The 243,793-nt window shown below is 38.1% G+C and overlaps 15 protein-coding genes and 1 long non-coding RNA gene across 30 annotated transcripts; 7 read left to right on the top strand and 9 right to left on the bottom strand.

Moving 5' to 3' along the window:
- The first annotated feature begins 618 nt into the window (after positions 1–618).
- On the top strand, positions 619–12,194 carry LOC143877298 (Oxidoreductase family protein). Its single transcript, XM_077379287.1, has 8 exons — positions 619–1,017; positions 6,581–6,751; positions 7,851–8,015; positions 8,153–8,317; positions 9,463–9,597; positions 10,280–10,377; positions 11,638–11,832; positions 11,957–12,194. Exons 1-8 carry the CDS (start codon positions 847–849, stop codon positions 11,976–11,978), a joined length of 1,122 nt encoding a protein of 373 aa, XP_077235402.1. The 5' UTR covers positions 619–846; the 3' UTR covers positions 11,979–12,194.
- Positions 12,195–14,863: 2,669 nt separating this feature from the next.
- On the top strand, positions 14,864–59,711 carry MSH4 (MUTS-like protein 4). 6 transcript variants are annotated; one of them, XM_077379280.1, is made up of 26 exons: positions 14,866–15,022; positions 17,167–17,370; positions 17,442–17,477; positions 17,579–17,691; positions 19,112–19,157; positions 33,557–33,583; positions 33,687–33,733; positions 33,965–34,072; positions 36,413–36,488; positions 38,485–38,557; positions 38,671–38,816; positions 41,196–41,281; positions 45,127–45,266; positions 45,348–45,487; positions 45,578–45,628; positions 47,833–47,896; positions 49,292–49,435; positions 49,525–49,592; positions 50,054–50,112; positions 50,278–50,434; positions 52,670–52,722; positions 52,793–52,891; positions 54,694–54,808; positions 54,955–55,077; positions 55,685–55,838; positions 59,517–59,711. In XM_077379280.1, the coding sequence occupies exons 1-26, from the start codon at positions 14,960–14,962 to the stop codon at positions 59,636–59,638; spliced, it is 2,514 nt and encodes an 837-aa protein (XP_077235395.1). In that variant the 5' UTR covers positions 14,866–14,959; the 3' UTR covers positions 59,639–59,711. The 6 variants fall into 6 exon arrangements, with proteins under 6 accessions (XP_077235398.1, XP_077235395.1, XP_077235396.1 ...); XM_077379283.1 differs by lacking the exons at positions 55,685–55,838; positions 59,517–59,711 and adding an exon at positions 54,096–54,231 and having other exon boundaries at positions 14,864–15,022; XM_077379281.1 differs by lacking the exon at positions 33,557–33,583 and having other exon boundaries at positions 59,517–59,709.
- A 4,341-nt stretch (positions 59,712–64,052) lies between these two features.
- Positions 64,053–65,171, top strand: LOC143876530 (acidic endochitinase-like). The gene has a single exon (XM_077378234.1). The coding sequence runs from the start codon at positions 64,099–64,101 to the stop codon at positions 64,999–65,001; it is 903 nt and encodes a 300-aa protein (XP_077234349.1). The 5' UTR covers positions 64,053–64,098; the 3' UTR covers positions 65,002–65,171.
- Positions 65,172–68,119: 2,948 nt separating this feature from the next.
- On the top strand, positions 68,120–69,072 carry LOC143876529 (acidic endochitinase-like). Its single transcript, XM_077378233.1, has one exon. It carries the CDS (start codon positions 68,170–68,172, stop codon positions 69,070–69,072), a length of 903 nt encoding a protein of 300 aa, XP_077234348.1. The 5' UTR covers positions 68,120–68,169.
- Positions 69,073–70,281: 1,209 nt separating this feature from the next.
- ASG3 (SNF2 domain-containing protein / helicase domain-containing protein) lies at positions 70,282–86,997 on the bottom strand. The gene is made up of 17 exons (XM_077379279.1): positions 85,795–86,997; positions 85,689–85,696; positions 84,026–84,104; positions 83,723–83,883; positions 81,822–81,956; positions 81,214–81,394; positions 79,051–79,186; positions 78,789–78,906; positions 77,172–77,261; positions 76,786–76,893; positions 76,476–76,679; positions 75,099–75,224; positions 74,337–75,001; positions 73,276–73,421; positions 72,809–72,970; positions 70,610–70,724; positions 70,282–70,489 (listed from the first exon to the last, which is right to left on the bottom strand). Exons 1-17 carry the CDS (start codon positions 86,018–86,020, stop codon positions 70,462–70,464), a joined length of 2,688 nt encoding a protein of 895 aa, XP_077235394.1. The 5' UTR covers positions 86,021–86,997; the 3' UTR covers positions 70,282–70,461.
- A 7,528-nt stretch (positions 86,998–94,525) lies between these two features.
- On the top strand, positions 94,526–100,567 carry CCD7 (carotenoid cleavage dioxygenase 7). Its single transcript, XM_077379277.1, has 7 exons — positions 94,526–95,374; positions 97,107–97,235; positions 97,442–97,573; positions 98,387–98,659; positions 98,910–98,995; positions 99,221–99,535; positions 100,098–100,567. Exons 1-7 carry the CDS (start codon positions 94,621–94,623, stop codon positions 100,242–100,244), a joined length of 1,836 nt encoding a protein of 611 aa, XP_077235392.1. The 5' UTR covers positions 94,526–94,620; the 3' UTR covers positions 100,245–100,567.
- Positions 100,568–101,476: 909 nt separating this feature from the next.
- LOC143877294 (putative glycosyltransferase At5g25310) lies at positions 101,477–113,489 on the bottom strand. Of its 2 annotated transcripts, XR_013250588.1 has the most exons (6): positions 113,203–113,489; positions 111,589–112,266; positions 111,365–111,489; positions 109,067–109,415; positions 105,287–106,272; positions 101,477–101,714 (listed from the first exon to the last, which is right to left on the bottom strand). XR_013250588.1 is itself a non-coding variant. In XM_077379278.1 (5 exons), the coding sequence occupies exons 2-5, from the start codon at positions 112,096–112,098 to the stop codon at positions 105,586–105,588; spliced, it is 1,671 nt and encodes a 556-aa protein (XP_077235393.1). In that variant the 5' UTR covers positions 112,099–112,266; positions 113,203–113,489; the 3' UTR covers positions 105,286–105,585. The 2 variants fall into 2 exon arrangements, 1 of the variants encoding a protein (XP_077235393.1); XM_077379278.1 differs by lacking the exon at positions 101,477–101,714 and having other exon boundaries at positions 105,286–106,272.
- Positions 113,490–116,587: 3,098 nt separating this feature from the next.
- On the bottom strand, positions 116,588–123,469 carry LOC143877292 (uncharacterized). The gene is made up of 4 exons (XM_077379276.1): positions 123,079–123,469; positions 120,027–120,270; positions 117,928–118,021; positions 116,588–117,020 (listed from the first exon to the last, which is right to left on the bottom strand). Exons 1-4 carry the CDS (start codon positions 123,435–123,437, stop codon positions 116,761–116,763), a joined length of 957 nt encoding a protein of 318 aa, XP_077235391.1. The 5' UTR covers positions 123,438–123,469; the 3' UTR covers positions 116,588–116,760.
- A 2,502-nt stretch (positions 123,470–125,971) lies between these two features.
- On the bottom strand, positions 125,972–142,110 carry LOC143877291 (lipid transporter). Its single transcript, XM_077379275.1, has 14 exons — positions 141,905–142,110; positions 141,718–141,797; positions 140,627–140,721; positions 139,421–139,581; positions 138,618–138,769; positions 132,107–132,225; positions 131,600–131,764; positions 131,302–131,372; positions 129,168–129,239; positions 127,893–128,030; positions 127,665–127,820; positions 126,848–126,900; positions 126,574–126,755; positions 125,972–126,446 (listed from the first exon to the last, which is right to left on the bottom strand). Exons 1-14 carry the CDS (start codon positions 141,957–141,959, stop codon positions 126,386–126,388), a joined length of 1,560 nt encoding a protein of 519 aa, XP_077235390.1. The 5' UTR covers positions 141,960–142,110; the 3' UTR covers positions 125,972–126,385.
- Positions 142,111–143,362: 1,252 nt separating this feature from the next.
- On the bottom strand, positions 143,363–148,900 carry LOC143877290 (Ribosomal protein L23/L15e family protein). Its single transcript, XM_077379274.1, has 4 exons — positions 148,745–148,900; positions 147,897–148,063; positions 143,834–144,031; positions 143,363–143,754 (listed from the first exon to the last, which is right to left on the bottom strand). The coding sequence occupies exons 1-4, from the start codon at positions 148,746–148,748 to the stop codon at positions 143,509–143,511; spliced, it is 615 nt and encodes a 204-aa protein (XP_077235389.1). The 5' UTR covers positions 148,749–148,900; the 3' UTR covers positions 143,363–143,508.
- Positions 148,901–153,386: 4,486 nt separating this feature from the next.
- Positions 153,387–161,755, bottom strand: LOC143877289 (uncharacterized). Of its 3 annotated transcripts, none has more exons than XR_013250586.1 (5): positions 161,630–161,755; positions 160,427–160,950; positions 159,101–160,274; positions 153,852–153,919; positions 153,387–153,722 (listed from the first exon to the last, which is right to left on the bottom strand). It is a non-coding gene; the product is annotated as an uncharacterized LOC143877289 (long non-coding RNA). The 3 variants fall into 3 exon arrangements; XR_013250585.1 differs by having other exon boundaries at positions 153,852–153,906; XR_013250587.1 differs by lacking the exon at positions 153,852–153,919.
- A 7,652-nt stretch (positions 161,756–169,407) lies between these two features.
- LOC143876528 (acidic endochitinase-like) lies at positions 169,408–170,504 on the bottom strand. Its single transcript, XM_077378232.1, has one exon. The coding sequence runs from the start codon at positions 170,452–170,454 to the stop codon at positions 169,552–169,554; it is 903 nt and encodes a 300-aa protein (XP_077234347.1). The 5' UTR covers positions 170,455–170,504; the 3' UTR covers positions 169,408–169,551.
- Positions 170,505–173,452: 2,948 nt separating this feature from the next.
- On the bottom strand, positions 173,453–174,571 carry LOC143877288 (acidic endochitinase-like). The gene has a single exon (XM_077379272.1). It carries the CDS (start codon positions 174,523–174,525, stop codon positions 173,623–173,625), a length of 903 nt encoding a protein of 300 aa, XP_077235387.1. The 5' UTR covers positions 174,526–174,571; the 3' UTR covers positions 173,453–173,622.
- A 6,082-nt stretch (positions 174,572–180,653) lies between these two features.
- LOC143877286 (alpha/beta-Hydrolases superfamily protein) lies at positions 180,654–197,299 on the top strand. Of its 4 annotated transcripts, none has more exons than XM_077379269.1 (10): positions 180,654–180,858; positions 181,028–181,084; positions 183,438–183,500; positions 187,313–187,445; positions 188,239–188,506; positions 188,901–189,029; positions 189,148–189,197; positions 189,304–189,401; positions 189,477–189,764; positions 196,484–197,299. In XM_077379269.1, the coding sequence occupies exons 3-10, from the start codon at positions 183,453–183,455 to the stop codon at positions 196,970–196,972; spliced, it is 1,503 nt and encodes a 500-aa protein (XP_077235384.1). In that variant the 5' UTR covers positions 180,654–180,858; positions 181,028–181,084; positions 183,438–183,452; the 3' UTR covers positions 196,973–197,299. The 4 variants fall into 4 exon arrangements, with proteins under 4 accessions (XP_077235384.1, XP_077235383.1, XP_077235386.1 ...); XM_077379271.1 differs by lacking the exon at positions 181,028–181,084 and adding an exon at positions 185,415–185,520 and having other exon boundaries at positions 180,655–180,858; XM_077379268.1 differs by lacking the exon at positions 181,028–181,084.
- A 7,294-nt stretch (positions 197,300–204,593) lies between these two features.
- On the top strand, positions 204,594–218,132 carry HUB1 (histone mono-ubiquitination 1). 2 transcript variants are annotated; one of them, XM_077379263.1, is made up of 19 exons: positions 204,594–205,120; positions 207,767–207,928; positions 208,017–208,104; positions 208,205–208,411; positions 208,538–208,705; positions 208,887–209,065; positions 209,165–209,248; positions 209,365–209,484; positions 209,588–209,774; positions 209,866–210,026; positions 210,113–210,184; positions 210,642–210,718; positions 214,787–214,981; positions 215,785–215,857; positions 215,947–216,033; positions 216,547–216,684; positions 216,765–216,967; positions 217,057–217,222; positions 217,584–218,132. In XM_077379263.1, the coding sequence occupies exons 1-19, from the start codon at positions 205,010–205,012 to the stop codon at positions 217,713–217,715; spliced, it is 2,610 nt and encodes an 869-aa protein (XP_077235378.1). In that variant the 5' UTR covers positions 204,594–205,009; the 3' UTR covers positions 217,716–218,132. The 2 variants fall into 2 exon arrangements, with proteins under 2 accessions (XP_077235378.1, XP_077235379.1); XM_077379264.1 differs by lacking the exon at positions 204,594–205,120 and adding an exon at positions 206,865–206,936.
- A 1,107-nt stretch (positions 218,133–219,239) lies between these two features.
- Positions 219,240–236,653, bottom strand: ATG3 (autophagy 3 (APG3)). Of its 3 annotated transcripts, none has more exons than XM_077379266.1 (10): positions 236,307–236,653; positions 235,686–235,756; positions 230,450–230,566; positions 230,066–230,232; positions 227,701–227,786; positions 226,337–226,388; positions 225,513–225,578; positions 224,854–224,981; positions 221,215–221,317; positions 219,240–219,413 (listed from the first exon to the last, which is right to left on the bottom strand). In XM_077379266.1, exons 1-9 carry the CDS (start codon positions 236,465–236,467, stop codon positions 221,221–221,223), a joined length of 945 nt encoding a protein of 314 aa, XP_077235381.1. In that variant the 5' UTR covers positions 236,468–236,653; the 3' UTR covers positions 219,240–219,413; positions 221,215–221,220. The 3 variants fall into 3 exon arrangements, with proteins under 3 accessions (XP_077235381.1, XP_077235380.1, XP_077235382.1); XM_077379265.1 differs by having other exon boundaries at positions 219,240–219,410; XM_077379267.1 differs by lacking the exon at positions 219,240–219,413 and adding an exon at positions 219,454–220,319.
- Positions 236,654–243,793: the final 7,140 nt, after the last annotated feature.

Here is a 243,793-nt window from a genome sequence, read left to right as displayed (position 1 = left end):
CTGTTTTGTTTTCACTCGTTCTTTTTCATAGTTTTTTTTTCCTTTCTACCTTATAATTCATCTTCCTCATCCGCCATTGAAAAGGAGAAGGAGAAATGTAAAATCCTAAAACAAATGAAAAACAAAACCTAGATATAGAGAGATAGATGGGAATGAACTCACGTTTCAAGTTTTCAAAACTTCCTATCAACAATGGTGGCTGAACGATGAGGAAGATGACTGGTAGGGTAAAAAAATAAAGTCGAAAATGAAAAAGTAAAAAAAAAAAGAAGAGAGAAGAGAGGAGAGAGGAGAGAGAAGAGAGGAGAGAGGAGAGAGAAGAGACAAGAGTGGAAAAGTGAAACTTGTTACTTAAGAAAAGGGCATTTGTGTCCAGCTATTACTGGCAAGACCTCTTTTGTCCCTAGTTGATAATTTCATAGTAGCATGGGTCCTGTTTATAATTAGGTCATTTTATGTCCCCCATTAGTAATTTTTCCTAAATAAACTACCTGTCCCTACAGGCAAGGGGAGAACAATAGAAAATATAGGGCTATGATAAATTCACCCCCTTTAGGATATTTCGCAACCTGTAACGTATTAAAGTGTCTGCCACATAATTCACTCTTACCGGGGTTCGAATTATCCTACAGAGGGGTGCGAATTTATCATCTCCCAAAATGTATCCTTCCACGTTACGGCATGGCCCACAGAAAGCGTTCCCTACCAATGAACGGTTCTGGCTAATCAACTACGTGTTCGCATGTGTACTTTCATCTTCCACCATTTTTCAACGGTACGATTACGAACGAGGTACCGGCGGCGCACAATAGTCATCTTCCTCATCAGAGAGAGAGAGAGAGAGAGATGGGAGTGAAGTACGGAATAATAGGGGTGGGTATGATGGGAAGGGAACACATGATAAATCTGGCGCATCTCCAAAGCGAAGGCGCCTCCGTCTCTTGTGTGGCTGACCCTCACCTTCCTTCCCAACAACAAGCCCTTCATTTAGCCTCTTCCTTTAACTGGCCCCTTCAGGTGCGTACTTCATCCCTTACCTTGACTTGATTAACTAAAGCAACCTATTTTAATTTAACTCAAGAGTTGTAAGGGATCTGATGTTTCCCTGTTCAATTTTTTTTTAATAATTGGACGAAGTTGATGATTTAGATATGGCACATCGTAATGTAGATACTGTATAACTTCTGTCTCGAAAGCAAGTAGGATCAATTGAGGGATTGATGGTTGCATCGGTCTCTCCTTGTTTTGATAGATACACCACCTCCATTGTAGGGCCCAATGGTTTGGGTTAACAAAATGATGGGTCCCGCTAGTACTTTTGGAAGTCTTTCATTGTCAGACCCAGTGTTTAAAAACGTGGATTTGACGCGGAACGCGGCCAAGAAAAGTCCTTGTCGACTCAGCGCGGACGCGGCCAAGAACACGGTTGACAAGGTTAACGCGGTCATAACTTGGGAGAGTCGAAGGAGTTTATTGACTCAGTAGGGCAAAACCCAGAATGCGGATGTTGTGCAACACGGAATGTGGACAAGGCAAAAAGGAGTCGACTCGGGGGAGTTCCTTGTCAAGTCAAGGAGTTTTTAAACACTAGTCAGACCTAGTCACAGACTGGGCTGCGACAGAAGGGGCAACCTGTGAACAGCGTCAGCGCTAATGGAGAACAACATAGTGAAAGCTATCACAAAATAGGGGGATACCACTGATGTGCACTAAGGTGTGTGATGGAATGTTAGGATCCTAAGTGGTTTAAGGGCATAGCCTAACATATTCCATCAGTCATGGGGCTTTTGGCATATTAGTTGGGTACCTGTTTTTGAAGTATATATCACATGCTGATTGCAAAAGGAGGAGCAGTTGCATAACGGTTAATCAACAACTTCCAGGGCCAAAGTGTATGAATAGAAATGTTAATGGATTATGGGTGGGCGGTTGTTTCGTTGGCGGGATGCCTGTTTAATGGGTTTATTAAAATTCTTCATGTTGGGAAAGTTGCCTTATATCCCACCCACGGTGCTTGCTTGGGTGGGAAGGCAAAGGCAAAAATAGAGATTTCTATTTTTAGCTTTTGGGGAAAACTAAACTATAAAAAGAGAAGTGCTGTTCTCTTGGGTTGTGACGAAACAAGACGTCTTTGGTGTGTCGGCTGCCAAAGGAGAGAGAAGAAAAAGAGAGAGAAAGAGAGAAAAGGTTTTTTCATCTCAGGGTTTTCTCTTGGGTTCTTTTTCGGGTTTATCTCTCGCGTTATCTCTTGTATACGGTCTTGGGCGTGAGAAGCAAGGAAAGTGTTGCGGGTTTGTGGGTTTAAGATTAATCCATTGTAATCCTTGTATATTGTTTTTCTCATAGTGGAAGATCGTGTTTCTCGCCCGTGGAGTAGGCTTGGCCGAACCACGTAAAATCTTGGTGTTCATCTTGTGGCTTGTTTGTTTATTTTACTTTTCCGTTTAATTTGTGCACGATCAGATCGGATTGCCCGGCGGATTTTCTCAACACTTCAGGAGAGATCATGGGAGCAAATTAAACGATGAAGATTGTCATTAAGCTTGAGAGACCTTTTGTCTTTCGCATATTGAGGCATTTTACTATGGTAGTCTCTTAGGTGGATTGACTGTTTGAGAGACTTTTTGTCTTTTGCATATTGAGGCATTTAACTATGGTAGTCTCTTAGGTGGAATGACTGTTTGAGTTGATTCATTAAAAATTCTCTAGAGAAAAGTATGAGAGCGAATGAAACGAGGTAGATCTTCACCAAGCTTGAAAGACTTTGGCCTTTCGCTTATTGAGGCATTCTATTATTCTGATCATGGAAGCAGTGGAGCATACGAAACGAAGTAGATCCTCACCAGCTTGAGAGACCTTGGTCTTTCGCTTTTGGAGGCATTTTTTTGTTGAGATCATTACTTGTCCTCTGGGAGACTTGTGTTGAGATGGAATGATGATGGTTTGTTGGGAAGCTTGATGGTTTGTTTATTTGGATGATATTTTTGCAATGTAAATGGAATGATTGAATAGTTAGCTTCATTCTGTTGGAATTGGAAGAAGATGCTCTAGTTTTGTTCTACCTTATGGTCCAGGAAGTATGCTCCTCACCAGATATACTATGTAATGCAAGTTGGGATCTCTGGTCCCCAATGTAATTCTCATAGTATAAATATATTTGTCAACTTTCAAAAAAAGTAGTGTATGAATAGAAGAGGTGAAGAATTTCAAAGGGATCTCAACATCAACACACAACTTTATCTAGAAGTAGTCTGTAACCTAGTTCCTTTCCTTCCCTTGCTCTTTGTTTCTGCAATTCGATTGTGTATGGTGAAGACATCAATGGGCATTAACTCGAAGAAGTCATTCTCTGGTCCCGTTCTTTGGTGAATTTCCTTTCTCTTTACACTAAACGAATTGTTAAAGTCCTTGTTCACAAGGCAATCGAACTAACAGTCATCTGAATATAGTTCGCACATTACTCGAAATCGAGTTACATCTTTATTAATCGGAAAGGCTTTTCAAAATCTTCGATCAAATGATATTTTCTCTTATATAAATAGCGTGTAGGATTTTTTTCTTTTTGACACGCCCGGTGGAACATTTAGTGATAAGAGAAAGAAAAATGCCGTGAAAGGTCAGAAGTGGACTGGAAGAAAATGAAACTAGTGGGCAAGAAATTGAGGCCTTAAGGGAGGTGTCGGCTCCATTGCCGGTCTTGGTTGACACATTGCTAAGTGCTTCAACGAGCATTCAAATATTGATTGACACGATCAATACTATGGGACAAAAATATCGAGATGCCGAATGACATATCAAAAGAGATTCATAATGATTTAAAATCATTGATCGAGCAAAATCAAGCAGCTTTGGCTTCAATGGTACAACAAAACAATGAGGCCAATCTCCAAATTTTGTAGATGAATCAAGAGGCCAATGATAAACTCATAAGAATGAGTTGGAGGCTAACTCAAGGACTCATCTCACGCTAGAAAACCTCATGGTTGTGTCTGATCTATTAGTAAATATAAAACATCAACCTACCTCACTACCTAGGCCATTACTCCTGTTTGGTAGGTTGATTCCTTGCGATTTTGCGAAGGCCAAACTAGTGGCCAAATACAAAGTTCTAATGGTCAGAATCCCAACCCCGTTGGCAATTTGGCTGAGGGAAGAGATTAATTGGAGAATGAAAATTTTTTGGGTCAGAATCCTTGGCAAGGACAATATGCTAACCCTATCTTCGAAAGAGGACTCGAGGGGCAGGACATGCCAACAATACATGCCAACCCTATCTTCGAAAGAGGACTCGGGGGTAGGACAGTCTGACAGTGCAACGTGACCTATTTGATTTTCGACCACAGCCACAACCTCAAATGGCTGTTGGAAGAGATCAAATTCTCCGAATTGTTGAAGAGTGTTGCGGTCAAAATAACAGGAGGATAGATCTTCCGATATATACAAAACTGTATCCCGACTTTATTGAAAATTTAAGCAAATCTCTTAGAGGTTTCAAGCCTTCAGATTTCACGTATTGAAGACGAAGGAATGAAGGATTTGGGAAATTGATTCTTGATGCACCAAGGCTGCTATTAAATTTGGAGAATGATGTATACCAAAAGGACGGACAAAGGTAGGGATTAGTGGACTGTGCCATACTCGAAGTAAAGGTTATTATTTTGCCTTTTTCAAAAAGGAGGTAAACTGCCTTCACAAATAGATGAGTATCATTTCGGAGAAGCGTGTCTCAAAACGACTCTTCAGATAACATCTACAATCGCGGGGAGGGGTGGGGTTGGGGGCAATATTTACACCCTCAAATTCAAATTTGAGAGAATGATCACATGTTGACTGCAGAAGCCTTGAATTCCAAATTGAAAGAGCACATGTTGATTGCAATAGGAGGAGCAGTTACACAACGGTTAATCAACAACTACCAAGGCCAAATTGTAAAAATAAAGGAGAAGAATTTCAAGAGATCTAAACATCAACCCAACTTTATCCTCTTACTTTATCTAGGAGTAGTTTGTCACTTAGTTCCTTACCTTACTCTTTCTTTCTGCAATTCAATTGTGTACGGTGCAGAAATCAATGGACATTGCCTCTAAGAAGGTATAGAAATCAATGGACATTGCCTCTAAGAGGGTTTTTTCTGCGCTGTTCTCTGGTGAATTTCCTTTCTCTTTACACTAAACGAACTGTTAAAATCCTTGTTCACAAGGCAATCGAACTAACAGTCGTCTGATTATAGTTCGCACATTACTCGAAATCGAGTTACATCGTTATTAATTGGAAAGGCATTTCAAAACCTTTGATTGAATGGTATTTTCTCTTATATAAATAGTGTGTAGGATTTTGCACCAGCAGTACCTAACAAAAAGATTAAAAGTAGAGAACATTTGATGTACCTTTCAAATAAGGGGCACTTTGTGTCCATTAGTTTGTTTCATGTACTTAATAGAGAAATGTAGAAAAGACTCTTACGTCTTAACAAATAAATTGCAGTGAAAACTCTGAACTCCCTAGTTTTCATATTCACCTCTCCTTTAAACTTGTCTGATGCTGAAGGAATTGTTAGTGAAAACTCTGATGGAATTCGGAGTTGTCCGAGTTACTGATGAGTCATGGTTGGTTTCGGCGAGTTAATGCAGATCTTGTGTATGTTCATTGTAGTGGCCCATTAATTTCATGTTTTGGTGGTAAAAAGACCAGTTAAGTGGTGACTTAACTCAACTCAACTAAGCCTTTGTCCCAAACTAGTTGGGGTTGGCTTAGATGTACGCAGCCTCACCCCTGCATCAGTAAGTGGTGACTAAGAAGGAAAATAAATGGTGAATCAAATTCTCCAATGGAACTCGAGAAATGGTTATGAGAGATTCCCTTGCATATCTTCAAGAATAAATTTAATTTTATGATGTATTAGTCTTGTGTAATTGTCTAAGACTGCTTTTTTGATGCAGAGGGTAAAAATTCCTAGTCTCGCTCACTCAAATTGACATACTTGAATTGCATACTGCATAATTAGGGAACCAACATCAGGTTCTTCATCGTGCAAGAGACATAGTAGATGTCTCATGTCACTTCCCACTCACCACATGTTTTTGGGTGGTATGCTGGGGTCAAACATATGAATTCAATTTCACAGTCCTTATGGTATATCAAGTAGGCTTTAGATCAAATATATGAATTCAATTTCACAGTCCTTATGGTATATCAACTAGGCCTTAGTTAATAGAATTGGCAAGAAGCAAAGTTACAATGGAAAAATAGAAACTAAGCTATTTTATGACTTTTTAAGTGTTTGAAATTGTGAGATTACGAAGGAGTAGCACCCTATGGAGAAGATTTGTGTGGCTGTAGCTATGCATGAGGCTTGACCTAAAAAAGGATTACTTACCAAACTACACTAGCAGAAGTGTATTTTTGTCATTTTGTACTACTTCCCGTGGAGCAAACAACATGGATTTCTAATATGGTCAATTGGAGAATCATTGTATGCTTATAATTTAAGTCCATGCTTGCTGTACACATGTTAGGATATTGTCTAAATGAACACTATCAACATTCTAATGTACATTCTCATACAATTTGGGACTTTTAGGTTTTTTCGCGACACCATGAGCTACTAGACAGTGGGCTTTGTGATGTAGTGGTTGTGTCAACTCCAAATATGACTCATTTTCAAGTCCTTATGGACATCATCAACCACCCAAAACCCCATCACATACTTGTGGAGAAGCCGCTCTGCACAACTGTGAAGGACTGCAAACAGGTCAGGCATATAACTATATTGATTTGTCAAGTTTCATTAGAAAGATATTTTATACTTTTTAAATTGTTTGGTAGTTCTTTAGTGTACACACTAAAACACCATGTTGGTTACCTTACATAATATTGTGTATTTCTTGACGGTTAAGCTATGAATTTAACTTTGGCTACAACTTTGCAACTTGTGACCTATGCGGCGATGCCAAGCTGTTGTGAATGTGGCCCAAGCCAAACATTTCTGAAATTGTTTATATTATAGTCTAATTACCATGTTGGATATATAGTATCTTTTTGTTAATTGATGTGAAATCCAAGGATCCTGAGGTGGATTTTGTTGTGAATGTGGCCCAAGCGAAATCCAAGGAGGTGGATTTTGTTGTAGTTCACATTGATGTCAACAATGACAAACAAAGTGTTATGCATCTGGTGAATCCAGTCATACATGCTTGGATGGAAGACATATAGATCAAATACCACTCTGGAAAAAGGTATTGAATGTAAAAATAAATGCAGTTTATGTTCCTTTAGGAGAACAATCTGTTTATGTTCACTGATGCTCTTTCCAAGCGTAAACATCTCTATATTTCTGACAAACTTTCAGTGTTGGAGCTATAACATGTCATATTGTTGCGACATAATTTTGCCATTTGAATTCAAATCACAGAAAATCAGGGGGGTAATATGATTTTCACCTACCTCTTATAATATTAAATTTCTTAATAATCACAGGTGGACCCAATGTGATTTCTTGAATTCTTTCACTATAAATCTTGTGGAATTCTTGGTTCACATGCACCTCTTATTAATCCTTCATTTTTTTATCTGTGGGCCAAAATGCTGTACTCCTTTTTCCTTTTGTGTTGCATGTGGCATCCTTCTTTTATTTCTGGTATTCCTCTTTATACCTACTCTTTCTTAGCATAGTTTTCTAACTTCCCTGTGTTCTTAAATTTTGATGAAGTAGTACTCTTTCCTTGGGTAATAGTGTTATATACATTTCCCACACACACGTGCGCGCACACACATAATGTGACTCATTGTTGTTGTTTTGCCTAGTTATGTTCTTTAATACCCTCCATCGGGATCCCTTGGGTTTTCTTTAGGTCATAGAAGCAGTTAAAAGAAGACCTGAGTTATTGGTGCAAGTTGGACTAGAGTACAGGTACATGCCTCCTGTAGCTAAGTTAATAGAAATAGTAAAGGATGGCACACTTGGACAAGTCAAAATGGTGGCAATCCGTGAACATCGTTTCCCTTTCCTGGTTAAGGTATGTTTTATTATTTTTCCTATGATGCATTTTATCTTTGATTCTGTTTTGAGTTGTGAACAGTTCTTTGGCTATCAGATTAATCGAAATAGTAATTAATGATATCGGCAGGATATTAATGCTTCTAATTGATGTAGGTCAATGATTGGAACCGGTTCAATGCTAACACTGGGGGAACTCTGGTGGAGAAATGCTGCCACTTTTTTGACCTGATGAGGCTTTTTGCAGCAGCAAATCCAGTTCGTGTGATGGCTTCTGGATCTATTGATGTTAATCACAAGGATGAAATATATGATGGGAAGGTCTGAATTTGGTTTTCATAGTACGATAGTACCTCTAGAATTTTTGCAGTTATGCTATTGCCACCCACACGACTAATGCCAATTCTTTTTCTTTTTCTTTTTTAAATGGCAGCTAATGCCAATTCTTCATCCTGGAACCACTGTTTATTGTCTCCATTAAATTCTGTTCTTTATCCATTAAATTTTGTGTGAGCAAGGCAGCAACGGAAGGCAATGAAGAAGCTAATGCCTCGGATAGAGTATCTATTGCGACTAATGTTAGCCCTTAGTCAATTGCCCAAACCATTTCCTAAAGTATACACACACTTATCTGATACCTGTATTGGTGTTTATTTGGGTTGATAGTACTGTAAGGATCTACTAGTTGTAAGGATCTACTTGCATCTGGGTATCTTTTTATACCAATGTTCACTTTGTCTTTGTACTCAACAAATACAGAGAAAGCGAAAATGGTGAATCCACTGAGATCTTGTTGACATTAATGAATAACCCTTCTAAAACATGGAAAGAAAATCTAATACAGGTTGCAGTTTGCAGTTCTGTAAACTTTTACCATGTTGAATTTTCGGACTAACTTTTTGTATACTTCTGATGTGTATATATATATAAGTTATTTATGCCAAGCATTTTTCCAATTGTACTCCGAATCTTTTTGCAGCAACTATCCCCCATTACATGCACATTACTAGCTTGATTTAGTTGCTGTTAACACATGTGATGTCAGGAGCAGCTTGCAGTGTGTAACCTAGCTAGGAATTTTTTTCTGAGCATTTTCTTTTGGTAGATGACAGTTTCATTAACGTATGATATAAAAAAGTGTGATGCAATTACAAAATCAGTTCACAATTGGAAAGGATGGATAAATACACAGTCAATCTAAGTACTTCTCTATCTAGATAGTTTCCGAGCCAAATTTTGCTGTTATATATTTTAAATGTTTTTTCCATGCCTGAGCTTAAACCATTGTTGAGATGGTGCTAGTTTGCTTTTAAGATTTTAAATGCATGAAACCGCTCTAGTGGATTCTGACAGTTCTGCACTTCAGCATGATAGATGCCAAAATTTGCATTCTCTCATATTTAATATGCAGAAAATGATGTACTTTACTTTTCTCTTGTTTACTCACAAATGACCACTGAAAGCAGGTACCTGATATTATTGATAATTCATTTGTCATCATAGAATTTGATAATGGTTCTCGTGGCATGCTTGACCTTTGCATGTTTGCGGAAGGCAGTAAAAATGAGCAAGAAATCTCCGTCGTTGGCGACATTGGGAAGGTAAAACATTGTCAATTCTTTCTTTCTTTATGTTTTCTACCCCAAAATATTAGTCAATAACCCTGACATGTCCTTGGCTGGTTGATGAGTTTGTGCTGATTTTTCTTTTAGGCCAACATTTGGACCCACAAGATTTAGATTCAGATTTCTCACATTTGTAGTTGAGATTTGGAACTGGATCATATCCTTAGATTTCCAAATCAGCAACAACAGTGAAAAAAAATCCGATTTGCAAATATGTTCTGCAAGATATTATTTGGAAATCAATATTTGTGGCAATTACCTTCACCCTTGCTGCTCCTCGACTTTGCTGCTGCAGCAGCCAGATGTCGCTCTCTCTCTCTCTCTCTCTCTCTCTCTCTCTCTCTCTCTCTCTCTCTCTCTCTCTCTCTCTCTCTCTCTCTCAACATGAGCATGAATATGATTGATGTATTTTGCATCCAAAACTCAAATCCAAATCCAAATACAAAAACATGAGGTGTCCAAACGTGGCCTTATAGTTTTTCATTTTCTTCTTTTCTTTAGCCGATACGGGAATTGTCCACACCAAGTTTTTGAAGAAGTCCCACTTTGGTGCCTTCATCTGAAAGCGATTACTTATTATCCATTAGTTCCTAGTATGTTATAACTTTGACGTTGTTACATTTTCAAAAAAAAAAAGAGACTTTGATGTTGTTTACAGGGTGAGGCCTTTGTTCCAGAGAGTATTGTACATATAGGCACCCGAGCAGCCGGAAGAGCTGGAGTTCAGACTTTAAAAGTTGAGGATAAGCGAATAAAGTGGGTGCTGTTAACACTTCCATATTCAATACTTTATATTTTTCTTTCATCTCTGTTATTCCTACCTGCTAAGGGATCCTAACAAATTGTTCAACAGAATAAGGATCAAAACATTAGTTAATGGGTTCTGAAATTCTGTTTATTTTACTAATTTAATATTGGTGTGATTTTTTTCTTCTCCTCCTTGGCCAGAGGCTGGCAATTTTTTTGGTTCAATGGGTCTCTTTTCTTGGCTAAACTTATTAACACCAAAATCTCAACTTTAGGAGCTATACTGGATTTCCTTTGATACCGTTCAATGACTTTATAGAGCCTTATTAATTAGTTAAAAGAATATGTTTCCTTGTGACTTACGGACCAAAGCCTGCAGTTTTGATTCAAGAACTTCATGTCGTCGTTGATATGTAGGCATGAATGGTCAGTGACTCATTGCTAGTGGAGTTAACAGCAACCCTAACAGTCCTTTCCAAAGATTTGCACAAACTAATAGATTGCTTTCAGTTCTCTGCTTCTGATATTATTTGCTTTATTGGGTGATATCCACAAACGCCAAAATCACCCTCTCGTGTCTATGAGCTCCAAATCTGGTTTACCGTAACAGGATTGTGTATCATCATTACCAAATCTTACATTGAATCCATTCACCCAGAAAACTCAAATATTGTGATTTAATCACATTCGTAGGACCTAGAATTAGACTTGTGGGTATCAGACATTGATCCTGAAAAACCCAATATACTGACATGTCTGTACAGCGCGCGCGCGCACACAAACATATATAGGAATTTGCTAGGGACCATCGCAGAAAGCATTTCATGGGCCGGCTGTTGCATGCGAGCAGCGACATCAAATGAATTAAATGAATAAGACAAAATCTGTTGAAAAGAGAGGCAATTTTGGACATGGAGCATTGTTACTTTAAAACCACCAGTAGGTCTCTGGAGATGCTACAACATGTGTCCCGTGGAAAAGCTTCTTGATGAAATAAAATGCCTGAGTGCAGCACAATCAACATTGACTGCTACAAGAACATTTTTAATTAACTATATCACCAGAAGTTGAGGAATGTCTAACTCCAGATCTCTAAAATATTAAACAATTCCATAATGTGTTAGAAGTTTCTCCTTCCCATTCAAAAAAAAAAAAAGTGTTAGAAGTTTCTCGTAAAATTTCTTCTCTATCTATCTCTAGTCTCTATTGAAGCTGCAAATTTGGAGCAGAGATAAGATTTTTCTTTTCTTTTCTTGCTGTGTTTGTCAGATACGATGGACTGCATCATGGGTCGAGTTATCTGGAGCATCTTAACTTCTTAGCTGCTGTGAAAGACCAAGGCATTCGAGCCCCTACTGTTGGCTTGCACGATGGGTTACTGTCAGTTGCCATGGGAGTTGCAGCTCAACTTTCAATAGAGAGAGGGCGCTTTGTTACCATTGAAGAAGTCATGGATGAACAGATGTAAGTGTGTTCTGTTTGTCATCGTCTTTGTTTCTTTCTTTTCCTCTCTGTATTTTGTTAGATGGTTCTTGTAACTGAAGCTTCCTTGTGTGAGTGTTCAAATCTTCTTATGTATATGGTACAGGTATATACCACAACCAACATAGAAGCCATTGATGGAAGATGCAATTGTTCTACTCATGGAAGATGCAATTGTTCTACTCATTTTTTCCCTTTTTTTTTTTTTAAGTATACGACGAAAAGAAACAAGTCTACGAACCAGACTCAGATCATGGTCTCATTACGAAACACCAATCTCGAATCGGTCTCTACTAAATTATATGAAATTTTAAATTAAATCTAGAATTAAAGGTTGTTGATCATGTTGGGATGGGAATATTAATGGTAACATGGGTTGAAATGATGTGGAAATACAAAAATTTTACACATCATAAAATTTTTAGGGAGATGATTTTTTCGCCCCTGTAGGATCATGCACCCCCTTCTCACGTGAATTGTGGCAGACTTTAACGCTTTTTACGTCAAATCAAGTGATAAGGGGGGCATAATCCTTTTTTTTTTTTTTTGAGCGGGGATCATCGCCCAATTTTTATCCTTATCATACATTCAATTGGATGCGATTACATATTCATTTGTGCAGAACATCAGGGATTGAAATTGCTAACCTTGAAACTTCAGATAATATCTATTTCATAGATTAGAGCCTGATTCATTTAAATCTTCAACCAAATGTATTTGAGTAGTACAATTTTTATTTTTATTTTTGAAATTGAAAAAATTATATAAAAAAGATGTATTTGAGAACACATTTCTTGCACTTCTATATCTTTTCAGGCTTGCCGCTTGCCCATGCAGTTTTTGAGATATTTGATTTTTCTAAGGTCAAACATGCAAAACATCTTACAATGTCCTCATTCGACCTTCTTCTTTCGGAAGAGTTAGCTTTAAAAAAATTTAAGATTATACAAAAGGAAATTATCACGCATAAATATCTCTAGCAACCATCTTTTTTTTTTTTTGTCAGGTATAGCGTATTAATAGTTGTCTTTTTTATAAGAATATCCTTGTTTTTATAAAAATAACAAACACACCCCTTTACTTGGTAACATTAGGTTGGCTATTTGTGACAATCCTATCCTAGAACAAAAGTGTCCTCAAATCATTTTCCTTACCAGAGATTTTATATGGTGAGTGGGCGTGCACATACACTCACGGATCATCCATGTTACGAACCTAAAACGGTTTGTAACGCATTTGATCTTCTTAGAGGGAAGATCAACCTCCTGACCCACTTTGAGGGAAGGGTCGTCCTCGTCTGTGCACAAAATACACTATTTTGGGGATAAATTTCTCATTGAACAAACAAAGGGTACGTACAAGTTATTTATAAAAAATCCCTAACCTAGATAAGCCTCATCTCTAAGACTCATAGCAAACTAAATAACTATTGAGGAAATCTCAAAATAACAAATATCTCAATCGATTTATTTTAGCCAAGGTGGGACCCAAATAAGCATGTAACATTCCTCCATTCTTGAAATCAACCTTGTCCTCAAGGTTGGATCATTGGAGCGGATAATTTATTCCGCCAGGGTCCCAAATCTTAGTGGGCATCATCTTCACGAAAAATATAGTTGAAATCAATGGTCGAAACAACTCCATCTTCCAACCGATCTCATCGTGTCGTTCATTAAAGATCCTTCGGTGCGTGTTCTTTGAATGATTTAGATAATAACTCACGAATGGCCGTGGATGAGAGTGTTTTCGATTACGTATGACAGATTGAGGGGAAGATGAACGGTGGACTCTTCCGTGATGATCTCTCTTTTGTGTCTTTTTCGCCTTTTCTAATATCTGCTTTCTTTCTTCTTTTTTCTTTTCTCCTCTTTTTCTATTTCGCTGTTTCCTTTTTGAAACTTTTTTTTATTTTTATTTGCTTTCTTTCATCTTCGCGCATTTCCTTGATTAGCATGTTGATTTTATTAAGGCCTTCTGCAAATCGCCGTTGCTCTTCTATCATTCTTGAAACAGATACTTTCATCTTCTGAAAATCATTGCGCAGTGAATCCAAATATGTATTCATGGTGCACGACAGACTGCTTTGATACCAATTGTTACGAACTTAAATCGGTTGGTAACGGATTTGATCTTCTTAAAGGGAAGATTAACCTCTTGGCCCACTTCAAGGGAAGGGTCGTCCTCCTCTGGGCACAAAACACACTATTTTGGGTATAAAATTCTCATTGAATAAAGAAAAGCAACGTACAAGTTATTTATTAAAAATTCTCAACCTAGATAAGCCTTATATCTAAAACTCCTAACTAACAAAATAACTACAAAGCAAATCTCAAAATAACAAATATCTCAATCGATTTATTTCAGCCAAGGTGGGACCCAAATAGGCACGTAACAATCCACTCTTGATATTTGATTCAACAGCAACCCGCCTTTGTCAACTTTTTTATATCCTGCTGTTGGATCAAACATGTGGATGCCCCCGCAAGTGTATGTGCACGCCCACTCATAAAATAAATTATCTTCCTTACCATATGAATTCCTATCTCTAGATTCTCTTCCTTATCATATGAATTCCTATCTTTAGAAAAAAATTTGGATTAAAAAAAAAAAATTCCAAAAAAATTATGAACATTATTTCATTGGAAAATTCCTATATTAAGGAGCTGTTAATGTTCGGACATGTTAAACAAAAATTGTTAATTTTTTTAGGGGAAAAGAAGTCTAGAGCAGTTATAAAAGGGAAATGATATCCCCCCCTCTTCTTCTTTTCCCCACCTTGAAAGGCACGGGGGGGGGGGGGGGGGGGGGATGATTTTATTAGTTTAGGGGGGATATCAATTCCGATTAAAAAATGGGAATGTTTTTTCGTTTGGGGAAAATTTTCAAAAATATTACCATTCTTCGGTTCAGTACTTCAGCCAATTGAAAAAGAAACGACAACGTAAGTTCGGTTCATTATCAAAACATTTATATCGATGTGCTCGTGATAAGTGGGGGGAAACGAGGGCAACTTACCCTATATAACCACGTCTGCGTGCGCGGGCAGTTCAAATACTTGGAGTCTTTTCTCAGAGAGAGAGAGAGGAAGAGAGAGAGAGAGAGAGAGACAATGGAAGAGGAGGGAGAGAAATCGAGCTTCGTCATCGGTTTAATCGAGAACAGAGCGAAGGAGGTATAGCCTATTCCACTCCTGATGAGTTTTATTTTTCACAAGTTCTATTGTTTCTACACTTTCTACCCTAATTCTTCTATTCCAATGGTCTCAGAAAACCTAAGATCTGAAATTCACAAGCAAATTTTCTTTTCTCATCATTCTGATTTTCTGATGGCGCTTTCTGCAAGTTCTAGGGTTCCATATCCATTATATGTAGAAGATTTCGTTGAATTATCTCCTAATCGAAGCTAGGAAAAACGTGATTCTTCCTACATTCCTTCTCAATTCTACAGAAAATTTCGATTGATTGCAGATCTTGAAGAACTAAGGCGATTTCATCATATGAAGTTGAATTCTAGAATTCGTTGAATGATCTCCTAATCGAAGCTAGGAAAAATGCGATCCTTCCTACATTCCTTCTCAATTCTCCAGAAAATTTCGATTGATTGCAGATCTTGAAGAACTAAAGCGATTTCATCATATGAAATTGAATTCTCCCTTGGTTTTGGAATCCTCACCTCTGTTTTAAATGACAAGTTGATATCACTTGATCTCTCAAGGCTCTCTCCATCGGTTCTCTGATAAATATTGAATTCTAAACAATCTGTTTGTTTTTGGTTTGTGCGGATGAAATTCCTTGGATCGATAGGCTCTAGAAGTTTTTCTCAGCGTGGATATTTTGGCTGGATAATTTCAGACCTTGACAAGTTGAATTCACCCTAAAATATCGAATATTGACCATTTCTAAAACAGAGAAACTGAAATCACTTTTAATTTCCTAGTTCTGCATCATTAGAAGCACTGATCATCTCACTAGAGCCTGGAAATATAGGCATAAGCATAGATCTAAAACCTATAATTGTCGTTGTAACTTTTCCATTGAAAACTAGTGAAAGATGGAATCAGAAAATGAGAATTGGCATGCTTATCCACAAAGTCATAGTATCTACAACTACAAGTCATGTTGTTTAAACTGATATAAAGTATCAATGTTTGTCTCTGCAAAATTTAATGTTAGTAGGTTTTTTTATGATCAGATAACAGAATAGGTTTTATTGCTAAGAGTATGCTCTCTATGTATGCAAGTATGGTTTCAATTGCTCCTGGCATTCAATCTTCACAATTCTTATGATTTTATAGTGCACTTGCTCAACGTTTACAAAAATCAGTTGAAAGATGTTAATCAAATGCTCTGAAAATGAGAAACGATTTGTTTTCTTTATTCCAAATTTTAATGAAACTGGATGCATTCTGTCAAGTTTATTCATACCTTTTGCAAGGTATCTGTGAAATCACTGAAATGTCAATTGAATGGTTTCATTTTTTCAGGATCTGGAACTAGTATCTAGGAAATTTCCAATAGCTCACATGCACATAATTTGTTGATTTTACTACTGTCAGGAGAGGAGCAGTATTTGTGAGCTTTCTGTTCTTTTTGCAAAAATAAGTATCAATTTCTTTTTCCTATTCTTTGAAATATCACATGATTTTGAAGCTTGAGTAAAGGTAAAAGCATTGAGATTGATAAAGGAACACAATGGAGAAAGAAGCCTCTATTCCCTTTGACCACTGCATGTTTAGTACTTTCTCTAAGTTTCATGTCAGACTGGGTCTGAAGGTGCAAATGCTTTATTTGTTTCTATATTGATAGGATTTCCTTCCTTGTAGCGTGTCTGAATATAGATAGCAGAACATTTTTCAACTGATGATTATAGCAATATTAGTTTGCAGTCTCCTTCCTTGATCACACTTTCCTGTTACTGATGGAACCTGGTGGGTTTAGCATTTGGATTCATGCCTCCGAAAATTAATGAACCCCAAATTTGGTAGTGTGCTTGTTGAATTGATGAACAAGCACACTTGTTGCAATTAATGTGCATTAGCATTTAGCAGTGTTCCTCCCACAGTTAATTACATTTACCAGTTAGAGCGAGAGGTTTGGACTTGATTTCAGTGCTTGAAGTTTGAGAGTTCATTTTTTTAATGTCTGCACATTTGGCCTATTCAAGCTTGTAAAGAGTTCTTCTTTGTATCCTTTTGTTTAACGTATCCATTTTTTTACTGGTGTTTCGTATCAAGCTTATGCCACCTGAATGCTTGTTGATAATGATTATTTTGATCTACAATGTCCAATAGCGATAGTAAATCAATTTTCTGTCCAGGTTGGAGTGGCTGCGTTCGACTTGAGGTCAGCCTCATTGCATCTTTCACAGTACATTGAAACAAGCAGTTCATATCAAAATACAAAGACGCTGCTGCAGTTTTATGATCCCATGGTGATCATTGTCCCCCCGAACAAGTTGGCAGCAGATGGTATGGTTGGGGTTTCAGAGCTGGTCGATAGATACTATACATCTGCGAGGAAGGTGCCAAATTTTTATAAGATTCTAGCTTGACAGTTGTTTATCACATGCTCACCCTGTACAAAATTATGCAGGTTGAAATGGCTCGTGGCTGTTTTGATGATACCAAGGTAATGACAGGAACTCCTTTCTGATTTTTCAGCATTTTATTTTCATAGTTAAGTTTCTTGACATAATTGTCATATCCAACTTTCTCATTGATGATGTCTAGGGAGCTATGCTGGCTAAAAGTTTGGCAGCTAAGGAACCATCTGCTCTTGGCTTGGATACTTATTCCAAGCAATATTATCTTTGCTTGGCTGCTGTTTCTGCTACTATCAAATGGTATTCCTTCATAGTTGTATAAATATTCTTTCCTGTGCTTGTAAGTTGCTCCTGTGGTAGAACTATTTCATGTTTCAAAGTGCTACTGAATCAAGTCACCCATTGATTGCATCCGACATTTTATTAATTGTCATTCATAAATTGCTTTACTGTGGAGGCCAGGGAGCAGTGAAGCATGCTGTAGTTGTTTATATAGAGAGTGATGTAGGTATATTTAATGGTATTCTTTGGCCCTCATCAAGCATATCTTCTTCATTGTAATAATACTAGATGTGTAAGTTAATATATGGAAAGGGAGCACTTTTACTCCTTACGCTCTTTCACTCATATCATTCTCTCTTCCGCTTAGTCTCTTCTCCTCATCTTCTTCTCTTTATCCATCAACCCTAACTAGTTCCATCAAGCCTCATGTTATCAGAGCCTCTCCTAGGCTAATATTCTTTTGTCCCCTTTTTTTCCCGTCGTCTTCATCACTGACGTCAACCAAGAGGACTGAAGCCAGCCCTATTTTTACAAACAAGCAATTGTAGGCTAAACTCACAACACAACAACATTACATTTAGATGTAACCTAGTATACAAGAAACTAGCAAATAAACATAGAGAAATGTTTATTTGGTTTCACAACTAAACCTTTCATTAGATTACACCCGGTTTTCACGTGTTTTACTGCATTTAAAACCACCCCCCCACCTACACCCAAACACACACACACGCGCGCCCGCGCGCACACACACACACACACAAATCTTGAAGATTTTGCAGCAGTAACATTTTTTGTGGCTGATTGTCACCTCTGAAGTAGTCTAAACTTCAAACCATGTTTTTATTATGCTATCTTGTGCTTAGAAGCACGAAGCGGGGGCGGGGGCGGGAGCGGGGGCGGGGAAGCGTGGGTTCTAGAAAAGTCTAAGTTTGGGAGTGCCATGGGAGCGTGTATGTAATATTTTCTTTATATATCTTTCAAAATTCAAGCACATCAAAAAATAATAGTTTCTAACCATTTTCATATGTATCTTTCAAAATTTAAGTACATCTAAAAGCTAATTTCTAACCATCTTCACCATCTTCATTTGTGTGCACTCGTTCCTCGTGCCTTCTGAAGATGCACAAGCCTTTGTGCTTTCTCCAACGAATTACTTTGAAGAGTTGGAGGAGTTTGATATAAGGAAGTTGGTGATCGTGGGACTTATAGAGTAATAGAAGCAAGTTGTGAGCGTCATTAGAGCAGTTCCTGTCTCTCTGAGGTCGCGCTCCCTGGAAGCTCCTTCCTAAGGAGCGCGGAATCGAGGTTCCGAGGTGGGAGCGGCACCCCGAGAGGAGGTTCCTGCTTCTAAGATCTTGTGTCATCTTTCTATGCATTTTATGACTACCTTGTACAATTAGTTTTCTGAAACACAAGTTTGAACTGTCTTATGTAGGACAGAGGCAGAGAAAGGGGTCGTTGTTACAAACCATTCACTGTTGGTATGATTTCGTTTCAATGTATGGGTTTCTATCTGTTTTATGCTGCGTATACTTTAGGGTGATTTCACTTGAACATTCTTGTTGATGTGCATGCATGTGTGCTTATGATGGGGCCTATAATACAAAGGAGCATATTTGTAATATTTTTGTTTTTCCTTCTAGTATAAATACAAGAGATTAGAAGTAGTGGGTTTCACCAAGAAACTCCATCAAACTCCATCATTTCCTGTCCCACTTTTCTTTTCTTTTCTTTTCTTCTCTTCTCTTCTTGTCTTTCTTATCTTTCTTTTCTCTTCCATCAACTATCAACGCCCACTTGGTTGGTATCAGAGCAAGGTTTTGCTCTCCAGCTGATTGCCGTCAACAACAATGACATATGGCTAGGATCCACAACAGTACAGGTCATTAAGGGAAGTTGATCGTCAAGTTATTTATCTGTAGGGGTTTTGGGGTTCTCAATGCTTTCTATAGATTTGCTCGCCTAGGTTTTCAGAGGCTAGAGATGCATCTTCTCCAAAATCCTAAAAAAAATTCAGATCTGATTATTTCGTGTTAGTATCGTTTGTAGGTATTGTGAATGCTATCTACCCGTGAAAGTTTCAACAGCCAAAATCATCTGAACTGTTTTTGAGAAAAATCAATAGTTCTAGTGTGAAATATCCTCTGCTAGTTTGTCGACCCCTTACTTTTTTTTTTGTTACTGGGCAATCTTGGTTGACGTGGTCAGCATGATCCCTATTTTTTGTTATGGTTCATGTCGACCCCTTTGCTTACTATGTTCATGACATACTGGATTCGAGGGTATATGCACCACCGCTTGATTGTTACAAAATAACTGCATAAGTAACTTTACTTGAACTCCCAACTCCTATAGTAATTTCTTTAACCAAGTCAACTCACATGACTGCATTAGTAACTTCACTTGAACTCCCAACTCCTATAGTAATTTCTTTATCCAAGTCAACTCACATGTAATATGAATCATAGCCTGATACTCTACTTCTGCACTTGAATGAACCATCACACTTAGTTTCTTACAACTCCATGTCACCAAATTTCCACCTAGAAAGGTGCAATAGCCAGTTGCGACCCTTCAGTCAGAATGTGAGCCTGCCCAATCAGCATCAATATACCTAGTGACCTGTAAATGCCCATTAGACATACATCAAAGCACGCCTAGGAACTTCTTTGAGATACCTCCTGACTCACAAAGTAGCTTCCCAATGAATTGCTCTAGGCGACCTCTTAAACTGACTAACAATGCTCACTACAAACGAGATATCCAGTCTGGTGATGGTCAACTAATTTCGCTTCCCTACAAGATGACGATTTTACTTTGAACATCCAGCAACTCCTTGATTATTAGTAAGCTCAGTATTTGGATCTATTCGAGTCTTAACTGATTGTCACCCTGATAATCCCGTCTCTAGTAAATCCAACAAGCACTTCCTTTGTGATATATTAATCCTAGAGTTAGACCTTGCAACTTGAATGGAAAGAAATACCAAAGCTTTCTCGAGTCTTTCGTATTGAACTCGTGCTGGAGAAATGTCTTCATTTCTCAATTCTTGTCACAACATAAACCACTAGAATAATATTCTCATTAGGTGCTCCTCCTAATGAGAGGGTCGACAAGACTTCAAGAGAGGGGCATGCAAAGACATATCCCCATCATTGGGCACGGACTGTAGTGGTAAACCATGTACCATTGTACCTACATTTCCTCCACCTCATTTGGGGGAACATTGATGCTTTGTACCTGAAGCCTTAGAGTCTCGTCCGTGTCTTCTTCCGTTCCCTCAAAATGGCCCCCCAACAAGTTTTCATCCTTTTCATTCACCTCTTTGATAGTAACATGGGTGGTGCCATCGACATGCCCTTTGCCTGCAACACCATCAAACAACTCCCTCTGTCCACTTTCTTGGTAAAGTGCAAGTGGATTCTTAGCCTTGAGATAGGTGTCGCGAGGATGATGTTCGGATGCTCCCTCAAAAAATACAAGTGAATCACGATAGGTCGGCTTAGTCTTCAGCTTGATATTTTCACTCATCAGTCATCATTGAATGGGTTGCTAGTCGCTCCATAACCTCGAGCAGGGTGCGTTCAAGATGGGTAAAACGGGTGACGATAGTGGTGGTGAAGCGTGCAACCAACAGTACGATCACAAGACGGGTAAAACGGGTGTCGATAGTGGTGGCGAAGCGTGCAACCTACAATGCCTCTTGATCGTCGTCCCCTCCGAGTGGACTCCATGGGGTCTTTGTAAATGAATACATTTACGGAGGAGGCTGTCCTAGAATTAGCTCACACTGCCTCACGGACCAAACAACAAATAGTTGGTGTACAATCCTATTTTAGACGTGCAGTACCTCACAGACAAACATTTGGCCTGAATCCTAGAAGACCTTTCTACCTATTGTAGCAGCTCGTGTACAATTACTTGCAATTGTAGGGTTGAGCCCCAAATTTACCCCTTCAAAGTCCAATGCTTAATGCCTTATGGGGTGCCCAACAAGCAATGGTTGTGCAGCCCCATTGACGTCGCACAGGGCACCCAACAAATGGTGGGCGTGCAGGTCTTGCCTCTTGATGTTTGCCAATTTGTAATATTATTCTTGTAGGATTCTTTTTTTTCAAACGCCTGCGGGGCACCGCGATTGGAAGTTTTTCTCAACCTACAATGGCTAGTGTCACTGACAGATTATATCAAACACTTGGTGTGTCACGGATAGATGCTTTTGAAACCCAACAGTTGGCCAGTCTCACTGGCGCATTTTGTCGAACAACTAGAAGACCTCTCTGTCAAGGTGTTTTTGCAGCCCCAAACTTGCCAGAACCATGTTCTTCACTCTGTCCATTCCACAAACACTTGGCGACGTTTTGGCAAGACCCTTTTTGCAACCCACAACTGGAAAGAGTATTGTCTTAACACCATGGCCTGTCCTCAAACACTTGGGGGGCGTGGTGGCTGGAGTGTTTCTACAGCTCAAACAGTTGGAGGGGGCGATGTGGCTGAATCAATCCGGACACTCAATGCAAACCAAGTGTGGCTCTTTTTACTCGCAGCTCTTGCGTGACTTCCCTAGGCCAATAAGGCCTGCAGGATTATGCTCTGATACCACTTGTAATGACCCAAAAATCTATAGTCCTATGGCCTTTCTGACAAGCTTGTTTACTATATAAAATGCATGACAATTCACTCAGACATTTCATTAAATACGTGAAGCTATTGAGGATTGTTTTGCACTTGTCTTTCATTCAACCCACCAACACATGGATTTACAAAGAAAATAGAGCTATTGCTATTGCTCTCATAGGGAGATGATTGGAAAGATCCCCAAACACCAATTACATAAGTGGAGAGTAATAAAAAAAGAAAATAATTGATCTTGGATGGAAAAGTTGGCTCCAAGATGGAAAGTTTGGGGGGATGGAGGAGGCCACCTCTTCAAATGGTGGTGGAAGGGATGAGCTTCAGCACACACGGCCACAAGGAGGGTGGACGAATAGATGGGGTGCTCACTGCACCGTCCAATTAGAAAAAGCCACTGCCTGCAAATTGGTTTCTTCACTAGCATAAGAGAAACTTCTTTGAATGTTTTAGTTGCATGCTACCCTCATTCCAACTTCCAAGTGAAGAAGTTATAGTAAAAAGGAAAAATTGTCAATGGGTGGACACGAAAATGACAAAATTGTGGATGGATGACACCCTTTTGAAACCTTGTGAAAGGAGGTCAAAACGCCTTTTTCTGACATGGACTTTTACCTAAATTTCCCTCACGCCAAAAAGACCATCGTTTTAACTTTCCTTCTTTTTTAACTTCCTTTAACTTTTCTTTTTCACTTTCTCCTTTTCATTTTTAACCACCTGCAACCCATCTTCTCCGGCGTGAATCTCAACCCATGTTCTCCGGCGTGAATCTGAACCCACCTTCTCCGTCGTGGACCGTTTTTCGGCGTGGTCGTCATTTTTTCCTGCGTGTTCCCCATCGTCTCAGGTATGGTAGGGTTTCATTTTTTCGTATTTTTTTCCTTTTATTTTCCTTCTATTAAGTTACCTTTGAGATCTATTTTTTTCATTTTTATTGTTGAGAAGCCTTTACATCTAGGGTTTCTTTTTTTGTTTTTTCCCCTATTAAGTTAGCTTTGATGAGAAACCTTTGACATCTACTGTTTCATTTCACTGTTGAGAACCCCCTTTTGAGATTGATAATCCTTCATTTCCAGTGTTGAGAACCCCCTTTTGAGATTAATAATCCCCCATTTCCAGTGTTGAGAACCCCCTTTTGAGATTGATAATCCCCTATTTCCAGTGTTGAGAACCCCCTCTAGGTTATTGATAAGCCCCACTTACAGTGATGATAACCCCTTCTTAGTAGTTGATAAGCCACACTTACAGTGATGGTAACCCCCTCTAGGTATTTGATAAGCCCTTCGTTATGTTTATAGTTGTGATAACCCCATGCAGATTCTTGTGTTTGGACCCCCATTCAGAGTGTTATGAACACTCTGGGTGATACTTGATACCCCTCCATGAGAGACTTGCTCACCCCCATCAGTAGTGTTGGTAACCCCAAAATATAACAATGATAACCCCCCATGAAGATTGTTGATAACCCTGCGATAGTTGACAAGCCCCTATCTATAGTGTTCATACCCCCTTGTAGATTGTTGATAACCCTTTTTTAGATAGTTGAATAACTCATTCCAGAGTGCTAAAAAGTAAAAACCCCATCTATAGTGATGATAACCCTCTCCAGATTGTTGATAACTCGTTTTATAGAGAGTTGAAAATCTTCTTTCAGAGGGTCGATAAGTCACTTCCAGATAGTTGCCAATCCCCCTTTTGGATCCTTGTTCAGATACTAATATTTTTAGTCTCTTTTCTACACTTGAGAATCACATTTTAGAGTTCTGAACCCCATTTTAAGAAACATGAGCTTACAATTAATTATGTTCCGTTTTCTTTGTCACAGTGATAATATATATATATAGTTGGATTGGGGAAATGGCAAAGTCTGCAATGAAGACGCGTGTAAGTGTACTCTTTTTGTTGTTGTTTTAGATTGTTAGTCAATAGAATGCTCTTTTATTCTCTGATTATATTAGTAGGCAAAGGGGACTCGGACTCGAAAGTCTAATAGGAAGCCCGCAATGGGTTTAAAGAGGAGGAGTTGAAAAATCAAAGGTGAGATGAGGAAAATGAAAGTGAAAGGTGAGAAGGGGGGAAATCAAAGTGGAAGGTGAGAAGGGGAAAATGAAAAATGAAAGGTGAGAAGGGGAAAATCCAAGTGAAAGGTGAGAAGATGAAAATCAAAGTGACATGTGAGAAGGTTAAAATCGAAGATGAGAAGAGGAAAATCAAGAAGATACATGTAAGTGTATTTGATCTTTACCGTTTTAATTTTAGTAACTTGATAAAAGTGCAAGCTTTGATGATGTATTTTGTTTTACAGGCTCCATATGTCCCTGCGCGATGTTTTCCATCGTGCTTTAATAAGCAAATGCGGAGTATACAGTTCCGGCAATGCCATTATGATACTATAGGCAAGACTCCTTTCAAGGACTTCATCCGCCTAAAAGAGAATCCCCTAGAAGAAGGTTGTCATGCACAAGCCTCTTATTAGAGCACTACACAATAAGTGAGATCCGACGACGAAGACATCCACACTAGGGGGTATTGCAGTTCCATTTAGGGCCAGCGATGTTGCATTGGCTTTAGACCTTCTACTAAGAGGAAAAAGAATGAATTTGGTGAGGGTTGCGTGGACGGACAAGAGTAAACCTACTCCTTTATTGCCTGAGTGGCCATTTCCTAAAAGATCTGTTATGACATCTATACTTGCGGGGGAAATCAAGGATTTAGTTGGTCTAGAGGACCAACCCTTCATAGACAAGTGTGTGAAATATGTACTGCTATACCTATTTGTTACTATCTTATTCACTTAGAGTGCACATCGGGCCGACCAATTATTTTGGACCTATATTAATGATTTAGAAAAGATGTGCGGCTACAACTGGGGAGAAGTGATATATTTTTGGTTAGTAGAGTATTTAAACAACGTAAACGTGATTGGCGGTAAATATCTTAGTTGTTGCTCTCTGGCATTGCAGTTATGATGGCCTGTGCAATAATTTGCCTTTGTTATTTATCTTACTATTAATAAACTATTAACAAAGCCTGTCTTCTCTATGCAAGTGTGGCTTTTCGAGCATACCAAATTGTGGATACCAAAAAATCTTGATACCCGTCCACGTTTTTTGAAGTGGAACTGGAAAGGAAATGAATCGAGGAAGTACTCTGTGATTGAGCATCAAAAGATAGAGAAATATGAGGTGAGACCCTATCTCCTAGATATAGTATTAGATAAACTCTAGTATCTTCTGATATAACAACTTTATCGAATCATTAGGTGGTGGTCATATTGACGCCACGAGAGGACGAACTGCGGTACCTTCCTGATCAGGTATCGCAATAGAGCACTTTTATATTATGTTTTATTTCACTTGCTAATGTTTACAGATTCATTATTGTATCCCTTATTTGTATATTAGGAACCTGAGGAAGCAGGAGCCATTGGCCAGGTAGAACCATTAGGGCAGTCTCCTACAATCCCAGCATTGACCAGCACACCTGCGGTTGAAAAAAGGCACACCGTAGGTGAGGAGGGCGGTGAGGATGGGAGGATCAAAAGAGAGTGGGAGAAGATAGGAGAGTCATGGGTGGTTATAAAAAAAGTGAGGGTGCAGAATGAAGAGGAGAAGAAGAGGTTAAGAAGAGTGAGGGTGCAGATTGAGGAGGAGAAAGAGAAGTAAAGAATAGAGAGCCTGGAGAATGCAGCTGAGAGGGAATTTTTACAGAAGGAGTGGGAAGAGGTGAGAAGAGAGAAGGATGAGCAAGATGAAATGGAGAAGGAAGAGTTGAGAAAAGATGGGGAAAAAAGAAGACGAGAGGAGGAAGATTCTACAAGGATGAAGGAAATCGTGATTGGAAATGAGACGCGAGAATTTAGAAATAAGTCCGAAGAAGAAAGGAAAGAGAAAGATGATGTGAGAGAAAATATGGAGACAACAGACATCGCCAGTTATGGACTGACAACTGAGTTCATCGATGTGATGAGTCAGGGTGAAGAGATTGGTGTCGGAAACGAAGCAGTTGTAATTGAAGCGTCACATGTTGTTACCATTCTTGATAGCCCTGAGGTTAAAAAGACGAGGAAGAGGAAGGGAAAATTGGCGATGGGGACAACAAAAGTGAAGGAATAGGAATAGGGAGCATTGAGAAGGGAGTGAAGACCGAGGGAAGGGATAGGAAACCAAGCTATGCCAGGAATAGCCTCTATGCAGCACCCTCAATGAAAAAGAAAAAAAGTGAGAGGGCGACGAAGAAAGTAACACAGAGGAAGAAAGATCTGGTGAAGAAGAAAGATGAGGTGAAGGAGAAGGATGAGGAGTTGGAGGAGGAAGGAGGGAAGGGTAGGCGAACTGAACTGATTGAAAAGTTGAAAAAACAAGACCAAAGGCAAGTAGACGTGTTTTCAATTAACCATTATTCAAAGTTAGATACTTGTTTCCTCTAAACTTTGTATAATTTTGCAGTCGTATTGTCATGACCATTGATGGGGTAAAAGTCTTGGCCGAAGATCTCGAAACCATGTGGAATCTGAGAGGAGTCCTCAGTGGCCCTGTAAGTGCCATTTCTTAAAGCGTTGTCTTCATTACCCATGGTTGAGGTTATTAACAAATAACAATTAGTTATTTTTCGAGTTCTAGGAGTTGGATGTATATGGGAAGTATTTGTACGCCTCCAACAATGTCTTGACTGGACAGATTGTATATCTTCCTTCGTCGCTACATGTAAGAGATTTTTTTGTACCTATACATGTTACATTACAACTTATCCATCATTTAGTTTTCCAAAAAAATCATTTTGTTGTACAGGCATGTAAGACTTCAGGGCATGCATCAATGGAAGATAAACAAAAGTTGGAGTGCGAAGGGTTGGCGAATGGGGTATTGCATAGTACACTTAGCCATATCCCGTTGGAAGATATTCGGATGCTTTTAATCCCATGCTGTCAAGACTTTCACTGGGTTCTTCTGGTGCTTGATGTGGTGAACAAAAAGTTCGTTGAGTTCACTGGAAGGGGACTCATTAGAAGGGGAACAAAAAGTTCGTTGGAAGGGGACTCATTTCAGGAACGAGCATCTCCCACCGTAAGTAAATTAACATCTTCGCTAACATTTAAAGTTACCTACATATGTACAACACTCAATTTTCCTTCTTTGTCTTATATCCAGGTAACATTCATCAAGGAATATTTTAAGGGCCGGGCTTGCAACATCGATGGCTTTCCATATTCATAGATGGGCCACCCACAGCAGAACAATGGGTGGGTACAAACTATGGAAAGTCATCGATGTTGGAACTTCGGCCCTTGAAATATTCCTTGATGAATGCTACCTGAATATAAGATGAGGAAGGAAAATTGAGTGTTGTACATATTTAGGTAACTTTAAATGTCAGGGAAGATGTTAATTTACTTACGGTGGGAGATGCTTTTTCCTGAAATGTTTTCCCTTCCAACGAGTTGAACTCGACGATCTTTTTGTTCACCATATAAAGCATCAGAAGAACCCAGTGAAAGTCTTGACAGCATGGGATTAAGAGCATCTGAATATCTTCCAACGACATATGGCTAAGTGTACTATGCAATGTCCCTTTCGTCAACCCTTTGCACTCCAACTTATGTTTCTCATCCATTGATTCACGCCTCGAAGTCTTATATCCCTGTACAACGAAATGAATTTTTTGGAAAAACTAAATGATGGATAAGTTGTAATGTAATATGTATATGTACAAAAAAACCTTACATGTAGCGACGAAGGAAGATGTACAATCCGTCCAGTCAACACATTGTTGGAGGCGTACAATTACTTCCTGTATACATCCAACACCTAGAACTCGAAATTTTTTTTATTGTTTTTTGTTAATAACCTCAACCATGGGGAATGAAGACAACGCTTTAAAAAATGATACTCACAGGGCCACTGATGACTCCTCTAAGATTCCATAAGGTTTCGAGATCTTCAACCAAGACTTTTACCCTATCAATGGTCATGACAGCACGACTGCAAAATTATTCAAAGTTTAGAGGAAGCAAGTATCGAACTTTGAATAATGGTTAATTGAAAACATGTCTACTTGCCTTTGGTCCTGTTTTTTCAACTTTTCAATCAGTTCAGTACGCCTACCCTTTCCCCCGTCCTCCTCCAACTCCTCATCCTTCTCCTTCACGTCATCTTTCTTTTTCACCAGATCTTTCTTCCTCTGCGTTGCTTTTTTATCCTCGCCCTCTCATTTGTTTTCTTTTTCTTTGGGGGTGCTGCATAGGGGCTATTCCTGGCATAGCTTGGTTTCCTATCCCTTCCCTCGGTCTTCACTCCCTTCTTAATGCTCCCTATTCCTATTCCTTCACTTTTGCTGTCCCCATCGCCAATTTTCCCTTCCTCTTCCTCGTCTTTTTAACCTCAGGGCTATCGAGAATGGTAACAACATGTGACGCTTCAATTACAACTGCTTTGTTTCCGACACCAATCTCTTCACGACTCATCACATCTATGAACTCAGTTGTCAGTCCATAACTGACGATGTCTGTTGTCTCCATATTTTCTCTCACATCTTCTTTCTCTTTCCTTTCTTCTTCGGACTTATCTCTAAATTCCTTCGTCTCATTTCCAATCATGATCTCCTTCATCCTTGTAGAATCTTCCTCCTCTCTTCTTTTTTTCTCATCTTCTCTCAACTCTTCCTTCTCCATTTCATATTGCTCATCCCTCTCTCTTCGCACCTCTTCCCACTCCTTTCGTAAAAATTCCCTCTCAGCTGCAATCTCCATGCTCTCTATTCTTAACTTCTCCTTCTCCTCCTCAATCTCCACCCTCACTCTTCTTAACCTCTCATTCTCTTCATTCTGTCCCCTCTTTTTTTTTATAACCTCCCATGCCTCCCCTATCTTCTCCCACTCTCTTTTGATCCTCCCATCCTCACCGCCCTCCTCACCACGCTCCTAACCTACGGTGTCCCTTCCTTCAACCTCAGGTGTGCTGGTCAATGCTGGGATTTTAGGGGATTGCCCTAATGGTTCTACCTGGTCAATGGCTCCTGCTTCCTCAGGTTCCTAATATACAAATAAGGGATACAGTAATGAATTTTTAAACATTAGCAAGTGAAATAAAACATAATAAAAAAGTGCTCTTTTGCAATACCTGATCGGGAAGGTGCCGTAGTTTGTCCTCTTGTGGTGTCAATATGACCACCACCTAATGATTCGAGAAAGTTGTTAGATTAGAAGATATTAGAGTTTATCTAATACTGTAACTTGTAGATAGGGTCTCACCTTAGATTTCTCTATCTTCTGATGCTCAATTACAGAGTACTTCCTCGATTCATTTCCTTTCCAGTTCCACTTCAGAAGACGTGGACGGGCATCAAGATTTTTTGGTATCCACAATTTGGTATGCTCGAAAAGCCACACCTGCATAGAGAACACAAACTTTGTTAATAGTTTACTAATAGTAAGATAAATAACAAAGGCAAACTATTGCACATGCTAAGGCCATCATACCTACAATGCTAGAGAGCAACTACCAAGATATTTACCGCCAACCACGGCTACGTTGTTTAAATACTCGACTAACCAACCATATACCGTTTCTCCCCAGTTGTAGTCGCACATCTTTTCTAAATTATTGATATAGGGCTAGAACAACTGGTCAACCCGATGTGCACTCTGAGTGAATAAGACAATGGCAAATTAGTGTAGCAGTACATATTTCACACACTTGTCTATGAAGACCTGGTCCTCTAGACCAACTAAAGCCTTGATTTCCCCCGCAAGTACAGATGCCGTAACAGATCCTTTAAGAAATGGCCGGCAGTAAAGGAGTAGGTTTACTCTTGTCCATCCAAGCAACCCTCACAAAATTCATTATTTTCCTCTTGGTGGAAGGCCTAAAGCCAATGCAACATCGCTGGCTCTAAATGGAACTACGATACCCCTTAGTGTAAATGTCTTTGTGGCCGGATCCCACTTATTGTGTAGTGCTCTAATAAGAGGCTTGTTCATGACAATCTCTTCTAGGAGATTCTCTTCTAGGCGGATGATGTCCTTGAAAGGAGTCTTCCCTATAGCATCATAATGGCATTACTGGAGCTGTATACTCCACATTTCCTTATTAAAGCACGATGGAGAGCATCGTACAGGGACATGTGGAGCCTGCAAAACAAAATACATCATCAAAGCTTGCACTTTTATCAAGTTACTAAGATTAAAACATTAAAGATCAAATACACTTATACGCATCTTCTTGATTTTCCTCTTCTCACCTTCGATTTTACCCTTCTCACCTTTCACTTGGATTTTTCCCTTCTCACCTTTCATTTTTATTTTCGCCTTCTCACCTTTCACTTTGATTTCCCCCTTCTCACCTTTCATTTTGATTTTCCCGTTCTCACCTTTGATTTTCAACACCTCCTTCTTTAAACCCATTGCGGGCTTCCTATTAGACTTTCTAGTTCGAGTCCCCTTTGCCTATTAATACAATCAGAGAATAAAAGAGCATTCTATTGATTAACAATCTAAAACAACAACAAAAATAGTACACTTACACGCGTCTTCATTGCAGACTTTGCAATTTCTCCAATCCAACTATATATATATTATCACTGTGAAAAAGCAAACGGAACATAATTATTTGTAAGCTCATGTTTCTTAAAATGGAGTTCAGAACTCCAAAATGTGATTCTCCAGTGCAAAAAAAGAGACTAAAAAAAAAAGTATCTGAACAAGGGTCCAAAAGGGGGATTGCCAACTATCTGGAAGTGACTTATCGACCCTCTGAAAGAAGGTTTTCAACTCTCTATAAAAAGAGTTATCAACAATCTTCATGGGGGGTTATCATTGATATATTTTAGGGTTACCAACACTACTAATGAGGGTGATCAAGTTTCTCATGGAGTGTTCATAACACTCTGAAAGGGGGTTCAAACACAACAATTTACATGGGGTTATCACAACTGTAAATATAACGAAGGGCTTATCAACTACTTAGTAGGGGTTATCATCAATGTAAGTGTGGCTTATCAACTATCCAGAGCGGGTTATCATCACTGTAAGTGAGGCTTATCAACTACCTAAAGGGGGGTTCTCAACACTGGAAATGGGGGATTATCAATCTCAATAGGGGGTTCTCAACACTGGAAATGAGAGATTATCAATCTGGAAAGGGGGTTCTCAACACTACGTTCAGTGAAACGTAAAGGGTTCTCAACAGTGAAAATGAAACAATAGATCTTAGGGCTGCAACAGGGTCGGGTTTTTCAAAACCCTAGCCCAACCCTGGAACCCATTATCTCGGCCCTGACCCGCCCTGACCCTGAGTCAGGGCCGAAAAACCTCAACCCATTGCCCGCCCTATAGGGCTCAGTGCTGGCCCTGGCCTGCCCTGATTGGGCAGGGCCTGGCCGGGCCGGCCCTAATTGACCCTAGTGCAAATACCTGTTAAGAGTGCCAAAAATAAAGCAACCACTTATCATATAGAACAAAATGATCAATAAACAGAGAAAGGGAACAAAATAAGACAATATGAATTCAACAACATGACGGGCAACAGAGACAATTAATAATAAAAATCTAAAGAAACATCAATCCAAGATAATAGAAAACATTAGCAAAAGAAACATGCACAGATGGTTCAATTCTATAATAGAAAACTTAGGGTCGGGCCGGGTCAGGGTACCCGTGGCATTAACCCAGAACCCAACCCGACCTGAGTCAGGGTCTAAAAAAATGAACCTTGACCCGCCCTCAGGGTTGGAAAATCCAACCCTGACCCTGTTTGGTGTCAGGGCGGGTCAGGGCTGACATGGACAAACTTGCACCCCTAATAGATCTCAAAGGTAATAGGAAAAAAAAACAAAAATGGAACCCTAGATGTAAAGGCTTCTCAAAAGTGAAAATGAAACAATAGATCCCAAAAGTAACTAAATAGAAGGAAAATAAAACAAAAAAACAAAAAAAAATGAAACCCTAGCATACCTGAGACGATGGGGAACACGTCGAAGAAAATGACGACCACGCTGGAGAAGATGGGTTGAGATTCACGCCGGACACCGCCTCACGCCGGAGAAGATGGGTTGCAGTGGTGGTTAAAAATGAAAAGGGAAAGTGAAAAAGAAAAGTTAAAAAAGAAGGAAAGTTAAAACGATGGTCTTTTTTGCCTAAGGGGTATTTAGGTAAAAATCCATGTCAGAAAAGGCGTTTTGGCCTCCTTTCACAAGGTTTGAAAAGGGTGTCACCCATCCACAATTTCGTCATTTTCGTGTCACCCATTGACAATTCCTCCTATTAAAAAAGAGGCGTGCACATATTGTTTTTGCCCCAAAGAGAAATAGTGCAAGAGATGGTCATCTCATGGCCCCTCAGGATGCTAGATGGCCCCATGCCCTAAAGTGGGACTCTCTCTAATGTCCCCACAAGTGGGCCAACTCCACCCTATCCGGCCCCACGGATGATGCCCAAATACATAAAAAGAGGCCCCACATGGCCCAATCCGATCCATAACACCCAATCAATGTCCTCAAAAAGGAACATTACATATTGCAAACCACCATGCAAGAAGGCATTATGGCAAAGTAGTCCACGTCATTATACACCACATTCCCCTAAGTTTTCAACATAAAGGAACACAATCAAAACTCTAGAAGCAGCTGGCTTCAATATGAGGAAGATTTCTGTCGCACCACCCAAGACAACAAGATTAACTTCTATTTCATCGACAAGAAGAGGTATTTAAGCCATTTCGAAGACTTCACGCTACCACTCGTCGTTCTACTGAACCACCATATGAAACTGAGACGCCGCAACAACTTGAAGTGACAATCAGAACAAATAAGGTGATCAGATAATGAGTTTTGATCAAGCAAACATAAAGGAGAGAGAGGAAAGCAAAGCAATATCTATTATATCACGTCATTGGTTGTGTGTTAGGGTAATAAAAAATTAAATAAAGTGGAAAATGGAGGAAAGAGAGGATAGAATTGCGAGACGAGAGGTCAATGTCCCTCACTCAGATTTTGGTATTTATATACTAAAATGTGATGGACCAAATTGCCCCAGAATTGTGAGACGAGTGGTCAATGTCCCTCACTCAGATTTTGTTATTTATATACTAAAATGTGATGGACCAAATTGCCCCTACATATAAAGTGTTCCAACACGTCCTTCCAACTTACTGAAGGTGCTTTGTTTTTGATACATTATCAAAGATTTTACCTAAAAACGTTTACTTAACTGGCTTCCATATCTTTTGTATGATGTGTGACGGACTACTTAAAGGCAGGGTTGTTGTTTTTCTTCCACAAGGTTAGTGATGTATGATGTGTTTTCTTTTAGAGTTTTATCTCTTTTTGTTAGTGAAGGATCCTAATCCCTGGTCCGTTGTTTCATATTGTTTGAACTTTCCCAGGTTACCTTCAATGGCTCTTTTGACCATATGAGTATTGACGCTACCAGGTATCCTTCTTGAACAATCCAGGGGCTTATTCTGTCAGCTTATCAAACTAGTTAACGTCTTGCATTATCTGTTTGATAAAGTAATCTTTTAGGCTAGCTTATCCAGTATATTATTGGTTGTTATGACTTTGCACTCGTATGGCCCAACAAATATGTTTTGCTCATTCTGTATGTTCTGATACCTTGTTGAATCCTGTGAGGTTGATCCTACGGTTACAATTTGTATTACAGTGTTCAAAACTTGGAAATAATTGAGCCATTGCATGCTGCCCTATGGGGAACGAGCAACAAAAAGAGAAGTTTATTCCACATGCTAAAGACGACAAAAACTATTGGAGGGTATGCCACTAATCTTGTAGGTTGGCTATTACAGGATTTCCTTGCAGTGACTATTTTAGTGCATTGTTTTAATTTTAACAGATTGTCAGTTTTACTTCTGCCATGCCAAATCGAAATTTCCGTCACATTTTTATTTCATAAGCAGAGGCTCATTTGTGAAATTGATGGAGAATAGCTATCCCAGAATTTTTGATATGTTGCCCCTCTAGATCATCTTTGACCAGAATACTTAGAAGTACCCGAAGGAAGAATTGGATATGAACCTCGTTTCTTGCTAGCTGGACAGAGATGGCAATACCTTTGGTTATCCTTTTGACATACAAATCAAAAAGATAAAAATGTATTTTTTTTAATGGCAGAAAAAAAATGTATTGTTGTTTGACACCTTAGCCGTTGTGTGATTTTCAGTTCCGATAATCGTTAGCCTGCGACACAATTAGATGTCACATGATAATTATTTCCACCGACCATTGAGGAGGCAAGTACTTGGCAGTTTTTGTGATTAATTGTATGATTTAGTGCGGTGGCATTTGTGTTCTGGAAAATGCATTTTTTGAAAACAAAATATCCATAAGGGTAGTCCTTTGTGCAATCATCTTTTATTTTCATAACGTTCCTTGTTTCTCTACTGAGAAAAAGAAGAGTTGACCATCAGGAAGGCAATACCAGACCTAAGCACTTGGTAATTTTTTTATTAACCGTATGATTTAGTGTGTTATCATTACATACCAGAAGTGTGTTTTTTGTTTTTCTACCTGAAGGGAGCCTTTTGTATGGATCCTTTGTTTTCAACATGGTTTCAATTGAATGCTAAAATGAGAATCATTCTCATTAGTCAAGCTTTCTCCTGCTCTGAAGTAATCTTGTCACAGTATCTTATCGCAGACTTTAATCATGCTTAGCACGCTTATTTGGAGTCCTTGTGTGCTTGTGCCTGCTTAGTCTAATGGGAATAAATGAAGTCTCCACAATTCATAAGTGTAAGGGTCAACTGAAAATAAACATAATGACTCCGTAAAAGATGATTATTGTTTTATTGACCTGCAATCACATAGTAAAACGGAATTTGAAGTGTTTATAGCACTAGATTTAGGTACTTAACCAATAATCAAGTAACTATTGAGGATTTTCCCCTTTTATAAGAGTAAAAATGTAAGCATAGTAGCAAGAAGAGAACTTTCTTAAAAAAATGTAGTTCTTAATGGATTATTATATGAGAAAAGTGTTTCTAGTTCGGCCGACTAGAGATCATTCTCTAGTCCGCCACCCAAAAACACATGGGTCCCACATATTTGGGTGATCTAAAGCATTCATTTGATAGGCCTCATCATAGATAGGATGTCCACAAAAATTCAGCTTCATAGGATCTTCTTAACCCTTCGATTTGTGGAGTTAAAAAATGGACAGATTTGTGGCGGTTTATAGCCGTCCATTTTAAGCTCCACAAATCATAGGGTTGGGATGATCCTATGAAGCTAATTTCTTGTGGACACCGTCTCTATGTCAGGGCCCATCAAATGAATGCTTTGCATCACCCAAATATGTGGGACCCATGTGTTTTTGGGTGGCGGACTAGAGAATGATCTCTAGTCGGCCGGACTAGAAACACTTTCCTCTTATTATATATATGTTCCTCCTTTTTCTTTTGCTTCATTAAGTTACATCTACAAACTCGATTAATGATAAGCTTACTTTCTCTGAAAGTATTAGATAGTCATATGGAATCCATACTGTATGTAAGAGTAAGCCCTATATTGTTCTCAACTTTTAACTAGTTGAAAACTAACCATTCCTCTACTCCCTCCTTCCCTTGCTCTCTCTTCCAGCTTCGAAGTGATAAATGCTTGTAGGGTGAAAATCCCAACATTGGTTTAGAGATAGCCAGATAGGTTTATTGGGCATGTAAGTAGCCTGGTGGGCAAGCTTAAACTCTGCCTTGTATGGTTGAGCAAATAGCAGATCAATGCCATGGCCTCCCCTAGGTTTATTTTGCTAGTTAAGTTGGACGATAGAGTAAACAGAAAGTTCCTACTTGTGAAAGATTTTACTCATCTGGTAATGAAATCCTACAAAATATTCTAAAACTGTTTCCAGAAGAGCTTTGAATTGGTACAAGGATTTCAATAGTTGTTCAGAGTAAGACAATTTTGTTGATGTATGTATGAGTCGTATGACATCATTTTCACTGATCGGCAAACAGTAATTACTGGTTGGCCGGCATTGTAGCTATAGTGTGTGCATGCATTCATGCACTGAGCCACTTGAACTGCAAATGTTGCAAATCCTTATAATAAACATCTTATTTTGCTTGCCAGCTTTAACTCTGTCTGTGTTCCTCAGGACTAGACTTCTTCGGGCCAACCTATTGCAACCTTTAAAAGATATTGAGACTATCAATGCTCGTCTTGATTGCCTGGTCAGTCTCAACTGTCCTTTTCTTAGTTAATTCATTTAAAAATTTGTGTTTTTTGTAAAGAGGACAACTGCTCTAGGCATTTTGTTGCGTAACTCATTTTATATAATCATGACACTTCAAAATGGGTGTTTGACGTAGATCAAAAGGGTGTTGGGCCCATGTCACACACAAATTGGATGCTAGTACTTGCAGGACACCCTGTCCTTGCTACATCCAATCTAAAATTTTAAAAATAGTATTTAAAATTCAAAATTTATATTTGTACTTAAGTTAATTACGTTGTTGATCATCTTATTAATTCATGACTTAAATTTTTGAGTTTTGACAAACAATTTGTTTCACTGTTATTAACCTTTAACCAGCCTATAAAAAGTGTTCAAAGTATAGATTTTTCATATTTTTCATTATGGTCTATTTAATAATCTGTTTGAGAAAAAGTAAAACATTTCATTTTTTACAAGGTCGGCGTGTTCAGTAACAATTCTCCTGTGCTGCCAACATCTGGATATCTTGAGCTTTTTTAGTTTTAGTTGTCATTTTCTTTGGTAGGCACTGTATCTTCCTTTTCGTATTTGGAACTTTCAAACTTCCAGCATTATTATTCTCTTGCAACTTTATGGTAGTATATTTTCCGAATTCACATTCAATATAAACTTTTTTTTAAAATTTCTTCAATGTGTAAGTTCTGTTATTCAAATATTTTTTTAATGGAAAATAAGAATTATGCTGAAACTTTTGTTTTTTGAAAAAGTTCTGTGATTCAAATTTTTCTTTTCATTTTCTTTTTCCATCTTTATTTTTTATCTTCTATGATTTATCCGACACTTTGAATTTATTGCTGGCACACATGTCCTGCCGTGTCCGACACGACACATGTGTCCACACTCCTTTGGACACTTTTAAATGTATTGCTAGGAGAAGTGGGCTTTTGGAAACATATTTGTGTAATAATCAATAATTTTATGTGTATTTAGTGTCATAGTTTCTAGATATTTAGATGTTGCCATGTCAGACAACTCATATCTGTGTTGAAACTTGACACACAAATCCATATCGACAAATTAAGATTATGTAAACTTTCTATTTTACCCGTGCCCCCATTTCTAAATTTTGGGGGTTTGCCGTGTCCGACACTCCGTGTCAGTGTCGACACGCGACACTGGTGTCCGTGTCCACAAATTATAGTTTATCTTTTATTTTGGAATTATTAAGTTGATTACCGACATCGATAAGAAAATCCATCTGCTGATGCGGCCCGTCATACGTGGTTTCATGTTGGTTATACAGTCTAAAACCATACAATTAGATGCAACTTGTTTTGCTTGCTTCAAAATTGGAGTACATCATATTGATGAGCTGTTAAAAGAGTGTATTCTAGATTTGGTGTGCTAGTCTTGTTTGTGTTTGCACATTGGTCGGTGAAATCCTGTTAAGGTTTCCTACTTAGCTGAGGTTCGATCCCAGTCCAAAAAAAAAAGGTTTCCTACTTAGCTATCATCTGCTGGGGTTGAGCCCTTGGCTCAATTGGAAGGCACTCATCGTTGTCAAAAAAACTGTTAATAACCTAGTTTGAACTGGTTTATTTGGAACAGTAAAATGTGCAGTCTCATGTATGAAGGTATATGACGGATATGCCAAATTATGAATTTACTTGGTACTGTGATCTCGTTAAAATGCATAATTTTTCTTGATTCTATTTGAATAATACTCATCTGGATTGAATTGAATGTCAATGATTGGCATATGATTGGCATTTCAGATATTTTTCTCAAAAACATGTAAAAAATCTTCATAATATTCTAATGAATATAGGTAACAACCTGTCTCCATTTTTCTTCACTTTCGAAATGTTCTATGATATGTTTTAATTTCTTCTTGGGGGTAATGGGTGGATGTTCCCATCTGTTTGAATATGTAGGATGCAGCAAGCTTGTTTAAGAACCCTGGCTTATTCTTTGGCTGTTCCCATCCTCACCTTTGAATTTTTTATTTTCAGGATGAGCTGATGAACAATGAGGAGCTATTCTTTGGCCTGTCACAGGTTCTCCGTAAATTTCCAAAAGAAACTGGTAAGTATAGTTCAAAGAATTTCTGCTCATTTTTCTATATTGTAGTATTATAGAAGCTGCTTTTTCCATTTTATAATTTTTTGGAGAGTCCATTCATTATGCCTCCAATCCAGATAGGGTACTCTGTCACTTCTGCTTCAAGCCCCGAAAAGTTACGAATGAGGTTTTGGGAGTTGCAAATGCTAGAAAGAGTCAAGTTCTGATAGCAAGCATTATCCTCCTTAAAACTGCTTTGGAAGCCCTACCATTACTTTCCAAGGTACAGTTATCTGATCTCCTGCTACGCTAAGTGGTGTCATCACAAGGAAAGATAAATCTCCAGTGAAAAAATGTGCAGTAAAGAAAGAATAAAACAACAAATATAACAATATTGAGCCATCACTAAAAAAAATTAATGTCATATTTTACGGAGATAAAAGAGAAAATAACTAGAGCATGGCTAACTCTGTTCGTGCAGCAACTAGAAATAGTAGTAGAAAAAATCTTCAAAACCCTGAATTGTACACTCCCAATGATCCAATAGCTATGGACCTACAATTTCAGATAGATACACTTCCCCTAATCACGCTTATCGATCCGTGGTCTTTTAATCTCACCGATAGAACAAGTTAGACAAATATTTTCTTAGGTCCAAAGATTCCTCAAGAATTAGAAACACAAACAACTTAAAGTGACGATACTGTTCAATATTTTTTTGGCAGTCCGCACTTAAAAACCAACCTAAGTCACTTTGAAATTCATTTTAAAATGACTAAATTTTTTGTACAATATTATAGCAATATTTGTAAAGTTTCAGCCCAAAAGGACAGGGATAGATCTCCTTTGGTCCTTTTTTCGATTGATCTATGCCCCTTTCAAGTCTGTGATTGATGAGGTCCACAATCTTCATCATTCTCCCTTGGAGAGAAATTCCGCTCGAATTCAAGAGTTAAATCAAGAGACTGATCCACCTTCAATCCATCCTTCTTGTTATGTATGTCCTCAGTCTCCATATCGAATCTTGATTTCTACCGCCGGCACGATCCTTGATCTGTATCATAATTAAGGTCTTTATCTCAAACCTATTTTGACTTTCAATCATGAATCCTATAATTGACAATGCCCTCTTTTTATGACAACACTCTCAAACTAGAAAAGAACCTAGATCATTTGTTGTCGTCATGAATATCACTAAATGGGCTTCCCAAAAATTCTTACAACTCAACCATAACCTCATTATTTATAGATTCTTCCATCTATTTGTTCATCGGAAAAAGATTGTTTCCCTCCTTTTTAGTTTTGAAAACATCACTCTCTCTACCGATTCATGCGTAGGTCATAGTTGACTCTAGGTGGATTGGTGGATTTCCTCAGCTACGTTCACCTCTGAAACTTTCTTGAAATTGGACTAGATTCACTTCTCACTGTTGCAGGTCAAAATAATTCTAGGATTCGATAATATTGGGAGCGTGTGGATTTGCGGGTTGATGAGTAGGAGCTTATGTGCATTGCTGCCTCATTTTCCATGTCTACTAGTTGAAAGATATTCCACCATTCGTTAGTCACAATAATGTCATCATTCATAACATTGAGGCCATGCTCATTTTTACAACTAACTTGTAACAAGCATTCTCTTTTGACCTGGTTTTCCTGATCTTTACTTTCTTGAGTCCTTGAAGTGAACCTTGATGTCATCTTTCATAACATTGAGGCCATGCTCATTTTTACGACTTTGTAAGAAGTATTCCTTTTTGACTTGGTTTTCCTGATCTTCACTTTCAAGAGCCCTTGAAGCGAACCTTGATGTGATCCTAAATTTCTTCACGCATCAATAATGGCAATTCTACCATTCAAAAAAAATAAAAAAATCAATAATGGCAATCCACAAATATCACATAATTTGAGGTTCTGATTCGAATTTGATATAGCCTCATACGGAAATATAAATTTCCAGCAAAAAATGTGCTGAAACGAAGGAATTAAATAAACCAGAACAATACCAAAACTGTTCATGCCCAACCAAAGTACGTATGAAAATAAAGGGGAAAAGTAACTTAAATAGGACAGACACTGTTTGTGCAGCAACTAGAAGTAAAAGAAGTAGAAAATAAACCTTGAAAACTCTTAATTTCATATTCCAGATATTCAAATAGCTCTAACAATTTGTCCATACAACTTCATACAGATAAACTTTCCCTAAATACTTTTCTCCAAATTAGGACTCTATATAACAATAAAACCTCTTAAAAAGTCCTAGCTATCAATCAATCTCGACTTTAGAAAATATTAACGCTTAGATTAAAGATTCTTAAAGAGAATTTAGAAATACAAAGCCAACACCAAATTGGAAACATCTGAACCTGAAAATACTATTCACATTTCTTAATTGAACCGACTTTAAACCAAGGTAAACTCACTGTCAATTCAAATTAAGATTCATTAGCAAACTTGGAAAACAACTACGCCCATTACTAAGAAGTTTCAGCCCTGGAGGACATAGATAAGGCCCACTTTTTAACGTCATCATGCCTATGTCTACTTGGCTTCCTTTTCTGATTGATCTATTCCCTTTTCATGTCTTCTAATTTTTGTATGAGACTGGCCTGCTATCTTCTTCAGTCACATACCTAGAAGTAATTAAAGTAATGCACTATTTCAGGTGCTTAAGGATGTGAAATGTTCACTTCTTTGCAACATATACAAGTCCATTTGTGAAAATGAAAAATATGCAGCCATAAGGAAAAGGTATGGCACCATATCTGTGTCCATTTATTTGTATTTAGTCCACACACACACACACACACACACACACACGCGCACACACACACACACACACACACACACACAGATATATATATATATATATATGAGAAAAGAGAAGGTACTCCTTAGAGTAGATAGCTTATCTACTCCCTACCTTAAAATAACAGTTGGGGCCACATTGTTTGGGTGATCCAAAGCATTCATTTGATGGGCCCTCACATAGATAGGGTGTGCCCAAAAAATCAGCTCGATAGAGTCATCCTAACCCTATGAACTGTGGAGGCAAAAAATGGACAGATTTGTGCAGGTTTATACACGTCCATTTTTGCCTCCACAGTTCATAGGGTTAGGATTATCCTATCGAGCTGATTTTTTGGGCACACCCTATCTATGTGAGGGCGCATCAAATGAATGCTTTGGATCACCCAAACAATGTGGCCTAAACTATTATTTTAAGGTAGGGAGTAGATAAGCTATCTACTCTAAGGAGTACCTTCTCTTCTCTTCTCTCTCTCTCTCTCTCTCTATATATATATATATATATATATATATATATATATATATATATAGGGTGTCTACAAAAAATCACATAGTGTAGAGAGTTCTCTATACTATGTGAGAAAACGGTTCCTACACATATGTGTAGAGAGTTCTCTACACACTAGCTTAAAATACAGTGGGGGCCCACATTGTTTGGGTGATCCAAGCCATCCATTTTAAAGGCCCTCACATAGATAGGGTGTCTACGATTTGTGGAGGTAAAATGGATGTCTTTAAACCTTCACAAATTAGTCCATTTTTTGCCTCCACAGTTCGAATGGTTAGGATGATCCTATGGATCTGATTTTTTGTGGACACCCTATCTATGTGAGGGCCTTAAAAATGAATGGTTTGGATCACCCAAATAATGTGGCCCCCACTGTATTTTAAGCTGGTGTGTAGATAACTTATCTACACGTGTAGGAACCGTTTTCTCTCTCTCTCTCTCTCTCTCTCTCTCTCTATATATATATATATATATATATATATATATATATATATATATATATTATCCTTTCGTTTGGTGTGACACGTACGAGATGAACTAATTTTTTTCGTGAAGGCTCTTTTGAACTTAGCTTTAAGAACATCAATTCCACCAAACGGGGTCCTGAATGTTGATTCATTAGATGAATGATTATTCTACATTAATTTTCAAGATGGGTAATTCACGTACTGGCGCTGGAACTGAAGATTAAAAAGTCGATCAGATACTTGGAAACCTTGATGAGTTGAATAAACACCGGTGATTCAAGTTAGGTTCATGGTCCATCCCATCTCAGGCTTAACTTGAAAAAAAAATAAAAAATATAAAACTATTTATTTTCTATTAATGAGCTTCTCACGATTTTTTCTACTTTACGGGTGATGCGGATTGTAGGCCCAATGAGAGGCATATTTGCCCATTAGGACTTTTAGGAATTTATTTCCATGGTATTTGGTTTATAGGATTTTTATTTCATGGTATTTAGTTTTAGGGCTTTTATTTTTCAAATAAAATTCCATGGAAAATAAATAAATTCTTTAACTCTAAATAACATGGAAAATAAAAGCCCCAAAACTAAATACCATGGAAATAAAAATCCTATAACCTAAAAATCCTAATGGGCAAATATGCCTCTTATTGGGCCTACAATCCGCATCAACGGGATAAAGTTGAGTAGAACCCCAAAAGTTATTTCTGTCCTTGTATCTTCAGTTTTTATCCTTCCTACTTTGCCTCAAACTCTTAGATGCAATGGTTTGTCCTCCTTCGGAATTGGCTTGCAGTGGTTGAGGGAAAAAGGTCCATTACCCGGTTATCTCCTACTTGGAATCCACCACCGGAGGGCTGGTTTAAATTCAATTTTGATCGGAGCTCAAGGGGCAATCCGGGTAGGGTTGGTATTGGAGGCGTGATTCGGGACCACAACGGTGTTACTCGCATGACATTCTCTGGACCTATGGGCATCTGTGATGCGAATGAGGTGGAGGTATCAGCTCTCCTTTTTGCGTCTGAGATTGACGAGGTCAGGGATTTTGTCTCCACAATCCATCCTGTGCTGACTCATAGGCGGCGAACCGCTAATGTCCTTGCCGACGAGCTTGCCAACCTTGGGGTGGACCGTGACTCTATGGTGGTTGAAATTCCTGTTCTGTAATTTTCTCCTTTTCTTTTTCAGGTTCTTGGCCTTGCGCCCTTGTATTGGCCTTCGCTTTTCCTGGGGACGCCTTGTCCCTCTGTACTGCTCTTGATTTAGCAATATAATTCATTACCTCTTAAAAAAATGGTTTGTCAATTCTCGAGGAAAAAAATTTCATTTTATTTTGTTACACACCATTCCCTACGTGTTTCCTCAATCAGTGAAATGTTCTGGGAAAGACCCTCAGTCGCTTTCTACAAACGTAGGAGTCCATGGGTACATGTGGCCATATTTGGCCCTTTAGGACTTAGGTGTAGAAACTAGAAACTTGTTAGTCTACCCTACTTGCGTAAGATTTCACTGACTAATTTTTTTTCTTTTGGTTTTTGTTCTATTGAAGGTTCAAAATGCCAAGACAGAGGGTTGGTGCATGGATAATTTATATGAAATGGTTAAAAATGGAAAGAAGCAAGGTGCGTGTTCCATTCTTGGAAAGGCGCCATGCATGGGCTAAACCTGTAAAAAATACCATGTGGAGAATTTAAAGCTGGACATTAAATGTTGTAAACTAACCTCCCTAGAGCAAGGGAGACTGTAACATATTTAAGGAATTAAAGAATCAATAGAGGATGCTAAAATTTTAAAAAAAAAATGAGAAAGAAACAGCTAGGTGATGAGGCTGTTAACCTAGATCCTAATGAGTCATCAGATTTTGTGGATATAGTCTATACATGCTGGTGCTGACAACAGAGCTGGAAGGCACCATGGATGGGCTAAACCTGTATAAAATACCATGTGGAGGATTTAAAGCGGGACATTAAATGTTGTAAACTAGCCTACCCAGAGCAAGGGAGATTAACATATTTAGGGAATTAAAGAATCAAGAGAGGATGCCAAGAATTTTTTAAAAAAAAGAGAAAGAAACAGCTAGGTGAAGAGGCTGTGAACCTAGATACTAATAGTTCATCAGATTTTTTGGATGTATTCTATGCATGTTGGTGGTGATGACGAGCTGGATCTGAATGGTCCAGTGCTGCACGGAAACTCGATTTGAGAGCAAGTACTGTATCACATTAAAAAGATAAAAAATGACAAAACCATGTTATGTAGGAATTGAAGCTACTAACGAAACAGTACACAAATTTGAGGCGTAGTAGATGGTTTGAGATTGTTGTGGCAGTGGCTAGATAATTATAAGCATTAGCAGTTGGCTAGAAATATCAACAGGCTCATTAGACATTGAAAATGACCAGTATCTATAAGGGTATACCCATCTTCATCATTCAATTATTGATTCTGTTCGATAAGAATGTTTCCTAGTTTTATTACAAGAACTGATCAGTTTGTTTTAATTCATTAGTAATTCATTACTTCACTAATTTTCAGCTTCATTGGACTTATTCTAGAGAGTAATCGATATTATATTCATAGCAATTGAAGATTTGCCACCAGTTTTGTAGCTTTTAGAATAAAGTATATGTTCTACTTCATTTGGTTGAACTATAATAGAACTTCATTAAATAAGATAAGTAAATTAGTGGAAAGGACAGATTTGATTTACAACCCCTATCACTGCATGTATGTGATACTTCATGATTGACTATCTTATCAGATGAATTTTCAAGTACTTGATTTGGTTTTTATATAGCCTGTATTTTCATTCAGAATTGAAGATGTCATTGAGCCAGATGTCCTTCATGCAAGGGTTCCTTTTGTTGCACGCACACAGCAATGTTTTGCTGTCAAGGCTGGAATAGATGGGCTGTTGGATGCTGCACGGAGATCCTTTTGTGATACTAGTGAAGGTGTTTTAAGTATTGTAATTGTTTAGCTCAATTACGAGATGCATTGCCATGTTGAAACACTGATCAATGTTGAGGTTACAGCTATACATAACCTTGCAAACAAGTACCGTGAAGAATTCAAGCTGCAAAATTTGAAAATGCCCTTCAACAACAGGCAAGGCTTTTACTTCAGCATTCCACAGAAAGACATAAGTGGAAGGCTTCCTAGCAAGTTCATTCAGGTGGGACTAGAACTTGTATTCTGTTTATTTATAAGCACTCTTCCAGTAATTTTCACTAATTACATTTATTTTTTGCCTGATAAAATCCAGGTCTTGAAACATGGGAAGAATTTTCATTGCTCAACTCTCGAGCTTGCTTCTGTGAGTAATATAAAAATTTCTAGTGTTTTTTAAGAAGGATTTAAATTTCTAGTGTTTCCCCCTTTTTGTTTCAATATTTTATGTAATTTTGATATCTTAATAATTATTTATCAGTCAAAGTGTGAGGTGATGATATTTTCTCCATTCTGGTTGGTTATTTATTTTTAACTGTATCCGTCCAAAACTCGATGTGTCATATGCTTATATCATCTGTGCTCTTAGTGTTGATTTCCTTTCTTGTGCTATGCGATATGTACTTTGTTATGAGACCAATTATCTTAATATAATTGGTCTCATGACAAATGAGTCATATGCTATGTGATCTGTAACCTTTACCTCTACTACCAAATATTGATGCTGAGCATGTAGCAGACAAGTTTATACCAAAAGTTATTCATGCAAGTGCCAGAAAGAGACATTCAAAACTCCGTTATTGTGACTGCAGGAGGATTTGGTCTCTGGGATCATCCAGATGTTTTTTAGTCTAGTTTTTGTTCATGTTTTCATTGGGATTTGTTAGGTTTTTATGGCCTTGAGTCTGTGGTCCCTAATTTTATTATTTTTCTTTATTTTTATCTTTTAATTTGATGCATCTAATGAGCGTATTAGTGGCGAGTCCCATTTTCATGAGGTTTTTCTTTGGATTTTCTGCGCCCCTTTTAACCAAAAGGGGAGGGTGGTTTGATTAATTTTTTTAAAGGTAATTGAGTCAAGAAAAAGGAGGACCCTTTTCTCCCCCTTCTTCTTCAAGAAAAGGTAGATTTTTAGTGTTTTTTCAACTTATCTTGCAATCAAGACTTTTGGTTGTTTTGCATTGTGCCTGTGGTTTCCTGCACCTTCGCCAAATTCGTAGGAATCCCTTTGTCTTTCTTGGTAATGATTCATGTATTTAATTATCCTGGATTGCTCACTTCAACGTTTTTTTACACCACCTTATTATCAGTCCTTCTCTAATGTTATTTATGCCCCAGTTTTGAAGAAAAATCTCATTCGTCTCTGGGTTGATCCATAGCCATTTCCCCCTCTTCTGGCTTTGTTATTTGGTATTGATTTTGGATATGACCCACGTTAAAGAGAATTTTTTTTATGCTAGCTCTGGTCACATTATTTTTGGATCTTCTTCTTATTTAATTCACTTTTTTCCTTTTAAAGATGCCTATTTATGGGGCAGTAGACTTGGGAACACCTCTGACAGCAAACTAACCTCTTGTTGCTTAATGGTATGCACCTTATGTTAATTTGAATGATTGTTGTAGTTTCCATGCTCGAGTAGTGGTCACTTGGCAAAAAAACCATGGCTTGGTTTTCTTATTTCAGTTATTTTCTTATATAATTAAGGGTTTTCTTGCTCAAAATGGGCATTCATCCACCTCTCAAAAAATAAAAACGAAAGTGTCAATGAAACGCAAATTTGATGTTGATCAATGTTTCATAACCTTCTCTAACATGGTTCACAGTGTACAGCACTTAAAAATTCTATGAATATGTTAGGAGGAGAATATTTGCCTCTGTTCTTGCTCAATGATTTATCTATGATTGGAGTTCAAGTTGAATTACAAAAGTAATTTTTAAAAGGAATAAATTGAATCAAAAGTTAAGCCTAATAAAAGTACAACATATCACTATATTGTGGTTCTTGGACTAATACCATGGTAGAGATTTTGAATCATGTACTGTAAGTTCTAGCTAAAAATGGGGGACAATGAAAGTGAATCTCTGTTGTTCACGTGATTGAGTCCGGAATGATTTTCAACTTTTTAAAAATCTTGACAGTGTTTTCTTTGGTTATATTTGGGTTTTGAAAAGATTTTTTTTTGTTTTTTGAGAAGGGGTTTTGAAAAAAAAAATGTCATTGAATCTACCTGCGTCAACTGACTTTCAGGCCAAGTTGTCGAGTGTTTTAAATATTTGTTTAATATATGAGTGTTATGCTCAACATGTCTTGGTAAATGTGTCAAATATTTTGTATAGGAGTGCTATTTTTGGTATTCCTTTGTTTTCTTGATATCAAGTTTCCATTTATTGATTTTGGGTGTTCAGGTTGGTTATGAAAATTCACCTGAAGTTTATCATAACATATCTTGCTTTTAGACTTTTGGCAGATACATATTTTGTATCTCAAGAGCTGGTTGTAGTATATTTCAGAACCCTTTGTATGGTGGCATTACTGCTTGTCTTGATTCATTGTTTTTTTGTATTTACAGTTGAATGTCAGGAACAAGTCTGCAGCTGAAGAGTGCTATATGCGAACGGAACTTTGCTTGGAAGGTTGTATTGAAATTGAAATTATAAACTTAATTAAGCATAATTCATAGTCTCTCTTCCCATTCTCAGTTTGGTTGGTTTCAGCAGTAATAGGGAGATCTGCGAGAATTCTTACCCATGTATAACAATATCTTCTGAATTGTTCCCATATAGCAAATAGAAATTGTTCAATTGTAGCCCAACAATTTTGTAGTTGTTCAGCTTTCCATAATTTCCCTCTCTTCTTGAACTATGGAACATACTATATCGTTTGTTCATTCAATTAAGCTCCCGCATTAAGGTTCACCGAGGGAGCCTCGTGCACTGGGGCGCCCTTTTTTTATTTATTATTAAGGTTCACTGAGGGAGGACTTTTATTAAGTTACCTTCTGGCTTTTACATTATAACATTCATTGGAAGAATTCTAATTTGGAGTTCATCTTAATCGACATACATTAACTACTATCAACCATTATTTGTCTTATTGGGAGTATTTCTTTTACAATGGGACCTAATTGTAATCCAAGTTATATATCTTTAACTTACGCCAAGTTTATATTTAGGTTTTAGAATAATCTCCTTGAAATTTTTTTCTTTGTCACATTCTTTCCTGTTGATTTAATTAACTTTTTGGACTATCCTACTCCTACAGACTCTTGCTTAGGTTTGTTAGCACCGCGCCTTACATAATTAGGGTATTCTTTCTCTAGTTGACTAAGAACGTACAGTCACCACTATTAAGATATACCAATTTAGCAGAAAGTAGTTGTACAAATGATTCAGGGAAATTTTTTTTTACTAATTCGAGAAAATTAATGTCTGAAAAGCCTTAGCATTTCACCAGCAGCCTTCCATCATTCCTGGCTATTGCCTTTGCATCCTCAAACATTTTCAAGTTCATTGATTCTTACAGATTTAGACATAATGAGAATGTTCAAAATGGAAATCGGTGTGTCAACTGCCTATTCAGTTATAGATGCGGTGTCAATGATCATATGAAATTGAATGATCTGATTCATCTAATAATGATGCTTACCTTTTTTATATTCTTTTATGTAAACAGAACATAACCAATGAAACAAATGTTCGTAGTTTATGAAGAACCATTCATGCAAATCTATTAGTCTTTGATCATTTTGTCAATATTACTAAATCCGCACTCATTATACTGTTAATTTGTTGCATCACAGCATAGATGTTCTGAATGATATGCCCTGAATATTAACACTAAGACTTGTATGGGTATTTCCAAAAATGTTTTTAAGATAGTTATGCAATCCCTGATCTTATTCCTATCACTTCCTGATGTTTATTTCCCTGTTGTCCATGGCCAACATCTATTTGTTCTCATGCAAATTTGTTTTAGAAACTGGACAATTGGTTGCACCTCTTGATCATGTTATTTAATTTACTTTGCAGGACTAATTGATGCAATACGTGAGGATGTCTCTGTACTGACACTGCTTGCTGAGGTTTTATGTATTTTAGACATGATTGTAAATTCATTTGCACATGTAATATCCACTAAGCCGGTTGACCGATATACGAGACCTGAGTTTACAGGTAGATTCGTTGGATTTTTTGTAAGATATTGACTCGATTTTACATTGTTACTAAGAATATATTTGATTTACTGTGATGTTATTGGATAGAAAATGGTCCTATGGCAATTGACGCTGGAAGACACCCTATTCTAGAAAGCTTACACCATGAATTCATTGTATGTTGGATTTTTTTGTTGCCAATGACTTTCTTGAGTTTAGTCTTTTCTTGTAGCTACTTATTTACAGCATTCTCCATTTAATACTATTTTGTTTTTTGATTTGTTTAAGTATAAAAGTTTAAATAACTCCTCTCTCCAACAGCTTAAGCTTTTGGAGTAATTGGTTGTTTTCACATGGTATCAGAGCAAAGGTTCTGGGTTCAAACCTCCTAGATAGCAAAAAGCCACATGCATTGGCCAAACCCAAAAGAGGGGCCGCATGTGCCACGTGTAGGCCAACCCTAAAAAGAGGGGCCACACGTGAGGGGGAGTGTTAAAGTATAAAAGATTAAATAACGCCTTTCTCCAACAGCTTAAGCTTTAGGAGTAACTGGTCGTTTGACATGATTCTTTATTTAATACTATTTTGTAATAATATAGTCATCTTTAGTATTGATTCAGTGATGTTCCTCATGCAGCCTAACAATATTTTTCTTTCAGAGGCATCCAACATGGCAATTGTAATGGGTCCAAACATGTATGACTCTTTCCTGAACCCTGTTTGTAAAAATTCAACTACTTTCAAGATGGGTGGGTCTGTTTTTAATCCAACCAACATGTTAAAAACTAGATGTTTACTAGCATGACTTTTGATGTATTGAGGTCTGTTTGATAGTCAATTGCCATCTGCATTTATTCTTAGGAGCGGGAAAAGTACTTATCTCCAACAAGTGTGTCTTATCGTCATCCTTGCTCAGATTGGTTGCTATGTTCCTGCTCGTTTCTCGTCTTTAAGGGTGGTTGATCGTATTTTTACACGGATAGGAACAGGTGACAATCTGGAATCCAACTCAAGCACGGTAGGTAACCTCCCTTTCTTTGTTTAGCAGATAACCTCAATCTATCTAATTGCACCTGTTTTGGTATTTTCTCTACCCTATTTCCAAAGTTTGGATGTTAATATTTTGGATGGCCATATCTAATCTGTACAATGGCTATATTCTGTGTTCTGGCACGAAGTAGTTGTACATCAAATGCTTAAATTAGTGCATTTGTGTACCAGTTTTACCCAAGGTCCGTACTTCTCTCACCAGAATGTTCAAAACATCCATATGGTCAGTAATTATATTATTTATATGATCAGTAAATTTTGATTAATATATGAGCAATGAGTACTTGGAAAAATATATGTTGCTGGTAACTATGTACAGAAACTAAAAAGGCTTCGAGCAGGGAGATACGTGAAATAAATAATCTGTTTACCACTTTACCATGGAAAATGGAAGTTCAAAGTACAAGGAAAACTAAAAAAACTAACATATTTTCCAGTGTTGCTTTAAGTGTCTCCCTAGATGTCATGAATTGGAAATTGAGATACCTAATCATGTCTTGGGGAAGGCCCTCGGATTTCATGAAATGGAGAATGCAGTGAATCTGCTTATTTTGATGCAGGTTTGGCCCTCTATCTGATTGATTGAAGATCCAATTGATAGAAGATGTACCATTGGGTTTTCAGACATTCATATAAATAGGTTGAAATACTTATTTAAAACAAGATACAAACAACATATCATGAAAAAATGAAAATGCCCTCTGGGGCTCATGAATACAAACAATTAATGTTCTAAATGTTCCCTCTAAGCAAATATGTTTCCTTCAATCACAGATAGCTTTGCTCGTCCAATAAACAAAAAAATTTGTGATCAATTTAAATGTGTTTTGCTCATCCAATAAAGAAAGTGGATATTGGGACCAGTGTTTAAAACCACCTGCCCAATTGGCGTCAGAGTAAGCATGACCATCAGTTGACTTTCTTTTCTGAAATGGGAAGAATTGTCCATATGTTGAAGTTCCTATAATATGGAGAAACAATTTGCTTAGCTACTTGCAAGTGATCTTCCTTTCGATCATATAGGTACATGCATTTGAGGGACTGCAAAAGTGATGTTGGACTATATAAATTCCAAGTATTGAAATGACCTTCCGTAATAAGATTTGTTAATGTATATTTCACGTGTTGGCCCTTCTTTACATGCCGCCTTTTATTCAGTTCATACAGAGTTTGGGTCGTGCAATATGTCATCTAAACTCTTTAAAAAAGCTCAGAAGTATATTCTTTCTCATATTATGCTTTGAGGAGTTTCTTCACATTGCGTGTTGTTGTTGTGCGTGGATGAGTGTTTTAAATTTCGGTTTTGTTTGCCACGGAAACGGAAATGGTTCGGTTTCGGTTGGAAATTTCAGTGGAAATCCTATAAAATCACGGAAACTTATGGAAGCATATGCAACTGATAGATTTTGAAGATGACACTTGGGAAATGCTAAAATATGCCCAAATACACACTTAGAAACCATCTTGTAAGCAAAAAGAGTCATCCATATTGGTTTAACAACATCGAATACCTAGTGACATGTGCGACTGTTGCGCATGTTTGATAATTCAGTACATGCCACATTTCACATCTAATTCATATAAAAATTTATACATAAAACATACACCATATTTCACATATGTGTGTGTGTGTGTAATTAACACATAAGTATATCACTAATGCACTTGTGATTTTGGTTTTGGTATGTGTTTCGGTTTTGGTATGCATCTCGGTTTTGGTATGGAAACAGAAACCTATCGGTCGTTTCATATCGATTTCGGTAGAAATTTAAAATCATGACCCTAAAAGAAACATATTGATCAATTTTAACCCTTTGATCAATCTAAATAAATTCTTACTTCTATTTTAGAACAACCCAAAATAAAAATAGAAAGAGCTGTATTACATCTTGTTGTCCTAAAAATACTATTCACGTTTTCTCTACATAGGACCTACCAAAAAATGCTGATACTTTACCCAGAAATTAAATAAAAAACTGTATTCATTTCTACTCATCCTTCACATGTTCCATGAATTTCTTTGTTTGAATATGTCTTTACTAGTTTACGATAACAGGAACTGAATAACACATGGCATACCATTATCTTTTTTGCATTATATGTTAAACATATCATGCACCTCAACTAAGAAGAGTTTTTTTTTCTTAATAGTTGCATTGGATGATAAGCTTAATTCTATTATTAACCCATTAGCATCTTACAGTTTATGACAGAGATGAAAGAAACAGCTTTCCTCATGCAAAATGTTTGTCCAAGGTAGTCTTAATCCCATTGATTTTGCAAGATTTTGGCATATATGTGTGTTATTACACATTGGATGGTACAGGAGTCTGATTGTTATGGATGAACTTGGGCGAGCTACTTCTTCGGCAGATGGATTCGCAATTGCATGGAGCTGTTGCGAGTACCTCCTCTCACTCAAAGCGTAATTACTTAAACCACATTTTTTGTACCCATACTCTAAGTAAGCTATTTGTAGAGGATGGAATTTTGAAGGAACAACTACACTTTCCAGTACATTTTCAGAAAAAAAAATACAATTTCCGGTATCGTTTGTGTACATAAAGTTAGGTGTTCCAAGGAGTTTTCAAGTAGTTTTTGCTTGCATCTATCCTCCGATTTTCCCTTTTACTGTTATGCATCCCTTTTTCCTTCTTTGCCTCAATTATTTGAATTTGCAGATGAAGCTTCTCAATCGATATTAATTTAGCAAAAACATTCCCTTCGTCATATCAACTTCTCGTTGGTCGTGTGTGTGTGTGTGTTTGTGTGGTCGTGTGTGTACATAAACGACAGTGTATGCAGCTGAGGTTAGCAACTTCCTTAAGATTTGTGAGCTCTGATTTTATTTTGCGAAGTTTGTTATGATTATGTTATTTTTCTTCACTATCAATGTTTCCTCGCATTGTAGTGTGTAGTTTCTAGTTTCTACCTGGTACAAATACTAGTCATTTTTGTCAGTTTCTCGCTATTCGTTTATTTCTTTTTTTGAATGATGACACAAGCTTTATTGAGAAAAAAAAAAATGCAATCCATGACAGAGATGATTCAAAGAAGAACCAAAGAAAAGAAACACTAAGATGGTCTGCTCAAAACGGAAGTAGGAAATGACAAGTAGTGAAATCCATAGAGATGCCACTCCTAGCAAAAGAATCCGCCTCTGAACTTGCTCAAGATCATTGGAAAATCTCCAAGGAAAACCTTTTCAGTCCTTGATCTTGCAGATAACATTGTGGCAGTCATCCTCTAATACAAGAGAGTCCAAGATATCAGGGACGATGAGGAGAATGCCATTCTTGAGGGAAATTACTTTCGCCTCATTTGAGTCTCACCCTGGTAGGACCAGAAAATGCCCCATCTAACCTCGCTATCATTCCCACAAATAACAACCCCCCCCCCCCCCCCCCACACACACACACACAAAATATCAGTAGGGTTCGGGATTTATAAGCTTGACCCGTCAAAGTTGAAACTAAAGAATTTCAGGCAAACCAGGTAGAAGAGGACCTCCTAGGAGTGGCGACCTCACTATATATTGCACTCATGTGAATCATGTCCCAAGATAATGGAAACATGATTCCAAAAAACCTCAGAACTGACCCAGCTTTGCTGACCTTCTGATAATGTAGTAAAAGATCATCTGTGAAAAATCATCCTCGCCATAGCGAAGCCTTTGAGGTGCCTCTCCTTCCACACTGTCCAAAGCACCGTCGAAAGAGAAATACTCCACAATATCTTCCCTCCAACTTGTCACTGTTTTTACTGGTAAGTAAATCAGTCTTTAATTTGGATCACTTTGTTTTGGAAGACTGTAGTTCAGATCTCATGATAATCTGTTAATAATTTATGAAAATTATGCTTATGAAATAATAAAATCCCATTCAAGTTATATGGAAATTATGCTTATAAAACAATTAAAAACAAGTCTAGTTATTGTGCTGGGTAGAGCTCTTCAAAGACACAAGTTTTGCTGCTCTTTCTCAAAAAATTAATTACAAAAAGCTTGTTTCATAATGCAACAACAGACTGCCAACAGAACTTACCTGCTAACTATAATTAAAATTTCTAGTAATGTTTAATGGAGTTTGTTGAATATATTGGTTAATATGCAGACGGGTTCCAATTAAAGTGCTACTAAATGCTTTCACCATGTTGTGTTCTTTTATGTTTTTACTCAAATAATCAAGAAAATGTGAGAATTTTTAGCTTGACCCATTTGATCATCAGGTATACTATATTTGCCACTCATATGGAAAACCTAGCCGAATTAGCAAGCATGTACCCGAATGTCAAGATCCTTCACTTTGAAGTTGATGTAAATAACAACCGTCTAGATTTCAAGGTATTTGTTCTGAATTTCCTTTTACTGGAAAAGAGAACTCATCTTGGGTTTCCAAAGGCTTTGTTGTGTTTAGTTGAGTTGAGTTGGCAAAGAGATCTCATCTTGGGTTGCCATTGTTCACTGAAAGTCTTGTTGATTTTTTTCAGTTTAACCTCAAGGATGGACCACGCCATGTGCCACACTATGGCCTCCTATTGGCTGGAGTAGCAGGACTACCAAGCACAGTGATCGATACAGCGAGAGGCATCACAGCAAGGATTGCTGAAAAGGTAGCCATATTTAGTATAGGGCATAGCCCGGGAAATGGCTCCAATTGAATGATTCTAACCATCTGATCAGAAATAACAAAGCTGGAAACTTTCTCAGATGATTATAATTTACTTAGGATGAATCCTAGTTGCATGTTTAGGCCCTGTTTGTTTTGGATTTTGAGAATTGATTTTGAGTGGCACTGGGCCAAGGTTCAGTGCTGAGCAGAGATCCCATCCATTAGATCCAAGGAATGCGAAAAATCAATAGATAAAACTCTTCTTGGTAAAACCCCAAAACGTTGCCTACCCGATCATGGCAGGGCAGAAAGCAATGGATTGAACTCAGTGCCACCAATCATATTGACAAATCATGATAATCTCTCACATTGGTTTATTTGACTGCAAGAAGTTTTTTCCTTGTTTCAGGGGACTATTGGCACTCACATAGTTTGATAATGGCACTACTTTGTTTTACACCATTTTAAATTAGCTTTTAGTCGGCTGTTACAGCACAAGATGCTATCAATTACAACATAAGATGCTATCAATATCCAATCAAAATACGGTAGTGTGGATATCAGCTGCGTTGTTTTAATGCTGGTCTGTTGTATTGTTTGGTTTTTAGGAGGTGCGGAGGATGAAGATCAACTGCGTGCAGTATGAGTCCATCCAAATGGCATACCGTGTTGCTCAAAGGCTGATATGCTTGAAATACTCCAACCAAGACGAGGATGGAATCCGACGAGCAATGCAGAACCTCAAGGAGGGCTTCATAGAAGGTAGGCTAATCGATGGTTAAGTCTCATTCCATTCTGTCCTAATAAGACTTGATAAGAGAAGGGGAAATCTGTACACCAGGGAGTTACTATATTTTCTTCTTAAATGCCCAATCTTAGTACTTTTTAAACCACTGTTAAAATGAAATTAAAACGGGAAATGCTACTAAACCTGTAATCGGTGATTAGGAACAGATGAGGCTGCTACCAAACCCTTTTAAAGACAAGGCCCCATGTTCATTGAGGCTAATCATGGACGGCTTTAGTAGCGGTGGCATTTGTTTCAAAATTCAGCCTTTAAACTGGAGTTTTTTTGGTCAATTTTGGCATCATGTTATTTAAGATGGAGTTCTGTGCTGTGACAACGGTGTCATTGCATGCGTGTGCACTGATCAGGACCATGAGTGCCAACATCTATATGTAAAACCATATATATGAGGGGAAAACTTGGTTGCCATACCCAGTCTCCTATGTTACTTAATAGCTTATAATCATTAATTTCCAATTATCAGAAAAATCAAGTCATTAATAGATAATTGTCTCCATTCTTGTTAGAGTTTATCATTTCCCTTTTTCTCTTGTTCTTTTCTTTTGTTGACGTGTGGTTTTTTATTCTGAAATTCTACTTCTTGTCACTTATTGAACTGAAAACTGAAATTCAAACTTGTAATAATTAATCTTAAATTTAGGTAACCGGTAATATATCTTCATTATGAAAGTGGAACCCTCCTTTATTTTATGAGAAAAGGGTTCATAGCTTATCTGCGCTCGAGTGCCGGAAACAGGGGTGGGGCCACATTGGGGGGTGATCCTAAGCATTCATTTGACAGGTCCCATCATGGGGGCGGGGGTACCAAAAATCAGCTCCATCGGACCATTTGTGGAGGAGAAAATGGATAGATACTATTTGTCCACAAGTCTGCACATTTTTCACCCTACTGTGATCCAATGGAGCTGATTTTTGGTGGAAACCCTATCCATGAAAGGGCCCATCAAATTAATGCTTTGGATCCAACCCCACCCAACGTGGCCCAACCCTATATCTGTGCTCTAGTGCAGGTAAGCTTATCTGCGCTTGAGAGCAGGAACTCTTTTCTCTTATTTTATTATTTGTCTTTGTAATTTTCCGATATTCTTCATTTGGTTTTTCCCTCTTGTTGAAGAAAGAGGAGTCCTGACCCTTATATTTTTAAATTCTCTACTCTTCACTTAGTTCTCTCCTCTATTAAACCTTTGTTAATTCCAAATTTTAATTACTATGTGGTTTCATCATTAGTTGAAAAATTAAAATCTTGACATGTATAACAAAAAAAAGGAAGGGATCTGCTTGCGTCCACCTCAAAATGCATTTCATGGATGTCCTGTTGCATGTCACAGCAGGCTCACTTTTCAGCAGATTTTGTCTTCATCTCTGACAAGCAACAGACCATCCGACCATCCACGAATTACCTCCTGCGATGGCAAATATAGATTATTTAGCGCCCCCCCGGCAGTACGCATTCGCCCCACTTTTAACGTGGTTTGACGTAAAAAAGCGTTACAGTTGTCCACTGTTCACGTCAAAAAAGGGGGTGAATGCGTACTGCAGGTGGGTGAAAATATTATTTATAGTAATACTGTAGTAGAGTATAATCCACTCAATTGTTTGGGTGACTCCTTGATGTTGTTATTAACGCTTACACCTCATGCTTTGATATGGCGGGCCCACCATCTCTATGCAAGCCCATACATTATGGTGGGGCCCACTGACCACCCAAATTCATGCAAAGGGTGGGGTTCCTCCTTTTCATCTCATGTTTTGATGGGATGGGTCTCACAATCTCCACCCAAACTCGTGCATAGGTTGGGGTCCAGCATTCTACACGATATTTTGATGGGATTCGAGCCATTATTTTGCACCATATGCCGAGAATGATGGTTATTTCTGTAGGGGATTTGCTACGGACCATCATAGAAGGCATTTCGCAGACGGTCTGTTGCATGAGCGAGCAGCGATCTCATGAATATAGACAAAATCTGTTGAGAAGTGAGCCTATGTGGCTGCTCTCTCATGTAACAAATCATCTGTGAAATGTCTTCTGCGATGGTCCCTATCAAATCCCTTTCTATAGTTAGTTCTCCACTTACTACTATTTTCACTCATTTTGGTTTCTCGGTTTGCCGTAGAGTTGTTCTTTCTCGTTGTTGGATGTAGTGGTCTTTCTGTGACTCTTAGCCTAGTCATGAACCCTCATTGTATTTCTGTCCTCATCAATGAAGTTGTCTTTCTAGGTTTATCTTGTATTTTGTTTTTATTTAATGTTTTTATACGGTGCCATTTTGCAAATATTGACATATTAAAATCTACTCAAATAAGTCGAGTTACCAATTAATATTAGATTATTGCTTAGTTAGTTCATTCTAAGGAAAGGTGAATCTGTTAATTTCTCTTTCCATAAATTCTCACTAAAATGCACATCCCCTAGATACAATCTGGAAGTCATTCTTGTGGCAAATGTCTTGATAGTAGGGGTCCAACTTGGGTTGGGTTTAGCTGTTGCTAAAAAATGAATTGCACCCCTACCTGCTAGCAGTGAATGTTTATAAAGCTTCGTTTCTTTCTACATAAAATGGACTTAAAACAAATTTTATCCCAAATTTTAAGTGAAATTTTTTGTTTTATGCCCATTTTAAGTAGAAAGAAGCGGATCATAAGGGTCCTATGTACTCAAACCATGAGTTGTTGGGTCAAATATCAAGCCTATAAAAAAGGTCCTCAAACCATACATTGATTTTAGTTTTAGTTTTACGGACAAAATTGATTCGGCTCCCCCGGAGGATTTATTAGATCTGCATTTCTGCTTTCTTCGTTATGTACTGTTGGTACCCATGATGCCTTGATCACAGCTTTTTCAATTCTAGAGGGCAGCTAGCAAAACGGGATTTCGTTTGGAAAATAAAGACCAAAATTGTATGTTGTACGTTGTGCCTTGTCTTGGAGAATAAAGACCAAGACAAGGCCACTCAAAGTTACAAGAATTCCAGTTCTTCCCACAGGATGGCGAGGTCCCTTGGGCTCTTAATGACCTAAATGGTAATGAGCCTAGGCACATTCTACTACCTGACCTGAAGAAATTTCCCCTGAGTAGTGGGTACATTTGCTAGGTGTTTGTCCTGCTATATGCTCAGCAGGGCTTACAGTCAGCTGGTTATTTTGTTTTGTTCAGAATTTCAGTTCAATTAGTTATTCAGTAATGTTTTGAGATTGCTTGGTTTGTATTGTTAATGATGGGTTTTCATAAAATGCATCATTGTTTTGGGATTTCTTGATTTGGAAGAGGTGATCAATGTCATTGCTAACTTAAATCTGGAATAGGGACATAAGCTTTCTTTCTACTTCGACCCCAATCAAACCAAAACCTGAAGAGCCAGCGGAGAGATCGAAATAAGATTAGCATTAAAGAACTTAAATTTGATCTGAAACCTACTGATCACTAATTATCATTAAAGTACTAAATTTGTATTTGACTTGGATCATTACATTATTCTAGTCCTTGATTACATAATGGACATCTAGATATATATATTGTTGACAATTATCAATTGTCGATTCTAATGCATGTCTCTCTACTCTTTTGGGGTGTGGCTTGGGAAGGCAACTTGAGTGTGGTTCTTATATTGTTGGGATGTGCCTTTAAACAGTTCCGGGCTTTGATCCTTCATCCCACAGTGGTAGCAACAGCGGCTTCTCATGCCGCTGTTGTGGGACGTTACCGGCGTGTCTGCACATGGGCATGGGAACGATATGGTTGATTGGGTCATAGAAATGAAGATAGTGGGTCAGTTTCTAAGTTTGTTGGACACTCAATTGGGATTGATGAACATGTCTTCCATACTCATCTCTGTTTTCGTGTATGGTCTTGCTTTGTTTACACAAAGGCATGTAAAGTTGGATATATATTCAATATTGTGATAATTCCCTTTTGGCGAAATTTAATGAATTCCTTTGCTTTTGTGCTTAAATTTGTTGTATTTCAATTACTAACTATTTCAATTATTCATTATTTTTGGTTAAAGATATGTCCTTGCTTCTTTATGGTCTTGCTTTGTTTACACAAAGGCACGTAAAGTCGGATACATATTCAATATTGTGATAATTCCCTTTTGGCGAAATTTAATGAATTCCTTTGATTTTGTGCTTAAATTTGTTGTATTTCAATTACTAAGTATGTCAATTATTCATTATTTTTGGTTAAAGATATATGTCCTTGCTTCTTTAGATGAATTTTTTATGGCCTCTTCTGTTGAAATTTTCTCTATATCGTCATTGTGAATGTTTCTTCTTTCTTTTCTTTTCTTTTTTCAAAAAATTAAGCTATAAAGCTCTCTTTTTTGGGGCGCTCAGCACGATTGCAACTGGTTAATATCCTAATTCCTAACGAAGAATATGATGGTTTGGATCATTTCATTTCCATAATTGCAACTCGCCAAAATTCTCTGATCCCCCATACCCCACATGCCAAAGATTACAGGGAAAACTACAATAAACCCCCTGGATCAAAATATATCTGCTAATCCCCCTAAATTTTTCATAATTACCAATGGTACAATTTTTGTGCCTTAAATAGCTTTTAATTTTCTGTTTTCCCCAGTTTACCCTCATTACATTATCCTTGGAAATCAATAGTCTCTCCATCTCCAAAGGCAACATTAGAATCTCCCTCCCTCCCTCTCTCTAGGGGTGCAACTTGGGTCGGGTTCAACCCGAATTTAGGTTGGGTCGGGTTAAGCTTTTTGCAGATCGGGTTGGGTTAGGGTTGGGGAAAATCAACCTGAATTGGAAATCAGGTTGGGTCGGGTTGGGGTGTCGGGCAACCCGACCGACCCGACCCAACCCGAATTGTAAATTTCAAATTTCCATTTAGTAGTGATGTTAATGCCAACATATACATATGATCCTAGTTTATATTAATATTAATAATGTATTCCATTTGAAGAAGTTATGTGTTTTTCTTTTTCAACATTGAAATAGTCTTCACAATCCACAATGGACGGTTTGGATAATCCTATGGTTTGGGCCATACCGTACTTTAATAAAGTGAGGAGTGTGATCATCAAAATATAGTAGTGCGGATAACATTTTCCTTTGTTAATTGTTAGTCCCTGTTTGTTTTGGATTTTGAGAACTGATTGTGAGTCAAAAACTGATTATTGGTGATTCACTATTGGATCTCAAAATCCAAAACAACTCGGTTTGAGTTGAGGTGGTCAACTGTTGGTACAATATCAAATCCAGAATGAACGTGATGAATCTGACGCAGGGGGAGATCCAGGGCCCTGTGTTCTACAAGGATAACAACAAATAACAACAAAGCACACGGACAACAAAGAAAAAAATTGTAAAAGTAAAAGACAAAAATCAAATTACCTAGGTGAGTCAGAACATTAAAATTGAATACCCCGCATACATCATGGATACAGTTAAATAACACGGCGCTTGAAAGTGAGACTTGATTAATCTCACGCTAAAAAGAATCTTAAATAATAGCAAAGATTCCTACTAAATCAATCCCGATCGTATCATTAAAACTGATCCAAACGATCAAAGAAAAAAATCCATTGAACTAAAGGAAATCGGTAAAATCCCCACCTCTTCCGCGGTCCCCACCTCTTCCGCCGCCCTCACCTCGTCCGCGGTCCCCACCTCTTCCGCCATCCCCACCTCTTCCGTCGCCCTCACCTCGTCCGCCGTCCCCAAGAGCAGAACTTCCTCGTGGATCCATTGAGAATTTGAGAGGAGAGGAGAAAAGATAGAATAATAGATTTAGGGTTTCTTAAGTTTAGTGTTTGCACTTGAAATGGACGACTTGATGTATATTATGGAAACCTATATAAATCGCAGGGTTGGGATCATCCTGTGAAATTGATTTTTGGGCCACAACCTATTTACGTTGTGGCCCATCAAATCAACGGTCCATCAAATGGGCAGTTTAAATCATCCTACGTTGTGCCATCAAATGGACGGTTTGGATCATACTAAGGGGTGTCCCGTACAATACTTTTTGAAAAATAATAGAAGTGCTCATCCCTAACAAGCAATCAAAGGGGAGAAGAATTAAAGTAATTTTGGTCCTGTTCTAGGGTTGTTGGTGAACCACCAAAACCTTTTTGTTTCGTGACCCGCCTGCACACCTCCAAGTCCACAAACACATTTTTGTTTGAAAAATGAAGTGGCGGACCTCTTGAGGCTTCGAAGATAAGAGAAATGATAGGGTGCCTGAGAGTGAAGTCCAGTGCGTGGGGGCCCTATTATAGAGATGTAGTCCACAACGAAGTAGGAAACATACCCTTCTAGGGGTCTTTCTAGACATTTTTTCACAAATCTCTCTCCCATAACCTATTTTTAAGGTTACTGAATTTTTTTTATTAGTGTTGCAGACTAATGCCCATTGTCTTCCGATCACACAGTAACCACCCTTGCGCTAGGTAGTATATTTATCCAACCACATGAACCGTCTGATCCTCGAAATGGAAGTCCTTAAGAATCCCATTTTGTAAAATATTTATTCAATTTCCCTATACTTCCTATGACAAGTGGGAACTTTCTTTGCAGCCAGCCAGAGCTGTAGTGAACACCATTGCTAGGGAAAGTTTTCATAAAACATTTTCCAATTGACAAACGTTTCAACCATATAATTAAGTAAAGAAAAATTCCAAAATCTACCTTTTAAAGCATTTACTGTTAAAGTGTAAAAGATTAAATAATGTCATCTCCATTAGCTTAAGCTTTTGGAGTAATTAGTTGTTTCACATGGTATCAAAGGTCCTGAGTTCAAACCTCCCGGATAGCAAAAATTCACATGCAATGGCCAAACCCAAAAGAGGGTCCACATGTGCCACATGTAGGCTAACCCTAGAAAGAGGGGCCACACGTGAGGGGGAGTGTTAAAGTATAAAAGATTAAATAACGCCATCTCCATTAGCTTAAGCTTTTGGAGTATAACTGGCTGTTTCACATTTACTAAAGAGGCGATCTAAATCCATCAAAACTTAAGTTGTACAAAAAGTAAATGGACGCAGTGGGTGGCATCTGGCATCAGCCATATTTAGTTGTTGTTAGTCTTGGGCACTATAAGGAAAAAAATTTCTAGCAAAAAAAATTTCTTATGATTTTTTCTTTCCAAAAGTTTGAGAAATGGTATGATTATGGCTTACTTAGAATAATATCATCATAAATTGAAAGTCCCTCTAATGAAACATGAATCCCAATCATTCATGTTATTTTTTTTCATATGTAATTATCGATGGAAAAGTATGAAATTTTGGAAAAAAAAATTCCTTTCCATACTTTTTCTAGAAAATTACAATCGAATATATGGACGATCCATAATGAGGCCAAGATGATGAATGGTTCGAGTCACAAAGACAATGCTTCAAAGCTACATATGAAGAATTTGGATTAGCCCTTCATCGAATTTCTCATCATCCACGAGTTCGAGAATTTCTGATCCTTGTCTACCACTAATGTTTCTTCTTATTCCAACTCTTTAGATGATATAAAACATTCAATTTTTATATCAGCGACACCTCGGAATCAATTTATCACAAGGGTCTTTATCTTTTCTTCTAACCTTTGGTTTGCTTATTTGGACAATGACAACAACTCTACACGATGTTCCTTATCTGTTCTTTTAAACTTTGGTTTGCTTATTTGGACAACGACAACAACTCAACACAAGGTTCTCTTTTCTTCTACCCTTTGGTTTTCTTATTTGGACAATGACAACAACTCAACGTATCGTACGTTTATATGCAAGAAGTGTCCGAGCATAAGAAGTCAGATTAATGTCTGTAAATTTTATTAAAATAACCATTTGTCGGCTACTAATCAAAGGGTTGCAATCGACCAAACAATGAAGAATGAAGGTGGGGCCAACAAATGAACGGCTTAGATCATTGAACAAGTGATCCCCACATACACCTTCGCCCATGCTTATTTGTCCTTTGGACTACAACTCCTCATTTCAAAAATGGTTGAGGGGCCTCTATTTTGGCCAATCCCAATGCTAAAGACAGTAAAAAATATATATAAAACATTAGAATAACCTCTAATCCACGGCAGTTGAGAATGACAAGAATGATTGCTGCACGAACAATAAGTCTATCCATGTTTTGAGAGCTTGGGAAGAACTATTTAAAGCCCATAGAGTTGCTTTGAAGCATCAGATCTTCCTGAACTCTTCTGTTTTACTTTGAGCTTAGTTCCCAGCAGTATTACAGTTCAATGTCTTCTTCATCTTCTCATGTTTATAAGCCTTTGTTGCTTCTTTTTTTGTTGGAAATACTCATTGCTCACTCACATGGAGGAAGCATTGCCATCTACTGGGGCCAAAATGGCAACGAAGGAACGCTTGCCGAGACATGTGGAACCGGAAACTACGCCTTTGTGAACTTAGCTTTCCTTTGCACCTTTGGCAATGGCCAGACCCCACAAATCAATTTGGCTGGCCACTGTGACCCTTACTCTAATGGTTGTACCGGCCTAAGCGATGACATAAAAACGTGCCAAGATCAAGGGGTGAAGGTGATGCTTTCTATAGGAGGAGGGGCTGGGAGCTACTTCTTAACTTCGGCTGATGATGCTAGACAAGTGGCAAATTATCTATGGGACAATTATCTAAGTGGCAAATCAGATTCGCGGCCCCTAGGTGATGCAGTCCTAGATGGCATTGATTTTGACATCGAAGGTGGGACCACCGATCACTGGGATGACTTGGCAAGAGATCTATCTTCCTTCAGTTCTAGAGGAAAGAAAGTGTACTTAACGGCTGCCCCACAATGTCCCTTCCCAGATGCTTGGGTTGGAGGGGCCCTAAAGACTGGCTTGTTTGATTATGTGTGGGTCCAATTCTACAACAACCCGCCTTGCCAATACTCATCAGGGGATATCGGCAATCTCGACGGTGCATGGAAACAATGGATTTCTTCAATTAAAGCTACCAAGATCTTCCTAGGACTGCCAGCAGCTCCAGAGGCAGCAGGTAGTGGTTTCATCCCTACTGGGGACCTTACATCTAAAGTGCTTCCCTTACTGAAACACTCTAAGAAGTATGGAGGAGTGATGTTGTGGTCCAAGTATTATGATGATCAGACTGGGTATAGCTCAGCTATCAAACATGCGGTTTGATCCAAACGTGGAAGTGTGTTGGGGTTGAGCCCCTGACCCTAGTGGCTCTAACCTAAGCGTGTCTGTGTTCTATCCTAGTTTACCCACCAAAGTTATCGTAACTATGTATGTTTGTGTGTATACTCGGTGTAAAGAGTTTTTAGCCTGCGTTGTCCATATCTAAGTCTCATGTGTCCATCAATTGTCAATAACGAATCTCGTTAAGTTTTTAAACATTTTTCTATCATTACGATAAGCATCGTCAAGGGGTTTTGGGTTTACTCACTTTCTCATCAATATAGAAGATAGAAACAAAAAAAAATTGCCAATCACTCTTACTAGATACTAATCGCGCGGTGTGCCGTGCCGGGCTTTGAAATTTGACACCGGGCTTTGAAATTTGATTGAACAGAACTGTATTTGGAGCAATTCATATGCCTTCCTGAACTGCATTAAGAGCAAATCTTTCTAATTTCATAAATAAAAAACTCATATCTCTTCCTCAATGGCTTTTTAGTATATCTCGGAGATGATATTTTCACTTCCCCTGCATTACATGCACGGTCACCTTTTAACGTGATCACTGATTTGACATACCCACTTTTCACGTCAAATCAGGTTAAAAGAGGAGCGTGCATGTAATGCAGGGGGGTGTGCAAAATATCATCACCCATCTGAATTTTATATAGAAGAAACAAAAACTTCAATCGAATAGGTTTATCTCCTGTTTTAGAGTTGACACAATTTACCTTGGTCAATTTCATACAAGAGTTTGAGATTTGCACTGTCAAGTTAACCTACTCTTCTAGCATTAACATGGGTCCACTAGCAAAAACACACATTCTCATAACATAAAAGACGTTACGGCTTCCCACATTCTCATAATCCATCAACGCCTTCCTACTACACTGTAATTGATACCTTTCAAAATAAAATTATGCTCCAACCGATTTAGTATTGAGGCCCCATGGACAACGAACTCCTGCCAATTGTCTTTCTCCATAAGGACCTTGAATATGTTGGATGAAGTGGTCATCAGCTCTTGATCAGAGATTTGTGATCTGATTGTGGCAAGTAGCCACGATCATCATGTCTTATGGCACACACCTACATGCATTAATTTCTAAAATTATATAAAAATTAAGTTTCTAAGATGGGTATTTTTATCTTTATATGGTTTTTGAGAGATGAGTCCTGTCACGCTTGCTTGATATGGATGACTCATCACTCATCAGATGGTTTGACAAGTATCACATGTAGTCTGAAAATAACAAAACCAAAAAAATAGGTAATGGGGGAGGGAAAAGTGGTTCTCTTCCTGTGTTTATGTGTATAAGCAACAAATTACCAGCACATGTTTGTATAAGCAACAAATTACCAACACGAGGGTACATCCTAAATGCAACCAGAATATGATGGGCATTTAAATGTAATTTTGGAAAAAATGATTTTAAGGCTGCATTTACATACCATAATTTTTAAGGGAATAATACTATTACCGCCCCCACAACCATCCCCCCCCCCCCCCCCAAACGTTAAACTTAAAGGGGGTGAATTTATGCTCAAGCATGGTTCACGGAAAAGGGGAGATTTTATCCGGAGGGGGGGCGTGGTGTGGGGGAATATCACTCCCCTTTTTAAAAGATAAGAGAAGGGAAATGATATTACCACTACGGTATTTGATGATCGTACTCCTCACAATATTCAAAAGTACGGTATAGCTCGCACCATAGGATGATCCAAACCGTCCATTAGATGGGCCACGGCCTAAATAGGTTGTGCTCCAAAAATCATTTCCATAGGTTGATCCTAACCTTGATCATAATCCTCTATAGATCGGATAACCTATGGAAATGATTTTTGGGGCATAACCTATTTAGGCTGTGGCCCATCTAATGGACGGATTAGATCATCCTATGGTGCGGGCCATACCGTACTTTTTAACAATGTGAGGAGTGCAATCATCAAAATACGGTAGTGATATCAACATTTCAACAATGAGTATTTCGATGCTGAGACAAAATTCTCGCTCCTTCCTATCGACCGTCAATCTTTGTTATTGATACCAATTTCTAGGGTCAACAACAAGCGCATAATTGCTTTTGAACCCCATCGTCCATTGTTATTACTTGATTTGATTGCCCGAGCTGCTTGAGTCTCAGCCTTCTAAAGCCTTCCGTGAATCGCTGAAGGTGATACAAGACTTTGGAAGTGGTTGGATTGATTAAGCGAGATTTCTTTCACTTGGACAGTGATTCTCAGACAAATCTCGATCATTTGTTCTATAAAGCTATGTTTTTTAGAGGTAAGCTGGGATGGAACCCCTGACCTCTTGGCTGAGGAACACATCCTTTTAACAACGAGCTAGAGGCTCAACCCCTGCTCTGTAAAGCTTTATCAGAGAATGTGCCTACATTTGATGAAGCTGAAGGTCTTTATTAGAAACTGTGTCCTTCTAATCGCATTGGTATGGTCGGATTCACTAATTTACATCGATTTTAGAAACTCGATTGTGAGTTTGATCTCAAGAGTATCTGTGGACTCACCAACCCCTTAATTCATGTTTTGATGTGTGGCCAAGTGTCTGAATGACACGCTTGTTAAGGTTCTGGTGCCTTCGCCAACGTTGATCAGCGACACCATGAAAATAATTTATCACAAGCTTACTTTTCACTTATTACCTTTGGTATGCATATTTGGACAACGGTAACAACTCAACGTGCCGTTTATGAACATGTCCAAGCATTAAAGACATTAATGTCTGTAAATTTTATTATAATAACCATCTGTCGTCTCTAATAGAAAACAATGAAGAATCAAGGTGGGGCCAACAAATGAATGGCTCAGATCGTTGAAAGTGGTCCCCACATACAACTTTGCCCCATCCTTATTTGTCCTTTGGACTATAATTCCTCATTTAAAAAATGGTTGGGCAGCCTCTATTTTGGCCAATCCTAATGCTAAAGAGTAAAGACAGTAAAATAGTATATAAAACATAAGAATAACCTCTAATCCACGGCAGTAGACAATGACAGGCATGATTGCTGCACGAACGATAAGCCTATCCGAGTCTTTTGAAGGCTTGGGAGTAACTATTTAAAGCACATAGTGTTTCTTTGAAGCATCAGATCCTCTTTAAAAACTCTTCTGTTTTACATTGACCTCTGTTCCCATCAGTTTCACAATTCAATGGCCTCTTCATCTTCTCATGTTCTTAAGCCTTTGTTACTTCTTTTCTTGCTAGAGATTCTGATTACTCAATCACATGGAGGAAGCATTGCCATCTATTGGGGCCAAAACGGCAACGAAGGAACGCTCGCTGAGACGTGTGGGACCGGAAACTACGCCTTTGTGAACTTAGCTTTCCTTTGCACCTTTGGCAATGGCCAGACCCCACAAATCAATTTGGCTGGCCACTGTGACCCTTACTCTAATGGTTGTACCGGCCTAAGCGATGACATAAAAACGTGCCAAGATCAAGGGGTGAAGGTGATGCTTTCTATAGGAGGAGGGGCTGGGAGCTACTTCTTAACTTCGGCTGATGATGCTAGACAAGTGGCAAACTATCTATGGGACAATTATCTAGGTGGCAAATCAGATTCACGACCCCTAGGTGATGCAGTCCTAGATGGCATTGATTTTGACATCGAAGGTGGGACCACCGATCACTGGGATGACTTGGCAAGAGATCTCTCTTCCTTCAGTTCTAGAGGAAAGAAAGTGTACTTAACGGCGGCCCCACAATGCCCATTCCCAGATGCTTGGGTTGGAGGGGCCCTAAAGACTGGCTTGTTTGATTATGTGTGGGTCCAATTCTACAACAACCCTCCTTGCCAATACTCGTCGGGTGATATCGGCAATCTCGACAATGCATGGAAACAATGGATTTCTTCAATTAAAGCTACCAAGATCTTCCTCGGACTGCCTGCGGCTCCTGAGGCAGCAGGTAGTGGTTTCATCCCTACTGGGGACCTTACATCAAAAGTGCTTCCCTTACTGAAACACTCTAATAAGTATGGAGGAGTGATGTTGTGGTCCAAGTATTATGATGATCAGACTGGATATAGCTCAGCTATCAAACACGCTGTTTGATCTAAATGTGAAAATCTGTGTCTCGGTGTCTTGAGCCCATGACCCTAGTGGCAACGCATGTGTCTATCCTAGCACATACCCACCAAAGTTATTGTATCCGTGTATGGTTGTGTGTGTACACTCATGTAAAGAGTGATTAGCTTGTCCTGAGTATCATGTTTAAGTGCTTGTTCTATTGTGGCAATAGTTATGGTTAATCCGTTTACGCATGCATTCAAAACCTACTTTCTAATAAACAAAGAACCCAAAAAAAAGGGCGATGATATTTTCACCCCCCTGCATTACACATGTGCCCCGCATATAACTTGATTTGACTTCAAAAAAACATTAAAGTTGCCCACTTTTCACGTCAAATCACGTTATAAGGGGAGTGTGCGCGTAATGGAGGGGGAGTGAAAATATCATCTCCCAAAAAACAAAAAATGATACTTCAAGACCGGTCTCCATATATTGTCAATCGTAGACACTGCGGACCCCATCTCTTGAAAACCTACTTACTGCTATTGGGCATTGCAGACCCATCTCTAGAAAACCTACGTACTGCAATTGGCTTATTCTATAAAATATCTTTAATAAAATCAGCCATGACTGTTTTTTAAAGGTATAACGGAAGTGTTTGTGGTGTCATTTTTTTGAATGGTTGGGATGATCCTATGGATCTGATTTTTTGTGGACACCCTATCTATGTTAGGACCATTCAAATGAATGGTTTGGATCACCCAAACAATGTGGGCCCCCACTGTATTTTAAGCTAGTGTGTAGGTAACTTACCTACACAAGTGTGTAGGAAATGTTTTCTCTTCATAAAAATGTGAGCACAATGTCATTTTACTTCTAAATGATTTCAATTCTTCTTTTATTACTGCTTCTACCAGAAAAAAAAAGTGTAATATGGTATAAGAACGCCTTAATTTTTTTAATGTTCATTTTCTTGAATGTAATATCCTTCTTTTATGAACCATTTTCTTTTTAATTCTCACCATGTGCATCGCACAAGTGTCCTTACCAGTGTTAGTGTTAGTGTTAATGTGTCTTATGAATCATTTACTTTTTAATTCTCACAATGTGCATCACAGAAGCATTCGTATATCCTGCCGCAAGGGCAACCCATTGGATCAGGTCACTCCCTTTAAAATATGCAAAATTAAAAGAATGATAAATGTGGCTGAGTGACTGTGGATCTAAAGAGTACCTTAGAAGAGCACAACCTTTAATTTAGCATTCCTTTTTTATGCATTTAAAACTTCATTTCTAGCATTTCTTATATATACACACACATACACACAAAGAAGTATAATCCATATGTAAGAATTTCACAAGCACATTAGTTTCTACATATGATTTCAAAATTATATGAAAAATGACCCGGTAACTTGTTAATTTTACCTGTCACTGAGAGGGGCGTCGGTAATAGTACCTGTGAAAAAAAAATGTGGCAAGAGTAAAAGAGAAGCCAAGCCACACAAATTTTGTATGTGCAAACGATTGAACAATGAAAAATAATGGAAGTGGAAAAGAAGCGAAAGAAACAACTTACACAAATATCTTTATGCCATAGATGGATGCATATTTTCGCAGAAGGCGTTCCACCTTGTACCATTCTGAACGTTCACTTCCATCTTGGTAGCCAATCCGCGGCATATGAATTGATGCTTATGCAAATTTCAGGGAGTACTTGCCGTTAAAAAAGAATCATACATTTACGAAAAAAGAAGAAAATAAAGAATGATGTCAACATAGGACTATAACTAAAAGTCTGCAATCATCTACCCATATTGGTTGAACCTGAACCTCATGCCAGTGATTAATGTTCACTTCTGATAACATATAAGATTTCATATAAAAAGTATCAGGGATGGTTTATGTATTTCTTTGTATCTAGACAATTTTGAAATAGGATTGCTGATCTAGGGCTAGAAGACCTTGTATGTGAAAAACGGACTAGTACAGATTGATATAAATCCCCAAGGGATCCTCTCATTATTCTCCAATTTGAAACTTTAACATGGTACTAGAGGAGGTAGACTTAGGTAGTGTTTTTAAGTTGATAGTCCAGGAAAATTTTCAAGTTGAAAGCAAAAACTAATGAAAAAAGATCTCTCATTCTTCTCCAATTTGAGACTGAGGGAGACTTAGGTCATGTTTTCTTTAAGTTTGACTGTCCAGGAAAATTCTGAGTCAATTGGTTTTGGACTGACAATCAGTTGTCATAATCCTAAGGCCCTGCTTGTTTCAGATTTTGATAACCGCCCAAAAGCTATTATTGGACTCAAAATTACATTTAAATTTGAGTCCAATAATAGGTTTAGGGCTGACAGTCGGTTGTCATAATCTGGAACGAACAGGGCCTTCTCAGATTTTTGAAAAGCAACAAAGATATATTTATATTCATACGAAAGTAACATAAAAGAGGGACCATGAGTCCCCATATAACTACATCATATGATGGCCTGGGAGATAGCTCCAGGCCCTGAAAAAACCTTCTTTCCACTAGTAAGGAGGAATGCAAGAATGCACACCATGCCCGGGCATGCATGTGGAAAAAAAGACACGTGGCATGGTGACATGAGAGAGGCAGAGAGAAATATATAAGGACATCTTTTATGGTGTGAGAGGTGGCCAAGGAAAGAGATACGTGAAGAGATTTTTTAGGGAGAGCCGGAGAGATGTGAGATGAGAGAAATGAATGACATGAGAGAGATGTGAAAGAGAATTCTTGAGAGAGAAGTATCTACAAAAACAAAAGTAAAAGGAAAATATAAGTAAGATGTATTTTTAGATTGTCGATGGTCATTACTCATTACCCTCAAAGTAGAAAGGAGGGGGGAGGGGGGTTGGCTTCGCTTTATATATAGTACAGATATAAGGCAACAATCACATGCCATGTTATTTCATCTGGATCAAGCTTATAACTTTGATGGATCTTGATTCCAGACTATTTATGATGATCCTTTCAGTCGTGGTAAGCGAGGAAACAAGAAATTTAGAGAAGTTTGATTCTTCTGATTGTGGTAAAGTGAAGCAACAAGAATGTTGGATGTTGGAGAAAAGCTAAAGTGCACCTAAAGTGCACCTACTACCTCAAGGAGAAACTTACTCATAGCTTTTGTTGACAACTGCATGCCCAGCATGGCACCTGCTGTTAGGGCTCATACACTTTACAAAAAAGCCATGTAAGAAGTAATGAAAAAGAACTTAACATCTCAAATATGATTCTAGCATTTGTATTACTCCTATCCGATTAAAGGAAAAAAAGTTAAATAAGTAAGACTACATTGCTAATATTGCCTAAACCAACACCAGATGAATTTACATAGAAACATTTCTTAGTAAAATATGCTACAAGATCAAACGGATCTTGTAAAATCTTAACTTGAGTGTCAGCAGTTTCTAGGATGTAAAGATTTAATGCAAAATGTAAATTATTGAGGTTACTGTCAGGATGTTTTTCTAATACATGCAGCAGGCAGGATGAGATTGAAACCATTTGAAACCTTGACTCAAAATGGTACCCATTGTGACTATGGGCCTGAGTTTTGATAGATAATGACCTCTCATGTTACAAAGAATAAGCAGCCTCAAAATTGATACAATGGACACAAAGACTTCAAGCATACTTTCAACACTCAATATAAAAGTATCAGGAGATGCAGAATATATATACAGTAAAAAGACAACTCCACAAACAGCTCAGGGATTGAAATCATTTTCTAACAATGCACGAATGTGAAAGTACCAGAATTCTGAGCCGCTGAGAAGGACGCCTTCAATAAGCATTGCTCTAAGTCAGGTATAGAGATGTTGCTGCGTGGAACTTTACTCCGAGGATTATATGATTGTACAACAGCTAAAGCCACCCATTGAGTATTTCCGGCTATATTGTTTTCATTAACAACCTCTGGATGTCAACAATGGGATATTATCAAGACTGGTTAAAACATGAAATAACAAATACAGAAGATAACCATATATAAAGTTTTTAATGGCAAAAGTAACATATATTCTGAAAGGAAAATTGGAAATATAGTTACCTTTAACACTAAATCCAAATTGAGAAAAAATTTGAACTTTCAAAGAAAAAGAAAAGCACTTAATTGTCTAAGTTCACAAGATTATTTACCCATGCTTGACATAGAAATACAACTAATGCAGTTGAGAAGTAAACACCTTCCACTGTATTGAAGATACAATCTAAGAACTAACCATTGATTTTTATGAAGTGTAGATCACCCAGATGAAGGTCCCCGCATTCAAAAGCCCATTGATAAGCATCTGGGATACTCCCAGAGAGATTGGCCAGTGCATCAAACATTCCTCCATGGCCCCAGTTTCCAGAATTATCTATACAACTGCCAAACAATGATAAAAATGAATCATAGAGAGAACTTAGATGATTAGTAAATTGAACTTGGATATCTAATTCAAAACTGTACAAGATCACAACTGCCATCAGAAAGAGTCCCAAATATAAGAATTAATGCTCCACAATTCCTTTTGTAAATCGACAATTGTTTTTAAGGTTCTAAACTTGTGACAAAAGGATTTGGTGTACTCCAACAGACCCTAAAGCAAGATAGAGACAAGATATTAACTTACTGATATTTAAAAGTACTACAAGTAACTTCATATCCCAAGGAATTAACATCAGACGATAGCACAAAGAATCCAAAACACAATTATTTAGACATGTGCACGCACACGCACACGCACACGCACAATATATATATATATATATATATATATATATATATATATATATATATATATATATCAAGAATAAAGAGTTATTCCTACTACCTCTTCAAAAAAAAAAGAGTTATTCCTACTTCATTTTTTTTTTCATTAGTTAATGCAAGATATGGAGAAGAAAATGAAACATGCGCCAGGAAGAAGGCTTGAACAAGTAACAAATCATGAAGAGATCTGAAAAGAAAAACAGTAGAATGACGACAGGAAAAGATTTGAAGCCAACCAAACAGCTGTCTCTATTAATCAGTTATGAGTATTTTTGGCTATGCTGAAAGGACATTTGGTAACCCATATTTTCTGGTAAAAATATTCATAAAAAAAGCATTGAGTAAAAGCACCCATACTATAGCTGTTTCTTTGCTCCTGGCAAAAAATTATTCAGTTAATTTTTTAAGGAAAAAAATATATTTCGAATTAATTTTTTCCAGTCTATCCAAACATGCCCTGCATACCATAGCCTATAGTATCAAATCAACTGATGCACCCATTCAAAAATAAAAAAGTAAGAAACTTACCTAAAAATTACAGTTGGCTCAGATGGGCAAACTTTTGATGGATTTGTACAGTCTCCATAAACAAATTGGACGGAACCTGAATCTGACATAATATCATCATCATTAACACAAACAGGATTGTTTACAGCTAATGACTTGTAACCAAGAGCTTCCCATTTGGATAACTTTTTCTCCTCTGCCTTCTTAAGTTCATTTTCATGTTTTAGTTGCTTTGCTTCAGATAAATCCATTCTTTTTCCCAACTGTGCAGTGGAACTCTCAATTGATGGTGATGCCGCTTTTAACTTCTCAAACCATGACAAATATGAATCCTCATCAAGCTCAGGGTCAACCCTAATAGACACTGAACTTCTTTTCACACATAGGTCACCTCCAGCCAGTAAATCCATCGGATTAATCTCAAATCTCCGGTCATCCTTATCCGATGGTTGATAATTGCGCATTTCAATTACCTTTTCAGCCATAGCATTAATTTCGACCATATTCACTCCGCTCGAGTTTTCATTGTTGATATCCATAGGGTCAAAAGTATGTAACCCAAATATCAGAGATCGCAAGTCACCAGCCTCAGCTCCCATTTCTTTTCCACCACCAAGGTTATCATCCCCTTCTCCAATAACATTATGACTGAGCTGCAATTTCCTCTCTGCTCTTCGCATAATTACCTATTCATATAGATAACCAAAAGTCCATAAAGAGAATAAAACTCAACTCCATATCGTTCTGTTTTCTTCACATAATGTGCCCATGTTTAAGCCTCACCTCCTCCACTGTGTGAGCTGATACAAGGTTTATAGACAATACATGGTTGATCTGACCAATGCGGTGGGCCCGCTGTAAAGCCTGCTTGTCCACTTGGGGATTCCAATCTTGCTCATAAAATATAACCTGACAACATTGTTTAAATTTAGTGACAAATGTTGACAGTTGAAGTTTAGATCCTCACGCCCGAGAAAGAATGTTTACAGACAGGAAATTTAGAGAGAGAGAGGAGCAGACCTTTATAATAATAAACAAAAAAGATGCTTCACACAAGTTTCTTTTATAGTTAGAATAACTACGAAAGATTAGTGGAGAGAAGTATTTGTGGGAGGAAAGTCGACCAAACCACCCAATATAAATAAATATTTATATTCTAACAGTTTGTCCTTAGTGTGTTAACTTTTTGGTCTCCTCAACTCCTTGCAAATTCTCCATCTGAAGGTTCTGAGAACACAACCATCTCTTCACTTCCATGAATCAAATCATCTTGTTTTATTAACATTGAATATGGGAACTGCTATCGACAACATAAACACATCACATGTTTATTGAGTACTTGAAAATTCAAATTCCATGAAGTATTATTGGTAGTCAATCCAACTACACTTGTGCAAACTAACCCCAAGGACAATTGTTTTATTAACACTGTCATGAGGTAGTCATGGAGTTAGTAAAGATGCCAACAAGCCGCAGGCATGGGAAGACATGTGGAACGAATCTCACACCATTTTTGAGATCTCATCTAACACAAGTTGCTATCCACTTTTATGTGTTCGACGTGCTTAAAAGATGGAGTTCGAAGCAATCCAATGTAACAAAAATTGCATACAAAGAGAGATGTAGGTGAGCAAACAGAAAGACATAGTCGGATTATAAAAACTTGAAGCTAACAGAGTCACTGAATGAAGCAAACAAATCTTTGTAAGATTCAATACTGTCTTTCTTTTTACTCTTGCAAGTGACAAGCGCTAAATTAAGGAAGATATGAACATAAAATTTTGAATCATTTAGACAACCAGCCTAGTTGGTATCAAAGTAAGAATCAATTAATGGGTGTTGATATAGGAATTAATTAATGGGTGTCGATAGAAAGAGCAAGGTCATATGAAATGTTCGACGAATAAGTTGACATGGATCTAACTGTGGTCTTATTGTAACATTCTCATGTTTACTTATGTTTGGATGGGTTCCATCATCAGTTATGTAACTTATGAGAGGCTTCTCAGAGATTGCCTCAGGTTTGGCAATAAACAAGTTGCATACAATTAGTCGAACACCCACTACACAAATGGAACAAAACTAGATAGTGAAAATCACAACCAGAAGTAACTAAAAAGTAAAAGCTATTTTCTGTTGAGTATTTGTCCCATAACTCACGGTATCAGCAGCAACAAGATTCAGACCAACTCCTCCGGCTCTAGTTGATATCATAAAGACAAATGCACCATCTTGATTGGTCTGATTTTTCAAAACATGTTCAACTGTTTGCTTGCTGAAACTTCTTATTGCAGCAAAGCGCTCCTCAGCTCGAATAGATCCATCAAGACGTTCATAGGTATACCCCCTCAGCTCCAGAAAATCCTATATTATATAGGAAACACACATGCTATCCAAATTTAAAGCCAAGAATAAGAGCTGGAGCTTGAGCTATCGTATTACAATTTTCAAGCAAAAGGAGACAACTAACCTGAAGAATGTCAAGAGTACGAGTCATCTGAGCAAATAGGAGGACACGATGTCCTTCAGTACGAAGCTTCTGAAGTAGTTGGTCCAAAACAATAAGTTTACCACTAGCCTGCCAACCGAACATGCAAAAAAAGCAGTATAGACAATAAATAGTATATGGTCATAAATGAACTAAATGCAAAGCTAGAGAATTAATGGGGTCAAAGAAGTGCATAGACGAAAGCAAGTTTTTCACTATAAAATCTGAAAAGGGAAAAATATGGCAAATTTTTCTATTTACTTTTCTTTCCTTCCTTTTTTTTCATGGGCAATAGTAACTTTTTTTTTTTGAATGGCAATAGCAACTGTTATAATATACTAAGCCAAAAAAGAGTTCAAAAGATCTACCTGAACCAGGTGTTCACCTTCTTCATATGGTTCAGGCTCAATACCATTGAAAAGGTAAGGATGGCTACATGCTTTTCGAAGCTGAATTACCTGAACAACAATGTCACATGTTTAGAAACAGGTAAAAAAAATTAGAAAATAGAAACAAAGTTACCAAGCAAGTTTTTCAGAAACTTTGCAATATTTTAAAATAAAAGGGGAAAGCTACAGAAAATAAGCTCATCAATCAGTGAGATTTTGATACACTATCATATGGTATATAGGACGATCAGTATAATCAGTGCATTTACAGTCAATTTTAATGAAAATTGATGTCTAATAAATAAAATGAAGGCCACAAAACTACAGGCGAAGACACACATTCTCCAGGAGGAGGATGGCATATGAGCTACAATGAAGATTGAATCCCAGCATTTATTTTTATTTTTTTTGAAAGATGACTAGAATGAATCCCAGCATTTATTGTTCCTCTAACAAGCACCAAGACCAAATTTTTGAGCATTTTATTTTACACTTAAGCTATGTTTGGCCACCATGGAATATAGAATGGTGATATTCCATGGAATATTTGTGGGACCAGTTGTGAGAGATGGTTGGGAGATGGAGAGAATTGGGAGGTTAGCATGAGAGGAGCATGAAAAGCTCCTAAAACATGAAAAACAAAAAACCAATTCGAAAGAGGTATTTTCTTTTCATTATCTTATAGGAAGTTCTGATGCTATCTCTGATTCCGCCCACTCAATTTATCTCCCTCTCCCTCCTTCTCAGCCCCTCATATAGTTTGGCTCACAAATATTCCATGGAATAATTTTCACGGTCGCCAAACATGACCTATGATGCACATGAATGATTAAAGTACTTTTGGTATCCAAGGTCTGACAAGTCACCAAGAACAAGACTCAAATGAATTTTCCCCAAATATATTTCGATGGGCAATTGCAGAGTGAACCAGAATGTGAAATTGCAAACAAAGAGAATAAGGAAAAAATTCAAACACTGGTAGGAGTTCCTCCCAATCCCAAATTTATGCAATCACCATCATTTTCTTGGAAACTGTAGCTTCTTGATCCCTTGGGATCTTTCTAAGTTCACAAGGTTTCATAGGATTAGGCCAATTTACTGATGAAAGAGCAAGGTACAAGAACTATAGTGATAACATAGATATCCTTACGCTAACAGATTGTGGGATCATTTTGCTTCTATGTTGTTGTGCATCTTGGTTTGGACATACTGAATTACAAAACTGAAACCCCATTATCAAATATACCTACTGTTTGTGTTACAGATTATCAATTAATTATTATTTAGGTGTTTCAAGCATATCTCCCCAGCAATGACTGTTGGGGTCAATACTAATTGTATTCATCTATTTTTTAACTACATTTTTCTGTTCAGATCGACAAATACTGCCAAAGGAAACTCAGTAAAGTCGCACTAATCAGCCATTGATTACTATGCCCACTTGACAACAAAGAGATCTGTTTGATAACCATCAAAATAGTGCAAAAAACAAAATGACAACTAATAATTGGCAGTTGCGCAAAATAATATTATACTGCACATGGAAAACCCAAAGGCTAAGATGCTCAACAGGGAAAGTTAAAAGATTGAAATTACAATATTCTGCGAGGATTGATGACTCAAAGCACCCGAAGCAAAGGTAAGAAGCTCAGGAAGTTCCCTTCTCAATATTGACAAATAGACCTTCTTTTGCAGGGGGAGTAATGGTGCCAACCTAACAAGACAAATGATGCGGGTATTATTGAAAGTCAAAAAAAAATCGATAAGTGTTTTATTAATTGGTAGCAACACACCAAACCGTGACTTCATTGTCACATAATGCAATTTATGAATTTAAGTCCAGAGTGAAGAAGCTAACACGGTAATTTCTGTAAGAGGTGGCAGCATGAGAGCTCCACTCTCAACAAGCATTGATTTTGTCCGTCGAAGCATAAATGCTCTCAATATGTATTTTAAAATTCTGAATTGCTCCTTAGCGTCAGCTGCATCATAGCCTGTTCAGACTAGGCACATGATATTTCAGGACAATGTTACATTTACGCCGTAAGGTCATTTCTAATTTGACAAATCTCAAGTTTTAAAACATAATGCTAAAATAAAGCAAAAAAGAAGAAATCGAACACATTCACAATGAACTTGGAAACGTAAAAATCCCACAAAAAAAAAAATCATATACATTAATGAATTCTCTAACCATCTGAACAAGCTGTTTATTATATAAAACAATAGGTACAAGCATCTCTTACTTCTAACACAGATGACATAATGTAGGACCCACAAGGTTATTAGAAATCAATGCAAAGATTATGCGGTGTCTTTCCAAAAAAATTAGGATCCAACCAGAATCAATGTGACAAAGTCTTACATAGAAGCACCTAGAAAAGAGAAAACTACCCTTCCCGCCATTTTAACTTCTACTACTCTACTAGGCCCGAAGATTCTAGTCATTGCTATTGTGATTGAGTAAGAAGTATCAGTAATTTTATTTATTTTTGAATGGTGAAAGACATTTACACTGCTTTGTTTAGAGCCATTTTAACTTTTGCTAATCTACTAGGCCCGAAGATTCTAGTCATTGCTATTGTGATTGAGTAAGAAGTATCAGTTTTTTTTTTTTTTGAATGGTCAAAGATTTCATTAAAAGACCGAGATGGTCAAAAGAAGATACAAAGAGAGCAACAAAAAAACTATATACAAGCAAATCTCAAAGAGAGAAAAGCAAAATCAAAGAGGAAGGAAATCGTATTACTTCAACATCTCCAAGTGAACCCCTCTCCTAGCAAGCTTATCTGCCTCCCCATTGGCCGATCTCCTAATATGGCGATAGGAGATGCCAAACTGCGCACAATATATTTTATATCATTAAATTGGTCCCGAATTGCCAAGGAAAAATGTGAGAGCCAGCCAACCACCGAATCACGTTGAGTGAATCGCCTTCCACCACCAACCGATTAAGATCTTCCCCCACTAAAAGCATCACACCTTGGTGAGCAGCACAAACTTTCGCCTCACTAGAATCGGCAACTCCAATAGGACCTACAAAAGCCCACCGCACCACCCCCTCCGCATCACTAAGCACAGCCCGAATACCGGCCGGATCCGGGTTACCAAAACTAGATCCATCAAAGTTATGCTTGAGAAAACCTCTCTCCGGAGGATCCCAAATCTGAATTATAGGATTCCTCAACTCTGAACTAAAACACCTCCCTCCACCCATTCTATAAATCGAAGGCAGAAACAAATTTAAAGCTAGGGAGGGATCTAGCTCAGAATAACGTAAGCACCACCACCTTGGTGGATAAGGGCCATGCTAAAAGAAGTATCAGTAATTTAAAAATATCATTAGACTTAAAAAACTTATTTGAGATGATAAAAAGGAAATGGATTCAATTCCATATTGCTATTTGTTATATTCACTCTTTAAAAACACCCTAAACCAATCATCCACTCACCCGAGTTGACTCGATTTTATGAAGAGAGAGAGAGAGAGAGAGAGAGTCTTAAAAATGCGTAATCTTGAAAATGCAATTTCCCAAATTTTGCCATGGTCCTAATATTAAAGAGGTATAAATTGTGGTTTTGTCGATTAGAGTTCGACGGAGCCAAACAGTTATAAATTTATAATACAAAAACATGAGTTCTAATTTTGTTATTTTTAAAATTTATATAAAACCATAATTTTTTGGCAGAAACCAAACACACCTTCAAGAATTGCTAACTTTGATAAAAAGCACCTGTTATTAGTTACTGATAGTTCAACAACAGGTGTAAATATTTGCCCATTAAAATAATCCAAAAAAAAACCTACACGCTTCTAACATATTTTTCCTTACAATGATGATAGATGAGACAAAGCATAGAGGTTTAGAAAAGGTTTCATACATGAAGAATGACAGTTTCTGTAACCACAACCAGAATAAATGATTAAACAAACCCCTTGTATGATGATGTAGCCGGCAATTTATTAAAACAGGGAACATCTCGTCCAAGATGAGATTAATACTACTGAATAAACAAGAACCTGCTGAAGAATTTCCTGCTTCCTTGAATGTGGAAACAAATTGTTCCAATGTACCAAAGATTTTTGGCATACAAAAATGCATCAAAGCCCAAAGTTCAGATAGGTTGTTTTGGACAGGGGTTCCAGTCATCAACAACCGTCGTGGCATGACAAAGCGTTGTTCAAGTACATTATACAACACCTGCAAACATTACACGGATATAAATGAGAATCATAAGTATCTGCATTAATAGACAACTAAAAGTAAATAAATCCTCCATTTCATAAAAAAAGTAAATAAATCCAGCACAGATCACTCAGTTTGATTTATGGCCTCAAATTACTGAGGGATTAGATCGGATATATGCAACAGGAGGAAAATATTCAGATGGCTGGAAATCCCATTTAGGGGTGCGTACAATTCATATACTGTCAATATTTCTCTCTTGTCAATAGAAATCACAACCACAATATTTTGAAGAAGAAATTATTCATAGATTTTGGAGATACCAACGAAGGACTAACACAAATTTCGAACAGACTAGAAATCACCACCATAAGCATAATATCCGTAAGCTAAATTTATAGACCAAAGAAGTATAACAAGGTTATAGAAGCTTAGTACATACACTGGAAGGATTTTTAAGCCGTTGAGCCTCATCAATAACTGCATAGTGCCAGGGGATTTGAGAAAGAAAATCTTGATCCAGCAACACTATATCATATGTTGTCAACAAGACATCAAAAGATAAAGCCGACGGTACCTGTTAAGATCTAAAACATAAAGACCTTCCAAAGATAGAGAATAAGAGTCGCCTGCATAAGATTCTTAAGGATTTATGCTTTGTTCCGTAACAGAAAAAAAGGCATACAATTAAAGAATTACTTAAACCAAGACTTATGTTTATATGCATATTCATATTCTTTAGCTTACTAGAGTTAAAAAAAAGATGGTACTGAAACTTTTCGAAATAGTTTTGTGAGAGATTTTCCTGACCAAAACAGAGGTTTTTTTAATAGTACCACAACAAAGGCTATTTTAGAGCATTTTTTGCATTATGTAAATAAAGTGTGGGTACTTTTTTGACATTTGACAATGATAGGTGTCATGGGTCTTGGTTTTAACACATAAATGTTTTGACCGTATTCAAGTTAGCTGTACCTAAAAATGTGGGGATGCTTGCCTAAAATAAAGGAATGAACACGGAATTGGGTCTGTTATTTGGTGTGCAACACCAGCCTGTTTTTTTTCGCATGCTATTGGTTAGGTACTTGGTCTTTCATATGTAGACAAAATAAAGAGGATGTTTTTTTTTTAGATTGGAAGAAAGATGACCTTTTAAAGATAAAATTTTCTTTATTATTTATATATTCCTCAACATAGAGGAAATGAGAATCCTAAGAATACTAACTAGTAAATACTTCTACATTATTTTTATATTTCTCATCATAAAAGGAAATGAGACTTCTATGATAGGAAAGGAGCTGTCGATTTGTTGTACAAAATAGAAGTGAGCATTTTCTTAATGGATCCTTAGTCCTTACCCATATCACACACTCACATATCGGATCCATGTCATGTCTGCATCAAAACATTTTGAAACTTGGAGGATCCCCATAACTGTCCTCTTGGGTTCTGACACTGTTGGGAAAGTTGCCTTATTTCTCACCCACGGTCAGTTGCTTGGGTGGGACAGCAGGAGGCAAGTTAGAAACTTAGGTTTTTTAGGTATTGAAAAACCTAAGTATAAATTCTTCTTTTAACGAGGAGTGCGGCAAAAACACAAGAGGGCTGCGGATAGTACTTGGTCGTGGAGTGAGAATGTGAGAGAGAGAGAGGGAGGAGAAGAAGAGAAGTGGGTTTCTTCCTCGGGTTTTCTTCTTGGGTCTTTTCTCGGGTTCCTCTTGGGTATTTTCTCTTGGGATTTTTCTCGGGCAATCTCTTGTACGGTCTTCGGTTGAGAAGCAAGGAAAGGGTTTGGTTTGAGATTAATCCAATGGCTTCTGGGTACGGCTTCTCTTCCATGGCGTTTTCTATCTTTCTTCGAGGAAATTGAAGATATAGTTCTTGACTCGTCTATAATGTTTAAGCATGTGAGGAGATCTGCTAATTCAGATGCAAACTCCCTGGCTAGGGTTGGTGTTTCTAGGTCTACCTTGGAGTGGTTTGATTATCTCCCACCTTGATTTTGTATTTTGGTTTTTTTTCTCTTTCTGTAATTTGCTAGAACCATCTTGGTTCGTCTTTTAATATATTCTCTTTTTTACCGTCTCAAAAAAAAAGAAGATTAATCCATTGTAATCCTTGTATTTTGTTTTTCTCACAGTGTAAGATCGTGTTTCTCGCCCGTGGAGTAGGCTTGGCCGAACCATGTAAAATCTTGGTGTTCATCTTATGGCTTGCTTGTGTTTATTTTACTTTCCGTTTAATTTGTGCACGGTCGAATTGTTTTGCCCGGCAGATTTTCTCAACAGACACTAACATAGATTCTGACACTAAGAAGATGTATAGGAAAAATTCCAGACTTACGTGAGTCGATGAAGAATGTTGCTTAACACGCTCGTATATCGCCCTCCTTAGACCACAACGGTGTCCTTTCCCGCCAACATACTTAAGAACCCTTAAAGTTGGACAGAAGTTAGCAAACTCAGAAACCCATCCTTCAGTGACACTCAGAGGACATAATACCACTGCATAAACAATGCCAAGGTAAGCAAATGGAAGATTCATGGCATATTTCAGTCTTCCCGTCCAGTATAAGAACTATGTCCAACAAAAGTATTGCTCAATTGTTCTCAACAAACTGTGCAGGAAAAAAAGGCTTAAACTCACAAAATGGCCCCGGGGACATTTGGCGAACCTTCAAATAACTCAAGAAAGAGATAGCTTGAAGAGTCTTCCCGAGACCCATCTGCCAAACACTCATTTAGCTTAAAAATCTCTAAAATTCATGGATAGAAATGATAAATATTATTTATAAAGAACATGATGCGAACAGAAATGGAACATATACTGTAAATGCCAAAGATATGAAACCTTATTATTGAATATGTCAATCGTCCACCATGCATGGCCTTTGGTTATAATTCCTAATCACAAAAGCATCATTACTTTTTTTTTAATTTTCCTGTTACCTCCTTTGATTTAGTTAAGCAACTAACTAATTCTTGAGTAATTATCCAGCATGCATGACCTTTGATTACATTTCCTTCTCACTCACATCATTGCTTTGTAATTTCCTGTTGCCTCATTTCCTTTGGTTAAGCAGTTTTAGATTAAGGATTAAGGCAATTTGAAACTAAATATAAATTATGTCAATGGAGGTCCTTATAAAGATATATAGAACCAAGGCATCAAGTGGCAACTAATCAACCACTTTGAGTGGCTCCAAAATGGCTCTTGCCCCCAGCTGATTCCATACGCATTGTCATAAGGAGGACAATGTGACTAAAAAACTGAGTTGTTATAAGATACCAATTAGTGTTTTAGTGCGGCATAAAATGTGTCTGTAAAATGTATTTGTAATGGATATACAAATCATGTAATTCATGTTCTACATTTGAAATATATTTTTTTAGAGAAAATTCAAAATTAGCATAAATATTTGCAAAACGCATGGCATGCATAACTTGCAGACTGCCGTTCGCAGCCATTAAGTTGTAGTAATTCGTGTCCTAAGTTTGAAATATATTGTTTTGGAGAAATCTAGCATAAATATTTGCATAACATTGATTGGTAGTATCAGACTATTTTATTGTTAAAATCCACTGAATCATATCATTCAAAAAAAAAAAGCACCACAAAATCAATTATGTGCATAATGCATAATGTGTTATGCATAACATTTTTACTTCTAGAATCTATTTTGGCATCAGTCTATCAATCTTATAGTAACATTCCAGAAGACAAGTTTATGTTAAACATACATCACAAACATGCTTTATTTTATTTCCTAATGTTTACCCTTTAATTCAGACTAGTATTTTATGAACTCAAAAAGAAATCACAGCATAATGGATGATACATTTTTGCAAATCGCTGATACAGGTCAACGCATCTAATTCTCTGGAACCAAACACAGAGTCCACGAACAAACTTTTAATCATTGTCCCTAAGAGCAAAAACCCATTTACTCATCATTTCTAAATGTAAGAAAAAAAGAAATATCTGTTCAGAGAGAGAGAGAGAGAGGTGATAACAAGGAATAAACAAAATATACTGCAATTAAATAAAGATTTTCATTAATGCCTAAAGATATATTTGAAAGCAGAACGTCAACTGTTCCAATTGAATGAACATGAGTAATGGAAAAGCTCAAAAATTATTTCGATATTGGATCATGGACATATCATAGTTCAAATTTATGAAATTTCAACCAAAATAGCCGAAATTTCCACCCAAAAAGTCACCATTACCACCTCGTGTAGAGCCATTTCCATTGATAAATAAAAAAAACTATAAAAAAAACCCGAGATCATAGAGCAGAGAACCCGACCTCGTCTCCTGCAGATACACAAATCCGTATAAATATGAATGCATATAAAAAACACCGGCTAAATGAATTCCAAAAGGAAAAATAAGGGGATGATTGTAAGACCTACCGAGAATGACATTGACTCCGAGAACGTATCTTCGTATAAGCCAAGAAACTCCTTCGACCTGATGAGGTTTCAGAGACGCCAATACTTCAAATTCACCGCAATTTAATGGTGTATCTTCTTCTACACTTCCATCTCTAGAGAAAACCAATTGTGCCGCTGCTTTCAGCCTCTGCTCATAATTCATATTTTCCACACAAGGTCCAAGGAACAAGGGTTTTCTAACCATTCAAAAGCAAAAAGAAAAAAACTAGGGTTCTCTATTTGTGTGTGTTTAGGGTTTAGGATTTACTGAGAGAGAGTCTGGCAAATGACCATCTTATGGCTTCAAAAGGTATCGAAGTCTGGCAACTAGGGTTCTTCAACTGCTCTTACTCGCTTGATTCTCTGTCGCATCTCAGATAGAAGAAAGCAAAAAAAATCCCTATCTGACGAGGAAAACTGGATTATGAGCAAATTCAAGAAAAAAGGGCAGACCTGCACCCTGCACCCCTGTCCGAACACTTCTCAATGCTTCAATCTACTTGATCTTGCAGGAAAGGAACTCGAGACTATTTCAAAAAAAAAAAAAAAAAAAAACCCATAAAAGGTTCCTTCTAAGTAGAATTATCAGTGCAACGAGATCTTGTATTTCGGCCCTCAAGCTGGAAGATGAAGACTATAAAGAAAACCAAAGAATTTCCAACACCTTTAATCTTCCCTCTTCAGTAAAGCCGCCGAACCAAAATTCTGTCATTGGTAACCTCCTGCTGCCTATGAGATCAAGTTGAATCCGGACGCCTCCCTGGCTAGTGATACCGCCTCGATCGGAGGCCTTCTCTGAGACCACAAGGGTGCAATCCTTTCTCTCTTCTCTGTTAACTGCAATCCTCACCCAATCCAAGAATTAGAAATTGAAGCCATCCATCATGGAATCAAATTAGCCCGCGAAGCACCAAGTTAAGAGGCTGTGGATAGAATCTGATTCGCTCATCGCTGTTATGGCCATAAACCTGCTTTGGCCGTGCCCATGGCGGAAAATCCCAACGCTCGAATCAATTAGATCCATGCTCAACTCTTTTGAGAGCTGGAAGCTGACCTACATTTGGCGTGAAGGCAATAGAGCAGCTGACTTCTTATCCAAACCCAACTGTATCTGTAAAGGAGACTCAATTACTCTTGAATTGGTTCCAGAGGAACTTGCAAATATTGTTATTGATGATGTATCCAGAATGATTTTATCTTAGATTGTAATTTTTTTTCTTTTTTTAATATAGTTGGTGAGGGTCTGCCTAACTCCAAATTACTGATAAAAAAAAAAGGTATCGAATCAAGTGTGAGGACTTTACTTGTGGTCACTATTCAGACCCATGGATTCGGACTCAGCACTCATCGTTTTAGGCTCTGTTCACTTGCGTGCCCTAGAAAGCAAATCCCTGGAAAACAACCTCTTTTTTCCTTGACAAGATAGAATTTTGGTGTTCACTAGCTTTCCAGTGAAAATAGAATTACACATGTGGAATTTCTGCAATGAGTCAAAAAATGACATGGAAAAGCCCATTCCCCCTCCCCAAGGCTCTGTTCACCTCTTTTCTCTGTTGCTATTTTCCCTAGAAAATAGCCTTTTTTTTTCTTGACAAAACCTTGACAAGACAAAATTTCTGTGTTCACTTCTTTTCCAGGGAAAAATATTATCAGATGTGGAATTTCTTATTTAAAACCTGAAAATGACATGAAAATTGACTTTTTCCCTGTTATTCGAAATTTGGTTTCTGATTAAATATATCGGAAAGAGGCTTTCCAAGGAAAACGAAACATTTTCCGTGATAGTTTCCCTGGATTCCTTTTCCTTCTGCCATGTCACCTGGAAAGGAAAGGAAAAAGAAATCCTTTCCTTTCCTTTCCGAGGAAAAGAAGTGAACAGAGCCTTAGGGATTTCATTTCCCACAAAAAACACATGGATTTCGTTTCCCTGGAAAACTAGTGCAAAAAAAAGGGCAAGCAGTTTCCCTGGAAACCTTTTTCCTACACAAGTGAACAGTCCAGAAACAATACAGGAAGACCTTTTCCTGCACAAATTCCCTGGATTTCTTTTCCTAATGCCACGTCAGATTTCCGGGAAACATTTTATTTTCCTTTCCCGGAAAAACAAAGCATATTTCGTGCCAAAATAATGGAAGTTTTACTACAGATTCTCCAAACGAGAAATCAAAAGTCTACATTTTTTTCATCATCTTGCTCCCCACTCGGTCTTTTCGGTCAATTTCATAACACCACTTATCTGTCACTTCTCAAAACCCCACTTCCCAATCTTCTAAAACCCTATCAAACCAAGAGAAAAGACACATGTAGAGATTTCGTTAGTATATATATATATATATATATATATATATATATATATATATATATATATATATATATTAGTTCATTTTTTGCCTCCAAAGTTCGAATGGTTAGGATGATCCTATGGAGCTGATTTTTTGTGGACATCCTATCTATGAGAGGGCCTTAAAAATGAATGGTTTGGATCACCCAAATAATGTGGTCCCCATTGTATTTTAAGCTAGTGTGTAGATAACTTATCTACACATGTGTGTAGGAACCGTTTTCTCATATATATATATATATATATATATATGAGAAAACTGTTGGTGCGCTTAAGCTCACAATTTTTTTGATGCGCATAAGTTATTATAACGCCTCCCATTAGTTTAAAAGTTTGGATCCCACTAGGTCCCACTCAAGCGCACCAATGGGAGCCGTTATAACAACTTAAGCTCACCAAAAAAATGGTGCGCTTAAGCTCACCAACAAAATGGTGCGCTTAAGCTCACCGACAACTCTCTCTCTCTCTCTCTCTCTCTCTCTCCATCAAATGAATGGTTTGCATCACCCAAACAATGTGGGGCCCACTGTATTTTAAGCCGTCGGTATAGCTAAGTTAGCTACACGTATGTGTAGCTACACTTTTCTCATACATATATATACATGGGAAATCATATATTGGCCTCATTTTCTCCCCGGACCACCCCCTTGTTAGTATAAAACTGCCAAGGTTATAATGTGAGAGTGAAGCTTCACATGGTAGATGATTATTATGGTACAGATTATACATGGATCTAGAAAATCCCAAAATATTGATCCTAGACCGTTGTTTAAAATCTCTTAGACCTAGTTGTTGACTCGGTCGAGTAGACTCCGTTTTTACCTTGGTAGAGTTCTTGTTAGAATCCAAGTTTTGAAAGAGTGTCCTTAACAACTCAATTGGTCATACTCATACGTCAAGCAACACAGTTCCACTTCATGCCCAGGAAATTAAAGCAACCAAAACATTAGTAGATCTCCCCACCTCAAACCCCTAAGACTATGAAGGACGCCTCTACAACATAAGTTTTCTTTAATGGAACATCGCACCAGGATAATACTAGCACAAATTCATCATCTCCATCAATCCATGAATACGATCTTACAGGTGCATAGCTTAAGTTACCAGAAGCAGCAACTAAAATCCAAATATAAGATACTTAGAACGATTTTCATAAAACCATGAAAACATTCGTCCCCTACCTAATCAAAGACTTGTGTGGAGGGCGTTGCATTTGAATTGACTTTAGAGCGGCTGGTTCATTTGAATAGAAGAAAGGAAGGTCAATAGTCACACCACACTAGTCCATAAGGGAGGAGTTATTGTATTAAAGCCAAAAAGACAGGGAAAGTTGGCTACTATATTAATATGGGCTGATCACAGGGGGGGCTACTAGTCAAGCTCGTTAATTTAGAAGACGAAACCCAAGTGACTAGTCTAATCTAACTGTTGAAAGCCAAGAGAGGATAGAAAAGAAATGGGAAATTAAAAGAAGGTGGAAGATCAAAAAGAGACTAAAACCAGTACTAATTATTACAGCTAGTAAGCTTCGTAATGAGACTAGTGAATGACAAAATCAAAGCAAGAAAAAAAAAGGGGGATCGGGTAGTCGTTTAGGTTAATATTGTATTTTGGTGATTTGGGCTATATTTTATATTGTACTAGAGGGACACCTCATCCCCCAAAGGTTGTAACACATTTACGGTTATAATAATTTGTTACCTTTCCTGAAAAAAAAAAAATTAATATAATGGCAGAAGAGAAGAGAAGAGTCGAAAGAAGGTTAAAAAAAGCCATTAAACTAGGTCCGCATGTGAGAGGGGCACTGATAGGGGCCCTATAGCACCCTTCTGACTCTTCCGAGTATAGTATGTTAGAGTCATGGTTTTAAATTTCGGATTTCGGTAAAGACCGAAACAAAATGGTACCGCAACTGAAATTCCCAAAATTTACCAAGTTCGGAATTTCGTCCAAATATATAATAAAATAATAACTTTTAATTCCGTAAAGAATTTTGATCGAAATTATTGAAATTTCGGAAATTTTGTCCTAAAAATCTGGCTTTTTGTTAGCCAATACCAAATTTCGCCTGAAATTTTGGGATTTCGGCTGAAATTTCGGTTTCAGATAAGTCCGAAATTTTAGCCGAAACCGAAATTTAAAACCATGGTTTGAGTCACGCTCTACTCTTCTTTTTTCCAGGCAGCCTAAAACTGAAAAAGAAAAGGGGGTCCAAAAGAAATCTTTCTCAAAATTTTAGTAGTCCTCGTCTTTGTAACATTTTATTTATTTATTTATTCTTTTGTAGTAAGGAAAAGAATCATCTCCTCTTTACTCACAGGTATAAATTAGTAAAATTGCTAATAACTATGGGCTTGTTCGGCAAGGCTTCTTATTCTCTCTTACATAGACTGATGGAATTGTGACAATGGGAATCTTTGGAAGTGACTCCTAGTGGGTTTGAAAAATCTTAATTTCTAGCCAGACGAATGGCAATAATCTAAGAAACATAGAGTTTGCAGGTCGACGTTGCCTACACGCATACACCTTCCCGATTGTTCTGTTTTTCTCATTCTCCCACCTAAAAAGGCATGAGAGGAATGGGAAACTAATAAATGGTTCAATTCCATGAAAACCAAAGAAGAAGATACGTAGCAAACGTTTTCTCCCTTCGTGGGCCAACAGGCCGGCATGTAGTCAAGGGTTCAGCTTTTTATTGTAAACCCTAATGCATGGTTCAATTGTTGCCACAACTTGCATACCCATACCTGAAAACTCTCAAATCGACCAACCATTCCCATATAACCCAAAATTTTTCCATATAAGTCATCGTATGGATGGTTCATTTTGTTTAAAGGGAATTGATATATTCCCCCCACCTTTTCTTCCCTGAGACAGCCCCCCTCCACTGTTATACCACCCTTTTAGTCTTTTACATTACAGCTTACAAGGGGCTGTCCCAACTGCCAAGGAAAAAAAAGGAGCGCATGTACATCTCCCTTTGTTTAATCGGAGGACCTTTGTGACATATTATGTAAGGTGCGGAGGCCTAACTTTCTTTTCAAGTTGGTGCCCTATGTTGGCAATATGTTTCAAGAAAATGATAGAATATTGATAGAGACTTTGTTGTTGGGGACTATTGTTAGTATCTCTTGTTGTAACAGATAATATGTGGATCCATGTAAAGAAGGCGGCAAGTTAAAACATAGCTTCTTGTCCCTTTCACTCTCTAGGCCCTGTTCGTTTTAGATCGTGACAGCTGATTGTGGATCCCAAGCCTAAGGCCATGTTCATTTGAGATTGTGACAGCCGATTATGGGCCCCAAAACGATTATGGGTATCAAAATTGCTTTAAGGTTTGAATCCAGTAATCGGTTTGGGGCTACAGCCGTCTGCAATAATCTAAAACGAACACGGTCTAAATGGATATTAATTACAGTTTCAATTATGTTCGAAGCACACGCTCTTTCTATCCAACGTTGGAATCAAAATGGGAATGTTTTTCAGTACCAGATCTCCAACCTCTATATTTAAGCAAACTTCTAGTATTTAAGAGGCAAGTTCAACCACTTAAATATATATTAGTAAAACTTACTCTTTCAAAAAAAAAAACAGTGTAAAAATTATCTTAATTACCTTTAATGGGCTGAAATTGAGTTAAATTAAAATAAGATAGCATGGGAATTGATTGGAACTGCCGGCAAGGAGAGCCAAATGATATTAGAAAAAGATGGAATTCAATGATAGATGAAGAAAATAGGAGCAATGAGAGCCAAATGTGGTCAGAAAAGGACAAATTTTATGGATATTAAGGTATATATTGATGGAGAAAATAGTGGGAGAGATGGTAATCTGATCGTAATAGGGTAAACCTCGGTCCAAATCCAGTCGTGGAACATATTGACACTTCCACTTTGATATTATTCCTTGCTTGAGCTGCTAACCTTTGCTCTGTCAATGTAAGGAGAAAACACTAGTGGAATAGGACGGAGCTGAGATTTTACGGTAAAATCCACACAAAGTGAATTGGAATCAACCTGAACCTCACCCGAATTTATGGTAAAAGCTCAACCCAAGTTCCCAAAAATCGAACCGAGTTTCACCCCTAACACACATGATAATCAATATAAGGTGAAAACAAAAAATCATGCAACATACTCAATAAAATGAATAAAGATAAAAAATAACACAACACACCCACGCGCAACAAAAAATTAGAGATAGCTGTGGCTTAAGAGTTGTAGGCAAAAAATGATCTTTCATTATTGTATGATAGTCAAAAGGAATACAAGATATCCCACACAAATCCCCTTAATAGTATTCCTCACATTTAGCCTCTCACTACAGGGAAAAAAAAAAAAAACATCCTATGTAACCCTAATTCTTTCAGGAATGTTGTTAGAATATGTGAGATCTCACCAATAGGTTAGATTAGGTAGACTCTTTCCATAAATCTTGTGATACTTTGAGTGTTCTATATAAACACTCATCAGGCTTGATTGTAAGATAAGCAAAGATTAGTGGAAATCTTCAATATTTTACAAATGTGTTCTTAAAATTCCACAATGATCTTATATATTAAATTTTATCAGTGTTTTAAAACGTGGATGCAAATTAAAACACGGCCAAAGCAAATCCTATAGCTAGTTGACCTAGTACAAATCCTATAGCTAGTTGACTTAGTACGGAGCGATTTAGTGCTCAGTTGATGTACTGATTACTAGAGAGAGCCAAATGCATTTTGATAGACTTTGTAGGGTAAAATATGGACTTAAACAAGAATGCAACCAAACTAAATGGGAGTTGACTTGCCGGTCCACTTATAAACTTATGAATTTTACAAGGAGCTTATATAGGGAAATGAATATTCATCCCTTTTCATTTTGGACAGCCCCCTGTAGTGTAAAGGGCTGTCCAAAGTGAAAAATAGGGGCGAATATATCGCTTCCACTATATATTAGATTTCCTATCAACACCATATGGCCAATCTAATAACGATAGGGAAATAGAAGTTCTTCTAAAACAGTAATCTCAGGAGACACGAAGAAAATTAATACACGAAACTCAAGATAGAGAGGCCACAAACCAATATAAGGGGCGGGCACAAAAAAAAGAAAATGGGCCCAATTTACTTGTTCTCTAAATAATAAGTGGTGCCCACAGAAAATCAAGGGGCAATTTACCTTCGCTGTAAAACGTATATAAAACATACGTGTAGATGACATAAGTAGATTCCACAATAGACGGCCGACGTAGAGCGGATGGGCCCATAATCGGTTTGTCATTTGCCCAGCGGCATCCCCAACAATCTCAAAGGTATCTCAATTCTCAACTCCTCCATCATGCCCATCTACAACTTGATCCCATTTATCTTATTTTATTGTATCATTTGTTTTTTATTTTTTTTTACCAAAATGCCCCCAAATCATCAAAACGTAATATCCCTCTTCGCATTTGAAGTTATGGCAAACAAACTCTACGTGTCTCCAAAATTACAAAAGCTACCACCACGTCCGTGGATGAATAAAACCGTAAGTCCGGTATTATTTTTCTTCATAATTCGGTCACAACGTTTGGTTTTCAGATTTTTTTTGGTTCTTGGGATTTTTGTGGAACTTTTAAAAAACTTCCTGGGAGATTGGTGGGAAAAAAAACTCTCTAGAAGTATCCCAGTAAAATAAAAATGCAGTGTTTGGTTGACCGGACTTTGTTTGGTTGCTTGAGCTATTGGGAAGAGAAAAAAATCTTCTACAAGCTTATTTTTGGTTCCTGGGAGTTTTTTTCTCCTTCCTAGGGTTTCGTGCGGGGTTATTTTGGTTCCTAAGATTAATTTGGGCCCACCAGCCAAAAGTGGGTTTCCTGCGGAAATTCCACAAAAGTCCCAAGAATCAAAAAAAATTCCGGCAACCAAATAACGATAACTTGAACCAATCCTATTCAATTTTTACTTCAAAAAGGGGGGTTTCAATTTATGATGATATCACTCTAAATTAACAATAATCATATGGGGTTTGCTAGGGACTATCGCATAAGGCATTTCGCAGACCGGCTGTTGCATCAGAAAGCAGCCACATAGGCTCATATTTTGTCTCGTTCATTTAATTCACTGATATGACTGCCCATAGAACAGCCGGTCCGCGAAATGCCTTCGGCGATGTCCCTAGCAAATCCCTAATCACATTTTATCCCTCTTAATAAAATTTTACAGAGAAAACATTCCATCAGAAATGACCACGGCTACCCACTATCCGGACCAAAAAAAACACAAAAATAAAAATAAAACAAAAAAATCTTCTCGTATGAAATCTGGAATGGCATTTCCGAAAATAAATGAAATAACCTGGGCTATTTCATAATCTCAATTTATATAATAGTACGCGCCAAGCTACCACCTCGGAATTCCCACTTCCTCCTCCACCATCCTCTCTAAAATTCCGAACCCCCGCTGTCCAAAATTCTCATTCCAACAAATAACAAAAAAAAAAATGCAAACAGCATCATACCACTTCCTCCCGGCCAAAATTCCGGCCCCAGTTACAAAACTGCCGGCGCACAGAACCCCTTCCTACGCTAAAATAAGCCGGGCGGTATCGGGCACCTTCGAAGCACAAGTAACACACGTTGCCGAGTCCGACTCGGACGACTCAGTGGCTGCCTACTGGGACTACCAGTTTCTATTCGTCTCGCAGCGATCCGAATCAGTGGAACCGGTCGTCCTTCGTACGGTTGAGGGTTCGATGCCGGTGGACTTCCCGTCGGGAACGTACTACCTAGCCGGACCGGGGATATTTTCTGACGACCACGGCTCGACGGTTCACCCTCTCGACGGCCACGGCTACTTACGGGCTTTCTCCTTTGGAGATTCTGGCGAAGTTAGGTTCTCGGCGAGGTACGTTGCGACGGAGGCGCAGATGGAGGAGCGTGACCGGAAGACTGGCAGGTGGAGGTTTACTCATAGAGGGCCTTTTTCTGTGTTGAGAGGAGGGAAGAAGGTTGGGAATACTAAGGTGATGAAGAACGTTGCGAATACTAGTGTTTTGAGGTGGGGGGCCCATTTGTTATGTCTTTGGGAAGGTGGTGATCCTTATGAGATTGAATCTGGGTCGTTGGATACGGTGGGTCTGTTTGATGTTTTGGGTAGAGGTTATTTTCGCGGTGGCCGTAGTCAGTTTTCCGGCCAAGGTTTGCCGGGGTTCGGGTTGGATATTGTTGCTCACTTCTTGAAGCCAATCCTTCAAGGTGAGTAGAATTTCTATCTATCTATCTATGTCTTTTTAATTTGAAAATTAACCGTTGATCTTTGATCAAACAACAATATGAATTAGGAAGAATGAGGACCGTTCATTAGCAGTAGGACCACGGGCATCGTATTTCTATACTATATCAAAGGACAGGATTGACAGAATTACAGTGGGGCCCACGAACAAAAAATAATTTAACGGGTGCGAGCGTATGTAGCATGGCCACTAAGATCGTGGTTTTGTTAAAAGATGGCATTGCGTTGAACCCTTACGTGCCTTTGTTGTGGGGAGTTGACGGGTCCACCTGTTTGTAATTTTTGAACAGGTGGGCCCTGTTTTTTGTCGAAATCCCATATTATATAAAGGGGAAGTTATATATATTCGCCCCATTTTCTTACCTGGGCCACTCCCCTCTAGCAAATCCCATTTATAAATCCCTTTTATATCATTTCCCAATTATAAGGGGTATTTTGGGTAAATCATAGTATAGAAGGAAATGATAAGGAGTTTTTATATGATGGCCGACCTGGTAAATTACAAGCAAACCACCTAGCCCTTGATAAATCCACCTCTTTTCACTTTTCGCCCCTCGCTTTACTGGTTGTGTGGCTCTTCGGCATAAAGTCACGGGTTTGCTCCCTGTCGACGAGTGTTCGAATCCAGCCACCGACTTACCTTATACACATGGTGAGTGGGTCGTTGCGTGTATCCGTAGGGACTAGTCCTACTCCCGAAGGGGGTGGGGACATCCTACCTCGTAAGGAAAAAAAAAAAAAAACCCATGGAGACTGATGAAGCCTCGGGGAACTGAGAGGTGGATGAAAATCGATGAAGACTCGTCAGGAAAAAATAAAACTACGATGGGAAAACGACACAAATCCAAAAAAAGGACAGAGAGAAGAAAAGATCACGAGTATATACTATAGGAAATAAAATTTGCTTCTCTTCCTGTTTTAACCATCCAAATATTTAACACTTTCATGTGTGTTTTGCCTTGTTGTTTTTTGGGAATTGCTAGGGACAAAAAAAAAATAGCGAATTTAATTGTTGGTATTGAAGGAAAGGATGGGAGCTAAAAAGGAGAATTGTTTTTCTCTGATCTCCATGTTTTCAAGTTTTTGTATGGCGTGCACAAGGATATATTAGTACAAAAAAAATAAAAATAAAAATTTCTCGGGCCCTACTATGGGTGGATAGCAGCCATTCATATGTTGGGCCCAGGGGCGGAGCTACATGTAGCATAAGGGGGGCAGCTGCCCCTGTCGAGTTGGGCGAAACTCCTTAATAAGCCCAACTCAATTGGGCCCAGACCCCTTTAAAATTTGAAGCCTGTCCCCTTATGTATAAATCCTCTCTCCGCCATTGGTTGGGCCCAATTTAAATAGGTTATGCCCTGAAAACCATCTTCTTTCTTACTTGGGATGATCCTATCCCATCCTAGACGATTCCATGCCATGCCGTGCCTTCCATTTTAAACCTCTATAGATCCGAGGGTTAGGATCATCTTCTAGAGGTGATTTTTTGGGCATGGCCCATGGTATTTTTCTGCAGTTGCATATCTGTGTGCCTAGCTAGGCCATAAAAAAGCTATGTATTTTCATCTCTTGTGATCTAGAAGGAAAAAATATGTAAACTTCAGCTAAAGTGATCTCGAGATGCCTAAAATGTTTTTTACTTTTTATCCCTTTTCCTTTTCAACTCCACATATTGATGTTGGTTAATTTGCGCAGGTGTGTTTAAGATGCCTCCTAAGAGATTGTTATCTCATTACAAGATTGACGCTAGCCGAGACCGTCTTCTTATGGTCTCTTGCAACTGTGAGGACATGCTTCTCCCTCGCAGTAATTTCACCTTCTATGGTAATTCTTCCGAAATTATCTATTCAATAAACGAAAGTGGAAGTGTATATATAATATTATCTATCCAATAAACGAAAGTGGAAGTGTATATATAATATTATCTATCCAATAAACGAAAGTGGAAGTGTATATATAATATTAATTATAATAATAATAATATGTGATTTTATTATCATATATTCATCTATTTTCTTATTTTTTTGCAGAATTTGATTCAAGTTTCAAGCTATTGCAAAAGAAGGAATTCATCATCCCCGACCATTTGATGATTCATGATTGGGCTTTCACTGACAACCATTATGTTCTTTTTGGCAATCGCATCAAACTCGACATCCCCGGTAACCTTAATTTAACTTGCGATCAAATAATAATAATAACAATAATAATATATCCGCCCCTTTTGATTACTTGAGACCAAGGTTTTAAATTTCGACCGAAATTTCAGGTTTCGGGCGAGAGGGAAACCGAAATTCGCTTATCCCGAAATTTCGGATGAAATTTAAGGGATTTCAACCCAAATATCTAGATTTTTTGAATTGTTTATTAATTTCCTAAAATTTCGGGCGAAATTACTGAAATTTTATGCATAATAAAGTATTCTTTTTTCTTGTTTTGAGGATTTCGCCCGATCGGAATTTCGGCCAAAAATTTCGGAATTTCATTGAGGAAAGAAATGCTCTCCGAAAGCGAAATTTAAAACCTTGCTTGGGACACCCAAGGCCAGTGTACGTGGCTATCAGCCCCATTGAATCCTTCCGACATGAAGTACATCAGCCCCTTTGCAGTCATGTATACACTGCTGCTGGGTGTCCCAAGTAATCAAAAGGGGCGGATATATCACTTCCCTAATAATAATAATAATTAGCAAAATGATGAATGCACACCCTTGTTTCATTTTAATAAGAGACAAAGACTTCTCTTGCTTAATTTATAATCTTATCATTATCTAAGTCGATAATACTCCGAAAAAGATAGCAACAACCATTCATAAAACTTTTACATATGAAATGACATTACTGTACAATATGCAAAATTGCGTAGCAACAATTCATAAAACTTTGTATTTGTAATCTTCCTTAGGGACTGGTAATGAAATGACAAAACTACTCATATATGATATGACAAAACTAGACAGTATGTGTGAATTGCAGGATCAATGCTAGCATTATCGGGGTTATCTCCAATGATATCGTCACTCTCGGTAGATCCGAGTCGACCCACATCTCCAATTTACTTGCTCCCGAGATTTTCCGATGATCTCGCCGGAAAACGGGATTGGAGGGTTCCCATCGAAGGTCCTTTGCAACAATGGATAGTCCACGTTGGAAATGCATTTGAGCAAAGGGATGAAACTGGGAATTTGGTGTTCCAAATCTATGCCTCTGCTTGCTCATATCAGTGGTTCAATTTCCACAAAATGTTCGGTAATTACTCTACTTCCATCTAAGCCTACAACATATGCGTAATTGACGAAAAACTCATCAACGTAAAAAAAAAATAAAAAAATGAAACGATGACTGTTGAGGGATATTTTTGTCATTAAGTCATTGCATGAAAAGACTAAACTACCTTGATGTATCATGGTAATTGAGATGGTCTTTAGCATTACGAGGGGTACTTAGGTAAAAAGACATCAATGTGAGAGACGTGAGCCATGCTTTTGATTTTGTACAGGCTACGACTGGCAAAGCGGCAAACTCGACCCTTCTTTCATGAATGCAAGGCAAGGGGAACATGCATTACTACCTCACCTAGTCAAGGTCTCTCTCTCTCTCTCTCTCTCTCTCTCTCTCTCTTGTAGCTATTTGATCCTCTTTGTGCTCCTTTTGTTCATTTTTACAACATAAAACAAATTTTACTTCCATTTTTACGTCGAAAGAAACTGAGCCTTTAATAAAATACTATCATTTCAAAAGAAAAAGAAAAAAATCAGGTTATTGTTTCTTCATGTGTTCACTAATTTCCATGAATGCCATAAACTGCAGGTATCCATCAATCTGAACGTGAACGGAATATGCGAGAAATGTTCGATAGAACCATTAATCCAAGGGAATAGGGCATCTGATTTCCCTGCTATCAATCCAGCCTTCTCCGGCAGCAAAAACACATACATTTATGCATCGACTACGTCCGGATCTCGCCAGTCCCTGCCACATTTTCCGTTCGATAGTGTGTCGAAGAATAACGCTTTAGATGGATCAGTCTCAGTGTGGACCGCTAGAGGCCGTCGATTCATTGGAGAGCCCATCTTTGTGTCTAAAGGTGTTGATGAAGATGATGGATACCTTCTAGTCGTTGAGGTGAGTGATCAGACTACATTTCCATGCTAAATATTTTTCCATTAAAAAATATTCTATGGAAAGAGAAAGTCCATGGTCCAAAAGGAATGAAACTTTCCTAGATGACATGAGGGAATTTCAATTTCCGAGGAATTTCTTTCTCCTTAGATCTAAACCTACCATGAATTTATTTTCATGATAAATTAGCTTCTCCAAGTGGTGAGGGAGAGTGGGAGAGGGATAGATAGAAGAAGGACTGTTGGGAGGGAAAGAAAAGCCTGGGAAACCAGGAAACAAAAATCTCACCCTCAAATATGATCGACTTTTTCCTTGTTTTTTCAGCCACTTCCCACTCTCAACTCAGTCCTGCCCTCTCAAGTCTCTCCTCCTCCCACCCGCACTACGCCTCACTCACCACTCGGAGAAGCTTGCTTTTCATGAAAAAAAATTCAAAAAAATTACCAGACATGCCCTAAGTAGTTTACTTTGTCATGATTCTAGTTTTTCAGCCCTTGGGATTTGTAATTTCATGCTTAGATGATTAAATTTTACTTATTTCCTAACAAATTATTGAATTTTGCAGTATGCAGTTTCGATTCAGAGATGCTATCTCGTGGTTCTGGATCCTAATAGGATGGGCAAAGCTGACCCAGTTGTAGCAAAGCTTGAAGTCCCGAAACACTTGAATTTTCCACTTGGTTTCCACGGCTTCTGGGCTGCAGAGGATTGACAATGGGGGTTTATGGGAATTCAATATTATTTGTTTATTGTAATATTTGATTTGTATATTCATTTATTGCTATATATAACAGCTTTAGAAGCCTATGATCTCCATCTAGGTCTGGTTGGGTCGGCCCCAAAGGCGTTAGAACCATTGAAAAAGTGGGACCCATTTGACATAGAGGTGGATCCCACCCTCTTCCTCGATCAAACTTGGGCGACCTACAAATTGAAGCTGCAAAGGAGTTGTCAATGTCGAACAAATCTATCCGATCGTATTCATAGTAATGGAAAGATAATAAGCAAAAGATATATGCGGGTTCTCGGCAACAATACCTACCTCTATATATATGAGTGAGATCCAATGATCCATTCTCTTTTTAGCACAAGAGAAGAACCATCTCTTTTCTCATCACAAGAGAAAGCCAAGAGAAATCCATTCTCATTTTTTTCTCTTATCACTTGATTGTCTTGCGTGTTTTCCACACCCCACACACAACGCAAAATAATACCTTACACAGACTTATGCCTCTCCAAATCTAACGAGGATACAGCATGAGCAACCGAGTGTCCTCTGTCTTTTGTGCTCGAACAAATAGGAGAGCAGAAAGTCCCCCTGATTATCAAGCTACGATAGCTGATAGCACACTCCAATTGACTGAAACCAAGACACCAAAACCCAACACGAGTCGCTGCTAAAAAGCCAAAGTAAATGCACTTTGTATGGAAGATTCCCACATGAACTTCCCCTTGTAGGAGCCCCATAGCACACTCCAATTGACTGAAACCAAGACACCAAAACCCAACACGAGTCGCTGCTAAAAAGCCAAAGTAAATGCACTTTGTATGGAAGATTCCCACATGAACTTCCCCTTGTAGGAGCCCCACTACTCTCTTTTTCTTTGTGGGCATATGTTTATACATGCCCACACATCATATAATTCTCAATCTCTTTACCAATAAGCAAAAAGCCCTATACGAAAGTCTTTTTGGGCTATTCAGATAACATGACACTTAGAAGTTGACACTGCGAACAAATCGAACCATTTTCTAGACTACGCGTGCAAATAGAAGGGGCTGAAGATGAGTACACGAGTTCAATTTCTTGTTTCATAAACAGGGTCGACCACGACGATAATTTTTCCCACTTTCAATTCCACAAAAATTGACGCTTAAACAAGGCCATGCATTTTCAGCCATCCCCATAACAGAAATTTCCATTAGCTAGAGCAAAAAGCCCAATTCCGGAGGAAAACTTTGGAGAGATTCTATAAAGGGCTAGTTAAACCCAAAGCAATGTATGCTCATCAATCAATTTCATATTTCAGTAGCACAATGAAACACAGAAACGTCTCTGAGAAAAGCTCTACCCTTGTACAATTGAAGCCTACCTAAATTCCCATGATTTACCTACCATGCTCTGCTCCTTTCTGATCTGTCATTTGTGGAAGCTCCACAAAATCCCCCCATCCTTCTTTTCCTGAAATACAAAGCCACATAAATCTAAGAGAAGTATTAAGAAGGAAAGAAGTGCATATTTGTTTTGAAAGAGTAACAGATAACTTTGTTGCAATAATAAAAGGGAAGTGATATTTACGCCCCTTTTGATTACTAGGGACACCCAGCGCCAGTGTATCGATGACTAAAGGGGACACCCATGAGAGAGCATAAAAATAAATCAACACAAACAAGCCCAAACTGAAACAAATTTCGGAATCCCTTAGCAAGAAATCAACCGTCCAATGCTTTGAATACTTGGGCGGAATCTAGAGAGGAATGAAGTTGCCAATAACTAGTTCCTCCCTTCTTTTGCCATTTGGTCCGCTAGATCATTCTTCGATCTCAAATCGTATTAACTTATGGATTAAATTTGAATCACAAGAACTTCAGCAACAACACCTGCTAGTCTCCATGGCCCTGATGCTTTTCCATTTACCCATGAGATCACTTCAGATGAATCACCTTCTACGATCAAATGACCACAAAGAGAGGAAGCAAAAATCTTCAATCCACAAAGAAGTGTTCTTGCTTCCACCTCATTTGAATCGCATTCACCCGTAGGACCAGAAAAAACCAGCAATATAAATGTCCATCTTTTGTTTTGGAAATTGACTTCATATAAATGTCCATCTGAATCTCAAAAAACTCCACCTATCCCCACCCAACCCGATTTACCTTTAGAACTGCCATCAAAATTTAATTTGATCCAACCATATAGAGGGGCATCGGCTTAGGAAGAGCTTGAACTTTTTAACCTCTTTCTGAAATAATGTTCTTCCAATTGCTAAGTATATTGCAAGTAGAATGTTTTGACATATTCTTGTTGTTCCCCTATCAAATGATGAGCTCAATCTTTAGCTCTATTATTATCCTGCCCAAAGATCGTTTCTTTTCTTTGAAAATGCAGTTATTTCTCTACTTCCAAATCTGTCAAATCAAAATGGGTGGGACAAGGCCCCAAAGAATTTTAACCAGTTCTTCCAAAAGGGCTTCCTCTCCAATTGGGAATGGTATTTTTGATTGAGTGCTAAAACACCCAAGAAATAGCAAAGCTCTTAAGAATTAAATACCAAGAAGGGAAAATGAACCATTAGGCGCAAGAAGGGAAAATGAACCATTAGATGATCTATCACAAATGTCCAATCAAAGGCAATCACCAACGCTTGTGCGATTGACTTTCAAAGCCTAGAAAAATGAGATTTCCTCACATCCGAGTTGAGTAGGCTATGAAAAAAACGAACGAACAGATAAGGTGCCTTGGGTGTCTAGTATCCAAATCTATGCCCGGGTTCAAGGAACGAAAGGTAAGACATACTATAGAGCCGTAAGGGGCTGTTTGGATACGTGGATTTTAGAATCCAGGTTTTAGTTTGAAAGTGGTGTAAAATTCTGGATTTTACAATCCATTATCCTGGATTTTAAGTAAGAAATATAGGTTTTAGAAATCTCTCCTGCATGCTGAGATTTATAAAACCTGGAAAGACGGGACAATCTCCTGCTCTCTCGCTCGACTGAAAGAATGGCGAGAAATCAGAAAAAGACGGACGCTCTCCCTCTCTTGTCCCATCCAGGCAAGCCCCCCGCCCTCTTCCCGGGGACAATCTCCTGCTATCTCGCTCGACGGAAAGAATGGCGAGAAATCAGAAAATGACGGACGGTCTCCCTCTCTTGTCCCATCCAGGCAACCCCAACCCCCCCCCCCCCCCCAAAACACACACACACACACAAACCCACGCCCAAAAAAAAATATATCCTTCCCTCGCTAAACCTAACATTAGAAACAACACTTACGGACCTAGGATGACAAATAGACCACCATGCACCTGAAAATTTACTTACGGGGTTGTTCCTGTACTCACAATCCCCCCAACATTTTACATAATCCCCAATGATTTTATGCCAGTGTTTTCCTCTCCATGCCTCTATAACCATAGGCAAGTAGAGATTTATTTTACAACCTTAAGTTTCTGATTCCTTTCAGCCACAGTACGACACATTTAAGTTTCTGATTCCTTTAGCTGGATGCTTCCTTTATATAATATACACTAATACTCACAAAATAATATATTTTAGTAAGATCAATTATAGAATATAGACACAGTATATTGTCCATACATTAGAGAAGTTGAGATGAAGAACAGCCGTAGAGAAACTGAGGGTGCGTTCTTTAACCAGTCTTGTGATTCTCATTCTTGAAATGAGAATTAATTCTTTTTCTTTGGATTGTTTCACTATTAGAATCACGGTCTTTAATACATTTGTAAGAACGATTTTTTTACTTGGCATCGTCTGTCTCTTTCCTTGTTTTCATGTTTTCATTAGCCATGTAATGTTAACGCCACCCGCATTCTAAAATTTGATCATATGAAGAGAATCATGGTCTGAACCCTCTGATGACAAGATGTGTCATAACTCATAACTGACACTGTTCATAGTAATGATTCACTCCACCCACAGTACTGAAAATATCACTTGAAATGGGCAAGTCTTGCAAGTAATCCATTTTATTTCTTCTTATCCTTAAAAGTGTTTACGATTGTCTTCTATTTTATAATCTTCTCTGTCTTCTCAAAATTCTGTCTCTTCTACCTGTGTTATTTGATTGCAGAGGCAAGATGAAAGCCCATTAAATCTCAAGAACAGAGGAGTACAAATAGTGATATAAAGACGGGAGCCACGATTCTTGTGTGTCACTGCCAGAAGGCCATGTTGGTGTGTACTGAAGGGAAGATGCCTTTAATTCTGAAAACATTTTACATCAAGTTCCAGAAGGCCATGTTACAGAGTTCCAACGGAGAGTGTCCTTGTGAAAACATTCTTCTTTCTCTGTGACAAGTCCCTCCTTTTCCTTAGCCACTTTACATTTTCCATGCTAGATCCTTGACAGCCTACACGCCATTGAGCTCCCATTGTATTGCTCTTCCAGAAAAATAAACCTTAATTTATTCATTGTAATGCAGCTAATCGCTCAAGGTTTCAAAGCGGAAACCCTAATTTCGTCCCTAATGCTTGAAAGCTCCTGGAATGGAGTTCTAAGAATCGCATGACAGGGCTGGCTTGTCTGTTTCCTAGTAGAGAGGAGGGAATTAAGGAAAGAGAGGGTTGAGATGGGAAAGGGATGAGAGGGAGAAGAAGATAAAAAGTGTTGTCGAGAGTAGAGAGACTCGAGGCGTGAGACCGCGATGAATGATTTTTTATTTTATTTTGAAGCGACAAAAAGTCGCTCCCGAAAAAAAATTCCCGAAGAATTGAAATAAGTCTAAAAGCGAGCCACACAACGGCAAAAAGAACGCAATTCTTTTGTTTCTTATCCTTTGGAATGAAAAATAATCGCTCCAATGAATGGTTGAAGAACACACCCTGAATTGCTAGAAGTGGTGAAAGTAACGTTTTGTTCCATACAAAGCTTTAGAATCCCAGTTCAATCATGTTTAAATCTGGAGATGTTTCTGTATTACTGGTTAGCTACATATAGTGCAATTGAAAAGTAATCACAGAAAGCAGGTTACTGATCAAAAGGGTGCAAAATAAAACAATCAATCCGCCTCATACCTGAAACCGAATCCTCATACATGGCCCAACCAGTCTTCTCGTATAATCTGCCCTGCTCCTGTATCTCCAAACTTTGAACTGTACACTGACAAGATTGTAAATGAAGAAAATTCAAGGCATATTCCCACTTCAAGGAAGACATAGCCCTTCTCATAGAGAAACATCAATTGCTTTTCCCTCATTCATCTCCCTCCTCAGGGTTCAGGAAGAAAGTATCTTGTTACATTTAGAGTCATCATTGTGGATGGATCCAAGGATCCCATTGTTAAATCATATGCCAGCCAACTCAGACGAGAACTTTATTGTTGCTGGATTTGGATCTGATTTAGCCTATTGAACCAAATCGAATGCAGAATCATGTGAAATATATCATACTTGATTGGTTTACTATGCCACAGAAAATGCTTCTGCAACATCTTCACACTTGTTTGCATAGAGATATATCGTCTCCTAGGGATTGCCAAAAGAATCTCCTTCAGTTTTGGTATATCCTTCTCTGCTATGATCACTGAAAATGCGCTCCAATCCAGCACCTCATCAAACGGAGGCACAAAATTATCTGCAATGATGACTGGCACACACTGGTAATAGATTGCTTCAACAATCCTGGGGCTGTTTACTTCGTATCCCATTGGGCAGATGCAGAATTTGCTTGATTTCATGTGTTGTATGTAGGACATTTTTTTGGCAACTCTATTTGGGAGGGGACCATAAATTTTCATGTCTTCATCTTTTTCGCGCCAGTACTTGATCAGTGTGGGTCTGACCCTGCCATGCATATGCCCAGCAAAAAATGCAAGAATTGATCTCTGAGAGACTGGTTTCCCACCAAGATCTCTGAGAGGCCTCTTAGGATTCCTTATGGTTGTTTCAGGGAGGGAAACATCCTTCCCAGGGATGAATATTCCTTCAGAGACATCAGCATTGCACAGTGCTTTGATGGTGTTCTTGCAGAGTTCATCATGCGCCTTTGTTGTGTATGGCCCCTAGAAGTAAGGTGAACATGTAAGAGATAATCTAAGAGAGTTGCTGAAATAAATAATTGCAACAATTAAGAAATCATATTTATGCTAAAACTTTGAAAACTGGCATTTGAATCTATTTCTAAAAAAGTAAATCAAGCAGTCTCGATAGTAGGGTATGCATTGGAGAAGACAACAGATATAATGAAGTATTGCTATAATACCTCCAAACATAATGGGACTTAAGAACAAAAGAGTATTGAGCTTCAAAAACAACAAAAGCTGCTGCTTGTTTCTTTTGATCTATTCAATGGTCAAAGATGCACTAAAAGTTTACCTACATGGAGGTTCTTTTTTCTAAATATATGAGGTATTTGTTGAAATTTTAAGAAGAGTGGAGATATTCGTGGTCAAATTCAGCATAATAATGTTTATCTATCACTCATATTTGTAGGGACAGCAATCGTGTGACTAATGATAGGTACCATACCATCTGTCTGCCTTTACTCAAGACTCGCCTGTGCTAACAGTTCTACGAGTGTTTCCTGTTCATGTCCAGAGTCCTTTGTTGGCCCCATTGTTCATAAGAAAATGCATTCAATCCCAGATTATCCGTAACTAAAAAAATGAGATGTTTATAGTCTTGTTAAGGATTACAACATCTTCAGTTAGACAATTACCACTTGAAATAATAATTCTCAAACATGATAATTTGAAATTTAAATCACCTAATATTAGAATCACCAAAAACTATTGTATGACATTGAAACATTCTTCTATTGGACCTTCTCGGTCTACTGTATGGCATCCTTTTTAGTAAATTACCACCATTCAAAAAAAAAAAAGCATTCTTCGATTACAAATGAAGGATACCATTAATTATGTTATCCTTAAATATCAATTTATCGACTCGGGAAAGATTGAAACACTGGTTGACACATCATAAATATGCTACACAGACTTCAATTGAACCTCAATGGTTTTCATATAACAAGGACACCCCATATCAGACATGCATGTTGGAAGTTTGACACGAGCTGTGCCTATAGGAAAAAAATTAATCAATACTTTTTTCCATCTTTTTTTGTGTAGGTGGGGGAGGAGACGAGGGGGGTGGGGGTGGAAATGCAGAGTTTTTTTTCTTTATTGGTGGGTAAATTTATAAGCACAGTTGTAATACGCGTCATTTCTTTTTATCATAGTGATACATCTTTCAGAGGGCGAGCCTTGGAGCAACGGTAAGGTTGCTCCATTGTGACCTGGTGGTCATGGGTCCGAGTCACAGAAACAGACTTTCTGCAAAGCAGGGGTAACGCTGTGTACATCTAGCCCTCCCAAGACCTGCAATGGCGGGAGCCTCGTGCACTGGGCCTCCCTTTATTTTTTTTATTGATACATCTTTCAATATGGTCAGATTGACTGAAGGACCACATCAACGTTTTGAGTTTTCCAGGATAATCATGTGTGACACCGTCCATGACAAAAACCTACACAGATTGATTCCTGCATAACATAGGCTGGTATGCATATACTAATATCTATCACCAGGTGGATATGCTCATACATCTATCACCAGCTGTACAGCCCACTAAAATATGATAAAGTGACAATGAAACGTATGAGCAGGTTAATCGTATGCTACAGAAATATCCTTTTTTCTACCCTCTTCTGTTTTTCGGTATATAGTGCTTCCTAGGTAAAAATTTTCAGTATAGGGGGTGTCCTTAGGGATTCAAATGGTGAAGTTTTATGGGCATATTCAGGACCAATCGGTATAGCAGATGCAAATGAAGCCGAGGTTCGAGCCATTCATCAAGGCATCAAGAGATTAGAGAGGAGTGAGATGCATAGGGTGATATTGGAGGGAGATTCCCTCAATGTCATCCGGTCGCTTAGAGGATCGGCTGCCCCTCCGTGGCATTTTGCGCATTTCTTTGATGAAATCTCTGATTTAATCCCAGGAGTGTCGATTGTTTTCTTGCATGTTAGGAGATCTGCCAATAGTGTTGCAGACCAATTGGCTAGGGAAGGTGCTCTTAAGGAGAATCTAGAGTTGTTTGACTTTCTTCCCCCATGATTCTGTTTTTGTTTTGTTCTTTCTCTGTTTTGGTTTTATCCTTTGTACCTGTTTGGGCGACCTCTCTCAGTCGTCCTTTATTAATGAAAATTGCTATCATTCAAAAAAAGAAAAGAAAAGTGCTTCCTAGGCAGTGTTAATACTGTCAGTGATGTTTCTCCCCTTGATGAAGGCCCGTTATTCCTTGGAGATGATTCTGGGAAGGACTACCTCCAGTCTATTTGCTCTGACTTTGGCCCGACCATGTCATGGATTGAATCAGAAGTTGGAAAGAGCTAAGCTGGGGGTATCTACCAGATCAGACACTAGAGAAGCGGTTCTGTGAAAGAATTGCATTCTACCAAATTTAAATGAACATTCACAATACAATTAGATCCTAAATATTTGAAGCAAAAAATACTCAAACTTGATTTTAAAATACTAACAGTTTTATGATGCTTGGTGACCATGCCTGCTGGCATCTAAGATAGAAATTCTGAAATATCAGAGAAGCAGGTTTTCTTCATTTTTTCATTGGAGGTGCATGCTCCCTAGAAGAGAGATTGGATGTAGAACATGGTGGATGATAAAGCTCTTTTGCTTTTAGATTAATTACAGAAAAAATAATACGTTCTCATTTCAAAAAAATATGAACTATTCTAATGATTAACCAAAAGATCTTTCATTGTAATTACCAGAAAAAAGCATAATAAAATATAAAGTTCTCAATAAGAAGTCGGATCCAAGCTACAAATGGCATACCCAATCGTGGCAAGCAACCAAAAAATGATCTGATCCTCGTGTGCGGTTCCAGAAAGGATATTTGGCAGCAATCATGTTCACATAGTTTTTCAGAAAGAGGGACAATGGCCGCATGTTATGTGAGTCAGGTACATAAAGAGCAAGCTCCAGCTGACGTGCACTATATGGCAGATAGAATAAGTGAGCCTTATTAGGATCTCTCACAACAAACTGCTTATTCTCTTCCATTAATTTCATGAACCATCCTTCTGATGCATAAATGCCTTTGAGATGTGGTTTGTGGAAAATCGGTGTTGCTCCATCCTGGTAGATGTAAACCTTAAGTATTCTTTCCATCAATTCATAGCTCCTGGAAATAACAGTTTGGAAATTTTTAACATATTGCTTTTCATTCTAAATATAGTATCACAGTAGATGTTTGAATACTTTTCTTACACAATATCAACAATGCATATGGTTTGTAACTTCATAGCATACCACAATAATCATGCATAAACATAACTACGAGGAAAGAATATCCTATTTGAAAAGAGAGAAATAAGTAGGTGGGGGAGTGAACTGTGTAGGTTACATCCAATGGCTATAAATGTAAAAAGGGTACCAATATAAACTTCGAGAAATAAGTAGTTGGGAGTGCACTGCATAAGTTGCATACAATGCCTCTATAAGGGAATGTTTGGCTACCATGAATTTTTTTTCCAGGGAATATAAGCTTACCCAGTGCTGAGCGAGGGTGGGAGAGGGAGAGAAATGAGAGGGACTGGGTAAGGAGAGGCTGGGAAAGGCCGAAAAACAAGGAAACAAAAAAATCCACTCAAAATATGATTTCCCCTCTGTTTTTAGCAACTTCTCACCCTCTATTAATTCAAGCCCTCTCATGTCTCTCCTTCTCCTACCCTCCTTACCCCTCTCTCACCACTTGAGAAACTAACCTTTCATGGGGATGTGGGTGGGGGGGGGGGGAGGAGGAAATCATGGTTGCCAAACATGGCCTAAATGTAAAACGGGTTACATCCATTGACTATAACTGTGACATCGAATGAGACTAAACGTAAAAAAGGTACCCCAATATAAATTTCCTCATTTATTGTTTTTTTTTTTTAAGGATAACATTTCCATTACTAAATCAAACTTCTCCGAACAAATTGGTGACTGTAATCTACACGCAGATAACGCCTCAGAATTGTAGCAAATTTAACAAGCTAAGGAATTTTTTTGTCCTGGACTACATGAGGAGATTTAATGTTAGATGACATTGCACACATGGCATATGTGAAAGACATGGTATGAAATAGAAAATAGGGGCAAAAAATATATTGTTTGTATTGAATGCTATTTAAATCAGAAGATAAATCACTTCAGGGAACCACCTTCTTGTTGCATCAGAGCTTCAGATAACAGAATTGTTTTACGTATATTGTGTATTACTCAATACGTATATTATACATTTGGATCTTAAGTGTACAGAAGAACCATGTTGTAATTTAATTGACAGCCATAAAAAATCACTCTCTTCTGCTACAACCAGCACCAAACCCTCACCTTCAGATCTCCAAGAATGCAATCCCAAAACAATATAGCAGATAGCCCGCTACCCCAATCTCCACTGTACACAGGACAGGTGTACTAGGTAGGAACCATGGCTTGTTCTCCCAGGGTCAGTGGTAGAGTGCTCCGACAATGACTTCTTTTAATGCTTGCCAAGAATGAGACACAGTCCAAAAGGCTTCATCAACCGAACTCTTAACCAACCAATACATGGAGATTTTCCTGTTGAATGTGAATCAATGGCCATCTTTTTCCTTTATGTTCCTTTTTTCTGTCCTATTTGACCTTTTTAATATCTGTTTGCAGTTCACCAATCAAATGGAATGGATCATCTTGTTGGTGAGATTTTGGCCCATTCAGGTGGACCCCAACCATTTTACCAGTTCCATCACCGTACAAATAAATTTTGTAAGTGGGAATTGGGGTAGCTACTAAACCAAGACTCTGTAAGATAACAATATAACCATCATCCAAGTTAGTCTAGTTGGATATTGAAGCATGCAAGCAATCATTCAGCAGGTTAAAGCACACAAGGAACATTATTGATCTCAAAACTGGGATAATGATCTCATAACATGGTAAATATCCTAAAATTGATAATATGGTGGGAATGATGTTATCAGAACCCTCTATGACAAGCTGTGTCATAACTGACAATGTACAGTGTAATGATGTAAGCATCACAGCACATGGATAATATCAGTTGAAGCATGAGATAAGGGACATCCATGGTTGTTTTAAAAGACTGACCTTTTGAATACCGAAACATTCCTAAAGAGTGGAGCGTACAGATCAGGATCATCAGTAACTATTGGGGCATTAGAGATCTCCTTCTTGGCATAAACAAGTGCCTGATCAGGTGGCAATGGCCACCTCTACATTGAACCAAATCAAAACAATGTAAAAAGCTTGTCTAGAAGTTCCAATCAATATCCACACTCAAAATAGAAACAAGACTGAAATCTATTCTCTACCTCTGGGCGAAAAGAACGATTCCTCATTCCTGAAGCAGGTGAAGTTCTAAGCGGTTGAGTCACAACCTTCGGGGTACTAAATTTCTCTTTGTCAAGATTCAACAAATCTCCTCTTTCACGAGAAGAATTCCCCTCCAGATAAACTCCATGAGTCTCCTCCACATCAAATGCTGGTACATTTGAGGCAGTCGATATCGCTGAACTAACCAGGGCAATTGAAACAGAAGGGGCAATCGAAACAGAAGGAAACCACTCGAGCCTCGCCTGAGGAGGCAGAGATTCCTTGATCTGAGTTGTATTGTTCAAGGTTTTGTACGAAGAAACGGTTGTAGGTGGAAAAAGGGACCAGATTGTCAATGGATAAGGAATCATACGGGTCAGAAGCACGGTTCCAGTCGTCATCAAGATGAAGATCACCAAAATAAGTTTTCTCCAATCGGTTTTCCAACCTCTGCAGTGATGTTTAAGTCCCAGCAAGTCACACGAAATCATACTGAAGAAGCTCTCCATTTCAACATTAACCCCCTATCCTTCAACCAGAAACTCCCAATCTCACGAATCAAAACAAACTATAAATGTTTTCTATTATAAGTGAGCCTCTCGTTAACAGCTGCCATTCAGAGAATTCCAGCATCTAGGAAGACATATATTTTCTTCCTCTTACTAGAAGCTTGTAGCCTGATAACATCTCAACAGCCACAAAACAATATAAGTAACTATGATGTGGAAAAAGAAAACTATTATCTTCCATCGTTTGAACTATAAAGTGAAATTTCTGAAGAAATTGAATCAGCAATGAAGATATTTCCAGAATCCTGATTCGTGAAGCCATTAACAGGGTCTAGACACATTTGTAAAATCAGTAAAAGTTGGAAACAGAACATTCACATAAAAAATCATCAGTAAAAATACACGAGCAGAAAAGAAAAATTTGCATTCAGCACTTAGAGCTGCAAATAGGGACCAGAAGCAGAGCCTAAGTTCCAAACAAGATCCAGAACTAGAAATCAAGCATAAACAGGAAAAATATAGCAAACTCGAACGGAATTAGAAGAAGAAAGGTACAAGATCAGAAAACGCAAAATAGAAACATTTGCAGGATCAAGTTACTACCACAAATACACGAGTTAGTAAGGAATTTGCTGAATATTTATTATCAAAGTTTCTAACAGGATTCAGAACCAAAAATCGAACAAAAAAAGGGGAAAAAGTAAGGATAAAGAAGATCGACAAAAGGAAATCATATACCGTTACATGAGAAATTTTACTATAGAGCACATGAATGTCAGAGAAATTAGCATAAATTTCGTTTTTAAAGCAAAAAAAACCAGATCTAGAACCAGAGATTGAACGAAGGCAAGAAAATATAAGCAAAAACGAGCAAAACATAGAATATCATCGAAAATTATAAAAAAAAAAAAAACAGGAAGAATCAGCAAAGAGTAAAGCAGGCAAAAGATCAGCCATAACTTGCACGGAAACATTGAAATCAAGAAATTAAACATGAAAATACATAAATTATACAGAAAATTCATCCAGAATCGGCAATTGCAGGTAGGAAAATTTACAAAACACAACTAGTTAAAACATAATACTAGTAGAAATTTTCCATGCCTTCATCTGTGAAGCTTGAAAACAGATACAGAGGCACGAAAGCAAAAGATAATATGCAGAGATTCGCCAATAAGTACCAAATTGAACTGTTTTTTTTTTTTTTTTTGAGGAAAATCTCCGTCAGAAGAGAAAAATCTGGTACGAATTTGGCCGAGAGAGGAATCCGAAAGCACGAGAATGGAAAAAGACGCGGAAAAGGCAAAAGCAGGAATTTAGGGAGGGAAATAAGGAAGAAGGCAGAAAAAGAAAAAATCGCCTTCGAGCACAAGGTTGAATGGAGACGGGAAAAAGCGGGTTGGCGACAGATATGCAACAGTTCAGGTATTTATAGGTAAGCGACCAACTTCGTCATTATCCTAACTCCACTTTTATTTTACGATTCTGCCCCCATGGTAAAATTTATAGTATGGAACCAACTTGTGGCTTGTGCTTATTGGCCTCTTTGATAGAAGTTGGCCAAAATGGTTTGCAATTTCCAGTAAATCCCACGGTTTTCTTCCACTGACAATGTAATCGTTAGGGGCAATTCTGTCAATTTAAACGAATCATTTTTCTGTTATGCAATTCATTGAAATTTTGAGCATGGTTTAGAATTTCGGTTTCAGGATGCGTTTCAGTCCATGGTTTTAAATTTGGACGGAAATCCGAAATTTCGGATTTTGGTGGGGACCGAAACCGAAATTCACTGAAATTCCAAATTTCGCCAATTACCAAATTTCCGCCGAAATTTTGTTTTAATGGCATTTTTTTTATTTAAAAAAATTTGTTACAAAATTTCTGTCCGAATTTTCGGATTTCGGTGGGGTCCGAAATATGTACCGAAATTGAAATTTTAAACCTTTTTTCAGTCCAAAATCAAAATCTCAGAATTTTGAAATTTCAGCCAAAATCCAACGAAATCAAATAAACTAATATTTTATCTTGTACAAAATTTCGGCCAATGTGAAAATATTAAATAATGAATAAAATCCAATTTTTTTGGTGAAATTCATTAAATTTTGGACCGAAATTTTGTAATGTTTCGGGTTTACTCGATTTCGGTTTCAGTCTCAACCAAAACCCGAAATTTCATAATGAGTTTATGTCGAAATTCAAAACCATGATTTTGAGTCATAGACTGGCCTAAAAGAATTAAGTTGGTTGAAGAGGAAGCGCATAGGCCAAATTCGTAAGCGAGAATGGCCTTCAGAACTTTGCAATTTACAATGAGGAAGGGTCATTATAGTCATTTGCATTACCACATTTGGATTCTGATATACCAAAAAGGGAGTAGCGAACAAACCGCCTTCCTTTTCATATTCAGTGATTATTAAGAAATTATTACATGGAGAGGAAAGGTCAAAAGCCATGTCTTAGGGGTAAACATGGAAATTAAAAAAGAACACATGATTTGGAGGTTTTGATATTTCAAAATCCCGGATTTTGAAATAGGTAAGTGATATATTCGCCTCCATTTTCTTCCCCGAGCCAGCCTCCCTAGCATATTGACTAACCTTTTACACTAGAAAGGGATGGCCCAAGGAAGATGAGGATGAGTGTTGTCGTGAATTTAACCTTGCTCCTTATCCCAGCATCTGACGGTTGAGGGCTTGAGGCTGACTGCGTGCATGATTCTATGAGAAGTGAGCTTTTAATATTAAGACACGTATGGAGTTGGACAAAACGAATATTGTTATTGTTGATTGATTGATTATTAAAAGTTGGTTAAGATTTTAGTGTTATTTGTTGCGTGGGAAGCCGTTGGAGTTTGTTTTTGTTTTTAGGAGTTTGTTGGACTAAGTGGGTCCATAGAAGAATCTCTCGCGTGCTGCCTGCCACGTGGAACAAATCAGCCTTATACCCCTAAATGCCTTCACAGGCTGTCTATCACCTTATGAATGACACGAGTTGCCCACCGTACGCGTGGCAGGATTTTATGATATCCAAACGGTTCATTAAAGATTTTTTTATTTTATGGAAAATGATATTTCCCGCCTCTGACGGATAAACCACCCCACTCCCCCCGTCCCAACAAACGTTATCCTTAAAGTTCTAAAGGCAAAGAAAAACGTTAAACGGGGTGAATTTATTCTCAGGCACTGAACTATTCTCACGGAAACCATTTGTGGGGGTCCAACAACGACTTTTTATTTGCCGTTTGCAAGTGAAGGCCAGTGGATCCCACTTCATAGTATGATCCAACCATTCATATGTCGGGCCACAATGTAACCTGTAAATCATCTCCATAGGATGATCCTAGCCCTGCGATCTATGGGTTAGGATCATCCTATGGAGATGATTTACAGGGTACAACGTATTTACGTAGTGGCTCGACAAATGAACCGTTTGGGTCATCCTATGAAGTGGGTCCCGCTTTACTTGTTGAAAAATACTGGACTTCAAGAGCACTCACTATATAAAATCTCTTCAACAACACATTACTCACTTTTTTCCTAATAAGAAGCATTTTAAGCCCTGTTTGGATTGCAGGAATTTTGTGGAAAAGTTTGGAAAGGAAAAATGTCTAAAATTTCTCACTTTTTGTTACACATGAAAATCGACAGCATGAACCAACCCTATTCAAATGTAATTTAGAGGGGCCTTCAATTTATAGCTATATTCCTCTAAATTAACCATAATCATATAATTTCCGTATATATCATGAAAAGAAAAAAAAATTCTAAGAAAATGTTTTTCTTGCAATTCAAACAGGGCATAAGAAAATGATTTGAGAACACTGCGGTCCGGCCCATATGCATGGCACGCCTGTTGTAGGCGTCCCCGTCTTGGCGACCTCCCCTCCCATGGCGTTTTGCTAACGCTATCTTTTAATAACTGTAAAAAATAAAAGAAAGACGTGAACTTCGATCACAGCCTTTCATTGGACCCCAATATTCAGGTATGGTTTCAGCCTAATTTTACATGGACATAGGGCAAAATTGAGATGCATGTGAGAACGGGCTAAAAATCAGGAAACAGGCGATCTTATTTTGAGAAGTGGCTAGAATTCAGAAAAAAAAAAAATGTTAGCCAACTCGATCAAATCATCCCCTACATCAAATGAGTCTGTTCTACGCTTTTATGGTTGAAAGATTAAACCAAGACAAGTGAGCTAATGTCCCTTTGCACCTCATTCTTCGAAAATCAGAAAAATCCTTTCGAGTTTTAATTTCTTCATTTGGAAGAGTATAAATGATTAAATAACACCATCTCCAACAGCTTAAGGTTTTGGAGTAATTGGTTGTTTCACACAAAGGTGGGTGAGGCTTTAGAGGTAGAGGGGCAGGAGAAGGGGGTTCACAGGTCACGAGCATCGCAACCAGGAAAGGTGGCAACAAAGAGGAGTATCATTATCAAAACGAGGGAGTGTGTGTGTGTGTGTGAATATCATTTCCTAAACCGCTCATGAGCATAGTAAGTAGATTTGTTCAGTGAAGAAATACTTGTTCAAGCAACCAACAACGTTCATATATAGCAGTCAAAATATAAGCATATCATAATCACAATATAAACTCCTCTAAAAAGTCATGTGCCAACACCCAATGGGAGACTGCCACCTGTCATGTCGACGAATAATGATCAAGCCCTCTCAACGCGCGTCACAACCACCACCATGAGGACTATCACAGAGAGCATGAGAGAAGATCTCACCATGTCCTCGAAAGTAGCTGCTTTATTTTCCATGTGCGGGACTCCAAACAAATCGTTCACTAGCTTCATAATCTTGTCCATAAAGTCCATTATTTTTGCCTTGGTACTACCTAAAATCCACCTCAGAATTCTTGTTGCAACTTCAGGTCTTTTCTCCGGTGGTGGAGATGACCCATCTGTATTTTCACCTGAACAAATTGTATAATTTCACATGTCAGAGAAAAGGAGACGTAGTAGTGTTAGGTTGAGACACTAGTGTAGAAAATGAGATGGATTGATGCCAATGTAAGGGGGTCAAAAGCAGTGTTTAAAAAACTCAAGCCTGCAAGAGAACATAGCTAAGGTGAAAAGGAGTCCCATCTTTCACATTAACTAGGGAATTTCTTAGTGAATTGGTAGGGTTCTGCCTCATTTCATTCTATATGTAACAAGCTGGGCATGATAAAGTTAGGTATGATAGATATCTATGCTCCAACTTGAGAAGAAGTATTAAGTGGATAGGTGATTAGGTATGGTAATCTTGTTAGATAGGGCTATTTTTGTCTTTTCATTCCCTTTGTATTAGAGTGATTTATGCCCCCCTTCCTGCTCTAATGAATACCTCTCTCTCTCTCTCTCTCTCTCTCTCTCTCTCTCTCTCTCTCTCACACACACACACACACACACACACACACACAGTTCCCGTTGGAGATTTCCCAACCACATGCACGTAAACAGATAAGTATTGGCTAGTATGAGATGATTCAAAATTAAAAAAAGAACAGCAAAGATTTAAATTCAGAAATTGATATGTGAAAATCTACAGCATTTCATGGTTCAAAAAAAAAATGTGAATAATTGACAAAAAAATTTATACGATAGCAAAATCTGGTAGAAATTAATTAAATGAAAATGGAATTGTTCTTTAATTTAGTCAGATACAGTAACTAGTCATACGTGATTATTGACATTTTATTTTAAAAATCATTTATTGCTAGTAAAAGAAACTATTTATCATCTCAACAGTAACCAACACATAAATAAATATTAGACCATTTTTATAGAGAAAAGCAGAGTAATTTTTTTTTATATGGATTCATTAGCTTTTGCACAAACCTGCATAAAATGACTCCTTAAGCTCCAGTACTACTTCATTCTTCATAACCGCATCCCATATGGCTTTATCAGATGACAAAGAAGCAACCATTCTCTACATACAATTGAAACCACAACAATCAATATAAATTGTAGTTTGTAATTTAAGAAATAACTGAGACAGCCATCAACAGCATTGCAGTTACAATACAAATTGTAGTTTGTAATTTAAGAAATAGCTGAGACAACCATCAACAGCATTGCAGTTAAACTGGTAAAATCTATTCAACTTCCAGTTTCAAATTTCAACACAAGACCTCATACCATTATCAAGAGTGGGAGTGAGAAAGCTTGCCCAAATTTACTCATCCTTTTCATCTCCTCATCTTCCTCTGATTTTATTTTTTGTTTTTCAAGCCACATATACCAATTTTTTCATCTATTTCCAACCCCCTCCTCACACCAAAAGAAGACAAAGAAATAGGTGTCACATTGGCTAAAGAGGGGATCACAAGACCCGAATTTCCCACAAAATAAGCCAAAGAATACAGGTTGCCAAATAATCTAATGGCAAGATGTCTTATGGATAGAAGTTGAACGGTAAGCCTCACACCACACATCAAAATGGCTACAAAAACAGATGTCTTAAACAGTCAGTGAGAAGAGTGTGCCCTATATGACTGGAAATTTTTTGAGACACTTGGCATAGAGACTCTAGACAATTACAGACACCACATCTTGAACTCACTAACATAGCCAATTTCAAGCCCGGGCTCCTTAGAGAAGCGGTGTACAACTACAAACCATAGTTGCCTGAGTGGGGAGCGAGTGCGAGAAGCGAGGGATTTAGAAAAGAGAAAATGCAAGAAGCAAAAAGCTCTAAAGAAAGTAAAGAGAAAACATAAAGGAGGCTTCATTGAAAGTCAACATGTAATTACCCTCATTGGAAACAAACAAGAATTGTATAGAAAGAGTCTGGTCATAGTAGGTAAGGAAGGGGTAATGTAGCAATGATTACTAGTAAAGAAAACTTCACGACTGATTAAAATTACAAGTTTTAGAGATTTGTAGTTTCACAAGTTTTTTTCATGTAGATTTTTTTTTGAATGGGTGTTTTATTCATGTAGATTTAATATTAAGTCTCTGACTCTAAAAAAAATTAATATTAAGTTTTGGGAAATGATTTCAGCACTCCAATGTTTTGATAAAGATGCAAGGAGCATCGAGTCGTTTAGTTTTTAAAGGCTTGTAAGGGCTTTTTGAGAAATGTAATATCTTTCTGACACACATTAAATACTAAATGACAAGATGCTGCATGCATCTTATCAAAACATTGTAGCGTTGATATCATTTCCCTAAGTTTTTGGAAAAAGATTCACATAAGGTTAATTTGAAACTTAAGATGAGTTTTTAAGTTTTAATATTCTCTTTGTTTAAATATGTTTCTTCGGTAATATCAAAAGGAGAAAACACTCTTTTAGCAAAAAATAATAACTTAAATAGGAAGAGTATTCTTAATAAAGAGGAAATGCGTAGGAAGCATGTGGGAAGAGCGCTTCCCCTGATATTGGGAAGCATGAAGAACGTAGCTTCCGAAGCAAGCTTTTGGAGAAATGAGCTTCCCATCCAACTAGGAAGATTCGGGTAACTATGGTACAAACATTGATTGCCAGTGTAGGACTAAAATCAACCATCTCAGTACAACCCTAAATGTCCCCACCCTGCAAGACACTGTGATACTTATACACATGAAACACACAGCACCACATATGTAACAATGATAAGCAAGAACAGTTCTGGGCCATCCGTTTTGACTCACTCATCATTGAATAGTGTTATTCATTCATTTTAATTTCAGCCATACTATGCCATTTCAGAAAGAAAAAAAAAATCAGCCATACTATGGTTTCTTCAGTAACTAAGACAGCTGAAGAGAACCCGAAAGGGTTGGCTTTGATCCATCAAAACTTTTAATATCATGCATAAAAAATCATATAATTACAGAAAAAATGAGAAGTGACAGATGCATACAATAAACTTGTACTTCCATGAGAAACGGAAGAGTAGCGATTGGTAAATATTAATGTGCAGAGGATAGAAGAGTCAACGACCAAAGTCACCTGAACAGATGGATTCATCTTCAGTAAACGAAATGCATCAAGAACGTTATCATATCCTTCAGATTGCAATGCTCTTGGATTATAAATATTCAATGAAGGCTCAATCCAATCTGACTCTGATTCACCTGAAGGAACTCGGCGCATCAAATCATATGCACTTGCCTTTTGATCAGCCGAATCCTTGTTCAAAGTAACAGGAGGTCTATCTTCAGTAACCTGTGAATATGCAATCGGGACAAAGACCCTACAAGTAGAAAGCCAATACCAGCATGGTGAAATTGATGCTCTATAAGAAAGGCTAACCATTGAAGGAACACATAAAATATCACAGCTAAAAAGTATTATGACAGTTTTTTCTTACAGCTACTCGAGTTATAGATGGGTAGATATTGGGTAGTTTCAACTTGGATTGGGTTCACTGAATAGATAAAGATAAAGATACATATATAAATAAATCATAGATGAGTGCGTGTAACAACTTTTAACACACAATATGGCTTTGTCCGCCTTCCATTTGAATATAGATATATTGAAGAAGATAATCGGTATACATCTAAACATGACATCATAAAGGTCAATAGCTGCATGTACAGAAGGCAATTCCACTAAACATCAACAGGAGTTTCTCATACAGCAATCTCTTATGCTCCTTTTTTCCTTTTGGATAATTCAGTAAGTAATAATGAACTCTTTACATCTGAGCATCCCCACAATGATCTGGAATGCAACTACTCGCTACATCCATAACAGGCTAGGGGACCAGTGAGGTGGTGACTCAATAATGAGGCAGAGTAGTATAATTATGAGCTGTATCAATATCAAAAACAAAAATGTGGAATAAAGAACAACTCACAGGTGCAACTTAGGCTGCGTTCTTCAATGCTTCTCATTCTCTTGCCATTCAAAAAAAAAGAATGCTTCTCATTCTCTAAAATTCGGGGCGGGAGAAACAGGCAAAATCGCTGACTCTGCTTTGCTTCGAGAATTCTGCACTAAATCCAAATAGTTTGCCGCCCAAGAGTCGGAAACCAGAAAAACAGTCCGAGCGGGTCAGGGTTGCCGAATGCAGATCTTCGTTTCCGTTCACCGTTGAAGTGGAAAAAGTGAAGAATCTAATCTTCAAGGCGTTAAAGAACACAGCCTTAGTTTTTAAAAAATTCATCATATTTTTTGCTTTTCTCCCATCGTCTTCTCTAACTTAACAGAGAAAAACAGTGGTTTTGCAATTTTGGTTATTTACAGTTGGACAGGAAATAGAATATAGAAGATTAGAAACAACCGCATATCATATTTTGCACTAAATGAAGTTAGTAATTCTTCTGTACATTGCGATTTTTTTTTTGAATGGCACATTGAGAAATTTTTATTCTTCAGTGGAAAATAAAATTTCAATGAGGATTTCAAAAAATAAAAAAATTCAATGAACCGCCCAAGTCGTGCTAAACTCGGAAAGTTCTTAATGAGCAAGAGTTGCCACCCAATAATTAGTTTTAACTTGATAGTTGATACAATGTAAAAGAAATCTAGTAGCAGAAGCAATCTTCTTAGTTGAAATTACTGGGCTTGAAAAAGACAAACTTATTGACTTTTGTTGAGAGTTGGACAAAAGTAATGTGGCTTTCACATTTTTAAGGATAGGCTACAAAATTATGGTTAAGTAGCAATCTAGTGGGTCCAGAACAAATGGAATAAATTCTTAACTAGGACTGTTAATTTTTATGGTGGCCAATGGGGCCACCCAATGAGTATGTAAGACCCAACCCATGCTGATCCTGGTTTGGACCATGGTGACATGGTTCTTCTTTTTAAGCCCACCAAAGTCAAGGATGGGACTGGGTCTTAAAAGACAGCCAGCCTTTATTACCAAATTAACTTTGGTTTATTGGTCTGATGGGTATTTAAGAAAATCTGGGTAGGCTGATGTTGATCTTGGTGTGGGCCTAGCTTAGTGGCACAAGGGGTAACCTTTTTCTAGCTTAGTAAGCCCACCAAAAATGTGGGCTGGGCTTTTGAAGACAGACCAATGGGCTTTACTACAAAATTATCACTGTGAAGTATAATTGCATTGTGTCTATCTGTACACATGTAGATATATTCTAATGAAGTGAAATTGTAGCAAGCTGCTTCTAGCAAATATATTTAGGCTAATGAAATCTCCATGGTGGAGCCCACCCAAAATTGAACAGCCAAGATCATTTTCTTGACATCACATGACCTGGTCCAATTTCAGTGTGTTTTACAAGCGTTCATATAGGTTCATCAGAGAATATCATTACCCAAATAATCTAATGCTAAGAATAGAGCAAATACAATTTGGAATCTAGTTAATTAAAAAAGGGGTATGGTAATCTAATGCTGATAATAGAATGGCAGTGTGTTTTACAAGAGTTCATATAGGTTCATTCATCAGAGATTATCATTCCCCAAATAATCTAATGCTAATGAGTAATGATAGAGCAAATACAATTTGGAATCTAGCTAATTAAAAAAGGGTATCATAGTCTAATGCTAATAATAGAACAGATACAATTTGGAATCTAGTTATCTTAAAAGTGGTAGAATTAGAAATACATGTCGTTTTCCTTAAAACCAAGGCTAAAAAACCAATTAGTTATCTTAATACAGGGGCACTATTGTCTTTTTATCACACAACCCTTATCTGTCTCTTTGCATGCAAGCCACTTAACCCAGAACCCAATATCTCTTCTCCTTCCATTACCCACTCTTTCTTGCTCTCTAAGAAATCAAAGCACCAGTTCTCTAAAACTCATCATCTACTTTATCAAAAAGGGACTAATATATTCGCCCCTTTTATTCACTTGGTACAGCCTCCTCTAATGTATTTATAACTGCTCTTTTACACTATCAGGGGCTGTCCCAAGTAAAAAGAGGGAGGGGGCGGGTGCGAATTTATCACTCCCCCATCCAAAAACCCTACTTCTTCCAATTAAGTAAAATTTCAAGGCAAAAAAAAAACAGGATTTAATGTCTCCATAAATCTACCAAAAAGAAAAAAAAATTCTATAGAGGAAAGGGTTTTTTAGTAATATACTGGTGAAGAGCCGAGACAGCTTCTTCGACTTCATCCTTGGATGGAACAGGCCCGAAAACAAAACGCTCAGAAATTCCATCTCTGCCCTCTTCTTCTTCTTCGAAAAATTCCCATTCATCAACATCGTATAAAACAGGAGAAGAAGAACGGCTGTTAGAAGCCGAAGTAGAAGTAGTAGTTGAAAATGGAAGGTTCAATTTAGAAGAAGATGATGAAGAGACATTAAGGATGCTGGTGGGCTTGGGCTTTGAGCCCGATAAGGCCTCTTGGACGCCCCCAACGCCTGACCCAACTGCTCGGCCCACAGTCCGTAACATCCCTCCTCCTCCCATTCCTGTTTTCCCAAACGACCTTCTCATCTTCCTCTCTTTTTAGTTTTTAGCCTTATAAGTTTTTTATCTATCTATGAAGAGAGATTATTATCTTTTTCTTAGTTCTTTTCGCCAAAATATCCGCCTATTTTTTTTTTGCTCTTTTTGTCACATTCTCACGTTGGGACGAATTTGCATTCGTAGAGAGATTAGAACCACCCATCTATCTTAGGAAAAGGAGAAGGAAATTTAATAACAAAGATTTATCTGGTTTAGAGCATAAATCGGACATGATGACTGTAATTCCTTGTTTTGATAACAGCACTCTATTTCTTGATCCGCGGTGTTGATAGATTTCCGCGAAGGGGAATTTTATTTCCACACCCTTTTCTACCATTTCCTGCCCTTTTGTTTTGTCTGCCTTTAAACTAAAACTAGAAGCGTTTTACCCCTGGCAATGATAAATTCGCATCCCCTGTAGGATAATTCGCACCACTTTAAAGGACCGTACGTGACGGACTTTAACGCTTTTTAATGTGAATTCACGTTAAAGTGGCGCGAATTATCCTTCAGGGGGTGCGAATTTATCATTGCCCTTTACCCCTTTGTCTGCTAAAGGAAATAAATTCATTGCCAGGAAGGGGGATGAAAATGCTAGCAAATTGGGTGAGAATATGGTTTTCCTTTTGGGGAGTGCCTTGGACCATTGTTTCAAGACAGATCAAATGTAACCAAAGCAAATCATAGTCGACTCGGCACGACTCGGGCGAGTACTCGGTTGAAAGCAACGGAGTACTCAATGAATGCGGTCATAATCCAGGAAAGACACAAGTTTTGATTGACTTTGAAGGGCAAAACACGGACTTCGACAAGAACACGGGCAAGGTAAAATGGAGTTGACTTAGGGGAGTTTCACAGGGAGGGGGGAGTTTTGAAATTACACCTTAGACTCCACATGAGGAGTGTCATTCACTTTTACCATCAAATGGTAAAAGTCAAATTTTGGATCCCTTCCCGAATGGACATCTGATACGAAAAAATTACTACTAAATTCATCTGTTTAGTTTTACTTGGCGTAACCTTAAACAAGGATTGATGGATCAAGGGATTAAGATCATCTGATCAAGGTGCGTTCAATAGATTTGACCAGACTTATTGTCACTGTTAGGATCAACATATCTGTTAAGCCACTTTTGTATACCCACAAGATTTAGATTTGGATTTCTCACATTTGCAGTTGAGATTTGGAACTAGCTCAGATCCTTAGATTTCCAAATCAGCTACAATGGTGAAAAAAAAATCCGATTTTCAAATCGGTTATGCAAGATATCATTTGGAAATCAATATTTGTGGCAATTACCTTTACCCTCTGTGCTCTTCAACCTTGCTGCAGCGGCAGCGAGACATCCCTCCCTCCCTCCCTCTTCCTCTCTAGCGTGCAACATGAGCATGAGGATGATTGATGTATTTTGTATATACAAAGCTCAAATCCAAATACAAAAACATGAGGTATCCAAAACACTACCCATTAGTAGCTTTCAAATTTACAGGGGCCTATTTTGTTTCTCCATAAAACAAAATATAATATCCGAATTCCATTTTCCGTTGTTTGTTTCAATGAAAATTAGGCATAAAACAATTTGGTTGATTGTAATCATTTTTTCAGTCAATTGCTATTTTTACGCTTGTGGGCCTAAGTTAAAAGCCGCGACTTACAACCTCAAGGGCACAAAGGGAAGTGCTTAGACTTCCATCAACAGTAGAAGGTGTCTCCAATGAGAGATGATTTTTTCGCCCCCTGTAGGATTATGCGCCCCCCTTGTCACGTGAATTGTGGCAGGCTTTAAAGCTTTTTTACGTCAAATCACGTGATCAAGGGGGCGATAATCCAACAGGCGGGTGAAATAATCATCGCCCTTCTCCAATTTGTGAACGAAGTTCCCCGAATGAAACTCTATCAATTCAAGGGTGGATTGACCGAGGACTAATTTCTTGTGGATTATTGTCATGTAAGATGGTAAAGACTCAAATTCAAGGGTGGATTGACCAAGGGCTAATCTACAAGAGCTATTATCCGACTTCTGTGCTGCATTTGAAGAGCCAAGGAAACAATACACTGGTTCAGCATCTCCCATTCGAGCAAAAATTCTCAAGCAACTACATGAAAGCCCAAATGCAGGTCAGTTGAGGTACCATACGACCCTACAAAGAGTTAAAACTTAAAACTAATTTCTTTTGGCATGAGATGAAGTCGTTCGTTCAGAGGCTTATCGAGTAATGCGACACACATTAGCACAACAAAGGCAAAAATGTCACCATTTAACAATCCCTAACAAGATATGACCTAAATTTCCATGGAATTTATTAATAGGTTACGCACATCGAACGGTTGAGATGTAACCGCTGTGCTGCTGGATTGTTTGTCAAAGTGCTCATCATGTCATTCCTTCAGCTACTATTGTTGCTCGGTTAGTTATTTTCCATTGTCAATTAACGGGACCTAACATTCACAAGTTCTTCTTGGCAATAACAATTCAAATTGCAGGGTACCCAACATTCACAAGTTCGGCCTATCATCCCAATTTGACAGTCAAAATCAGTCTATGCCTCTGAGAATTATTTGAGGTGTTTTACAAAAGTTTGACACAAGGAACGAGCTAGATTTGCTATCACTGACAGAACACTGATCCATCCCATCAGATTTTGTCCGTATTACAAGCTAAAAGTAGGCTTTTTATAAGCTAAAACCTGGATTTAAAGATTCTCAAAATCTTTAAAATTGTGGTATTACAGGGGTTCAAGCTGTGAAAGACGTGATGAAGGGATGAGATCAAATTTCAAAAATTCTAAAAAAATCTGGATTTTACAATTTAGAAGTTTGATTTTGTAAGCTAAAACCTGCGTGGTTGATTTTACATATTAGGGATTTGAAGTTAAAAATCCCATAGAAAAATGATCACAAACTCACCATCAATAATAGAAATGGGTCATTTCTCTTACTCTGCGTGGTTGCGCAGACGGAAGATTCTGTTGATGAAAGGCCTTTCACGACGGTATCTATTTGTAAAAAACAGAAAACACAAATAAGTACCTCGAGATAATGATCTAACATGTATATGGATGGAATAATATCCCTACTAAATAAAAGAGAAAGAAATGAACTTCAAGTGCAAAAGAGATATACATCACAATGGAGGATATGCTAACGCAGATCAAGCCAATGCCGACGTGAGTGATCATGGTCCGCCAGAAGTTTTCCCGATCAAGAAATAATCTTTCAGAAATGAGAGTCACAGCACCTGATAGAAGCAACACTTCCCACCCAGATGGCAAGCAACGGCGGAAAGAAAAAGAGGGAGGAGAGTCCTGTGGAAAGACCAAACAGGCAAAACATATGTCAATCTGACCAAAGTTTGTTCACATAAAAATGAATATCTAAGCCTAAAGAAGTTACTTACCTGGAAATAATGTTTGATGAATATTGCTGAGTAAATTATCCTCAGCATCATGTCTTAAGAATGTCAAGATACAAAAGAGCTTGCATTTATTTCTTGACAAATATATTTGATATCAACGAATAGGATTACAGCTTGGATTCCTAGGACCCAAAATGAATTTTCTATGCGATATACAGCGGAGAAGGCAATACTCGTAGACATCAAGGTTATTACAGGAAGCAACGACAAGGGCATCAAATGTTTCTAATACACCATTTTTATCAAAGAACTAGAAACAGATTTGAAGGGGAAATAAAACCATGTCTTTTTTATAGAGATTTCAAAACAATGAACCACATACAGATTTGCAGTTTCCTTTTTTTTGAAAGATATAAGATTTGCGGTTTCTCACAAGTCCAACAAACGTAAACTTGGGGACAAATGTCAAGTTTCAAGATAGAGTTACAAACGGAGAGTCTGGGTACCCTGAGAAAATCCAGGTCTACTGTATCTTGGCAACAATTAGTGCCACCTACATATCATTGCCAAACCTTTTAACTGTGTTTTGCTTGGCGAACCTAAAATACTACTAGAACTAACCTGATAATATCACTACCTGCAGAAACGGAATACTATTGGACATCAGTAACTTTATTGTGATAAGATGAAAGATACTATCATCGAATGAAATTATGCCAAAAATATCCAGATACTAGATAAATTTCATAAATAAGACAGGCATATCTCACGGAATTTTTTTTCTTTCGTTTTTTCCTTTTTTGATAAATTATATAGCAAGGGGAAATTGAAACACATAAATTTATAATAAAAAGGATACTTAAAAAATTAGCACCAATTAATCCAACTGCTCCAGCAGATCGAACCAGCAGAATATTCATTACTATGTATATCCCAGAGAATAAGAGCAATGAATCATTTGACTTTTTAAGTTGGCTCTCATTTGCCACAGCATGCAGAAATGCTTCCGATGTTCCTGTAACATCATAAGGAATTCAATTTTCTCGTGGCACCATTGATCAACAAAATGAAGGGAGGGGTTACTAACCATTCATAGCCAAAACAGTGACATAAAAACAATAACAACGAAGAGCAACAGGAGCTTCTCCATCACTCCATTTTCTCCCGTACAATAGCCTAATGAGAGCATAAGAGTAGCTTGGACCAAATGCCGTGACCACAAGACCTACAACAAATAAATTTAAAATTAAACCCTTTATATGATTATCGGTCAAATACTAATTCTAGTGGCTTCAAAAATAGTTTAAAATAAGATATCCTAGTGTACATTATGAAAAGAGTTAGCAGCAGCTCAACGTGCATGTAGAAATATAGGCATATGTACCCATGCATGTATTGCATGCATACATGCATACAGGATGCATATAATTCTATGATTTGGCCGACACTTTGAATTTATTGCCTACTCACGTGTCCTGCCGTGTCCGACACGACACCCGTGTCCACACGTATCCACACTCCTTTGGACACTTTTACTTGTGTGGCTGGAAGTGATGTGGGTGTGTGGACATGTTTTTGTACTGTGTCAAGTGTGACATTCTGTTTTTTTATTGAATATTGTGTTTACCTCATTTAGACAACTCGTATCCATGTCAAAACTGGACACACGAATCCATAACCACAAATCATGATTACGTATTCTTTCTATTTTAGCCGTGTCCCCGTTTCTAAAGTTTGGGGGTTTGCCATGTCCGTGTCGACGACACGCGACACTCGTGTCCGTGTCCACAAATCATAAGATATAATTGCTTATCAAGTTGCACAAGAACTTTCATCCATCCAATACTCTGGTCCATGCTCTACTTTGAAATAGATTTGGCTTGCACATATTTGATCACATCTTTGATTTCCATGCAGTGAAGCACTTAGAAGTCGAATCAGGCAATTTCAAATCAAAAGAAATCATATTTGACAAAGAGAGTTTCTCTATTTAGATGAAATTTATAGGCTTTGAAAAAAATAGGACTCCATAACTAAATTGAGGCTGCGATGATTTTTTGGGCACACCCAATCTATGTCAGGGCCCATCAAATGAATGGTTTGCACCACCCAAACAATGTGGGCCCCACTCTGTTTCTGGTCGACGAACCAGATAAGTTATCCGGTTGGTCAACCAGAAACCCTTTTTCGTTACTATTGTTCTAGTATTTAATTCTTGAGTGAGAAAACCAGATGAGGTGGAGCAACATATGTTGGTTTGAGCCCTAACGTTTCAGTATCCCTAGAATTTTAATCACGACTACTGTTCAGCATCATCTTCACATGCTAAGGAAAAATGTGGTAATATCAAGGAAAAGCATACCAATCAAGACAACAAGCTTTAGGGCCTCCATGAGGGAACTCCCTAACCTCATTTTATTATGGGAGTATTGACCTGTCAACAAAGAAGATAAAAACCATTGAGTAAGCAAAAAACAGGTCTCATGTAATTTATGAGGCATTGTATTCATGTAATTTATGAGGCATTGTATGTACCATTCAAAAAAAATGAGGCATTTTATGTACCATGCATATGGCAAATTCCTATAAATATTGTCACAAGAATGAGGTGTCTGGATTTGCACCAAAACTAGAAAAGAATGAACACTGAAAATTATGTGACATGAACACTTTAAATGGATGTTAATGGATGTTGAACTTGTGTCCAACACTTACAATTTGAAGCTTAAATAGCCAATACCATGATGTGCCAACGTATCATTCAAAAAAACCATGGTGTACCTAGGTAACATATATTAATAAATCTTAAGAAATTATAGGCATGCTCCACCAGTGAACAATTACTAACACCCATGAAGACACCTTTGCAGCCCTCCACCAATGCCACTACCCTGTTTGTTGAGCAGCACATCACCATATGCAAGGGAAAGAGAAAGAGGAGATGAAGAAAAAAAGAAGGCCGACTTATATGCTGATTATCTTGCTCATTTGGGGGAGGCGATCTTGTTGTTTGATTATCTCCCACCTGGAGGATCCTCGTTTTGTGCCTTTTCTATTATATTTTCCTTTTCAGTTTTTCTGTTATCTCTCTTTTCAGTTTGAGCCGGGTAGATTCTTTCACCTTCTTCATGAAAATTTTCTAAAGGATTCATTAGCTGACCCCAACTAGTTTGAGACAAAGGCTTAGTTGAGTTGAGTCTCTTTTTCGTTTTGTTCGGTGTATTTAACCGCCTAGGTTGCTAGGCACTTGCCCTTCTTTTTACTAAATTTATTCACCATGCAAAAAATAAAAATAAAAGAACGCTGGCATGACATCATCACTGGACCCTCCGCTATTTGTTTGCGCTGAAACTTGGATTTCGTGTCCCTTTATTTCCAATTTACTGACATACTTTTGGGGGATTTTCAGAGTAATTTTAAGTTGGTCTCGTGAGGCCATTTTGCATATGTTTGTACTAGTAGGATATTGTGTCAAAAGGCTTTGCAGTTTTAGTAGGTTTGGGGATTTTTAAAGTTGGTTTCTAACTATAGGGAGGTTTACTATGATTGTTAGAAAAGGGTTAAAATTGCTCAGAGCTCAAGTTATAGTTTTAGGAAGGTAATTATCATCTTTTTTGTGGAACTAAGTGCAGCTTTTATGTGTTCTGACTTCTGAAATTTTATAGAACTTGAAGATAATGCAGTTGTTCTTTTATAATAGTGATTCCAATCTCTATCTTTTGTTCTCCCATTTGATTTGGATTAATTCTAGCAACCTTACTTCAGCTGCCTTTTGAATGTTGATATTTCTTCTGCATTAGTTGCTTCCTGTCTGCACTCCTATACCTTCTGGCATTGCCATTGCCATCATCAGCACTGCTTATGCATGCGGTAGTAATGCCACCACAACCACAACCACCTCTATCACTGCCACCTCTATGGGCAGACAAAATCCCTTCAATGAAGGGTTTAATATGAAGCTAAAGCATCCTATTATGAGAGTTCTTTGATTACTGCAAATCCTCCTTTTCTTGTAGCCGGGAAAAAACTCAGTAATGGAGGAGTTTCACCACCTAGAGAACACACATGGGGATTTTGGCTACCAGATGCCCCTGACAAACTACTTTTAAACAATCACTTTTCAGCAATGAAAATCAAGAAGAAACGAAAAGAAGAAAAACACGATAAAGGAAGTCGGTGAGGTGGCGTATATAGAATAAGGGGAGTGACGAATGCACGCATGCACAGATAGAGGAGAAGATGTGTTCATGGTGGGTGCGACATACAAAATTTATACTGAAACTGAACTTTATTCCCATTAAAACACACCTGTAATATTTTACTTAATACTCCAACTTCATATAAATTTAACAAAATTTAAGTTGGATTCAATATGTGCACGTATCACAGTTAACATAGTGTAGGTTATACCAACAAATACAAGCCAAACATTGTTTAATTCCTGAGAACAAGACCAATGAGTATGATAAAGAGAAACTGAAAGAGTAGAAATTAACCTGATGCAAACCTTGCAAATGTAGAATAGGAACTTTCTTCAAAAGGATGGAATACCAACCTGACAACTAAACTGCCTGAAAGTACAATTGAATGTTAAACATATGAAAAGAATAATAACTAGGAATTTTTTTAATAGATAATAATAACTAGGAAATATTGGATCAATGTTCATATCATTCATTCCAGGTCAATCAAACTTTGCAAATGGTGACAGCCACAACAGCATCATAACACATCTAGCCAAGAATCGACCAGGAATTTGTCAAATTTAAGCCTTAAGATATTTGGACAGACCACTTGCCTAGTTTGTCTACAAGGCCATAAACGGCTTGGTTATATGGTGTATCCAACCACACAAGAATCAGCTTTTCTCCTTCTTGAAGAACCAATTTCCGGATAGATTGTAGACTAAACAAAATACACATTTGCGAGAGCTTCTTGTCAAAGTCCATATTCCTTAGACTGCATTCAAGATAGATATGTGGATCAGTTAAAAAGGTACCTCTAAAAAAAGAATGAAAAACTTAGTATACCTATTAAAGTTAAGAGTAAATGACACAATTAGCTGAATAAAGAGAAGATTACAGGACACCCCAAGCAAATGTAACTTTGGGCATGACCCAGAAAATGGTTTTTTTTTTTTTTTTTAATGGCAACCCAGAAAATGTATCAAACACAGAACTGAACAGATTTGTGAAAATAGTAAAGAGGAAATACTAATGGCACACCATCAGTAGGGAACTCCAAAAATGTACCAAGGTAGATAATAAGCGCAACTAGAATATATAAAACGTAACACTATACCTGAATGGAAAAAGATCAGAACTTCTGGACTTGCGAAAGAGAATGAAATAACCCCAATAGCCCAAGAACAAGCAAGCACCGTATGCAGCCTGTGATAAAGCAAATGCGGTCCCTTTCTCCTGAAAGAAAGATTTTAATGTTGCTAATCAGCCACCATATGTATTGGAAGTTTACAAAAATCATCAAAATGCAACAAAAGAATTTGTTATCCCATGCCCATATAAAGTACAGAGTGACAATGAGCTGTGAAACAAACCACCCAAATTCAGATATATAGCTTCAGTGAATCTGATGTTTACGAGTAGAGAGCATACTGTAGAATAGAAAACTAGGAGACACATGGTACTAATCATACAAAGGATCATCATTATGGAAAATATCTTCAGTTTTGGCACATAAAATATTCAACACTGGGAACACATCTATAACATCCCTACGCCAAAACATACAAAGTCAAATCTATTTTATGAATACAGAACAATGAATTCATAGTATGTTCTTTCAAACAAAAAAATGAATTCATATTTCATAGTGTGAGCCGACATGTCTCACAGATATTCAATAAATATCCAGAAACCTCATATGGCTTTGGTAGGCTGGAAATTTTAGTGACCACTTAGCTTCCATGTCATTCAACATGGGAAACTACAAAAACATAAGACATTAAATTTGATCCATTGATTATGGCATCAGTACTTGGACTCAGAACTTCGCTGAGCAAATCAGTTTGGCTGGGAGCCAAGCACCAAACAACAAAAATTTGGCAACTATTTGATTTTTTTTTAAAACTCATCCATGTTGATCGTTGAGGCAGCAAAATTCACCAAATTTTCATAAAATTGCTGTGTGAGTGGTCATCTCACATATTTCTAAAACTTGGCCAAGTTTATTAACACACTTGATTTTTTTCATAATCACTTCAATTGTGGCGTTGTTCTAGCACTCATTCACAATGCTTTGCTCCCGTATTATTCAACAGTCCCTTTTGCCCTGGTACACTACCATTTTCTTCTCTTTTCCGGATCTCCCCATCCTGCCCCTACCAATCTTTTTTATCCTGGTCAGTCTTCTTCCTTTTTTTTTATAATCACTTCAATTGTGGCGTTGTTCTAGCACTCATTCACAATGCTTTGCTCCCGTATTATTCAATAGTCCCTTTTGCCCTGGTACACTACCATTTTCTTCTCTTTTCCGGATCTCCCCAACCTGCCCCTACAAATCTTTTTGATCCTGGTCAGTCTTCTTCCTTTCCTTCTTACCAACTTCTTTTAATTTTTTTACTACCATGATTATTTTTATTTTTCATAGTGATTTTAATTTACTTGGTCAAGCTGCCAAGTTTTCATGGACCTAACTGAGTTGAACCAGGGAACTCAAAAGACCAAATTCGAGTTGATTATTTTTAACGTAGTAATATTCTATTAAGAAGAAAAGAAGAAACAGCCCCGCCAAGGTGGTCATAGATGGAGAGCAACAATACAAGAAGGCAAAAACAACTCACGATATAGGACACCGCAATAGAGGAAAAGTATCGTTCATATGGAGCACAAACCCGAGAAACCCCACTACGAGTGAGCTTCATCTGCCTCTACATTGGCTTAAGGGAGGGTATACTAGGAGGAGATCCTTTGCCCCTCGATCCAGTCAAGAAGTTGATTTGGTTTTTTAAACAGTTTAAACCCATGTTTAAGAGCTTGGACTCGGATGAGAACTCGGACAAGGCAAAAAGGAATCAACCAGGGATTTCCAAAGATTGATGTGGTCAGTGTTTCATTAACTCGAATGAGTAAAGAGAGTTTTTGATCGACTTGGTACGGCAAAACTCATACTCGGATGAGAACTCGGTTAAGTTAAAAAGGAGTCGACTCGATGATGGACTCTGGCAATTTTTAAAAAGTGGTTGAAAAAAGTTTACAACAAATGCATGTGTGAAGCCTTCACAGCAAAACATCACAGATTACTGCGCAAACCAGGTAAAAACAACAATCTTACTCATAAATCATGCTATTTAATAGGATCAGAATTATCATGGGCCAAACTTGTAGAAATAAAATGGATTTCAGAAAAAATCTCCACAACTCAGTGAAATTTTGAGGTGCATGAGATTTAAGGACTTCACACAATTTGTATTTAAAGAAATAAGTAACTAGAGAAATTCTGTGAATCATTCACGTCATCCTAAAATGATCAAGAAGGAAATGGTAGTATGGGGCCCCATGCTTCCATCCACGATCGCTAAAAGAAGGGGCAAGAAAAAAGTCAAAAACAGCATCTGGATGCAGAATGGTTTGAGGACAAGTAAACAAGAAAGCTATATCAAGCACAGGTAAACCAAAAAAACTACATAATGTACAAGTTACCTAAGTAACCCAACCGAACCAGATGACAACAAAACAAGAGATAACTCCATTGGAAATAGTACGCTTAATCCATGTATGCTACAAGGGAAGAGAAAAAATGGAAATGTATATACCAGAAGGAGAATAGAATCCAAAAGGGGAATGGAATCCTCAGAGAGCCATCAAGGCCAGGCAATCTTTAGAAGCTGATGTGCTCTATCAAAGACAGGAACTACAGGTGGAAGTACATGACTCGGAAACCTTTTGCATGTTTATGGAAGTAAAAATCATAGCACATAAATGTTGGCGCTCGGACACCTACTGCCCCATGGTGAATTTGTGACCACAAAAAAGAGAAGTGATGATGGCATGGAACAACAAGGTTCTCCAATCAACATTGTTATAACAGACTAACAAGCCATCAACGACAATTTTTGACCAGATCGTTGGCTCTGAATTCGAAGACCTGATCCTCTAATTCATTCGTTTCAGGAGTTGGTGCCAAGGGGTAGTCTCAGGTAGACAGTTTCAATGGGGCATAGACATCCCAAAAGGTAACAGAGCGAATTTTGATGGCAGCAATAATTAGCAACCACTAATTATCAGAAGGAAACGCTGAAAACCATTAAGGGTAGCCGCTGGAAAGCTTGTGACTGGAAAATTGAAAGGCAACTGATGAGTTTCACTTCAAATCACGTGAAAAATCATATTGCTTTAGCAGGCCTTGAGTTCTAATCCATATCCCACCTCTCATATACTGCAAGGACAAAAACTAAGTTTTATGACCGTGCAAACTTTGGAATGTCTAGCCAATGCCTTTCAACTCCAATCATACTTTGGAAGGAGCCACTTGATCTGGTTCCTACATATTAAATCACTGATCATTATCTCCCACTACTCTCCAACAAAAGAGAACAAGGAAGCCTGGAAGGAGTACCTGTAAGCAGTAACTTGGAGCAGAATTTCTTAAACGACAAGTTGGAAGTCCCACCAGTTCCAAGAAGAGGCATGCCGATATTTGAGCAATAAATTTCAAACATCATTGCCGTCAACCTGGAACATTACATTCAATTAACAGTGAAAATATATTTAGAAATCTGTTCAGTCTTATTGTTCATATTTCTGTACATATCTCTAAGTTAATGACAGTGAAAACATCACAGAAGCAACCGTGGTTAGCAGTACGGTAGATTATTTGGGCAAAGCGGAACAAGGCTTTATTACTAGAGGCTAGTATAAATTGCATCGTTCATATGTATATAACTCCTGACTCGTGAAGCATTTATGTTAAAAAAGAACTTGACGGGCAATATAAACAATGTAGTTCATTACAAGCCTTCCCAAAAATATGCATATCACTCCTAATTTGTACCCCTGGAAAAATGCAAAGTTGAGATTCATTCTCACACTGCATTTGAACACAACAAGCATCTATGTAAATATTTTTACAGCACCCATGAATAGCAAAAGAAGGAGAGGTAGGAACAAGATGCTAATTTGAAAGTTTCTCATGCATTAATTAATAATTAATGAGCACTCCAAGGGAGAGCAAGCCCATTTGTGGGAGGTGAAGTTATAAATATGTACAAACTAGGTGGAGAACTTTAGTAATGGAAACCAACCAATAAAAGATGTGTTGAGGAAGATGGTGATGGTTGAGTATTTTGAAGGACTTGCACTTCATGATTACCGTTGATTTTTATGTGCTTCATATTCTAAGCCTATGCTTAGTTAAACAAAAGTGGCCAATAAGGGCAAGCTTTTTATGGTGTTCTCATAAGAATCCGTTTCTTTCGACATAAAATGGACATAAAACAAATTTTACACCCATTTTTACACTACAAAAATGGGCATAATTTTATTTTTTTATGCCCATTTTACGTCAAAGAAACAGAGCCTAAGGGGCCGTTTGGATACGCGGATTTTAGAATCCAGGTTTTTAGTTTGAAAAAAGTGTAAAAGAGGGTTCATGATCAAGCAGTTGTATGCTGTCCTGACAGCGTTTGTTGGATTTTAAGTGAGAAATTCAGGTTTTAAAAATCTCTCATGCATCCTGAGATTTCTAAAACCTGGAAATAGGGGAGGATCTGCTACTCTCTTGCTGTCAGAAAGAAGGGCAAGAAGTCAAAAACGACGGCTGGCCCGCTTCTTCTTGTCTCCGCTACAATTTTGAAGAAATCCCAAATTCTAAAATCCGCGTATCCAAACGGCCCCTAAATGTTTGGGACAAGCAATTAATCGATATCTTGACCTCAAAGATACCTGGGTAATGTCACAGACTTCTCATCAATATAAGTAGTTTATCAATTAAGAATATACAAAAATAATCCCATAACGGCATATTGTGTTTCCTGAGACCCTCGATTTCTCTCCATTCAAGGGATATTTTGAAGATCATGTAAGATAATGTCGTTATAAATAAATAAAAAAACTGTCCATTAGAATGACCTACAACTAAAGAATAGGATCAAGTACATCAGTCATCATCATTTCACAGAAAAATTACTCGCTTTCAGGTTATGGGAAATTATAAACGGATCTATTTATTACAAAAAGATGAGTTGCCAGTACCAAAAAACATTCTCTTACTAAACCAATGAGAATACAACAATAAGTTAAAAGAAAAAAAAAAAAGAAAAACTACAAAGAAATGTGGAGAAAACAATGAAACCCACAGACCTTGTTCTTGGACAAAGAGAAGCATATAGGAGATCCTTTTGCTGATTCCAAAATGTATAAAGAGGAATGCTAGGCTCAAGCGCATAAATAGCCGCTTGAGACTACACGACCCATGATTCGTTCCCGTGTGTGACGTGGTTTGTTTTTTTACGGTTTCTATAGCTGGCCCAGCTTTTATGTTTTTGACTGACAGCTTGACAGCCGTTGAGAAAGCATTTATTGATTCAACAAAAAGGAAAGAAACGAGATGATAAAATACATCCACATTCAACATGAAAAATACAAGATGAAACCTTGTTTTTGTGTGGGACGATCGTCCTATTATTGCATAAATCCTGTTAGAATTTTACTACATACATTCAGCATGAAAAATACAAGATGAAATCTCGTTTTAGTGTGGGTTAAATTCAGGTTTGATCCATGATCAATAGAAAATTATTTATGTAGAGTTTTAATTTAATTTTAAGAGGAGATAATAGAGCATGTTTGATGGTTCTGTTTTCTCAAAATTTTGGTCTGATTTCATGCCCTATTTTTTGTGCTATTTCAAGCACTGATTGGAAACTTATTGCATTGGGCCTTACAACACTTGAATCAAGCATAAACTGAAATAGATGTCCTCAATCTACTGAAACAGAACTGAACTTTTATTAGATGGTCATAAGGACTGGAATTTCTGTGTGGTTTAGTTTAATATTCATCTTCTTTCTCCCTCCTTTTTGTGTTGCTTTAATAACGACTTTGGTTTATCAAGAAAACCTCACAAAATCGATTTATGATGAATTGTTTTGAGCAAGAATGGAAGCTTCAAATACTAAGTTTTTGAACTGTTCTTGCAACAGTGTATGTGTGGGAAGAAATTCTCGGTTTTGAGATTGTTACAGAAATGATTTTTTATATGAGGCTTTTGAAAGATAATGGAAATATGTTTCTCTGCGCTTGAATTTATGAATTACTTCAATGAAAAATGGAAAAATTCAAAATTTGCTAGATCCCCCTCTCTTTGTTTTCTTCTCCTACGCTGATGTATAATGGTTAGTTTGAAGTGGGAAGTGATCGTGAACAACTTCAACATCATCTGTTTTTCTGATCATCAGAAAGCATTGAACCCCTCCTATAATCTGAAGCTCTACATTTCTTCAAGGGTTGAGAGATTGCGGAGAGGATGGGGATTGGTGGGGTTGCGGGACAGAGAAAGAGAGTACCGATCTTTACTGCTGAAAGCTGAAAAAGGAAAAATTGGAGCGACTTTATTATATCGTTTCTTTCCTTTTTATTGAATCAATAACAGCTGTCAGTCAGAAACATAAAAGCTGGGTGAACTATAGAAAACCATAAAAAACAGGCCACGTCACACATGGGAGCGAATCATGGGTCGCGTAGTCTCAAGCGGCTATTTACCCGCTTGAGCCTAGCATTTAATGATCCTCATGTATAAATCCATGATAGTGTGATGAACAAAGATATAAAATGGAGTGTGTTCAAGCATTTACCATGTTAGTTTGTGACACGATGAGGATATAAGTTGTCAAGCAACGAAAGAGTGTTCCCACGGTTTCAACTATCAATCGTAATTCAAGGAGAAACAAGTTCTGTGAAAGAATATACAAAGGTTCAGCCAATAGCTCCAACAGACAAGCAAATCCTGCCACAGGATTATCAAAACGTATTAGTTTAACTGATCCAAGGTTTGGTAAGAGGAGAAAGATAATATAAATTCAAAGGTTTAAGCAGGCCATGCAACCTAAAATTTTTGGGAAGACTTGGTACAACAACTAATTTACTGTTGTCACCAATATTTTTACAAAACAGATAGTTAAAAAAAGCAACCAAAAGATAGTAATCACGCTGGGGAAACCCTCAGCCTTGGTCAGTTACGGAGACAACTTCCTCAATGGTAACCAGGAAATTCAATTAAAAAGGAGAAACAAACAAAAGATCGAACCACATTCCGTTTGAGTTCGCTTTCGACTTATAATCGATTATTTATTACGATTCTCAAGCACGTTAAAATGGGGGCGAATGCATACTCTAGGGGAGGTGAAAATATCATCGCCCTACTTATAATTTCATGATAAGATCAGTAAACAATAGGTAAGAATGGATTTCTCTGTAATTCTTTCCCACTACTAAGCTTGGCAACACAAATGTTACATCCATGAACCGAGGTAAATTCTCCCCAAAAACAAAGTTCACAGTGTACATTGTCCCACACACAAATATACTCAAATGCTTAGATAACATTGTCGAATAAAAAAATGCAATATTTGAACATGAGGAACAAAGAAGGAATTACCATGAATCAAGATAGCTTGTGCATACGGATCAGAAAATTTAAGACCTTGCAACCAGAAGACAAATATGCAAGCCGCAGATGTAATAAATATTCCAATGGGAAAAGTCATCCAAGCTATTTTCAATATCCTTGGAGTGTTTTCTTCCATTTGAGTACCATCACTGTAATAAGAATGGGTAAGGTCTTTCAACGATGTATATTTCTTTAATAAAAAAGCCAAACATATTCAGCAGAAACAATAATTTCCATTTGAGGTTAACAGTCCGCCAAAGACATGTCGCAAAAAAAGAAATTTCTATAATGCATGAAAAGTGGCTACTGGCCACTAGACATTAGATGAGTGTATCAAGGATAAACCGAAACCAGTTTGATGAAGTATCCATTTATGACAATCGTGCATTGTTATTTTAACAAAAGAGTCGCACAGAATTTCCTTCCACTTCCTGGGGAAAACTCAGAAGGGATCTTGGGATGGCCAGTTTTGAGGGTGTCTTCCACGACAGGGAGACTCCAGTAGTGTTCACATTAGTTGGGCTTTCAAATATCACAATCACAAAAGTAGTTGAGACTGAAGCGCGGGACCATCATTTAAGACTTCCCCACTAAGGTCAGTTCTGACTTCTGACTAATTTGCACTCCTAGAGATTAGATTCCATCTCAAATTAGATCCATGATATTCTCATTAATGTTGCGTCCATGCAGTTTTATAATCACAGAGAAGAACTCATAATACCATCCAGCAAACCAATCGGTTATTCAGTATATTTGTCCAGTTCCCTTTATTAAGACAATCTTGATCTTTTACTTCCTTTTTTTTTTAATGGTGTCTTGATCTTTTACTTCTTATCTTTATTTAAGTAGAATTCTGTATTTGCCTGATCAAAAAATATTATCACCATTAAAACTTATAGAACATATACCCACAATCAATTAATGAACCTGGATTTTGATTTCAGAAATCCAAGATTCAACTTGCTATTGAAAAAGCCTTGGGAGCTGGAGTTGATGCTTTGACTAACCATTAGCTCCATAATTGATCAACAATGTGAGAGAAAGATGGCATGTGTTTGTAATTATAGAAATAGATTAAACAGTCACAATCAAAACTCATAAACCAGCAACCTTATAAAAGCATGAAAAAATAGAACAAGCAATGTCAGAATAGAACTATTTCAAATTGTCTTAATATGGGTTTGAAGGTATCACCATTGAATGTCCGACCGCATGCATGCACGCCGAAAGCCCTCCCTACTAAGAAACAATATACTTGTGACAAAAAGATGGAATTTTACTGCATAAAGCTGCATTGAAGTTGGAAAATATGATATGAGCCCAATTACAACAGCATCACACTTCAAAATGGAGTATAAGACGATAAAAATGAAGAAATCAACATATAATATATAATTGACATAAGCAAAAGAGCATCATAAAAACCTACAAGGGAACAATAACCAATCAACAAGGAAGGTATCAACTTCAGAGGGACAGGCGCTACATAATAAGGGCGAGAATACATTATACCAGTAGTCCACATTCATTTTGATCAAATAGATTTCCACATAAATTAGTTTTGGGTGATTGATCAATTTACATGGAAAACTATATCAAGTTATAAGACTATTCATTAGTTTTGGGAGTAAGAGTATTCTGCCTATGGCAGACTGAATTCGGTTTTAGCAGAAATGGAATTCTCAAGTTATCGAATTCTCTCTCTCAACAGTCCATTGAAAAGAGTTGCTTACTCTCCAACTGAACTCAGCTTACCAATAGGGGGACCGCGACCAAGCCTTCTAATGAAGTACTTCACTTTTAATATATTAGCTCATCATTGTATCCTTTACTTATATAGCACATGAAGCAAAGGTATCGTTTCAAACAAGAAAAGTTAAAAAAAAATCAGAGGTGTTTGCCATTTACAACTTGCGGGGAAAGCAGAATTAATAAAAACAATAGTTATGGAGAAATCCTTTACGTAGGGGATACAATAGTTACATTTATATAAGAAAAATCGAGACAGGGTGATAAAACGCAAGGTCTTCCAAAAGTGACACAAGTGTTAGAAGTGTGTTCAATTGATTCATATTGATGAACCTAGAAAATAGGGTTGAAGGTTGGCATCAATTATTTTTCCACAAATTGAATTATTCTTTGAATTTCCAACTCAATTTTCTAAAAAATGCTGATTCGAACTTGGATAATACAATTGGATGTGAAAATTGTGATAAAAATAGCACAATTGAAATCAAATTAAGACAAATTGTAATAAAAGAGAGAAGAAGAAAGAAACAATATACCGCATAGTCCTCTTCCGTAAGGCGCCGAATGATCCATGAATTGAAAGCGAATGGGATTCCCCTTGACAGGAACTGCGTAGCTGATGATGTTCCCAACAGATTGAAAAGATTAAAAAACAAAGAGATAGAAGAGAAGATTTATCAAAACAAAAAAATAATGTAAAATTGAATAGCATATGTAACGAACCCATCAGATATTTGAATGTGCGAGCCAGATTAATGCGGTCGATTTCTCCGGCCATTTTTCTACCTAAAAATCGTCTTTTTCTTCTTCGCAGAGTAGAAGAAGATTATAATTTCAGAAAGCTGGAGAAAATTAGGGTTCCGAGTTTCTCCAGAGGCCAGATTAGTAATCCTCGATTTTACGGAAGTTTCAAGGAGAAGGAATGACGTATTAAAGAGGCGCAAAATCTTACGCCTTGAATGATCTGAACCGTCTATATGATAGGCCTTGCTTTGTATATCCTTTTGACCGTCCATGCTCAGTAATCCAATGTTTTTTGCCATGAAAGATCCAGAGAAAGACGTGACAAATGATTTAATCTCAGCCCTTGGCAAAAAGTGAAAGGTTGATTATCCAGCGACGGAGGTGAAATATAAGAACTAGCTGTAGACTGTAGTTGATAGTCAGAAATTTTACATGGTGTAAGCCATTAGCGTCCAGTATTTTTCAAAAAGTACCGTTGAGCCGACACCATAGGATGATCCAAACCAACCATTTGATGGGTAAATAGGGTGGGCCCCAAAAATTATTACAATAGGATGATCGTAACCCTTCAACCTATATAGGGTTCCATAATATACTGTCCAGTATTTTTCAAAAAGTTCCGTTCAGCCGACGACATAGGATGATCCAAACCAACAAGGGTAAATAGGGTGGCCCTAAAATTATTACCATAGGCTGATCCTAACCCATCAATCTATATAGGGTTCCATAATATGCAGTTCCTCTATAGATCAGAGGGCTAGGATCATCCTATGGATTTGGGCACAACCTATTTACCCATCAAATGGACGGTTTGGATCCCACAGTGTTGCCCGTACAGTACTTCTTGAAAAAATTCTACACCATGTAAAAACCCGTTGAAAGTCTACTATTTTTAAGGTAGTGGGTTCTCACAGTAGATGTGGATGGCCAAATGTAGGGCTTAAATTACATGTGCTATTATTACACATGTTATAAACCTTACTTCAATTTTACTTTCAGTTTGACAGTTTCCATCGGACCAAATGCACCACCTACATTTCTTACACTTCTCCCTGACAACACCCTTTCGTTTTCCTCACTTCTGTTTAGGCCCTGTTTGTTTTAGATTGTGAGTCTGGTTAAAACCTACAATTGGATTCAAAATTAAATGTAATTTTGAGTCCAATAATTGGTTTTGGACTATCAATCGGTTGTCATAATCTAAGACGAACAGGGCCTTAATTTTCTACTCATTTCCTCATGCTGGGTGTTTTCTCTCTAGGAGGACAACAGTTTTCTTTGCATGATTGGGAATTGGGTGAGCACATTGGCAATTACTTTCCGAAAGCTGACATATTGATAGGCAACGTAGTATATATAGAACAGCTTTGTTCCGCAAAAACTTGGAAAACTTCCAAGTTCAATCCAATAAAAGCAACGGCAAACTGAAAACAGTGGTATGAAATGTCACAAACCATAATAGAACATAATTATCTATTCCCCACACTAATCCAAATTAGGCAAATCTGCCGTCAACAAAATTGTCTTAAAAGTCTCACCAAAACTCCAAGATTGGAAGTAGAAACAAAGCAATATAACCCACACTACCGATAACGGCGCAGGGAAAGAGTGTTGTTTCTCTTCCAGGTTGCCCTCCGGGACGGGCGTACCTTGCTATGCAAGTGGCCTTTCCCACGGAGACCTCTGTATTTCTTCCCAGCAGAAGTAAGCCCACGTAGCTCCCTGTGTTTGTGGACTGGTTTGCAGATCCAGTTAATCCTGGGATCATTTCGAATAGCGTTGTGAGCCGCATCGACCAGGATTATCTCAAAGTACTTGTAGGTTGAATCCTGTGGGGAGTAAATTATTAGTAAAGTAGCAACAATGTTGGATTCAAAGTGTCCCACAGGGTTCATAAAATGTCCTTACTTCATTTATCCAATAAGAGTTGAGAACCTTCAAACCACCAAGTTTTCGGCCAGCTCGTTCTTCTGCCACTGATCGCTTGTTCCTCTGGAACTTCAATTGAGTAATACCTTGGTTCTTGGGCTTGCCATAGACAATGCCCTTAGGAACGGGCCTCTTTCGACCACCACGTCTAACACGGACTCGGTAAATCACATAGCCCTGGGCAAGAAACAAACATGCAAAAGAATTCAAGTGTAGCATGGAGAAAGATCAAACAAAGAACCTACAAACAAATTTTGTATGCTTGAAAAATGAATCCGCAACTTCAAGATATTATGATCTACAGAAACAAATTCAAGAGGAGGATTGTGTGGGGATTTGTCTGAATTACAACCAATGTAAGTCAGATTTGAAAGCAACACCAGAAAACTAAAAGTGACAACACAGAATAGAAGCATCTTTCATCCTTTTCTTCTGAAGGTCATGGACACGAACACTACCAGACAATTCAAGAAAGAATCCAGAAAAGAAACATTTATCCATGCAAAAAAAAGTAACAAATTATAAAGCAAATGATAAAAGCAAAGGCCAAGAAGATAGAAATATATACAAAAAAGTATAATCAATTAATCATATGTCCGTGCACGCATGCAGACACATAGTGCAAACATAGAGTTTAGAGGTACTTTTTCTGAGAATTTGGGAGCATAATATGGGTTCTAACTCAATAAAAACAGGAACATGCATTCCCAGGTCATCATAAACATAATAAAAATAACCAAACTAAGCAAAGAGTTTTCAAAGATATTCTAAGCTTTTAGAGTTCAACCATCAAAAGATATTAATACGACCAAAAAGAATTAATTCATCCAAGCATGTTTCATACAATATTCCAAAAGAGAAAACAGTTATCTAATTAATTAAAATCAAATCTCCATCAAATATATTTTAGAAAAGCAGATATATAAAGAAAATACCTAACTATGGCCCAAACAATCCTAATGGGGCAAGGAAGTAATGAAAAATCTTTGGGTCGAGTAGGGCAAAAAAGTGACTAGGGTTGAGAATGATAAAGGTTGGCGGGAAAGATTTCAAAGAGAAAGATTATGGGAAAGGTTGCAGGATATAGAGATGATCGGATCCGTACCTGGGGAACTGAGTGGGGTTCTCTATTCCCTTGAACTCTCGATGTAGGAGTCATCCGAGAGAGAGAGAGAGAGAGAGAGAGAGAGAGAGAGAGAGACTGATCTCAACCACGAGAAAAGAGGAGAGAAGAGTTGAGAAAAAAGATCAAGAGAGGGCAAATAAACGGGGAGGAAATGGATAGAAGGGGCAGCTCATAAACCCAATCGTGAGGGTGAGACGAAGAAAAGGAAGTGAGGGAAAAGAAAGACGATAAGCGAGGGAAAGAGGAGGAAGAGGAAGAACAAGAAAGGGGGTGGCTCATCTCCAAGGCTGGAGATGAGAGCGAGAGACCCACCAGATGACATTTAAAGCATCCTCTTCCACCACTGCTTTATGCAATCTTTCTTTATAAAGCAGTTTAATGCCCTGATACAGACTGCAAAGCACAGACCTCTGCCTCAGAAGCATCTGGTATGCCAATAGGTCTCGCGAATGCCCAAAGAACCTCCCCAACCTCGTTTCTAAGGACACCACCAATATGGGCAGGACCGGGGGTTCCCCAAACTGGAGTCTTTAAAATTTAGCTTCAAGAATCTGTGAGCCAGCAGGACCCAATCTTGGACCACCTTTTGCTTGTACTCCGCACTTAGGCAAATCTCTCTCCACCCATTCCATAGATCAAATGCCGACACAAATTTGACGCTATGTAAAACCTTGACCCATGAAATGGTCAAAGCGACCACTTTTATGAATAGGTAGGAAGATCTTTTGCACATGATTTTGGAACACCCTGGCATTTCTCTCCTTCCAAAGTACCCACAAATTAGCTAAGAAAATCACATCCCAAAGAATCTTACCTTTTTTCCTCTAAGGGGCAAGCGACCACGCCAAGAAAAGATCCATGAGCTTCTTTAGAAATACACAAGCTATCCCGAACCTATTCAAAATCATGCTTCACACCTCTCTAGCCATGCGACAATGAATAAAGTGGTGGTCCACCCACTACCCCGCCTCAATACATAGAGCACAATGATCAATAATCAATATCTCCCTCTTCCTTAAGAAGTCAATAGTCTGAATCATCTCAAGACGAGCCACCCAACCAAATACACACACCCTTAGGGGAGTTTTTTTTTTAAAAAGACCCTTGGGGGAGCTTGGATCAACCAAAGCCTAGCTACATTATAAGAAACAAGGTAGCCACAAGATGACTGTAATAAGATTTGACGGATAAGTCGCTCGATGAATTCCATATCGAAACCCTTTTGTCCACCCAGTCCATTTGATGTATAACTCATCCAATACCTATAAAGCTACTAGGTTTTTTCCTTTTCCATCATTAACTCTAGTACAGTTGTGAAAATCATGCATTTTTTTGTTTTTGATAGAAGCAAATTTTTTATGCATTTATGTTTTACATGAAAGAAGATTAATATAGATCCGTATTTTTTCTAGTCAACCGCCATCGCCGTTGATGCTTTTTTACTTGCCGGCGATCCCAGTTCGAAGTCTGGCCGCAACCCACCTGACCAAAATTTTCTTCAATCGGAACGCGCACTACCATGGTTTTTTGGATTGTTTTTGAAACGGCCGTGGGTAGAGGCCAGAGGGTGATACCACCGTAATACCACCTTGACCCACAGGTCACGCTAATCAAGGCCCCTTGATGAATCACTCTTTTGTGTAGTCCGTACTCAAGAGCATATAACCTATTTGGACTGTTTTTAGTCGAATTTTTGTCATGATTTCTTCTGTGAAATTACCGCAGACATTAGAAGATCGTATCCATACCCTTCTCAGCATCAAGCAGCAGGATGATGGATCTATTTCAGATCAATTTCAACTGCCAACCGTGGTCGGATCATCAATCGAGGTTTTCTGGGTATTGAATTTGAGTTCCGCGAAAGCCAACAGCAAGATTTGAACATTCAATTTTGATAATAGAACTCTCCTGCTCTATTCTATTTATATATTCTTTTTTGGGCATTGAAGCATCCATACCCTTCTCAGCATCAAGCAGCAAGATGATGGATCTATTTCAGATCAATTTCAACTGCCAACCGTGGTCGGATCATCAATCGAGGTTTTCTGGGTATTGAATTTGAGTTCCGTGAAAGCCAACAGCAAGATTTGAACATCCAATTTTGATAATAGAACTCTCCTGCTCTATTCTATTTATATATTCGTTTTTGAGCATTGAAGCATCCATTTTCTATGGACGCTGATAAATCCCCCCCCCTCTCTGCCTTACCGATTGTGCAGCTAGCAACCAGCTACCGTCTCTCTTCTTCCTCATCAAGAACCAAAACCTCTCTCCCTCTCTGCTTTCTTCTCCATAAGGATGTAGGCTAAGAAGAGAAAGGAAGAAGAAGACGGAAGAAGAATAGACGTGGAATTAGAGGAAGAGAAGAAATTGGGAAGAGATGGAGACTCAAAATATGTAAATCAATATTACTTCATCAAAAACTAATTAAAGTTCAATCCATCAGGCCTATGTTTAGGCATAAAATATCATGAAACATAAAAGCCCTAAAACTAAAAACATACAAATAAAAATCCTAGAAACTAAATAACATGGAAATAAATCCCTAAAAGTCCTAATGGGAAAATATCATGTGTGTCACCAACCAACGTACCTGATGTGTTTACAGAAGTGCATCGCATAGTATCATTCCTCGAAAAACAAGAGGAATGCTAGCTGCAGCCGCAAGGCATGCAAATGCACCTTAAACACACGGATATGTCATCAAAGTCACATTGTTTTAGGGTTGATAACTATTAAGAAAGCATAACTGTTTTTCTTTAGAAATGTCGCTGAGTATTTGAGTTGCATCCAGTCAGCATTCTTCTCCGCAAACAATAACCCATAAAGAAAAAAAAAACAAAAAAGGAATAACCAAAACAAAAACAAGACTATAATCAATAAAAAAGACAGGATTCATTAAGCACATAAGTATACCTGTTTGGCCTTGTATCCTAACCGACGAGCCTTATCAGGACGTGTCGGACGTGTAACACGCACAATCGATGGGTGCTGTCGGTACTCCCAGCACCTCACCCTCTGCAAGAACCTCATCACATCAGATTGTTTCTTCCTCCATAGCTCTGACACGTATTTGTAAGCCCCTGAATGGCACAAACCAAAATCAGAACCCCACTCCAAAACCCATCTGAAATTTCAGACACAGAACCTACAAGTATCGAAATGCAAAACTCCTACATCGGAAATTTTCTTTCCTAAAACTGAAAGGCAAAGCAATGCAAGGCGATATATATAGAGGGAAACGAAATTAAACGAAAGCAAACCCAAACTCTGATATCAAATAGTGTATTAATATATACAGCACCGAATCAGCAATCTAAGAACCAGAAATTCCCATGAAAGACATCAAAACTCTGAACCTAAGATGATAAATCCATAAATCACGGAAAAAGTAAGTTGAAGGACAGATTCTGATAAGGAAATGAAAATAGGTAATAATCAAATTTCCTCATCGGATCCAAAAAAGAGGAAAAAAAAACGATAGACCAGTCCTTTGAGTCCCATATAAGAAGCATAAAGAAGCCAATTTCGAATCAAACCCTAAAAATCTAAGCATTAGTAGACACGCTGTTTGAAAAACAGAAACCCTAACCATTCCTAGACATGCAGATTAAAACATAGCAAAAAAAAAAAACTTTGCCTGAGTCTATCCATCGAAACAAGTAAAAGAAAATCAGAATAATCTAGATGCATAAAATATGAAAACAGAAATGAAACGGATAGATTATACAAAGATCATTCGAGAAGAGATAGCAGTAGCTTACCCATGGCTGCGTGATCCTCTTCTTCCTAGGGTTTACTCTCGCATAGGTTCGGCTCATACTTTATGCCCTAATCTATTATATATGGAAGTGATATATTTGTCCCCTTTTCTTTACTGAGACAGCCCTTGTGTAATAATGATTAATGACTAATCTTTTACAGTACGAGAGGGTGGTCCAGAGAAGAAGAGGGTTCGAATATATCATTTTCCAATAATACATACCAAATGCATCGCGGACCTTGGATATTGGATAGGTAGGAAAGGATGGAAAAAATGATCCAGTGGAACCCAACTAGTGTGAGGATTAGAATTAGTCGAACTCACAGTTCAGTAGATCCTTTCACCTTCTTCATGAAAATTTAGGGTTAGTCGAGTTGAGTTGTACATACCAAATGCGTTGCGGCTAAGTATGTTGCCTAAAAATCAGCCTTTTCACTTTTTCAAAGCCATGTTTTTTAATCTCAGCCGTTCACAAGAAAAAGGTGAACGGGTGATTTGCCGGAGACGCACCTAGTCGGACGGAGGTCAAAGATCCTCATCCTCGTTTTGTGAAAAACATGGGCATCATTCATTGGAGACACGTCCACTAAAAGACAAATGAAGGACGCTCAAATCCCTATAAAAGCAATAAATACATCTTAGAAATTTCAAATCAACGGTTACATCACTCCCGTTATTATTTCCCACACGGAATCGAGTTTTCAAAGTTTTTTTCCTTTGTGAATAGAGGAACCTAGTTTGCTATTTTGTATAGTAACAGGGTTTGGCCTTTTTCTACAAATGAGGTAAATTTGATGGTCTCTTGAAGGAATTGAAACTGTATATGATTTTAAATTTGAAAAGGATAAAATTGCAAAATGTTAGGGGTGACATTATGATCTTTCCACACTCCTTTGGTTTTTAGAGTTTTTAGTACGGTGTAAGCTTGTATTATCTAGTACTTTTTGAATAGTACTGTATAGCCGCAGCATAGGACCATTCAAAACTGTTTCATTTGATGTGCCACGACATAAATAGGTGTTGCCCCAAAAATCATTTCCATATGATGATACTAGCCTTCCAATCTATAGAGCAATCTATAGAGGAACCGCATGTCATAGAAATGCCTATATATTGGAAGGCAACGATCATCCTATGGAAATCAGCTAGGGGTGCAACTTGGGTCTGGTTGGGTCTAGCTGTTGATAATCAATGAGCTGAAATCAACTTGAATCCGACCCGATTATTAAGGTAAAATCTCAACCCGAGTTGCACCTTTTAAATCTACAAGTTGTAAAGATTTTTTTGCGGGAGTTATAAAAGTAATGGCTAGTAACTGAATGGTTCCCAACAACTAAGGGTGTATTGTATCGTGTGCGCCGCATTGTTTCAAGCATGTCTCTTAATGGGTGCCATTATACGAACCAAGGGGCGTGTGATGACCATAGCACCTCGCATGTGAACAGGAACATGCCCAAGTGCAAAAAGAACACAATATCTCCAAAAAACACAAGTAAATCAGTGGAAGAAACAAATTCAGGCGCAAATTAACTTATTTAAAAACCGGAGATTTTATATGGTGTAAAACTGTATAGTCCAATATTTTCCAAAGGGTTTTGCTCAGGGCACTTGTTAAGCATCATTTAATTGCCTTTGGGATCTTGAATTTCCACATACTTTGAGGAAAAATTCTCAAAACATGTGTAAAAGTCTAAGGGGCAGTTTGCATACACAGATTTTAGAATCCGGGTTTTAGTTTGAAAACAATGTAAAAGAGGGTTCATGATCAAGTTGTTGTATGCTGTCTTAACATCGTTTCTTGGATTTTAAGTAAGAAACCGGGTTTTAGAAATCTCTCCCACATCATGACATTTTAAAAACCTGCATGGGACGATCTCCGGCTCTCTTGCTGTCGGGAAGGGGGGGGCAGAAAACGATGGTTGGTCTCCTTCTTCTCTCGTCTCCCAACTACGATTTGGAGGAAATCCAAGATTCTAAAATCCGTGTATTCAAACGGCCCCTGAAGTATGTGTAAATAACACCAGAAAAAAGTATTTTGGTCTCTTTTACGCACGATAATAAAGCTCCTTTTTTGTTGTTAGACATTTATACTTCCATCCCCCCACGTGTGTCCCCTCTTTTTAAGGTTAGCCTACACGTGGCACATGCGGCCACTCTTTTTGGTTGGCCATATTACATGTGGATTTTTTTAATTTGAGTTTTGAACTCAGGACTTTTGCTCTTACACCATGCGAAAACAACCAATTACTGCAAAAGCTTAAGCAGTTGGATTTGGTGTCATTTAATCATTTATACTTGAACACTCTGTTGTAGAAAATAAGATAGAACAGAATGCAGAAAATAGAACAAAAGAATTAATTGGGCAAGGCACTTCTAGGAAGCGTTCTTTAAGATAGTAATTTCCCACATATAGTTGCAGATGGACTCTTGAAATTCTATCTCCACAATACAATGCCCAACACTGAAAATTTTAACAACGTACAGCTCCCTTTTTGAAAAAATAAGGGACTATAAGGGCTTACACCATATAAGAACTCGAGAAGAGATTTTTACGCCCCTTTTGTATCACCAGGGAGGCAGGGACACCAGCGGCGGTGCATCAATAAATAAGGGGGGTAATTTATGTAATTTGTCGGGGACCCTCACACAATACATTTTGCGGATGGTCTGTTGCAAAAGAAAGTAGCCACATAGCCGGCTTTTCAACAGATTTTGTCTTTACATATGAGGTGGCTACTCTTTCCTACAACAGACCATCTGCAAAATGCCTTCTGCTATAGTCCCTAGCAAATCCCATATTTTATTAGGATCTAAATGACATTTTTAGTTTATATTCCTTTGGGAAGTGATATATCCGCCCCTTTTGATCACCAAGAATACCCTCTGTCAGTGTTTGTGGCAATCAGGGGCGTTGAATTCTTCTGACGTAAGTACAACAGCCCCCCTTTAGTCATTGATACACTGACAGGGGGTGTTCCTGGTGATTAGACGGGGCGGATATATCATTTCCCTTATTTAAATTATATAATCTTATTAATATTTTTTTTTCAAAAGAGGCCTCTATCAAAATCATAAGGTAAGCATTAGGGTCTTTGAGAGAGGATGGATCGATAAATATACTGCCTAGCGAGAGGGCGGTTACTGTGTGATCGGAACAATGGGCATTATTCTGCAACACTGATGAAAAAAAATTCAATAACCTTAAAATTAGGTTATGGGAGAGAGATTTGTGAAAAAATGTCTACAGGTTGTGTAGACAAACGTACAACAAAAGGAAGTAAATCAAGGAAATATCTTTGTTGGAGATTTAAATCCAAGGAAAGACCTCTAGAAGGGTATGTTTCCTACTTCGTTGTGTACTACATCTCTATAATAGGACCCCCACGCACTGGACTTCACGCTCAGGCACCCTATCATTTCTCTTATCTTCGAAGCCTCAAGAGGTCCGCCACTTCAATTTTCAAACAAAAATGTATTTGTGGACTTGGAGGTGTGCAGGCGGGTCACGAAACAAAAAGGTTTGGGTCGTTCACCAACAACCCTAGAACAGGACCAAAATTACTTTAATTCTTCTCCCCTTTGATTGTTTGTTAGGGATGAGCACTTAATCATAGGGTACACATTGGCCGGCCATAAGAGAGATGTTGAAATCCGATGAGATTTAATTTGCAAGTTCTCTACTAAAATAATAACTTGTTTTAATGGCCTATTTGGATTATCTATGGTTATAAAAAAAAAACAAAAAAAAAAAAACACCGACTGTGGGAAATAATCTATGCTTTCTAGGCCAAAAATGGTGACCAAAGTTCTCTACTAAAATAATTCTTATACCCCGTTCGTTTTGAATTTTGAGAATCGATTTTGGGTCCAATTGACCCCTAATGCTATGTTTGGTTGCCGGGTTTTTTTTGTTCCCGGGAGTTATGTGGGAGAAAAAAATACCCTGGGAGATAGGTGGGAAAAAAAAAGTCCTGGAAGTATCCTGGTAAAATAAAAATCCCATGTTTGGTTATGTGGGAGAAAAAAATACCCTGGGAGATATGGTGGGAGAAAAAAATACCTTTGTTTGGTTGCTTGAACTGTTGGGTAGAAAAAAATTCTTCTCAAGCTTATTTTTGGTTCCTGAGTTTATTTTTGTTCCTGGGGTTATCTTGGGATGGGATGAAAAGGCAATCATTACAAAAGTGGGATTAAAAAATTCACCCCACAAGTAATCATCACGAGAGTGGGATAAAAATAAACCTACTGCTAAAAGGCAACCAAACATGGGATGGGACCAAAATTTAACTTACTCTCCCACAAAACTCCCGGGCACAAAAAAAAACCCAGCAACCAAACAGAGCATAAAGAGCATGAATAGGCACTTTGGTCATCCACATTAATAGTGAGCCACGGGATGAAGGGTCTTAATCATGCCGATATCAATGCTCTCTTGCACATCTAAGAGCTTCGATACAAATGCTCTTTATATCTTGGGTTCCTCAGTTCTCACGTTTTCTTAACTCATGAATTTTCTACACATTGTCAACGTAGACCCCTCTAACAAGGGTTGAGCCAACAAATCCCATCACTTTTCTTAACCCACGACTTTTCGTTAAAGTTATTTTGTCATGAAAAATTTGAGGTGATAGTATGAGAAGGTCTTACCATCAGAAGCATATAAGAAGCCAAATCCTTCATAAAAATCACTGTGTTCAAATATTTCTAGCTATTGCCGGATTTGAATACGGACCATACCATTGATCATTTTTATTGTGTATGTACTATGTACAAGATCCAATGAGTATGATTTTCTCTCCATCTCATCTCCCATTATGGGCCCGACAGATGAAGGCTCCATATCACACTAATCTCAGACTCCTCATAGTAAAATATTGTTTCCATCAGTCTATATTTCAAGCAGTCTATTGAAGATATTTGTTTTCATCGGTCTACATTTCGCCGTGTCAAACCTTTCAATGATTGATTCCTCTCCATACCTGCGAAATAAAAGAAAGGAAAGGTAGTTAAGACATGCACCCTTAATGGTAGGCAATCCAGAGGAAAGGATTCCATTTGTTTTAGAATAATCTAAATAGTAAGATGAAGAAGTTGTCCCAATAACATACCCTACAGACAACACCACTTGTCAATCATGTGGATATATGAAAAACAGCTCCGAATCTAAAAAACAATTCTGAAAATCAGTTTTAAGTCAGATAATCAGAAACTATAAGAAATTGAACAGATAAAATCTATTTGTCAAAGCTCAATATGCATAAATATTTTTTTTCCGAATGGCAATATGTATAAACTAGTGGGACCAACCGTTTGGAAATAGAAAGTTGATTAAAGAACGATGGAAGACAAGGGAAAATTATTGAATACTGGATAAAACAGTGAGTGAGAAGCTGAACTTAAAAATCGAGATTTACACAGCTGATTTAGTAGTTTGAATTCAAATTGAGTCTCTTTCCGATTCCCAGTATGGAAATTGCATAACATGTTGAGAATAGCTTGAAACAGAGGTATTTGAGCAGCCTCTGATCTTAGTCTGACTTGTGACATCAAATGATTACCCTAAAAATATATGGGTAAAAGGGTGAACGATTGTCGATTAAAACAGGGATATATGGAAGAACTGTGAAGAAAATGGGGGATATCACACTTGAACATGCTAAAGAGTGCTCAAAATGAATGTCAATTCTCAATAATCATCTAAAATCTCATAACCCATATATGTATGAAGGATTTTCAGCAACAGGTATGTTATATTATTTTTTTTTGAAATGGAGGTATGTAATATTTTAGGGCATAGAACACAGATAGTAATCATATCAGTCGTTTCACATGATAGAGACCCAACAAGAAACGAATTTTGTAACTGTGGATTAACAAATAAAAAACCTGAGACAATGAATGAAGATAAATATTTGCCTTGTATATGGTTGACCTCAAGTTGCCAAATAGCGTACAATGAATATTCTCTATATGCATTTTTTACTAACCAAACATTGAAACAGGAAAACAAATATCATAATAAACAACCAAGTCAACATATTATCCTCAACCAAGTTTTATATCACAACAGTTACTCTCCAATCATAAATGAAGATTTTGCTTGATAAACATATTATCGAGTCGAACTCAGAAGCAGTAATCATGAGGAATTGGATGTTCATTTTCTATTGTTGGGCATTCCCTACTGAGAGGATTTTATATAAGGATTTTTTTTATTCTCGAAGAATGAGGGGCAAAGGGATTGATCGAGAAAGATCTCTTGTTCTTATTATAAGATCGTGATTTGATCCACATATTTTGGTAAAAAGAATAATCTTCTCCTTTGATCATAATCAAAAATGGAAAGTGTTCAATTGGAACAGGAAAACGTGACTGAATTGGTCCTAGTTACTCTTCGGGACGGAGTGGAATAAGGGAGGAGATTCTCGAACGAGGAAAAGGATCCAATTACTTCGAAAGAATTGAACGAGGAGCCGTATGAGGTGAAAATCTCATGTTCAGAACTCTTGGTTCATGAAAAAAAAATTCGACTGAGAAGCACTCACTTCTTTAGAACCTAAGGTTTATACAGAATTCTAACAGTGGATGAAATTGTTTTAAAAAAAAAACCAAGAATGAAATTACATGAACCTACCAGCTAAGTTGAACTGAGAAGGACTCACTTCTTTATAACCATAATAAACAACCAAAGCCAAAACAAACCCATCAGAACTGGTACATTATAGAAACAACAATTCAAATGGGACTTGAAAGAAATACATTAATTATAGGCAAAAAATGCCCAATGGCAATACTTAAATATGGCTTAGCATCATTTTAAGAGTGGACAACAAGTATATAATTAAAAATAATAACACAATCAACATTTACAACCATATACAAAGATACCTAAAACCCATTTCTAATCTTACAATGGAAATAACAAATCCCAAAACATAGCATTCAAAGCCCAAAATAACCCCAAAGCCTTTTATAATCCAAGAACATAAAAGGGAAAAACTAACAAAAATTCATCCTCATAAACAATATAAAATCCATCTAAAAATTTTGAAAAAAGAAAACAGAGAAAAAATATGGGGAAAAAAAAATCTAGTCTGAATTTATTCACCTCCATCCCAAGGGGTATCGTCAGGTCTGATATCAAAGCAAAAATAATCCCAACAAATTTGGTATTTCCAAAATGAATACAGCCCAAAATATTGAAAGAATAGAAAGAATGAACCTCACTCTTTTGCAATGCAATACTATAAAAAAACCAGCAAGCCATGCTACTAAAGAGGCTATAAATAGAGATTCAAAAAAACTGTATTAAGTAGTACTGTGAAGATCATACGACACTATCTGTTTGATTCTATTAGTGGAGGTGGCGCTGCGGTGATGACAAAATGAAATCGATAGTCGAACCCTCGTTCTTAATCTGCAAAACGAAGTCTCCATGTCGAAAGAAACTCGTCTCTCTTCGGTTTAAAATGAGTCTGAAACCTAGGCCAGCAAAGAAATTGAAATAGTATCCGCCTGTGTTGTGTTGTATGGGCTTCACCTTCTCAACCCCTGATGTTCTATTGACGTTCTATCTCCTTGAGGAACACGCGGTCGCCAGGAAGGCGATGATGGAGTTGGAGGCTGTACGTGCGTTTTTCTTAATGGGGCAATATAAATGGGAGGAAGGAAAAAAAATATGGGAAGGATTAACTTCTTTAATTGGAAATGTTATGCTGGAAGGTCTTTTACAAAATAAGAAAAATTCTACTATCGGAAGAGAGAGATAAAGGGATAGAGATTTTAGGATGCTAGCCGAGGTTTTAGTATGCGTAGAGAGAGAATTAGTTCAATTAAGCTCGTCTAGAGTAGAGAGAGAGAGAGTTGCGCCATGGAGAGAGCGAGAGAGAGGAACTTTCATGAAACTCTCTTCGAAATTTTTGGTATGGGAGAAAATCCATGGATAACATTCTTTAGAGAGGGGAACTTTCATGAAACTCTCTTCGAAATTTTTGGTATGGGCGAAAATCCAGGGTCGTTTGGGATTCTTGAAGTCTTTTGAGTCTAGATCCCACGTAGATCAAACGCTGGATAGGGGGGCCATCCACGTGGGCGTGAACAGTGAAACCCCCATCTTGCTATATTATAATGGATAGATAATGAAAGTAAAAATTCAACTCACTACAAACATGGTGTAGGTGTATGTATTAAAATAAAAAAAAGAAACCACCGTGGAACGTAACACTCAAAAAAGGATGTAATCAGTAACAGAATACAGAACACATAAATAAAAATCAAACCTAGATAAAATTAGAAACCATGCTTAGGGCTGACCTAGTGATATGAACATAGCCCAGCTAAAAGAAAAAGATACGCACATCCCATTTAGCATAACTAACATTGACACAGGTATGACATTGACACGACAATTTGTAGAAGTCTGTTATACCTTGTGGCTGTCAGAAAGATGAAATTCATTCCTGGAAAACATATAAACTAATTCTTTTCCTGTGCTTCACTTTATGGAAGTCACACATAGGTCATTACCACACAGAAAAGGACATGGAATGATATACTGGTTAAATAGTAATGCAATCTGATGAGAAATAAAAGAGAAGACAGGAATAGCTTTTCCTATGAGCGCAAACTTGCAAACGAAGTTCAAAATAAGGTATGAAGAAGCAAAAGCATAAAAAAATAGAAATATTTATTAAGACAGCCAAATAACCTACATAGGAAAAAGGGATTTGCTAGCGTCCATCGCAGAAGGCATGTCGCGGATGGTCTGTTGCATCTGACAGCAGCCACAGAGGCTCACTTTTCAGCAGATTTTGGCTTCATTCACGAGGTGGCTGCTATCAGATGCAACAGACCATCTGCAGAATGCCTTATGCAATGGACGCTAGCAAATCCCTAGGAAAAAAAGTAACATGTAATATTTGGAAACATATGTTAGAAGTTAGAACATCCAAATAGGTAATGTATTAAATCATCCACGGTTAATAGGGTACTAAATCATGCACAGTTAATAGGGAAACTCTTGATTGAAAGTGATGCAGAGAAAATAACAAATTTGTACAGGTATATTTTCTGATTCATTGAAGGAAACAGATAATACGTATGTAAGTTAAAGATAAATAAGAACCTAGCATGCACGTAGGCATGCATAGATGATATTTCTGATTCACAATTTCCATAGAGCATTGCCATATCAAAGCATGGGGTGTAAAATTGTGGTCCCACGACTCCCACCCATGCTAAGTACGGGTGTAAAATGTTGGGTCTCACCCTATCAAAATGTGTTATAAGATGATTGGTGCACTCATATAATGCATGAGGTTTGAAAAATCCACCATAAAAGTTTTTCAATAAAAAAATTCCATGAAAAAAAAAACCAATGACAAGAAAAAAACATATTTATGAGGTAGTTATAAAGAAACTTATATGATGTACTTAATAGTTAAAAGGAAAGTTTACATTTATAACGTTTTAAATAACTCGGAGAACCGCCCAAGTTTTTTCCTTTTTTTGGAAGTGACAGAACTGATTTTATTAACAAGAAAAGTTGAAGAATCCTGGCGACCAAGACAGTCAATACACAGAGAAGAACAGCACAAAAGGGTAAAAGGAGGCCCAAGTTTTCCCATTATATGGTAAAAGGAGGCCAGCCTGGATTCCTCTGAAAAAATGGGAAGAGCAAAAGAAAAATCAGAACTAAAACTACTTTAACTAGCACCTGGAAAGTCACTTTCACAATCAAAGGTAAAAGACATTTTTACGTAATTTCCCCCAAATGGAGCATGTGTGTGAAATCAGGACAGTTGATCTTGTAAAGCTTCTCATCAGGCAACATGCATTGTTTGCTGTCCTCCCATCGCAATTTGACATTCATGAGAAATATAAGGTACTAAAAAACCAACAGTTTATCTTTTTTTTTGTGAAACTCTAAACAAGGTTTGATGGGTAAGGACCTAAGACCGTCCAATCAAGGTGTCCTAAATAGCATTTGGCCGGATGTATGGTTGCCGTTTGGATCAACAGATCTGATCATGTATGCTGATGCGGATCCAATAAGTTTCTTTTAGAAAGGAGAGTAAAAGTGACTTTATGTTTACCATTTTTTCAACAATTACAGTTCCAGAGAAATTAAAGATATAATCTTAGCATTTTTAGACTAACCATAATGATGTATACCATGCTACATTTGTGAGACAACATAATATAAATGGTGAATTTTCTAACTACACGTTTAATTAAGAACCCTTGTATCTAACAGTGACATTAACCAAATCCACCTTTGCATCATCCAAGAGAGTTTACCATGCAAACAAAAGGAAAACTTACTGAAATGAAAAATGCAAAATGATGGAGAGTTTACCATGAGTGGCTAATCCTCAGGGGAGGAATCCATGGGCTCAGAGGAGGAGTCCATGGGAGGCTCCTCAGGGGAGGAATCCATGGGAGGCTCGTCAGAGGAGGTACTCATAGGAGGATCGTCAGAGGAGGTACTCTTGTGAGGATCGTCAGAGGAGGTGCTCTTGTGAATAAATAAGTCTCACTTCCAAGCGCCGTATTATTTAACTGTATCCAATAGAAATTTCAGACGTTTCATTTTATTTTCTGAGTCAAGTCTTCTTTATTCGCCCAATAAAGGTGGAGGTGCCGGCCGCGGCGGAAAGGTTGACCGAATTTGGGAGGAGGCTGATAAGCAAATGGAAATGGAGTACCATCTTCGTCAAGCTTTTCGGTTCAAAAACACCGAGTACATCTTTATTGAACACGAGGAAGTTGTGGCGGCATACCATGTGAAACTATCAACTGAATATGCTGATGTGCTATAATACTTGATTGATAAAATTACATTTGTAATTTCTCCAAGTTGCTCCGAAATCATAGCTACAATGATCCGTGATGCGGGTGTTCAATTTTAATGTTCTGACCCACCTAGGTAATTTGATTTTTGTCTTTTATTTTTAAATTTTTTTTCTTTGTTGTCCGTGTGCTTTGTTGTTATCGGCCCTAGATCCCCCCCCTACCTCAGATTCATCACGTTCATCATGGACTGATAATTCTAGCATCGCTACGCCTCCCAAGACTACTTCTAGCATCGCTACGCCTCTCAAGAATCAAATTACCTAGGTGGGTCATAACATTAAAATTGAATACCACGCATGCATCACGGATCATAGAAGCTATGATTTCGAAGCAACTTGGAGAAATTACAAATGTAATTTTATCAATCATGTATTCTAGCACTATCAGCATATTCAGTTGATAGTTTCACATGGTATGCTGCCACAACTTCCTCGTGTTTAATAAAGATGCACTTGGTGTTTTTAAACCGAAAAGCTCGATAGAGATGGTACTCCATTTCCATTTGCTTATCAACCTCCTCCCAAATTCGGTCAACCTCTCCCACCTTTATTGGCCGAACAAAGAAGACTTTACTCAGAAAATTAAATGAAACGTCTGAAATTTCTATTGGATACAATTAAGTTAAATAATACGGCGCTTAGAAGTGAGACTTGATTAATCTCACGCTAAAAAGAATCCTAATAAATAGCAAAGAGAGACTGATTAATCTCACACTAAAAGAAATCCTAAATAACAGCAAAGATTCCTAATCCGATCGTATCATTAAAACTGATCCAAACGATCAAAGAAAAAAATCCATTGGAATAAAGGAAATCGGTCAAATCCTCACCTCTTCCGCCATCCCACCTCTTCAGCCGCCCTCACCCCGTCCGCCATCCCCAAGAGCAGAACTTCCTCATGGATCCATTGAGAATTTGAGAGGAGAGGAGAATCGATAGAATAATAGATTTAGGAAAGAATAATAGCAAAAAATAAATTGAACTAGCATTCGTCTGTCGAAAAAAAAAGTGATTGGAAAAAGAATGGGGGATGACGGTGGTGCTTTAGGTGGTGCTTTAGGTTTCAGGTGGCCGAATCAGGGTGGGAAACTTGTGCAAGAGGAGCATCTGCCATGGAAGGAACAGAAGGATCGTAAGAAAAAGAGAATAGAGCGTATGGGAGAGAAGAGAATCCGAGAGGATAGTGGTGATTGGAGCTGTTGTCGTTGTGGGTTTCATAATTTTAGAAGGCGTGTGGAGTGTCGGCGTTGCCGGAAAATTTGGTCCTCCCTGGACGTAAACCAAATTTGGTCCTCCCTAGACGTTGTAGTTGTGGGTTTCTTCCTCCATAGCTCCGACACGTATTTGTAAGCCCCTGAATGGCACAAACCAAAATCAGAACCCCACTCCAAAACCCATCTGAAATTTCAGACACAGAACCTACAAGTATCGAAATGCAAAACTCCTACATCGGAAATTTTCTTTCCTAAAACTGAAAGGCAAAGCAATGCAAGGCGATATATAAAGAGGGAAACGAAATTAAACGAAAGCAAACCCAAACTCTGATATCAAATAGTGTATTAATATATACAGCACCGAATCAGCAATCTAAGAACCAGAAATTCCCATGAAAGACATCAAAACTCTGAACCTAAGACGATAAATCCATAAATCAGGGAAAAAGTAAGTTGACGGACAGATTCTGATAAGGAAATGAAAATAGGTAATAATCAAATTTCCTCATCGGATCCAAAAAAGAGGGGAAAAAACGATAGACCAGTCCTTTGAGTCCCATATAAGAAGCATAAAGAAGCCAATTTCGAATCAAACCCTAAAAATCTAAGCATTAGTAGACACGCTGTTTTAAAAACAGAAACCCTAACCATTCCTAGACATGCAGATTTAAACATAGCAAAAAAAAAAACTTTGCCTGACTCTATCCATCGAAACAAGTAAAAGAAAATCAGAATAATCGAGATGCATAAAATATGATAACAGAAATGCAACGGATAGATTATACAGAGATCATTCGAGAAGAGATAGCAGTGGCTTACCCATGGCTGCGTGATCCTCTTCTTCCTAGGGTTTACTCTCGCATAGGTTCGGCTCATACTTTATGCCCTAATCTATTATATATGGAAGTGATATATTTGTCCCCTTTTCTTTACCGAGACAGCCCTCGTGTAATAATGACTAATCTTTTACAGTACGAGCGGGTGGTCCAGAGAAGAAGAGGGTTGGAATATATCATTTTCCAATAATACATACCAAATGCATCGCGGACCGTGTATATTGGATAGGTAGGAGAGGATGGAAAAAATGATCCAGTCGAACCCAACTATGTGAGGATTAGAATTAATCGATTTGGGCTAGGTAGATCCTTTCACCTTCTTCGTAAAAATTTAGGGTTAGTCGAGTTGAGTTGTACATACCAAATGCGTTGCGGCTAAGTATGTTGCCTAAAAGTCAGCCTTTTCACTTTTTCAAAGCCATGTTTTTTAATCTCAGCCGTTCACAAGAAAAAGGTGAAAGGGTGATTTGCCGGAGAGGCACCTAGTCGGATGGAGGTCAAGGATCCTCATCCTCGTTTTGTGAAAAACATGGGCCACGTCCACTAAAAGACAGATGAAGGACGCTCAAATTCCTGTAAAAGCAATAAATACATCTTGGAAATGTCAAATCAACGGTTACATCACTCCCGTTATTATTTCCCACACGGAATCGAGTTTTCAAAGTTTTTTTCCTTTGTGAACAGAGTAACCTAGTTTGCTATTTTGCATAGTAACAGGGTTTGGCCTTTTTCTACAGATGAGGTAAATTTGATGGTCTCTTGAAGGAATTGAAACTGTATATGATTTTAAATTTGAAAAGGATAAAAATGCAAAATGTTAGGGGTGGCATTATGATCTTTCCACACTCCTTTGGTTTTTAGAGTTTTTAGTATGGTGTAAGCTTGTATTATCTAGTACTTTCTGAGTAGTACTGTATGGCCGCAGCATAGGACCATTCAAAACTGTTTCATTTGATGTGCCACAACATAAATAGGTGTTGCCTCAAAAATCATTTCCATATGATGATACTAGCCTTCCGATCTATAGAGCAATTTATAGAGGAACCGCATGTCATAGAAATGCCTATATATTGGAAGGCAACGATCATCCTATGGAAATCAACTAGGGTGCAACTTGGGTCTGGTTGGGTCGAGCTGTTGATAATCAATGAACTGAAATCAACTTGAATCCGACCAGATTATTAAGGTAAAATCTCAACCTGAGTTGCACCTTTTAAATCTACAAGTTGTAAAGATTTTTTTGCGGGAGTTATAAAAGTAATGGCTAGTAACTGAATGGTTCCCAACAACTAAGGGTGTATTGTATCGTGTGCGCCGCATTGTTTCAAGCATGTCTCTTAATGGGTGCCATTATACGAACCAAGGGGCGTGTGATGACCATAGCACCTCGCATGTGAACAGGAACATGCCCAAGTGCAAAAAAGAACACAATATCTCCAAAAAAACACAATTAAATAAGTGGAAGAAACAAATTCAGGCGCAAATTAACTTATTTAAAAACCAGAGATTTTATATGGTGTAAAACTGTATAGTCCAATATTTTCCAAAGGGTTCCTTTTGCTCAGGGCACTTGTTAAGCATCATTTTATTGCCCTTGGGATCTTGAATTTCCACATACTTTGAGGAAAAATTCTCAAAACATGTGTAAAAGTCTAAGGGGCAGTTTGGATACGCGGATTTTAGAATCCGGGTTTTAGTTTGAAAACAATGTAAAAGAGGGTTCATGATCAAGCTGTTGTATGCTGTCTTAACATCGTTTCTTGGATTTTAAGTAAGAAACCGGGTTTTAGAAATCTCTCCCACATCATGACATTTTTAAAACCTGCATGGGACGATCTCCTGCTCTCTTGCTGTCAGGAAGGGGGGGGAGGAACAGAAAATGATGGTTGGTCTCCTTCTTCTCTCGTCTCCCAACTACGATCTGGAGGAAATCCAAGATTCTAAAATCCGTGTATTCAAACGGCCCCTGAAGTATTTGTAAATAACACCAGAAAAAAGTATTTTGGTCTCTTTTACGCACGATAATAACGCTCCTTTTTTGTTGTTAGACATTTATACTTCCATCCCCCCACGTGTGTCCCCTCTTTTTAGGGTTGGCCTACACATGGCACATGCGGCCACTCTTTTTGGTTGGCCATATTACATGTGGATTTTTTTAATATGAGTTTTGAACTCAGGACCTTTACTCTTATACCATGCGAAAACAACCAATTACTGCAAAAGCTTAAGCAGTTGGATTTGGTGTCATTTAATCATTTATACTTGAACACTCTGTTGTAGAAAATAAGACAGAACATAATGCAGAAAATAGAACAAAAGAATTAATTGGGCAAGGCACTTCTAGGAAGCTTTCTTTACGATAGTAATTTCCCACATATAGTTGCAGATGTACTCTTGAAATTCTATCTCCAGGATACAATGCCCAACACAGAGAATTTTAACAACGTACAGCTCCATTTTTGAAAAAATAAGGGATTATAAGGGCTTACACCATATATGAACTCGAGAAGAGATTTTTACTCCCCTATTGTATCACCAGGGAGGCAGGGACACCAGCGGCAGTGCATCAATAAATAAGGGGGGTAATTTATGTAATTTGTCAGGGACCCTCACACAATACATTTTGCGGATGGTCTGTTGCAAAAGAAAGTAGCCACATAGCCGGCTTTTCAACAGATTTTGTCTTTACATATGAGGTGGCTACTCTTTCCTACAACAGACCATCTGCAAAATGCCTTCTGCTATAGTCCCTAGCAAATCCCATATTTTATTAGGCTCTAAATGACATTTTTAGTTTATATTCCTGTGGGAAGTGATATATCCGCCCCTTTTGATCACCAAGAACACCCTCTGTCAGTGTTTGTGGCAATCAGGGGCGTCGAATTCTTCTGACATAAGTACAACAACCCCCCTTTAGTCATTGATACACTGACAGGGGGTGTTCCTGGTGATCTGAAGGGGCGGATATATCATTTCCCTTATTTAAATTATATTATCTTATTATTATTTTTTTTTCAAAAGGGACCTCTATCAAAATCATAACGTACGCATTAGGGTCTTTGAGAGAGGATGGATCACATCATGTGGTTGGATAAATATACTACCTAGCGCAAGGGTGGTTACTGTGTGATCGGAAGACAATGGGCATTAGTCTGCAACACTAATAAAAAAAATTCAGTAACCTTAAAAATAGGTTATGGGAGAGAGATTTGTGAAAAAATGTCTAGAAAGACCCCTAGAAGGGTATGTTTCCTACTTCGTTGTGGACTACATCTCTATAATAGGGCCCCCACGCACTGGACTTCACTCTCAGGCACCCTATCATTTCTCTTATCTTCGAAGCCTCAAGAGGTCCGCCACTTCATTTTTCAAACAAAAATGTGTTTGTGGACTTGGAGGTGTGCAGGCGGGTCACGAAACAAAAAGGTTTTGGTGGTTCACCAACAACCCTAGAACAGGACCAAAATTACTTTAATTCTTCTCCCCTTTGATTGCTTGTTAGGGATGAGCACTTCTATTATTTTTCAAAAAGTATTGTACGGGACACCCCTTAGTATGATCCAAACCGTCCATTTGATGGCACAACGTAGGATGATTTAAACTGCCCATTTGATGGACCGTTGATTTGATGGGCCACAACGTAAATAGGTTGTGGCCCAAAAATCAATTTCACAGGATGATCCCAACCCTGCGATTTATATAGGTTTCCATAATATACATCAAGTCGTCCATTTCAAGTGCAAACACTAAACTTAAGAAACCCTAAATCTATTATTCTATCTTTTCTCCTCTCCTCTCAAATTCTCAATGGATCCACGAGGAAGTTCTGCTCTTGGGGACGGCGGACGAGGTGAGGGCGACGGAAGAGGTGGGGATGGCGGAAGAGGTGGGGACCGCGGACGAGGTGAGGGCGGCGGAAGAGGTGGGGACCGCGGAAGAGGTGGGGATTTTACCGATTTCCTTTAGTTCAATGGATTTTTTTCTTTGATCGTTTGGATCAGTTTTAATGATACGATCGGGATTGATTTAGTAGGAATCTTTGCTATTATTTAAGATTCTTTTTAGCGTGAGATTAATCAAGTCTCACTTTCAAGCGCCGTGTTATTTAACTGTATCCATGATGTATGCGGGGTATTCAATTTTAATGTTCTGACTCACCTAGGTAATTTGATTTTTGTCTTTTACTTTTACAATTTTTTTCTTTGTTGTCCGTGTGCTTTGTTGTTATTTGTTGTTATCCTTGTAGAACACAGGGCCCTGGATCTCCCCCTGCGTCAGATTCATCACGTTCATTCTGGATTTGATATTGTACCAACAGTTGACCACCTCAACTCAAACCGAGTTGTTTTGGATTTTGAGATCCAATAGTGAATCACCAATAATCAGTTTTTGACTCACAATCAGTTCTCAAAATCCAAAACAAACAGGGACTAACAATTAACAAAGGAAAATGTTATCCGCACTACTATATTTTGATGATCACACTCCTCACTTTATTAAAGTACGGTATGGCCCAAACCATAGGATTATCCAAACCGTCCATTGTGGATTGTGAAGACTATTTCAATGTTGAAAAAGAAAAACACATAACTTCTTCAAATGGAATACATTATTAATATTAATATAAACTAGGATCATATGTATATGTTGGCATTAACATCACTACTAAATGGAAATTTGAAATTTACAATTCGGGTTGGGTCGGGTCGGTCGGGTTGCCCGACACCCCAACCCGACCCAACCTGATTTCCAATTCAGGTTGATTTTCCCCAACCCTAACCCAACCCGATCTGCAAAAAGCTTAACCCGACCCAACCTAAATTCGGGTTGAACCCGACCCAAGTTGCACCCCTAGAGAGAGGGAGGGAGGGAGATTCTAATGTTGCCTTTGGAGATGGAGAGACTATTGATTTCCAAGGATAATGTAATGAGGGTAAACTGGGGAAAACAGAAAATTAAAAGCTATTTAAGGCACAAAAATTGTACCATTGGTAATTATGAAAAATTTAGGGGGATTAGCAGATATATTTTGATCCAGGGGGTTTATTGTAGTTTTCCCTGTAATCTTTGGCATGTGGGGTATGGGGGATCAGAGAATTTTGGCGAGTTGCAATTATGGAAATGAAATGATCCAAACCATCATATTCTTCGTTAGGAATTAGGATATTAACCAGTTGCAATCGTGCTGAGCGCCCCAAAAAAGAGAGCTTTATAGCTTAATTTTTTGAAAAAAGAAAAGAAAAGAAAGAAGAAACATTCACAATGACGATATAGAGAAAATTTCAACAGAAGAGGCCATAAAAAATTCATCTAAAGAAGCAAGGACATATATCTTTAACCAAAAATAATGAATAATTGACATACTTAGTAATTGAAATACAACAAATTTAAGCACAAAATCAAAGGAATTCATTAAATTTCGCCAAAAGGGAATTATCACAATATTGAATATGTATCCGACTTTACGTGCCTTTGTGTAAACAAAGCAAGACCATAAAGAAGCAAGGACATATCTTTAACCAAAAATAATGAATAATTGAAATAGTTAGTAATTGAAATACAACAAATTTAAGCACAAAAGCAAAGGAATTCATTAAATTTCGCCAAAAGGGAATTATCACAATATTGAATATATATCCAACTTTACATGCCTTTGTGTAAACAAAGCAAGACCATACACGAAAACAGAGATGAGTATGGAAGACATGTTCATCAATCCCAATTGAGTGTCCAACAAACTTAGAAACTGACCCACTATCTTCATTTCTATGACCCAATCAACCATATCGTTCCCATGCCCATGTGCAGACACGCCGGTAACGTCCCACAACAGCGGCATGAGAAGCCGCTGTTGCTACCACTGTGGGATGAAGGATCAAAGCCCGGAACTGTTTAAAGGCACATCCCAACAATATAAGAACCACACTCAAGTTGCCTTCCCAAGCCACACCCCAAAAGAGTAGAGAGACATGCATTAGAATCGACAATTGATAATTGTCAACAATATATATATCTAGATGTCCATTATGTAATCAAGGACTAGAATAATGTAATGATCCAAGTCAAATACAAATTTAGTACTTTAATGATAATTAGTGATCAGTAGGTTTCAGATCAAATTTAAGTTCTTTAATGCTAATCTTATTTCGATCTCTCCGCTGGCTCTTCAGGTTTTGGTTTGATTGGGGTCGAAGTAGAAAGAAAGCTTATGTCCCTATTCCAGATTTAAGTTAGCAATGACATTGATCACCTCTTCCAAATCAAGAAATCCCAAAACAATGATGCATTTTATGAAAACCCATCATTAACAATACAAACCAAGCAATCTCAAAACATTACTGAATAACTAATTGAACTGAAATTCTGAACAAAACAAAATAACCAGCTGACTGTAAGCCCTGCTGAGCATATAGCAGGACAAACACCTAGCAAATGTACCCACTACTCAGGGGAAATTTCTTCAGGTCAGGTAGTAGAATGTGCCTAGGCTCATTACCATTTAGGTCATTAAGAGCCCAAGGGACCTCGCCATCCTGTGGGAAGAACTGGAATTCTTGTAACTTTGAGTGGCCTTGTCTTGGTCTTTATTCTCCAAGACAAGGCACAACGTACAACATACAATTTTGGTCTTTATTTTCCAAACGAAATCCCGTTTTGCTAGCTGCCCTCTAGAATTGAAAAAGCTGTGATCAAGGCATCATGGGTACCAACAGTACATAACGAAGAAAGCAGAAATGCAGATCTAATAAATCCTCCGGGGGAGCCGAATCAATTTTGTCCGTAAAACTAAAACTAAAATCAATGTATGGTTTGAGGACCTTTTTTATAGGCTTGATATTTGACCCAACAACTCATGGTTTGAGTACATAGGACCCTTATGATCCGCTTCTTTCTACTTAAAATGGGCATAAAACAAAAAATTTCACTTAAAATTTGGGATAAAATTTGTTTTAAGTCCATTTTATGTAGAAAGAAACGAAGCTTTATAAACATTCACTGCTAGCAGGTAGGGGTGCAATTCATTTTTTAGCAACAGCTAAACCCAACCCAAGTTGGACCCCTACTATCAAGACATTTGCCACAAGAATGACTTCCAGATTGTATCTAGGGGATGTGCATTTTAGTGAGAATTTATGGAAAGAGAAATTAACAGATTCACCTTTCCTTAGAATGAACTAACTAAGCAATAATCTAATATTAATTGGTAACTCGACTTATTTGAGTAGATTTTAATATGTCAATATTTGCAAAATGGCACCGTATAAAAACATTAAATAAAAACAAAATACAAGATAAACCTAGAAAGACAACTTCATTGATGAGGACAGAAATACAATGAGGGTTCATGACTAGGCTAAGAGTCACAGAAAGACCACTACATCCAACAACGAGAAAGAACAACTCTACGGCAAACCGAGAAACCAAAATGAGTGAAAATAGTAGTAAGTGGAGAACTAACTATAGAAAGGGATTTGATAGGGACCATCGCAGAAGACATTTCACAGATGATTTGTTACATGAGAGAGCAGCCACATAGGCTCACTTCTCAACAGATTTTGTCTATATTCATGAGATCGCTGCTCGCTCATGCAACAGACCGTCTGCGAAATGCCTTCTATGATGGTCCGTAGCAAATCCCCTACAGAAATAACCATCATTCTCGGCATATGGTGCAAAATAATGGCTCGAATCCCATCAAAATATCGTGTAGAATGCTGGACCCCAACCTATGCACGAGTTTGGGTAACATGATACTCAGGACAAGCTAATCACTCTTTACATGAGTGTACACACACAACCATACACGGATACAATAACTTTGGTGGGTATGTGCTAGGATAGACACATGCGTTGCCACTAGGGTCATGGGCTCAAGACACTGAGACACACATTTTCACATTTAGATCAAACAGCGTGTTTGATAGCTGAGCTATATCCAGTCTGATCATCATAATACTTGGACCACAACATCACTCCTCCATACTTATTAGAGTGTTTCAGTAAGGGAAGCACTTTTGATGTAAGGTCCCCAGTAGGGATGAAACCACTACCTGCTGCCTCAGGAGCCGCAGGCAGTCCGAGGAAGATCTTGGTAGCTTTAATTGAAGAAATCCATTGTTTCCATGCATTGTCGAGATTGCCGATATCACCCGACGAGTATTGGCAAGGAGGGTTGTTGTAGAATTGGACCCACACATAATCAAACAAGCCAGTCTTTAGGGCCCCTCCAACCCAAGCATCTGGGAATGGGCATTGTGGGGCCGCCGTTAAGTACACTTTCTTTCCTCTAGAACTGAAGGAAGAGAGATCTCTTGCCAAGTCATCCCAGTGATCGGTGGTCCCACCTTCGATGTCAAAATCAATGCCATCTAGGACTGCATCACCTAGGGGTCGTGAATCTGATTTGCCACCTAGATAATTGTCCCATAGATAGTTTGCCACTTGTCTAGCATCATCAGCCGAAGTTAAGAAGTAGCTCCCAGCCCCTCCTCCTATAGAAAGCATCACCTTCACCCCTTGATCTTGGCACGTTTTTATGTCATCGCTTAGGCCGGTACAACCATTAGAGTAAGGGTCACAGTGGCCAGCCAAATTGATTTGTGGGGTCTGGCCATTGCCAAAGGTGCAAAGGAAAGCTAAGTTCACAAAGGCGTAGTTTCCGGTCCCACACGTCTCAGCGAGCGTTCCTTCGTTGCCGTTTTGGCCCCAATAGATGGCAATGCTTCCTCCATGTGATTGAGTAATCAGAATCTCTAGCAAGAAAAGAAGTAACAAAGGCTTAAGAACATGAGAAGATGAAGAGGCCATTGAATTGTGAAACTGATGGGAACAGAGGTCAATGTAAAACAGAAGAGTTTTTAAAGAGGATCTGATGCTTCAAAGAAACACTATGTGCTTTAAATAGTTACTCCCAAGCCTTCAAAAGACTCGGATAGGCTTATCGTTCGTGCAGCAATCATGCCTGTCATTGTCTACTGCCGTGGATTAGAGGTTATTCTTATGTTTTATATACTATTTTACTGTCTTTACTCTTTAGCATTAGGATTGGCCAAAATAGAGGCTGCCCAACCATTTTTTAAATGAGGAATTATAGTCCAAAGGACAAATAAGGATGGGGCAAAGTTGTATGTGGGGACCACTTTCAACGATCTGAGCCATTCATTTGTTGGCCCCACCTTGATTCTTCATTGTTTTCTATTAGAGACGACAGATGGTTATTATAATAAAATTTACAGACATTAATGTCTTTAATGCTTGGACATGTTCATAAACGGCACGTTGAGTTGTTACCGTTGTCCAAATATGCATACCAAAGGTAATAAGTGAAAAGTAAGCTTGTGATAAATTATTTTCATGGTGTCGCTGATCAACGTTGGCGAAGGCACCAGAACCTTAACAAGCGTGTCATTCAGACACTTGGCCACACATCAAAACATGAATTAAGGGGTTGGTGAGTCCACAGATACTCTTGAGATCAAACTCACAATCGAGTTTCTAAAATCGATGTAAATTAGTGAATCCGACCATACCAATGCGATTAGAAGGACACAGTTTCTAATAAAGACCTTCAGCTTCATCAAATGTAGGCACATTCTCTGATAAAGCTTTACAGAGCAGGGGTTGAGCCTCTAGCTCGTTGTTAAAAGGATGTGTTCCTCAGCCAAGAGGTCAGGGGTTCCATCCCAGCTTACCTCTAAAAAACATAGCTTTATAGAACAAATGATCGAGATTTGTCTGAGAATCACTGTCCAAGTGAAAGAAATCTCGCTTAATCAATCCAACCACTTCCAAAGTCTTGTATCACCTTCAGCGATTCACGGAAGGCTTTAGAAGGCTGAGACTCAAGCAGCTCGGGCAATCAAATCAAGTAATAACAATGGACGATGGGGTTCAAAAGCAATTATGCGCTTGTTGTTGACCCTAGAAATTGGTATCAATAACAAAGATTGACGGTCGATAGGAAGGAGCGAGAATTTTGTCTCAGCATCGAAATACTCATTGTTGAAATGTTGATATCACTACCGTATTTTGATGATTGCACTCCTCACATTGTTAAAAAGTACGGTATGGCCCGCACCATAGGATGATCTAATCCGTCCATTAGATGGGCCACAGCCTAAATAGGTTATGCCCCAAAAATCATTTCCATAGGTTATCCGATCTATAGAGGATTATGATCAAGGTTAGGATCAACCTATGGAAATGATTTTTGGAGCACAACCTATTTAGGCCGTGGCCCATCTAATGGACGGTTTGGATCATCCTATGGTGCGAGCTATACCGTACTTTTGAATATTGTGAGGAGTACGATCATCAAATACCGTAGTGGTAATATCATTTCCCTTCTCTTATCTTTTAAAAAGGGGAGTGATATTCCCCCACACCACGCCCCCCCTCCGGATAAAATCTCCCCTTTTCCGTGAACCATGCTTGAGCATAAATTCACCCCCTTTAAGTTTAACGTTTGGGGGGGGGGGGGGGGATGGTTGTGGGGGCGGTAATAGTATTATTCCCTTAAAAATTATGGTATGTAAATGCAGCCTTAAAATCATTTTTTCCAAAATTACATTTAAATGCCCATCATATTCTGGTTGCATTTAGGATGTACCCTCGTGTTGGTAATTTGTTGCTTATACAAACATGTGCTGGTAATTTGTTGCTTATACACATAAACACAGGAAGAGAACCACTTTTCCCTCCCCCATTACCTATTTTTTTGGTTTTGTTATTTTCAGACTACATGTGATACTTGTCAAACCATCTGATGAGTGATGAGTCATCCATATCAAGCAAGCGTGACAGGACTCATCTCTCAAAAACCATATAAAGATAAAAATACCCATCTTAGAAACTTAATTTTTATATAATTTTAGAAATTAATGCATGTAGGTGTGTGCCATAAGACATGATGATCGTGGCTACTTGCCACAATCAGATCACAAATCTCTGATCAAGAGCTGATGACCACTTCATCCAACATATTCAAGGTCCTTATGGAGAAAGACAATTGGCAGGAGTTCGTTGTCCATGGGGCCTCAATACTAAATCGGTTGGAGCATAATTTTATTTTGAAAGGTATCAATTACAGTGTAGTAGGAAGGCGTTGATGGATTATGAGAATGTGGGAAGCCGTAACGTCTTTTATGTTATGAGAATGTGTGTTTTTGCTAGTGGACCCATGTTAATGCTAGAAGAGTAGGTTAACTTGACAGTGCAAATCTCAAACTCTTGTATGAAATTGACCAAGGTAAATTGTGTCAACTCTAAAACAGGAGATAAACCTATTCGATTGAAGTTTTTGTTTCTTCTATATAAAATTCAGATGGGTGATGATATTTTGCACACCCCCCTGCATTACATGCACGCTCCTCTTTTAACCTGATTTGACGTGAAAAGTGGGTATGTCAAATCAGTGATCACGTTAAAAGGTGACCGTGCATGTAATGCAGGGGAAGTGAAAATATCATCTCCGAGATATACTAAAAAGCCATTGAGGAAGAGATATGAGTTTTTTATTTATGAAATTAGAAAGATTTGCTCTTAATGCAGTTCAGGAAGGCATATGAATTGCTCCAAATACAGTTCTGTTCAATCAAATTTCAAAGCCCGGTGTCAAATTTCAAAGCCCGGCACGGCACACCGCGCGATTAGTATCTAGTAAGAGTGATTGGCAATTTTTTTTTGTTTCTATCTTCTATATTGATGAGAAAGTGAGTAAACCCAAAACCCCTTGACGATGCTTATCGTAATGATAGAAAAATGTTTAAAAACTTAACGAGATTCGTTATTGACAATTGATGGACACATGAGACTTAGATATGGACAACGCAGGCTAAAAACTCTTTACACCGAGTATACACACAAACATACATAGTTACGATAACTTTGGTGGGTAAACTAGGATAGAACACAGACACGCTTAGGTTAGAGCCACTAGGGTCAGGGGCTCAACCCCAACACACTTCCACGTTTGGATCAAACCGCATGTTTGATAGCTGAGCTATACCCAGTCTGATCATCATAATACTTGGACCACAACATCACTCCTCCATACTTCTTAGAGTGTTTCAGTAAGGGAAGCACTTTAGATGTAAGGTCCCCAGTAGGGATGAAACCACTACCTGCTGCCTCTGGAGCTGCTGGCAGTCCTAGGAAGATCTTGGTAGCTTTAATTGAAGAAATCCATTGTTTCCATGCACCGTCGAGATTGCCGATATCCCCTGATGAGTATTGGCAAGGCGGGTTGTTGTAGAATTGGACCCACACATAATCAAACAAGCCAGTCTTTAGGGCCCCTCCAACCCAAGCATCTGGGAAGGGACATTGTGGGGCAGCCGTTAAGTACACTTTCTTTCCTCTAGAACTGAAGGAAGATAGATCTCTTGCCAAGTCATCCCAGTGATCGGTGGTCCCACCTTCGATGTCAAAATCAATGCCATCTAGGACTGCATCACCTAGGGGCCGCGAATCTGATTTGCCACTTAGATAATTGTCCCATAGATAATTTGCCACTTGTCTAGCATCATCAGCCGAAGTTAAGAAGTAGCTCCCAGCCCCTCCTCCTATAGAAAGCATCACCTTCACCCCTTGATCTTGGCACGTTTTTATGTCATCGCTTAGGCCGGTACAACCATTAGAGTAAGGGTCACAGTGGCCAGCCAAATTGATTTGTGGGGTCTGGCCATTGCCAAAGGTGCAAAGGAAAGCTAAGTTCACAAAGGCGTAGTTTCCGGTTCCACATGTCTCGGCAAGCGTTCCTTCGTTGCCATTTTGGCCCCAGTAGATGGCAATGCTTCCTCCATGTGAGTGAGCAATGAGTATTTCCAACAAAAAAAGAAGCAACAAAGGCTTATAAACATGAGAAGATGAAGAAGACATTGAACTGTAATACTGCTGGGAACTAAGCTCAAAGTAAAACAGAAGAGTTCAGGAAGATCTGATGCTTCAAAGCAACTCTATGGGCTTTAAATAGTTCTTCCCAAGCTCTCAAAACATGGATAGACTTATTGTTCGTGCAGCAATCATTCTTGTCATTCTCAACTGCCGTGGATTAGAGGTTATTCTAATGTTTTATATATATTTTTTACTGTCTTTAGCATTGGGATTGGCCAAAATAGAGGCCCCTCAACCATTTTTGAAATGAGGAGTTGTAGTCCAAAGGACAAATAAGCATGGGCGAAGGTGTATGTGGGGATCACTTGTTCAATGATCTAAGCCGTTCATTTGTTGGCCCCACCTTCATTCTTCATTGTTTGGTCGATTGCAACCCTTTGATTAGTAGCCGACAAATGGTTATTTTAATAAAATTTACAGACATTAATCTGACTTCTTATGCTCGGACACTTCTTGCATATAAACGTACGATACGTTGAGTTGTTGTCATTGTCCAAATAAGAAAACCAAAGGGTAGAAGAAAAGAGAACCTTGTGTTGAGTTGTTGTCGTTGTCCAAATAAGCAAACCAAAGTTTAAAAGAACAGATAAGGAACATCGTGTAGAGTTGTTGTCATTGTCCAAATAAGCAAACCAAAGGTTAGAAGAAAAGATAAAGACCCTTGTGATAAATTGATTCCGAGGTGTCGCTGATATAAAAATTGAATGTTTTATATCATCTAAAGAGTTGGAATAAGAAGAAACATTAGTGGTAGACAAGGATCAGAAATTCTCGAACTCGTGGATGATGAGAAATTCGATGAAGGGCTAATCCAAATTCTTCATATGTAGCTTTGAAGCATTGTCTTTGTGACTCGAACCATTCATCATCTTGGCCTCATTATGGATCGTCCATATATTCGATTGTAATTTTCTAGAAAAAGTATGGAAAGGAATTTTTTTTTCCAAAATTTCATACTTTTCCATCGATAATTACATATGAAAAAAAATAACATGAATGATTGGGATTCATGTTTCATTAGAGGGACTTTCAATTTATGATGATATTATTCTAAGTAAGCCATAATCATACCATTTCTCAAACTTTTGGAAAGAAAAAATCATAAGAAATTTTTTTTGCTAGAAATTTTTTTCCTTATAGTGCCCAAGACTAACAACAACTAAATATGGCTGATGCCAGATGCCACCCACTGCGTCCATTTACTTTTTGTACAACTTAAGTTTTGATGGATTTAGATCGCCTCTTTAGTAAATGTGAAACAGCCAGTTATACTCCAAAAGCTTAAGCTAATGGAGATGGCGTTATTTAATCTTTTATACTTTAACACTCCCCCTCACGTGTGGCCCCTCTTTCTAGGGTTAGCCTACATGTGGCACATGTGGACCCTCTTTTGGGTTTGGCCATTGCATGTGAATTTTTGCTATCCGGGAGGTTTGAACTCAGGACCTTTGATACCATGTGAAACAACTAATTACTCCAAAAGCTTAAGCTAATGGAGATGACATTATTTAATCTTTTACACTTTAACAGTAAATGCTTTAAAAGGTAGATTTTGGAATTTTTCTTTACTTAATTATATGGTTGAAACGTTTGTCAATTGGAAAATGTTTTATGAAAACTTTCCCTAGCAATGGTGTTCACTACAGCTCTGGCTGGCTGCAAAGAAAGTTCCCACTTGTCATAGGAAGTATAGGGAAATTGAATAAATATTTTACAAAATGGGATTCTTAAGGACTTCCATTTCGAGGATCAGACGGTTCAAAATGGTGATCGAGCCGAGGAACTTGCCGAAGAATATTTCTATAAGGTCGATCTTCTGAAGCGATCAAAGTTTGGGACAAAGGCTTTGTTGATCGATCGATTGATTGATTGTCGATCTTCTTGAAGTGATCAATGTGAATCCTACATCGATGGTCCTCGTCAATTCCTTCCAAGATTTCCACTTTGGAAGTTTCTAATTTAAGACATCATTTCCTACGGTATTCAGAAAATTTCTAAATTAGTCAAACTTTAATTAAGAAATATCTTTTTAAAACATTATCTCCCAAAACATGATTTGGCTTCCAACCCCACGATTATTCTTCATTATCTTTTTTATCGGATCGTATTCTCTGCTGTTGATTGTATGCAATTCCTACATGATCTACTCATCAAGTGGGCCCCGCATGAAGTGAAAGTAAAGTGAAAGTGTAGTGATGAATGGGGATTTCGGCTCTGATCCCTAAAAAGAACGTGAAGTGGATGCCATTATCAAACTCGAGTGCCATAAGTGTGCCAATGTCAAAATAGAGGGTTGGAAGGGGTGGCATTATCAATGTATATGGATAGATCTAGAAGGGGGTGCCATTACTAAAATATGAACTTTTTAAAATATTTTACTCAAATATTGCATTTTATTTTCTCCCAAGATAGAAAATGCAAAAGCTAAAAATTGGGCACCATGTTGGCAAACGAGGGATCAGTTAAGATATATGCGCTTAACGGCTTAATGGTTTCTGTAAGATTGGTGGATAAAGTCACCCCCTTCAACGTTTTTCTTTGCCTTTAAAATCTAATTAATTTGGAGGGGGGGGGGGGGGGGGGAGGATTTTATCCAACAGAGGTGGGGAAATATCATTTCCCATACGCTTTCGGACAACGAACTTGCCTGCCTCCTACTAATTAAAGGCTTCTGTCCTGACTTCCAAACTTGCTTTCCGACTTGAGAGCGGAATGGGGACTTGCCTGCCCTCTACTGATCAAAGGCTTCTGACTCCTGACTTACTTGCCAGCTTTCGAATACAGCGGTAATCTTCTTATTAATGATTGTGACAGCTTCTACAGGATATGTACCACCTTAGGGTCAGATCGACGAGCTTGGGAATCAATAAAAAATGAGTGGACGGTTAGGAACGCCAAGGTACACAAAGGATTCGTCATGGAAATAATGTAGGTATCCAAAACCAAAGGGATATTTTTGCATATCACGCATCGCATCGTTGGATATTTCACTTTCTCCAATCAAACGCAAGAACCATTGAGAACGGAAAATTTTGGCAACTTTCTGTATTCTTTCCACAGAAAGAATGCAAACAGATACGTGGGTGTTCAATTGATTTTGTTAGAATCTTGGTTATGAGGGGGAAATCATTTGCATCAACCATTATTATGCAGTTGAGCCTATTTCTTGCTGTATGTTCATACGGTCCATGGATATTATTCGTCATTACAACTCCTTCTCATTGGATGCCGGGAAAGAGAAGGGTCTTAAATCAGAAATTTTCACTAATCTCTGACTCATCTTCATTAACAAGGGATTTGCTAGCCAATTTCGCATAAAGCCATTTCGCAGCTGGATTTTGCATGCGAGAACAGCCACCTCAGATGAAATAAATGAATAAGACAAAATATTTTGTGTGCGAGAACAGCCACCTCATGAAATAAATGAATAAGACAAAATCTGCCAGAAAGTCAACTTGTGTGGCTGTACTCCCATGCAAAAGTTAGTAACGAAATGGCTTTCTGCGCTAGCAAATCCCCATTAATAATAGGCAATGCCTATGTAATAAGCATTTACACGAAGATAAAGATAAGAAAGATAATCATAATCTAATCCTAATCTAAACTATTTCCCTTGTCTATTCTTATTACCTCTCCTCTCACCTAATACATGGTGATCCAATGGATCTTGTGGGATTTGATCTACTCTAACAGGAGGGTGAATATATCATTTCCCTGATCACAGACCCTATTATCACTGAGCATGGTAAAAAAAAAGGGAAATGTTATCAGCACAATCATGTTTTGATATTTGCACTAACAAATCTTATATATTATTACTTAAAGACCTGTCAAAGGTTATTAACATTCTCAAAATGCTCTGACAAGCCAATTAAAAAGGAAAAGACAAAATGCATTTGTGCAATTATTAAAACATGGGTGCTGATATTATTTCCTGTAAATAAAATGTCTTTAAGGCCATGTTTGAAACACATGAAAGTTTTTTCGATAGAATATTTGGAAAGGGGGCAAGGAGGGTGGCAGAGGAAATGAGAATTGAGAGGGCATGAGTGAGGACTGAGGAGAGAACGGGGAAAAGAAAAAACTCTTCTCAAAAGAGTGGTTTTGTTGAGGTGCTTCGCATTATCTCCTCAGTCATGCCCTCTAATTTTTTTCTCTCTCTCCCTCTCTTCCAGTCTTCCTACCCTTCTCTCAACACTTGATAAGCTGTATGGTGATTGCTGCTTATTCTGTTAATGTTCCCCAATCAGTTGGAGCTAGATGCCATCTCCTTGGGTGTTAAGAGAGAGACAGAGCTGGGTGTCACTAAGTTATGGATTGAATTCTTCGTTTGCTGTTGATATCATTCAGGGGAAAGCAAAAGCAAATTGGTGCAGGTCTGGTCAGATCAGCGAGATGCAGAGCATTCTTAATTAAGAACTTTCACTCTTGGCGAATTTCACACATTTGGAGAGAGGCAAATGAGGCAGCCTACTTCCTTTCTAAGAGAGAATGCCCATGTAAGGGTTCGAATATCATTCCTTTCCTGTTCCCCATCCCAAGCTCCTCGATATTATTCAGTCGGATAGAGAGGGGAAGATCTATACTAGATTGTAATTTTTCTTTGTTTTTTTGCTTTGTTTCTGTTGTCTCTCGTGTCTCGTCAGGGTCTGCCTAACCCCAGCTTACTAATATTCCATGAAAAAATATTTCGTGGTTGCCAATTGATCGATACTTGCATGCCTCAATCTCACTATTGAGATCTTTGTCCAGCGTGGGACCCGGACCCACTTGGTTGCTACTGGGGTGCTTGTCAGATCAACGATTCCACATTAGGAAGTACATATACCATGCGTGCACTGATTCATGATCATATCCGTCCATAAAGACACAATGGTATCTCCAGTCAATCCCATGATATGAATTAGACCTGGCAAACAGGTTGGCCAGGCTGGGTTTCACCCAAACCCGTACGGGTCCGGGTCACAAATGACCCATAATCTTACGGGTCACTATTTTGTGAACCCCACCCATATGGGCCGGGCGGACCCATAGGTCACCCAATTTTTTTTCTTTTTTTTCCTGTTTTTATTCTCACACTATAGGATGATCCAAACCGTCCATGTGATGGGCCATAACGTAAATAGGTTGTGCCCAAAAAATCATTTCCATAGGATGATCCTAGACCTCTGATCTATGGAGGAATTGCATATTATTTATGGAAAACTCTATAGATCAGAGGAGTAGGATCATCCTATGGAAATGATTTTTGGAACACAACCTACTTACGTCATGTTCCTTCACATAGACGGTTTAGATCATCCTATGATGTGGTCCGTATGGTACTTTCTAAAAAATACGGTACTATAAGGGCTTACACCATATAAAATCTCAATCATTTGGTTTTTAACGGGCACCCGCAAGTTTACCTAGCCTAGCCCAGCCCAGTTTTGAGGGGTTGGGCGGCCGGGTCAAATTGCAACGGGTCACTACTAATTTAGTGACCCAACCCCGTAAATTATTGGCGGGCCGGATGGGGCCGGGTCACTTTTTGCCAAGTCTACTATCAATCTTCTTTCTTCAGCCCAATATTACAAGTTTTTATATGGTGTGTGGTCTTCTAATCAAGGTTTAAAATTTCGGTTTCGGTACCGGTTTCGGTCCTTGAAATTTTGAAATTTCTGTCGAAATCTGGTACACAATCCGAAAACAATATTTTATTCCATATTAAATTTTGGCCGAAATTTCAGTGAAATATTAAATTAATATTTAAAAAAACAGATTTTTTGGGTCAAATTTCGGAAAAACTGAAATTTCAACCGAAATTATGAAATTTCGGCCGAAATAAATGACCGTATCGGTTTTGTTTGATTTCGGTGTCGGTCTCCACCGAAATCCGAAATTTAAAACCATGCTTCTAATCCATTTTTTTTTTTTTTTTCCAAAAGGTACTGTATGACCCACTCCCTATATTGACCCAAACCGTCAATTTATCGGCACACAACGTAAGTAGGTTGTGACCCCAAAATCATTTCCATAAGATGATCCTGACCCTCTGATCTATAGATGGATGCGCTTATTACATACGCAAACGCTCTGCTAGTCTGCTTAGCGTCCCATCATATCTAAGGGTCGTTCAAGACCCGGTAATAGAGGGCCCGGCTCTTCCTGAAAGTCGGTTAACCTCCCCAACTAAGCAAAGAGAAATAAATCTCAACGCATCATTTTCTCCCAATTTTCTCTTTCCTTCATCTCAAAAAAGAGACCTAACAACCTAAATTTTCTCCAGATTTCAACAATATCTGCTCCAGTTATCCTATCCGTGATCCGAATTTATAGGTAAGACCTTCAATTTTCCCGCATTAGGTCTTTTGAAGAATTTCATCTGAAAAATGATACGCCTTCATGCAGTAAATTTAGGAAATATGGTTCTATTTTGAGATCTGTGATCATCTCCTAATTTCTTGTAAATTGATTAGGGTTTTGTTCTTAATGTGATTTTGACTAGGAAAATTGGTTGGAATATGAGTCGGTGGTTTAATCCTTCTTTGTTGATTGTGACTAGGTAAAATGATTTGATGTTTTAAGATATGATTTGAGATTCGTTCATGAATTGTTTATATACTGAAATCTGAGTCTGTTGAAGGATCCTGTTTGTGTGTTTTCTTGAATGGAAGATTGTATCTGTGCTCCACCATTTCCTTAGACTGGATTGAACGTAGATTTGTTTTGTTATTCTTTCTGGGATTGTTGGATTATTATTTAATTGCATTGATGAAAGTTGAGTGTTTCCATAACTTTTAACTACAATTCTCTTTGCTGGCGCGATTTCTATTCAGGCACATCTTCAGATTGGATTGGATGATGTATTGTGTTTTTTGGTTGTTCTATTTCAAATGGTTGAATCTGTTAATCTGAAAGGTAGTTTTAGTAATGGTGTGGAGGACTCCTGTCATGGAAGTTGGTCTCTGCGCCAAGTGGGGGTGGGGCAAGGTTGTTGAGGAATAAGGAATTGAAGGGATTCTGATCTTGCTAGGGGATTTGATGTATATCTTGGCCATAATTTAGGGTGGGGGATTGGAAGGCTTTTTTACCTGGATTGTGGCTCTCGTATAGGGGAGTTCTAAACTGTCATGAAAGTTAGAAGAAGAAGAAAAGGGAAGGAGAGGGAGAATCGGGAAGAGAAGATGCAAAACAAATGGTTGGAGTGAAGACATCATTTCAAGAGAGATGGTGGGTAAATTACTTCTGATTTCTGAAAGAAGAAAACAATCCTCAACTGTACAAGATACAGTGGTTCATGATGAGAGGTGAGTTACTTGCTTCTACTCATTGCTTGGTTTCTTTTTCTATTAGACCTAAGTACAAAGAAGTGTGGTGTGATGTGGTCCCAATATTGCTAGGGAGACCATGATACTATGATCGAGATGCAACTTATAGGGAAAAGAGAAACCCTATCCTTTGTGAATGATGGAGAAAAAATAACTCTTACGAAGGAAGATTTTAAACCCAAGTCTTGTAAAGAGGAAGTTTCTTATCTTAATTTGCAAAAGATCGATGAGGAAAGTGAAGAATCGGCAATTGGGGATACATTGGATAGTACGGATGATATTCAATCAACATTAGTTCTCAGTCCTACGATATATTTCTGCAAAACTTATAAAGATTTGGTTCTATAAAACAATGGAAACACGAAGATGAGCTCTTTGGAATCAATGGTGGTCTCATCTATGATAGTGATGGAGAAGAATACATAGAAGATGGAATGGATGACAATGAAAGAATGAGTTTTTCAGAGAAAGAAAGGGACAGAGTGAGTTTTTCTCTCGGGTTTCTCGTGTATGGTCTTGGTTGAGAAGAAAGGGGAAGGGTTGCAGGTTTGTGGGTTTTGGATCAATCCATTATTATTTTTTTGGAATGGCAAGTGAAAATTGATTGAAAGCGAGACATAGGAGGTCCCAAAGAGGACAAAATAAAGAAACGAACAAGATCCGGAAAAAATTACAGAATACAAAGCAACTAGGGAGGAAGAAAGTCAAAATGCTCAATACTATCCCTAAATACGCCCTCTCTAGCTAGTATGTTAGCCTCTCCATTCGCCGACCGCCTGATGTGGATGAAGGAGATCAAGGAAGATCGAATTCTATCATGAATTTCATCAAATAGAGCGCCAAATCTCCAAGGAGTGGAACATGAGCCTCTTAGCCACCTAATTACATTGAGAGAATCCCCTTCCACGACCACCTTATTAAGATCTTCATTGTGAAATAACTTGATGCCATGATGGTAACACGAACTTCCGCCTCATTAGCGTTAGCCACACCTATAGGACCACTGAAAGCCCATATTACTCCCCCTTCGTTCCTCAAATGACCTCCAATCCCCGCAGGCTCCGGATTGCCCAAACTTGAACACCCATCAAAATTAAGTTTGAGAATCCCATGGGAAGGAGGGGACCAAACTTGGATAACTTTGAGATTTTTACTAGATGCCAAGCAAATCTCTTTCCATCCACGCCACAAATCATATGCCGATACAAATCTAAAACCTTCTAAAGTTTTCACCCAAGATATGGTTAAGGCATTCAACTTCTTGAATTGGATTTGTGTCCCTTCTTAAATCCCTTAAAAACTCTAGCATTTCGTTCCTTCCAAAGTACCCAAACTGTAGCTAAAAATGACACTTGTAAAATCTCCGTGGATGTAGGCATCTTGGCCGAACCATGTAAAATATCCATGTTCATCTTGTGGCTTGTTTTTAGTTTTACTTTTCTGTTTATTTGTCTGCAATTGGATCGGATCTACCCGGCAGATTTTTCTCAACAATTACATTAAGTGTCATTATTATTCGTAGCATCTTTACTTTTTTAGCATATTACTGCAATCATGATTAATCACTTTGTTTCTTCTGATTGACAGAATTTTGCTGCGTCCATGGAGGCTGGCTCCTCTAACAAAGGAGAAACAAATGCCCCTTTAGTGGTAAGGACTAGTATGATGAAATATCTATATGGTTATAATAGATTTTTGTTTTTGCTTGTTTCAAGTAATTGACCTTCACTGCTTTCATGAATTTTGTGTATTTCGTACGAGTTATTATAATGTCTCAAAAGATACGCAAGAAGACATGATTGATTTTATAAGTAAATATCACATTGCATGCTATAATTATTCCCAATATACACTTTGCCTTTCTTTCTTTTTTTTCAAATTTCATTCGGTATCGATAATAAAAACTGTTTGAGAAAAAAAAACAATTTCTAGAGTGGCAGAGCTTGCTCAGCTGCCAAAACTGGCCTATTAAGAGTATCAAGGTTCGTTGCCATCCATTGGGGCCTCTTAAAAACATTTTCGAATCAGATCCTTGATTTGAGTAGTGTTATTTATGCTTGCTTTCCTGCATATTTTGGCAGATCAATGGGATGCCAACTAACCTTGCTAGTTAGTATATGTGAAGAATCTCATAGGTACCAACCAAAAAAAAAAAAAAGAATCTCACAAGTGTATACAGCAGAGAGAAAGAAGAAGATTTTGTAGGGAATAGCAAGAGGAGAGCTCACTTTGTGGGACCGGAATTTTATTCATTTGATGTATATTACATCCCTAATGACTTGTATATATAAGCACTTGCGTCAGTGTGTAAAAACTCCTTGACTCGACAAAGAACTCGCCCGAGTCGACTCCTTTTTACCTTGGCAGCTACAGAGTCAATAAACTCCTTTGACTCTCCCAAGTTATGAACGCGCCAACCGCGTCAACCACGTTCTTGGCCGCGTCCGCGCCGAGTCGACAAGGATTTTTCTTGGCCGCGTTCCGCGTCACATCCGCATCCGCGTTTTTAAACATTGACTTGCGTTACATAATTACAAATCTTCCATTAATTGACCCAACATAAAAACCTTTGTGTGTGCACCATATTGGCAATGTATTATCTCTGAAACTCAATCGCAAGTTGCACACTGTCCTTGAACTCAAGAAAGCAAGCTTCAGTTTCGGTCGAGATTTTGGTCCAGGCGGAAGTGGAAGTACTTTGTGGAAGTTTTTAGAAGTCTATGGAAATCTTGTAAAAATAATGAAAGTTTATGGAAGTCCATGGAAATTTAAGAGAAACTTCACACAAATACGCACCCAAAAACCAGAAACTCCTTCTCAAGTTGTACAATTTTCTTGAGCACAAGAAATCAAACTTTGGTTTCGGTCAAGATTTTTATACACGCGGAAGTGGAAGTACTTCATGGAAGTTTTTAGAAGTCTATGGAAATCTTGTTAAAATAATGAAAGTTTATGGAAGTCCATGGCAACATTGGAAATTCAACATAAGCTTCACACGAATACGTACCTAGAAACCATTGCATAAAGAAACCATCTATACAAACATCTACTATTTAAAATAAATAAGATCAAACATCTAGTGAAATGCATTGTTGTGCACGTTTGGAACAGTAAGGTTCAATCTAAACACATGTATTTTACATGTTTCAAGACCTGATGGTCTTTCCATTGCTTTTACATTTCATCTAACTCATCTAATTAATGGAATAGGCATTAATGTTTCTGAATTCATGGAGTTTTTTTGTTATGTGGGTGCATACGAAGGAATCATATTTCAGACTTTGGTCCCCACCGAAACCTACACATGTTGGCCGTAACTGACACTTCTTGACCGAAGTTTAAAACCATGCACACTCAGGTTGCCATATAGACAAATTTGATGATCCCTTGCGAGTCCTTTTGTGACGATGTTTGCAATCCGTTTTTGCTTGGAACAAAAACTAGAGCTATCTCACCACTTCTAGTCTTTATTTGACAAAGTGAAAATCCTTTTCTATGTGTTGTTTTCTTCATGAAATGCTGGATTTTGTAATAGTTGACCGCACTTTGGTTGTCAAAATACAGTTTCGCATATCCTCTTGTGAGCAGCATATGTAGTTGCGAACCATCCGACAATCTCTATGGCTTGTAGAAAGGAGAAGAAAATAGAGAATAGAGAATAGATCCGTGGGTATGCTCTCTCAGACGACCCTAGTATGCTTTTATTAATGATTACCCAATAGAGACAAGAATGCCGTTATAACTTGCGGGTTTATTTATATCATATCTCAACACTCCCCCTCAAGTTGGTGAGTAGATATCATCCATATCTAACTTGCTTATTATTTCCTCGTGTCTACTCTTGCAAACCCCCTTAGTTAAGATATTTGCCACTTATTGATGTGTAGTAACGTAGGGAGAACAAATCGCTCTGGAGGTTAGCTTCTCACTTATGAATTGTCAATCCACTTCAATATTTGTGGTCATGACATATTGAATTGTGTCACGGGCAATGCTAATAGCAGCTTTGTTGTTAAACCATATATAGCTTTCTTGAGTCTGCACACGTGATCCTGTCTGCTTCCTCAAAGCCGTCCGGTTGTTCCATGTAGACTTCCTTCTTAACTTTGCTATATAGGATTACATTTTTCATGCCCATCTGATTGAGTTTCCACATAATGTTGTTAGCTAAGGCCATGATGATCATATTGTGGTTGCTTTGACTAAAACACCGAAAGTTTCTTCATAATCAAGACCAAGTTGTTTGTTGTATCCTTTTGCGACGAGTTTAGCTTTGTATGTATCCACTGTTCCATCTGACTTCTGTTTTATCTGATACCGTGTGAAGAGTCTCATAAGTATATAGGAGAAGAGATATAGAGTATAAGAAGATTTAATAGGAAAGAAGAAGAGAAGAATCCACACAATTCGTGGGGCTGGAATTCTATTCACTTGATGTATATTACAACCCTAATTACTTGAATATATAAACACTTATGTTGCATAATTACAAATTTACCATTAATGAAGTGACACACCATATAACTTTTGTGTATGCACCATATTGGCTAATGTGTTATTTCTAATAGTATATACGTATTTAGGTTTCTCCTTGGGTTAAAATCAAAGTTCTTTTTTTTTTTGAAATGGTAGAATGATTTCATTAGATAAGGGAGCGGGCCGAGGAGGACCACTCCCGAAAGTACACGAGAAACAGTAAAAATAAAGATACAAAAAAACTCTCAAGGAGGGAGGAAGTCAAACCACTCCAATGTCATACGACTAACCCCACCCCTAGCCAAAGAATCCGCCTCCCCATTGGCAGATCTCCGCACATGATTGAAAACAATAGCAGAGCCCGAGATTAGATCATCTATTTCATCAAAGATAGACGAAAATCTCCAAGGAGGCAACACCGCCCCCTTCAACCATCGAATTACATTGAGTGAATCACCCTCCACAATAATGTGATCCATGCTCTCTCTATCAAGTCTTTTAATACCATGATATACCGCCTTTACCTCGGCCTCCGAGGCATCACATACCCCAAGAGGGCCAGAATAAGCCCACACAACTTCGCTGCAATCATCACGACATAACCCACCTACCCCGGCTGGGCCCTATGGGTTGATGGACTAATTGAGATACATATGCTCCTTTGTGTCTAAACCTTATCCTCAATCTGATGTTTATCCTTATGGTCTCTCATCTGGATTGAGGCAAATTCATGGGAGATAGGCTGAAACCTATGGGTTGATATACACACAAGCACATGCGCTCGCGTGCGCACACACATGCTCTTAGATGTAAACCCATATTTGAGCCTATTGGCAAATGGATCTTGGTCTCCACATCAGCTTTTTGGTCCCAATACATTTTGTTTTTGCAAACAAGTCGTATCTATTTGTATGCATAAATTTCTTGAACCTCTGGCTAATTGTTTTTTAACAATTTCCTACTTCTAATGATTGTTCTTTTCTCAGGACTCCAATGATGGTTTGAAAATTGACGGGCTCATCCCTCAGATTTTTACATCTGTTCCGGCTCTCAATGAAGCTGCTTCTTATCTGACACAAACTACTTCATATTTAACTCAATGCTTCTCTAATTTTGTTGGTGAGCTTCTTTTCTAGAATTCCTATATTGGTTCTGTCATCCTTCTTCACTGCACTATTTTGTATGATATTGTTTTGATTCTAAATGAATGTATTATGATATCTCTGGGACCTTAATTTTCTCTTATTATTCTTTTCTTTGTATCCTAGCTATGATTCCGCTACCTTCTATTTCAGTATAAAATTCTCCATTATTTCTGTGTTTAGAAATTTATGCATTAATCAGAACAACATGCTATACTCATTTTATCTAAATTTGTCGAATGGTGGGGAAATTCAGGCCCATCTTGTTTATGAATCTGAAATTAGAACCAAGAGTTTCCTTGAGCTAATTGCTGAACAGTTTCAGAGTTTGGTGACTGGTTCTCTTTTTTGGCCTGGCACACATCCATTTAGCATTGGTCAATATTTTCACCATTTGGATTTATATCCTTGATCAACACCTGCCTAAGAGTTTATCTCCCACCTGAGTTCTTCACCATCTAGGCTATGTGAAAAATGATAACCATAGTTTCCTGGACATATTATGCTTTCTGAAATCCATAGGATAAAAGTTACATCCTGAGCAGCAAACACAGGTGGAATTTTGGTGGTATGCCAATGCTTTTCCCCTCTAATTATTTGGTTTGGGCAGAGGACTGATATTCTTTATCATTGTTTTCATTCATAATCCATGGCTTCATGATTAATTTTTTTTTATCATATTTAACACTATTTTATTTTGGGAGTTCTAGATGGAAATATAATGTTTGAAATTCAAATAATATTTTATTTGATTCATGGTGTTATTATAGATGAACCTGTGCCTGAAGATACTAGCATGGGTGGACGTGAATCAGCAATGCTATCACCGGGAAAAATAAAAGAATCCCTTGCGAATGGTTATCAGTCTTCGCATGGAACTTGTTCCACATCCTTTGAACCTTGTAATGTGTCCACTGCTCCCCCATCTATGCGTGATGCAAGACTGAGGAGGAGCTCAACAGGAAATCAATTCCAAGATACCACCGAGCGAGTCGAATCAAGTGATAAAGTCCAAAATGCATCTTCAATTTTTCAAGGGTATGTATGTCCTAGTTACTTGTTGATGCATGCTTGGTTAGGTCAAAGCAGATACAATCTTGTGCAAAGTTATTTGTCCATCTGTGTGTCAGGCATGTGTCAGAGTCCTTTTTAAAAAAAAAGGCATGTGTCAGACATTACTTATTGGTACATGATACAACAATATTTTTGAACTTTATTTTTAGTTGTTTAAAATTTAGATTTCAAAATCTACATTTTTGAGGTATTCTTCTTGTAAATTAATGAGTGCATTCGAACAAAGTTTTTAGAGCATAATCTTAAGACGCTCCAGTATGTTTCATTATTAATTCTGTACTTTGTTTTTTTATGTTTAATTAAATGATATACAGATCTTATGCGAAACAATTGTGGTTTCTCACATGTTTGCTTTCAGACTTATTGCTCGGGCTAGGAAGACTATACGTGGATCAGCAGACGATATAGGATGGCTACAGCGTGCTTCAGGAATGCCACCTGTTGAGGATGGAACTAAACGATTCATGGAAGTTCTTGATAGCATTAGGTATAGCTGTAAATTTCACCAATTTCGTGTGAAGTTTTATTTCCCACCTGATCTACCTAGCAATGTCACACAATACATTCTTCTAACCTCTGATTTTAACTCTGACTTCGGATTTCAGAAATGGTGAACACAAATTGCCAAGTTCGATGGTGTACTTATTTGTTCCAGGTAACAATTATTAAGTTTTTCCAATGGGTGATGATAAGCAAATTGGTCAGCTTTCTGCTTAGACACCCTATGCTTATTATGGCTCCCTTGGCTTCTGGTTTGGCAGGTCTTTTTAGCAACCATGGTCCACTTTATTTTGTTAATACGAAAATGTCCTTCTCAAAGATGGGTCTAGCTTGTCATATTGCCAAGATTCACAGTGAGGTAGTTCATTTGTTTATTTGTAGTTTATTGCATTTTTCGTGTTGTTTATCCTCTATATTTCAATTGAATATTCAGGCATCTGTTGAGAAAAATGCCAGAGAAATAAAAGAGTATATTGAGGAAATTTATTGGGGCTCCAGGAAGCGTGTCTTGCTCCTTGGACATAGCAAAGGGGGAATAGATGCAGCAGCTGCATTATCTATGTACTGGTCAGATTTGAAAGATAAGGTTGCTGGGTTGGCATTAACTCAAAGTCCATATGGAGGTAGCCCAATTGCTTCGGATATCTTGCGCGAAGGGCAGCTTGGTGACTATGTTCAGTTACGGAAAATCATGGAGCTCCTTATATCTAAAGTGATTAAGGTACTATTATTGCTGTCCTTCTCTATGAACATCTCCTGCATATCTTATTTCAATGATACTTGTTACATTCAAAAGAAAGAAAGAATAAGTTATATTGTAATTGTGTTGATACCTGTATTCTCTTTGGATTGATATTTTTACCAAGAGGAGTGCTAGATTCACAGGTGCCTTTGCAAAAAAAGGGGGTAAAGGGCACCCCTATTGGTCAATTTTTTTTTAAAGATAACATTTATTAATATCAGAAAAGTGTGAAGTACAACGGAGCAGGGACAAGATGTCCCAAGCTAGCTATAACCATGACAGTACATAAGGAGAGTGAACTCTTAAACCCGGAATCCCTTGGTGAGCCCCGTTAAAAAACACAAGGTCATCCTCCCTATTGGCTCCAGCCTTTGCTAATCCGTCCTCCACCTCATTGGCCGAACAGCACATATGTATCAAGCGTGGTCGTACGACACAAATGAAATCCCTGAATTCATCAAGAATAGGCGCAAGCCTCCAGGGACCAGGTCAGCAATTCGAAGGCCACGCTATTACATTGGAAGAATCACCCTCTACAATAATAGGCCCGACGCCATATTGGTCAATTACCATTAAAGACAGTTATGATCTTAATTTTCTGTGCCATCTCTAATGGGATTTGACCAACGGCGACGCCCTTTGCCCCATTTATTGCAAGGGGGCCTGTGAGTCTAGCATTCCTCTTTTACCAATGCTGGTCACAGTGAAAGAATTAGTTTATAGGCTCTTCTGTCTTCTGTTATTTTTTTGTTATTTCTGTATATTAAACTGGTCAATAGGTTATGCCAATCTGTGAGAAATAGCTTGACATGACTGGGATCTGTTCATAAACTTTTACAGATATTTCTTCTTGTATCACGTGCTCCTAGTCTTTTTACCCATGATATGTGTATGCTACAAAATAGATGAAGTAATTTGAGTGAATACTTTTTCTATTCCTGCTAAGTAGATAAAGTAATTTTCTCATCTTTGGTCCATTTTCCATACCTTGAGATCCACACTTGTTTACCTTATTTTTTATCAGTCATATGATGGAGGAAAGCTACCCCCACCACCCAAATATAAAATGGGTACAGGGTCTCCTTAGAAATTACAACACTTGATTTGGAAACATGGAAGAAAGCTGGCACATATTGGTTTAATTGGCCCAACTCAGGAAAGAGCATGCTATTACGCTTGATGACGAATAGAAAATCCAAGGCTTATGTGTATGTCGGATGATTTTCCATCATGAGTAGTATAGAGTTGGGTTATACTTTATTGTTCAGGACTTGTGCATATTACCATAGTGGATAGAGTGTAGAGTTGGGTTATACTTTATTCTAGAATGCTTTATCAGTGTATTTCCACTGCGACTTTTAATTTTGCTCAATGGGAGGAAATATTCTATTTTTGGTTTCCTTAATAATGTGTCAAGGAGACCCCCTATCTTCATTCTTATTCACTCTTGCAGTTCAAATATTGTTGCAGATACTTCATTCCTTCATATAATACCTTCTCGTTGCAAACAAGGAATGATTTGCACTTCTTTGAAACCCAATTTGTCGGAGGGCACTTCTCAACTTTTGGAACCAGTCTTGGAGATTGTTTGAGTCTACAAATGATCTTTTTCAATCTACAAACCACTCCCTTCATCCCTGAGAAATCTTCGAGGAGTCATGTATACTTTTCTAGTAAGTCACCATCCAAGAATGCATTCTTGATGTCAAGTTAGTACAAAGGTGAAAGGCCCCTTTCTTTTTTTCTTTTTTCTTTTTTGAAAATTGACAAATATATTCATACCAGCAAATTTTATAATGGGGACTAGTAGTCCCACCAGATTTACATAGTATGAATTGTCCAAGAGCTTTCTCCTTGGCCCAAAAGAAAACCCATTACCCCTTACATTACCCAATAGCCTTAATTGTATCGAATCCAACAAAAATGCCATATTGTGGGCCCCCAAGTCAAAATCATGACCTGCCACGTCACTTAGACTTCTCCACCACATCCCGAATTCAATTTCCAAAAATCCCGCTCAAAGGCCTAGAGCTATCGTGCGCCATCACCGTGCACGATAGCCAACCACTGGACAACATCGGATCTCCAACGGCCTCTACCTCGAACCACCACCAATCACCACGGTCACCACCTCCAGTCGCACCTCCGTTTCATCCACAGAAAACCCGCCAGGGGTTTCTCAGCCACCACCACCGTCATCAAGATCCGGCAACCACCATTGCAATTGGCCACCACTCCCGTCCTCAGGCCACCATCCATGATATTGATTCCGGAGACCAAGCCTCCTACAGCCAAACCCATCAACCCCATTGTAATCCGGCAATCCACAGCCTCCGAAAGTCCACGGCCTGAAAAATAAGACTGCTCCGCCTGTAGCCGGTCTTCCACAACTCCGGATCCAGCTACCCACGGCCTTTCACCGCCTCTGGCAACCTTTGCGGTTTTCCTCGGCTCCAGATCCATCATCACGGCCTCCACGGCTCCTGATCCGGCCTCCTCGGCTTCAGATCCGGCCTCCACAGAAGAGCCATACTCCAGATCCGGCTTCCACGGTTCCAGATCCAGCCTCCACGGCTCAACTTTTGCCAGCAATGGGGAGAGACGAGAAAGAGAGGGAGAGACTCAAAAGATACAGAGGAAGAGAGGGAGACGACAGGGAGCCAACAATGGGGAGAAACAAGAAAGAGAGGGCGAGGCACAAAATACAGAGAAAGAGAAGGCGAAGAGAGAGAGAGAGAGAGAGAGAGAGAGAGAGACCGCCTCCCTCTCTAGGGCTTCCATCGACCTAGGGAGGGAGCGCCACGAATCGCCTCTAGAATCTCCTATTTTTTGCCCCAGCAATTTGGTCTTTTCAGATTCAGTGTGAAAATTTGGACCATTTCTCAATTTGTGCATGTCATCCTTGCGCAGGTTTTATCAGATGTCTCCGAAGATTGACATATTTCATTAATATTCAGATAGCAATCGGGACTAGGAGTCCCAGCCTGCAATACAAAATATTAAAATGAATTGGGACGGGCACGCCCAAGACTAATTCAAAGATAACCAAAACAACATTTACTGTCGAGTGTAAGCATTCCTATTCTCTATTTTGTAGATTGCATTCTTGTCATCTTTTCTTACAAGCATGTGCAGCTATCACCTGTACCTGTTAAGACTACTCGACGATTTCCGATGGTTAATACATAGTCTAATAACCATATCTTGGGTTGGTATGGAAATGGGATCTAAGACTATAGCTAACTCCTAACTAGCAACCTGGGGACTCGAAACCAGCACCCTCTTGGACTTTCAGGATGATTGAAAACAAACTACTAAAATTTCCCTCCTTAAACTCCAACACTTCAGAACTAAGACACTCCCAGAAAGAATAGCAAAACTAAAGTATCCAGGCAAGAGGCCTAAAAGAAAGCACGAATCTCTCAAGCTACGGCTATAAGAAAGTAATTTCTGGATAACAACATGTCATTCACAATGCTATTTTGACGATAGATTCCTGAGGTAATGTAGAAGGGATCCATCCTTCAAAGATCTACGACCCCTAAATCTGAAGCTTCAAAAATCATCAAATTAGAAGCAAAATGAACTACCACCAAAAAGCATAGTCCAGCGTGAATTCTCTTTTTCATTTCTATATTTGTTCCTTTTCTGTTCTTCTTCTATTTTCTATTTTTCCTTTCTTTTTTCCTCCTAGTTGATGTTCCACTTTTCCTACCTCTTTTCCTATCTCCTTTTCTTCTTCTTTTTTTTTTTTTTAGGCCGGAAGGCCTTTCATACAGGGTTACTACGCTCGGACCCCTTATCACCATTATCCTTTCCAACTTCTCTTCGCTCCTTCAGGTCCCCTTTCTTATTAGTTGCCACAAAAATAATAACTCGAGCTTAATTCAATTTTGCAATTAAAGCAAAGGTCTCTGAATAATCTACTCTGTAAGTTTATGTGGCCTTTAGCTACAAATTGAGATTTGTATCTTCTTTCCCCATCGGGCATATATCTGTTTGCATTGCACGGGTTTCTTTTCTTCAAGTAACATCACCAAGTCCCATGTCTAATTCTTTGCTAAGGCCAACATATTTTCTTCATCGCCTTCCTCCACTTGGGTGAGCTAATGCCTCTTCCAGCCTTCGGATTCTTCAATCTCAGATACTACTACTGATCTTTCATTTTTTTCTGTTTTTTTTTCTTATTATTCTTATTGATCCCTAGATTCCAGATTTACCTATTGCCTTAAGAGAAGAAATACTGCATGACTCATCCCATTAACATGTTTGGTTTCTATTAAAATTTTCCTCCTATAAGTACTTAATTCAGTGTAATACTTATGCAGGGATTTGTCTCCTAGCATAATTGACCAATTTCCCGATGCGGCTGAAATATATCCTTGCAAAAGAACATACTATGACTAATACATCCATGACACTGCCAGTAAATTATTAGATTTCCAGTCACCTAATAGGTTCAATGGATCCATTAATCTATCAGTTTTGTTTACCTCCAACCAGCAAGTTCACTGATCGAGACCATTCTAAAAAACTTACATTATCCAATCAAACTGTTGTAATTTTCAATCCAAAGTTTTCATGTGGATTTGAACTTGAACTTGGGATATCTGTAGACCCACTGGCCATTTGGCGACTGGGAAATCTAAAAACGCTAAAACGGATTAAATGAGTTGGGGGGTAAATTTGCCATTTTAAAATTTTTAACGGAGAAGTCATCGGGTACACAACTGATTTACAAACTGTTTCTACGTGGATATTTTTCACCACATACGGATCCAAAGAATATTTAGATCAAACAGATACAGATCTCCTAAAATTGAGATCTGGCATATGGTATAAATTGAGATAAGATTTGGGATGGCATGACATCAGTTCTACGGTTACAATGAACAGTTCCTTCCCAAGAAAATAAATAAATAAATAGAGAATAAGATAGGCTGGCATCTTAGGGATTAAGGTTGGATTTGATCTTCAAACCCTAGATGTGGATGAGCTCTGATACCATGAGAAAAAGGAGAAGAAGAAGATACAACGTTTGGATAAGTAAAACACATACAAGTCATGGAGGTGGGTTTCGTTTTTTAATTATTGAGAAATTACGTTTATGAGGACTAAATGAAAAAATACTAATATTACTAGTCTAATTCCCGTCAACAGAGTTAAAATCCAAGCCAATCTTACATAGTGTTATTTCCAGCTGTCAATCCTTTTTGTCTTGACTCTTGAGTCTATTGAAAGAACTGGCTCTACCTTTAGCTTGCAGAAAGTCTGCATTCTACAGAAGAGAGTAAAAAAGCAGTTAAAAAGCTTGATGGGAGGAAAAGAAAAAAAATCATGAAATCAAAAGGTTATACATGAACCCTAAAATTTTCAAGAGAAAACCTAATAATTAACTATCAGTCTTTTATTAAAGATAATTGGAGATGATTGGCAAATCAAATTTTCAACAGAAAGAAAAGTAAATAACAATTTTGTTGCTTGGCAAATTTCCAACTCATATTTCTCATTTAACAACTTGATGAACTCAAGCCTTCATCTAGTCCAAGTTTAGTTTTGAGTTTTGGTCATAATAGGAGGTGTGGGGGTTGGTCATTGGCCATAATAGGCGGTGGCCCTTTTAAAAAGGTGTCTTTGGGATCTTTCGGGAGATTTGAAAGTGGGGTAGCTCTCGACCTTTTGCTTTCTCCCTGAAAAGCCAAAAAATGGAACATCAAAACGATAACTCCTCCCCTCCCTTCCTCTTCCTTGAGTGATCTGGCCATTGGCCGAAAAAGAAAGCAGTCCATGGACCTTATGGAGATAGAGGAGGGTCTTTGTAAGATGAAGGCCATGGCTTGCAATGAAGAAAGGGCTTCTAGGTTTTCGTCGACCCTTAGGGAGATTATTAAGGACTTCCTCAAGAGGCAATGGAACTCTTTAAGGAGGAGGCAAACTGGAAAGTGGAAGTTTTTTTCAGTTTGACTGGGATCTTTAACGTCAAGGAAACTCATACGCCTATGTATAAACACCCATTCTTCAACAAATCATTGGCTGATGAGAGGAATCTAAGGTGTCTCCGATGGGAAGCAGATAAAGCGGTGGGGTTAAAAAAAGTAGGAGGAAAGGATCGTTGGAAAAAAGGCCTCTGAAGTTATAGAACCGAAGCCTGAGGATCCCTCTGTCCTCCTGTTGAATGATGAAGTCTTTGATTTTGAGATTGAGCATCTCTTGAGGAAACTGGGTAATTGTACATCTTGAAGGAGAGTCTGTTTTGAAGATCCTCAATGGAAGATCACAAAGATTTTTGGGTAGAGCTTTTATCAGGGGTAACTAAAAGTTTTTGAAAAAATGATTACGAATGGCCTTCTAGGAAGGAAGGTGGCAGGGATTGGAAGTTTTGGTTTGGATGACGGACGTATAGGGGAATGACAAGAGGAATAGTTTTTTGGTTTTTGGTTTTTTTTCTCTGCTTTATAGCCTGGGAGTTATCTCCTGGGTCCCCATACGCTGTAATACATAGGGGGACTCCTGGTCCCATCTCATGTAATCTTGGTATGATTTCTAATATATCTCCGTCAACTTTCAAAAAAAAGTTTTGAGTCTTGAAATAACTTCAGCTTCACAAAACTTGTCCAATTCAAATGTCAGTCCTGCTTAAATGACTCAATTCATGCTATATTTCAATTGTCATAATTCCATCTTTATCTTTGGCACAGGGTGATTTGCAGGCTCTAGAAGACTTGACGTACGAGAGGAGAAAGGAGTTTTTGAGAAAATACCCACTTCCTGGGGAATTGCCTGTAGTTTCTTTCCACACAGAGGCCGGCATCGCTCCTGGGACCCTTGCTACCTTGTCCCACGTTGCACATGCGGAGCTCCCTATAGTTCCCTCCCTAGCCACTGGTCAATCCACGAAACTCCCAGTGGTTATGCCTTTTGGTGCTGCTATGGCTGCTTGCGCCCAACTACTCCAGGTCAGGTATGGTGAGAAGAGTGATGGGTTAGTCACACGGCGGGATGCAGAGGTTCCTGGGTCTGTTGTAGTGCGGCCTGATCGTAAATTAGACCATGCTTGGATGGTTTATTCGCCCATGAATAATGACCCTAGTGAAGCTGATGCTTCTCAGGTGTGTGAGGCTCTTCTCACATTGCTTGTGGAAGTTGGCCAAAGGAGGAGACATGAGATTTCCATGAAAGATGAGTAAGATTGGTGAGGTGAGCTTCCATTTAAGTTCCCAGTTGTGCATATCATCTGTTGTTTTTCTTCTTTTTGCCCCCGTCCACCCTTTGTTTCTTGTGAATGAAAAAATGAAGTGTAAACATGTTATGTTTCTCCTTTGCTAGGGAATTTGCTGTTTACTTTTTGTCAGAAGGTAAGGGCATTTGGTCATTGAACTAAGAGTGCATAGTTGGTGGTTATTTTTCTGTGTGTAGAGAAAACGACATGTAACAGAATAGCTGCAGTAAATTATATGAGGATCTCTACTTTCTGGAGAGCTGGTATTTGCTACCAGAGAGGGGGGAAAAACCAATTCGAAGCAGCGTATATTTTTTCATTGTTTTTAATGATTTCTCATGCTCTCTCCACTGTGTCCTCTCAAGTCTCTCCCCTTCCCTCATCTCATCTTTCACATGGTCCACCAATATTCCATGGAATTATTTTTCATGGTTGCCCCAAAAGACTAAAGATTGCTCCCCTTTCTGCTAGATCAACAACGAATGGTTTCAAATCTTTCTGACTACAAATATCTTTTTGGGCACGCATGACTACCATGAATTTGTTTTCATGATAAACCCGGGGTCTCCAAGTGGAGATGAGGGTGAAGTCGCTAAAAATTAGGAAACAAAAGACAAGATCATAGTGTCTCTGGTGATGGAAAGTGGCAAAAAATCAGGAAAACAAATTCATGGTAGCCAAACGTGCCCCATGGGGTCAGTTTGGATGAATGTAATATGGTATCTTCTTTACTTTCCCTTTTCTCTTGATTCGAGAGGAAAGTCGAACAAGCGGCTTGCATTTGAAAATTTTACAGTTGACAATATCTGTCAGGTAAATAGTAAATGGCAACCATTTAATGGAATTTAATATATCTTTATCAAATAAACAGGCAGGCGTCTCCGCCAAACGCCAACTACCCAACAAAAAAAATTCAAACAAACACCTTCATTTATACCGGAATGTGGTTTTCAACAAAAAACCATTGGAGTAGAATTTAGTTGGCCATAGGAAAAAAAGACGCAGACAAAGAAAATCTGTGCATTTGCAGACCTTGCGCATACAACTAGTATTCTTCCTCGTTGAGGATTAACCTTTTATAAACATAAATACTCTAATTTTAGTAGTTAATGCTTTGAAAAACAGGTAGGTCATGTTTGGCAGCCATGAAAGTTTTTTCCATGAAATATTAGTTTTTTCAAGCGGCAGGAGAGGGGCAAGGTGTAGGTGGGTGCGGGGGTGGGCGGGGTGTTTGAGTGTGGGTGTGTGTTAAGAAGTGGCTGAAAAACAGGGAAAATAAAAACTCTACGTAACTATCTAAAAAAGAGACTCATCATGCATACTCCATTCAATCACTATCCCAACCTTATCATCATATAAATGCATCTTGTGAAATAGCGTTTTAATTCATTTTAAAAGAAAGAATAGAAAATCTCTCAACCAAACAACAAATTTATGTCATTAATATTTTGGGAAATGCTATCAAGATCGAGAGTATGATGAAGAGCCCAACAATGAGAACGTGTCATGAGCTCAAACAAAATTTACTTCTTTGTAGAATTTCATATTCCCAAGAGAACATGGAATGCCACTTAACTAGAACAAGGGTGGGGTTGGGTGGGTGGGTGTTGTTAGGAATTAACAACGCAGCAGAATAACGATGCAAAGATAAACGAAAGATTCACACACAGAACACACAAATTTACGTGGTTCACTCAACCAGCTTGGTATGAGCTACCTCCACGACAGAGCGACAATCCAACGATTCCACTATTCTGAAGAAAAGACTACAAACCCTCACGCCTCTCCGTAGCCTCTCCTGATATCACATCCCTTTTATATGGCGTTCAGAAACGCGTTACAATAAAGAAAAACCCTAATTCATGAAAGTACAAAACCGCCGCAGTCAGGGTAAAGTGTACAGTACTTTCCAGATTAGACTGAGATCAGGCTTCACCAATAACAGGTGTGTTTGTGTGTGTGTGTGTGGCTAAAAAACAGGGAAAAGAAAAACTCTACTTAACTATCTAAATAATAGACTCATCATGCATACTCCATTCAATCGCTATCCCAACCTAATCATCATAGTAAATGCATCTTGTGAAATGGAGTTTTAATTCATTTTAAAAGAAAGAATAGAAAATCTCTCAACCAACCAACAAATTTATGTCATTAATATTTTGGGAAATGATATCAAGATCGAGAGTAGGATGAAGAGCCCAACAATGAGAACGTGTCATGTGCTCAAACAAAATTTACTTCTTTGCAGAATTTCATATTCCCAAGAGAACATCTAGAACAAGGGAATGCCAACTTCATAGAAGATACGGCCCTAGGGTGATCTGTCACGCAAGGTGTGTAGGTAGCGATAGAAAGGACCGAGTAAGAGTAGTAAGCTATAGTACATGGAACAGACATTCCAATCCGTAAGATGATCTTCCGAAGATCTGCCCAAAGCATGTTTGGTTGCTCGTTTTGGGAAGATCATTGGATGATGATCCTCAGAAGATCTTCCCAAGATCTGCCCAAGGCATGTTTGGTTGCCATTTTGAATTAAAACTCTCTTTGACCACCAGACATCTTCTAGACATCATTATTGTCTTTTTTTCCTATGTGGCTGCAATGTTCCCTCCTTTCTCCCCATCTTTCACCATTTTGGTGCAATTTGGGTGGGAGATTAGGAGAAGATTCTTATCTTATTTTCTTTTATCTCTTTCTCTCTCCTCCACCCTCTATTTTGGTAATGACACCTCTACATCTCCTGCTAATCTTCTCGCAGATTACCATGCAACCAAACACTACTTAGCACTTTACCTCTAATCTTCTCCCCATCTTCTATGCTTGTCTAATTCCCTTTGACTTCTTCTTCTCCTAATCTCCCAGCCAACTTCAAGCAATCAAACAGAGCATAAGGGTTATTCTTGTATGGCAATTTGCCTTTCTCTCGCTCTTACGCAGGATCTATGATGAAATAGCAGTATAGCCTAGGTCTCGTTCAAGTACCTTTGACATTAACACATGCCTATCATATGGTGGAATTAGGGGGGAGAGAAGAGCACGTAAACGATCAGATAAACCATGCAAGTAGTGAGAAGCATCTACGTCCGAGTCATCAACCTCAGATTGTGCTTAAGTCACTTTGTGCTTGTGCAGAATACCCATTTGTTCGGTCCCCTTTTCGGTCGTACTCTCTGTCTCCCTAGCATTACTCATATGCAGTATAACTTGTGTAAGTTAATACCATCAAGACCAGTGGGGCAATATTGTGGATGCCCGTGATCTTTCCTTAATTGGTGGTGTCGGCCTTTCCGTGTCGCAGCGTCACTTGTGGGTGAGTGGGTGTTGGGGCTCATATTGGGTGGCTCATTTGCTAAGGTGGCTGATATCGGCTGTGTGGATTCCCCTTGAGACTAGATCAAAACTGAATCCTTCGCAGAGAAGATAGAGTCGCCACTTGGGATTAGGTCTTAGGACCTATGACTCTCTGAACACCGGAAGGTGTCACCAAAGATGTGGGTACGTTTTCCTGTTATGGAGCTGGATCAGGTACTGTCCCAGTCTCATACTGGTCTCTACTTTGATCACGTAGGGATTGGATCAAGCACCTTCTCGCCCTTTCCCTGTTAGCCAGGAAACATACTATAACATTTTTTTCCTGCATAGAATTTGGCAACCCAGACACACTCTAAATATTTCATCTATTTCTTAGGTAAGGGCATATTTGGAATTATGAAAAGCCCACGGCTTAGTTACTATTTCTAGGTTTAAGAGGATATTATTACAATAGAATACATGGAAGGTTCGTGGGACTTCCTTATGGATACCCCTTAAAAAAAGGGTCCTTAAACCAACGATAGGAAGCCAAAACAAAGTAAACCTAAGCTAACAAGTTCAATTGAAGAAGCTAAGATATATATTTCTCATATAAGGGTACTTTTGGGATTATGAAAAAATATGGCTTAGCTACTGAAACGCCCAACCCTAGTGGCGTTTTCGTCCACCAAACCTAATTGGCCATATTTGGAAATTTGGAACACGTCAGGAATAAATTAGTCAAATCACTTAAAATTCATGGATTTCTGATGATTTTCTTAGATTCATGTTGATTTTTCATTGCAAAGACTCCCATGAATGATCGTCTAGGGTCACCTCGATAAAGAAAGATGATTAGTAATTGAATACATGGACTTTAGGAAGATTTTTCATGATGAAAGATAGGGATTTTTGGGTGAAAAACCCATCAAAATTCGGAGGACCCGCAGATATGGGAAAATTCCAGATCACGTGAGGTCGACTGTGGAGACCGATGGTCTACCGGCAGTTGACCATCCACGGTTCTGTCCATTTTTTGAGGATTTGATTCTCGAGGTGATTTTTGGGGGTTGTTTTGGGTTCCAAACAACCCTATGAAGTATGTTAAACACCAATTTGGGATTATTAATATTGGTAGGTGTCGGATCGACACGGTTTTGTGGATCTCACATTTGTGAGAGAGATTAATTTAACTTTTTTGTAAGTACCTTGTCTCTATACCTGGGTTTTTGAACCCATGATGTTTTGCATGTATTGTGTTTTCGTGATTACGTCCAAATGTTATATTTTGATATGTATTCATGAAATTGTGTTTTAGAATAAATCATGTTCTTAGCATACTGTATTTATGGAAATCGGATCAAGCATGTATGCATGTTTCTGTGTTGGAAATGTTTACTGATTTGATTATACGATTGATTCCATGTAATTGGTTTTGGCATTTGGGTTGTGGTTTTGACCATTCGTATTATTAGGCTAGCACATGCTTGGGAAAATTCCCGTGGTACCTTTAGTATCGTTATCTGCCAGTGGGGACTGTGGCACTGGTATGTGGTTACGTAGAATCGGTCGAATGAGTAATTTTTGAAGGTGCTTTACCTACCAGTTGGGGCTGTAGCACTGGCCCTATGTTTGACCGATCAATTATCTGTTAGTGATGTTGTGGCACTAATGTAGTTAACCCTAAGCGATATTATTGGTCGTTGTATGATTTTGGTGCATGTTGCATCATGGTTTAACCTACTGTTAGAAAAAGTAGTTTTGCTTTTCTTTCTATTGTGTGTGTGTGTGTGTGATAATTCTTCATGTTTATGATCATGTTTTACTTTTATGCTTGATCCACTTGTTATAGTGATTGTGCGGCAAATCATTATAACATGTGCTAGCTGGTCATTCTATCCAGGTTTGGTATCTCTTAGGTCTTCTCCTCAAGGCTCCCACTTACTCGAAGGTTGGTTTTTAGTTCCTTAAAAGAAGGGGAAAGTTCTTTGGGCCATGTGTTTTCTAGCTACTTGTGGGTTCTTTTGAAAGAAAGGAATGCTATAGTTTTTTATGGAGTTTCCAAGTAGCCTTATTTCCTTTTCATCAAAGTTATAGCCTTGACTATAGCTTGGGTGAAATGTCTCCCTTTATTCTCCTTTTTGTTTCGGCCTTTGACTTATGCAAAGGCTGTCGGGAGGTACGCCTTAGTGTTGATCGCCGGCCCTCTATTGTACAAACTTGGTAGCCCCTTGCTTTTGGGTTGTTAAAATTGAATTTTGATGGTTCCAGCATTGGAAATCAAGGACAGGCTGGCATAGGAGGAGTTATTAGGGACCACATGGGTGATGTTATTTGGGCATTCTCAGGTAGGGCTGCAACTCGAGCCGGGTTTTACCCGACCCGCATCAACCCGACCCGAAAATAACCTGGGTCGGGTTAAGGTTTCATGGGTTTCGGGTCGAGCCGGGTTGAGCATTCAAAAGCCCGTAGGAATCTCGGGTCGAGCCGGGTTTGAAGGGGCCCGACCCGACCCGAGTTACATAAGTTATAGTATGTACATTTTTTTCTATTGTTAGTTACAAGTTAAAAGTGAAAACCCACGCACCCACTGTTATTGTATGTGAGTGTAATTTCTGCTTCTATAAGTTGAGTTGATTCAAGCGTTTGATTCAGCATTGTTTGATTGTAATTACAACATTGGTTGATTACGGCATTGTTTGATTCAAGTGTAATGTGAGTGTAATTACATCATTGTTTGATTCAAGTGTAATGTGAGTGTAATTTCTACTTTTATGAGTTGAGTTGCCTTGCCAAACAAGAATTTTCCTTAAAAAATTGCGTCAACGTGAAAAAATCCGATCCGACCCGAGATTTATCATGGGTAAGGCCATGTTTGGGAATCGTGGGTTTTCTGGAAAAAAACCCAACCTGACCCGACCCGAGATATTTCTCGGGTAGGGTTTGGTTCTCCAAAACCCGACCCGCCCGACCCGGTTGCAGCCCTATTCTCAGGGCCTATCAGAATAGCAGATGCTAGTGAATCTGAGGTTAGAGCCGTTCACCATGGCATTCTTCGGTTGGACAAGGAGATTCTAGACAGAGTAATAGTGTAGGGTGACTCACTTAATACTATCCGGTGGCATAGGGGACCTTCGTATACCTTGGAGGTTCGCTCAGTTCTTTGATGAGATCCTAGACAAAATCAAGGGATCATCTATTATTTTTAACCATATAAGAAGATCGGCTAAAAGTAAGGCAGATCAATTAGCTAGGGAAGGAGTAGATAGGTAGTTGTTGAAGTGATTTGATTTTTTGCCTCTTTGATTTGGAGCCTCTTTTATATCTTTTTTCTTCTTCTCTGTTTGTCTTTATATTTCTTGTATTATTTGGGTTGACATTCTCTGTCGGGCCTTTGGCCTTTGAATATATTCTTGCTACTGTTTAAAAAAAAAAAAAAAACGTGGCGTATGATGCGGGTTTGGGCTAGCGTGGCATAGTTAGACGATTAGCTCAGATTTGTTTTGTTTAGAGACTCTAGCATGAACAATTTATTAGTTATTTCATTTATTGTCGGAACCTGTTAATTCGGAGTTAGTTATGATAGATGGACGCAAGACTTCATGATATTTAATTTCACATAGTACTTTTAGCTGTTTTGCGTATCTATTTTCTGGTACATGTGAGGAAATTCATCTGTTTGATCTTGTGTGCCCATGCCGGTGAGCCATGGGCACACCACTCTGTCGCGGACCCAGGGCCGGGGGGTGACACCTACCATTTCTAGGTTTAAGAGGACATTGTTACAATAGAATATATAGAAGGTTCACAGGACTTCTTTATGGATATCTCCTAAAACGCAGGGTCTTTACCACAACAGTAAGAATCCAAAACCAAGTAAAACCATGAAATGGAATAAATTCACTCATCAAAACCAATCCAAACTCAAAATCTAAGCTAACGGGTTCAATTGAAGAAGCCTCCTTAATATTTCATCTATTTCTCAGATGAGGGTATTAAACACAGCTTTAAGAAGCCCCAAACCTACTAAACCATGAAATTGACCGACGAAGGCATTTCGCAGGCCGTCTGCAGCCACATAGGGTTCAACAGATTTTGCCTGATTCCTGATGTGGCTGGCTGCTCTCTCATGCAACAGACAGCCCGCGAAATGTCTTCTACGATGGATACTAGCAAATCCCTCTAGAGTAACATATTCTTTTAGATGCCACTGAAAATCGCACAAAAGGAGGCCTTTTAGGTGCAATGACAAATATAACCTTCTCCTACTAAGAACAATAACATGCATTTTTATACTCTCTCTCTCTTCGAGTTCGACTGCATGGAATATTGGTTATAAACATTCTCTTCTCTCTCTCTCTGTCTACAACTCAACGAGGTCTATGGTAGGCCAAATTCTACCTCCTTTCTGAAATTCTATTCACCCTTTTTCTCCTCTGCTTAATCTCTTTCAAGCTCTATCAGAAATTAGGGCAAAATCGAACAAAATCATCTCCGCCTCATCTCCATTTCAACTTACCTTTTGCCCTAATTTTTCCCCCTTTCTTTCTATAAATTAGGGTTTCAGAAAACGAATCTGTATAAGAAACTCCACTCGATCGATCTCTACTTTCTGAATCTTATGTTTTATCTGTTCTTATTCTCTCGTTGTTGGGTGGAAAATCCTTTCTTGCCCTAATGTGAGTGGAGAGGTTAGCTAGGGTTTGTAATCGCCATGGGAAGCACAGGTGAACCAGATCGAAAGCGCCGCCATTTTAGTTCTATCTCTCCTAATGCTGCTACTGCAAAAAAGCATTCTTTTTTGCCAAATTCTGATGATAAAAAGGTATGTTTGTTCCTATTTTTGCACTGCATTTGATAAAAAAGTATGAATGTTCCTATTTTCTGTTTCTCAAAATTGTAAGAATTGTATGTAATTCTCCATCCCTTATGAGTTTTTTTTTTATGATAGGGTTTTGTATGTGGATGTCTTGATCTGTATGTTTGCTGATCTGAATTTCGTAGGTTTTTGTTAATTTTATTGGTCTTTTGAAGGTGAACTTGTACTTCTTTAGATTTTTTTGTGTGATTTTTTTTTCCGTCGTTAGGTTGAGTTTTATTTGGGTTTCATGGTACAACCTTTTCTCAACCTGTATTCTTGGCGGTTCTCTGTTTGTTTATGGTGATATTGAGGCATCTCAGCATGTATTCTTGGTGTTTCTCTGTTTGTTTACGTTGCTATCGTTTTCACTATTGAGACATACATTTGTGGAGGCATTAGTTTTAATTTCATGCTGCTTTGATTTATGGTAGAAATCATTCTTGTTATGTCATTTTAGTATACGAATGCTATTTTTTTATACATTTTTTTGGAAGGAAATGATTCCTGTGATATTTTGTTGGTGTTATCTTCAACGTATGTTCTATAATATTTTTGTGAAGTGTATTGGTAGTAATTAGTTTGGCTGACTGGTTTGGAAAGAAAGAAACTCAAGAATATTCAAGGGGTTCAATAAGAGATCTCAGTTCCTATTTAATAAGGTGATAGCCATTACCATCTCTTGGGTGACAATTTTGCCTTCTTTCAGGTTTTTATCTGCTTATGATTTATAGCATGGTTGGAAAGAGATTTGCAATGGATCTAGCAATATACCAATGGTAGTTCAACATTGGGCGCCTCTAGCCTAACGGCTCTTGAAACTTAATTTTGATGGGTCTAGCTTGGGAAATCCTGGTCCATTTGGCATTGGAGGTATTTTAAGAAATGAACATGGGTAGTAAAATGGGCGTTCTTGAGCCCTATTGGTGTGGTGGATGTAAATGAAGTGGGAGTTCGATACATACACCAAGGAGTTAAGTTGCTTGAGAATGAAGATTTGAACAACGTGGTGATTGAAGGTGACTCACTAAATGTTATAAGGTGGCTCAAAGGATCACATCCCATTCCTTGGAGATTTGCCCCATTTTTTGATGAAATCCAAGACAAGATTGGGATGGTGTTTATATCCTTTTCACGCATTAGACTCTCGGCTAATGGCGAGGCGGACAGATTAGCTAGAGAGGGTGTCTCTAAGGAGATTTTGGATCTCTATGATTTTCTCCCTCCCTGAGTGATCCTCAGTTTTGTATCTTGTTTGCTCAATGCTTTATATGTTTATTGTGATATTGTAATTTTGGGACCTGCTCGGTCTCGCTCTCCTATTAATAGAATCATCTTTACCCTTAAAAAAGGGAAATGATATCTGCGCCAAGTGTTTCGATAAACTTGCGCTCCACTTGTTTGTCGTGTAGTATTTAAAGGGTTTAAAGAGCTTTTTGAGAACCGTAATATCCTCTTTAAAGACTACAAGACAAACAAGTGGAGCGCATGTTTATCCAAACACTTGGCGCAGCTATCATTTCCCTAAAAAAATGATAGTAATTGGTTTATTTGATCTTCAGGGTATGTTCTATGATATTTTTGTGAAATGTATGGTTAGTAATTGGTTTCTTAGCTGTTCGCATATAAGAAAATAGGTTTTGATTAGAGGCTTCCTTATGGTTTCTTCCACTAAATTGATAAAAACCTAACAATTGTAGAAGTGGAAGAATTAGCTGATGTGAACAGGCAGCGTTATTAATTCAGCCTAAATATTCGAGGGAAAGGGGGCAATATGGTAAAGGTGAGCATGTTAGCCTAGTTGGCATTGTTGCATCATGTGATTATGTATAGTAACCAAATTCCCTTTCAATTTATAAGAGGCATCAAGACAATTTACTTACAGTTGTCTCAAATTTGGTTCTGCTGCTTGTTTCATCACTTGAGAAAATTAAAAGATACATTAAGCACCATTGCTTCTACTGAAAAGGCTTGTGGTGGTTGCATGGACCATTACAAGAAAAGCGACAAGTTGATGTGTGGAACTAGGAGATACATGACATCATTCTTCACTTAATTATGCTTTTCCATTGCAAAAACCTACTCGATGTACATCAATTCTTTCATTTGGTAATTCTGTTGTTATGAATTTGATTTCGCCATGTGTGTAGCATGCCACCTTAAAAAAAAAGTCGATGCATGACCAACAAACAGCTGTTGATAATGCAAAATTTTGGGGGCTAGATTCGAATCAAGCAGAGAAAGTAGAGAAAACAACAAAATTAATGATCAAAGATCACAAATAAGATTGGGCATCCATTTTCTTTGTTCAAATCTGAACTTCTCATCAGGGCTTCCCGTTGCTGGTCCTGGAGCTCGTAACAACGATAATGGATCAGGATCACTCCATTTTGCATTTTAGCCAACTTTTATTAATCTTTTTAGATGCCATTTTAGGAAAAGTATCAAAATTCCATCGTATATATGCAAACACATAATAATAAACATGTTAATTGTTCTTTTCATGCAACTTCAACAAAGATTATGATGAGAAAATGTCAAACTCTTTCTACGGCTGACCTTAGTGCTCCAAAATTTAGTTTAGTTTCTTATGATAATTTTCTTCTCTTGTAGCTTGATGCTGCTGTCCTCCAATTTCAAAATCAAAAGCTTTTCCAGCAATTAGAAGCTCAAAAGGCTGAGTTTTTTGCCCTTGAGAATAAATTTCATCAGCTGAAAGAGAAGCAACACACTTATGATGACACATTAAAAGTAGTGAATAGGTCTTGGGAACAGGTATATAAATGACTAAGTGTTAATCTGTCAGCAGGCAGTTTTACTTTGTTTTGTTTTAATTTTTAATCCAATTTGGTTGTTTTAACAGCTGTTAAAGGACTTGGAATCACTTTCCATTCGCACAAGAGGCTCTACAAATGCTGGATGTGATGTGAAACATCCTCAAGTTTTCGAGGGTAAGAAATCTCAACTGTTGTATATGTCTGTATTCATAGTTACTGTTTAAGAGTCTCAATTTCATCCTTATACAGTGCTGTGAACTACTGGTTTCCCCAGATGACACCTTCTTGAGCAGACTCCTGGAAACTGGTGCCACTGAAAGTTGCTCTGCTAAAGGGTCTCCTAATCAATTGGAAGATGATATTCAATCATCATCTGCGACAACCAAAAACATCTTACAAAATATAATAGCTTCCATTAATGACCTGTGGGTTGTAAATGATAGATTGTCTGATGCACTACTGGAGACATTACCAGAAGATGGTAAGCTTTACTTCGAAGTTGATTTAGTTGCTGAATTTTATTTAACTTCTATAATTTCAGTTTAGGGTATTCATCATTTATGAATAATTCCTTAGTTCTTAGTCAATTATGTTCTATTCTCTATAGAGTTCACCAGACAAATGAAAAGGACAGCTAATAACTTAGAGATGGAGGTTAAGAACTTACGTGTGGATCTAAGTGAGGTTCATTTGAAGCACAGATCATTGGCCAGTGAGATACAGAGTCATCGAGACACGGACGCCAAGAACAAAGCTGAGCTTAAACATTTGATAGGTAATGTTATTCTCATTGATAACAGAATGTACAAGTGTACCAAAACGCTTCTGCATGCAAAAGTTTTCTTTTGCTAAGAACCTTTTAAAAAAAAAGAACTTTATTCAGAAAAAGTAAGATACAAACTGTAATGGTTCCTAACAATACAAATTTTGACTGTAACTCTATTGATTTTATGAAGGGGAATTGGAGAACACTATTGCAGAGTTAGAAGACAGCAATCATAAACTGGCTTCCCTTAAAGCACAAAGAGCTTCTTTCCCCGTCCTTAATTTAGGGAATAAACATGTTGCCGGAGATAAGGCGAGAGATAAGCAAAAAGACTTGCATGATATGGAATTTGCTCTCAGAGAGTTGTTGGTAATTCGTCATTGTCTTTATCTTGCCTATCTGCATATGTTTTATAATAACTTTTTCTGTAGCTGATATGTATACATATTGATTCGAGCTCCTGATCAGGATTTAGCTTCAAATCGACTTCTAGAACTCCGGCATGTGCACGAAGAAAGGATTGGGATTTTAAATCACTTATCTAATTTGCAGGTTTGTGGTTTTAAATGATTAGTTGTGTTAATCTGTCTTAATATACTTATCAGTTCTCTCTCTCTCTCTCATTATCGTTATTCCGTTTCTCTATTATATTAGTTTTTTTTTGACAGAACACTTTGAAGGATGTAAGCCATATTTCTTCATCAAAAGCTTGTCTCCTGCTAAGTGATCAGATTGAAAAATCAAAAGTAGAAGTTAATCGGTATCAGGCACTATTGGAGAAACTACAGGTGGTAACTGGTCGGTAGATGAATGCAGATACTTGTGTAGTTATTTCAGTTGAAGCACTTTAGTCTGTGTTTCTGACTATTAATTTGAGATTTGACACTGCAGGTTGAGAAGGACAACTTTATCTGGTGGGAAAAAGAAGTCACCATGAAAATTAATTTAGCAGACGTTTCTCGAGGAGATTCTGAAATTGCCGAGTCACGAATCTCTGAGCTTGAAAAAGAGTTACAGAGACGAATTGATGAAAGAAATCTTCTTGAAACTAAGCTTGAAGAGGCTTCGAGAGAACCAGGTATAAATGCGTTTATATGTTCTCGATCGTAATAGATTGTTAGCAGTTATTTATTTATTTATATAACTGGGGGCATCCTTGTGTATTTCAGGAAGGAAAGAAATCATTGCGGAGTTCAAAGCACTGGTTTCTTCACTCCCCAAAGACATGGGCATTATGCAAAGCCAACTGAATAAATACAAAGAAGCAGCCCTGGAAGTTCATGCTTTGCAGTCTGAAGTTCGATCTTTGTCTAATATCCTTGACAGGAAGGTGAGTCTCATAGAGGGATTTGAATAAATGTACATGCATGTCCCTGTATTGTTGTTTGAAGGACTTAAGGTGTAGTCTCAATACAGGCAAATGAGCTGGTAACTTTGTCTGGTAGATCTGCGGACGAAGATGCTGAAATACAGAAATTGCAGGCTGTGGTATGTTATTTTTTTCTTCTGTCATCTTTTCCATTTTTTCCCCTTATGACCCAGAATCCATGTTAATAAAGGCTCACAGTTCCTTATATATTTAATTTTTGAATTTTTCTGTGACTTCGTAGAAAGTCTTCAACAGTGGCAACTGAATTTAGGTGGTTTGAATAGGATCTCGGTTAAAACTTAAAACAAACTTGTTGGAGGTAAAATGGTCCCAAGAAATTCTTCAAATGCGTCATTGTAAACATTATATACATTTTTTGTCTGAAAAAGAAATTGTTATTCGTGGGTTGGAACTATTCTATGAAACTGTACTCTCTCTCTCTTGTTTGGGTTTTTTCATTCTTACTAAAAAATGACCCTAAATGGGCTTAAGGTAGCTACATGGCATGGTCTCTATATTCACAATCTTAATACATATTATCTGAGAAATTTGAGAAACTTGTCATTCTTAATACAGGTCAAGGATTTGAAGGAGAGTGAGAAGGAGCTAACGCTAATTTTAGAAATGTATAGACGTGAATCTACTGATTCAAGGTTAGAATATCTTGTGCTTAACTTTCATTTCAAGATGTTCAAGTTCCCTTGTGATTTTTGCTTATTGGCAATTTGCATTGCATTGTTTCATCTTATGATATTCTGAATACAGATAATTCATTGCAGTCTTTGGAAAAAAAATATATTAAATTGTTGATCAGTCATTATCATTTATTCTATGCACCATTTTCATTTTGGGAAAACTACTAGAAACCCCCTGGATAAAAACGTATCTACAGGAATCCCCCAAAAAATTTCTTAATTACCAATCACACCATAAATATCTTTTAATTTTGCCTATTACCAATTTTACCCTTTCTTAAATCACCTGACAAATCCCTAGAATCACTCCATCCATTAATCTCTCTCTAAATAAGTATAGTTGAACTCGGCTCTCTTAATTGAGAAATTTTAGTCGTGCATGCAAGCCCAAAAATACAGTGGGCCCACATTACTTGGTCGATCCAAGCCATTCATTTGTTGGTCCCTGATGTGGATAGGAAGTGCCCAGAAAATCTCCCCTTTAGGATGATCCTAACCCTCCGATCCCCATTTTAAACCTAAAAAAATCAGAGGGTTAGGATCATCCTAAAGAGGAGATTTTCTGGGCACTTCCTATCCATGTCAGGGACCAACAAATGAATGGCTTGGATCATCCCAGTAATGTGGGCCCACTGTATTTTTGGGCTGCACATGCATGCACGGCTAAAATTTCTCAATTAAGAGAGCAGAGTTCAACTATACTTATTGAGAGAGAGAGAGAGAGAGAGAGAGAGAGAGAGAGAGAGAGAGAGATTTATGGATGGAGTGATTTTAGGGATTTGTCAGGTGATAAAAGAAAGGGTAAAATTGGTAATAGGCAAAATTAAAAGATATTTATGGTGTGATTGGTAATTAAGAAATTTTTGGGGGGATTCCTGTAGATAAGTTTTTATCTGGGGGGTTTTTAGTAGTTTTCCCTTTCATTTTTTGTTATATGCTTGTTTGTCTTTTAACCAACACAATGAAATGTGCATGAGTTATTGCTAGATCTTCTCATTTTTTGTTAACACAGAACCAACACTTAGTTGGAATACAATAACACATCAACCTGTCAATTTGGAAAACTTGGAACAAAGAAAAAAAGAAGTATTGGTTAGTAACTTTTACTGTGGATCATATATCTTAATGCCCTGTTGCCTGCTTAAGTAGAGCTGTACCTAGTTGGGCAAACTATCCACATGCAAGTAAGTGTAATGCACTAATAGTCTAATACTACACCAGTCTTGTAACAATCATACAATTCCTTATGTAACATTTAGAGATATGTTGGGATTTAACATTTAAAGCTTTTCAAAGTCTCTCTTTTATGTTTTGGTGGATTAGATCAGAGTGGTTTCTAGTAGTTTCCGTGTTTTGAGTTTTTAATATTGGCTAGCTCCTATTTTAATTATTTCCTTTTCAGTGCCAAGTTTCTCTCGACAACATAAGAGGATTAACTTCACTTCAGAATATCCATGGTGATTTCATCATGGTTGGGTCATCTGTAAATATGGGCTTCAGAATAAGAGTGATTGTTAGTTGGTTTGGAACTTTGAGTGATGCTCGAGAATGTTCATCAATAGAGCACATGAGATTTCTAAGATTCTTATTAACTTCTCTAAGGTTTCCCCTTGAAAGAAGTTGACCCTTTTCTGGTGCAACAGAAATAGAATAACAAAACAAGTTTCAATCATAAATCCAAGACCAAAATAAAACCAGGCACATATCTTAATCAGAGACCACAAGTATAGAATGTGATGCTGCCCTCAAAGAGAAAAACAGCAGATAAAAATAGTTGAACTCTTTGCATGAACTTCAATTTAAAAGTTCTAAGAAGCTAAAGTTCTTCCATAATAAAATAGAAACTTTCCAAATAAAACAAAGTATAGACCCAAATCTCCTCCACAATCATTACTTTATATTCTAAACAATTGCTAATTATAAACTAGTTGTAGTCAACCTTCCTACTCCAACTTAAACCTCCTCAATTTATGATAGAAACTTTAGAAGCTTTAAACAACCTAATTTTTTCTCAAAACATACACTTTCGAAAGCCCATAAAAAATATTCCGAAAATTCAAATAAAAATACAAAACTCTCAATTTTCGCTGCATCAATTTCCAAGAGTAGGTTTATAAAAGTGAATCATGATGCTTCTATCTATGCAACAATTAGCAAACTTATTGGGGTGTGAGGTTGGGGATTGCTCGAGGCTATGTCAAAGGTTCTCCACAAACTTTGGCAGCACTGACAACTTTGCATTTGGAATTGAATATGGTAGTATAGCATTTTAAAGGTAGGCAAAGTTTTCATGTAGGGTGATGCCGTTGAAGGCTATTTTGTTCAATCTATAGAAGCTGGGAGCAGTGCTCAAGAGAATCAATGCTAGCGGGTAAGAATGCAAGGGGAGATGGGGTATATAACAATGAGATTTGTGCCAATCTAGCAAGAACCAAATCCTAATTTAGATAACGCTTCAGGAGGTTCAAAGGGCTATGGAAGTGTTGGCTTTCCATGAGGGGGTTAGGATCTTTTCTTCCCATTAGGTGGATCTTTTGGAAGTGGAGAGCAATTCTTTATTGTGGGTTAGCAAAGGGGATACATTTCCAAGGAGGGTAGCATACATAGTGAAATTCTTGACATGAGTTTACCATGTCCATTGAGAGGCTAATGGGCTTGCATATGCAATAGCAAAGGAGTGCCTAGGTTCGATATTCTTTTGGAATCTTGGCTACCTCTTCTTCTATGGTTTCAAGTTTCATGTTTATAGGCTTGTCAGTTTTATTTCATGACTTGTACTTTTGTGTGCCATATGGTGTATCCAGTTGGGATGAACTTTGTAGAAATAGCCAAGGAGAAATTGTATTTTTCTGTAAAATGCTTTCCAAGGTCAATACGCCTGTCTTGTGCAATGATATGTTTTTTCAGAAGGCCCAACCCTATGTTCATGTCTTCTCAAATCAGGATCCATCATGGTTTAGGATTTCATGGTTCCATAGTAGCTGCAATGTGGTCAGCAGAATTTCTTGGAATCCTTTGATTCAGTTAGAGCAGTCTAAGTTTGCCCTGCCACTTGGGCCTTTTGGTTTTGAACTTTGCTGTTAGAAACGTGAAAGTGAAAGCAGAGTCAATGGATCATTTGCAGTCGTAAAGATCGAGAGACCAAGAGTTGTATGAAATGGTCAAATACAAGGCCAATGGCTTTGGTTTCTCATGTGAGAAATCTACTGTCAAGACTGGCGAAACAAATCAAAATCAATCTAATATGAGTTCTGAAGGAAATCTTTGAATTCTCATGAAAGCATTTTTCTTTCGTCAATCTCAAGGATAAGAGTAGATTTGTTGGCAGGGAACTACGAGTTCCATCGTGACATGTAAAGATCACACTCCACAATCAAGCCAATTGTTAGTTTTTAGCTTCCATATGAATGTGCATGCATATATCCCTAACAGATTACTTTTAGAGCATGGAAATTTGACAATTTAATTTGATTGTCCCTATATGTGGTTTAGTTGTTGCCATTTCAAAAAATGGAGGGGGGGAGGAGGGGGTTAGTTGTTCTCTCTTATTTGTTTTGTGGTCATATTGCTACTACAGTATTATGCACAAAAGTAACATTGAAAAAAGTGACAAATAACCCATCATATGTCTAATTGTAAACTACATTGAAAAAGGTGAGAAAAAAGCCATCATACGTCTAATTGTGAAGCATTTTTAGATTAATAATCAGTATTTTTGTCCACATAATGGAATGCTTATAAAATGGTGCTGCTCCTGTATTGCTTATATGATGATGTCATAGCATACTAAATTTATTGAAACAGGCATTGTTAATTCAGCTGTGATATCATAAAAAAATTGATTGCGTGCATCCATAGGGATTAGTCCTGCTCTAAAATGGGTTGGGGATACCCTATGTCACTAAAAGAAAAATCAGCTTTGATGTCACACTTGAAAGAGACAGTTTAGACAACGTGAATTGTTAATTTCATGTCTGATATAAATTGATGCCAGAATTTCTGCTTAGAAATCTTTTCCAATTGCAGGGATATCATCGAGGCTAGGGATTTGGAATTTAAAGCATGGGCGCACGTTCAAAGTCTTAAGTCTTCTCTTGATGAGCACAACTTGGAGTTGCGTGTTAAAGCAGCAAATGAAGCTGAGGCAATCTCTCAACAGAGGCTAGCTACTGCTGAAGCTGAGATTGCTGATCTTAGGCAGAAGTTGGATGCTTCTGGAAGGTTAAATTCTTTAACAATCACTAAAAAAAAAAAAAAAAAAAAACTTTAACAATCACCTTCCGATGTTTGTGAATTATGTTATATCCAAAGTTTACTTCTATTTGTAGCGCCTTGTTTAAATACTCGTGTTTTGCATTACCAGTCATTTTTCTGTTAATGAGTTTGCATCCTAGGCTTTGTTTGGATGCCAATTGCAAGGGATCCTCAAGCAATCCCTAAGCAAAAAATGCACTTCTTTGGATTACTTGGTGTGTTTGTTTGCCAAAGTAACACCCAAATCCTTAGAGATTACAAGACGACAAAAAGGTGTAGTAATTGGATGTTTGGTCATTGGTGATGTGGCGTCACTTATTTGCATATGAAATATCTCAAAAAAGACAAGATTTCATAGGCAATCCTCTTCTCCTCTCTCTGTAACTTTTTTCTCTGTCTTTCTCCCTCTCCGGGTTAACTTGCATCCAAACATCTTAAAGCTCATGGTTTTCCCAAGGTTTACATGACAATCCAAAATCTTGCCCCCTTCCATAGACTTACTTCCCTAAAATATGCTTAAGCATCCAAACAGAGCTTCAAGCCAAACAGTTCTGTAAATGCACTATCTTAGTCCAATTTAATGCTTGATATGCTTTTTCTAATGAGCCTGTTGAATAATAATATTCGATATTACCATGTATATTACCATTCAGTGTACGGTTTTTTCTGGGAGTTGTTGTCATTTGATAGGAACATTGGATTTTTTTTCCTTCAAGAATCACTAATCTCACCTTGAAAAAATTGCTAATCTCACATTTTTTCTTATTCAGGGATATATCTAAACTCTCTGAGGTCTTGAAATCTAAACACGAGGAAGGCGAATCCTACTTATCAGAGATTGAGGTTCAGATTTTCTCCTTTCTTTCCAATAGGTGGACTGTATAATTTTTTTAAAACATGAATAGGATATGTCTCGCTTCTGTTCCCTGCAGACAATTGGACAGGCATATGAAGATATACAAACTCAAAACCAGCATCTGTTGCAACAAATTACAGAGAGAGATGACTACAATATCAAGGTACTTTCTCTCAATATGTTCTATATTATCGCCTCACAGGAAAAAACAATATTAAGGTAATCAGATTTTTGTTTATCAATTTACAATGCATCTGGTGCTGTCTTTCCTGTAATGTATGCATGTGACTTTTAATCTCATTCTCGTTATAAGCATTTGAAGTCCGTTAATTTTCCTTTAGTGCATCTAATGATCTGTTCCATGTATGAAATTGACAAACTCCACCACTCCTGCCAACCCCTCCTCCTCCCAACCAGAATGCAACTGCAACTTTTGTACAGAAATTAACCAATAGGGGCACCCTTGAAGCTGATTTTTGCAAGGGCGCCCTTCATTCTATCATTCCTCGTATCTATAAATTTGTATATATGTCTGCCATGCATGAGGTTTTTGCGTGCAATCAGTGTAATGCGTGAGTGCGTGATGCACACTTCTCTGATCGTGATTTAGTCTTATCATAAATTCACACCAGCCCCCCATATTGTAGTCTTCTGACCCTTGCCATTTCTGTTCCAGCTTGTTTTAGAGAGTGTGAAGGCAAGACAGTTGCAGGATGTTCTGTACAGTGAAAAACAGACCATGGAAAAGGAGATGCTGCAAGCCAATGCATCTCTGGATTTCTATGACATGAAAGCTGCACAAATTGATGAGCAGGTAACTTTTCTTGTCCTATTAACTCAAGCCTAAGGACCCATTTTTTTGATAAATTTTGAGTTATTTATTCTCTTTTGCAGCTGAGAATGTGCTCGGAGCAGGTTGGGAAACTTTCAGATGATGGGTGGCAGAGTTCAGTTGCTTTGGAGAATACTAAAAGTAGACTATTAGATGTACATAAAGAATCTCAGCACCTAAGACAATTATTGGATGGTTCCCAATCCAAGGTTCATAGAAGCAGACAAAATGTTGCTGAGCTGCAGATAGAACTAGAGAAGGAGAGGTAATCAATTATACACTTCTCTCTCTCTCTCTCTCTCTCTCTCTCCTGAACTGTAGTCCAAATGCTTAGAATTTTAATAATTTTATTAGGTTTAACAAGAAAAGGATAGAAGAGGAGTTGGAAATTGCGAGATGGAAAGCTACTCGTCTTACTGCACATAGGGAGGGCTCATCAGCCTTGGAAAAGCTTCAACAAGAACTCAGAGAATACAAGGAAATACTGAAGTGCAGTGTCTGCCGCGACAGACAGAAAGAGGTAAATATCCCATATCAATCTTTAGTATTATTTCTACCCTTTTATTTCTATGTTGAATATATAATCGAACTCTGAAGCTACCCTTGATAATGGTTTTATTACTATTGATCATCTACCATTTATCTTAACCTGGTGTCTCAAGATTGACATATCTACTTGCTATAGACCTTAATTACTGTTAATTATCAACACCCACACAGATCACATAATATCACAAAGCTATCATGCTTTAGGCCCTTATGGAAATACTTTTCTTGCTGGCAATAGAGAGATTTCAATGTTCGATTTTATATTAAGTATGTCAGTTTTGGCTTCTTTTACCTTCTGGTTCTTGCTTTAATCTTCTGTTCTTGGGCCTCAGGTTGTAATTGCCAAATGCTTCCATCTATTCTGTGCCATCTGTGTCCAGAAACCCTTAGAAAGCCGGCATCGGAAGTGTCCCATCTGTGCCACAAGCTTTGGACATAACGATGTCAAAAGCATCTACATATGACAAAGGCACATGGTTGCTGTGCAGAAGAAGAACGCTGAGGTGTCGTCGACCGCCTATAGATTATGGGCTCGCCAAGGGTTCACTTGTATCTCTACAATGAATTTTTGTAAAAATATTTTTACAAGAATTGTGAGAAGGTATTTCCGCTTTTCCCCCTTCCATCCTCAGCATATTGTTTTCCTATTGCATCCTCAGGTTACAGTGTAGATTTTTGCGGCATGAGATTTCCTGTGACATCTGTAAAGTTTTAGATCCATTCAACTGTTCGGAACACTACCTAAGCTATTGATCCATTGGAATCTCAATTATTATTTGTAGATCCGCCAAAGAGTAACGTGTTTCCATGCGCATGTCTATGTTGAAGTGTCAAAAGATGGGTAGCTTATGAATGAATAAAATTTGCAAAGAGTTGATCTATGATTGCTTTCACGTTGTTTTCTAAGTTGCCTGGACTCTTGTGCAAGCCCAACTCTATCGACTATGTGACTTCTTTTATGCGTGTTTCAGTTTATTTCTAGGGTTTGCTAGCGTCCATCGCATAAGGCATTTCGTGGATGGTCTGTTGCATGTGAGAGCAGCAAGCCACATAGGCTCACTTTTCAGCAGATTTTGTTTCATTCATGAGGTGGCTGCTCTCACATGCAACAGACCATTCTCGAAATGCCTTATGTGATGGACGCTAGCAAATCCCTTATTTCTATGTTCCCGTTATTGAGACAGAGTAACTGTATCCAATTGAAGAGCTATTTAATTACCAGCAAAGGTTTAAACATGTAGTTACTAGATTTATGGATGTGTTAGTTAGAAAGGGTGCATATGTGAAGAGAGAGAGAGAAGGAAAATGGGTTAGTATGGTGCAATGATTTTTCCACCCCAACTCAGTATTTCCACTCCCTTATGTTGGCCATTTCCTGAAACTGTAGTTATTCCTAGGAAAAAGAAACAAGAGGATGCAGTGTTTTTTTGGGAAATGATAAATGTGCCCCTTTCTTTACATGCGACAGCCAGCCAGCTGCAGTGTACATGGCAATCATGTCCGTTGAATCCTTACCATGTGAAGTACATCAGCCCTTCTGCAGTCCGAGATACAGTGCAGATGGCTGTCCCAAGTTGAAAAAAGGGGCAGATATACTATACCACTACCCTTTTTCAGGAAAAAAGGGACACGGGTGGCTAGTCCTCATATCAGACAGTTGAGATGACAATGCATGATGAAAAATAGCCCTAAGACAGTAAGACACATGGCTGTTTTCGGGATTTAGAGTCAGCAAAATGGGGCTCACGACTCCGAGGACCGTTTAAATTTCATTTGGGGTGCCATTTCTCTAAATTTCAGAGGTGGACCAACGCTGAGCAGATGAATTTACTGGATGGACCATCACCCAACCATCTTGGTGTTAAGTTTAAAAGAACGTCTATGGATCGATGATCACCTGCCAAAACTGGCAGTTAGGCCATGCCCATCTTTGTTTCCTATACAGAAAACGTCCCAACAGTTCTTCTGAAACTGGATTAGATCGAGTATACCAGAAGAAATTAAATAAAGGAAAGATGAGCAGAACATTGAGAAGGTAATTCCAACGAGTTCAAACGTGTAAGGTTTCCTGTTGTATAGTATATATAGTATGTACATCCAAGGTAGAGAGTGTGGAGTCAAAACGTACTTCACGCTTCTTCTGCACCTCAACTTCTTACCTGCTTCAAGAAAAAAACAGCAGTTTCACTAACAACGGGCATCTTTACTAAATGCAAGTAATAAGCATTTGAACACTGGAACTGAAATATCGGATGTGGGTCCAACCGAATGATCCCAATGCAGAGAATCTCTTTTACTATTTTTCTTGAATGGTTTGAGAATCTCTTTTACTACGATTAGGCCCTGTTTGTTTTGGATTTTGAGAACCGATTTTGAGCCCAACATTGGACTCAAATTTACAGTAAATTTTGAGTCAAATAATCAGTTTTTTTTTTTTTTTTTTTGAAACGCAACAAATTTTATTAATCATAAAAGCCAAAACTACAAGGGGACACGCAGTATTAAATTTTGAGACAAATAATCACTTTTGGACTTGCAATCAATTCTCAAAATCCGAAACAAACAGGCCTTGATTCTTGCGCCCAACCCAATTTTCATATTGCATTTCCTTAGTAGTGAGCAAATCAGCAAAAAGAAACACAGAACCCTGCCAGAAGCTAATAAAATCTCATGTCAGCAAAATGAACAGAACACATGAAGGTGTACAGAATACAATACCACAAAGTATCATTTGACCTACGACATGGCTTGGGCTGTGTGTCAATAAAAAACCATGCACTCATTGTAATCCAAAGAACTAAAACTTGATACCAGGGATAAAAATAATAGGTAATAGAGTAATAGAAATAAGAGTCGACAGATACGTACTCTAAGGGGCCGTTTGGATATGCGGATTTTAGAATCCAGGTTTTACTTTGAAAACAGTGTAAAAGAGGGTTCATGATCAAGCTGTTGTAGGCTGTCCTGACAGCGTTTCTTGGAGTTTAAGAAATCCAGATTTTAGAAATCTCTCCCCCATCCTGAGATTTTTAAAACCTAGAAACATGGGACGATCGCCTGCTCTCTTGCTGTCAGGAAGAAGGGTGAGAAATCAGAAAATGACGGCTGGTCTCTTTCTCCTCTTGTCTCCGATCAACAATTTTGAGGAAATCCAAGATTCTAAAATGTTTGTCACCAAGATTAACCAAAATGTTTCGATTAATTAACCAGGAGGAGAAACCATCTATGCAGAAACAAACGATCTACTGAAGAACGTAGATATTGCTTGTCTGATTGCAATGATAGAAATTGAAAAAAAAAAAGGCAATGTGAGAAGCTGAGTAATGTCCACTGTCATTCCTCAACTCCCAGCTCACTAATTGCTATTTGTTTCTTTTATTTGCAGATGGAATCATAATTTTCAAGCCATCCAACCAATTCCTAGACAGGAGTTTTTTATTTAGCTTGATAACAAGACATCATAAGCATCTTGAAATGATGAATATGCCCACTTAAGTACCCCAATTTGTATGCAAGGAAAGCTTGGATCATACAACACTTCCATAGAAATTCGGAACAAAATATTTCATGTCTTTACATTTGTATATGTGCGCCAAAAAGTTTTGTAACCACTCAAACACACTATTCTACATGGAAAAAATAAAAAAATAGTGCAATCTATTAATTATTTAATTGTATACTCAGGTCTAGTCACAAGATAAATACCTTCTGTTTTGTTTCACTTACATGACAAATATCTAATAATATAAAAATGCATAAAAGAAGGTAGTAAGAGTAGTGAATCTCCAATGCACATCACTGGTCACCCAAAAGCCCACAGGTAAAATTGCATGCACATCAAAATAGCAAAGGCAAAAATGGACAAATTACTTATGGAACATATCAGTGATTTGTTTTCGCGTTTTTTTAATGATAAAACATATCAGTGACTGGGGAGGAAATTATCTAGTTAATCAAAATTACCTCTAATCAGTGGCTAGAGCCACCAAGATCAAAGTCCATCGTGTAGTCATATTCAATTGTTGGAATTACGGAAGCCACAAATTTCAAGAACAAGAAAAGGTACCTACAATCACAAAAGAAAGTGGCTAGTGAGATAAGGAAAGCAAAGCAGAACCCAAATGCAAGGAAAAATAAGTGATTAAATAACGGCCATCAACTTACAGAAACAAATCAACTGAAAAGCAACTAACATAACAGTGTAACAAGGGCACTCCATTTATTTAGACATTCCCATCAACTTACAGCAAACAGATCAGCACAGACGATCAGACCCAGAAAGGGGAAAAGAATGTGGCCATCACTATCCCTAAAAACTCTAGCAAAACCAACTGGACTGGGGTTCCAAAAGAGCAACCATTGACCTTCAACTTAATGGAACTGATGGGAGGGCACTACTCAAACTTTCCGAAGCCACTGCAAACTCTAAAGAAACCTTTCGAGCTACCACTTTACCATCACAGAAAAGAACAAACCTGTTATACACTCTCATCGATAATCTCCATCTCTCCCAAAAACCCATCCTCTCAAGAAGAAAATCCACAAACTCCTACTCTAGGTGATCTAAACCCATCCTCTCAAGAAGAAAATCTTTTTACTTTTTCCATGGTTCCAAACACTTCTTTTTCGAAAAGGAGAATTTTATTCTTAAAAGAGCAACACGAGCATGACCTCAAGAGGGGACAAAAGCAAAGCTAAAAGAGCAATACAAGCAAGCCACCAAGAGGGGACAAAAAATAAAACTATAACAAAACAAAACTACAAAGATGAGACCCCATGCCATTTCATTACATTCGAACATAACAACCCATGATTAGCAAGTAAGTTTACCCTAGAATTTCCTTCACGATGGATATGATCAAAGGATATTTCCAAAAATCCAGCCAAGCTCCTCTTAATATCATGGAAAAAAACGTTAAACCTCCAAGGGGGAGTGGACTCATCTAGGGGTGTAAACGGATCGAATTCGAAGCGGATATGGCTATATCCGAATTCGATTACAGTATACACCATTCGAATTCGAATTCGACGGATATTTAATATCTATTACAGAATTCGATTCCGGCAGATATTGTTCGAATTCGGATACTATCCGTATCCGTTTATCAAGTAAATTCGAACATTTTATTGCATCACTTTATCTTTCTTCTCCTTCTTACTCCTCGAATGAATTTTCCAAATCCTAAAATCAGACCTCTACCTTCTCTTCTCAAAATTAACTCTCAAACCCTAAAATATATGAGATCCTCTTCTTCCTTTTAAAACAAAGGCAGAAAGAGAGAGAGAGAGAGAGAGAGAGAGAGAGAGAGAGGCGGTGGGGATGGATGATGGTGTTGGTAGTGGTCTTTGGAATTTTATATATATATATATTTTTTGTGTATATGATGGATTGAGTTTGGGCTATTTTGAACAGGGGAAGTGGGAGTGCTGATGGTGGAAGATGAAGAGAAATGGGGATGGAGATGGGGATTGGGTTAGAGATGGAGGTGACTGGCGATAATGGAGGTGGCCGTGAGAAGGTGGAGAGGGGTGGCCGTGGATTTTGGTTGGGGTTGGGGGGCACCAAGGAATGTCGAAGATGGTGTCTCGGCCTCCTCCTTTCTCCTCTCTCTTGCTTCTCCTTGCAAACCTTAGAAAACCCCTCTTTTAATTGCATTTTGGGTTTTTATATAACCCTAAATTGGAAAATTGATCTGAGCTGTCCATTTACCATCAATGATCTAGATGGTCTTTTCACTTTAGAATTCTCTAGAAGCTATGCCATCTTCTTTTAATCACCATCATCCATTTGTCTCTTTCATCCTACAGCCCGCATTTGTTTCTCCTCTCTCTTGCGTCTCCTTGCAAACCTTAGAAGACCCCTCTTTTAATTGCATTTTGGGTTTTTATATAACCCTAAATTGGAAAATTGATCTGAGCCGTCCATTTACCATCAATAATCTAGATGGTCTTTTCACTTCAGAATTCTCGAGAAGCTATGCCATCTTCTTTCAATCACCATCATCCATTTGTCTCTTTCATCCTACAACCCACATTTGTTTCTTCATAAAGAACCCATGTCAAACTCCAAGAATGCCCTTAAAATGAGAGATTACTCCATTTCCCACCCAAGACACTTTTTGTTTTTTGTTTTTTTTCCTAAAAGGAAAATTCACTTTTCTTTAAGAAACAAAAGATAGTGTATCATTACTAAAAATAAATATTAATGATATTAATAATAAATAAAAAAGGATGCACTTCTCGGATTCGGATGTTAAACGGATCGGATATACCATTTACCAGATTCGCATCTGCTAAGAGTCGGATATTTCATAAACGGATTCGGATAATATCCACTTGAAACGGATTCGGATAATATTCGCTTTAAACAGATTCGGATGCGAACGGTAATCAAAATTTCGAATATCCATTTGCACCCGAAGACTCATCTTAAGCCACGATATAGTAATACTACGTCTCCCTCAATCCAAACTTTAGACGTCTCAAGCCTTAGAAATTGTTGAATAACGTTAGATGCCTCGGAAAATAACGTGAAAATTGTTGAATAACGCAGTGTTTAAAAACGCGGATGTGACGTGGAATGCGTCCAAGAAAAATCCTTGTCGACTAGGCACAGACGCGGCCAAGAATGTGGTTGACGCGGTCATAACTAGGGAGAGTCAAAGGAGTTTATTGACTATGCAAGGCAAAACAAATGTGGATGTGGCGCAACACGGAACGCGGCCAAGGTAAAAAGGAGTCGACTAGGGTGGATTCCTTGTCGAGTCAAGGAGTTTTTAAACACTGGAATAATGTTAGATGCCTCGGAAAATAACGTTAAAATCATTGCTTATGTGAATAACATTAAAACCTCCATGCCAGTTTTCTAATTTAGTCAATCTCCATGCCTGAATTCATCATCTCTGTTTCTGCACATTCTCTCTTCCCTGTAGAGTTCAGATTTGACTAATCTAATTGTATTTAGTCCCTTCTATGATAACCGCATCCCTTACACTAGTTGGGATACCTTTTGTTTCTTGGGAAGGGAACAGCTGCCTATGGGTCCCACTATACCCACAGGAAGTCGATCACTCATCCTTCCATTACCTTCTAACTTCATGGAGCGAGAATCGTCCCCACAAGTTCTTGGCATATGTGTTTTCAAACATCAATGCCAATCCATGCCTGTCAGCAGTGTCCAAAATGTTAAGACGCATGAAAAGAACTATTAGGACCGAGAAAGTTAGCCCGAGAACGTAATCAGGTTCAGGTTTATGCGTAGAGTGAACTTTTGCTAAGTTTAGCAAATACAGGTTAAAACAGGTAGAGTATTTTTCAGGACATCAATCAACTCCTAAATGCCATTTCTGAAGACCGAACCGATTCCATTCAGTTAAATGACATTTGGACATGTAATCTTGGAAGAATTTCAATGACCTACGATAGCTAGAAAATTAAAGAAAATCATTGATTCATAGATATTCTACAGACCTGGAATAGACAAAGTTTGACAGAGTGCACATAAGTATCTATTGAAAAAAGTCGCAACATGGCATGGGCATGTGAAGGGAGACAAAGTGAATCAAGAATTCAGTTTTGGAACCACATAGGATAGAATCTTACTTGTCGACTTCTGGTTCAACTCCATGTGACATTAAAACATCAATAATCTTTTTCATCACAGCCCCATGCCTGCATGGATGTACAGATGCATGCTTCCCAGGTAAATGTGGATGGTCCTCAATTGTTACCTGTAGTTCATACAATTAACATAATGTGATATGGTATAACTTTTTTACCATTATGTATTCGAATAAGCATGACAAAATGGTTGAGAAGGATTCACGATATCTATTTTAAGAATCTATTGGAATTCCCAAAACATAAATGAAATTTTCCTTCTGTCAATAACAACAATTTCAAATGAAATGGAGAGAGATTTCCATGTTCAACTAGACAATTCAAATTTCTAACTGAAAACATCATCAGAAGCATACTTGTTAAAAATGTTGATTATGTAAAATGTCAACAGAAATGTAAAAGGAAATAGATTGACACGATGTTCGTAAGATTGGAGGTAATTGCAGACAATGTAACTCACATTCCAATAAAAAGAGGACAAATATTTAAAGAATTGAATTCAAGAAACACATGAAATTGATAGATTGTTGAAATAGAAACGTATGACGTTGAAAATCAATGCAAATAAATTTGGAATTCCTATAGCAACTAATGAGAGGCAGCCCATACAAAGGAATACAAAACCAGTCAAATGATATTACCGTTTTGTGTGCATGGTCTTGACTAACATCTTCGAGTACGAGTTCTGGTTGTAAAAGCATTCTTGACTGCAATAACAAAAAAAAAATTCTCAATACATGCTGCATGCATAATTAGCCAATCCAAACAACTGAAGAAATCAATAATCTTTCCCTAGTCGTAGCATGAGAACTTTTACCAATGGCTACTAACAAACCCCAACTTAGCCAGCTGAGAAAGCTTGAAAAGAACCAAATATTCTTGCTTTCCTCACGACATCAAAAAAATTAGCCCCTGGTATTCCTAAGGCCCTAATTTTTACTATTTTTGGAGAAAATGTTCTATTCAATAGAAGCAGAAAAACAAAGGTCAATTAAGGGCAGCCATTGCTGCTTTACTAGAAAATCTCTACTAACCCACTCCTTCAAGTCTGCAATGCCATTAGCTTCCCCAAGTACATGACTGAAAAAGATGCCGATATCACTAATGATAAGGCTCAAATGCCAAGATCCTCATTGACTTTGAAAGTTCAAATAAAAGTGGCAATCACTAAATATTTTCGAGAACATCTATCTGCTTAAAACTAGTAATTTCAGGAGGGATTTGCGAGGGGCCATAGCAGAAGGCATTAAGCGGGCCGGCTGTTGCATGAGAGAACAGCCACATAGGTGTGAAATGCCTTCTGCGATGGTCCCTAGCAAATCCCATTTCAGGAATATAGAAATCTCAGAAGGTGAGCTCCACTGATACAAAAAGCCATCCAGCTCCTACACATTAAAACTACCAAGTTCTTTGTAATACTCTCATATATACTAAAACTACAAGGGAAAGCAAAAGGTGGACCAACCTCATCATATCCAGTAAGCCACACTCGAGGAGTTTGATAATATTTATCGTACCTGGAGAAAGAAATAGTTACACCTTTTGGTATTGACATTAAATGTGAACAAGTTCTCTTTTTTTAATGATCAAATGTGAACAAGAATAGCAAGAAGGTTATGTGAAGCAATAATAAAAATAATCTAAAAATTCCCATCTGTGCAAGCTTCCCAAAGACCAGAACACAAACACCAAAAGGGGGATAGGATGCGAAACATAAAGAATTATAATTAGACCCACATAAATATGCACTTAAGTACAGCCAACGAGCAGATATTACAGCCAAGATAATGATCTCTTTTTTATTAATGTAGTTCACATGGATGCTGGCATGGAAAAGGGAGTCTCCCTAATCTGGTCATATGATGCTCATAAATGTTTCATGGCATACTCCCTCTCCATGTAACTTTTAAGTCTAGAGGTGCCTAGCATCCCTAGCCCTGTTGGTATGGTATGGAAGTCAATTTAGTTGTCCAAGAGAAAATAATTTACAGAATTACATAGTTTTTTTTTGAAATGATGGAATTGTATTATAAAAGAGGAGAGCGCGACTGAGAGGGTCATTAACACAAAAGAAAACAAAATGGAAACCACAGCACTACAAGTACAACAATAGTCAAGGAGGTAAAAACCAAAGATCTCTAGCGCCGGTCTATTTGTGTCGTCATGCTAGGGAATCGAGGAAATATTTGTCTGACATTCTGCATGGGTGTGAACTATTAAACAAAACCTACTAAAGAACATACGCTACCAGAGTCCTCTTGTGTTTAAAAATATTTCTGAAAACCTATTTCAACCACACCTGTATCACCTTGTGTGAAATTTCAAAAAACTTTTCTGCTTAGAAGAAACAGGATTGCCACTAAGGTCTTTTTTTTAATGGTCCGCTAAGGTCATTTTCTGACAAAACTTCATCAAGTAAATAGGTTTTGTGACTTTCCATTTTATTTTAAAAGTCCATTTGCAAGCTCTTTATCGGATGGTTAGGACTTGCTTATCAAAGCATTTCCAGGTCATGGCTAATCAAGGTTGGATAATCACACTGCCCACTTGTCCAAAACACAAGAATTTGGAACCCCATAATCATAGGCATCTCATAATTTTTATGGCAGGATATTACAACCGTACCTATAATATGGAAAAAGAAAGAACCAAAAGGCAAGCAAATGTCATGAAGTTTTTATATTCTGAGGATAAAACTATGTTATGAAACAAGTACAGAATACAATCACGAATATCATATATAAATCATATACAAATCACGTTAGCTTAAAACATTATTGACCACTCGCAAATGTGGATAGTTTTTCCTCCAGAGGAACAGTATCTTACGTGATGCTGACGTCATATGTTCGGGTTCGAACAAAAATGTCGTCATCAGGTTCATGTACAACCAAATATTTAGGCTGAAGTGTTGCCTGCATTATATTAAAAGCCACATGTACGAAACAATTAGAAGAACATTCAAGTTACTTAGCAAATGGAGGAGCAAAACAATACTTCATAACCATATGCGCCAGAAAATTCTATGTGAACGAGGGCTAGATGCATAAGATAAGTTCTAGAGAGAGAGAGAGCATGGTTATAAATTTCCCCAAAATGACCAAAAAGTATGTTTCCATCCCCACCGAAAAAAATCTACATGAATTACTTCCGTGTCATTATTTTAGTCGAAATTCCCGAAATTTTTACCGCAATTCCCAAAATTCGACAAAAATTTCCGACATTCCCGAAATTCGATCGGAATGGTTGGAACGACAAAAAAAAAAGGAAAGATGTTATGATTTGCAATTCATTTCATTAATGTAGATAATGCATTTCATCCCCATCGGAAAAAAAAATGTACATGAATTACTTCCCTGTCATTATTTCAGTCGAAATTCCTGAAATTTTTACCGAAATTTCCCAAAATTTGACCAAAATTTCCAACATTCCCGAAATTCGATCGGAATGGTCGGAACGACAAAAAAATGGAAAGATGTTATAATTTGCATTTCATTTCATTAATGTAGATAATGATATTTGATAGGCAACATCAATGAACTGCACAACAAAGTAATCGTATCTTATGCCTGGGATGTCAGATCAGCATGGGGCCAATGCATTTCACAAAGTGTTTGATGTGATTAATCCATTATGGATGGCTTTTTTGCTTATGTGTTAGTTACTAAAAATGTATTTGTGCTTATTCTAGCATTTTCCAAAGTTTCTTCTTAAAATTTCATCATTTGCATGTTTTTGTATGTTTCGGTGATTTTACAAGATTTCCACCAAAATTTCCACCGAAAATGAAATGCTTCCGTTTCTGTGCCAACCAAAACCGAAAATTAAAACTTTGAGAGAGAGAGAGAGAGAGAGTGATTGAATGGTATAGATATTAATGCCATGGTTACTGGAATGCGAGGTAGATATTCGAAATGATGTGCAAGGCCGACGCAAGACAGGCCCCAACAGATGAGGAAGCAAGAGAGGAGGTAGTCAAACTAATGAAAATGTCTTTTATAGGTAAGATGGGATGGAATCCACAACCTTCAGGTTGTGAGTTATATGACACAAAGCACCTTCCAACTGAGATACAAGCTCAAGCCCTACCAAAGAACATGCTTCTCCCGAATCCTAAGGTCTCCTCACATTTAGCTATGTACCTTGTGCTTCTGCCGTATTTCCAATTATAGGGGAGCAAATGGTAATTTGTTTTCATGTGTTAACTTACCAACTTCTCCAAAAGCTTAAGCTGTCGGAGAAAGGCGTTATTTATCTTTTATGCTTTTAACATCATGCATAAATTCTTCTTTCAGAAAAGGAATAGTCTTAACCAAAAAAATTATACCAGCATGAGGCAAGTTATACAATGGCGAGTATCTTCTGTTGACTAGCAACCTTGACATCAGAGAGATAAAGTTTCGTTAATAGAGTGTGAGCACCATTATGTCCCAATGCAGGAACTCGGTCAGGTAGAAGCGAAAAATTATATAAAAGTAAATTTCTGTTGGAAGTTTGAGAACCATTAGCCCTTCTTCTAAGAACATACTTATATTATATGTAACACCCTGTACAATAATCATGCATTACTCATATATTCATTGTGAATTTGTGATTAACAATTAATAGTGTTCCATGACATAAATTAATTCCCAACTTCACATAATTCATCTATTTATAACACTAGACAAATAAGGAGGATTCCTTACCAGCCTGGAAGTGTGTATTTTAAGAGTATTTAGGGCAGAAAGTTATATACCAAAGCTGCATATTCATATTGGGATTTGGGGCTGTTTTCCATTTGGATAGTAAGCTGGGTTTATCTTATCCTTGGATAGGCTTCCTATCCTCCATGCCGAGGACAGACCCAGTGGATAGGATATACTATACAAGCAGAGTAGCTAATCCTAGGGGTTTATTCAAGATAAAATTATCCAAGTGCCATTAAAAACACAAGATAAAAGATCCAAGCAAGATAGCCAATGTCAGGAACAACTTATCCAAGGATATCTATGGTGGAGAACAGCCCCACACAGAAAAGCAGATATGCAAAGTGCAAGAGCCGGATAGAAATGGCCACTCAAACAATGTCAAATTAATCAACTACAAACTTCAAGACATTTGAACAACAAAAGTCAAACAAATAAAGAGTGTTATGCTCTTAAAATAATCATATTCAAGTTCAGTTCAGAACGGCAAATAAATATCAACTTACAGCATCTGTCTCCAAAAGATTTTCAGGATCTTCATACTCTGCCATGTCAGGTATATTTTCTTCCTCCTCACCACCAAAATATGTGGAGATGGACTGAAATGCCCTGCTATTGCCGATTTCCAGGGTCTCCATAGAGGGCAAATTCTCCTCCTCGTCACATTTGGTTTCTGAAGAAAAAAAAAAGTTAAAAAAGCCCATTCGGAAAGTCAAAGACCTTATAGATGGTGCATATTAGTCATTCTTCTCTTAAAGTTAATGAAAAAAAAAAACAGTTTTCTATCTTTGTGGAGGTTTTCAATCTACCAATCTCGAAACAGTTTTTCTATCTTTAAATCACTCCAGGGATATGTTTACATCTATATCCAAACTTTCAGAAGAATTTACCTTTTGGATTCCCATGAGTTGCCAGCCAACCATCATTGTCTTCATTATCAAGAAGAACTTCCCCTCCAGCAGCTTCATATTCTTCTTCTACAGAAATGGCCCTTCGCAGACAAGGCACTGGAAAGCAAGTGCAAAAGGCCAATCATGAAGTGAATTAGGAATGGTTCTAAAGAAAACAAGGTGAATAAATACAGTGAGCAGTTGAATTGATCTCCCTATTTTCGGATCAGTGTCACAATTTGAATAAAAAATGCTATAAACTTATTCTAAGACTAAGAGATTTCTCTAGTAGAAGATCAAATCAATACACAATAATATTCAAAACACAAATTCCAGCACATATTAAGAGGTAGTACCAGGAGATAGGCCAAACAAAAGACAAAAAGTACTTTAATCTGGCAACTCACTGAGTGCAAACTTGGAGCAGAAGGGAGACATGGCATCAGAAACACAAGCGAATCCACACGTACTTGCTATCAATATGCACACGGCAACATGTGGAAGAGTTCTTGACTACAACAGTACAACGTAATGGCAGTGAAGTATTCATGATCAGAAATTTGAAACAGCTAGAAATTTGCTTTACATCTTATTCTATAGGCAAAAACCATATTCAGACAAAAACAGCTAGAAATCTATGGCCCAATCACCTCGACCATGATTCTGCTTTTGTGGTTTGTTTTATGGTTTAATGAAGTTGTTGCTATTAAATAAACATATACAGCCATTTCCAAAAAAAAAAATACACAGACAGGATAATGGGTTTTGGGTCCTTTTCTATAGAAAAGTTAGCCAATAATTGCTTAACAATTCCTGCTGATTATCAAAGAGCCGTTTGCCCAAACACATGCATTTGTATCATCAAGAGACTCATCTGGTCTAGATCCTTAGATGTAAGGATGGTTTAGCTAGCGGGGCCTTCGATGCTTTTTCGGTCATCCAGTAGGAATTGTTGGAAATGTTCATCCTAAGCTTTAGGAGAGACAACAACCATTTGGCCAATGAAACAAGTTGTGAGTTCACTCTTTTAGAGGTGCCAAAACTGTTAGGAAATATTTGGGGCCCAAGCTTGCCTCGTCATGCCTTAGCACAAGCACATTATGCTTTAGCTAGCCTTGAGGACAACTAAACAAGGGTTTGACATGTGACCAGACAAAAGAGAAAACAATGTAGCACAAGCTCATTATGTCTTTTGCAACACGAAGGAGAATATAGGCCATCTCCTCTTCCTCAAGAGCTCACGTTGTGGTTTTATTTCTTTGGTATTGTCAAGTCAAACAAATCTGGCAATCCCTAAAACATGTAAAATGAACGAAGTGAAAATGAGAGAATGAGTGCTTTTGGTGTATCCCTTTTTTGTGAATGAAAAACAATTTTATTAAAAGAGGAGAAAAGGCAACCTAGTTGGTCGGAACAAGGAAGAAACATAAAAAAATCCATAAACAGTACAAGCAGAGGGTCTCAAGGGGGCAAAAAATAAAAAAAATCTCTAAGCTTTCCCTGTCCAGCTATAGCAAGTCTATCGGCATCACTATTAGGCTATTAGCCAATTAGCCAATCTCCTCACGTGTTAATAAGAGATAGAGGATCCCGCAACTCGAATCCAATTATCGAATCTCTATGGGTGGGATTGACTCATCTTCAACCACTTGATAACATTGAGGGAGTCTCCACGTGACCCAAATCACCACTATCAAGTATCCTGATACCCTGAAAGACTGCCCTTAGCTCTGCCTCATTACCATCTGTGATGCCCATGGGACTCGAAAATGCCCATCGAGTTGTTCCATTCTCATCTCTAAGAACAACGCCTATGCCTGCTAGCCCAGGATTTTCCAAACTCGACCCATCAAAATTGAGCTTCAACTGGCCAGGATCACGGGCGGGAAGTACCACCTGCTCATTACTGAAGCAGATCCCCTCCTCCAACCATGACAAAGATCATAGGCCAAAAGGAACTTGAACCGGGGGAGAGACTTAACCCGGGACATAGTTAAGGCAATTATTTTCATGAATATGAAATGTGAGCTTTAGAACGCACCTTGAAAAACCCGGGCGTTTCTTTCCTTCAATAACACCCAAAATAGTGGCCAACAAAGCTACGTTCCAAAGGATTTTTCCTTTCTTCCGCCAAGGAACTAAGGACTCTACACCAGATCTCACTCATATTCTATCATCTTCTCCCAACTTACTAAATTCCATCCTATCAGGTTTAGGGCAAGTCACTCCTTCTGTTGAATACAGTCCACAATCTCCTTCACTATCACTTCCCTTTCCTCCCTTAGCACTCTGTCAACATGTAAAGCACTTATTCGGCTCATACGTCTTCTTGCACTAGCTATCCCAAAGAAAAAGGCTATGTTTTTGTCTCCCTCCTTCAACCAACGAACTTGCGATCGTTTTCTCCAAAATATCCCATCCTGTAACACCTGATGCTTGTGCTTCTCCTTTAGTGCTCTCATCTCTTCCATGGACCGAGTAAAGACATTTCTTAATTCAGGCGCATAACATCTGTCTCCAAATGTCATTCTCCCCAAAAGATTATCCAAGCATTCTCATTCCGCTTGGGTCGTATGCCTTTTCCACATCCAGTTTACATATTATGCTTTTGTTCCAACGTTTGAAGTTGTTATACCAAACTGGCTGTGTGTATAAGATGATTATCATTTTTGCTGTATGGATATTTTAGTTGTTGTAGTTTCCTTTGTAGCAAGTTGGAGTTCCATAGTATATACACTCCAGCTTGAGGGGGAGAATTAAAGAATGCGTAAGCGTAGTTTAGGCATTATATGTATGTTGAGGGTATTGTAGTCTTTGTACACATGTTGCCCTAGTTGGGCCTATATATATACCTCATATTACAAGGGAGCTCCCTGGTGAAGACTCTCCAACTCTCCATCTCTCCATTCCTCCTCCTCTTCTTTTTTCTTTCCCCTAGGATCTTAGCTCCAATACTATGTAAGAATGAGAGTAGAGAAGAGAGAGTGAGAAACATGTATGGGAGATGGTGATCGGAAACATATGCTTGGTCGTTAGCGTTACTTCGGCCTTGTTATTGGTGGCTATATGCCCGGTCGTTAGCGTCGCTTTCGCCCTTGTTGTTGCTGGCAGCTATATGCCCGGTCGTTGGCGTTCCCTTCCGCCTTGTTGTTGTCCAGGCAACGTGCTGCTTTGCCGTCATTGGCTGGTTGTTGTGTGCCCCTTTGTTAAGCGTCTTGTTGGTTGGTTCCTGATCATTGTTGTGGGCTGATTTTAAATCGTCCTGTTTGTTGATTGGTTGTTGGTTCCTCTCACCTTTCTGTGGTTGAAGTTCTTCTTCTCTAGGAAATGTCATGTTCCGTTGATGTTTACTCATACTACTTTGTCATTGTTCGCAGTGCGCCCTTTAGGCATGCTTATTTTGTCCGAGGCTCGTTGTTGTCCCTATCAAGGCACTTCTGTTTGATCGTTTTTGGCATGCAGCTTCGTTCTTCATGTTCTGATTCAAAGGGAGGCCCTGTTCTGATTGCTCTCGCTGTCATGCTGATTCAGGGGGAGTTGTTATCTTTAGTGGCTGTTGATTTTGCAATTCTACTCTCTGTGGCCATGGCACTTTTTGTTATGTATTTCACAGTGTATTCACCACACCAGCTTGAGGAGTGTTGTACCAAGCTGGTTGTGTGTATGAGATGATTATCTTTTTTGTTGTAGTTTTCTTTGTAGCAAGCTGGTGTTCCATAATATATACACTCAAGCTTGAGGGGAAGTGTTGAAGCATTATATGTATGTTGAGGGGTATTGTAGTCTTTGTACACATGTTGCCCTAGTTATGCCTGTATATATACCTCATATTACATGGGAGCTCCCAAAGTGGAGACTCTCCATCTCTCCATTCCTCCTCTTCTTCTTTTCTAACCCTATCTCCATTTCCAACAGAAGCAATAGTCAACTACCTCATTAGCAACCAAGGCACCGTCAGAGATTTGCAGAGATTTGCATATCCTGAATGAAAGCAAATTAATTGCTAGAAATGATTTTCGGTAAGACCTTCAGACCCATGCATTTATCCAGCTCGAAACCATCATAGAATACTGTAAAAAACTTAGTAATATCAGATTTAATGAAGTCCCAACAACTTTGGAAGAAAGCCAAGAAAAACTCATCTGGCCCTGGAGCCCAATCTCTGCTCAAGGCAAAAAAGTCGATCTGGACTTCCTGGAAGAAAGCAAAACAGCCTCATATAGTCCTAGAGCCCAATTTCTTCTATGCTGTTATTTAGTTTTTTACACTTAATGTGGAAGTTCTATTTAATACCATTTAACATTCGTTTTTATTCGTTTTAATTCTTAAGTGCGTTTAGAAGTCTTCTCGGAGATATAGATAAAGAGAAAAACAACACGCTCTTATGCTCTCTCTGCTACAAACTATTCTCTTATCTTTTTCCTCAAGCAAAATTTTTGCACTTTTCTTTTAACGGGCAGACCGTATAGCAAGTGTTTGTACCACAGTTTTAGTAAGTCCACGCTTCCTATGCGAGTATTGTTGTATCCATGAGATAGACAGTTGTGCAGCACTTTTTGCACTGAGATTTCGATTGTCGAGGGAGAGAAATCTACCGTAAGTGCCGTGTCAAACACAATCAATCTGACAGGTTTTAATCTTCCTAAATTGTCTTATATCATGTTTTGGTTGTGTAGTTCATCATCTATTACAGCCATTACAATTATTGTTTCCATTCCCTCCATTATACTCGCACTGTTTTTATACGCTCAAAAGTCAAAACAACATCAATAAACACAAGCAGCACAGAGATAATGAATACAAAACAAAACACAGATCTGACAAAAAATTGTTTCAGAAGAACAACATTTACTGCTCCATTTGAAACCCAGAAAAAGAAGGCAAACTTATATTTCCCAACAAAGAAAAAAGCAACCATAGTGCTGCTAGACAAAGCATACTTAGACCTTCAGACATTAGCTGCTCTTAACTTGAGGACTACGACACTGAAAAAGAAATTCATATAATTAATAGAAGAACAAAGGAAAGAAAAGTTTATACTTTGTACGTCAATTGTTCACTCCAAATAGTTAAAGCGCACACACCTCATTCATCAGATGCAAGTGCTGTCGCCAATGGCAGCACTTAAACAAATCAACTAATGAATTCCTAATGAATCCAAACCTTAAAATAACCACAGATCATGGTAGGTAATCAAATACTACCACGATCTAGTAATCAAATACAGTTTTCTTACCATTTCTAGTAATCAAATACTGTTTTTCAGCAGGCAGGTAGGACTTCCGCTTGCTCGGCTCACCCGATTCCCTGTTACAAAGCGCATAACCAATAAGACGACAACTACAAGTACATAAATAAATCATATTAAAAAGTAACACAAAGAACAAATTCTTTAAAGATGAAATTGCCTGATTTTCTAGTATGAGATTCTCGTGATTAAAACTTAAAAATCGGTAATAAAAAGTTAAAATTTTGCTAATCAAATAAAAGACACCAAAGACAGTAACCACACGCAAAACATATAGAAAACATGAAAGACAGATCATAGATTTACCAAAATCAATATCATGGAGATATCAAAACCATGAAGCATGGCCAAACATATGATATTCTGTATTTTGAAAAGATACAACTAGTTCGAATTTATCTAAAAGAGGACAATTCAAGCCACAATTCGACCATCCGTGACTCAAAATAATCTCCATTGCACAAATTCAGCAGAAAGAAAAAACAGATTTCTCGAAACGATCGTTCAATATCTAAAAAATGTCGAATCAGATTCAGATTTATGTTATTATTAGCAGAAAGCAAAGTCAATAGAGATTTAATTTTTTGTTTAGGAGAAATTGGAATTTACCAGGACCAAGTAGGGCATTTAGAGACTAGATTATCCCCAGCAATCACGAATTCGCTGATGCTGAGAACGCCTTTCTCCTTGAAAGCGGAGACCGTACGCGGGCCCGTCATCCTCTCGACGGTACCTTTGATTGCTTCATGGATTATCTGCGAAAGAACCATTTCTTCTTTTCGCAGGACAGAAAAACCCTAGATATCTAAAACGGAACAGAAACCCTATAACTATGAGGCAGAGAAAGCTGAAAAGAGGTAAAATTTATGAAGGGGACTCTATTTTGAGAGAAAACCTACACAAACGAGAAGGATTCAATTCCCAACTCTTGGGCAACAAAAAAAGAAGTCCCGACTCTATTTAAAAACCTACGCGAACGAGAAAATTTTGGCTTTGATGAACGACGTACACGTGGTAGCGTGTTGAGTAATCGATAGGCATCAATAGTTAACAAAGGGTCCCGACCCACGTTCAACAGAGATTGGAAGTGTCTACTTTTATTTGTGGGTCCTAGCCTCTTGTTGAACTACGTCCGTTAGATCAAGGCCAATAAAAATTAATGAGAAAATCTTTCCTTGCAAATTTCTCCAAGTTTCTTTTGTTATATCACAATTGGTAGTAAAGGGGGCCAATAATCGGTTGGGGCCCTCACCATCGGTAGTCACAGTATGAAACGAACAAGAGTAAGGAAAATGCCTAAGGTGTAACATATGTTGTTTAGGCCCTGTTCGTTTGAGATTGTGGTAACCGATTGTCACCCTCCCCCAATCCGATTATTCGGCTCAAAATTAGAGCCCGATAATCGGATTGGAGGGTGATAATCAGTTGTCATAATCCCAAACGAACAGGGCATTAATAAGTGCGTTTCATGGTTTCCAATGGGATTGCATCTCCAAATTGTGGCTTCCGAGTAAGGGTGTCAATTTTGGCTCGGGCTCGGAAGCTCGCTCGAGCTCGGCTCGAAAAAAGCTCGGCTTGAATCCTTAACGAGCCGAGCCCGATTTAGGCCAGGCTCGGCTCGGCTCGGCTCGGCTCGGCTCGTTAAGAAATAAATATATTTAAATATATATATTATATATTAATATATACACTAAAAGGGTTGTCCATGGAGTGAAAGGGGGAGGCAAAATATGTCACTTCATTTTTCAAACCCCATTTGTTACTTGGACCACCCCCCATAGTGTAAAAAAAGTAGTCAAATTACACTAGATAGGGCTGTCCAGGGAAGATGAGGGGTGTGAACTTAATATAACCCGAGCTCGGTAAGGCTCGGGATCCTGGCCGAGCCTGACCGAGCCCAAGCCTGGTTCGAACCCGAGCCGAGCTTTTGAGCTTAACAAGCCGAGCCAAGCCTGGCTGAGCTCGGCTCGGCTAGTTTACACCCCTACTTCCGAGGAACTGAATAAATAGGCTTTTTCCCACGTTAGCAATCTATACATTTATTTTGACTTTTTATTTCCTTGAAATGGGCAGTGTTTTTTTTAGCATTCCGTGGGATTTGAGCTAGCTTCCCTGTCTTCATGTGCATGTGTCACAACATAGGGTTGGGAACGTTGGGTAGTCTTTATTTTCCAAATGAAATCCAGTCTTGCAAGCGGCTCTCGTCCTTTTCTTTACCTAGTGCAAAACTGGCCATAAAAAGTACATAAAGAAGATGGCCGGTGGGAAAGAGCCACTGCCTCTATACTCCTTTAAGTTGCTATCAACCTATACATAATTTCACCAACCCTTTAAATTGAAAGCGACTCAAGAGACTAATTGAAGATTCACTCTTTCTTAGGGGCCAAGAAATAGAAGAGACAAGGTCAAGGCCATAGTAATTTTTTTGAAACGTAGCCTTCCTTGTGGGGATTTGTGTGTGGCATTGAGGAGGTTGGAGACGACAACAAATAACAAGACCCAACATATTATTCTCTTTATTAGGTAGGGAAAGTAGGGTGTCTATTTAAAGCATCCTTCGTCATTTATTCTACGGGGTCTACTGTATTATATCCCCGGCCCACTTATTTTAAAAAGGACTAACTACCAAATTCCCTCTCCCTTTTATTTTGACATCCCTAGTCCTTTTTTTTTTAATTCTTGCCCGAGAAGAAGAAAAAAAGGCATTTCAGTCTTCTTATCTCTGGCAATTATGGAAAAAAAAATCTACGGAATATTTGTTTACCTTGGGTGAGAGAGGGGCATAGAGCCAGAGATAAGAGAAATAGAGAGATTTGAGAGGGGATGGGTGAAGAGAGAATTTGATGGGGATTGGAAAACAAGATTTTTTTTCTCTCTCTGATTTCCATACCCATCTCATGCTCTCCTCGATCCAAAACTAACAGGGCCTTTTTTTTTTTTTAAGGATTTTTCCGTCAAGCGAAACTTCTTCCCTTTATAGGGCTTCATTATTTCCGTGAAGGCTACTGATTTTGGCACTACCATGTTTTAATAATTACACAAAATCAGGATGTCTTTTCTTTTTAAATGGGCATATAGAGCTTTTTGGGAACTGTAATAGCCTTTGACGGCTATTTAAATAACAAAAGACAAGATGAGTTACTGCAGTTATCAAAACATGGTAGTGACAGTATCAGCAGCCTTTTTTGAAAATATGAAAGGGAAATGATAAATGCACCCCTTTTCATCACTTGGTACACCCAGCTGCATTGTACGTGGCAATCAGGTCACTTCATTCCTTCAAATATGAAGTACATCAGCTCTTTTTCAGTCATAGATACACTGTAGCCGGTGTCCCAAGTGATGAAAAGGGCACATTTATCATTTACCAATATGAAATTATGCAACAAGGTTCGTAGGCTGCGTCCTGTGTCCCTTCAAAATAAGATGCAACTCATGCTAGAATATAGAAAGCAAAGGGATAAGAAACTTCTCTCATTTCATGCATGTTTTTGCATGTGAGAAAACATCCTAACATTTGGGTTCACATGTGAAACATGAAATTTTTGTAAGGGAGGGAAGGGGCAAACATTTTTATGGAAAAAAAAAGTTCTCATGGGAAAAATAAAAAAATCTAGGTTCCAAATGGGATGAAATTTTCCTAGAAAGTAATGAAATTTTCAAATGAGAAAATTCAAGGTCCATGAAACTTTCTAAACCATCTCCTTAAAAAATTTGAGGATCAGTTAAGACAGTAAACTATGCGGATGGTTGAACAGTGCTTCTCCCTAAAACAAGCTTTATGGATAGTGAAAGAGAGTCATTTCTTTAAGTCTCAACGGCTGTTTGGATTTAGGGAAAGAAGATTTAGGACATGTTTGGATGTAGGGAAAATTTTATTATAATTTTTTTTCATGAAAATGAATTTTTCAGCATTTGGTTAACTAATTTTTTTATGGATTTCTTTTTCTACAATTGAGATTTTTTTCTTATTTTCAAGAAAAATTGCAAACCTACTAGACCTTAGAATTTTCCATGGAATATTTTTTCATGAAAATATTTATTTTCTATAATTTTCTTTTCCCTAGATCCAAGCGCCTGGGAAAAAAAAAAATTGAAGTCTTCCAAGCAAACTTGGAAAATCTTAGTTTCTGTAGAAATATTTTAATAGAAAATGAGAGCCAAAGGATAGAAAAATCATTCTTCGAGAAATTTTTTTTTTGGGAGAAAAAGAGTTATGCACATCCAAACATCCCTTACAATAAAGACATCTAAAATCTTAGAGCAACTTTATACATTATATAAAAACCTAGACTCGGACAAGAATTCAATTTATTTCGAAGTAAAAGGGAAATGAAACAAATTTTACACCCTATTTTTTTCACTTAAAAATGAGCGTAAGATTTGTTTTAGGCCGTAAAAAACAGAAATAGACCCAAAGGACGGTTTTAGCGCATAGCACCAGCCTTTCCTTTGTATCTTTGCACCTGCCTTTCCTTTCTCAATCATTTATATCATTAACTTGGATTCCCCTTACACTCTTTGTGCCGGGGGATTAATCTTGAGAAATGATATGATAAAAGGCCTAAGAAACACGTAAAGGTAGTACGATTGAGGTACCACCCTTGATATTTGATCCAACAACATCTCCTCAAAAAGGTCCACAAATATCAAGGTACCACCCTTGCTATTTGTCCGATCAAATATCAAGGATGGGATGATGGGCATGTGTTCATACGGCCCTTCATCGTGTAATTTGTCATTAATCTTTGTTAGATGAAGAGCAGAAATAGGAGAATCAATAAAATATTGCTGACAAGTTGCCTCAATCGTGAAATGCCTTCTGCGATGGACACTGGCAAATCCCTATTATTTATTTTCTTGAAATTCAGTTTCCCATTTTGGCCAGCTCGGCTACCGGTCTAACCTTGCGTCAGTTCATTTTGTCACGCTAAAACCTTTTATATTTCGCTGTTTGGTTTTTTCATTCTGTGAATGTGATTAGACCTTTTCCTTAAAGTTTGTAGCTCGCTCTTAGCTTTGATCTTAAAAGTAAGCCCATCTTTTAGCTTTATTCCCAATTATGTCAACATACCTTTTTTTAATAATGGCATTAGGGGTGTAAACGAGCCGAGCCGAGCCGGCTCGTTAAGCTCAAAAGCAGCCGAGCCGGCTCGTTAAGCTCAAAAGCTCGGCTCGGCTCGGCCAGGCTCGTTAGCGGCTCGCGAGCCTTATCGAGCTCGGATTATATTAATTTCACACCCCTCATCTTCCCTGGACAGCCCTATCTAGTGTTTTTTTACTACTCTTTTTACACTACGGGGGGTGGTCCAAGTAGCAATTGGGGTTCCAAAAAAGAAGTGACATATTTTGCCTCCCCCTTTCACTCCCTGGACAACCATTTTAGTGTGTATATATATATATATATATATATATATATATATATATGAGGAAAGTGTTTCTACTCGGTCCCCTAGATAAGTTTATCTACTCCTCCCTTTAAAAAAATACAGTGGGCCCACGCTGTTTGGATGATCCAAAGCATTCATTTGATAGGTCTTAACATAGATAGGGTGTGCCCAAAAAATCAGCACCAAAGGGTCATCCTAGCCCTTCGTTTTGTTGGGCACACCGTGTCCAAAATGGACGCATATAAACGTGGACGTTTATATGCGTCCATTCTGGGCACCACAAGGCACTACAAAACGAAGGGCTAGGATGACCCTTTGGTGCTGATTTTTTGGGCACACCCTATCTATGTTAAGACCTATCAAATAAATGCTTTGGATCATCCAAACAGCGTGGGCCCACTGTATTTTTTTAAAGGGAGGAGTAGATAAACTTATCTGGGAGACCGAGTAGAAACACTTTCCTCTCTACATATATATATATATTAAATTCTTAACGAGCCTTAACGAGCCGAGCCTGGCCTAACTCGGGCTCCGCTCGTTAAGCTTAACGAGCCTGGCCAGCCGGCTCGGCTCGGCTCGTTAAGGATTTGAGCCGAGCTTGAGCCGAGCTCGAGCGAGCTTCCGAGCCCGAGCCAAAATTGACACCCTTAAGTGGCATTCCTTTTTTTATTTCACTTTTCTAAATGTTTATACATGTTTTTGCAAGGGAAATGATATCAGCACGACCACTCATTAATAATTGCACAAACTCAGCTTGTCTTGTACTTTTTAATTGGTTTGTAAGAGTGTATTGGGAACTGTAATAAACCCTGAAAGTTTTTTAAATAATAAACGACAAGATGGGTTTGTGCAAGTATAAAAACATGGTTGTGATATATCCGCCCCTTTGGATTACTTGGGACACCATACACTGCTGCTGGGTGTCTCAAGTAATCAAAAGGGGCGGATATATCACTTGCCTTTGCAATTCAATAACAAAAAAGAAGGGAAATGATATCCGCACAACCATTTTTAATAGTTGCACGGTCCAAGCTTGTCTTTTCTTTTTTAATTGGCTTGTGAGAGCTATTTGAGAACTGTATTAACCTTTTGACAGCTCTTTAAATACTAAAAGACAAAATGAACTATGAAACGGTTATGACTTGTGAGGGGTATTATCATGCTTTATCATGTGTTGAGGAGTATTCTCATTCTACCAACACTTCTAATTAGTGATATATAAAATAGGGATTTGCTAGGCAATTTCCAAGAAAGCCATTTCATGGCTCACTTTTGCAGGAGAGAACAGCCACCTCAGATGCACTAAAAAATAAGGCAGAATCTTCTAAAAAGTGAGCCTATGTGGCTGTTCTCTCCTGCAAAAGTGAACCCCAAAATGGCTTTCTCCAAAATTGCAAGGCAAATCCTAAGAAATAAAGCTATAAGTATCATAGGCATAACAAGGAAGTACATATTAATAGAATGTAATATTGTAATATTCGCCCTCTTCAAAGGGCATTATTGTCTTCTAATTATCAATTCGATATAAATAGCTTATGACTCTAAGTTGCAGATTCTATCACATCACAAATCTCTTCATATGGAAAACTGCAATGTCATTGGAATACAATGCCCTTCTAGCTAATAATACTTGGCGTTTGGTTCCCTTACCTCCCAATAAAAACGTTATCGGCTCCAAATGGGTGTACAAAGTAAAATACAAATTTGATGGTTCTGTTGAACGTTATAAAGCCAGGTTGGTCTCAAAAGATTACAATCAAAGAGCGGGCCTTGACTATGACGAGACTTTCACTCCCGTTGTCGAACCAGTCACAATTCGGGTCGTATTATCTCTTGCGCTATCAAGAAATTGGCCTATACGTCGACTTGATGTTAAAAATGCCTTTTTACATGGTCAATTAAATGAAGGGGTGTCTATGACACAGCCACAAGGATTTGTTCACCCTGATAAACCATCCCATGTATGCAATCTCAACAAAGCATTGTATGGATTAAAACAAGCTCATCGAGCTTGGTTTCAACGTTTTACTGGTTTTTTAAAAGAACATGGTTTCCATAATAGTCAATCGGATACATCAATGTTCATTTTCAGTTCCTCTTCTAGTAAGGCGGTTCTTTTACTCTATGTTGACGACATCATTTTAATAGCATCAAATGATTCTCTTCTACATTCAATCATTTCTACCTTTCTAAGTTACAAAGTGAGTTTGCAATGACGGATTTAGGTGATCTAAATTACTTTCTTGGCATACAAGCAACCAAGACAACAACTGGATTATTTTTATGTCAAGAAAAATATGCTTGTGAAATCCTACAGAAGATAAGAATGGATGGTTCGAAGCCCGTCTCTACTCCAATTACACCAAAAACCTTGTTATCAGATGATCCCAGTAAACTTTTAGATGATCCGACGGAGTTTCGACGTATCGTGGGCGCATTGCAATATCTTACGTTTACGCGGCCTGATATATCCTATGCATGAACTGCGAGAAAGCCACCATCAAGTGTTAAAGAGAATTTTACTGTACATAAAAGGGACAAGCACTTATTAAATATGTTTATATTCCACATCTTTGAATTATCTCACTGCCTTTTCTGATGCAAATTGGGCCGGTTGTCTTGATACCAGACGATCAACAACTGGTTATTGTATTTTTCTCGGCAAAAAATTAATTTCTTAGTGTGCTAAGAAACAACCAACAGTTT

This window comes from Tasmannia lanceolata, unplaced genomic scaffold (genome assembly GCF_043159265.1).
Source record: "Tasmannia lanceolata isolate RefF3 unplaced genomic scaffold, GAP_Taslan_0.1 ptg000005l, whole genome shotgun sequence".
Taxonomy (NCBI): domain Eukaryota; kingdom Viridiplantae; phylum Streptophyta; class Magnoliopsida; order Canellales; family Winteraceae; genus Tasmannia; species Tasmannia lanceolata.
Note: the sequence above shows the minus strand (reverse complement) of the source record. Positions and strands in the feature narration are given on the sequence as shown.

Coding starts and splice junctions, on each gene's coding strand:
- LOC143876529 (XM_077378233.1), top strand. CDS start 68,170: ATGGCCTCTTCATCTTCTCATGTTCTTAAGCCTTTGTTACTTCTTTTC.
- HUB1 (XM_077379263.1), top strand. CDS start 205,010: ATGGGAAGCACAGGTGAACCAGATCGAAAGCGCCGCCATTTTAGTTCT. Junction 208,706..208,886: donor TGAGCTTAAACATTTGATAG/GTAATGTTATTC, acceptor GATTTTATGAAG/GGGAATTGGAGAACACTATT. Junction 209,775..209,865: donor AGAGGCTTCGAGAGAACCAG/GTATAAATGCGT, acceptor TGTGTATTTCAG/GAAGGAAAGAAATCATTGCG.
- LOC143877294 (XM_077379278.1), bottom strand. CDS start 112,098: ATGGAGAGCTTCTTCAGTATGATTTCGTGTGACTTGCTGGGACTTAAA. Junction 111,490..111,588: donor ATCGTTCTTTTCGCCCAGAG/GTAGAGAATAGA, acceptor GGTTCAATGTAG/AGGTGGCCATTGCCACCTGA. Junction 106,273..109,066: donor TGGTTGCTTGCCACGATTGG/GTATGCCATTTG, acceptor CCTTACTTCTAG/GGGCCATACACAACAAAGGC.
- CCD7 (XM_077379277.1), top strand. CDS start 94,621: ATGCAAACAGCATCATACCACTTCCTCCCGGCCAAAATTCCGGCCCCA. Junction 95,375..97,106: donor CTTGAAGCCAATCCTTCAAG/GTGAGTAGAATT, acceptor TAATTTGCGCAG/GTGTGTTTAAGATGCCTCCT. Junction 98,660..98,909: donor CAATTTCCACAAAATGTTCG/GTAATTACTCTA, acceptor GATTTTGTACAG/GCTACGACTGGCAAAGCGGC.
- LOC143877288 (XM_077379272.1), bottom strand. CDS start 174,525: ATGTCTTCTTCATCTTCTCATGTTTATAAGCCTTTGTTGCTTCTTTTT.
- LOC143877286 (XM_077379268.1), top strand. CDS start 183,453: ATGGAGGCTGGCTCCTCTAACAAAGGAGAAACAAATGCCCCTTTAGTG. Junction 183,501..187,312: donor AAACAAATGCCCCTTTAGTG/GTAAGGACTAGT, acceptor TTCTTTTCTCAG/GACTCCAATGATGGTTTGAA. Junction 188,507..188,900: donor GCATCTTCAATTTTTCAAGG/GTATGTATGTCC, acceptor GTTTGCTTTCAG/ACTTATTGCTCGGGCTAGGA.
- LOC143877292 (XM_077379276.1), bottom strand. CDS start 123,437: ATGAGAAGGTCGTTTGGGAAAACAGGAATGGGAGGAGGAGGGATGTTA. Junction 120,271..123,078: donor GCTGTCTCGGCTCTTCACCA/GTATATTACTAA, acceptor TTCTACTTGTAG/GGTCTTTGTCCCGATTGCAT. Junction 117,021..117,927: donor TAAGGAGTCATTTTATGCAG/GTTTGTGCAAAA, acceptor CAATTTGTTCAG/GTGAAAATACAGATGGGTCA.
- LOC143877290 (XM_077379274.1), bottom strand. Junction 144,032..147,896: donor TAGGATACAAGGCCAAACAG/GTATACTTATGT, acceptor TTTCTTGCCCAG/GGCTATGTGATTTACCGAGT. Junction 143,755..143,833: donor ACTCTTATTGGATAAATGAA/GTAAGGACATTT, acceptor TACTCCCCACAG/GATTCAACCTACAAGTACTT.
- MSH4 (XM_077379280.1), top strand. CDS start 14,960: ATGGAAGAGGAGGGAGAGAAATCGAGCTTCGTCATCGGTTTAATCGAG. Junction 19,158..33,556: donor TTACAAACCATTCACTGTTG/GTATGATTTCGT, acceptor GACTACTTAAAG/GCAGGGTTGTTGTTTTTCTT. Junction 54,809..54,954: donor ACAACCGTCTAGATTTCAAG/GTATTTGTTCTG, acceptor GATTTTTTTCAG/TTTAACCTCAAGGATGGACC.
- LOC143877298 (XM_077379287.1), top strand. CDS start 847: ATGGGAGTGAAGTACGGAATAATAGGGGTGGGTATGATGGGAAGGGAA. Junction 1,018..6,580: donor CCTTTAACTGGCCCCTTCAG/GTGCGTACTTCA, acceptor TGGGACTTTTAG/GTTTTTTCGCGACACCATGA. Junction 8,318..9,462: donor ATGAAATATATGATGGGAAG/GTCTGAATTTGG, acceptor CACTGAAAGCAG/GTACCTGATATTATTGATAA.
- ASG3 (XM_077379279.1), bottom strand. CDS start 86,020: ATGGTTAGAAAACCCTTGTTCCTTGGACCTTGTGTGGAAAATATGAAT. Junction 83,884..84,025: donor AATGTCCCCGGGGCCATTTT/GTGAGTTTAAGC, acceptor TTGTTTATGCAG/TGGTATTATGTCCTCTGAGT. Junction 81,957..83,722: donor AACATTCTTCATCGACTCAC/GTAAGTCTGGAA, acceptor AGATCTTAACAG/GTACCGTCGGCTTTATCTTT.
- LOC143876530 (XM_077378234.1), top strand. CDS start 64,099: ATGTCTTCTTCATCTTCTCATGTTTATAAGCCTTTGTTGCTTCTTTTT.
- ATG3 (XM_077379266.1), bottom strand. CDS start 236,467: ATGGTTCTTTCGCAGATAATCCATGAAGCAATCAAAGGTACCGTCGAG. Junction 235,757..236,306: donor AAATGCCCTACTTGGTCCTG/GTAAATTCCAAT, acceptor GCTTTGTAACAG/GGAATCGGGTGAGCCGAGCA. Junction 230,233..230,449: donor AACTCATGGGAATCCAAAAG/GTAAATTCTTCT, acceptor TTTTTTCTTCAG/AAACCAAATGTGACGAGGAG.
- LOC143876528 (XM_077378232.1), bottom strand. CDS start 170,454: ATGGCCTCTTCATCTTCTCATGTTCTTAAGCCTTTGTTACTTCTTTTC.
- LOC143877291 (XM_077379275.1), bottom strand. CDS start 141,959: ATGGCCGGAGAAATCGACCGCATTAATCTGGCTCGCACATTCAAATAT. Junction 129,240..131,301: donor ATTTGCAAGGTTTGCATCAG/GTTAATTTCTAC, acceptor CTTTGTTGACAG/GTCAATACTCCCATAATAAA. Junction 126,901..127,664: donor AATTGGTGCTAATTTTTTAA/GTATCCTTTTTA, acceptor GACATTCTTAAG/ACATGATGCTGAGGATAATT.